The sequence below is a fragment of the Brachionichthys hirsutus genome, chromosome 8 (assembly GCF_040956055.1).
Source record: "Brachionichthys hirsutus isolate HB-005 chromosome 8, CSIRO-AGI_Bhir_v1, whole genome shotgun sequence".
Classification (NCBI taxonomy): domain Eukaryota; kingdom Metazoa; phylum Chordata; class Actinopteri; order Lophiiformes; family Brachionichthyidae; genus Brachionichthys; species Brachionichthys hirsutus.
Genome location: NC_090904.1, coordinates 1,380,714 through 1,651,683, shown reverse-complemented (window position 1 = coordinate 1,651,683; position 270,970 = coordinate 1,380,714). Strand labels below are relative to the sequence as shown.

At 44.1% G+C, this 270,970-nt stretch overlaps 35 protein-coding genes and 1 non-coding gene across 44 annotated transcripts in view; 21 read left to right on the top strand and 15 right to left on the bottom strand.

The window, feature by feature from the left end:
* mettl1 (methyltransferase 1, tRNA methylguanosine) overlaps positions 1-2,796 on the bottom strand; it is a 3,112-nt gene extending 316 nt beyond the window's left edge. The window contains exons 1-6 of one of the 2 annotated variants that reach the window (XM_068742731.1): positions 2,669-2,796; positions 2,264-2,391; positions 1,997-2,181; positions 1,435-1,548; positions 332-433; positions 1-47 (exon numbers count right to left, since the gene is read on the bottom strand). The exon at positions 1-47 is cut by the window's left edge and continues 316 nt beyond it. In XM_068742731.1, the coding sequence (XP_068598832.1) occupies positions 1-47; positions 332-433; positions 1,435-1,548; positions 1,997-2,181; positions 2,264-2,391; positions 2,669-2,748 (656 nt within the window). In that variant the 5' untranslated portion in view covers positions 2,749-2,796. The remainder of the gene's footprint in view (positions 48-331; positions 434-1,434; positions 1,549-1,996; positions 2,182-2,263; positions 2,392-2,668) is intronic. The other variant, XM_068742734.1, reaches the window with a different exon arrangement.
* A 452-nt stretch (positions 2,797-3,248) lies between these two features.
* Positions 3,249-7,863, top strand: mcrs1 (microspherule protein 1). Its single transcript, XM_068742573.1, has 14 exons — positions 3,249-3,433; positions 4,048-4,202; positions 4,367-4,505; positions 4,586-4,750; positions 4,834-4,943; positions 5,026-5,134; positions 5,257-5,395; positions 5,769-5,844; positions 5,954-5,982; positions 6,183-6,275; positions 6,364-6,446; positions 6,585-6,672; positions 7,264-7,391; positions 7,474-7,863. The coding sequence occupies exons 2-14, from the start codon at positions 4,048-4,050 to the stop codon at positions 7,558-7,560; spliced, it is 1,401 nt and encodes a 466-aa protein (XP_068598674.1). The 5' UTR covers positions 3,249-3,433; the 3' UTR covers positions 7,561-7,863.
* Positions 7,864-10,616: 2,753 nt separating this feature from the next.
* Positions 10,617-13,856, top strand: suox (sulfite oxidase). Its single transcript, XM_068741994.1, has 4 exons — positions 10,617-10,651; positions 10,743-10,920; positions 11,358-11,630; positions 12,194-13,856. The coding sequence occupies exons 1-4, from the start codon at positions 10,617-10,619 to the stop codon at positions 13,400-13,402; spliced, it is 1,695 nt and encodes a 564-aa protein (XP_068598095.1). The 3' UTR covers positions 13,403-13,856.
* A 2,078-nt stretch (positions 13,857-15,934) lies between these two features.
* mmp19 (matrix metallopeptidase 19) lies at positions 15,935-18,366 on the top strand. Its single transcript, XM_068742687.1, has 9 exons — positions 15,935-16,024; positions 16,129-16,214; positions 16,363-16,493; positions 16,753-16,965; positions 17,061-17,306; positions 17,477-17,602; positions 17,692-17,856; positions 17,927-18,054; positions 18,136-18,366. The coding sequence occupies exons 1-9, from the start codon at positions 15,935-15,937 to the stop codon at positions 18,364-18,366; spliced, it is 1,416 nt and encodes a 471-aa protein (XP_068598788.1).
* A 1,141-nt stretch (positions 18,367-19,507) lies between these two features.
* On the bottom strand, positions 19,508-21,645 carry LOC137898462 (transmembrane protein 198-like). 2 transcript variants are annotated; one of them, XM_068742501.1, is made up of 4 exons: positions 21,492-21,645; positions 20,800-21,375; positions 20,580-20,728; positions 19,508-20,494 (listed from the first exon to the last, which is right to left on the bottom strand). In XM_068742501.1, exons 1-4 carry the CDS (start codon positions 21,643-21,645, stop codon positions 20,345-20,347), a joined length of 1,029 nt encoding a protein of 342 aa, XP_068598602.1. In that variant the 3' UTR covers positions 19,508-20,344. The 2 variants fall into 2 exon arrangements, with proteins under 2 accessions (XP_068598602.1, XP_068598603.1); XM_068742502.1 differs by having other exon boundaries at positions 20,324-20,494; positions 20,639-20,728; positions 21,492-21,606.
* Positions 21,646-29,217: 7,572 nt separating this feature from the next.
* On the bottom strand, positions 29,218-37,324 carry timeless (timeless circadian clock). Its single transcript, XM_068742549.1, is given in 30 exon segments — positions 29,218-29,697; positions 29,833-29,897; positions 30,002-30,053; positions 30,279-30,507; positions 30,598-30,716; positions 30,830-30,898; positions 30,981-31,203; positions 31,438-31,592; positions 31,661-31,743; positions 31,936-32,059; positions 32,150-32,229; positions 32,317-32,456; positions 32,538-32,739; positions 32,820-32,940; positions 33,154-33,251; positions 33,338-33,489; positions 33,569-33,691; positions 33,804-33,973; positions 34,101-34,204; positions 34,274-34,491; positions 34,572-34,748; positions 34,833-34,920; positions 35,253-35,386; positions 35,477-35,632; positions 35,720-35,821; positions 35,926-35,988; positions 36,267-36,381; positions 36,567-36,720; positions 36,891-36,973; positions 37,311-37,324. Coding segments are annotated over 30 exon segments (3,741 nt in total). The 3' UTR covers positions 29,218-29,569.
* Positions 37,325-39,177: 1,853 nt separating this feature from the next.
* Positions 39,178-43,966, bottom strand: prph (peripherin). Its single transcript, XM_068741993.1, has 9 exons — positions 43,422-43,966; positions 41,827-41,887; positions 41,495-41,590; positions 40,777-40,941; positions 40,574-40,699; positions 40,273-40,493; positions 40,115-40,167; positions 39,357-39,412; positions 39,178-39,252 (listed from the first exon to the last, which is right to left on the bottom strand). Exons 1-9 carry the CDS (start codon positions 43,964-43,966, stop codon positions 39,178-39,180), a joined length of 1,398 nt encoding a protein of 465 aa, XP_068598094.1.
* Positions 43,967-47,971: 4,005 nt separating this feature from the next.
* pmela (premelanosome protein a) lies at positions 47,972-52,677 on the bottom strand. The gene is made up of 12 exons (XM_068741990.1): positions 52,620-52,677; positions 51,465-51,560; positions 51,220-51,366; positions 50,964-51,098; positions 50,359-50,520; positions 49,967-50,251; positions 49,291-49,849; positions 49,028-49,200; positions 48,822-48,924; positions 48,518-48,723; positions 48,345-48,435; positions 47,972-48,125 (listed from the first exon to the last, which is right to left on the bottom strand). The coding sequence occupies exons 1-12, from the start codon at positions 52,675-52,677 to the stop codon at positions 47,972-47,974; spliced, it is 2,169 nt and encodes a 722-aa protein (XP_068598091.1).
* A 2,248-nt stretch (positions 52,678-54,925) lies between these two features.
* On the top strand, positions 54,926-57,752 carry cdk2 (cyclin dependent kinase 2). Its single transcript, XM_068742950.1, has 7 exons — positions 54,926-55,041; positions 55,878-55,955; positions 56,041-56,161; positions 56,279-56,449; positions 56,777-56,878; positions 56,988-57,191; positions 57,463-57,752. The coding sequence occupies exons 1-7, from the start codon at positions 54,926-54,928 to the stop codon at positions 57,565-57,567; spliced, it is 897 nt and encodes a 298-aa protein (XP_068599051.1). The 3' UTR covers positions 57,568-57,752.
* A 1,556-nt stretch (positions 57,753-59,308) lies between these two features.
* olfml3b (olfactomedin-like 3b) lies at positions 59,309-61,422 on the bottom strand. The gene is given in 4 exon segments (XM_068742418.1): positions 59,309-60,093; positions 60,167-60,452; positions 61,187-61,324; positions 61,327-61,422. Coding segments are annotated over 4 exon segments (1,305 nt in total).
* A 1,236-nt stretch (positions 61,423-62,658) lies between these two features.
* Positions 62,659-67,778, top strand: avil (advillin). The gene is made up of 19 exons (XM_068742980.1): positions 62,659-62,718; positions 62,847-62,921; positions 63,153-63,349; positions 63,421-63,529; positions 63,603-63,713; positions 64,119-64,324; positions 64,411-64,489; positions 64,595-64,693; positions 64,864-65,017; positions 65,157-65,257; positions 65,380-65,517; positions 65,621-65,779; positions 65,895-66,074; positions 66,177-66,325; positions 66,397-66,541; positions 66,655-66,843; positions 66,933-67,001; positions 67,229-67,339; positions 67,490-67,778. Exons 1-19 carry the CDS (start codon positions 62,659-62,661, stop codon positions 67,601-67,603), a joined length of 2,445 nt encoding a protein of 814 aa, XP_068599081.1. The 3' UTR covers positions 67,604-67,778.
* Positions 67,779-68,086: 308 nt separating this feature from the next.
* Positions 68,087-71,339, bottom strand: si:ch1073-456m8.1 (leucine-rich repeat flightless-interacting protein 1). Its single transcript, XM_068742774.1, has 4 exons — positions 71,315-71,339; positions 71,075-71,236; positions 70,823-70,906; positions 68,087-70,424 (listed from the first exon to the last, which is right to left on the bottom strand). The coding sequence occupies exons 1-4, from the start codon at positions 71,330-71,332 to the stop codon at positions 69,912-69,914; spliced, it is 777 nt and encodes a 258-aa protein (XP_068598875.1). The 5' UTR covers positions 71,333-71,339; the 3' UTR covers positions 68,087-69,911.
* A 2,830-nt stretch (positions 71,340-74,169) lies between these two features.
* LOC137898826 (growth/differentiation factor 11-like) lies at positions 74,170-88,561 on the top strand. Its single transcript, XM_068742876.1, has 3 exons — positions 74,170-74,584; positions 85,638-86,011; positions 88,181-88,561. The coding sequence occupies exons 1-3, from the start codon at positions 74,170-74,172 to the stop codon at positions 88,559-88,561; spliced, it is 1,170 nt and encodes a 389-aa protein (XP_068598977.1).
* A 33,145-nt stretch (positions 88,562-121,706) lies between these two features.
* Positions 121,707-129,132, top strand: inavab (innate immunity activator b). Its single transcript, XM_068742686.1, has 9 exons — positions 121,707-121,761; positions 123,407-123,540; positions 124,597-124,719; positions 124,821-125,052; positions 125,266-125,319; positions 125,433-125,739; positions 126,176-126,331; positions 126,451-127,162; positions 127,666-129,132. The coding sequence occupies exons 1-9, from the start codon at positions 121,707-121,709 to the stop codon at positions 127,756-127,758; spliced, it is 1,866 nt and encodes a 621-aa protein (XP_068598787.1). The 3' UTR covers positions 127,759-129,132.
* A 498-nt stretch (positions 129,133-129,630) lies between these two features.
* Positions 129,631-135,194, top strand: adipor1a (adiponectin receptor 1a). The gene is made up of 8 exons (XM_068742120.1): positions 129,631-129,683; positions 130,750-130,966; positions 131,033-131,146; positions 131,417-131,588; positions 131,767-131,953; positions 132,399-132,586; positions 132,762-132,955; positions 133,416-135,194. Exons 2-8 carry the CDS (start codon positions 130,820-130,822, stop codon positions 133,542-133,544), a joined length of 1,131 nt encoding a protein of 376 aa, XP_068598221.1. The 5' UTR covers positions 129,631-129,683; positions 130,750-130,819; the 3' UTR covers positions 133,545-135,194.
* rabif (RAB interacting factor) lies at positions 133,501-137,948 on the top strand. 4 transcript variants are annotated; one of them, XM_068742124.1, is made up of 3 exons: positions 133,501-133,519; positions 136,386-136,531; positions 137,458-137,948. In XM_068742124.1, the coding sequence occupies exons 2-3, from the start codon at positions 136,388-136,390 to the stop codon at positions 137,704-137,706; spliced, it is 393 nt and encodes a 130-aa protein (XP_068598225.1). In that variant the 5' UTR covers positions 133,501-133,519; positions 136,386-136,387; the 3' UTR covers positions 137,707-137,948. The 4 variants fall into 4 exon arrangements, with proteins under 4 accessions (XP_068598225.1, XP_068598222.1, XP_068598223.1 ...); XM_068742121.1 differs by lacking the exon at positions 133,501-133,519 and adding an exon at positions 135,925-136,017; XM_068742122.1 differs by lacking the exon at positions 133,501-133,519 and adding an exon at positions 135,929-135,981.
* On the bottom strand, positions 135,624-135,695 carry trnae-cuc (transfer RNA glutamic acid (anticodon CUC)). The gene has a single exon. It is a non-coding gene; the product is annotated as a tRNA-Glu (tRNA).
* Positions 137,949-139,343: 1,395 nt separating the features above from the next.
* Positions 139,344-153,876, top strand: kdm5ba (lysine demethylase 5Ba). The gene is made up of 27 exons (XM_068741986.1): positions 139,344-139,496; positions 142,833-142,910; positions 143,042-143,164; positions 143,291-143,473; positions 144,066-144,191; positions 144,380-144,473; positions 144,559-144,644; positions 144,757-144,915; positions 145,034-145,153; positions 145,481-145,639; positions 146,280-146,461; positions 146,552-146,714; positions 146,960-147,079; positions 147,371-147,565; positions 148,095-148,276; positions 148,664-148,788; positions 148,932-149,082; positions 149,260-149,377; positions 149,586-149,941; positions 150,387-150,525; positions 150,610-150,789; positions 150,887-151,045; positions 151,398-151,817; positions 151,912-151,999; positions 152,089-152,276; positions 152,361-152,624; positions 152,738-153,876. Exons 1-27 carry the CDS (start codon positions 139,344-139,346, stop codon positions 152,873-152,875), a joined length of 4,449 nt encoding a protein of 1,482 aa, XP_068598087.1. The 3' UTR covers positions 152,876-153,876.
* A 417-nt stretch (positions 153,877-154,293) lies between these two features.
* nelfcd (negative elongation factor complex member C/D) lies at positions 154,294-158,645 on the top strand. The gene is made up of 15 exons (XM_068741952.1): positions 154,294-154,421; positions 154,887-154,996; positions 155,124-155,233; positions 155,368-155,477; positions 155,574-155,681; positions 155,769-155,921; positions 156,233-156,363; positions 156,467-156,632; positions 156,710-156,844; positions 156,925-157,064; positions 157,373-157,487; positions 157,568-157,663; positions 157,749-157,889; positions 158,160-158,289; positions 158,409-158,645. Exons 1-15 carry the CDS (start codon positions 154,365-154,367, stop codon positions 158,441-158,443), a joined length of 1,737 nt encoding a protein of 578 aa, XP_068598053.1. The 5' UTR covers positions 154,294-154,364; the 3' UTR covers positions 158,444-158,645.
* Positions 158,646-158,657: 12 nt separating this feature from the next.
* On the bottom strand, positions 158,658-161,212 carry ctsz (cathepsin Z). Its single transcript, XM_068741951.1, has 6 exons — positions 161,006-161,212; positions 160,293-160,456; positions 160,043-160,222; positions 159,820-159,970; positions 159,367-159,529; positions 158,658-159,233 (listed from the first exon to the last, which is right to left on the bottom strand). The coding sequence occupies exons 1-6, from the start codon at positions 161,131-161,133 to the stop codon at positions 159,108-159,110; spliced, it is 912 nt and encodes a 303-aa protein (XP_068598052.1). The 5' UTR covers positions 161,134-161,212; the 3' UTR covers positions 158,658-159,107.
* A 573-nt stretch (positions 161,213-161,785) lies between these two features.
* Positions 161,786-165,968, bottom strand: npepl1 (aminopeptidase like 1). The gene is made up of 12 exons (XM_068742471.1): positions 165,738-165,968; positions 164,772-164,957; positions 164,469-164,639; positions 164,310-164,399; positions 164,131-164,212; positions 163,892-164,034; positions 163,669-163,746; positions 163,233-163,333; positions 163,017-163,140; positions 162,744-162,920; positions 162,528-162,638; positions 161,786-162,400 (listed from the first exon to the last, which is right to left on the bottom strand). The coding sequence occupies exons 1-12, from the start codon at positions 165,885-165,887 to the stop codon at positions 162,242-162,244; spliced, it is 1,572 nt and encodes a 523-aa protein (XP_068598572.1). The 5' UTR covers positions 165,888-165,968; the 3' UTR covers positions 161,786-162,241.
* A 1,461-nt stretch (positions 165,969-167,429) lies between these two features.
* Positions 167,430-176,244, bottom strand: ankrd52a (ankyrin repeat domain 52a). The gene is made up of 28 exons (XM_068742520.1): positions 176,218-176,244; positions 175,397-175,480; positions 175,113-175,191; positions 174,916-174,986; positions 174,630-174,830; positions 174,373-174,460; positions 173,808-173,950; positions 173,239-173,451; positions 173,043-173,121; positions 172,818-172,932; positions 172,385-172,467; positions 172,172-172,274; positions 171,876-171,944; positions 171,659-171,799; positions 171,507-171,563; positions 171,085-171,196; positions 170,931-171,002; positions 170,631-170,832; positions 170,373-170,460; positions 170,075-170,192; positions 169,532-169,751; positions 169,229-169,316; positions 169,053-169,136; positions 168,537-168,682; positions 168,316-168,398; positions 167,914-167,996; positions 167,730-167,821; positions 167,430-167,623 (listed from the first exon to the last, which is right to left on the bottom strand). The coding sequence occupies exons 1-28, from the start codon at positions 176,242-176,244 to the stop codon at positions 167,430-167,432; spliced, it is 3,135 nt and encodes a 1,044-aa protein (XP_068598621.1).
* A 2,500-nt stretch (positions 176,245-178,744) lies between these two features.
* On the top strand, positions 178,745-187,414 carry LOC137898481 (natural resistance-associated macrophage protein 2-like). The gene is made up of 16 exons (XM_068742521.1): positions 178,745-178,778; positions 180,001-180,137; positions 180,241-180,360; positions 180,755-180,874; positions 181,098-181,204; positions 181,310-181,380; positions 181,465-181,532; positions 181,655-181,810; positions 181,905-182,063; positions 182,182-182,268; positions 182,732-182,851; positions 182,931-183,080; positions 183,225-183,298; positions 184,092-184,245; positions 185,020-185,073; positions 187,308-187,414. The coding sequence occupies exons 1-16, from the start codon at positions 178,745-178,747 to the stop codon at positions 187,383-187,385; spliced, it is 1,689 nt and encodes a 562-aa protein (XP_068598622.1). The 3' UTR covers positions 187,386-187,414.
* A 2,581-nt stretch (positions 187,415-189,995) lies between these two features.
* On the top strand, positions 189,996-191,516 carry cnpy2 (canopy FGF signaling regulator 2). Of its 2 annotated transcripts, XM_068742523.1 has the most exons (6): positions 189,996-190,054; positions 190,192-190,295; positions 190,404-190,519; positions 190,716-190,913; positions 191,063-191,159; positions 191,235-191,516. In XM_068742523.1, exons 2-6 carry the CDS (start codon positions 190,199-190,201, stop codon positions 191,276-191,278), a joined length of 552 nt encoding a protein of 183 aa, XP_068598624.1. In that variant the 5' UTR covers positions 189,996-190,054; positions 190,192-190,198; the 3' UTR covers positions 191,279-191,516. The 2 variants fall into 2 exon arrangements, with proteins under 2 accessions (XP_068598624.1, XP_068598625.1); XM_068742524.1 differs by lacking the exon at positions 189,996-190,054 and having other exon boundaries at positions 190,190-190,295.
* Positions 191,517-198,314: 6,798 nt separating this feature from the next.
* Positions 198,315-203,372, bottom strand: stx16 (syntaxin 16). The gene is made up of 9 exons (XM_068742640.1): positions 203,292-203,372; positions 201,718-201,729; positions 201,497-201,604; positions 201,218-201,358; positions 200,921-201,083; positions 200,725-200,813; positions 200,192-200,335; positions 199,783-199,863; positions 198,315-199,446 (listed from the first exon to the last, which is right to left on the bottom strand). The coding sequence occupies exons 1-9, from the start codon at positions 203,370-203,372 to the stop codon at positions 199,345-199,347; spliced, it is 921 nt and encodes a 306-aa protein (XP_068598741.1). The 3' UTR covers positions 198,315-199,344.
* A 1,153-nt stretch (positions 203,373-204,525) lies between these two features.
* dgkab (diacylglycerol kinase, alpha b) lies at positions 204,526-212,590 on the top strand. Its single transcript, XM_068741948.1, has 24 exons — positions 204,526-204,617; positions 205,092-205,166; positions 206,016-206,092; positions 206,264-206,402; positions 206,545-206,619; positions 206,772-206,821; positions 206,956-207,030; positions 207,162-207,278; positions 207,363-207,480; positions 207,637-207,725; positions 208,596-208,706; positions 208,786-208,911; positions 208,975-209,022; positions 209,227-209,300; positions 209,501-209,575; positions 209,657-209,742; positions 209,824-209,913; positions 209,993-210,153; positions 210,251-210,315; positions 210,418-210,508; positions 210,604-210,781; positions 210,882-211,002; positions 211,165-211,225; positions 211,649-212,590. The coding sequence occupies exons 2-24, from the start codon at positions 205,094-205,096 to the stop codon at positions 211,727-211,729; spliced, it is 2,181 nt and encodes a 726-aa protein (XP_068598049.1). The 5' UTR covers positions 204,526-204,617; positions 205,092-205,093; the 3' UTR covers positions 211,730-212,590.
* A 1,546-nt stretch (positions 212,591-214,136) lies between these two features.
* On the top strand, positions 214,137-219,907 carry LOC137898259 (probable nuclear hormone receptor HR38). 2 transcript variants are annotated; one of them, XM_068742278.1, is made up of 7 exons: positions 214,137-214,263; positions 215,393-216,210; positions 217,166-217,295; positions 217,376-217,539; positions 217,680-217,882; positions 217,973-218,151; positions 218,256-219,907. In XM_068742278.1, exons 2-7 carry the CDS (start codon positions 215,395-215,397, stop codon positions 218,516-218,518), a joined length of 1,755 nt encoding a protein of 584 aa, XP_068598379.1. In that variant the 5' UTR covers positions 214,137-214,263; positions 215,393-215,394; the 3' UTR covers positions 218,519-219,907. The 2 variants fall into 2 exon arrangements, with proteins under 2 accessions (XP_068598379.1, XP_068598380.1); XM_068742279.1 differs by lacking the exon at positions 214,137-214,263 and having other exon boundaries at positions 215,389-216,210.
* A 3,525-nt stretch (positions 219,908-223,432) lies between these two features.
* Positions 223,433-226,208, top strand: zgc:113184 (uncharacterized protein LOC553745 homolog). Of its 2 annotated transcripts, XM_068742938.1 has the most exons (7): positions 223,433-223,493; positions 223,970-224,008; positions 224,162-224,261; positions 224,342-224,421; positions 225,069-225,203; positions 225,276-225,592; positions 225,681-226,208. In XM_068742938.1, the coding sequence occupies exons 5-7, from the start codon at positions 225,092-225,094 to the stop codon at positions 225,855-225,857; spliced, it is 606 nt and encodes a 201-aa protein (XP_068599039.1). In that variant the 5' UTR covers positions 223,433-223,493; positions 223,970-224,008; positions 224,162-224,261; positions 224,342-224,421; positions 225,069-225,091; the 3' UTR covers positions 225,858-226,208. The 2 variants fall into 2 exon arrangements, with proteins under 2 accessions (XP_068599039.1, XP_068599040.1); XM_068742939.1 differs by lacking the exon at positions 223,970-224,008 and having other exon boundaries at positions 223,451-223,493.
* A 1,808-nt stretch (positions 226,209-228,016) lies between these two features.
* On the bottom strand, positions 228,017-231,652 carry nab2 (NGFI-A binding protein 2 (EGR1 binding protein 2)). Its single transcript, XM_068742937.1, has 6 exons — positions 230,777-231,652; positions 230,451-230,584; positions 229,737-229,788; positions 229,531-229,627; positions 229,239-229,424; positions 228,017-228,114 (listed from the first exon to the last, which is right to left on the bottom strand). Exons 1-6 carry the CDS (start codon positions 231,650-231,652, stop codon positions 228,017-228,019), a joined length of 1,443 nt encoding a protein of 480 aa, XP_068599038.1.
* A 2,275-nt stretch (positions 231,653-233,927) lies between these two features.
* On the top strand, positions 233,928-236,663 carry dnajc14 (DnaJ (Hsp40) homolog, subfamily C, member 14). Its single transcript, XM_068742932.1, has 6 exons — positions 233,928-235,169; positions 235,268-235,374; positions 235,629-235,748; positions 235,851-236,011; positions 236,095-236,197; positions 236,369-236,663. The coding sequence occupies exons 1-6, from the start codon at positions 233,943-233,945 to the stop codon at positions 236,661-236,663; spliced, it is 2,013 nt and encodes a 670-aa protein (XP_068599033.1). The 5' UTR covers positions 233,928-233,942.
* Positions 236,664-239,651: 2,988 nt separating this feature from the next.
* On the bottom strand, positions 239,652-241,329 carry inpp1 (inositol polyphosphate-1-phosphatase). The gene is made up of 5 exons (XM_068742902.1): positions 241,126-241,329; positions 240,976-241,036; positions 240,560-240,760; positions 240,306-240,480; positions 239,652-240,157 (listed from the first exon to the last, which is right to left on the bottom strand). Exons 1-5 carry the CDS (start codon positions 241,327-241,329, stop codon positions 239,668-239,670), a joined length of 1,131 nt encoding a protein of 376 aa, XP_068599003.1. The 3' UTR covers positions 239,652-239,667.
* A 722-nt stretch (positions 241,330-242,051) lies between these two features.
* Positions 242,052-243,295, top strand: LOC137898683 (protein S100-B-like). Its single transcript, XM_068742723.1, has 4 exons — positions 242,052-242,135; positions 242,460-242,620; positions 242,742-242,885; positions 243,099-243,295. The coding sequence occupies exons 2-4, from the start codon at positions 242,615-242,617 to the stop codon at positions 243,249-243,251; spliced, it is 303 nt and encodes a 100-aa protein (XP_068598824.1). The 5' UTR covers positions 242,052-242,135; positions 242,460-242,614; the 3' UTR covers positions 243,252-243,295.
* A 242-nt stretch (positions 243,296-243,537) lies between these two features.
* Positions 243,538-250,411, bottom strand: LOC137897990 (peroxisomal succinyl-coenzyme A thioesterase-like). Its single transcript, XM_068741985.1, has 11 exons — positions 250,357-250,411; positions 248,980-249,189; positions 248,332-248,431; positions 247,942-248,132; positions 247,681-247,856; positions 247,489-247,605; positions 246,695-246,780; positions 246,245-246,338; positions 246,033-246,113; positions 245,792-245,927; positions 243,538-243,632 (listed from the first exon to the last, which is right to left on the bottom strand). Exons 1-11 carry the CDS (start codon positions 250,409-250,411, stop codon positions 243,538-243,540), a joined length of 1,341 nt encoding a protein of 446 aa, XP_068598086.1.
* A 658-nt stretch (positions 250,412-251,069) lies between these two features.
* On the top strand, positions 251,070-252,697 carry pfdn5 (prefoldin 5). Its single transcript, XM_068742592.1, has 6 exons — positions 251,070-251,159; positions 251,305-251,407; positions 251,560-251,591; positions 251,691-251,765; positions 251,871-251,976; positions 252,374-252,697. Exons 1-6 carry the CDS (start codon positions 251,094-251,096, stop codon positions 252,457-252,459), a joined length of 468 nt encoding a protein of 155 aa, XP_068598693.1. The 5' UTR covers positions 251,070-251,093; the 3' UTR covers positions 252,460-252,697.
* Positions 252,698-255,100: 2,403 nt separating this feature from the next.
* Positions 255,101-262,173, top strand: LOC137897989 (la-related protein 4-like). The gene is given in 16 exon segments (XM_068741984.1): positions 255,101-255,115; positions 255,510-255,654; positions 255,927-256,137; positions 256,772-256,908; positions 257,252-257,355; positions 257,516-257,626; positions 258,652-258,705; positions 259,303-259,500; positions 259,502-259,519; positions 259,637-259,758; positions 260,185-260,382; positions 260,488-260,539; positions 260,668-260,870; positions 260,925-261,035; positions 261,118-261,289; positions 261,620-262,173. Coding segments are annotated over 16 exon segments (2,235 nt in total). The 3' UTR covers positions 262,004-262,173.
* A 3,235-nt stretch (positions 262,174-265,408) lies between these two features.
* Positions 265,409-268,714, top strand: LOC137898477 (cyclic AMP-dependent transcription factor ATF-7-like). Its single transcript, XM_068742517.1, has 11 exons — positions 265,409-265,456; positions 265,707-265,803; positions 265,888-266,042; positions 266,098-266,223; positions 266,313-266,470; positions 267,036-267,132; positions 267,279-267,398; positions 267,472-267,624; positions 267,999-268,187; positions 268,281-268,386; positions 268,479-268,714. Exons 1-11 carry the CDS (start codon positions 265,409-265,411, stop codon positions 268,712-268,714), a joined length of 1,485 nt encoding a protein of 494 aa, XP_068598618.1.
* The last annotated feature ends 2,256 nt before the right edge of the window (positions 268,715-270,970 follow it).

Here is a 270,970-nt window from a genome sequence, read left to right as displayed (position 1 = left end):
CCTTCCTCTGTGCAGGTACCCAAACGATTTACGATGACATCCTCGACCTGACAAAACAACATCAGTTACTTCACTTGTGAAAGACTCCATTCACACTAACAAAAGTTCCAAATTAGGAACCGAATGAGGAAACGTGCTCATTTATCCAGCGGGACATGATGGCGCTGCATCGTGTGAATGCAGCACGAGCTAAAAACGCTACTTGTAAATTCATATTTAGCACACAAGTTCCTTTTGTCAACAAAACTAAGAATGCATGAAAGAATGCATCTCAAAATGTGAAACTACTCGGTGAGCAGTTTGACGTCCGGAACACAAAACATCAACGCACCAGGTCTTCCTCGGGGACCCGCGTGAACAGGGGGTGCTCACTGAAGTGCTTCACCATCCAGACGTGCACCTCCTCCACGTCCGTCATGGTGTACACCAAACCCTAACGGGACCAGACAAGCACAGAGGTCATTCACACAGTTCTGAGGCAGTCAGTCACAGGGGGGGGGGGCGGGGGGGGGCATAAATACACATATTGATCGCAATATGAACTGTTTTCTTGTGTAAATAATGAAAACTAAATTAAAATGGAGAAATGATGTTCCTTCTTCGTTCAGTCAGCGTTTCGGCTTCATGCTGTTTCATCACCTCGGGGGGGGGGGGGGGGGGATAAAAATAACCCACAGACAACACAGAGGTCAATCTTCTGTGTCAGTGCGCTTTACTCTGGAGGCTGGACAGATAACGTTTCTCGAAATGGGATTTCTCAGCAAACGAAGCGCACACATGGACTTTGACCAGACGGGTCAAGGGGCTGCGAGCCCGCTGTCTGACTCTTGTGAAATACTCATTCAGATATAATCGGACAAGATGTTTGAATTGATTTGAAAAGGAACTAGTTTAAATTTGCCTTGCTGCAGGAATTGAGCATTTTCTGAACAACCTCCGTGTGAATGCGTGACCCTGCAGAGCTCCTCCACGTAGGCGGACAGAAACACACCGGCAGGCCTTAATGCATCAATGAACAGCCAGGGTATAGAACGATTGAGCCAAATGGAGACACAAGCCCGCCATTGTAGGTCCCCCTGCTGCTCAGACGGCCTGACGGACCAAATCAGGGTGTGGCCAGGCGGAGATCAGCTGCAGGCTGATCAATCGATTCATTAAATGATGAGCAGAGGGCCAGTTTGACGTGCAACCATAGTTCTGTCAAGTCTATGAAAAGAAAATTCATTCTGCTGCAGTATACGCATGTAAATACAGACGTCCTCCTGTCTGAGCTGTTTTCCCTCAAAGCCAGTTTGTTGTCTTGTTTTTACGATGAACTGATTAGTACTTTATTTAGATATGAAATGCCGCATCCTCCCGGAGATTAACAGCAGCTGCAGAATGCGTGGGATTGGAACCAAACGCCTGCCGATAGAACGGATGCACTGTACGTACCCCGACGCTGAGCGTAAAGGCATACTCGGCCAACAGCGTGGGACTAATGATCCTCCATTTGTGCTTGGTCTTCTTGAAGTGAGGATCGGGGAAGAGGAAGAACATCTTACTGAGCTGCAAAACACACACAGAAAAAGGTTTCGTGAAAGAAAACAAAGACTCTTAAAGTCATTACTTCATCAATCACACAAAGACGTACTATTTTGTTTTTATCGACTGTGATACTGCGGTTTAAAAATATATGACTGTCATCACTTAAAGGTGCCCCCCCCCCCCCCATTATAAAATGTGGTTGGATTTTTAGCACCAATGACTGCAGAAACTGGAATTTCCCGCCATGCCTTTAACAAATGTAAAAGTAAAGGCCCCATTGATATTAGTGTGGCTGACAAACCGGTTAAAATAAATAATGTGGTGATAATGATGGGGGGGGGGGGGGGGGGGGCTGCCGCCGCCTCAGGGCTGGTGGAAAAACCTTTCCAGTTTAAATGACTTTGGGTTAAAATTATAGCAGGGGGGTGTGGGGGGGGATCACGCATCCCTGCAGGAAAAGCCAACTTACCTGTCCTTTACGAAAGAAGTTGGGAAGGTACTTCATCGCGTTACTGCGAAGGCAGGCGACGTTCTGGTAGCTCCCTGGTTCCGAGGCCCGCAGCGACTGGATACGATCCTGAACATAATCGGAGACTTTCACTCGGATCTCCAGCCCCAGGATGAGCTTATCTGGGAAGAGTGGCGATAACTCCACTGGATGACACGGATGGAGATGAATGAGGGCGGCATGAGGTCAAGAAACAGAACCATGACCTGCAGGTGTTATAACAGCTACCTAGAAGCCCCCCGTAGCCACATCCAACATCTGCAAACTCAACTCGGGGAGTGTCTTCCTCAGAGGAGTCGGCAGCGAAGAAGTCTGGATACAGTTTGGACCAGTCCATCTCTGCTGGGCACACTGGGCTGGGGAGTGAAGCGGTGTTTAATGGGACTTCCGCTAACATCCGGTAATGTGCTATAATACAGAGTTATTTAGAAATATTGATTTAGAAAAAAAAAAACTTTTTATACATTTCCTAAAACCCCAAACTTCGGAATAAATAAAGTATTATCTAAAAAAAAAACATATGTGGGACAATACTTGGATAAGGCTGCACATCAGCAGCTACTTCCACATTCACAGCCGGAACTGACAGCGTTAGCTAGCGAGCAGAGCCGGTTCGGAGGTGACGTCACTCACTAATCGAACGTGTGGTAGGCCATCGGGTTCGAATGGGCTCGCTGTCTGTAGTAACGTTTCTGCGGCATCGACAGACTCATGTTGGACTGAAACAGAGACGTCTCTCCACGAGCGACCCACTCCGTTATTCAGCATTGACGCGAGTGGTGCGTCGCGGCGTTCTTACGTCATCACCCAGCGTCGCGGGTGGGATGCGCTCAGGATGAATTCGCCGTCTTTACTTTGCTGAATAAAGATCGTTTTGGCCGATTGAAAATCAAAATCAAAAAATAATTAATCAAAACAACGTTAAGAGTATGAATGTATTGTCACCATCAAAATCTCTTTTTAGCTTCAAATCCATATCATACTAAATGTACCAATATACATTTTAATAACTTATATTTAAAACTTGCATTTTCGCTTTTTACCCAAGAAGACTATTTCTTGCCAGACCTCAAGGAAAATATGTAAAAATCATAATTAAATGCTTGACATTGATGGAACCAAAAACAACCACAGTTTTGCTGTCCATTGGGGATCTCATCCACAAGGTGGCGATAATGAGCCGTGAAGCCTGTTTGTCAACCGCAATCACGGGAAGAAGTCGCGCTACATAAGAGCAGCTAGTGCTAACTAGCATGCCATGGGTGTTTAGGAAGAGCGAATGAATTTGGCCAGTTAGCCATGTATTTACCTAATGGCGTGTTTATAAAACAATGAATAGCCCACGCAGACCGGAGTAAACGGATCAGACAACACGACGATCGTAAATCGCGAGGAAATGTGAGTCACAAGACAACGTAACGCTAACTGAACCAGCTAATGAGCTAACGCTAGCCGATATAAACCACCAATATGCTGATTCAATGGCTAAATGGGCTGAAGTGCAATAGTGGCAGACTTAGCTAACTTATTCGACAAAGCTAATAGTAAAACAGTAAACATTGAATGCTAAAGTTGAGGCTCTATAGCTAGCATGAGATGTAAACAAAGCTAGTCCATTAGCTGGACGCATGAATAAAAACACAAGTTCAAAATGTGTCACACTAAGAGTTGGAGAGTAGCACGATTGGGATGTCTGTTTCTAAGTTTCTGTAGTTGTAATTTAGCCCATGCAGATTATTAAACAGTGCTGTGACGTTAAATCGTATACAATTGATGATTGCAGAGTAATTTATTTATCCAGCAGAGCCCTAAACGTGAGAGGCGCCTGTTAGCTTATCATTAACGTTAACGTTTACAGCTATGATTCATCCAATATCAGCTCATATCAAACTGAACTTTATGCTCCAAGGAATCTGCAGGAATGTCCAAGATGGCAATTTGTTTCATTCCTGCTGCTCTGATCTGAGAAATCAATGATTTTATTTCCTGATGCATTTCATGTTGTGGAGCAGATGCAGGCCGGCGACTCTGTTGTCGGCGCACCGATGGCGGTGGCCGGTGCTCAGAGTCGATCCGAGGATGAAGATTCACTTGGAATAAAAGATGTGAAGAGAATGGCGTCGCAAGCATTTGGAAGTGGACTTCCAAAGCGTAGAAGTTCCTCCAGGTTTGAGTGATTCTCTTGCGCGCGTGTGTGTGTGTGTGTATATATACACACACATATATACAGGAGTATAATAGCAATCATGCTATTATAGACATTATACATTGTTCTTCTGTGGTGCGCTTACAAATGTTAAAGTTACGGCCGTATGCATATATATTCTTTAGGTCAATAAAGAGGAAGAAGTTTGATGATGAGCTGGTGGAGAGCAGTCTTGTGAAGTCCTCCAGTCGGATGAAAGGGCCCCCCATGATCGAGCCTATCCGGTGTTCGGGGAGCGAGCCTTCCTCTAGCGAGAAAAAAAAGGTACATCGTTGGCGCCGCGCCGCTGATGATGATGAGGCGACATTGATTTGATTCGTTTTTTTTCCACTGGCTCTTTTTAGGTGACAAAATCAGGCACTTCGCTCACGCCGCCTCTCACCATGGCAGTAAACCCCGCGGCCATCACCAAAAGAGTGAAGAAGAGTAAGCAGCCGCTGCACGTCACAAAGGACTTGGGTCGATGGAAACCCACCGACGACCTGCTGCTTATAAACGCAGTCTTACAAGTGAGTAGTATAAAAGTTTAAATCATTTCCCTAATTCCTGGCTGGTGTTCATGATTTGATGTGACCGGTTTGTTCGTCACCAGACCACAGATCTGACCTCCGTCCATCTGGGGGTCAAGTTCAGCTGCCGGTTCACGCTGCGGGAAATCAAAGAGCGGTGGTATGCGCTTCTCTACGATCCTGTCATCTCAAAGTAAGGAGCTACGAGCAGCAGCTTTCCCTTCCCCTCCCAGCGTTGGTATTAGATACGTAATGAAACGTGCGCTTTGTTTCAGGCTTGCATGGCAGGCCATGCGGCAGCTCCACCCTGAAGCCATCGCAGCCATTCAGAGCAAAGCTCTTTTCAGTCAGCCGGAGGAAGCCCTGCTAGCTAAGATTGGCTCAGTAAGTGCAACAATTCGCTGCTATAATACAATTAATAAACAATTTAATTAACTGACATTCAGGTTGACCATCAGGTGGTAGCTCTAGAAAGTGTCTTTCTATTATTTTTTGTCCTTGACCAGACCAGCCAGCCCAAAGTGGACGTGTTCCAGGAGCTTCTCTGCAAACACCCCAGCGTCTTTCACCCCTCTCGCACCCCCAAGAGTCTGCTGGTACACTGGCAGCTGCTGAAGCAGTACTACCTCCTGGATGACCAGAGTGGTGCGTTTTGTCGCCTGCACTCTGGTGCACCTTTGCTCTGCGGCACATGTTCATATGCATGAGCCGGAACAGGAATTGGCTGCGATGCTCTGACAAATGCGTACAGAAGAAGTCAGCTTTTAGCCGTTAGCGGATAACCCATAGAGGGATTGTGGAGAAGCCGCAATGATTGGGAGCTCATTGTCATCTGGTTAGAGGACAAGATCAACCACCACAGAACACGACAACGGAAAACGAGAGCTATAAAATCAAACCTTCCAAAGTTAGAAAACAAAGTACGAACTGGTTTAGCGTGACCGAGAGTTAAGGTGGAATCCTTTAGTGGAATTTCTCTTCATCTAATGGTCTTGTTGGGTTTGGTTGTGTGTTGCAGTCCAGCCTCTCCCTAAAGGCGACCAGGTCCTGAACTTTTCTGATGCTGAGCAGATGGTCGACGACGTAAAGTTAAAGTAAGACAGTTTGTAGCATTCAGCTCGCGTTTCGCTGCTAATGAGAAAATATTGCCCAATAAGTCCAATAAAAACTCAACAGCTAACTTACTTTTGCCTGTTCACTCAGGGAGAGCAGAGACGAGGTGCTGGAACATGGTAAGAAGTAAGAAATAAGGTCAAATAGTGTATTTTGTGAATGGAGAGGGAAGCTTCATCACTTTTTTCTGCCTGATATAAAGCAGAAGAAAAGAATAATCAAATGCTTCGTAAAAGAAGCATGTGATTATTCCTACTAGAGAATTTCTCTAACTCACTGCGGTTTTTCTCTTAAAGTCAGTCTTTGTGTTCCTTTCCAGAGCTGATGATCAGTGATCGCCATCAGAAAAAAGAAATCAGACAGCTGGAGCAGGAATTGCCTCGATGGCAGGTCCTCGTGGACAATATCACAGGTGTGGAAATATTCGCTCGCTAAACACAAGCAGATTGGGTCGTAGGCGCATTCTCTTCTGTTTATCTGTGCACACGTTGGGTCAACAGGTATGAGCATGCCTGACTTTGACAACCAGACCCTGGCGGCGTTACGAGGACGAATGGTACGCTACCTCATGAGATCGCGAGAGGTGAGGAATCTGTCAGGAACAGCTGCAAAAGAGAAGCGACGTTGAGAAAAGAATGTTTGTGAATAGGAGATACATTCACCGTCGCTTTTTAAAATTCATTTTCACTGTTTCTAATTGCTTTTTTTCGTGTTCCCGCAGATTACGTTGGGTAGAGCGACCAAGGATAAGCCTATAGACGTGGATTTATCGCTAGAAGGACCTGCCTGGAAAATATCTCGGAAGCAAGGTGAATTTAGTCCTTCGTTGTCGGGCTGTTTTTAAGCGACATTTAAAAAGAAGAATAAGCGATGAGTTACTGGAAGCTGGAACAACAAAAACCAACAATTTGTCTCTGCAATATGTTTTTGGAATGTTTGAGCATTTTCTATTTATTTAGCATGTTTAAAACATAAATAATTATATAGAGTTACCTTCGTCCCAAAGTCCACACAAGATCACTTTGTCCATATATCCATACATCTGGAGGTCTGGTCCGAGTCAGAACCAGCAAAGATGTTCAATAGGACGACTCTCCTTTCTGTGAGGACCCAGCACCTAACAACAACAACAACAACACAATGCAATTAAATAGCGATTGATCAGGTGGATGACAATCATAATATTCATCTAAGAAGCCAAACTAAATTTCACACATGCTTCATTGAGGCTCTGAAGATTTCATCCTACAGTTCCCTGATTTTTACATTTTTACGTTTGTTCCTTCAAAGTGTGTGATTGAAGTTTTGTTTCAGTGATTTAATCTCGCGTTGCAGCCGACAGCTGTTTATAGGCTCTGACGTTGCTCAATTGAGGGACAATCCCGTGTCGATGTCTGCAGGAATGATTAAACTGAAGAATAATGGCGACTTCTTCATCGCCAACGAGGGGAGACGTCCCATCTACGTTGACGGCAGACCCGTCCTGTCAGGAAACAAATGGAAACTCAACAACAACTCAGTGGTGGAGGTGCGTCCCGTGCGTTGTGTTTTATGTCCGGATGAATGGCCTTGACGGATTTGACTCGGCTGACGCTCTCCGTTTTCTTCAGATTGCAGGTCTTCGTTTCGTTTTCCTCATCAACCTGGAACTCATCTCGATGATTAAAGCCGAAGCGGCAAAGCTAACACAGCAGTGAGCATGGCTTACAAACCCGGGCCTGTCCAGGAGCGGCTCAGACTTCATTCAATGGAGCGCAGCAGCGCCATCGCAAATCACACAGACATCAAATGTGAAGGCTGCAGGTGTGACTTCTGGGGACATTTTCCATGTTGTAATGTAGACACTCGATGTGGAGCTTTGTTGGTCTAATTTTTCAGAATATTGTATTTAAAATCTGTAGTAAAGGTTTTTCAACATATTAAACTTGTATAGTCAATTTCCCTAAGTTCCGTTTGTTGTTGATATTTAAACAAATACCAAAAGATAAATAGAATTTTAAATTGAGTATTTTTTTTTATTTACTTAAAGGTGTATTTTATGTATTTTACTGTCCGACGTGCACAACAGGTAGCGCTAAAAAGTAAAGTAGGGGAACTATCCAGATTCTGCAAATATGAGCAGCAGATATTTCACATTCATAATAATAATAATGCAACAAATGCATGCTGGTTAGTCAAAGTAAATAACGTTCAAACTATTCTTCAAATCAGGATCATTCAGAAATGAGAGACGCGTTTCTGCTGTGACTTTGCAGCTCTCACTCGAACCACAGCACCCGGCTGGAGGCCATTACGCTCACATCAGGATGGATTTAAGATGTGTGTAGCATGCGGCCGTTGGCCTTCCATAAATGATGAACAACCTGAGGGGAAAGAATAGTTCTGTCTGAAATGCTTCCTGAATCCACCGATTGTTCTGGAGTACCTGACACGGAGGCGTCGCCGAGCAGTAAGGACATTGGACAGCCTGAAGCAAAGGGTTAACTGCATGTCTCATTAACACCATACATAACACAACGTTTAAAACGAGCCGTCGTCGAGATTCTTACGGGCACGGGATCGGTGTGATCATCAAAACACAGACGGGACACTCCAGTGAATCTGTTATTGCAACAGACGCTCAATCTAAGCCACGGGTTTGGTTTCCACTGAATTCCACCGACATGGAATGTGTGCCAGCGGCCAACGTTTAGACGAGGCTGGAGCGTTTCACACAAGCGGTCAGAAGTCAAATCCAAACATCACACTTCTTCATTCTACCTCTCACATGTGTTGTGCGTCCTATAAACGCCTAAAACATTCATCTTTGTAGTTGTTATTTAGGGTACTTTGATTTGAATACTTCTGTTTTTAGGGGCCGGGTCCATTTGAAATGTTCCTGTGAATCACACAGTTGCCTCCGCTAAGGAGGTTGTGTATTTGATGCCGTTTGTTTGTTAGCAGGATTACGGAAAAACTGCTGGATGGCTCTTGGTCTATTTTAGATCCCATTAAATTTTGAGAGCGATCCGGATACCCGTCTGGATACAAAAAACAAATCTGGATTTCCCATTTACTTTTAAAAAGTTATGTCTTGTCAAATATGCATTAAATTCACTCACCAAAAAGTCATAAAGGGCTCCGATGTGCACTATCGTGCAAAATGCATTCTGCATCTGATCAAGATTGAGGTCAGGAAAAAATATTCGATTTTAATGTTTAAAACCCCATTTATGGATTAAAAAATTATAAAAATACACATCAAATCTGATTCACTTTTTATTTAATTTTGTACAGTTTGTATCCGGGATAATTTTCTGTTGAGGATTTCTGGGCTATAATATAAAAACCTTTCAGTATCACTTTTAACCATTTACCCTCGCTGGTTTTTTTTAGACATTTAATTATTTTTATTTTTATTTCTAGCCATCTCTTTGCAATAAAATACATCCGCATGGAGTATTTCATGCTCGTTTTACCAAAGGAGATAAAGTTATTGATAAACTATTGGAAATATAATCTTATTCCAGATGTTTTGCTGCCTCTCCAGAACGCAGCAATGTCGCGTCTTCGGCCCGTAAAAAAGGAAACTTTCCCAACCTGGCAACCTGAAAGTCTCGCTATGAGCGTGTATTCCGCTCCATCAGACCTTTGGTTTCCCACGTAACGAGGCGTATAAAATAAATCCCGGATCCCGTGAACGCCCCGCGGGCTCTCATTGTAACGTCGCAGGTTTTGCGCTGCTTCGTTCGGGCAGGTTGTAAAATCGCGGAGCGCGTCTGACTGCCGGAAGTGACGGACCGATGTGAGTAAATTAATTTAGTCCTAAAGTCTGTCAATAGTTAAGAGTAATGATAAACACGTCTGATCCAGTGGGTGACGTCGGACGGGTTGCCAGTCCGAGGCTAACCTGAACGTTAGCTCGGTTAGCCGCGGCCACGGCTGAACAACGTCATCTACGGATCGATCCTTTGATCGGTTAAAAAAAGTAATCGGTCTTGTAAAAACATGATTGAATTCTGAGCTGGATCCGGATCCGGATCGAGGAGGTTCGCCGTTGCTGCGCTGAGCTCCTTTCTTACATTTCATCACTGAAACACAAACATCAGGAATAATAGTAATAATCCTAAATTGCAAATGAAGGGACATTCCTTCTTCAAAGAAAACAATCTGTTTGTTGTTGTTGTTGTATTTAACTGAGAGGTGGTTTTAGCTTCCGGTCCTAACGTGGTTCTGACGGCTTGGCCTGCAGGTTGTTTCATGTATGGGGATGTTTTCAGTGGTGACGTCATAATCACAAACACAATCGTGAACTCTGGCCCAAGGTCTCCTCGGCTGCTGGCAGGTGTCGTTAAGTTTTAAATCACTTTACATGATGATGATGATGATGATGGTCTGGAGGTTTTATTCCCTCTGAACCTTCTTCCTCCTCGTCATCATCAGATCAAGGAATTCCTCAAAAGATTAGCTGCTATCAGCTTCTCTAGAAGCTGATAGCAGCTAATCTTTTGAGATTAGAGAGCAGCGAGCAGGAACTGTTCCTTTCACTCTGTTTACTCCCCCCTGAGCCGCTTCTTTTGAAGATTGAACCGACAGCTGGTTGTTGGTTCAGTAGCAGTATGGAGGGTTCAAATGTTTACCTAAGAAAACACACGTCAGCTGGTCTGGTTCCGTCGGCACGGCGCCGTTCGGCTTTACGTTCGTTTAATGTTTCCTTGATACTTTTTTACGCTGATTTGCTGTGAAATAACTTTTCCCCCAGAGCATCAGCGGCATGCTGCTGATCAGACGCTGCCTCGGCGCCCAAAGGTGAGGGTCGTCACAGAGAACCGACGCGTTTCTGTGTTTGAGCTCCGTCCCGTCGGAGCTCCACCGAGTCAGACGTGTCTTTGCTCCGTAGACATGCAAGGTCGGCGGCCGCGGCTCGTCTCTGGAGCAGCAGCAGCAGCAGCAGCAGCAGCAGCAGTCGGGACCAGAGATGGCGTCACCGTGACGACGGAACCAGCTGGAAGCATGGCCTGGCAGGACTGCTAGCCGGTACCGGCGCCGTCCTGGCTTACGGCCTCCATCGCCAAAAGGTCAGACGAGGATATAAAGCGTGTGAGGGCGGTCAAGGTTCCGTCGTTTTATCGTGTCGCGGCTTAATTATAGTCTAAAGCGATTGCAGCTCCGAGTCGTTGGCCAATCCTCACGCCCGTCTGTATCTTGTGAAACTAATCCCGTACGTTATGGTTCTCCTGTGAGAAGCTGGTTAAAACAAGCGAGTTATAGGAGACGTCAGGATTACCACGGTCGGCCCAGACGGTTGGCGATGGGTCATTAGTTAAAGATCACACACTGTCAATGTTGTTACAACCAGATTATCACTCTAAAACTAGAAGACTAAAGTTACAGTCATAATTAATTAGTTAACTAACTAACTAATGTCTTCCTGGTTTCCATTTTGTCTTCGGAGATAAAAGTCCGCCTTCGATTGCCTGTGAAAGCGATCTTTTCTGCCTCCTCTCCGGTGCAGGCCGAGCAGGAAGATAAAAGTCGGGTCCAGACCATAGAGAAGGCCTCAGAGCTTCCCATCTTCACCCAGGAAGAGGTCAGCAGTCATCGGCGTCTGGAGGATGGAGTATGGGTCACCTACAAAGGGGGGGTCTATGACATCACGGAGTTCGTCGGCGTGCATCCCGGCGGGGATAAGATCCTGTTGGCAGCAGGTGGAGACCTCGAACCCTTTTGGGCGTTGTATGCAGTGCACAAACAGAAACATGTGCTGGAGATGCTCTCCGCGTATAAGGTGGGTGGTTCCAATATGTTCAATGAATGTACTGAGCTGCTCTTTGTGTTGGTACGGTGGCCGACACGGGACAAACGGCCCAATGCGTGTTCGTCAAAGGAAACGGCTTCAAGTACAAAAACCTTGCAAAGTCAAACACGAGAATAAACGAGGCCCGAAAAGAAAAACGTGCTGCAAAAAAAACAAAAAGAAAAGACAAATGCATCGTCATCAAACACGATGCAAACCGAGAAACCATCTTTAAACGAACAACGCTGCGTGACTGACGTGCTCCAAACCTGCAGGGGGCGCTCTCAGCGTAACAGTTTGTGACTTTGTTTTTGTACTTGAAGCTTGTTGTTGTTTTCTTGGGCCGTTGCAGTGAGTTTGTCCCGTGTTAGGCCAAAGTTTGTCTTCAAATTGCAAAGGAGAGAAAACCAAGAGTAAAATAAATGTCTTTGGTTATTTTTAAAATATTTGTACGGAAAAAAAACATCGTAAAACAGTAAAGATAAATTGTCTTTCAGCAGATTTCTACTGGGTTACATGTGGCTTCATGAACTTGTATTTGCATTCGATCGAAGGTTGGAGAGCTGAGTGCACAAGACCGGAAGAAGCAGCAGAGCGTGGCGCCGTCTGACCCCTACTCCTCCGATCCGGAGCGGCACCCCGCCCTACGCGTCAACAGCCTCAAGCCCTTCAATGCTGAGCCGCCTCCTGAACTCCTCACTGACAGCTACATCACCCCGTCGGCCATCTTCTTCAAAAGAAACCACCTGCCAGTGCCTCAGGTGGACCCGGCGTCGTATCGGCTCCACGTGGAGGGTCTGGCCCGGGGCGTGCTGACGCTGTCGTTGGAAGAGCTGAAAACACGATTCCCCAAGCACACCGTCACCGCCACGTTGCAGTGCGCCGGGAACCGCCGCTCCGAGATGAACAAGGTCAAACGGGTCAAAGGACTGAACTGGGGAATCGCCGCGATAAGCAACGCCACGTGGAGCGGCGCGCGGCTCCGGGACGTGCTGCTGGCGGCCGGTTACGGGCCGGACGTGGCCAAATGGGCCCTCCACGTCCAGTTTGAGGGACTGGACGAGGACGTGACGGGGACGACTTACGGCGCCTCCATTCATTTAAACAAGGCGGTCAGCGAGGACGGCGACGTGCTGCTGGCGTACGAGATGAACGGGGAGGAGCTCCCCGCCGACCACGGCTACCCCGTCCGCGTCGTGGTGCCGGGAACGGTCGGCGCTCGCAACGTCAAGTGGCTGGGGAGGATCCGAGTGAGCGCCGAGGAGAGCGGCAGCCACTGGCAGCAGAACGACTACAAGGGCTTCTCCCCCGGGACGGACTGGGACACGGTGGACTTCACGTCTGCCCCCGCCATCCAAGAGCTGCCCGTTCAGTCGGCGATCACCACGCCGGCCGACGGCGCCGCGGTCGACCGCAGCAGCGAGGAGGTGACGGTGAAGGGCTACGCCTGGAGCGGCGGGGGCAGAGAGGTGGTGCGGGTGGACGTCTCTCTGGACGGGGGGGAGACGTGGCAGGTGGCCGAGCTGAAGGGCGGCGGGACGGGAGACGCCCCGCCGGGACGGGCCTGGGCGTGGAAGCTCTGGGAGGTCACGGCCCCTCTTCCAGCCGGGAGTCGGGAGTTGGAAATAGTTTGCAAGGCCGTCGACAGCAGCTACAACATGCAGCCCGACACGGTCGGTCCCATCTGGAACCTGCGGGGGGTCCTGAGCAACGCCTGGCACAGCGTGAGGGTGGAGATCACAGAGGACGAGAGCGAGGAGTAGAGTCGGCGGACGCATTTCTGGATCTGGTTTCCAGCACTGCGTGGGTGGAGCCAGGCTAAAGGCTACGTGGTGATTCAGGAGTCAAAGTGAAGACTCGACTCGAATCAACCTTTATCTGCAATCGATCTTTACTTTTGCACACGAGAAGACGGAAACCTTTTTCCGGTAATCGTCCGGGTCTTTCTGCCTTCGAGCCGCAGCACCTTAACCGATGTCTAGATATTCCTATATTTGTGTTCAATAAGAATTTATTATTCTGACCTGGTGATTGTTGGTGGAGCTAATTTATGTTCACCTGATGCCGTTTAACGTTTTTTAACTGGAGTGGCCTCCAGCTTTATAAAACTAGATTTAATGATCATGGAAATAAGTGACGGTTGGAACTGCCGAATGCAATCCTGTCGTCAGTGTTGTGTAAAATGAAGATTACCTTTTGAAGCACGTGAATAAATAACTCTGCATTTACTCTGGGCTGTGTTTGTCTTTCCTCTGGTTCACTTTGACTTTCCTGTAGATCCTGACTGCTGGCTCAACGAGACTTTTATAGTCAAGGTTCATCTTAAACGTGTATAAAATATAACTTTAAACTGCTAAATTTCTTTTTTTAAATCACATCTTTTTGACAATTTTTTTTTTACCTTCCTTACATTTAGTAAAAAGAGACTAGACGGAAACTTTACCAATCGTGTTATTCAGTCTAACGTGAATAACATCCTTTTAGCTTGTAATTGTAAGTTTAAAAACATTGTATTAATTACGCAGAAAACTGCAAAACTTGTCCTGCTGCTTTTAGCGCTGCGTTCTAAATGTAACAAAGGGAAGAGGATATGAAGTGTGAAAAAAAGATGTTGCATCTGGCAGGAAGGAGAACGAGATGAAAGAAGGGAGGAAGAGTTCATGCAAAGGTTGAAACTGTAGTCCAACCTGCGGCCCAAATCTACGCACATCTGGACCGCATGAACTGGAGTCGGGGATGTTTTGCCTTTTTCCCCTGAAATGAGGATGACGAGTCAAACGGATGATGGTAGATGTTATAATCCGGGATTATCCGAGTGCGGAGGTCGTTTTGCAATCGTGTTGCTTATAAATATCTGTTCCGATCCGCCTCTGAGTCGTCAATGACTAAAACTGGTAAAAGCAGAACTGCATGAAAGATTCGTGGACCCGCCTTGTGTTTTCTATTGACTCCAGAGTCACAAAACGCAAAGTCAGCAATGTCAGGGCGAGATGCCGTCGTACAGCCTTCATGAGTGTATTTGTATTTGTATGAATGTATTTAAAATAATCCTGTCACAAGAACAATCTGGAAGGAAATATGTCATCCTGTCCATGTCAGCAAACACGAGGGATGATGTCACGCTGGTGATAAATGTAAAGCCTGACCTGACTTGTATCTTTAAGCTGAATCCATCAGCGACTGTAGTTTTAGTGCGTCTCGGGTTTATGTCTGTCGGGTACTTTACAGCCGCGGTCCTGCCAACCATTCACAACCGCCCACATCTTTACTCCAGCTGTTTAGAGTCTGTTGCCTTTAAACTCTTTCCCTTCACAGCATTTCCCTCCCAGTCACATTCATACATTCACATCTCTGAAAAGACAATGTACAAATTAAATAGATAAGAAAACTTTGTGTGATTTGCGTGGGACAATATTGGCTTTGCAACCACATCTAAAATAATTAATTCTGAAGCTGGAGTTCATTAAATATTTTAAATAATTGCACACACACACACGCACACACACACGCACACACGCACACGCACACACGCACACGCACACAAAAAAGAAAAATCCACATTTAGCAGAACTATGACATCACTGCTGTGCTCAGATAAAACAAACCACACGGCAACAGTTGATAAGGAATCAAATCAATCATATTGTAAAGTAATGTGAGCTGTCAATCAATAATTTCTTGTTTAATGCAGCTATAATATTTAAAAAGTAAGAATTTGATGTGATATCTCATTTGTCTTAACAAAAACACAGATTTTATCCGGATCGCTCTCAGAATGTAATGGAATCTAAGTTAGACCAAGATCCATCCGTAATCCGGCTAAAAATCAGACAAACAGACAAATGCTGTTAAAAACATAACCCCCGTGTGTGTGTGTGGGGGGGGGGGGTGGGGGGGGGGGGGTGTAATTTGAATTTAGGAGGTAAGCAGATATTCCTCTCAGATGGGAAACCTGGAGTGTGGAGCTGGGGGGTGAAACGCTGCGCTCCCGTCTGGCGGTTGAACTCTCACACAGAGTAAAGCGGGAGCTTGTGGAGACCACGGCTGGAGCTGCAGCTCTCCTCTGCACAGCTGCACGATATACCAGCAGACGTGCTGGCCGCAGCTCAACTGGCTGCTCTTGCGATCCTCATTCTTCACAGATGGATCATCGGCCGCAGGGTTGACTCACCCGCCGGGCCGAGTTAAAAGCTGCTGAAGTGGTCCCAGAACAAGGAGACTGCTGTGGGACTCCGCAGAGGACACCGCTCAGGCTCTGGGCATCAAGCCGGATATTTGGGACCTAATATTTGAATATGGCCTACACAGCCCTGCTGCTGCTGCTGCTGAACCTCAGCGGGGCGATCTGTGCAGCGGTGCAATGGACAGAATTAGAGGAAGCAATGGTAAGACGCTAGATTGCTTTGGAATTTGTCCAGACTAACCTCAACGTTGAGTCTGTACTAGATACTTGAAAGTATTCTTTTAAGTACATGAGATTGCGTTTCAGGCCTATTTGAAGAAGTATCACTACCTTGCGGACCCTGCTGACCCTGCTGACCCCCGCTACCTGGAGGAGGTCATCGAGGCTCTCAGGTAAAACATAATGGTGCATCCAAGGGGAAACGTCGAGGCGGTTCTAATACGCTGGTGTTTTAGCACACGAGACGTGTCTGTTGAAATGATGGAGCCAAGCAGGACGGCGTAAGACCGGCGCTCCTCCTCCTGTCTGTCGCCTCTCCAGGGTTTTCCAGAGGGTGAACGATCTGCCACCTACTGGAGAGTTGGACCAATCTTCTCTGGCAGTGATGAGACAGCCCCGCTGCGGCATGGAGGACGCTTTCAACAAGAAGTACTACAAGTACTCGGTGATGGGTGAGTCCGGACGAGACCCGGCCTCCAGTCTCAAACCTCACAAGTTGGTGACGGTAGCAGAAAAACGTTGACCATATTCGTCTCACGGTCTTTTCTTGGGTCCAACATCTGCTGTGATTGTCTGACATGAAGCGTGCGCAGCTCCCGGTCCAAACAGCCGTGCGTTCTTCCATCGTGCGGCTTGACTTATAGCGTCCGGGATCGGTTCGAGTTTGTCCCAGGGAAGACGAGGGCAACGCTCTCGGTCCTCCTCTTGCAGGTCGCTGGAGAAAGAGGAGTCTGACCTACCGCATCTACAGCTACACGCCTGACATGAAGAAGACGGATGTCCGGACGGCCGTCCAATCCGCCTTCAAATACTGGAGCGATGTGGCTGCTTTGAGCTTCAGAGAGATCCACTACGGCAGAGCAGACATTAGAATCTCCTTCCACAAGAACGACGGCTACTGCTCCGTCCCGTTTGATGGCCGGGGTTAGCACTATTTAGCCTGACCTCTGGCATTTAGCCTGACCTCTGGGACGAACTTGCACCTGATTTTCTTATTTTGTTTTTTGTCCCACCTGCAGGTCATGTGTTGGCCCATGCGGAGTCACCAGAATCTGGTGTTGTCCATTTCGACGAGGATGAGTTCTGGACTGAGGGATCATATTACGGCACTAATCTCCGTATTGTGGCTGCCCATGAAATCGGCCACGCCCTCGGTCTGGGTCACTCTCAGTTCAGAAGTTCTCTGATGGCTCCGGTCTACTCGGGTTACCGTTCCAACTTCAGGCTGCATTCGGATGACATCCGAGGGATCCAGTCGTTATACGGTGAGCGCAACAAGGAGGCCGACTGGGCCGGGTCAGTGGAGACGGTATCCATTGTGACTTTAAATGAATCAGTAAGAGGATGTAGCTGCAGACGCAGAAACAGGTGGTTTGTGAACTGCTTTAGGTTTGTCTCACAATAAGGAAGCACAGCTATCTTCTCTGCTTCGTAGGTAAACGCATCACCAGCACGCTCACCAGTCCGACCACCTCGGACGGCCTGTTTCCCACGGAGAGCAGCCACGCCACCGAGAGCATCCCCGACCCGTGCACCGCCACGCTGGACGCCATCATGCTGGGTGAGCCGGGCTGTTTCTGGCGAAGCTGCAACACGCCTGCGTTGGAGACTGATTTGACCTCAAACCGGGGTCGCTGTATCTCTGAGCAGGTCCCTGGAGGAAGACCTTTGCATTCAGCGGAGACTATGTGTGGACTATCTCTGATCTGGGACACAACACACCACTGAAGATCAACAGGTTGTGGAAGGAACTTCCTGGGAACCTCAACACTGCTGTGCATTCCCAGAGAACCAACAAGACATACTTCCTTAAAGGTACAGCTGTTGTGGAATACTTTAGGGAATGCCGACTGTTCTCCTAAAACAACTCTTCCCTCCACTCCAGGAAACAAAGTGTGGCGGTACACGACGTTCGATCTGGACTACAGCTTCCCAAAAGTGGTCAAACGGATCCCTCCTAATATCGATGCTGCCCTTTACCTGACGAAGAACAAGAAGCTAGTCTTCATCAAGGTATCTGCTAAACATGGTGATAAACACCGACCACAGTTATCGCTCCGGTGGAAATCATGTCTTCATCTCGTCTGTTTGCAGGGTTCGGACCACTGGCAGTGGGACGAGCTCAAGTACACGGACTTAAGCGTGTACCCCAAACCGCTGTCCATGCTCTTCAGCGGCGTTCCGTCCGGTCCAGACGCCGCCTTCACCTGGACCAACGGCAAGATCTTCTTCTTCAAGGGAGACGAGTACTGGCGTGTGAATGAGATGCTGAGAGTGGACAGAGGATACCCGCTGAGCAAGAAGGAGCGCTGGATGCGATGCTAGGGGTGTCCCGAGCGGAGACAGAAGGGGGTGCTGGTTCCACTCCAGGGCAGTGAGAACCAGGCATCTGCCATGTTACAAATGTTTTTTGTGAATTGATTTTGTTTCACTGGAACTTACTTCAGCAAATCGTATCCTGTCCTGGCGGTTGGTCGCATTCCATTGTGTGCTTTTTTATTTGGTGTGAACTTTTATGGATGTGACACTGTCTCTGCTTTTTTATGTTTATATGTATATTTTGAATCAGGGTTGAAACCATTTGGGTTGACTTTTTTCCCATTTTTAGTGCATCTCCATGTTTGTACTGTGGTGCTAAACTCCCATTCCAACTTCATCTGTCAGAAGATAATAAGGTCACAAAAACAAAATAAGAATTCACATTTTCCAAATCAAATATATCACTGAGCATTTTTTGAACAAGAATGTACAAAGGGGCGTAGCTTGGGTAAATCAGTGTCTCGGATTGGCTGATTTTTATCGTGATCGATGCAGCCGAATAAAGTTGGTCAATGTAAAGTGTGAAATATTTGCATCTGTCCGCAGTCACAAATCTAACACACAGAGACACACAACAATTATTACACTGCAGCCCCGCTCTCAGACCTCAGGAGCTTTGTTTCATGTTTCATGTTTCATGAATAAATCAGGCTCATTCCTCTTATTAATCATTTTCATGTAATGACATGGCTCGACCTTCAGAGGGCAGCACACAGCAGGTCAAAATGAAACTACGTCACAGCCTGGATCTCTAAAGCAAAGATTCATTTTTGTCATCTAAAAAATAAAGTGTGATTATTTCAGTGTGCTGTAACCAAGCAACAGCTGGCCGGAGTCCGTGAGGGTTCGTTCAGCACGCTGTTAGCGATGCATGATGTCAGGGAGAAGTCACGGCGGGCCCGTTTTCCTTCGACACGTGCATCAGATTATTGGTCTTAATACTTCCAGTAAGATGTAGTTCTTTATACGTTTATATACATTTATACGATTAAAAATAACAGCAGTGCAATTCTGTCCCTGCCACCAGACGAGAAGGTCACTTTCAAAGAAAGGACATAAATAAATGTTTGCTAAAAACAAACAGAGGAACATCTGCTTTCATTTGGAAAGTCCCTCATCGAGTGTGAAGAATCTGACTCGGTTTTATTATATCAAACATTTTATTTGACCTTGAAATTTCTATCAACAGTTATGTACAGTTTCAGGTAAAGGGCGTTTTGTCCCTGCAAACAAAAACAATACTTATTTAAAAAATCTACAAACTAAAACATGCATTCTTTTTTTTGTCCTTTTTCCAACACTACCATGTACTTGGACATTACACAAATAAATTATTAAAAACAAAAGTTTACTCCACAAGCGTACAATGGTTTAAATTGCTCACCTACTGTTTCCCCACAGGTTACGCTGAAAATAGAAAAAAAGTCACAGAACTACGAGCTGCTGGAAAACGCCAGAGCTTCACAACAAACCGGAGCTTCTCTGCATCGTACAGTTCTTCTTCGGACGGTCATTCGCCGTGCATCTACCTACACGTTATTTGTAAATCTCTCGATGCAAGAAAAATACCACACAAAATCAAAGTCATTATAATGATCCAAACAGGAAGACATGTAATCTGGCTTCATCGCGCCACCCAGAGGGAAACAGGCATCGTTTGTGGCTCGTGCTTATGAACGCCTGTAATAACGTGCTTATGAACGCCTGTAATAACGTGCTTATGACGCCTGTAACACCCAATGTGAGGAAACGGAGGACCTTGTTTTGTTAGTGTTGGTTTTTACGCGTTTCTCAGAGACAGTGGTTGCGGTGGTTCTACTTTGACACCTTACTTCACAAAAAGCAGCATTCCGTTTTCACCGACGGGACGGACTCCAACGCGGCCCCCGGAGACGAGGGGGGGGGGGGGCGGCTTGTTGTTCTGCTCTGCGTGAGGCAGGAAGCTGGCAGCCAGAGCCCGCTGAGCAGCCTCCGTCCGCTCAGCTCAGACGCTGATGACCGGGGTCGTCGCCGTGAGGGGCGCGGTGGACCCGGTGTCGTAGTCCAAGTCGGTCATGGCGTGGCTGGCGGTGCCCGCGCTGCTAACGGAGACGCCCGTGTCCATCTGCCTGTCCCGAAGACTTTGCAGGTAGCTCTGCAGACGGAGACATGGAGAGATCAGCGAAGAGGCCTCGATGGCGTCGGTATCGACGGCTCACGCCTTTTTGGGTGACACTGACCGGCGCCAGTAGATCCCCCGTGTAGCGTTTTACTGGCGTGGGTTTACGGCGGTACGTGCCTTCCTGCCCGCCCGCCTGCCGGCGCTTTTTGGCGTCCTTCTCTCGAATTCTCATCAGCTGGACTCTCTTCTGCCTGTGGCTGAGAACAACTAGAGGAGAAAGGAGGGATTCGGCGTCAGCCCGCAAGCGTCACGCTCCCGTCAAACAGCTTCCTCCTTACCCTCCGTGTGCGAGAAGCCGTCGTCCGTCAGCTTCCACTGGACCAGGAAGCCGACGAGGCTGAGGCCGGGCCAGATGCCCAGGATGACCCAGCTGTACCAGCAGAGCGGCGGCCCGGCCGTGAGGCGCAAGCATTCGTAAACGTGCTTCGTCAGGACGAGCATCTCCACGAAGTAATCGGCGCACACGGTCATAATGGCCGCCCCGAACACCGCCGTGGACAGCACGGTGAAGAGCCTCTGCCACTTCAGCGTCAGCACGGCGAACACCATGCCGGATCCCAGGAGCGTGCCCAGCGGGACCCACACTGTGGTTGGCGTGTAGAACTGGTGAGTGACCAGCAGGGCGGCGAGGGCCAGGAGGAGGCCCAGCAGCAGGCCGGTCATGAAGAGGCCGACGCTTCGCACCAGCATGGTCACCAGGCCGCACAGCAGGCCGATGCCGAGGCCGATGCCGGCGCTGGCCTCCACGCTCAGCTGGGTGTCCAGAACATGCTCCTTGTGGCACAGCAAGAAGATGACGACGGAGCCGAATATCAGGCCGGAGAGGAACATGACGGCCTTGAAACAGCGGTAACCTGGAAGAAGAGAGACCCGGAACGTCACACGACTCACACCAGGATCCGGGCCGCTTGATTTGAGACGTCTGACGCGTTTACAGGTCTCAGGTCTGCGAGCCAGCAGAGACGCTCACCGAAGAAACAGTAGATGATGCCGAACAAGCAGCACATGGAGCAGATGACGGTCGGGATGACGTCATAGTTCCGCTCGATCTCCAAGCTGCACGCGTCGACTTCGGCCACGCCCATCCCGGCCCCACCGGAGCTCAGTCCGGTCGGATCCGTCATCCTGGGTGAACGCGGGAGGCTGAATGTCGGGGAATAGGGCGGAGCTCCCGGTGACGTTTATCTCGTGTCCATCTGAGCAGGAAAGACAAACGGAAACCTTTAAATCCGTAAGCAGCTCCCAACTATCCGACCGTGCAGATTCACATTTACTCGTGACCGTTCGGTGCTGGATGCTGAGACAATGAGGAGCCATCCTAAACGGGGCTGAATCACGTCGGAACCACGCAAACATCAGTCACAAAAAGCATCACCAAAAATATCAGAAGCAGAAACAATCAAAGGGCAAAATGTGATGTTAAAGCCGGCGGGCCTGCAGAGCGCCACCAACGGCTCGCTCCGAGGCTGCCGGCGCACCTCCTTTACGGTTTCACCACAGCTGAGATCCGATTACAAGTAGCGCACGTTTTCTGCTCTGGACCAACAAGCAGGAACATTTTTGCCCTGCCTTTAGTCTCCGCTCCGTTCCAGATCTCTTTCTGGTCCGTCTACCCCCCCACTTTAGACTATCCTTTAGTATTTGCATGTTCTGCCTACGGATGACTTTACATGGAAAGAATGAGTCGGCTGGAAAGCCTTTTTCTTCTACAGAACATTTGCCTCCCATCTTCTTTCGCTCTGTGAGAGCTGCAGTGTTACTTATTTTTTTTGTGTGGAAATCAGCAGATAGACGTTTGTGTCTGCGATCATTTAAAGTTTGGACACTGCAGCGGAGTTATATTACAGTGGCGTGTGCGTAAATATCTGAGCGTTGGATAAAATGTTCACTGGTCACTTCTGATGACTGGACGTGGGTGCATTTACCTCGTGATGTTCGGTACCTGCGGTACTCTTCACATGGTGTAACCTGAGATCAATATCAGTAAAACCAAAGTACTTTCTTGGCGGCGGTGCCTTCGTTTCTACTCTAGTCCACATTGGGCTAACGCTAAATCAGTGGCTTCCTATCTATTAATACTAGTCGGAGAGAACTAGTTAATGCATCAACACAGTTTTACGCCCGTGCGTCAGCCCGACGTTACCCCTGCGTGACTCACAATGGTGTCCTGTGTCCTGCAGGCCTGGAGGGGCTTTTGCTTCCGAGGGAGAATAGAGCCTTTATGGAGCGAAACAAAAGACTGCGAGGCTCATGCTACGACCTCTGGTGGCACTCAGAGGAGACCATGTGATGAGAAGAAGCAAACAGGCCGCATAAAGATGGACGACAGCAGCGAGGAAACTGGGAGATCTCAAGTATTTGCCTTCAGAAGGGCCAGTGAGTGATGAAGGGAGGGGCACAGAGCTATCTCTCTCAATGACCGGGTTCTCCGGGGGGGCCCCAGAACCTCCCAATGCCCCACAGCTGATATTTCCGCAGGCTGGAGTCGCCTGGCAACTGATTCAATACGAGTGAACAACAGCAAGGGGTTCTCTGAGACGAGACGTTAATCACGGCGTGCTCAAACACGTCAACCGTTAAGGGATGCCCCGAGGCCGGACGGGCTTCCTGCACTTTGAAGTCCCTATAGAAAGTCATCGGATTTCTTATGGGAAAATATAGTAGCTGCCAACTGTCAAAAAAAAACAATGACAAGTCTTATCTGGTAGTTTCAACGGTTCAATGCCCCGTAGACATCCTGCTAATGACGTCTCTGCTTAGAAACGACACTTTTCGCTTCTTTTTTTGCCTTTAATTTAAACTTTTAGGTCGTTTTTTCTTACGGATTCTAAGGATTTCTCAGTCGAGTCGTACAGGTGAGGTGTTGAGGTTCACGAGTGACGTTGATTAGGTTGATGGTCAACATGCTAAAAAATACACAACAGTATTCTAGAATTGTAATGGGAAAGTCGGGACTTCTTCAGATGAAGACAGCGGTAGACGAAACCGCATTCCTCCAGTCAGAGGAGCAGCAAAGTCAGCAGAATTCATAAATGTCTATAAAAGTATTTGATGAAACTACATCTGAAAATTGATCCGGACCAAAGACTGAACAGTCGACCGTAGATTTAAGGGTTTAGGGTTCGGGACCATTTTGTTTCCAGTTTGGACCAGCTTCCCGATGCGAGGCTCGTATTGGGTCAAGCCCTTTTACAAGTGCACAAACACGCACACACACACCAGCCCCCGGGGTATCACACACATTTACTTAGGAAGCAACGGGTGGGGTTGGTGCATTTACACTCAGCAAGCATCAGCTGTGAATGTACTATTGGAATATTAGCTCGCCCTTGAAACAAAAAACTACCCCGGAGTGCACGCCCTCTGAACAAACGCCAATGGGGGGCTGAGGAGCACAGATGTGAGTACTCAGCTGCTGAAGAACAGGCTACAAGTTCCCCACATAGCTAGTTCGGGTGTGCTTAAAGGAAGGGCGCGTGCACGTGTTCATTCGCAGAGGATTCTGCGAAGCGCTCGTCCAGCTTGACGGCCAGGGCCAGCTGAGAAGTTGAAAATGCGGCGTTGCGACTCGGCTGGCTCCGTGACAGTTTTAACGAGAGATGCATTGTGGTCCGTGCCGTGCAGTTGGAACCGTAAATCACAACACCTTCCGCTGAGCCACCCAACCAGCCGAAAGACGAATCAATTCCAGACGAGCAGGAGGAGAACATGAACCGCCCCGGTGGTGGGCGTTGGAAAGGTTGCCGTACGCTTCTCAGGGTGAACGCTGGAGAAACACGGACGCATCCGCGTTCACTAACACGTTACCATCTGCTTTCGGCCTGGACCACGTTGAGCGAGAGATCACATGGGCCGCCGTCGAGCTTCCTGCCCGTCCGTAGCAGGAAGCTCGACACCAGATGAGGAAGTGGAACATCGGGTTTCAGCAGGATCTGACCCGCATGCTTGTGAGACGGGGCAGAGAAAGGGCAAAACGTCGAAACTCTGAAACGTCGCGTTTCAGCACCGCCGTAATAAAAGAATCCGCACCGATCTGAAAACCCAGAACCCAACCGGACATCAGCAGTCTCTGCATTTCACAGACTCCAATCATCACGTGGCAATATGTGCTTAGAATCCGAGTTCTTACCCCCCATAAACTCTCAATCTCGCGCTCGCCCGATTTCACCTAAACAATAGAGGCCTTTGAGTGTACGAGAGAAGCTTAACATAATTCAGCAAGGAAAGAAAGATCAGAAACACAAGGAGCTTTTTGATGGAGTCATGTGACACTGGTGCATGCGTACGCACTCAGCATAGGAAATACATCCCGCCGAAATACATTGTAATCCATCTTAAGGACTAGCATTTATTCTGTTAAGTCTAAACCTGAGTTTAGTGACCCAGCTTCACATCAGAGGAAGGAGATGTACGGTCGGGGGAGCGTTTCCACAATATTCTGTTCGGTCCTGTGACGATGGCATTTAGTGGGAGGAGTCTGATGTCCAGATGTAGGCGACAGATAATGTGTCGTGTAGAGAATCCAAACCTAACCCCCCCCTTTGTGCAGACATGTCCCGGAGTAAGAACCAAACCACAGTTCCAGTGTGCATTCATCATTTTAAAGCAGCCCAAACGGAGCTGCCTTTTAGCAGACAGTGAAACGGAGCGACGGGCTGCAGACGGGTTTGCTGGTCCGGTCCAAATACTGCACGTCTGCAGCTCCGTCATTTAGAGCAGACGCTTTACAGGCTCGGTCAAATTCCAGTCGACAATAATTGTACCTCCTGCAGCGACCTCTACGCCCCAAAATATCACGTGCGTCCTCCATTTCTCCAAGCCGACTCGACATCGCCCTCATGTCCCGACTCCAACCAATGATTAAAGCGCTATAAGTAGACGACGGATGGATGCTTCAGAATGACTGGTATCGGTTTTGGTGCGTTTCCCATGAGACAGATTTTTTTTTTTCCTTTGCACCCGACACGCTCTAGATCTCTGTAGAGGGTCTCTTCAACTGGACTCGATGACGCAAGAAGTCACACGTGGTTTGGGTGCGTGATTTAAAACGGGATTTGTTGAGCGTCGTATCAATTAACCTGATTGACTTTCATAATTTCCTTTCATTGGAGCGGAGCTACATTTAAGGAAAAACACTCATAATGCCCTTTCAAATATAACAAACGTCATGGCGACAGAGCATCATCCACGTCCCACGCCTGCACAAAGTTCTACCGAAATCACTTTGGACATTTTTTGAGTAATGAGGGTCAAATTTAAAAAAACGTAAATTCTCTAGCACCGTGAAAGCGATTTGTACCTTTATACAAATCTACCACAACCTCTCTGCTGGAAGTAATGACAAGCTGCTCAGCGGGTAGACTTCTCGTCCATGTGGTCTGACGGAGACGGAGTCTGATGCCTTCTGAGGTAACACACATAAATAATCATGACGCATAGAGCCATCGTGAGACGTCATCTGCTTCTTTTTATAACAGACAGCGGACGAGCGGAGTAGAAGTGAACCTGCCAATGGGCCTAATAAATTAGTTATATTTAACTACGAAGACTAGTAGTGTTGGGGAATTCATTAAATGCTGTTTGAAATAATCAGAACTCATTTACATTAAAAAAAAAGCTAGAAAATCTGGGGTTTAAATGGTTTTATTTTGTAAATGTCAACCAAAATAAGAGTCTGTATGTTATGTTTTACTTTACAATATAACACAGTTAACGGGGCGTGAAACACAGGTTTGGAATCTTAGCTGGATTATCTCATGGCCCTACTTCATCGAGGGATGGGGGGGGTCTGCTTTTGTGACCCCCCCCCCCCCCCCCCCTGCTATGGATCACACAGATGAACTCCCCGGCCACAACGCGAAGTTTAACAAGCTGTTAATGGGGGGGGGGGTAAAGCCCCCCCAAAGAATTACTGCGTCTTTGTCCTCGGAGGCTGGAGGACAAGTTGGACGTCTCTCAAGCGGAAGTTAAAGAAGCCCGCCGGCTGGCTGGAGTTCGGATCTGCGGCGGAACCGAGGTCCAACATGCGAGAGAAAGTGACAGAAAGACTCACCGACGAGCGTGCGCGTCGGGGGACGTCTCCTTCACCGGAAACCCGCCGCACCGGTCACGGTACCAGGGGAAACCGGTTTCCTCCCAACTTCTCCCGAGGCTCAGAGGCAGCGCGACGCGGACAGAGTTCCGTCCCCGCGCTGCGTCATCCTCCGGTCTCAGCCCCGGCTAGCGGCTGCAGAGGAGGGCTAGCTAGCTAGCTGGCTAGCTGGCTAGCTGGGCTCTGAATTAACCGATAACGTTCCCGAACTCCGTCCCACCTCTCCGGGAACTGCCGGCGGACGGGCCCCCCCCTCCCTCGCTGACCCTGTTCCCCCCCACCGGAGTGAATTACACAAAGAAAAACAAACAAAAAAAACGGAGGAGGAAAAGTTTCCCCCTTTATCCTCTCGCTATCCCCATCCAGCGGCGTCCGTCGGAGGGGGCGGGGCCTCAGCAACAGATGGAGGCGGGGCCTCAGCCTTTGAAACTGGATCAAGCGGGGTTTGCTTTGAATTAACGACGTCCCCTCTCTGGAAGTGCAGAGAGAATAGCTCCATTTGTGTTTTATTAATATTGATGACGAACGTATCGATCCTATTCTCTGTTCATCAGCACGCTTGTTGCACGCACGCACGCACACACACACACACACGTGGGCCTGGTGCAGCTCTGTTCACACTGGAGCGCATACAGTTAAAAATGTGAACATCAGATTTGAAAGCCACTGATATGGATCTATAAGATCACAACTAACTTCAAGTCCTTTATTTCACCTGGTTGCTCCAGGATTCTGCTTCCAGACGATGCCCCGGGTAAACACGGACAACAAGAAAATACAAAAGATGATGTGAAGAAAGTTTTGACGCTTTTTAAGATTTGCAGAAAGAGGCTTCATCATCTTCTTCTTCCTCTACTACCCGTGCTACCTCTGAGTCTGCACTGCAAAAACAGGCTTGACTAATGGAAAACATGTTCTGCAGAAGGCCTAAAATGACCTCGGCCTGTCGAAGCAGTAATCGTAATTGAATACGAAGGCTGACTGTTTGTATTCCAAGCTTATTCGTTCTATTAGTATTTATACTGTTGCACAATGAGTCAGCGTCACCACGGGACCCTGAGGCTCGCCCTGTGGAAGCAGCGAGCTGCACCGAGGGAGGGGGGGGGTCATTTGTTTATCGTCTCTACACCCACAGCTGTAGTCGTTCATCACATTCAAGGCTTTTAAAGATGTGTATTTATGATCTCTGCAGTCAGGTTCGACTCGACCGACAGGCTCCATTGTTTCGTGCCTTGGCACATCATGACCGGATCATTTATTGGCTCAATTCTTTTTATTATGAACTCGTCACAACATTTCTAGAAAGATTTAGCAACGGAGGAGTGGTTGGGTTCACTGCGTCTTCATAATAAGCCTGATTTTAATTATTAAACTGCTTTCATCGGCGAAGCATCAAGTAACCGGACGTCGTTGTGCTCTTCTTTCCAGATGATTTGTGGTCAATGCCTGTTTGCTTTTGTAACAAATACATTTGTGTTGACACTGAGCTCATCTAGAATACAACTGATTTCAGATGTGACACTGTGAGACGCCCCAACACTCTGTTATGAAGTAAAACAAGCCTTTTTCCCGAGTTTACCTGAGGCGAACTGCAGCTGGAGAACATAACATGTCTTTAAAAGAATTTAACAACATATAAAATATATTACGTATGTTTGTGGCTGAGGTTTTTATGATCTTTAGATATCTTTTCTAGGAAACTCTTGCTTTCAAGATGAGTAATCGTTTCAATCTTTGATTCTTCCATTTGAAAACACTTGAGCGATCACAGTCGGATGGATTAGTTGCTTAAATATAAAGTCTACATTTTTACAAACTAAAGTAGTTTTTCAGCTGAAAGATTGCACAATTTAATGATTGCCTGTAGTTTCCATCATTTACACAATACAACCTCCGGGAATCTTGTTCTCGCTATAAGAGAACGAGTCGCCTCCGTGTACGATAAAGACCACAAACTGTCCGAGCCTGGCTGAAAGTGATCGACATGTATTTATGCAGATTAATCAATATCCCTTGTACATCTTAGCTTCGTGAACGGCATCCACGTTTTACCCTGGATGAAACTGGATTGTCAGGTCTGGCTCTTGTGGGGGCCGAGCAGATGTGACAGGAAGTTGCTAACATGGTCCAGATGTAAAGACAAGAGAGCGCCTCCTACACAGCTGCAAAGCATGGATGACTACAGGCAGCAACTGTCGACACAAACATGGTCCTGAGCAGCAGAAAGCTCAATCAATTGCATATTATTGGACTGTGAAGAGACACGGATATTGATCTGTCACCGAAGCAGACATCACTTTATACAGAGGCTTAATACGAAGTGAAATGTTATTCAAAAACTCATTTAAGAAAGGTTTATCGGTCTAAAAGATACTAAAGATTTCAAATTAAATAACAACATATCCCAAAAAGTTATGTAACTTATTCTAAAGATCAACGTTTCAACGTGCGCCCTCTAGTGTTCACAGTAATGAAGTGCAGCAAAGGGACTAAACAGTTGGCAGTGAGTTATTTTTAATATTATCATTAATAAGAAGCAAATACTTTTTCTGAATGAACAGTGAAATGACCAAAAAGTAAAACATTATTTTGTTCAATTGGGATTTTATTAAAACTTTGAGACAATTATCTCACAGCTTCCACATCAACAAATTCCCGTCATGCAAATCTCTGACAGCGATATTGATATTTGCCCCACTAGGAATGTGAAGAGAAAAATAATTAATAGCAAAATTGAAAACTGAATGAACCATTTTACTAATAACACATAAACACAACAAAGAATCTAACCAGAGAAAACTGCCTGATTGACTCTGGGGTAGCTCTTGCAGGTACTTTGAGCTTTTTGGCGTTCCATTAATAAACCTTCACAGGATGCATCCGTATCTGAGCGACGCAAGTGACATTTAAATCCCCCTCGACATTACATTTTCTCCCCAGTTAGATAAAGAATGTCTCTAATCCTCATCTTCCTCTTCATCAATAAAGACCATCTTCCGTCGACGCTTCACAGGAGCAGAGACGTCCTCCCCGTCTGAATGTGCATCCTCGTTGGTGTCCACGTCCGCTGCAGCGGAGGAGTCCTCTGTGAAGCACAGAGTGTTCAGGTAAAATCAAACAGAACCTATCTTTAAGTTTTATTACGTAAAACTGGGGGCCCAGCTATTTATAATCAAACTAACAGATTAAAACATAAAGTTGATTTCCAACAGCAAAGTACCATCATCATCATCATCATCGTCATCCAACACTCTGCTTCTTTTACTTGACTTCTTCTCCTGAGACCTGTTGTGAACAGGATTAGATTAAGGATTATCAGTATTTAAAACTCAAAATCGACTTTTCCCAATCCAAGCAGAGTTAAAACCCGACATTAGACAATATCTTACCTCGCTTGTGTACTGTCTGCTTCCTCAATAGCAGAGTCGTCCAAAACAGGAGCTGAAACGGCACAAAAAAGTTGAATTACTTTGATTAGCAGATTTAGATTTAATAAAAGAAAACGTATTATCTATTCCTTATCGTGCTGCTTATTCTTGTTATTATACCTTTAGTTTAAATGTTGCGCCCGCTTGTTTTTATGTTCCTTACACCCGTCGGGGACATTTACAGTAAAGCTGTTTTTCCAGTCTGCAAACAAACACAACACGGAGCTCCCATACACACCTGTGTGTTCTGAGCTGTGGCGTTTCCTCCGTCGAGTGAGGAGCAGGGTTCTCCGAGCCTGAGCTCTCTGTTCACCTGAAACCTCCTCTTCCTCCTCCTCCTGGGCCGGGCTCCTTGAGCCGTCTCCCTCCTCGCCTCCTGTAGGTTCATCCTCTCTCGGACTGAGAGCTGCAGCGGCGCTCCGGAGCTGGGAGGCGCTAATCTGTGCTGGGATCCTCCAAAAGGTCTCCTGGTTACAGAACAACAACAACAACAACAAAGAATGAGTGTCAAATGACAGAAGACCATGAATAATGAGAATCGGGCGGAGTGATCACACCTGTTCATTTGCAGGCGCTCGTATTCCCAGTTTGCGCAGCAGCTTCAGGAAGCGCTTGTTTTCCATGGCATCTTCGTTCGCCTCTGTCAGAGGAACCAGCGGCACCGCCTGGGAGACGTCTGAAGGAAGGACCACACCAGTTCAGGCCATTAGACGTTCATCACACATGCTGCAACGTCTGAGCCGAAACTGATACGCAATGAGGTACAGAAGTAAATGACGGGCATCTCACCATCTTCTTCACGGTCCTCTGCTGTTCTGTTCAGGCACTTCTGTAGCCACAACGTGGGCCCAGACATGCCTGAAATGAAGAAACAGCAGCAAGAGTCTAAACCTCAGCGCTCACGATGGGACAGCCGTACCACCGGAGTCTGTCCGCCCACCTTCCTGCTGCAGGGCGCGCACCGCGGCGCCGACGTCAACTCTCCTCTCTCCCGGGGAGAGCAGGCTCTCACGCCGCCGGCCCTCATTCTGAGACGTTGCTCTCTGTCGCTCTTCCTCTTCCTCGCTCTCTTCAGACTCGTCCTCTCCCTCATCTTCATCACCTCTGTCCGCAGCATCATCCAGGGAATCTTGTGTTAGTCCTTCTAGGAACTCATCTTCAGTCTATGGAAGAAAGAGCTAGAAATTACACTTTAAATGTATCTCGGTATCCGCCGATCGCTGACATCATCCCGCCGATCGCTGACATCATCCCGTCGATCGCTGACATCATCCCGTCGATCGCTGACATCATCCCGCTCTTCCTTCAAACGGTAATTTATCTGATTTCTCAAAGGACGAGACGTATTGCAATGCGATATAGTTCATGCATGGTGGCGGTCCTACCCGTATCCTTACCATTCCTTTCCCAGAGCTCTTCCCTTTAGAGCCGCGGCTCCTCTTCTTAAAAAGCTCCCTCCTCTCCGACACCAGACCCAGACTGAGCAGCTTGTCCACCAAACGAGCACGGGAGCGCTTAGCCGTGATCTTTTTCAGGATGTTGCCCAGCACATCTGTGAAAACACAGTTTTACCAGCAGCATACCTTTTCCTCTCTTGCCCGACACAACGATTATACGTACCATCGGAGTCTTTGTACTCCTCGTAGAGCATCTCCAGCTCCGCCTCCTGCTCCTGAGTCCAAAGAACTATCTGGGTACCTTTCCTTTTTGTGAATGAGAGCAAGACAACCATTTAACAAGCGGCTCTTCTTGCAGCGGATATCGAGACATCCTGCGTGCATAAATTAAAATGAATGTACAGGCGGTCCTGACTTTGTGACGCACTCGTTCAACGATTTTGTAACTCCGTATTTAACCGACGGGCACCTGCGCCATCATTCGTTTGACGTACGTACTTCTGTTTCTTCAGCTCCTTGGCGTTGTCCACCAGGCCCATGTGCACCAGCCGCGTCACTACGTGCCGCCGCGTGCGGTTGCCGCTGCTCAATAGCGGCAGCAGAGTCTCCACTATATCCGGCACTGAACACACGAACCACACGGAATCAACAAACTGCGCTGAAGGACACTGCGTGCAATCGAGTCGTGCGACCGACAAACAAGTAAGCAGACCTCCAGAATGGCGGTGCTCCTCATACAGCCGCCGCAACTCCTCCTCCTCCTCCTCGGTCCACGTTGGCTTTGTCCCAGCTCTGATATGTGTTGGAAGAACAAGATGCACTACTTCAAACCGTGAAGAAAAAGGTAGTAGAGAACTTCCAAACTCAGACATCGCTAACCTGTCTTTGTCGTAGCCTTCGGTCATCTCGCATACCGCCCCCACATTCTTCCAGAACAGCAGTTCAACGTATGCCTTGTCATTCCGGGCCGCCAGCGAAAAGAAACGGTTCAGCACGTATTTTGCGAAGGTCACCAGTTCCTGTGCGTACAAACGATAAAGGCGATTATTATTAGAGACGGCCCTGCATCGCCTCGGCCTCGCCTCGTGGGATCGCCCCACCTTGTAAGCAGCTGCTGCAGGGTCGCTCAGGATCTTGTTGAAAAGGTTGAAGACCGACAACTGGAAGAGCAGGGCATCCATTTTCAGGGTGACGGCCAAGCGGTGCAGCATTCGAGCGATGCAGTGGTTCGTGTGAGGAGTGTTCGTGGAGTACGATTTCAGCAAGAGGAGGTACGGATGCACAACACTGGGGCTGGCAAATCTGTGAGGGGGGGGCGGGGGGCATTAGGAAGGTCACAGAGTACTCACTATAGTGGGAGGATATAGATTCATATTTCTCACCTCTTGATGAAGTCAAGAAAGTGGAACTCTTTTTCAGACACCTGCACAGACTCCAGTTCTTCCTCCTCTAACTCCGCTGCATCGTCCTCATCCTCTGCAGCAGCCTCAGCAGCAGATGATCCTGAAATGATGAAGGGAGAGTTCCGGCCGAGACGCCGGGGATCAATGGCTGACATGAAGCAGCCACCAAGCGGTCAAGCGGTCAAGCTCGTGTGCCAACGCCGGCACCGCTACAGGACGGGACGGCAGAAACGTGAGACGGAATGAAATGGTTCTATTGGTCACACCCACGACGTTTATTTACGCACTGGCTGTTGGAAGTCAAAATCCTTACTTGGCAGGTTTGCGTTCAGGATCTGCTTAAGCAGTTCTAGTTCCTCTTCGGGTTCCACATCAGCCGAACCAAACACGTCTCCTTCTGGCCACACCTCCCTGAGGAGACGAAGGAGACGCCGCATGGTTTTAATACCCATTTGATGCGAGCGTGAGCGTCTGGTGGGGCGTTGGGTCTGGCTCACCTGGCAGCACGCAGCAGCCCCAGTGCTTCCGGTCCCAGTCGAGCCAGCAGGGCGTCCTGCACCCGCACCACGGCTTCAGTCCGCTGCTCCTCGAGGGGAGTTTCAGACGTGGCATCGAACGGTACGACGCTTTCAGTTAGAGACTCCGGCAGCTGCACAGAGAACACGGAGGAGAGGTATTCGGAAAGCATTCTTAAGATGAAGCTGCGATTGGCTGAATCTTGCACCAACCTGAAACCCCGTAGCCTTCAGCTCCTCCTCCACAGCGGTCCAGCTCTCTGCCAGGGCCTCCGGACTACTTTCTACCGTGGAGGGATGTTTTCTTTTTGACTTTTTCCGCTTCACCTTTTTCCTCTGCAGAGTTGACAGAGAGAGATATTCACATTTTAATTGATTGCAAGTTGTAAAATTATCATTTCTTTTCATGCTTCTTTACACACGATACAAATTTCAAACGGGAACCAACCTGGACCATCAAGTTTCTGCGACCCTTGCTGAAGCCTTCCAACATACGCAGGAAGAGATGAGTTGACTCGACCAGGTCTTTGAGGTACGACCGGGGCTGCTTCGTTTCATCGTACTTCCTCAGCAAGGCCAGGAAAATCTCCCTGAACTCCATCAGGTAAAATATGTTACCTAGAAAGCACCGGCGAATAGAGGGGGGGGGGGGGGGGCAACTCCAGTCACACAAAAGCTCTTCTTCGTGTTTAGAGGCATGCCACAAGAGAGGATGACGCTACGGGAACTAGAAATGCGTCTTTACTTTTAATAACGCTTGAACTCTGACGGATGCCTTCATCCGAGGAGCGGTCCATCTCATTCACTGTCAGCAGCAGTTCCTGGTACGCCTTCAGAGCCAGGTGCATCCTGGAAAGAGCACAGGATGAGAAGTCTGGGACCAATGCAGACTTAACAGGATCGCGCCGGTTGTCTTGCCTGCGCGACCACGACGTGGCCTCTTTGCGATCTGTGAGAATCATCTCGTAGTAGTTCGTGACGTTGCGCTCAATGAAATGGAACGCACGGATGGACATGGTCTCAGAAACCAGGTCAGCACGGAAACCGTTGCCACGGTTGAAGGCCATGAAGAAGCTGAGGGCCCACAGGTAGTAGGTCTCATCATGCTGCTGAGTTTGCTCTCGAATGAGACTCTCCTGAAAAGCCGACAAAGAAAAACAAAAGTGTTAGGAGTTTTGGACGAGCTTCTGGGCTTCTAAATATAAGTGAAGCTGACCTTCACAAGGTACATGAGGTGATTGTAGCAGTTCTCCAGGAAGTCCACGCAGAACTCTTGCAGGAAGAGTCGAACATTTATGGCGGAACGTCGGATTTCCTTACACTCCTGGGCCTGCCGGTTCCTCTTAGGAACACGTCTCACTGATTTTCCCGTGTCATGAGTATAATTTGTGAACTAAGAAAGTTAAATCAAAGTTAATTTAAGCACCGTAATATTGCTTCACATCACGGACGAGCTTGCAGGAGTTTTATGACTCACATGATGAAGATTTTTGTGATAAATCACATCGCTGTCTCCGATCGATTTGAGGCCTTGAACAACATAGGAGCCTCCGAAGCGAGAGTGTCTGAAAGGAAAACGTCAACACAGAGCAAACAGTTATTGTTCAAACTATCTTAAATGTGTTCCCTCGCCTCGCACAACCAAATGGAGCTCAAACGTAGCTTTCCTGTAAATAACAAGGAGGTATTTCATAACATGCTTAGGCCAAGACAGAGAAAAAAATCACATTTTTAGCGTAGCATGAATAAATCAGAAGCATTCAGAGGTCGAAGCCTCAACCCTGGAATGATTACAAACAGATCTGATCGATATTTCTGCTTCTGGCAGAGACAAGGCACGACTGCAGCCTCCTGGAGCCGTTTCCTGGGCGACGACTGCAAACCAGCTGGACTTTACCTGGTTCCCCTTTGAAAGGTGCGAGAACGTTTGGCTGCGTTCTCCTTCTGCCTCAGCGCCTCCAGTTCCTGAGAGTCTCTCTGTTTCTCTTCTGCCGAACGAGCCTGACCGGTGTTCACCAAGGCTTCCGGCGTCTGGCAGGAAGGAAAAAAATCTTAAAACACAGAACAGCTGAAGATATATATATAATATGTGTGCACCATGAAGGGTCTCTAGAGTCGAACCTGGTCTCTGAACATGAGGGAGATTATTTCCAACACATGCATACTCCACTGCTGTTCACTCTGGGCCGACGCCAGGAACTTGATCAGGTCATCGAAGCCACTCATGTGAATGGCCCACAGCAGTCGATCATGGATGCTGGCATCATCATCCACTTTCTGCAACAATACGGATTAGGGAAGACGAGCACATGACACACAGGGGTAGAGGAAACGGTATGCTCCTAGCGTAGCATGATGTCAGACCTTCTCTTCGCAGGGGTCTGCAGGTACATGCAGCACATTCCTGACCAGCAGCAGGATCCTCTCTATGAGCAGGTTGTCCTCCTCCTGTCTCTGCTCCCAGTCCTGAAGGACAAGGGTGTGAACGGGGACAAATAAGGACAAACACCATCATTTTCCTGAAGTAGCACAAGAGGCGAGGTCAAACGTTTGGTTGTCCAACCGCTCACCAGTTGTAGAAGGTTGTATAATGTCTCACTTAAAATTCCAAACACCGTCTCGGTGGAAAATGCCTGAAAGCAAAACTCATCATTATGAAATACAGCTTCAGAACATGAATTACACATTTATTAAATATACATATTTAGGTAATGTAAGACTTTATATAAACCAGAAGTATTCACCATAGTAAATAGAACTATAAATGTAAAGCTGTCAGTTCCTTATAGTTCAATCCACCTCTTTATCATATTCTACTCCAAATATTTCCAGTTTGATCACATTCTCAACTCCTCCATCAGCGTTCATGAAAATCCATTGAGCATTTTATTGATAAGAATCTTTCACAAACCTCTTTATAGGCTTGTAAATGAGATGTCACTTGTAGAAAGTGATGTCTGAACACGGGATCATCGGGCACCTTACCGAAGCACAGCATGGCCGGCTGAGTGAGGTTGACCATGAGCCTGAGAAAACACGGACAGGAGGAATATAAGAAACAGATTTTCATCCACAGAAAACCGAGGATGACATCAATATCTATATAAATATGTTTTTACACAAAGATCAATACATTTTCAGATCATATTAAAATTATGATTAACTAGACTTACAAATGTTATAAATAAAAAATGAATTTTAGTGTTTATACCTGATGCAGGCATCAAATAAGGTCTTGTCTTGTCTATGCTGAATGATAATAGGCAGAAGGTCGTTCTGTACAATCTGCCCTGCACCCAGCTGCTGGCGGACATCACGGGTGTCGTCTTCATGGCGTAAATACCGGATCAAATCTTTGACACTCTCTGGAACGCACACACACGGAGCAGTCAGGTGCAAATTTATCTGTTCTTAATCGACAGTATAATTCATGCATTCTTCCTTCCCCTCTCACAATCATTTTGTAATTTCTTTAAAAACGTGAAAAACAAACCCCAGACACAAAACTGGCTCTAATATTTTAGAAATGGCTCACCTAAGCAGTCGGCTTCCTTGTGGTAGGTGTCTCCCTCCAGGTAGCCGAGCGCGCTGCAGGTTGCCAAAAGTTCACAATTCATCCTCAGCGAGACGTGACCAATCAGTCTGATCAGACGTACAGCAGGACACAGAAAGATTAACAACGAATACAGAAAGAGGCAAATCACGTGATGCTGTTATTCCTGCACAATAGATCAAACTAACAATACCATCTAAACTTATGAGATAAAACTTCTAAAGAGCTCTTCATTTGGCTTTCAATCTATTGTATATTTTAGCTCCATTTGACAGTTTTTAATTTTATTTATTGATGTTTAATGTTATTGTGTGTTTTTTTTGTGCATTCGGAACATAATTTCGTCCAAATGAACCAAATATTTTAGAGGGCGCCATGTAGAAACAAGGATCTGGTACCGACATTCAAAGATTCATTCACACGGATTTCATGCATTTACTGACATGAAAGTAGTTCTACCGGGATGAACAGGAGAACACAATGTGCACATACTGTCATACGGATATTCTTGAGCATACATGTCAACTGTTGCAGCATTCTGTTTTGACATGGCAGGAAATTATCTCCCGATTGCTGCAGTTTCAGTGACATTTGGGCTCTAGGAATGTTTTCCAGAGAGCTAATATTATGTAGCCGAGACGGTCGGCTAGCTTCAAGCTGCCAACCCCAGCCTGAATCCGAGACAGAAACACAACACAGCCTAACTTACCGAATCGAACCGAACGGGACTCTACAGGCGCGTTTAATCGAACACAACGGGACTCGACAGGCGCGTTTAATAACCGGTGCGTACCGGTAAATGCTAAAGTTGTTCCATTGCTATCACTTTAGCTCCCGGTTAGGTGTGAGCAAAACAGACAGGACGCGCTCGCGCCAATGCATTGAGCCACACACCCCGGAAGCGGATGTGGAATGTCGTCATATGAAAATTATTTTTCCTCTAAACTTCCGTTCCGGCACATCCGGTTAACCTTTCACAATAAAACAATAGTAACTCAAATAGGTTACACCACAGTCAGGCTGGACATACTCGTGTGCAGTACTTACCGAACATACCATCGATAATCGATATTACTTGTATGGTTCCAGCTATATTTGACATTGGAATGTAACGTACTCCATAATTTAGTGGCGTGTACATGCAACAACAAATGAACTGTCTCCTGACAGGCTTCACTAGGGGTGAAAAGAAGTTCCTCCAAAGATAAAAGCGTGTCTAAGTTTATTGGCTTTCACTTTAACCACGTAAAAATATAAATGTATCGATTAAATCCCAGCAACTTTACAGAGTCTACATAATGCCTAAAAAAAACTTTAAAACTATACTCAGATTTTGGATTTTAATATTATTTTATCCTTAATGTAGTTAATGTGTTTAATATGTCGGACCATGGGCACGGGGTGGATAACTTTGTTGACTTACAGTGAGAAGGTATGGGGTATTTTACAGTAACTTGAGGTCATGTCAGCCAGGAAAGCCGGGCGGGCGGGCGGGCGAGCACAATGGTTTTGCAAAAACAATATACCGGTAGCTGTTTACCTGACTGCCAAATAATATAGATTTCCGGAACGCTCTTGACGCGCTCGCCATCGACTCGTGTGCAGGTGGGTGTCGGTGTGTCACTCGTCATCCAAAAACAAAAGGCCCATACGCCAGTTTGGCTCTCGGGCCTAATCACTGTACATTTATGAGATGTATGGACAGACACAATGGATTTACTCCACTTACATTTATTTGGGCTCACATTTCATTCATCAGTTGGAACAGGTGCACATTGCAAAGAACATTCAACTATTTTCTGTGTATTTATTAATGATTAATCGGCTTACACATTGAGAAGCTAGCAAACTAATAAAACGTCTTAACTCGTACTCTTTCTTTGTTATGTTGGCCAATTGGCAGTGTGTGAACTGTATGCCATATGTTCATCATGAACTACTACAAATCTTCAAGTAAACTAGCCTGCAATTTAATGGGTCGATATAGGATTTTGTAGTACTACACTGTAACTCAAGGCCTCGTGGTAAATGAATAAGGTGGCTATGCTTAGCCCAACAGGAGATGTAAGTGTTTAGCAAAAACTGGATGACTTTGATAGCACCAAGGGATTCATTTATCATTGCACCTGTACTGAGAGACACTAAAACGCAGTAAATCACATTGGTCTAAGTAGTTGAAATAAGAACTATATGGCTCAGAGGTTTTGTTTTTTTTCCACCCTCTTTTTCATGTATTTTTCACCATGATAGTTCTGGCTTCAAGTTTTATCTAGTCGTCCTTGTCATCCTTGTCATCAGAGCGATCTGAATCTCTTTCCTTCTCCCTCCTGGATTCCTTCACCACCTGATGGAAAAGATGGAGATTTGTTCAAATTCCCGTCACATGTAAAAAACAATGTCACAATAGTTATTTTGTATGAAGACATCTCATTTTCTTTTCTTTTTTACCTCTCCATCTCTAGTCTCTACTGTCTTTATCACCACAGTCTTCTTGCTGTGGGAAACTGGAGTCGGTTCAAAGTCTGTGAAAGTCACATTAAAGTCCTTCTGAGATGTTTGCATTCATTTAAATTTATTTGCACACAATTGAGACTTCATCTTTAAAGACAGGTAAATGCTAGCATTTTCACAGTTCTCATAGATCAGTAACAAAATATGTAAATTTGGGCTCATAGTGGGTGGAGTCATTTTGAAGAGTCCTGGTTATGAAAATAATCTTTCCCTCACATGACTCAAAGTTGGAGAACTTCTAAGCTCATTCTGACAAACAATTCAAATAAACAACTCTTTAATTAAAAACAACATAAGTATAAGATAGTTTGCCACCAAAGTTGTAATTTGGAAAGGAATGAAAAATCACTTGGCCTAAATTTTGGCGATAAAATGTACGCTCAAACGTGATCATTTTATTTCACGATACTTTTGGGTCTTTCTATATTGTCTGAATTTGCGACAGTTGTGATTCGTGTCTCCGATGTGCTTTTTCTTTTGCCACAGCAATGCTGGCCGAGTATATTTAAATAGTTAACATAAATCTACAAGATTGTTGTACTATCCAAAAGGGAACTACATTCCTGTTTTAAGGAATGAGGATTAAAAAAAAACACACTTCTGGACTCAGTGACTTCTCCTGCTTCTAACTAACGTAAACATGAAAGTGATGCCCAACTATAACCATGCTGTGTTGATGGAGAGATTTGACTGACCTCGGTCACCAAAGTGATTACTCATGCCAAGACTGGTAATGGGAACAGTAATCCTAAAAGAGGAATATAAACAACTCTGTGATGAAAATAATGACTCTTCACTCAAAGTTAGAATAAGAGGGTTAGGGAAAAATAGGGAATTTCATGCTCTCCCTCACCTGCTCTCTTCTCCCTCCAGCAGTTTTCGGTAAGTAGCAATCTCAATGTCCAGAGCCATTTTGACATTGAGGAGGTCCTGGTATTCCCGGAGATGGCGAGCCATCTCCTCCTTCAGGTGACGGATCTCATCCTCCAGTCGGCCCACGTTGTCCTGGTAGTTACCGATCTCAACGCCAAACTGGTCCTCCATTTCACGCATCTGTCTCAGCAGAGCTTCGTTCTGACAGAGACAGCGGTACTTACCTAAAGTGTGTAATAATGTAAATTCTTAGACGAATGACTGGTAGATTCTGGCCTCACCGTGTTCTTCAGTGCATCGACTTCACAGTTAAGAGACTGGATCTGCCTCCTGGACTCATTTGCCTCCTGCTTGGCCTGCCTCAGCGAATCAGTGTTGCGCTTTGCAGACTCAGTCAGATCCACAAACTGCGAGAACAGAAAAGGAAGCAATAAATATATCTTTGCAGGTTCATGTGGGACTGTCAGTGTTCCCGTCTGCCCACCTTGGATTTGTACCAATCCTCAGATTCCTGCATGTTCTTTTGAGCAATGGTCTCATATTGGGCCCTGATGTCCCTCAGAGCACCGGTCAGGTCCGGCCTGACAGTGTTGTCCACCTCCATCTTCAGATGCTGGGTTTGAACACTCACTTGGACCTCCTGGATTTCCTGATAACATCAAGATGTGAATTGAATGACCAACTATAATTCCGTAGGGCGTGTCCCTCTGCCAACACCAAGCAATTTTGTATAGCTTTTTTTGAACCCTGCCCCGCTCCTCCAAAATGTTTTTGAGTTGATTAAATTACCGGTAATCAAAGTAATTAGGGGAAATGTTGAAGAACACCTTGTCGGGCAAGTGGGAAAGAATTCTTGGATCTACAAGAAAATGTAATAGCCTAGCAGGCCCATCATTCTACCAGGTGGAAACATAACCTCTTTGGCTGAAGTAAAGATGTCAAAATATTTCTGGATATGGCCAACAGTTAAACTAAAAACATAAAATAAAAGAACCTTTCCTCCATGCTAAAATATGTATTAATGTGGTCGGATCGAATTCAGCCCTGGGAAACCTCAAGGGTTTGGTTTTGGACCCCTCCTTATTGCATCAAAATCCCATTTCATCCAATCGCTATGCCTGTGATCGGTGACTCCTGTGATGAATATTTTCTCCACTCATATATGTACAGCAAAAATGTACAGAGGAGGGAGCATGACTTACCTCATCATGGAGCTTCTTAAGGAATTCAATCTCATCCATCAGAGACTCAATCTTCCTCTCGAGCTCCAGACGGGACAAAGTAGCATCGTCAACATCCTGGTTGGATGTGAGATAAACGTAGTTCAATGTAATTATGGTAAGAAATAATTCAATGCAAAAACATCACTTCATTATGAACTTAATTCAGTTAGTTAAGTTTAAAGTTATATTCAATAAACTCCTAGTGTCCACATGACTGTGTGGAGACGGAACAAAGCCTTGACCCGTCAACCCAGCCTGAGGACAATTAAAGCAGCCAATAATGTAATCACGGTGAGCGAGATAGGAGTTACCTTGCGGAAGGCAATGAGGTTATTCTCGGCATCCGCCCTCTTCTGGGCCTCTTCCTCCAACCTGGAGATCAGAGAGCAAAGGTTTGAGAAGATGCACTACAAGCAAACCCCTTTTAAGCAAAGGAGAGAGGGGAGATCTTGATGAATTTGTCCAAGAACACAGCAGAGGTTGCAACCGGGCATCAGCTGGCAAAAAGCTCTCTGAATCAATTCATTCATTCATTGTCCTGTAAAAGCATTTGGGGGTTTTCAAGCAGCTGCTGCTTTCAACTAATGCGGTTTCTGTCCGGTTCAATAAGGTCATTCTACACACAGAAGGGTTATGCACACACACACACACACACACATACACTTACCATCACTTTAAAGATTTATCACAGTCATTCCCGTTTTGACTGGACTAGTATTAAAGGAAGAGATAAAACCTGGAATATTCACTGGTTGACCAAGTAAAATATTAACTTAATGTATTTGATGCTCCTGCAAAATTAAATTAAAATATATGCGGTAACGCTTTCATGAAAATCAGAATTCATGAGTCGTTGCGATGAGTCGGCACAATATCACGTTTTGATTGATGGGCAGGCGGTGTCTGGATTGGAATTTGAAAGCAGCTCCATCTGTCCAGACTGTCCGGCCATAAAGCAGATTAAAAGGAATCTCATCGCAGGTCCTGCCTCCTCATTTTTAATTCATGTTGTGTTAAAGGGGCCCTTTTGTCCTAATGGGGTCTCTGGCATCATCCCATTAGAAAACACATCTAATAGAGTCAATGACTCACATTGATTTTTCCTGGCGCTATTCTCACCACACCTGATATCCACCCCCCCTCCCCCTCCCCCCCCCCTCCCTGCTCCTAAGCCTGCCCCACCCTCCATCCTCCAACCTCCTCCTTTCAATGCTCATCTCAACTGTACATGTTTCTGACATTCCACAAGGATTTTATTTTTCAATCCAGGGAATCTTTAATCAACAACAAGGATGGGTCAGATTATTTTTAAACAGAGCCAGGCAGCCATTTATATATATAATCAAATGGATTAATAATTTTGGATTACTTCAAAATCACTTCTGATTTTTTCTTACTAAACTTCTGCACCGTTTACTAAGAAAAAGGTGATGCACAAAATTTGAAATCCACATGGATTGCATATTTTCTATTAATATTGTCTGGAATCAAATTATCCTCACATAAGCATCTCTGGCGCAACCTACAGGTGTACTGTGTGCAGTGAAATACGTTGCTCTGATAAACCGTAGAACACATTTGGCATATTTATATGCTAAATTCTATGTTAAATTCTACCAGTATGTGAAACAGCTCACTCTGATACCCAGGCACCTGCATCATGTTGGAGATGCAGGCGCTGTGTCACGTTGTGGCGTCATGTGCCACGCCCTGCTCCATCATCATGACTGGACACCTCACGGTCACGCTCTATCCGAGACAATCCCACAAAAGGCAGTTTTGGAATGAAGAGGGGAGAAAACGTTTGTTGGGGCTTTGGGTGTGTTTGACTTGTTCTCTGTAGCCACTATTCTGGAATGTTTCTATGACTATCTTTAAACATGGCTGAACAAGTTCACAAACCTACCTCTGCTTGAGCAGGGCCAGGTCCTCGGCCAGGTTGTCCCTCTCCAAAAGGTACTGGTCCCTGTCCTTTCCGATGCCATCCATTTGGTGCCGCAGCTCCCTGAGCTCCTCCTGGAAGATGTCTGTGGCGCGGGTGGGCTGGCCGTGCTGCTGCTGGCCCTTGTACTGGTTGAGCTCCTGCGTCAGCGCGCCGTTCTGCTGCTCCAGGTAGCGCACCTTCTCAATGAAGCTGGCAAAGCGATCGTTGAGCTCTTGCAGCTCCGCCTTCTCGTTGCTGCGGGTGGTCAGGAACTCCTGGTTGATGGCTTCGGCCATGGTGAAGTCGACCTTGTCATAGCTGAGGCGAGGGGCCTGGCTGCTGGAGCGGGACCGCTGCTGTTGGTAGGTGGTGGAGCGAGACGCAACCCCAGGCGACGCGGCCCGCAGGTAGCGCCCTCCAGAAGCAGGCATACGGGAGGACACCTGCGAGTAAGAGGACATGGAGATGGGGTGTGGGCTTCCAAAGGTGCGCCTGTAGGAGGTGGACGTATACATTGGGTGGCTCATGGTTGGCGGTTTCTTAGGAACGATGGCGAGCTGGAGGCTTGGCGATGCTCTTGAGGCAACAGGACATCAGACTCGTGGGTGTTGGGGGTTTATATGCACACAAGCCGGCTATCCCACCAACCGAACGCCTCCCTCCTCCCCCATTTCCCGTCACCCCACCCACATGAACCCTGATGCACTCATAGCTCAAGCTTTGGCCACTCCCTACCCTTCAGAGACAGAGACAGCATCTCTCTCTCTCTCTCTCTCTGCACTTTACCCAAGGCTCTGTCTCTTCCTACATCTCGACAGTTCCACCCTTTTAACCAGAGCACATGGCATGAGGCCAAACCGGCTTCCACATGCTTTGGTTTTTGTTTCTCTTTACGCTTCCTGTATGCAGAATTTCACCCACACATTCTTACTTTAATCATCAAATGTGGGTTAGGGCTCTGTTAAATGGTTCTCAGTGAGAACCTGTGATATCAAGTTTTGTCATGCATTGATTTGATTCTTCCGTCTCCCTTCCCTTCCCTTCTCCTCTCTGTCTCCCTCTCCTTTTACAGTAATGGAATACTTTATTGATATCCTGGGCTTTTGGGGCAGAGCCGTGACTCTGCAGTTATTCCATCCTGTCGAAAAGCATCAGATCTCGTTGTCCATGTTAGAGTGTGAGCCGTCTGTGTCTCTTGTGTGCGTTGGCACTTGGCAAAGCTGAACAAGGACTCAGTGACTTTCCTATTCAACAGTTTAGGAAGATGTTCTAATAATGTTTTATCACCTTGATTAGAATTCAGCATGAAAGCAATGATGTCATTTGGAGTCGCAGTCTGAATAATAATGTCGTCTTAGAGAGTCGTATACTCAACGCCAAATTCATAACATCACGTTCTATAGAAAGCATATTCTGGTTTTGTGTGGTCTAATTATCATTCATGAAAGACTTTTTTTAACAAATCAGATTACATTGTTTCAGCCAGTGATAAAATAATTAGGTCGTTTTCATTATAATAGTGGTGCAAATCCTATTTGGATGGCTGACTGAAATGGAAATGTATAAACTTTTACATTAAGAGTCGACTCCTGAGGAGAGACGTTAAGCCTGAACTCAGACTTAACGTGATGCATAATCCCTGTTCTTTTACACAAACAGCTTCAAATATTGGGCAATGATGTAAAACATTTTATATATCGGTTCTTTTCTGTAAGGCAAAGCTTTTGCTGCAGACTGTGCGTTAAAGATCTAAATAGTCATTGTAATTGAGCTCTGCAGACTTTAAGAAATGACGTCATTCTGAGCATGGTAGCAAAAGGGTGTGGCACTTCCCCCCCTTTGTGTTTCCTATGAAGCTTGCACCTTTAACGGTGTTCATTCAATAACAAGCGTCATACACAACCAAATATATCTCATCTTTCCTTTCCTCACCCAGAGGGAAACTGTCACACAATGATCAGTAGCCTTTTTTTAAATTATTATTATTTTAAAGCTGATCTGCTTATTCCGATTTAATCATATTCTCTTCCTAACCGAGCATCTGTAGCTCGCTGTAGCAAAAAACACTTTTACTGTCTGCCATTCTCAAACACACACTGGATTTGCTTCTGTGCAAACCTGCATGGATGCTGCTGCCGCCGCCGTTGAGGTCTGGCTTTCTGTGTAATAAATGGCCGATGCTAGCGTTAGCTCTGTAATCTAATCAACCTGCTTTATGGTCAGTGCCTCTCTCCCCCCACCCCCCCCGTTACTCTCCCCTTGCCCATTGCACATCTCGTTTAATTTCTCCTGTTTCAACAGACCCTGGTCACATATGAACTATGCACTATCAAGACTATGCACTTCTACATGTAAATTAGCAGCATGCATGTCAGGCAATAATACAGGCATTCAAAAGAAGAAAGCCTTTATTGATCTGAGCTGGACTATGTCAGGAATACTAACCACCAGCCAGATGTTGCCATTAGCGATTGATCCTCCCGGTTCTCTGAGAACTCCCAAAGGGAACATGAATTCGATAATGCTTCTTCAACAGCATCAATCTCTAGAATATCTGTTCTTATGGCCACATATTGAGTTTATGGTCTGGGTGTCACGTTTCAACTCTAAGCAGGTATTTAGATATCTCAGTCTTTTGGGATAACATGGAGTAAATATTCTCTACATCTTTTTCGGGTGTGGCATCTAATGAGATGTTGTGCCATAAATAGCAATCCGCAGATGCAATGGAACAGTAATTGCTGGAGAAAAAAATGATCAAAGCATGGCAATATTGAAACAATAAGAACATGATTTTTGATAAATTCTGCATTAAAACAATCTATTCAATGGAAGGAGAATGGGTTTGGGTTGTTTTGCTGTTTTATTGAGACGCTAATTTTGTATGTATGGATACACCGAGGCTAAATATTCATTTACATTCAAAAACTGCATTTTATAATTCATTTTCATTAGATTTAACTGTGAAAGAGATTTGACATTTGAATGTCCTTGAGCATCAAGCAGTGTAAACTGTACACATACAGGTAAACCAATAGAATAAGGTGACACTATTTTCTGATGCTGGCTGAGCCCTGCAGAGATTTTTTTCCATGTCCTTTCCTTGTGTTGGATTCTACAGTGTAAAGGACGAATAAAGGAAACGGCATCCTTCCAAAGATCCTGTTCTAGGGAGTGGTGAGTCACGAATTAATAAGTCCTGGAGTCATCGTCCTGCTTGTTGCCAAGCTATGCTGAAAAGAGAAACCATTTCCTGAAGATAATTGAGTGTTTAGCCAGTAATTCAGGTTGGTTTTAATTCACATATAAGTGCTGATCACTGTGATCTATTAAACGCCACAGTGCCGCCTGCAGTGACGTCAGCCTTTTCTCCTGCACTGCAGCATGTCATGCGATGCAGTCACGTAGCTTATGATTAATCATATTAATTGAGCAGAGGGTAGAATGTGATGGGGTTTTTTTAGCATAACTAAACTAATAATAATAATAATCACTTTCTGACCGCATCTCTACTCCATGCAAACGCCCACTGAGACCATGTGAACGATAAACGTGGTCTTTCTGCCAGATGACCTGATCAATGATCATAAGCAGCGGCTACTGTGGCTCTAGCTGGATTTGAACCACCCATCCACTGGCTCCCAAACCATGCACCCACAGACCGAGCTACTGTTTCAACACTCTGTAAATGTCACGGTGCCACCTGCTGGAGAAAGGACATTATTTATTTTAATGTCTGTGGAGAATTCTGTCTCAAGAAGCCTCTTCGGATCAGAGGCCAAAGTCGCCAAAACCTTTCCTTCAAGAGTTGACTTTACTCAAGACAGAGACCCGGACCCGGAAATGATAACAGAAGCGGCCTCTGAAGGTTGTGGATTCCTGCAGAGCCTGTTTCATACTACAAATAGTCATTTGAAATGGAAATAAGAATAAAATAGTGTAAATCTGTAGTAAATTACACACTTTGTTTTGGTGGATTGGTCTGGGTGAAGATCTTCACTTTCCTTTGCGCTTTGCTGTTCGTGATGTAAATAGATAAATAAATACAAATCATTGTGCAAATGAAAAGGAAAAAAGAAAAGAAAATGAAAACGTGGTCGTGATAAAGTTAAATTTTATTAATGTTAGGGTAGAAAACACAATAAGCTTCTTTGATGTAAGTTATATAAGTACAATGTGAAGAAATTGTGCAAATTGTGTTCTTAAAATTGATATTCCAATTTGTGTGATATAAACCAAAAATAATTTATGGCTTTTATAAACTATGCCAATGAATGAATAACACATCAGGCTAAAATGAATCTAGCTTTCTTCTACACATTTCTAATGTGGGTATAAACATTTTCATGAAACTTTTACAATGGACAAATATTTCTATGCACCAAACATGAGTGATTCAGTTTCTTTGATACTTGATATTTCTGGTTTAATACATTAACTTGGAGTAACAGTACTTCTATAATTAAAGAATGAGACGCGTGAAGCCAGTATTTTAGCAGGTTTTATAGATGTTCAGCGCATGATCTGATAATTCACACAACCCTCCCCTGAAGCAATGGTCGATTCTCTCCTGGTGACTGCCGGCTCAGCAAATTCCACAACAACAAAGGCACCGAGGCTACAGCTGGCCTGCCGCCATTAGTGTCATCGGTGTCTTCACTCAGAGGCCTGTACTGCTTAAACCTCCTGTTTGGAAACACCCAACAGATGAGACATGAGTCCGTTATGAGTTAACATGCAAATTTAACAACGTTTTCACTGAGAAGGAAATAGGAAAATATTTCATACGTCAAAGCCACGGTGAACAATGTGTCTTGGAGTCTTTTAAACTACTGAATTTGTACATTCTAATTTAAAATGTTCAATATAATTTGGGTAAATTTGATTATTAAAAGAGGTCCTCACGTGTACATCAGTCCAATACAACAGACGACACAGCTGAGAAACATAACGCCCAGGATTATGGCTGCAGTTCCAGCTGGGGATCCGCTGGAACCTGGAAATGAAGGACATTATACAAACGAGGGAATCATTCACAGGGCAAATGTATCCTATTAACTCACCTTAAATCCACTTACCTGCTGTTATGCTGACTCTTGCACTTGTTGCAGCAAAACTGACATCGTTGGTCAAAGACACATTGAGGCAAAACACTCCAGAGTCATTGAAGAACTTCCGAAGGACCATTTGACAGTCGGTGGAGGGCGTGGCTGCATTGCAGACGGTTTCCACCGGTGTGACACAGTCAGCGTCTGAAATGACTGTGCAGACCTCGCTTGGCAGACTGAAATATGGAGACAACGTTGCATGAAGGACATTGTAAGTCTTATGTCCTTGTAATAATGTGTCCTACTACGCTACGACCTGAGCGTTACTGCTCACCTTCCCTGACAGGTAATGGTTACGTCCACAGCATTCTGATCCAGCCCAGTCGCCACCGACACAACGTTGGACACTTCTACAATCTCGACGCTCTCAATACCCACTGAGGGATCGAAAGAGACAGAGATTAGATTAGCCACCACTGAAGCAAAAAAAAAAACACAACTCTCTGTTCCGGTGGAAGCTTCCATGATAATAAAACTCACGGATAACTTGAATGGAGGTGGCGAGAGAGCCGTAGCGGTAGACCGTGCAGTCAGCTGCCAGCTCTGGGGCTTGTCTTTTCACCACAACGATGGGGACCTCTGCCGGATCTGTTTCCACTTCTGCTTGAACTTCACCTTCAGCTGGAATAGTTTCATAATATATATTTATATTACTGCACTATATATATATTTTTATCCTCATGCCTTTATACAATAATCATCTTTGGACTTTATGCATGCTTATTTTAGCTTGCAGCAAACACCGACCTGCAGTCGCTGCAGTCGCCACAGCCTCGTTTTCGGTCGCCTGTGATCCAGCCTCAGCATCAGCTGCGGTCTCAGTGGCAGCGGCGGCTGCAGCGTTATCAATGGGAGGCTCTGTTACAACTTGGACAACCTCTGCAGCGGTAGCAGCAACAGCAGCACCAGCGTCTTCCCCTGCAGCTGCCTCAGGAGCGTTAGTGGCTGCAACCGGGGCAACCGAAGCGGTAGCATCAACCACAGGGGCACTTTCTTCAGCTGGATCTGTCACCCCTGCCGTTTCCACAGCTACGGTGGCAGCATTCGCCTCCCCTTCAGCTGCAGCATCCCCCCCGCCTGCTGCTGTTGCTGCATCAGCAGCTGCGTCCTCGACAGCCGCGGCGTCTCCTTCTGCAGCGGCGGCTGCATCGACTCCTGCTGGTGCTGCTGAAGCAGCTTCTACCGTCTCTGTGCCTGTGCTAGCGGTTGCTCCGCCACCATCTGGGTCGGCGTCTGCTCCAGCCGGTGTGGCTTCGGCGGAGTCGATCACAACCACAGCTGGAGCAGCGGAGGCAGGAGCAACTAGAAGAACAGTTGAAAACACCTGAGCCAAACCGTTTTTCTGACGTCTCATGGGACAGAATGTATATATATATTTATATGAAGATGAAAAAGACAATGTCAAGCTTGCAGTCTCACCAGCCGTGGGGTTTCCGCAGCCATTGGGGATGCTTGCCACGAGGACCACCTGGGGCTTGTAGGTTCCGACGGTAAGGTAAGTGTGCGTGACAGTGAGCGCTCTGGAAATCAGAGTACCAGTACTGTCACCAAAGTCCCAGCTGAAGCTGATGTCAGCGTCGCCGAGGTATCTGCTGGGATCATGTAGCTCCACAGTAAAAGTGATGGCTCGGTTCTGGATGAAGTTCCGGTCACTCTGGTTGACGTCATTCACTTGGGAAAGTGATAAAGTGAAGGGAACCTGGTCTGAGGGGGGGGGGGGGGGTGCATAGTTGTTAAACGGAGGATTTCAGATCTAAACTGCTGCACAATCAATTTCCACACGTTTGCATGAACACCGTTAGATAATTCACCCGTAATGGTGAAGACTGTGGAGGCATAGCCGAGAGGGATGAACCTGTTCTTGCCACGACAGTGATAGACGACAACCTCCATGCTGTAGGAGCCCAGGGGGACATTGTCTGTGTTGATGGAGAGGGACGAGGACGGCCCGCCTGCCACCTGCCAGTAACGCCCTTCAGTGGGGGGGACAGTGTCAGTCCTCAGCGTGCAAAGTTATATAACGTACATCATCATCATCATCATCATCACAGCCTGTGTGGCCAGAACTGAACTCACAGAGAGCCGCTAGTTTAATCCACACTTTCTTCACAGAATACAACATCAAATATGTAACGGGACAAATTAAGTCAAGCGTTTGTCTAAAGTGTAATAAGCGACGAGTTTTTATACCAAATGTAAAACATGAGAGAGACGGTTTTGTCCCGGGGCAAATGTTAAACTTCGGCTTCCTTGGCTCCAGGAGAGAAAGTCTATTTCTTTGTCTTCATGTCTGTTCAGCGACTCGTGTGTCCTCGCCGGTGAGTTTCTATCACAAAGTAACTGTGACTCGTTTCGTTCTCGCGGTTAGCAGCGCCACACAACCACAGGTTATTATTGTGAAGTGAAATGTCTTTACCCCATGCCTTCCACACAAACACGAAGCGGCTTTTCTTATTCTGGCTCTTGGTGATTGGCGTGCCATCAGGGAAAACTCCAGGCTGCAGGGAGTCCTGGTCGGGATACACAGCCTGCCCCTCCTGATACTGCTGGCCTGGAACACATGGCAAATCCAATCCACAATACTGTATAACTCTGCACATGAGTAAGGGTACGAGTACCAGTAAAGCACCACTGCTTCACAGTGGTGCTTTACTGGGAATGCCATTGAATACCATTGAAGGTGCAGTTTTGGGCCCAGACAACCTGCCCGTCGGAGAGCGCTGTCTGGTTTGGAGGAAAGCTAAGATGAATAGAGAAGGTTGTTCTTGCTCCAGTCAGAGTCGGTCCATCATTTTTCAGATCAAACGTTACTCCACCGCCTACAAAGAAGATTGGACGAAGTTTATCACCTTTGTATCGACTGGCAGAGAGAGTTTCGTGTCGTGACTGTTTTTGGAAACAGAGGAGCGAGCCTCACCAGACCAACAGCTCCTGAATCTCGGGTCGCCTTCCTTCCACACCGGGTACATCCGCGAGTTCCACGAGGAGTAATGTGTAAACTGGCTTCTTGGCTCTGGAAGAGACATTACGATTCTTCAGGAAGAGAAGCGAACTCGTGTTTGTCTGTCACGTATAAATAAACACGTTTTAAGGTTTCATTTCTCGATAATGTTTGAGGCTGTTTTGTGCATAATGTTCAAGATGCTTATGCAAATACGGACAGGTTAGTATTTGTGGTAGCAAGGAAGGGTGAGGAAGGGTGAGGAAGGGTGAGGAGGGGTGAGGAGTGTCTGTGTTCTAGGCGGTGGGAGTCACACGACCTGAAATCCCCCCCCCCAATCCTTTTCATGTGACTCTCAGCTGAGCTGCAGCATCAGTAATCCTGGTGAGAGGAACCCAGACAATGGGCTCGCTGGCTTACCTCCCAACTATTTCGTGCATGTATGTGTGTGTGTGTGTGTGTGTGTGTCCCATATTGCCTGAAATTCCCTCACAATATACCTCGACTAATTGTTGAGTATTTTCTTCATGCTGTGCCTATTGTTATAAAATGAATTTGGAACCACCCGTCAATCATATATTTTGTTTTTGTTTATTCACTAACTCAACACGCAAACGAGTTTGTAGTTGTTTGGAATTGTTTTGATTTAAATTAGTCTAGAAGATTAAAAATATTCACATTCCCCGCTGCTATTTGAGTGTATTGATGTAAAGCTCTTCACAAATGCTCTGATGTTGCTAAAAGTCGGACTCTTAAAACTTTGTTTCATTGTTTTTCAACCAAAGGAAAGAATTATGCTGTTACGTTCAAATAAATGATCAATTATATCTTTAATGTTTTTTTTCTCCTAAAATAAGATTGTGAAAATATCAGGTTGGTTTCAAATACAGTATATTTAAAACAAGTTGCTTTCTGGTGTAAAAACAAAAACAAAACTGAAATAATTACTAATGTAGAAAATAGAATGTTTATCCGTTAATGTCTATTCAGAAATTCACCCATTGCTCAAGTAACATTCCTCACGGAAAAGAGACATAAAACTACATCCCTGAATTAAAGTAGCCATAGATCTTAATTATTATATATTGTATTATATAATTGTATGATTATGCATGATGATAATGTACTCACGTGTTGCGGTGGCAGACATAAAGCCCAAGACCAGCATCACCGGTGTGAGAGTTGTCATCCTGTGTTCGGTTGTGTGTTTCCGCCGTCTGAACCCCGATCCTTACCCTGAACCCCAGCACAATCCCAGAGAGGCATCTCCCTTCCCTCTTTTAAAGAAGGCCTCAGACCAGAATTACCATAAAGTCTCTTCTCACCTCTGACATCACTGGGAGTCTGCAAGCTGGCACCGCCCCTTCTGAAGCTGGAGAAACATATATCGCTATTATTGAGTTAACTATTGTGCGTGAAATGATCTATATTGTGTTTGTTACCTTTTATAACCATATATTTACCGGGTTTTCAAGACAAAACAAAACATTCACTTTAGGCAAATTGATTATTCCAAACGATCCATAGTTGTGAGTATGTGCGCGAGTGGTTGGCTGTCTATTTGTGGCCCCGCAATGTGCTGGCGACATGTCCGGGGTGCACCCGGCCTCTTGCCCGTAGTCAGACAGGTAAAGCAGCTGTAACAAGAATTCTGTACAAGTAAATGGGTGGATGGGTAACCTGTAGGCTACCGTGGGCAAAGCTGGAGTCATGCTTGCTTTTGACATATGACCTTACAGCTAGTGCATCACGAGGTCAGTGTTAGGATGCCAAATCAACAGCATCTCGACACCCCGCTGCCTGCCCCGGGCTGCTGCGCTTCCTGGAACGCATGCAGGAATATCAGCTGCTCCGTTTGTGAGGCGCATGCTCTGTCATGGGCCAAAGTTCCATTGAAAAAAGACAGGAAAGCCTTTAATGGAATGACCTTTGCATCAATTGAGTAATTTATTTGTATCTTTATTGGCATTGTTTCATTACGTACGAAGGACTTTCAACGGAAACAAGACCGGAAGGGCTTTCTGAAATGCTCCTCTTAGACAGGGCGTTGAACTGTACTTGTACTGTAATACATGCTATTGTTTGACTGTACTTGTACTGCTCTAACATTCTCTCTAATAAATATTTCATCATCATCATCACCTAATAACGGACGTGTCACATACAACAACTGTTGCTTCTGCTTTTTCTGCTTCACATCAAGCATTTTGTCTGTAATGCACCGGCTGTGGAGTTGTTAGCGATTACGTGCATGAATACTAATGAAGTTAAACAGAGGATAGGTTATGAACTATTCATGTGTCAAAAGAAATCTCCTGTGGTTTTCCCTGTGCTGCTGGCTCATGCCTGTGAGATGATTCCGTGTACGTCATGTGACCCCTCATGTGCTAACAGAACAGTTCAGGGGGAAATAGATTCTCCTTCCATCCCCGACTGAGCACCTGATTTAACAGTTGATCGTGATCTTGTCTCTGTGTAGTAGATAACAGTGTTTTTGAATTAGTACAGAACTCAGACCTTTGTATTAAAATTTTTTTTGAACACGATTGAAAATTGAATATTTCAGGAATTAATTGTTATATCAATGCATTTTTCTGCCTCATAAAAAAAAATCACATATCTATGGAAACGCCTCCTTAAAAGTGGTGTGAAAAGTCTTTATTTTTATTTATTGCGCTGCTCCCAACTTTATCTCAATAAACATTCAACAATGAAAAACATTTCATTAGACACGAACCCGTGTGAAAGAATATGAGACTTTTTCTCCTGACGTTGTTTACAAGGAATGCACGCACAGCCCGCCCACTTTGCATCTGATTGGTTGATCTGGATCGCGCTGCCCTATCACATTCCTCGCTGTCTCTGAGGTCACCGTCGTTGCTGACGTTTGACGGAACATTTGCGGTTCGTTCGTCTCGTTGTATTTCGCGTCCCGGTTAACACTATGGCTCCGTCGCTTCCGGCTTCGGGCCTGCAGACTGTGAATCCCACAATTTAAACCAGAGCGGCGTTAGTATAGTTTTTTTTTAATCGGTATTTTATTTACGCGACGTTTACCAAAGGAAACGCCTCCGAAGAGCCAACTCAACCGAGGGGAAAGCACCGCTCGGCCGGAGTTCCGGGAGCACCGCGTGTGAGAAACAAGCGCTCCCCCGATAGCGCGGGAAATGCTTCTATATCGTTTCTGTGTTTTCCCGAGAGGAGCGTCCGCCGCGCTAATCCACATTTCATGCGGTTATCAAGGCCGACAAATGCCAATTCCTGCCGAAAGGTTCGACGGTATCCTCGGGAGGACTCCTGGCGACAGCCGGCTGCGTTATTAAGCTATAGGTTATAGTCGTTAGCGGTTTGCCGCCGAGCAGCTTCTAGCCCGCACACAAAGGAGGTGCTAACCGGCTAAACGTCCGACGACCTCCTCGCCATCGCTTTATCCGGAAATGGATTCGTTTCAGAAGGTGGAGAAGATCGGAGAAGGGACGTACGGAGTGGTTTACAAAGCCAAGAACAAAGTGACCGGAGAAACCGTCGCGCTGAAGAAGATCCGGCTGGAGACGTGAGTTCTGATCCGTCCGCTAACAGATGCTCGACTTAGTTAACTTCAATCGGTGTTACTTCAAAGCATGACGCGTGAAAGAAGCGGTGGAATTAAAGAACAAAGAAATGCTGTTAATAATGTCGTGTTTTGTAGCAGTTGTTACCAACCTGTCTGTCCCTGAGCTGCCCCCCCATCTCGGGTTCCCCCCCCTTTTTTTTGCTCACTGTCAAACAACAACAATGCAGAAAAACAAAAGCTACAAACTGTTCATCCATTTGGAATATTTGCTGCCATATGTTGCCGTGGAGGTCATTTCCTGATTCCTGATTTCTTGATAAAGCAGCCCTTTATCTAGAGTTTTCTGATATATATATATATATATGTATATATACATGTATGTATGTATGTATGTATGTATAAGGAAAGTGGTTTGGACATGAAAGTAACAACCCACATTTTCTTCTATTGTTATACGAACCAATCATCATGGTCAGTCATCACCGTCGATCACCGCTGTAATCTCACGTTGATCAATCTGATTTGGTTCTTAGATTTGGTTGATGAGGGTGCAGGCGGTCCATCCCCAGATCCTGGTTCCGCCGCCCTGGCTGCGTTCTCGCAGATTTAATCGTTTTATAGACCTGGGCTGGATTAAGAAGGGAGCGTTTGTCTAAAATAGTCTTTTCCTGCTCAAAACGTCTCACAAACGTCTCGGGTCCGACCAAAGCGGAAAGAAAAAGACGGTTCTGAAATGGAGAAAAGTATCATTTCTTACACTCCAATGAAATGTAAACAGAACCAGAACTGGAGTTTTAAGTTCGGGGTGTGTTCAATGTGGATTCACTTTCTCACAGGGAAACGGAAGGAGTTCCCAGCACCGCCATTAGAGAAATCTCACTTCTCAAAGAATTGAGTCACCCAAATATCGTCAAGTAAGTCTCTGATGTTCCAGCATTGAACCGGATCCTGCTCGCGGGATTGTCCGTTAATCCGTCCGGCGTGTTTCGCGCGTTTCAGATTGCGGGACGTCATCCACACTGAGAACAAACTCTACCTGGTTTTTGAGTTCCTTCACCAGGATCTGAAGAAGTTCATGGACTCCTCCTCCGTCACCGGCATCCCTCTGCCACTGGTGAAGGTGAACCCTCCGCCGGTTTTAAACATCAAACTTGATCTTGATCTTCAAGAAGTCCAGAATAAATGTCTTCCACTCGACTCGCCCGCTTACTTTTTCTTTTCTTTGCCTTTTCTGCAGAGCTATCTCTTCCAGCTGCTGCAAGGCCTTTCCTTCTGCCACTCTCACAGGGTTCTTCATCGGGACCTGAAGCCCCAGAACCTCCTCATCAATGCCCAGGGGGAGATCAAGCTCGCTGACTTTGGCCTGGCGAGAGCCTTTGGCGTGCCCGTTCGCACGTACACGCATGAGGTGCAGCCGTCATCTACAGCAACAGGCGTCCTATAAATACGGCGACAGGATCAATGCGGCGTCCCCAAAACACCTGGACGTTATTTCCAGAGATGAGGACGACGCGTTTAGCGTGGCGTCCGGGTTCTCAGTCCGGGCTCTCAGTCCGTATCAGCCGAAACTATCCTGTAAAGGGATTTGGGGAACGGTGAAATAAAACGTAGAGCGGAACGTGAAACGCTGGATGCTTTGTAAATATTACGACAGACGATGTCTCTCTCACACACACACACACACATGCGCACACACACAGTTTAAATCAATCGGTCTTTCCTGTGTCTCTCACAGGTGGTAACGCTTTGGTACCGAGCACCTGAAATCCTCCTGGGCTGCAAATACTACTCCACAGCTGTCGACATCTGGAGTCTGGGCTGCATCTTTGCTGAAATGGTATTTCTCTCGGTCCCATCTTCTACAACAGGCTCCGCTGTAAGAAAGGAAGGTTGCATAAGATGCACGATGGGTTAAACGGCGTCTCCCCCCCCCCCTGCCCTCCTAGGTCACCAGGAGGGCCTTGTTCCCCGGCGACTCGGAGATCGATCAGTTGTTCCGAATCTTCCGCACTCTGGGAACTCCCGATGAGACCGTGTGGCCCGGAGTCACGTCGATGCCCGACTACAAACCGTCTTTCCCCAAATGGGCTCGGCAGGATTTATCCAAAGTGGCGCCTCTACTGGAGGAAGATGGAAGAGAACTGCTTGGAGTAAGAATCATGTTTTCATTTATCCCTGATTGTCAGTTTGTGCGTTTAGCTGTGCTCTCACTGCTCGAGAGTCGATCATTCCGATTCATCCCCTTCCATTGATTGATCACGAAATCAACGAGAGATTGGAGCAAATTTATTACAAATTTAAGCTCATTTAAAGCAGGACTGCTGCAGAATGCACGACTTTGGACCTGGCGAGTGTTTTCGGTCTAATTAATTTATTGATGAATCAGAAATCCATTTCTAAATTCTGTTTTTGTCTTTGCAGGAAATGCTGAGTTACGACCCAAACAAAAGGTTATCGGCCAAATACGCCCTTGTCCATCGATTCTTCCGTGACGTCACCATGCCGGTTCCTCATCTGAGACTCTGAGTCGGACCCAACGGTGTAGAGCAATAAGGACGCCTCGTGCCACTTCCTGTCCACGACGGGAACAGGCAGAAATAGGCGACGCTGCAGGATACGCTGGATTCTATCATTCATATTTGTTAATACATAAATCACACATTTCCGGACAACTGATTTTAAATGTTTTCCAGTCATGTTGTCAATAGTTATGAACGTTTAACTGTCATTTTCAGTATAATTATTTGGCATATTTATGTGCGAATGCCATTTTGATGTAAATGTTGTTGACATTGGCGAACGAGACAAGGATAATGTTCCCAGTTTCAATGGTGTGTTGGTTTTTGGATGTCCAAAGTAAGTAGTCTATTTGTTGGAGTCCAGTAGGAATAGGTTTTTGGGGATAGTGCAAATACCAGACGTGAGACTGAGCTGAAGGGGAGATGTGGCGTCTGCAAAAACGTGGTTGACTAGTTTAAAACAGGATTATATTATAATTGTGTTCGTTCAGATTGATTTATTTTGTAGATAAATTCAGAATTTGGGTGTGACGTGTCTCGAGCGATTTTAAAATCGCACATTTTGGTTGATGGAAGCGTTTGCTGGTCGGGACAGGAGCACTCGCCAAACCGAAGAGTTGTACATACGTTCCGCGTTATAATTCAGGTTTTACAGAATATCTTTCTTACTCCTTTTATTCAAACTAAACTGTTTTTATGGATGTTGTTTATTTACCATGAAAAAAATAAACTTGTTTAAATAACCTGCTGGTTTTTATTATTATTTATTATTTCGGTTTGCTGTTCATCTGCTTCCTTTGAGGGTTAAAGGAAAGTTTCCTCCAGTGAAACAATTGATGCCAAGTATTTTATGAGGTTCAAATACCAGAGACAAATATGTCTGGCATCATTAAGTCAAACACGATCACGCCTCATTAATCTCTGGCTCGACGAACAGAAGTCAGAAGAATTTAACTGTGATTTGAGTGTAGAAGTACGTAAAAAACCCCACAAAATTGGCTTTCTGGAATATTTGATGTACTTAGATTCCATGTACCGGTAGATCAAGATATTTATGTTTCCAGGTGTATTTTATTTAAAGAAAAAAAATAGAGGCAGAAACAGGAAAGGATTGAAAAACGAAATATAATGTTTTATTATTAGATTAAAAAAAAATACTTTAAGAGGCATAGTCATAAAAGTAAACCTCCAAAAACACTGTTCTACAAAAGAAGCCATTAACAAAGCTCTAACAGCATAAACCAGCTAGCTGTATCCTAATCTACCAGATTATTAACTGCTGCCTGCCACAGAGGCATTTGTTGAAGGTTAAACACGTAATGAATGGCGTTAGAAAGCAACTGAATTAAACAAAGTCCTTTCATGCAGCACAGAGAATTCACAGCTACAAAAGTAGGTCTAATGTTCACATCTCAGTGTGTGAAAGTTTATCGCATGATTCCACAATCCAGCACTTTGCATCTCTTTAGGTTAGAGATTAAACAAATAATTAATCCTTAACGTCGCTGCCGATTATATTGCATGTTGCAGGATTTACCGTTTTTTTTAAAGTATTTCTCCTCCCGTCTGTTGCTATGAAACCTGTAACTGGAATTATGCTACGTCACAATAATAAAACCTTTAAAAAAAGAAATCCTAAATTGAGTTTCAGGAGTTTTAGGTCTTACTTTAAATATATGAAATCCTGCTGCATTGTAGTTAAGGTACTTCAGGTGGGGGTTGGGGGGGGGGGGTCTGCTGCTCTCAGCTCAAACGTCTAGTTTCTTCTTCATGACGAGCTTGTACAGGATCTGGTAGCCATCGTCCCAGGCGTACAGCAGCTGCTCCTGAGGGTTGTACTTTAGACTGGCGTGTGATCCGTAACGCTTCGGGAAATAAATCAGCGGCGCCTCTTCATTGGTCACCATTCCGTTGACATCATAAAGACACTGGACGCTGGAGCGACCCGGCTGCCGGGTGTTGTACGCCACGTACAAGGTGCCGCAGATAACGAAGGCTGCCTCTGCGTTCTCTCTGGGGCAGTTCGTGTCCCATATTTGTTCGATGTCCAGCGAGCCGGCGTCCATTTTGGCCAGAGAGATGTGTCTCTCGTTCTGCTGCGTGGCGTAAATGACCCATAGGCCCTCCTCGTCTACAGCTAGGTCCATCAGGGTCTTGGGGGACAGGCTGAAGACCGGAAGGTGGTCCTGCGCTGGGAACACGGCGCTGTCGGCCACGGCGCCCCGCTGCGTGTCGTACTTGACCACCGTGATCTCTTCGTCCCGGTTGATGTAGTAGACGTGACCGTTGTAGACGGCGTGTCCCGTTCCTCTCCAGGCCGACGGCAGCTTCACGCTTTTGGACAGCGCCGTGCCCAGCGAGCGGGTGAAGTCTTGCACGGAGGCAAACACGTGGACGGTGTCGTCGTCTGTCCCGTTAAAAATGTAGACCTTCCCAGAACCCCCGCCGAGGTCTTTGGTCCACATGCCCTTCGGCCCCCCGACTCGCTTCAGGATCTTCATGGCTTTTACGGTGGAGATCATGTCGCCGCAGTCTGACAACGAGAGAGACAACATGCTGACGGCGCTTACGCCACTCAGGCGTCGCGCCGCGTTCAATAACCTCACCCGATAGTCTTGAATACTTGGCCTTCTGCTTCTCCTCCACCAGCGTCACCTGCTGCTCCATCAGCTGCTCGTCGACATCCACGCAGGGTTGAACTCCGTTCTGGGTCTCCAGGTAGTCCAGCTCTCGCTCGACGCGGTCCACCCTCGTCCCCACGCCGTCCAGGCCGGTTCTCAGCGTCTCCTTGTCTTTGTCTAAGGTCTCCAGCTGGGAAACCATCCGCTGCTTCAGCTCCCTCAGCTCGGAGGCGTAGCGCGCCGTCTGCTCATGCCACAGAGAGATCCGGTCCTGTGTTAGAAGAAGGCGGGAGTTTTACTGGAATCTGTCATTGATTGAGAATTGACACTTTTTACAGTGTAAAACAGACATAATTTTATGTAATTTTCAGGCTCAGTAATTTGACTGGGACAGAAGGGCGTAATAAGTAGGATATCCATTCGTTAAATGACCGGGTTCGGCCCTCTGCTCAAACGCTGACTCCTACCAGCTGGTTCTGTGGCAGATCTTGACCTTTGACCCCAATGTGGGGTTTTACAGAGGAACATAGGAAATCAGCTTTATTTAAGGAACTGTTAGAATAACTGACATGAAGACTAGAAAATAATCTGTATGCATTTTTTTCATTCAAACAAAACTACAATAAATAATGTTATATTTCAAACGCGTGTTCAAAATTCTGTGGGTGAAATAAATACACTTACTTGATGACGACAGTTAATCTAAAACGTTTCAGACGTCAACAGTGGAAAATCTCAACAAAATTTTAGATTTTTAAATTCTAATTCTAATCGCAAATGCACATCTGTCATTTTAACTCTAATGACTCTATCATGACTATAAAGATGTTTAGAGTCCATCTTTATCTCGGCCTCTTCACCCGGATTAAATGGTAATCCCTGCATATTTCAAAGAGCTGCCGTTTGAAGCATTTTCCTCAGGAGTCGCCCACATCTGCACTCGATTCCCTTTGCCCTGTCCCTGGAAGTTTCCTCTCAGAGGGACTGAGGTGAAGTCAGTCTTACCTCAATAGCAAGCAGCCTCCGCTCCAAGTAGTCAATCAGTGCTTGGTGCTGCGTGTCGGCAAAGCAGGCCAAAGTAACCAAGACAACAAGAACTCTCATTTTGTGTCGCCTCAAGGTGTTCAGCTCGAGTAAAAATCGCTTGACTTTAGTTCAGTTGGAGAGCCTAGAGGAGCCAGCAGAGTCCCAGAGGTGGGCTGGAATGTTTTACTAAGCCGTCTGGGAGGAGCCAGAAACATCTGCTGCCGATGGAGGCGAGAAAAGACAGAAGAAAGAGTCGTCATTTTAAATAAAGCTTTTACCTAACGGTTAAACAAAAATATACAGTGTGAATATAAAGCATAATGTTGTAGGTGGAGTAGGGAAATGTAATATTCAGAACGCATGGCTTTAATGTGACGTAGGAGGAGGAAGCGTAATGTGAGGAGGAGTGAGGAGTCAGTGAGGAGGCACTGGACTCCTGCACAGAGCAGAGAGCGCTGATTCTGAGCAACCTCACAGAATAACCTGTGTGTTAAAAGCTTTCAGAAAATCAGAATTAAAAGTTACAGTATATGGAAGGCAACATGAGCCTAACCGATGCATTCCAAACAGGTCTGATTTATAGTGAGAAGCAACTGAGAGGATATGACACACACACACACAGTGCTCCATTCATACAGTCAAATCCGGTTCCAAGTTTTGGCCAAGTCCAGCCAACAATAATTTATTGTAAAAAAAAAGAAGAAATCCCTATAATAAAAATTACACGTTCCTTTTTCGACTGTTCAAAAGAAAACATTGTTTAAATTCTAGCTAAAGGTATATTATGTAGCTGTTATTTCACTAGCATTCCCACATCAAAGTAGCATTAGCACCAGCACTCAATTGAACACAGAAAGGTACATTATATGTTCTACCAACATGCCACAAACATTTACCTGCTTGTTTATAAAATCAGGTTTGATTTCGGTGATTGGTAAATGTTACGATTGAACGTTGGAAACCCAGTCTGTGCGACTGGGTGTGTTTTTTGTTCATTTGACTGTGAGTTACGTCAATCTTTTCCCCAACACATTTGCCTACAGGGGTGTCCCTCTTTGATTGGGCAGAACTCTGAAAGATCCTGAAACATGCAAACGTAGGCAAATGTTTTAGGGGCACTGAGGGGAAGAGGAGAAAGAGAGAGAAAAAGTCAGATGTTATCAAGGCTCACAGGGACAGGAGCATCAGGTATGTTCGGTTTAACAGATAAACTATGATTGTATCATGTTGAGTCAGTGCAGGTTTGTTTTTCAGGTGGATGTAAATTATTTTGTGCAATTAATGAAAAGGAAAGACACTCAAAGTTTTAAAGTTATTCTGCCAGTTGTATTATTATAGGGAATAAAAGAAAGATGCATTTAATGTGCCACAAATGTTAGCAGAATATTCTTCTTATTTTATTTTAAAGAAAGCAATAAAGTTGCCACTGAAACAGACAGCATCTGCGCAACATGGATTCCACCTTCAGAGCAGTGTCCCACAGACCTGGGATTATAATCTGGAGAATTGAGGTAATTTGATTTTGCTGCAATAATCAAAAAAAGGCCTGCTACCCTAGGACAAAATGACATCATAATTATGTAAAACAAGGAGTTATTGTTAGATCTGACCTGTTTGTTTCTGTCTGCTTTTGTAACAGAAAATGGAGCTGGTTCAAATCCCTGAAAAATCTTATGGAAACTTTTACGAGGGCGACTGCTACATTCTTCTGTCGGTAAGTCGGAAAAGATGACAAGTGAATCATTGCGGTGTTGGATGCCGGGGCTTTTTTTAATTCCTACAGACTTCTGTTTTTTAGGACTTTGACCAGTGGATCTATGTTTTGCACCGTAAGACATAAAGCTTTTATGTCATGCTTATTATAGGAAAAAAAAAGGAAGATGCATCATACTTATGTAAAATATAATCCTGCCATACATTTCCCTCCTCTTGTGTTTTTCTCCAGACACAGAAGGTGAAGTGTTCTCTGTGCTACGATATCCACTTCTGGATCGGCTCGCAGTCCTCTCAGGATGAACAGGGCGCCGCTGCCATTTACACCGTCCAGCTGGATGAATTTTTGGGCTTCTCTCCGGTTCAGCACCGCGAGTTCCAACACCACGAGTCTGATGCCTTTAGGGGCTACTTCAAACAAGGAGTCATGTGAGTAAAAATGTAGCTGCAATCATTGACAGGGAATAAAAGCACAACAATCACCGCCGTGGCTTGTTTAGCTATAAGAAGGGTGGCGTGGCATCAGGCATGAGGCACATTAAAACCAATGCCTGCGATGTGAAGAGGCTGCTCCATGTGAAAGGGAGGAAGAGAGTGACAGCGAAAGAGGTGAGCTGTTACCCAACATAAGGGGATGGAATAAATCCTGCAGAAAGAGACCTTCTGGGGTTTTCTTTTTCAGGTGGAGATGAGCTGGAACAGCTTCAACCTTGGAGATGTGTTTTTGTTGGACATCGGCTCGACGATCGTTCAGTGGAACGGACCCAACTGTAACAAACAGGAGAAGCTGAAAGTAAGATTTTGGGACACGAATCAGTATGCACCTCGTTCAGATTGGGCCCGCCTCCTATAATCAATCAGGATGACAGTCATCTGTGACTGCTTCCTGTCCAATCCTCCACCGCATTTCATCTGGATAACCATGAAGTACATTCTAGGTTGAGTGAGCTCGGCACCAAAATAGCATCATTAGCCTTGAGGGAACATTATACAAGCTCTCGTTTCCTTCTTCCTTCCGGCTGTGTGCTTCATTATCCCAGCACGGAAGCATCGTTGCAGCCGTGTAGGTTTGTCAGAATGAACATCACATTATTATATTATCAACTTAGCTCAGTGTTATTCAGCCTTTAGTTCGCGTGGCGGAAACATTTTGTCGTACGTCTACGTTTTCCGGATGGCGTGGGTCTCTGGTTTTCAGGGCATGTTGCTGGCCAAAGACATTCGGGACAGAGAGAGAGGCGGTCGAGCAGAGATCAGAGTGGTGGAGGGTGAGCAGGAGAACAACTCCCCGAAGAACATGGAGACCCTGAATGGCGTCCTCGGGGAGAGGACCTCCAATCTGACGGATGGAACTCCAGATGAGATCGCAGACCAGGAACAGAAGTCGAAACTCACGCTCTACCAGTGCGTTGCTCCCCGACGGCGACGAGGATTCCTCCACTTGTTGAGCTGCGTGTTTCTTCTGACTTGCCTGTGCCCTCGTTTCGCAGCGTGTCAGACGAGGATGGCGATATGAAGGTCACAGAGGTGGCCACCAGGCCATTGGTGCAGGATCTCCTCAACCATAACGTGAGCTGATCGATAATGAATTTCACTAGGAAATGCTTTATACTATGATGGTGAAGATTTATTGACTAATGAAACGATTTACTCATTTATTCTGTAATCATTTAGGATTGCTACTTCCTCGATCAGGGAGGGATGAAAGTGTTTGTGTGGAAAGGGAAGAAAGCCAACAGATGTGAACGACAGGCTGCTATGAGCAGAGCTTTGGTGAGTGCCTCGATATCAGACCTTCAGACGTTTCCTCCGCGCTCCCGTGGGATGCATTTACACTCACGCAGGAATAGACGTATTTTAATGTGGTTGCAGTGACTTTAAACAAAGTGTTCACAATCAGTTGGCAAATGAATCGCTAGTTTTATTTCTATTGAACATTGTAGGTTTTCATCAAAGCAAAAAACTACCCGATCACTACAAATTTGGAGATTGTCAATGACGGAGCGGAGTCAGCTCTGTTCAAGCAGCTGTTCCAGAGGTGGACTGTGAAGGACCAGACTCAAGGCCTGGGCAAAGTGCACACCAGAGGGAAAGTGGGTATGTCTCTCCGTAAAGATATATAATCTTAATCTGGTCCGGATTTCTTTTAAACATCCCCCCCCCCCCCAAAAAAAACACAACTAACCTCTGTCGGTTGTGATGGATGATTTTGTTTTGTGACCATATTCTGCTTTAGCTCATATCACGCAGGAAAAGTTTGACGCCACTCTGATGCACGTGATGCCGGAGGTCGCTGCACAGGAACGCATGGTGGATGACGGCACAGGTGAAGTGCAGGTATCTGCGACCTTTGGATTGAATCATCTCTCTCATCATTTATTATCATCGTGGCACGTGCACAGCGTTGCCAACTTGTCCTTGTGGCTCAGTGTGATGATGACCCTGTCTGATGTGGCCAGGTGTGGAGGATAGAGAATCTGGAGCTGGTCCCCGTGGACCCTGAATGGTACGGATACTTCTACGGGGGAGACTGCTACCTGATCCTCTACACGTACCTGGCTAACAACAGGAAGAGTTTTTTACTTTACATATGGCAGGTGAGTTGTAAATCACTTACGGATCAGTATCTCTCTCTCTCTGTTTTCTGGCTATCACTGCATTACAGGGTTTAATGAAACGTTTGCCTTCATGTAATTTCAGGGACGTCATGCGACGCAGGATGAACTGGCTGCCTCAGCAATTCAGGCTGTGGACCTGGACCAGAAGTATTCTGGTGCACTGGTTCAGGTCAGAATTACGATGGGCAAAGAACCGAGACACTTCATGGCGATGTTCAACGGTAAAATGGTTATCTTCGAGGTAGGACAAATTGACAATAATTAAAAATGATAATAATTTGCTATTTACTATTTTTTCTATCAAACAAATAGATTATTACAAAATACAAAAACAATATTTGTCTCACTTCTGTCAGGGGGGCACATCGAGGCGAGGTCAATCCGATCCAGAACCGCCGATAAGGTTGTTCCAGGTCCACGGTTCTGACTGTTTCAACACAAAAGCGATTGAGCTTCCAGCCTTGGCCGCCTCTCTGAACTCAAATGACGTGTTTGTTTTGAGGAGCCAGGCAGGAATTTATCTGTGGTATGGAAAGGTAAAAAAAAAAAAAAAAAAAACAGAAAAAGGAAGAAGCTGAAGTTAAACCAGATGATAGTTTAAAAGCTAATGCTAAGCGTAACAGCCTGTTGGTCACCAGGGGTCACATGGGGATGAGAGAGACATGGCGAAGCAGGTCAGCTCTGTGATTGGTCGGAAAGATTCAGCGGAGATTATAGTGGAGAGTCAGGAGCCCGTTGAATTCTGGGAGCTGCTTGGAGGAAAAGCTCCCTATGCGAACGCCAAGCGGTGAGAGACGACCCAGCAACTAGGATGTTGTTGTTTACAGCAAGATGACACGCTTTAACCGTTAACTACAGATTACAGCAGGTGGTTTCCGACCACCAGCCACGCCTGTTTGAATGCTCCAACAAGACGGGCCGTTTCGTCGTGACAGAAGTGACACGGTTCACGCAGGATGACCTCGGCGAGGATGATGTCATGCTCCTGGACACATGGGACCAGGCAGGAACTGCTTTTTTTGCGTTTGGAAACTTGTCTCCACGACTACACGAGCTTGGTAAATGTTCCGTGTTGAATCAGCTAAACCTTTCTGTCTTTCACGTCACCTGTCAAAGGTGTTTCTCTGGATCGGTCAGGACGCCAATGAGGCCGAGCGTACAGAATCCGTGGCCACCAGCCGAGAGTATCTGCGCACCCACCCTGGCGACAGAGACCCAGACACCCCCATCATAATGATAAAGCAGGGATTTGAGCCGCCCACCTTCACGGGGTTTTTCACAGCCTGGGAAACCTCCAAATGGAGTGTGAGTGTTTTTTTGGTTTCTAAATGCAGAATCAGCCGGCGCATTCATGAGTCGAAAATCACTCACTGACAAACATTTCTGTCTTCAAGGAAGGAAAAAGCTACGAGGAGCTGAAGATGGAGCTGGGAAACAAAGTATCACCGGTTACTATTACAGCTGTATGTCAAATCATTGAAGCTTTTTAGGGAACAAAGATTATTATTTGCCTGATACAGTAGTTAAAATAGTGCCGTTCCTCATGCATCGGGAGATTCTGATATACATTCAGGAATGCTGAACTGTGACAGACACACAGAGGGGCAGGACAGCTACGTTAAGATTCTGTATGTGCGTGAGTTATGACAAATCCTCCACAAAGTATTCTGTTGGTCTTTCTAACTTCCAGGATGACAGCTCTGAGAAAAGAGAGAAAATCTATCAATGTTTTCCATCTGATGACCTGGTCAACAAGCACGCCGCGGAGCTGCCTGAGGGCGTTGACCCATCTGAGAAAGAGGTGTGTGTGTGTGTGTGCATGCGTGTGTGAGTCCTTACTTGCACCCATGACGCTTTGCTGCTCAGAAGTACCAGCGATAGCGAATGAGTCCGTTTTACCAACTCAAGTGAAAGGAAACGGCGCTATTTATGTACTTGAACTATGTTTCAGAAACATCTCTCTGACTCTGACTTCAGCGTCGTGTTCGGAATGGACAAAGATGACTTTGAGACCCTTCCACAGTGGAAAAAGCTGAATATAAAGAAAGAAAAGGGGATGTTTTGAAGATGTTTTTGCACCTGAAATAAGATTTACTTCTGATATTCTGTGTGCCCCCCCCCCCCCCCAAACTACAGATTTTTGTTGTTTGTGTGATTCATAGTTTTTTTTTCAACCACTGTAACTCATTTATTTAATATGTGTTTACTTTTAATCTTTTCTAATTTTGTACGAGTTAATGTTTGGGTATGAACTCTATGAAAAATAATGAGCATCAGATTCTGCACGTGCTATTCTACTTTTTACAATAAATAATTTAAACTAGTAGAATTACACTGGGACATCACATTAATCCACGAAGAGACTGATGAAAATTAATAATAAAGCAAATACAAAACAGCTTTGTGACAAGCGTTCATTAAACTCAACACAGAGGTGAACTTCGCCATCTGTTGGACGAAAAATGTAATACGTCAGAGTAAAGGAGTAAAATAAAACTCACTCACCTTCCCTTCTGTAAAAAGTGAACAATCAAGTATCAAGCGTTGTTCCTTTTATTTTGATATGTTTAGGAAATATATTTCAGTTACAGGTATGAATTCGTGTCATTTACTATTACATCTGAACATTTAATACAAAGTCCAGGACAAAGAATAACTCATAAATCGTGAAAAACAAACAAAAATACAGTTTGATTTTTGAGAAATTGTAAACTCTCGTGGTTGTTTGATTAGACAATTCAAGTCAAAATAGCTTAATTGGTTTCTTACAACAAGCCAAATCCCTTGATAAGGAATGCATTGTAAAATCGTCATGACAACCAAAGCTTGTGTCGTATATAAAAGACCTGACTGTAATAAAACTGAACGCAGTCTGAGCACAAAGCAGCAGAACCGACTCGAGTCCAGCAGTGACACATTTTGCCAGCTCATTGTGGAAACCAGCAGTGATCGAACGGATCGACACATTTTAGAATCAACAAGATCAACGTCGCCTTAATTCTGCAAAGTGAGAAGCAGCTAGATGCACTTACTGCAAAGGTAGTTATAAAGTTACACAAGTGTGTTCATGGTGTTCACTTTCTTATCTGACAGAATCACTTTTTTTTAAATTGGCAGTTTTATTAACAGAAAATGTCAAAAGTGCCAAATTGTTAATTTAAACAAGAATATCGTGAATAAAATATTTGCAAATGAGACAAAAATGGAAAAATCCCTCATAAACACCCATCACGGAATAAATAACTTCAAAGCGTTACGTATTTGATATGTGCAATGTTTTCTGTGCAACAGCACTAATAAATGATTATTGGTAATCAATACACATTCATGCAATCTACTTTTATCAAATGAGGTGAAAGGGTCTACTTCTTGCCCCAAGCATAAGAAAATAAACCTTATAAATGCATTAAGTATCACGTACACATACAGCAATCGGAGAAATTTGAGAGGTCTAATTTCAATAAGTTTCACTTCAATCTTGGAAACGTGCAGCATTATAACGCGAGTGGAGGAAAAAGGGCTGAAGGAGGACAGAGGGTCACGTCTCGCTGGCGTTTGGTCGCAAAGGAATGATGCTCATGACATCTGACAAGCTTAGGCCACAATACAAAAAGAAAAAGTGCAACTGCAGCAGAATTAATTTTACCCAAAAAGGAAAGATATAGAAAGTCAATATAAACAGTTCTCACAAAATTTGCCAAGGCAGTAAAGTACACGTTTTCTTAAGAGCTCAGGGGAATTCTCTTCTGACCACCCTCCTGTAAAGATGAACAGCCAGAGCAGCCTCAATGACCTTCTGCGTATATCCGCACACTTAACAAGTTAAGACAATTAAAAGTAATCATTGGCCAGTAATATTAAGTAGTCACAATTGTAATTCCAGTAATTCAACCTTCCAGATCCTGAGTTTGTTTGCTGTGAATTTAAAACTTAAACTTTCACCTCAACTACAGTGTATCAACTCCTGAAACATTAAACTCAGAATATCAAAATCTCAATTTCTCGGATAGTAAAGTGACATCTTCCAATAGTCTGAGCAGCAAATACTCGGTTACGACACACTGGAAAGCTACTTTTGCATTCGTGGTAATCAAATGACGAAGGGCTTTCAACGGAAACAAGCCCGCAAGGGCTTTTCTGAAATGCTCCTCTTAGACAGGATGTTTGACGTTATTTGTACTGTAATACATGCTACTGTGTGACTGTACTTGTACTCTAACATTCTATCTAATATATTCATCATCATCATGACTCCGAACGTTATTGTTGAACGCAAATTTTAGATTCATGTAAATTGATAATTAGAACGTTTGTCAATTACATCATGTGATCAAAGGTGACCTTTGATCTCTTTCCCCAGTAGTAAAAAAAGATTAAGACACGACACAATTCTCAGGACTCTTGGGCTCTTCGGTCTCTTCGCCACCGACCCCGCTGCTGTTGGCTGAGCGTTCCTCTTTATTCTCCGGATCTGCTGGAAGCTCCAAAGAGCCTGCTTCACCTGGAAACAGCCCGCCCTGCTCTGGAGTCTCAGCAGATGCATCCTCGTAGGCACTTATGCTGTCCGGAGACGGATCCCGTCCCTCCCGTCCCTCCCGTCCATCGGTATCACGATGCCTCCACAGGACCCCTTCTTCAGAGAACGGGTTTTCTAGTGCGAGAGAAGGCACGCGGCTTAGGGGCTTGGTGATCACCCTCCGCAGGTCCTGCAGGACATTCCCGTCTTCCGCTTCATCTCCACTCCGTCTCACTTCCTCTGACGCGCCGTCGTTGCTTTCGCTGCCAGGAGCATTTCTCACTTGGCGTCCTTGTGCCGCTGCTGCATCCGCTTGATCGCATCCATTTCCACGTGTGCTCACTGGCTCAGAAGGTTTGTTATTCGTCTCCTGAAAAGAAAAAGAAATCCAATTATCCATGTGAAAATTAACCGTTAATCAGTATTATTTTATTTTAACAATTGTGAAACACGTCCATTTAAAAGCATCCCTTCCAATATCAAACAGTAAATACTAGATTAAATGTGTAATTAAAACACTGAACACTTAATACTGTGTGATGTTTTACTCGCAAGATACCAAGAGGAGAGTGTCAGGATAGAACACAAGTGAGGAACAGCTTATAATAAAAATACTTCTTAGTGCAGGTGAACATTATGACTACGTTTCAAAAGACATCTGCTATTCACATTCAGCGATGAGAAATTACCCTATGGTTACATAACATGCATAAAATTGTACTTTTTTTATATGCTCATTCAGAAACCATGTGCCTCCCGTCCCGTCACCTCTTTCAATCTCTCCACCTCTTCCATCAGAGAGCTGACCATGCCCTCCAATTTCCTCTTGGCATTCCTCTCTTGTTCCAACTCCTACAAACCGCAACATAAACGGACAAATGGATTTATTTTTAAGGTTATAATTTCATATAATAAAATCACCGTAAAAAACGAGAAAAGCACTGAGAGAGCGCAGACCGATCCGGATGAAATTCGGTGGCAATAATGGAGGTCAAAGATGCATATGGGGCTTCGACCTACCCGGCTAGCCTGTTCAGCTTCTCTCTGAGCCTCAGCCAGCAGCTCCTCCACGCTCTCCAACGTGTCCTGCAGGACGTCGACCTGGAACAACAGAGTTTCTCGTTCGAGCTCCAGCCCACGAAGCTCCTGCACCGCTGCGTCATGGCTGGTCTGCAGCTCCAGCTGCACCACAGACACAAATCGATGTGGGTTTCATGTGAGCGTGAATGTGCGTCATCACAGCGAGTCAGAAACACGCACCGTGTCTGGGAGTCCCATGGAGAGGTCCTGGTCGGACTGCTGCAAGGACAAACAATCCATTAAAAAGGGTTTACCGGTAAACATATCACCTGCGTATTGTAACATTGGGGTTAATTCATTCGTTATCTTTATTTCTATCTTTGCAGTTGAAACCATGTGACCTAAAAAGGAGGACTAAATATTAATATATATAATAATATATAATATTAATATATTTCGCAGAGACGTGCGTTGTCGATAATTATGAACTATTAATTAGCTAGAAGGTTTTTCTGCTGTCCGGCGCCTACCTGGCTGTCGCTCCTCCGCTTCAGAGCGCCTGCTCGGCTGTCGCTGCTTCGCATCTGCCGCCTGGATGAGCTCTCAGCCTGGATGGGGAGACGGAACCACACCTAGCATCACGTAGCTAGTCAGCGCGCGCCACACCTAGCATCACGTAAGCTAGTCAGCGCGCGCCACACCTAGCATCACGTAGCTCGTCCGCGCGCGCCACACCTAGCATCACGTAAGCTAGTCAGCGTGCGCCACACCTAGCATCACGTAAGCTAGTCAGCGCGCGCCACACCTAGCATCACGTAGCTAGTCACAGCACGCGCACGCACAAGCCAGACACGAACGGAAGTGAACTCAGGCTTGAAAAAAACAAGTCTGGCTGCTAACTCGGGTTTCAGTCGTAAACAGGCAGCAAACGTCGCTGTAACACACCACAGTAACGCATTCGAGTGTTGTTGTTGTTGTTTGTATAACTTAAAGATAAAGGTATGACGTTAGCGTTGGCTATAAAGAAGTGCTAGCCAACAATAACGCGGAATTGTTCGCTTACCTCTTTAATAATGCTGCGGAGAGACTCGTCCTCACTGATTCCCCGGGATAACGTCCGTTTCCTCGGGGAGCCGTTTGTGTCCAGAGGACCTGAATACATTTTGATGGTTGTAGAAAGTTTTAGTTTGTGTAAACAAACAAACAAACAGTACGCTCTAGATAAGTGGCGCTTGTGTTTCCTACGCAGCGACAGCAATGGCCGACACCCAGGCCCTGAACTACGGAAAGCCGCGGGGACCAAACTGCGCTCACTCTGTGTTCATACTCGAGCATCCAAGACCCGGCAAATGTGAAAACTAATTACAACCGCAACTGTGTGTTCTCCCCAGTAGATGTCGCTGTTTGGTCAGCGACAGTCAGAATAACTTCCCGTTTCTCCGTGTGGAAATCTTCCCAAGAGCTTTCACAGCTTTTACAAGATGTAATCTTAAACATCGTGTCTGCGCCATGTTTGTATTTGTTCCTCATTTAAAGGCGAAGCTGTGACATTATCCTGATCTCTTTCTGTGATTGGTTTCACTATTTACCGTTCTTTATGTCATATTGCAACTCTAAGAGGCAAAATAAAATGTAACATTTAGAAAAAAATAATTATGCTTATTACATTGATTAGTATATATATATTCAACATGATATACATGTATTTGATACAACTGCATGGTTTCAATCAACCTATTAGACTAACATATATTGTTGTTGTTTTATTTGCTTGCCTTTTTTAACCACAGGATGAACCGTTTTTCAAATATGTCTGCGTGAGAGGCTTTGTAAATTAAAATAAATTAATCCTTTAATCACACAAACAATTTGACGTTGACAAACTCCTGCAACTTCCAGATGATCTGTAAATTCTGCCTCAGTGTTTTTTATATAATGCACCACACAGATATTTATAGGTTGTGACTTGGGAGATGATGTGGAAGATTCTGTAGGAATCCATGATGTATTGCATATTTGATTAACCATTTTTAACAACAGACTCAGTGAACCATCGTTGATGCAATAATCTGAACTATAGAAAAGCATCCGGAGAGCAGCTCATTCCCCTCCTAATTAGATCTACACCGTCCACATGGTGATCTGGATCATCATCAAAAGGTTCTAGATTGTTCTTGGTATCTTTATACACCAACAATGAGAAGTCAACGTGAATCGGATTTGATGTGTATTTTTAACTGCTTTTTGAATCCATAAATGGGTTTTAATGTGATAATGTAATATTTTTTAATGACCTCATTCTGGACATGTTCGAACCGGACTCCTTTAGGCTGTGATTTTTGACGAGTGAATTTAATTCATATTTCACAAGGTATTTAATAATAATAATAATAAATCCTATTATAAGTAAAAGGGAAACTCCAGATTTTTCTTTTTTAATCCAGACGGGTATCCGGATCGCTCTCAAAATTTAATGGGATCTCAATTAGACAAAGATCCGTCTTCCATTTACCGTAATCCTGCTAACAAAAAAACCAACAAACAAACAAACAGACACACTGACAAACGCCGTCAAAAATACAACCTCCTCGGCTAGATAATCATATATTGTGAGATATCGTGCACTGGAAACACGCGCACTCTCGTGACAGCGTGCGCGCCCGCCCCTCTTGACTTGGTGACAGACCTAAAAGCCTTTTGTTGCAATCTTAGCCAATGGAGACGGATTACGACACCGCGCAGCTGAGATATATAAAGAGCCCCTTTTTCACCGCACTTGCACATTTTTCTGTGACACTTCTGAACATTCAAACACTTCCATGGACTAAACTGTGCAGGAGAAACCCAAAGCAACCGTCATAATACCCACCAGGTTCACCTTTCATCCAAGCGGCCCGCACACAACTGGAACCTACTTTTTCCATCCTTTTATTGCAGCTTCGGGGTGATCTCGGATCAGATGTGTGCCAGCGATTCCTCGCTTCCTGCGCGGGTGGGATAAATCAAAGAGCGGCGCATCCGAGAAAAAGGGGATATAAAGGACTAAAAAAAAAGAGGAGAAACAAAAAGAAACAACTTCCATCCGAAACGCAGTCATGGCGCGCTACAACTTCTTACTGTGCGTAATGGTGCTCGCGTCCCTGGGACGGTCAGGGAGCGACGAGCCCAATCTGCTGCTGCGCTCCGCCAGCGACGTGCCCACGCACGCCGCGCTTTCCCTGCTGGACGAAGACGCCGGTTCCCACGAGTGTTCCGCCTGTGTTTGGAGGGAGCAGAGCAAAGTGCTCAGACTGGAGACCATCAAGTCGCAGATCCTCAGCAAGCTGCGTCTGAAGCAGGCGCCCAACATCAGTCGGGAGGTGGTCAATCAGCTGCTCCCCAAGGCGCCTCCTCTCCAGCAGCTCCTGGACCACCACGACTTCCAGGGAGACGCGTCGTCCCAGGACGAGTTCATGGAGGAGGACGAGTACCACGCCACCACGGAGTCCGTGATCACCATGGCCTCTGAGCGTGAGTAAAAGTCCACCACCCAACTGCGTCATGCGCGTAATTGCAGCGCGTAAAAGGTTCGAGGCTTGTTGTGGGGACAGCTTAAGCCTCTGGGGCTCGTTGAAGTCAGTGGCCGAACCTGCTTTCTCAGATTCGGTTCTGGAGGGGGGGGGGGGGGGGGGGGTCACACGAGTCTCAGGTATTACGCACAGCAGAACGAGCCTCCTCATTGTGAGGCAGGCAGCTCCAATGTGGCCAATGAACTTTTGTTTTCATTGTGATGATGATGATGATGATGATGATGGAGGCCTCGTCCTGATGTTAATATGGAGCGGCCGGACGGCCCTCTGCCACGTTCAAACTTTCCCCTTTTCAGCTCGTATTTGAGGAACAGCGTTCCGACCCGTTTTGAGGATAAAGGATCGGCTGGCTGGACGCATCACTTTGTCCTTTGTCTTGTTTCTACATTAACGCCCTGAAATCCGGAGTTATGATCACCTCTTAAGGCCCTCTGGATAATGGCCCTTGGGATTTGTTCTCCCTCTTATAGTTTCCCATAAATCCAGAGATAAACCGCATGCAGGCAGAGCCCTCAAAGGCATTTCATAAAATTACTCTTGGAGCCCGGCAGCTGTGCTCCATCGGTCTTTTATAGGAGGCTCTACCGGTTTCCCTGCTGTTCATCGCAGTGAGAAAAAGTGTGTCCGAAAAGCTGCTATTGTTCCCCTCGTGCAGCCCCCCCCCCCCTTGGCCGCACTTGCCTTTTAAATGCGAAGTTTATGGGCGCAGCTCTTTTTTTTTTCACCACGAGTGCACAAAGACCGAGAATCACTTGGGGTCGAGGGGAGTGTGTGACCTTTTCCTGGCAAATGATGGGGTTCAACAACATTTACACACGTAATATATTCCACACAAGAAGCGTAACACACACTTCAAATAATCAGTTTCCTCAAGTCAACAGAAATAAGCCCATGTGCAGAAAAGTTTCACTGTCTATCTATCCATCTATCCATCCATCTATCTATCCATCTATCCATCCATCTATCCATCTATCCATCCATCTATCCATCTATCCATCCATCCATCTATCCATCTATCCATCTATCCATCTATCTATCCATCTATCCATCCATCCATCTATCCATCTATCCATCTATCTATCCATCTATCCATCCATCCATCTATCCATCTATCCATCTATCTATCCATCTATCCATCCATCTATCCATCTATCCATCTATCTATCCATCTATCCATCTATCCATCTATCTATCCATCTATCCATCTATCCATCTATCCATCTATCCATCTATCTAGCCATCTATCCATCTATCTATCATCTATCTATCCATCTATCTATCTATCTATCCATCCATCTATCTATCCATCTATCCATCTATCTAGCCATCTATCCATCTATCTATCATCTATCTATCCATCTATCCATTTATTTATCCATCTATCCATCTATCTATCCATCTATCTATCCATCTATCCATCTAACCATCTATCCATCTATCCATCTATCTATCTATCCATCTATCCATCTATCCATCTATCCATCCATCTATCCATCTATCTATCCATCTATCCATCTATCCATCCATCTATCCATCTATCTATCCATCTATCTATCCATCTATCTATCATCTATCTATCCATCTATCCATCTATTTATCCATCTATTCATCCATCCATCTATCTATCTATCTATCTATCTATCTATCTATCTATCTATCTATCTATCTATCTATCTATCTATCTATCTATGCCTGCTGGGTGATGATGTTGAGTTCGTTTCCACGGCGACCAGCAGACAGATGACCTCTCCTATCTTCCATGTGGCGGCGCAACAAAGCATTTGATGCATTATTTGTCCGCTGATTCACTGAAGATTCAAGATTCAAGATACTTTATTATCATTATGCGAACATAATAAAATCGTGTGAAGGCCCACGGCTTAAGGCACACATCGGAACATGATCAAAAACAAAAAAACAATGTGGCGTTTGGACATTTCCACGACACAATCAGGGTCTCAGTGCTTCGAGATGATAACGATCGCTCTTTGTTTCTACACAGAAGCTTTTCTAGAATAACTTCCTGCCGTGGCTCTAATGGCTCCCTCCCCACCTGTAAATAGACATGATAAATCACATTAAAATGCAAATGGGTTTGTTCTTGCCTGTTTATCCTCCATCTTTTGCTCTGCCTCACGCGCACACATTTGCACAACACTTTGTCTAATCGTGTATTTCTACCCGAAGGAGCTGGTGACTGACGTTAGCGCCGTATCTGTCACATCCTCCCTCTTCTGTTTGCCTCATCTTTCTCCATCAGCTACAGTTTTTGTCATCTGCTCCTTCTCCCCCCCCCCCCCCCCCCCTTCCTACCCGTTAGCCCCCCTCTCTTCCTCTTCTTTCCTCCGGTACTCGTGGAAGAGATGAGGGAATGAGTGCATCTCTTTTTGCCTGTGGCGCCTTAGTGATCCCACGGGATTAAAAGTGCCTTTTCTCTCTCTCTGATAGAAGGAGGACTTCAAACACTATTCCCTGCTCACCTCGAACCCAATCACCCTTTCACAGTTGCGCACACTGCCTTTGATGGGCCATGTGGGTTCACACAGTACATACTGAACTGGACCCATGCCAGAGTTGCTTCTTAGTATTCACTCAAGGTACGTGGGTGCCGCAGTGGGGGTTGAGAGGGTCTATGCTTCCTGGTCTCTAATTACTATGAAATTTCATGGAAAAGTGCAGCTATTTATATCATAGTGCGGCACTGAAGCGTCGTCCTCCATACAGTACGCTCCGCTCACTGTACAGGCATGAAAGGACTCGCTCTGGAGGAGTTTATCAGGTTCATTCTCCTGTGCAGCATTGTGATCTATTTTAATTCACTGAGCTGTTTGCATATTGATTGATTTAAGCGTGGGCTTGTGTAGTAAAATACGTGCTCAGTGCATTTCGGAGTTCACTGCGTTTTGCCTGAACCGAGGATTTGATCCGGCTCGTCTCCCATTTCTCGGCTGTCCAAGACCTTTATGCCAGACCCTCCTCTGCCATCATTGACCTTCTCCTCCTCCCTTTCTCTCTCTGTTTCTCCATCAGTGATTTGGTGGTTGTTGAACACAAGCTACTCAACGAACTGTTCGATTTGAAACCTAAACATTTTTTGAGTCCCTCTGGCCTGAGAGCTATCTTGGTTATATAATCTATCTATCTATCTTGGTTATATAATCTATCTATATATAATCTATGCAGTTGTTTAAGGAAAGATTGCATCCTTGCTCATTCACGTGGGAGTCTTTCCAGTCATTTTAATAACGTCCAGAAGAATCCACACTGAAGCAAGATCATCACTCCCTCGCCCTAAACCTGCTTAAGTTCACTTTCATTTTATTCTAGCAAACAGAAACATTGGAAATCACGGCATGTTAAACTCATAACTTGTGTTCCTTACATTCAAAAAGTCTCTACTGACTACAGCGACTCTTGTAATGTGTCCTTCAATTACAACTCGCATTTTGTTCTGCCCATAATGTTTGTGTCAGGCTAATATTAGGAAGCGCTGTGGCGCTATTGTTATGCAATCCTGTTAACAGGAGGCGCATTCAGCTCAAGCACAGGCTTACACAATTCCTGAGCGTATAAAACGAACATCTACTTACGTGTATACAACGCTATACAAATTTCCACATGTGCACACTTGTGTAGACACGTAGGGACGCTCACACAGTCACACACACTCCAGAGAAAAGTTCTCCTATTGACAAAAAGGGTCACAGAGTTCACAGCTATGTGATATATTGGAAGAGGAGACTATTAACCTCATCGGGTCTCTTTCTTTGGCAGAAAAGACGAACCGGTAGTAACTTGAACACTTATCCACACACACACACACACACACATGCGCGCAGATACACAAGCGCGCGCACACACACACACACTCATCCCCTAACCACTCCCACAAAAAAGCAGGTTTTTTATAGTGTTGACCCTATAAAAGGGTCATTTCCTGAAGGTGCAGGAACCATAAAAATTAAGAGGGAGCGCGCTAAAAGGACGGAGCAGCAGAAGTCGGACTGTCTGCAGCTCAGTGGTCAGTGTTTGCTGAAAGGTGATGACTATGTGTGGTTTTTATAGATTTACGTATTCCACGGAGGTCTCAGTTTGATGATGATACCTGCTCTCCCTGCAGCATCAGTTGAGGGAAAGATAAACTTTGATGTTGAATTGTTTGGACACTGCAAGGGTGTGTGTGTACGTGTGTGTGTGTTGGGGGCGAGGGGGGGGGGGGGGCATGACTGGCTTGTTTAAAAAGAGGTAATAACATAAAGAAAGGTTTGAAGGAGTGTAGAAATTGCACAACATACTGTCAACTTTATTGGTAATAAAATTACAAAGGGACCAAAGTCTATTAATACAGGGACAAAATTTCCCCCGGACCTCAGGAATCTCACTCCTTCCACCCTACTTCCTTGATTCCCACGCTCCTGTGTACCCGTCCCTGCAACCAGTCTCTCCTCTTTGTATTTTGTATAAAAATACAACACTGAGATGTTAAGATATGAAAGTCCATCTTTAAGCTTGGCCGAGCGAGCATATATTTGTGCCTTCTTTTAGTAAAAACCGATGGAGTCAGTGGTTGTTTCAAGGATTTCGGGGATTGTGTTGGAGTTAGGTGCGCCGGGGCTAATGCTGCGGGTATGAAGGGGGTGGAGGGAAGAAGGAGTCGGTCCGCAGGGAGCAACAAGCAAGCACAGTCCTATTCTGAAGGGACAGAAATCATGGAAGGGTTTTATAGGTACAATTAAAAAGACCTGAAACAGATGTTTCATTTCACTAATAAAGGAAATAATTACTTCACACCAGTAATTAAGCCCTGTGTAGGGACATGGGCGAGGGGGAGGAGGAGCACGGGAGTGAAAAGATAAAATGGAGATCATTGAGGGGATTATTGTTGTTGGATGTGTTCAGGCTCTGTGTGGTCGTGTGTGAAGAGCTGCTGAGGATCAGTTTATGGAAGAGTCCATTAAATCTAAGAGGCGTTTAAGCAAAGGAAATGCTGCATGGGCATAAAGCCGGATCCCATGAGGGAGCCACTGTGTTGGAGAGAAGCACAATTCACTGTGGGATACCTCACAATTATCTACATGAGAATTTAATTAGTCTCTTTTCAGCTACGAAGGAGGGCAGCTCTCACCGTGTTTATCACTTGTGGTTGTTTTTCAGGATGCCATACCCACATCACCGCAGGAAGTTCATTATGGAAGTTATGAAAACGCACAGTAGCAGTGATTTCTTTAGGGACAAGAGCCATGATTGATTTATATCCTGTACAGCACAGACGGGCGAAGGGAAATCTTATGGAAGGTAACTTTTCCGTTGCATTCAAATTCACAAGCATATGCAGAACATGCAGCCCAGAGGGAGGGCGATCGCTACTGGTCACTCTTATTTTTATTTAATAACACATACAGGGAAAAGGGACTGCTAAAAATATTTGTAAGAAATTAAATCAGACACAGACAAATGCAGGACAAACATTGTTTGTGTCAAAAGATGGCTAAAGTACTTTTTAACCAAATGGCAGAGGTAATTGTCTAATTGCAGGATTTGTACTGGATATGTGACACATTATCAATAATTGGTGTGTCTCCATGTCTTGTTAAGACCAGCTATCAGCGGTTGATGTTGTTTCACACGACACAAGTCAGTTCAGAGAAAAGAATCAACTCTTTGTCTGCCTACAATCCCGGATTCTTAAACACACCAGTTGGTGAACTTCAGAGTTTTCCTTCTCATTCGGTCAAATGAACATTTCTTTGCACGAAAAGCACAGCAAGAAGTTCTCTCATGACACTTTCCAGAAGAGCAGGGAACGATCAATGTGAGTGTACTGTATTCTGTATGATTTGCATAGTTGTTGTTTTATTAATTATAAATATTTGGACTAGAGGTAGAGCTGAGGAAGACGAAGGTGTGAATATTATAACCAGAGGTGACATAAAGTATGCGCTGCTTTGGACGCTATCTTCCTCTAAATAATTCACAAGATGATCATCATTCTGTTTTAAAGAGGTCTTGAACCTGTTTACCAAGTTAAAGTGGGTTTCAAAGATTTCTGAAACTGTTAGTAGAATGCACATTTCAGATAAAGGCAATGGTGAAGAAATAAGACTTATTAACAACGTTTTAATGCAGTTTTAACCAATTTGTCAATTTGTTGAGGAGTCACCTGATTGGTATAGTTGATCTAATCTAATGACCCAATTTATTTTAACTTGAATGAAATTCTTAAGTTAATTTAATTAATTTAACTGTATGCATTAATTAAAAACTTAAAACAAATTCCTTCCGAGAGTTTAACGGCAGCAAGAAAGAGTTGGCTCTTTGATCTGAGTTAACAAAATTCTGCTCCTCTTCCAGGGCAGAAACAAATATTTGACAAATGTAAAATTTATGCTTTCCTAATTATGACCTGGATTTTATTAGAATGATCAGTGGCTAAAATGAAGAGCCTGAAATCTAAAAAGCTTAATCGTACTTCTTTATTTTGCAGAAATTAAGGGCGCTGAATTCATATATCTTTGAATCACTTCATAATCCTGTTTAGATTTGTATTTGTGGTAAAAGTTATGGATCTAGCCTTGCAGAATATTGTCCTCAATGCCCTGCAAGCATGTGCGGTTTCACACGTGCACAAGCGGCGAGACCCCAGCGCACTCCCTGCTGTCCAGCTGTCCACCTCATTGCAGTTCACTGCCTGCTCACTCTTTTCATTCTCTTTCCCGGTGGAGGAAAGACGTTCCCCTTATAAAGCAAACATGTGTAACTGTTGAGCTGTTTGCTGAAGACTTTCAGTTTGGAGCTTCTATAGATGTTGTGTTTGTGTGTGTGTGTGTGTGTGTGTGTGTGTGTGTGTGTTCACTGAGCTAGAACAGGCTGCATTAGGAGGTGTCTTTTGTTGCTCCTGGGGGCTACTGTGCTCAGTCCTAATAGGAGCATTGTGCCTGTCGTTGTCCTAAGGGAGGCCTTCTGAATGAGGGGGTCTAACTTCACATGCCCCCCCCCCCCTCCCACACTCCTCCTCCATCCCCAGCTCGAGCCTGGCCTCCCCCACCGCCCTCTCGCGTCCCTCGGGACTGGCCGAGAGACAAAGAGGGAGTGCGGCTGGGGTGGGACGGGGTGTTTGAGGGGGTGCACTGTGGCCCCTGTCTTATTAGAAGGGTCGTGAACGTGTCACGATGATTAATATGCCGAGGTGCACGGGGATACCCTAGAGTCACATTTATTCAACACGAAGGCTCCCAAACACACACTCACCACAAAATGGCACATTTGCATTTCCCATCAAGAAAAGAAAATATATATATATATATATGCAAATCAAACTCTTATCCATGTTGCCAATGTCATGCATTATCCATTTGGACATGAACAATAAGTGACCGTTTCTTTACCTGCAACAATTTTCACCTGAATTGGACCGCATTGACCTTTTTTATATGAAGTTGACGTGTGAAAGTAATTTCTTAATTCAGACTTTTTGACATTGTTTCCTCCTTAAAGTAGATCTAACAGATTCTTTTGCTTACTTTTAATTTGCTGTCAGATGGTTGATTATTTCTCTCATGACGATGTGAATGCATCTCCGATTCTGATCTCAAACCAGCACATTAAGAGTTATTGACACGCGTTTTATACTCTTTTTATTATATTGTGTGGATCTAAAGTTGCGAGTATAACGCTCTAACAGTTTTTTAAAATATGATTTTTGGATGTCAAAGATGAATAAATCCCCCTTTGACTAATTAAGAACTGACAACTTTACAACAGTACCAACATTTAAGCACCCTCACTAGCTATTGTGTTTCCACGCTTAAACTTCTCCTCTCCATCGGGTTCAAATGGCTCATGTTTCTGCACCCCTCTGCAACATTACAGCATGTGGTTATTAAAAGCATTTAACTTTGACGCAGGCTGCAGTTTTATTCAAATGAAGAGACGTCCATGGTGAATAAACCTGCATATTCTATATGTCTCCCAAAACATATGTATGTAGGCGGCTATGGGCTAACTATACACAGGTATCCAGGGAGTATGCCAGATGTTTGATTGGCCCACCTGCAGGCCTGCTATGTGCTGGTAGTAAAATTCATGCGCTGCATATGCTTCAATTATACCACAGGGAAATAAGCTGCTGTTGTAATGAAGTAGTCTGGAAACATGAGGGTAAAACGTGAACGAGTCTTTTTCCTCTGGAAGCACGTACGTTTACACAAACACCGATGTATCTGAAGTAAAACAGGCAGATGTTTGGACTGTATGTGGACGAGTATAAAGTTGTAGTTTTCCTCCAGTAGATGGTGGATAATTTGTGAGTAAGTTAATCAGAATTCATATGAATATTTGTGAGAACTCAGCGATATATAACTGTTCAAGAAATCAAATCATAAAAACAGGCCTGCGGTTGCAGTAAAACGTGAGCTCATCCAACGATAATGTGCTCCGGCAGCAGGCGTGAAGTAAGCTCAGGTAGAGGGATTAAACGTCTCTTTGGTTTCTGATCTTTACAAGCTTTGTCCATTTTGCAAATGTAAAGCACTCTGCCAAGATGTTGGGTGTAATTACACAGCAGGCATTCATGCTGGTGTGCCTCTTTGCTTGCACACTTACAGGATCTATAAAGGCAAAAATTAATTCCCCCTATCAATGCAGTCATTGTTTAACATGTGTGCACGTGTGTTTAATAACCTGGGGGTCCTAAATGGATCACTGCATACAGGCGCCACTTCTCAGATTACTCAAAGAAAAGGTCTCTGCTTCAGAAATCAAAGTATTTCAGCTCTGCAGAGTTTGGTGGGATTTTCTTTCTTCTCTTTTGTCCCAAAGAACTCAACAAATCTGTTTGCTAATTAAGAGCTGATTGTGATTCAGTCCTCATGTGCGGGAATAAAAACAACAAAAACTAGTAATCGTGATTAAACCCCAACCAAACTGCAGAATCTTTTATTCCCGGTTTTGTGCTGATGAGCAAACACAACAACACCCACGTTAATTGCTGTGACCCCAGCAACCCACCAAAAGGAAAGGAACATTGACATATTGTTTGTCCAGCGTGAGACACTGGATAATTTACACTCACTAATGACTGTCCATGGAAATAGAGGCTGAGGACCACGTCTGTCCCCGGCTTGGACCTTATTCAATTTTCGCTCTGGGCTCATCTAATGGATAGCCCATCTGTACCTCAGTAAATTCATACCCCTCATTGCATGCCCATAATTCAATTATAACAGTTGTTTAGTGTAAAAAAAAAAAAAAAAGCCAGCCTGGTGCTGCGTTCTCTCCTGGTCAATTGAAGTTTGATAAGCGATCCACTATTGGCTGGAGAATCTCCACCCTAATCAAAACAAAAGCAAACTGTGGCCAACTCGGCACCGTTGCTTTCTCTGGGTTGTGTTTTCTTTGGTTGAGTTTTTTTCAAGACATGTTGTGAAGAAAGACATATTACCATCACCACAGGGTCGACCTTGACCTTCAAACTCAATCTGGCTGTTAGGGCAGCCCCTCCCCAGCAGCCCTGAGATGTAAAAAGGATGACAGTTTTGACCCCTGATCCCATTTCTTAACTAGACTGAGGTGCCAAATAACCTTTTGACCCAGGAAGCATTTTCAGGTTGCCCCAGCAACCTCATATTTAGCAGTGATTGACAGGTCCACACAGTTTTTTTTAATGTTTTTTTTAAATGGAAGAACAACATTGCAATTTTGAAATAAATGAGAGAAAACAAAGGTTTGTTTGCTCAAATAAAGTAAAGGAAAATGTCAAAGTTATTATGCCAGACAGATGCAGAATAAATTTCCCTTAATAAATGAACACTTTACATGGAAATGAATGTGTGCATTGGATGGATGTCATTATATCAGATGGAGTTCTATGTAAATTAACCATGTGCTGATTTGACATGTGGTGCAAATCACAGAAACACCAGAGCGGAACAGGAACCTGACAGGAGTAAATCTGCCATTTTTTAGGAGACGCCTTGTTCTTTGACATAATATCTGTCCACAGGAGGATCCACTAAAAAAAAAACGTACAATGTTTTTATTATTTTTGTCTAATGTATGGAGAGACCGTTTCAGTGTGGTTGACCCAAGGGGATCTAAGGTTACCATCTGGCCACTGGCCACCATTACTGATCCTTGTTTTAATATGCAAATGTATCTATTTGTCCACCCTCGATATAATCACAACCGTAATAACCTGGCTGAATGGACCGTTGACAGGACTGTGTGCACACACGATAAGAGACAGCCGTCATGCAGGTGCAACTCGTGAAACAGCCAATAGTTTACTAGAAAAGAGGAAAACATAGAAAATAATGTTGTGAGAGGAAAAACTAAATGTACATTTGTAAAATGTGGGAGTGCAGCTACGAAATAAGGAACATTCCATAATTTGTCATTAGAGTAAACTAATCAAAAATCATGTGCTCCATCAGAGGTTCCTTTTCAGGTATTTGCCTGATAATGATTGCACTTACTAACAATACATTAATTACTCTGTCAGGGTTTGTAGCTTTGCTGAACGACTGAGTATGGATGAATGTGTGGGTCAGTTTAAATATAAAGGCGGAGCTAGAAGTGGAGGAGATGAAGATGCCGAGGTTCTCCTTGGGAGTGACCAGGTTGGATGGGATTAGAACTGAAACAATAAGAGGGACAGTGAAGGTCAGACGTTTTGGAGACCAGACTTTGATGGTTTGGACATGTCCAGAGGAGAGACGGGGACTATATCGGTAGAAGGATGCTGAGGATGGAGCTGCCAGGGAACAGGGCTAGAGGACGACCCAGGAGAAGAGACATGGATGTAGTGAGGGAGGACATGAGCGGCTGGTGTTGGGGAGGACGATGCAAAGGACAGGGTGAAGTGGAGAACGTTGATTTGCTGTGGCGACCCCTCACGGGACAAGCCGAAAGTCCACTAGTAGTAGTATTTTTCTATTTCACTTTGTATCAAGTGTATTCTACAGGTTCACATGACAAACGTCTCTTCTTTTCCACAGCGGAGCCCCTGGTTCAGGTGAACGGGAAGCCGAGCTGCTGCTTCTTCAAGTTCAGCCCCAAGCTGATGTTCACCAAGGTGCTCAAGGCCCAGCTGTGGGTGTACCTGCGACCCCTTCAGCAGACCTCCACCGTCTACTTGCAGATCCTCAGGCTGAAGCCCGTCACCGAGCAAGGCAGCCGGCACATCCGCATCCGGTCCCTGAAGATAGACCTGAACTCCCGGGTCGGCCACTGGCAAAGCATTGACTTTAAGCACGTGTTGCAGAACTGGTTCCGGCAGCCCCACACCAACTGGGGAATCGACATCAATGCCTTCGACGAGAGCGGCAACGACCTGGCAGTTACCTCGCTCCGACCCGGGGAGGAGGGGCTGGTAAGGACCCTCAGACCTGTCACTGGGGTGGGGCGGGGGGGTCACTTAAATTACAGCACATATTTATTCAAGTGCATGTTCTTAAATCAACTGCAGGAGTTTAGCCTAAATGACGGCAGCAACGAAAACTTGGATCTAAGAGAAATGTGGATTTATTCCGTTTGTACTAAAAGGGACCCCAACAAATCATAATGAGAGACGGCAAGGGGTGTTAAATCCTTCTCGCTGTCCAAACTACACAACGTAGACGAGTCCGCGATAAATATTTAAACTGGACGACACGTTGAGAGTTGAAACCTTCATCCAGACGGCTCCGTTTGTATATCTTATGGTGCCCACACAACGTGACTCAATGATTACAGGCACCTGCTGCTAGCGATTTGAATCACTTTGTTAGCATCGCCCCCCCCACCGGAGAGAATATGTTTCAGTCTTTTTGAAAGATTTTGAGTACATTTTGTCGATTGGCTGGCAATTGATGAGGAAACTTATTACATTTTGGAATCTTATTACATCAGGAATCTTAACATTGTGAGATGGGCCTGATAGATGTTGATTAAACTTTAGTGGAATATATATATAATATATATGCAAATACTATTATTCCTAATATTTTAGGTATTCAGTTCAATTAATTCCATTAGCGCTTTCCTCAGTGTGTTCTAGAACCGTCCTTAAATACGACCATGCAATGGTTCATTCTAGAGAAAACACAGCTGCTTTATTTGATCAGCCTTCATCATAATCATCACATCCTCATCTTCTTCTCTGCAACACTGCAACTACGTGCATCATGTGTTTGGTGATATACTCTTCATACCGACCTTATATAAATCCTTAATTTAATGTGCATTAAAAAGGTAAGCAGAGAAGATTGTAGTCTTTTTTTTTTAATGTAAAGGTAAGAAATCCCAGAGTTACTGCGACTGACAGTTAACATCATGTTGAATTATGTAGGCCACTCATCCCAGTTAAGTAACACCGAATATTTACCAAGTGGTCATTTGGGTCAGATCTTCAGAACATATTTCAGAGGTCAGCTCTGGTGTCTTTGCCAATAAATGGCTGCCCTCTGAGCACACAGCAGTGTGCAATATTATTCTTGAACCAAAAAAAGCAAAAAGATCAAAAACACAGGCAAGTGTACCAAAATAAAACAAAACACAACAAGCAAAGAAAGATTGAGACTATGCTTGTCCCTCTTCCTCTGGGTCGTTTTTCCTGCAACAAAAGCCCTAAAGGCCAAGCTGACATGGTTCCACCCCAACGGCCTTTCAGCGTATTTCCTCTTTTGAATGCGTCACAAAAAAATACTTTTCTCCAGCCCAGCTGGAATCACTGTGGGGAGAGGAAGTCTCTGTAAAACAAACATGATGGAGTAAAATACTTGATCGGCTTGCTTTGCCCAAAGGTCAAGGATATGGTAGCCTGCAGTCGACCTGCTCGTCAATTCAACCTTGTGTTAGAACCGTCAAAATGAGAAGTTCACTCGAAGGTTTGGAGGAATATCAGAAGAGGTTCCAATTTTAAGTATTGCTCTTTGCCACTTGGATGCTATTCGAGTCATTTAAGTGTCAAGTGTTTGATCTATACATCAACTTTCTCAGTCATATTGCCGGTGTTACAATTATAATTATAAACCTTGTCGTATGAGCAAATTTGAGATTTGGCTTTTCTGTGGAGATTCTCCTTAAGTGTGTGTTGAATCCAGATTTCACATTGATTAGGGTTTTAAAACTCAGCTCTATTTGTTCACAATTTATCTTCCCATTCTATTATAGTGCTGCGACAATATTTAATTTTGTACTTAAATAACATTTTAATTCGAGGTGTGAGTGGTGAGAAATTAGCCCCTAAATTGTTGATCGAAATGTTGTAATTGAAATATTCGGTGTTCACATTTTCTACCACACAGCTCAGTTAACATCAGTGCTTTTCCCTGTCAGGTTTAGAAGCTGACATTTATTTGAAGTGCTCAGATTAACTCCTCATATATTCTTTATTTAATGGCCAGCAGCTAAATGCTTCTGGTTAGGATTTATCAGAGTCACTCAATAACAGATTTTAGCTTTTGCTTCCTGTCCTTTCCCCTGTCAGCCATGTTGTTGTTGTAGTTCTCTTATAACCACCTCTTTCTCTTTGTCCTGCCCGTCCTCCCCCTGATTCCAGCAGCCATTCTTGGAAGTGAAGGTTCTTGAGACGACCAAACGTTCCCGGAGAAACCTCGGCCTGGACTGTGACGAGCACTCCACCGAGTCTCGCTGCTGTCGCTACCCTCTGACTGTGGATTTTGAGGCGTTCGGCTGGGATTGGATCATTGCCCCTAAACGCTACAAAGCCAACTATTGCTCCGGCCAGTGCGAGTACATGTTCATGCAGAAATACCCGCACACTCACCTGGTACAGCACGCTAACCCCAGAGGCTCCGCAGGCCCCTGCTGTACCCCGACCAAGATGTCCCCCATTAACATGCTCTATTTCAATGACAAGCAGCAGATTATTCATGGGAAGATCCCCGGGATGGTTGTGGATAGATGCGGCTGCTCTTAGGCTGCAGGGGGGAAAAGAACGCTTGTGTACAGTCACCATTGCATCAAAGCACCCCAAACTCCCACGAAGCTCACCCCTGGCACGAGCACCCACTCCTAGGCAACCACGTCTCACTTCGCTCAGCCACACAATCGTCCAACTGTTTTTCCATTTTCCAGTAATTTATTTAATTCTAACTGTAATATATATATATATATATATATATATGAACCATGAATTAAATAATGACTGAGTGATGGAAATACAAGTGCGTTATGAATGGTTTGAGGTTGTCCATATGGTAAATGAGACAAAACTATGTTACACAGTGTATGTTTGTTTTAAATGCCATCTTTAAAATGTCCAGGTCAGCGGATTGTGATGACAGAAGATAATATAAGCATTTACAATATTTTAAAAACAATTTCAGCTGTAAGGTGAGTTTGGTGAAACTCAACTTCACACGTGAACTTATTTACAGTTGAGATTTTATCCACAAAAATGTTTTCCGAGGGTGCATGATGAGAAGTATTTTGCAATCCATTACTCTAACCACAAGAACAAAATCTATGCTAATGGCTGGAGGGACTGCCGTAGAAATACCCTAAGTATAAATCCAAAATTTTGTTTACAGATGTTTAGAGATGTGCTCTAAAGTGTTGAAGAGATCCAAAACCAAACCTTGCCCTCTATTAATGTATAACACCCCAGTGTGACATTCTCGAGTATCTACAAACCTTTCACAATTACTTTGATCTTTTTTTTTTTTTTTTGTACTCTTGTAAAACTCAAAAGGGAAAAATGTAGAGAAGAAGTTCTACTATTTTAACTGGTAACTAAATCTATCAAAGTAGATAAAGCCACAACGGATATTTCTGCTCTTCAGAAATGTCAGATTCAGTTTCACTTGCATAATAAAATCTAAACCATGCGGCGCTGAGGAAAAGCAGCAGGGTGTAGGACGACAAGAGCCCAGCGAGTTTCCTTCCTTCTTTGTGACAAAGACAAATAGTCTTTAACACCTTCAACTTTTGCAATAAATGTTCAGAGCGTATATTAGTTCAATGACCTAATCACACTGGAACATAACTTGAAGAAGTATTGGATTGAACATGTAATAGATGAGAAGTAGCCGGAATCTATACCGAGAAATAAATGCGTTAGTATGCTCAAAAATGCAATGTGCGGCAACCTGAGCGAATTATTGATCTGGAAACCGCACAAAGCAGGATTACAGATGTATTGATAAAGGTTTACACAGCCATACTTACAACAGTGTTTGTGTTTAAAAACAATACATGTGAACTAAGGGTAAATACTAGTTTCAGCAAAGCATGTGACTTATATTAATATAAGTCTCAGAAAACAAATCATTTATAGATCATAAAAAAACCAACATAACCTGCGCAAAAATCATGAGAATGTAACTCAACCACTGATGTTAGTTTAGAAAACGTATTTAATTGCATTTTGAAATGCCCCCATCCACCTTAACTGTAATGTCATTATCAGAACGGAGAAAATATTGTTAGTGCTAGAACACAGAGTAGATTAGTAACCTTGAAGTCTGTCTTTGTCTCCTGGATGTCAAAGCAAAGACATCCTTTTGTTGTAAACAAAAGCACTATGCTGTTGGATAAAGGAAGAGCCTTCTGACATTATAAATAAATGATATATGTATATATTAAAAAAAAGGGGTACAAAAACCTTTTTTGGGGCACTCTACCTTACCAACAATAAATTTTGCACTATGGAACGTTCATGGCGTGAGGAGGTTAAGTGTTATTTGTGTTTTACCAAGCACAAGAGAGCTTGTACAGTATAGGATAAAAAAAAAAAGAAAAAAAAAACTATTCAAACTTCTGGTGATCAACCATTAACTAGAGAGGTTATCACTTCTTTTGTCTGAAGCGGGGGCCTGTCCATGCACACAAACACACTTCCATCCAATCTGGAACCTGGGTGTCTTGTCCCAGCGGCCTGAAAGGCCTTCTTGCCCTCTTAGGGCGATATTTCATGTTTGTAGTAAGAATAGAACACAGAATGCTTTAACTGGAAATGGCCCACCCACCAACTTTAATCTGTTATCGTGTTAGAGGCATTTTGACTTAAACAGCGTGTCTTCCGGCTCACGGAGACATGTTTTTGCCTTTGTGTGTATTTAAATGAAAGCACCCATGTAATTATGGGGAGAGTATCCAGGGATTGTTTGCCAAAGTAGAGGGTGACATGTTGTGTGTTGTAACTTTTGTGAGTGCAGGAATATGCTAGAACATTTCAAAGGAAGGAAAAAGCTGGTTTAGAGGCAGTGGTTGGAAATAATTCAACTGGTCAATGGCCTATCTATAAATATTAATTACAATGCATTTCAAGGTCTGTCTACCTCACTTTAGCCTTCTAAAAACCTTGCTTTAAAAAAAACTGTTATCAATTAATCTGTGCATACAGTTGATGAACCCCCTACCCCCAAACCCACCCCCACAAAAAAATAGATCTAAAACCACAGGGTCCCCTTGCTCTCAGGTTCAGATTGAGTTATTGACAGAGTGGCTGGTAATATGTGGTCAAACGAAACGATTAGCTGTGCCCACATCTATGGCTCGTTGAGAAGTTGCATTTTGAGTTTTCGTGTTTGTATACTGGTGTGTGTGAAAGTGTTTTCATATAAATATATGAGAGTAAGAAATCGCTATGTAAATATCTACCCAAAAGTTAACATTTATGATGTTTTGGACAGGTTCACCGCTTCTAATGTTTTTTCTCTTTCTCCCCTTTCCTCCATTCTTTGTGTAGTTTGAAAAAAAAAAAAATCACCCCAACTTTGTAGTTAAATGGTTGTGCATATGAATAACTGTTCAAATGTTATTTTTGCCTTTTGTTGTTTATTTACTGTCATTTTTCTTTTGTACAATAAATCATTTATTTAGCTTACATGAATTGTTCTCTATTTCCTTCATCTAGTGTTTAAATATATCCAAACACAATTCTTTTAAATCAGGTCACTCACTGACGGCTTTCTTGCAATTAGCTCCAGAAACTGTTAGAACACCGGAAGAAGTTATTAATTAGTTAGTTACTTAAACAATATAGAATGTCTTAGCTATAAGCTAACAAATTCACTATCAGCTAAACAAAACAAACAAAAGCTTTTGATAAATATTGACCTCCACTGAAGATACAATCTGCAGAAATCATAATTTGATCCAAAAATTCTGTTCTATCTCTCCTTTGACTGTATTTAAAATTGTATATATTTAAAGCAATACTATGTTCAGAAGGAGGCCTATGCTAATTTAGCTAATGTTTGCTCTTATAATGTTATAAGTATAGCACTCTGTAATTTATTTTTTAGGTCTTTCTTTGTTTTTGTTAAATACAATTTAAACTTCATATAATTTTTATCTGACTATGAATCACTTTTCATTCAAAATATGTCCTAGAATATATTAGCTAGATTTTTAGAATGAAGACAATTTCAGGTGAAGGGAATAATAAAGAATGTAAAAATAGAAATCACTCCCTTGCAAATATTTTGCATCAAAAGTAGGCTGCTCACTAAATTAACTTGTCAAATGTTTCAATGTTCCATGTTCTCTCAGTACCAGAAGTTATTTCACTGTTGGAAACAGCCTTCTGTTCATGGGTGCACGAATGTTTTAGTTTTTTAGGTCTGGCTCTCAAAGGAGCGCCCGAAGATGTCATTTATAGCCACTACAAATTGAATAGCAGGTAAGAGCCTCAATATCTTCAAGTCTTGCTTCCATTCATACCGTCTACTATCAAGAAACTTTCCTTGTGTGACAATTCAATTCTTTTTGCGCTCCTTACTGCAATCTCTATGGTGGAGTGAGTAAAATCTCACGGCTGTTTTCAAAGGGCAGGACAGAGGATATTCACACGGTAATCCCTGGTCACCGCCATCGCACGCAATTTGTGAATGACCCAATGTTGACGTCAATTTTTTGTCATAAGGCCAAAACCAACTCCATCTTCGCTCATCCCATGAACGTCCCTTGTTCCACTCATTTCACAACTTAATTAACTATTTAAACGCTCCATTGTTAGAACAGACACAATGTCCACAATGCTGCTACGTAAGAACCCTTCTTGTTCCAATACAGCACGACTTATGTGAGCCCCTGCCTGCGTTCCCTCAGCCCTACATTCGTCATTGACACGACGTTAAACCAATTATTTTCATATACTAGCCTTTTTACCAGCGGTGTGTATGGTTGTGCATCACTTAAAAGCTGTCAACACGTTATCATATATTAATGTTTCTTTAAAAAAAATAATGTGTTGGAAGATATCAAATCTAACCATTAGGTGACTGCAATCAGTTTAATAAAATAATTAAGATGATTGTGGAAAATCTCCCGATCACACACACACACACACACACACACACCATTTAAACCATCATCAGTTGTATCCTAATTTTTCTACAAGTAGCTGGAAGCAAATTTGCTGCATGACTAATTGATAAAAGAGAGCATTCAGAGGACAACAGTTCAGTGATGGGGTTTGAGTTGCCATTATTTGGATGTCATATAAGATCCTGACCCAATTAATGCCACCTGATAGGAGGGCCTCTCATCAACCTAATTTAGACAATCAGTAGGGGACAAATGAGAACGGAGCTCCTTACGGGTGCAAACAGACAAAGACCACCCAGTGCAAGCTCGAGGACACTGATGCCAGCAATGACATAAACCTTTTGACAAATCGTCACTTGACATAAGCAAACATTCACACAGACCCTCGGCCCTGAAGTGCATCAACGTGCTTTGCACATCATCAGTCATACCCGCCCCACAAAGACAAGGGAGGACATTGATGGATGCTTTTATTGTTTCGGCACATAAGGATGTAGTTTTACAAGTTGGTCATGAAGTGTCAGAGGCTTATTGCTGCACCGGCATCCGTAAGACTAACAACATGGTGAACTTTGACCCAGCTTCATTAAACAAAGTCAATCCTACGCCATGGAAGCACTTTTGGGGGGAAAGCAGTACAGAATAATTGGAATATTGAACATGTTGCTAAGTCCGAACGAAAGGTTGCCTGGGGCTGGGGGGGGGGTTTAGGAGGAGCTTTTTGGTAATTATAGTCATAAAGTTAAGAAGGAAGGTAAATTGGGGCAGCTCTGAAGAACTTAAATCGCTGGACACAGTCACACCTTTTTTGTCTGGCTTACTGACTGGCTGTTGTTTCACACACACTCTTATAGGATGAAAGAATCTCACATGACCATAAAATAAACTCACAATGAGAGTCTCGATGAGGAGATGCAGCTGAACGGATTATCAACAAGGAAAACCATCTCTCCTAGAATATATTGAATGTGTAACTGAGTAGAGAGATACTGTCTATACTGTAGAGAACTACGGGTTATGTTGCAGCTCTTGATCTGGAGATCAGTCAGAATCAATTATCAATCTAAGGAAAGCCAGATATACATTCATAGTCATTTATACAGACTGTGTGTGGCAGCATGGCTGGTGTGTCTCATAGAATTATTCATGTTATCTGTCAGCTGAGGACAAATCCTCATACATATGTAATATGTAACTGGGTGGAAAGTCTCTTAACTCAGAGAACAGAGGCTTCACCGTAACCTACATTCTCTTCTGTTGAGTTTCAGATCAGATTCATTTTGATTATAAGATTAAAAAAAGAGAAGGAGAAGAAGGTCATATGTGGACACAGCTGCATTCTGTCTCTAATGTGGTCAGGTCAGTGATCAAACATTCAAAAACACAACCCTGATCAGGTCCTTCACTCACATTCAAATTTGTTTTGCAATAAAATGGCTCTTTAAAGCATGTTTTACTTGTAAGCATATGCGTGGATGAATTACTATTTGTTGCTTGGTTACTGAAGTCTCAGGAGACGTTTCCATTTTGCATAATTCAATACAAAATATTTACATTTCTAGTTTGGCTATAGTATGTATGATTACAATTGTCTTTAAAAGATACTATATGTAAATATCCAGGCTGCAGTTTTGTATGCAGAATCTAGATTTATGAAAGTATTTATATGAATTGGGCTGCAAAGATGACTCAGCTCTTCTAATGTTAGCGGTCAGCACACTCTGAAGGTTCGTGCCTTGGATGGAGGGCAATTGAAAGGACAAAAGACAAGAAGCGATGAAAAATGGAGCACTAATACTCCACAAGTCACCAATAAAGTCAATATTCTGTTGTAGTTCCAAAGCTTTGCAGGTTGTAGTCCCAGAAATCATCATTTGAGAATGAAGAAACAAAAACAGAAATAACAAGCTACCAAACAAAATAGAGAAACCTTCCGTGGGGATGTGGTTGGTTACAGTGCTGGCCAATAAAAGGGGGTTGTGGGTGGGTTTGTTCGAGGCCTGAACAGTAAGTGAAAGGCACTGTGGGGTCTCCATAGTTCACATGGCAAACTCCCAAACACCCACAGAGGGGGTGCCCCCCCCCTCTCGCTCCTGTCATGCCTTAACGGAGGCTAGTGTTGACACATTGCTAGCCAACCTAATTTTGATTGTCAGGAGCAAGGAATGGTGATCCTCCCCCACCCCCCCCTGAGATCATCAAGTTCATTTCTCTGGCTGCATAGGGATTCCCCCCACCCTCCAGCACTAGAACAATATTCAGCCGTTCCTGGGCCTCTCAGAGTGAGCTCACTGGAGTTAATCTCTCAGGCCTCTCTCCTCTCTATTGCTGCCTCTCCCTCACTCGCACTCTCTCCCTCGCTTTCTATTCAAAAAGCCATTTGAGAACAGCTTGAATTATATTCAGACTAATGAGTGAAATCTCAAAGACGACAAAAGTGGACTGTGGCATCGGCTAAAACAGCATTCATAAATCATTCATTCCCTGGCAAGAGGGATTATTTATCAAATGGTGAGAAAATATCATTTCTGGAAATCAGAGTTTTATTTATCAAACAGTAGAAACAAGAGCAGCAGACATCTGTGTGATATCTGGAAGTGTGAAACATTTAAAGCACAATCTGTGGAATATCACGGAGCCTTCATTGTTTAGATGGATCTGTACTATCAGAAAAGACAGATGGCTCTCTGGACCTTTGTGTTTGTGAGTGTGTGTGTGCGTGCGTGTGTACGTGCGTGTGTGCGTGTGTGAAGGACAGGTTTATTTGTAATATTATTCAACATTTGAATGCTAATTCCAAATTCTGTAGTACTGTATAACTAAACACAACCTCAATTTTTTTATATATATATGAAAACAATTTAATTAATAAGTAATTCCTTTTCTGATCATTTCGTTCAACGCTTTCCCTCATTTTGGATCAAAGTGTGCATGCTTTAATATTTGTATACAATAATTATATTATTTTTAGGTCTGTGATCAAACACAGTCACAGACATTGAGACAGAGAGAAAGTTAATTCCAAGCCAGTGAGAGGAGCTGACAGAGAAAATCCTGCATTAAGAATAATATGAATTATCATCTTAACTCTTTTAGCTATTTCCTCTCCTTATCTAAATAATTTTAATCTGTTTTATATTATTATCTATTTCCTCAATGTCCTGTTATTGCATGCTCGACACAACTTTAAATGCAGTATGACATGTGTCCAGATGGAGGCACTGCAACAAAAGGTCAAAGTTTAACTTGTTTTTCGTCTTAACCCTTGCCTAAATCTGCCATCAAGATTGAACTTGCTAATGTTCATTTACCGCTCGTACTTTCTGCCACAGCTCTGTAACACTTAACTCAGCAAGTTTATCAGACAGAAATCATTTTTCAAACAATGCGTTATCAGAAACGAAGCTTGACACACAGAAAAATAATATAAAAGATGGAGCCAAATAACACTTACAGAAAACAGTATCAAATTGAAAGAAAGGGCCAAAGGTCACATTTATTCTGTCAGCGGCGTTGAGTTCACCGGCGTGACGACTGACCAAACCAGAGATCCTCTCCTTTATTGTGGAGAAAAACTAGAATCAGACATTTAAAACACTTAAAAGCCTCACTCCAAAACAAATACATTCAAAAAACATTATGAAAGAGATGGTGCGTCAGAGCCAGTTGTCCAGTGACTGCATTGTGGATGAAGAGCAGTAGGCCCCCATACGCTCTGTCCGGTGCTCTGTGCTCCCCACCCCCCCTCACTCAAACGCCTCTCCGTACCCCAAGGGAGGAGGTCTGTTGCACTGTGGCCACACTAAATCAACATTGTCCTAATGAGGTGTCACACTTGACCCCCAGCAGCCTCAGACCTTCACATGGGTGTCAGGACCACAATGAGCAACCCTCCATCTCCAGCGCCTGGCTGACACATTTTGATTCATGAGAGCGCCTGCGCCCTGTCAAGTCAAAATTACCCCTATCAAAATGCCACCACCAACACATTCATCAACTCGAGCCCTGAATCCACCCTTCTTTTACACTTTTTCTTTTTTTTTTAAATCCCTTTTTAAAAATCTTCCAAGCTGGTAGCGCTGCTTGTGCCCAGAACACTGGTACAGAACCACACCTCCAAACACCTCACACACACACACACACACACACACGCTTGTTCTCACTGATTACCGCTTATTGCTGCCAGAAGTGATACGTGTGTCTGTCACTGGTCGGGGCGCAGCCTTCTGCTCTGAGTGATGAACCCCGGGTGTTGGTGAGCTTGTCCTCTGACCTACTGACCCGAAAGTCTCTAAATGTGAACAGGTTCTCACAGCTCATAACAAACCTAAGAACACAATCTGTATGGCCTCCCCCACTGAGACGCAGCACTTACTCATAGCAGGAGGTGAGACACGACATCTTCACATTTGTCACCGGCGGAGACGGTTTAGTTATTTTATCCGGGTAAAAATGTTAAAGTGTGTGACACTTCATGACCGTGGGCGTACTTTTAGCATTAATATCAAGACAAAAACGCGACAAAAGTAATGACTGAACTAATCTACTCTGATGAGATCGAATGGGATTACCCAAAGACAAGATCATCTCCTGTTTAATACAACCCAGCAGCAGCGGCAGATGTTTTTCTCCCCTCAAAAGAGCAGAATCAGCAGTAGCTACCAATCCTTAGCCAATTTTATAGATCAATAGTCAAAGGTCCGGTCCCATCCTGCATCACAGCTTGGTACAACCTTTACAAGGTTGAGCTATGACACGTTGGACCCCTTGCTGAGAAGATCATTTGCTGTGAACTGACACTAAACTCTGTCCAGAGAGGCAGCCATCTGCCACCAAACGTCTCCCTTGGGAAACAAGGGCAGTCCAGCAAGACCAGTAGACGGTCCGCCGACTGGCCCTGTCTTCAAATGCCCATGATTTCATAGACATTATCATCCAAAATAGGAATGCAATGGCTGGCAGCAGTGATCACTTTAACTACTAACTATCTACATGCACTTTAATGGCCACCCATAAGGAACGATTAGCACTTTAGACACACTCTCATATTGTGTTATTTCTGTCTGAAAAGATAGGAAATAAAGTAACACGATAACATAATGAAAACACATAATAATTAAGAGACAAAGTAACAACTACCTTTGTTGTTTAATATACAGTAGATCTTTAATGAAGCTCGCTGTGAACGGGCCGCAAACCGGAGTTCACGAGGAGCGTTAATGAAAAGTAATAAACCAGTAAGATGTTACGACCCAACACCAATAACATTCATTTAGTGAAGCGAAGGGCGGGTGTGCCTCATTAGAGTCCAGATTTAAGGAGGTAATAGTCATGACAGGATAAATAAACCAATGGAACATTTATTCCATGACTGAATGTTAACATTTATGTTTTGTGTGAGCTGAGGTTACTTTGTTTGTTTGTTTTTCTTTGATGAGTAAAAAAAAAAATACTGAATGGATTTTGATAGAATAATTCCTTAGATATTGGCGTGGAACCAGGAAAAGAAAAAAAATTATTTAAAATTTTAAACAAAATCATATTGACAACAGTATTTGGTACCTTTATATAATTATCATGTTCATCACACTGATCAACTATCCACAATTTCCAAAAACAACTGGAAACAAAAGTTTCAGATTGTTTTTCTTTTTCTTTCACCTTTAACATTTTGGCATTAAGAGTTGAAAAACCTCCGGGGCAGTTGTTTTGACTGGACTGATGGACTCTGCTGAGGGTCCGGTGCACGAGTCACAGTTCTCATTTGTGTTCAGAATAAAAAGGATTCGGTGCAACAAATTATAATTCTCTGAATTATTTTGTTTCTTTTGATGATCTGTAGCAGTGAAATATCGCTGATGACAAATTACACCTGAAGAAACAGCATATTCCTCCCTACAAATAATCACATTTACACATAACATTTCCAGTCTATTAACATCTTCTCTTTCACACTCTTGCCCGCATCTCTTTGGCAATAATGATTTTCTAACTCAATTATTTAACCATCATCAGCCCCCCCCCCCCCCCCCCCCCTCCCTGACACAAACCGGATCCAGCTGCGGGGTAACTGTTCAACAGGCCTCTCCTGCCTTCTCTCAAAGCGGCTCATTAAGTTCTGCTGTGGCGTCAGGAGCAGATGAAATATGACCCCTCTAAAGTGTGTTTACCAAATGTTCTGAAATGAGAAGATGACCTTCCCAAGGAAAGAGACATTGTGACTGAAAGCGCTCAGCTTGTCTTGAGACAGCAACAGCAACGCGAGTCTTTGCAAGCACACAGAATTAAACAGTCTCTCAGCAGCTTCAAAGACCAATGGCCTTAAAATGAGACACTCAAACTCACATCAATCATTCTTTTTTCCTCAAACATGCTTTATGATGAGCATCTTGTGTTCAATGACGTTTCGCTGTTGTGGAAAATGCGACACAGTGACATCTTGTCTTTTTTTTTTTTTGTGCAGCACTCAAGGCTGAAATGCATTCATTAACTTATTTCTTTTCTTAATCGCTTAATCCAAAATCTCCTAACACAATCCTCCTAAAAGAGTAAAAACCCCATCCCAGCATGTCAACAACCACATGATGACTGCAGCCAACAGCCAATTGTCAAATTCTGGCTGCGACCCATCTCTGTGTGCAATAACATGCACGAGAGTTACTGGCTGTCGTGATGTCTCTGGTTCAAACTCAAACGCCTGTTTTACCAAACATTCGGGCTGTCGCTGCAGCCGATAGTTCAGGTGCTGCCCTGTCCTTGGTGCTGAATCGGGGTTTTGCCCTTAATATGCAAACTTTATGGCCTTAGAATAACATACGCTACTGCTAAAAGCGAAACGAAGCTACAGAAGGTTAATAAGCTCCAGCCATGGTGAGTATTTTCAGAACAACAAGACTTTGGAGCAGTTTTATTTTCTGAATAATGAGTTGTTGGTCGAATGGCCTGTTAGTCTAATTGGACATTTTTAGGACTATGGAGGTTTCAGGATAATGGGGTGCAGGAACAAAGGTCAGTGCGCCCCACTGTGAGCTGTGAGTGACGATGCCAATGATGATGGTCAGCCATTAGAAATGTCGCTTTACTGCACTACTCAATAACTGAGTGGACAAGGAGGAGATTCTGGACAGTCTGAGCGAACTCCTAAATGAAAGCTAGCAGCTACATCAAAAATATTTAGAAATGTGTTTTCTTTCAAAATCTCCTAAAGAGCACAGAACATCAAGAATAACTGATTCATGAAAAAACGGTGCGGTATCTGGATCCTCTGCTGAAGTCCCAGAGACTCGGTAACATGCTAACTGCCTGCTATAATAATAAGTTATGTTGGAAAACATTGTCTGAGAAATGACAATAATATTTTTTTTTATCTTTTAATCTTTTATGTCTTTAATGCTCTTATCGCGTAATCTGGGCATTAAGTAAGTCTTGCTCAAATTCCTTAAATGTTGCTCATGTGTAAATGAAGGAGCAATCAAAAATAAGATTAAAGTAGATTTTTTTTCTAAGTAGAAAGGGAAGTAAAGATCCCTTAAAACCACACAAAATCAAAAAAAAAAAAAGAGTTAAAACAAGACCCTCCCTCCCTCCAAACAACAAATTATTTATCTCAAATTTAGCACTCAACTCAAGTAACTCAACACAACTTGCAAATGCACACGTGTGTGCATGCAACCCATGCATGTTTTACAATCACAATTACACATACCACCCTTTCTCCCTTCAAATAAAGACAGGGTAAGACGAAAAGACAAATCATCCACTGGTGAAGTACTTTACGAGATCCTCCTCTCCACAGAAAAAGGACTACGTATCCATGGGAATCTTAGCACGTCAGGGAGGCCTTTCTCCTTCCCTCTCATCCGCTCTCCCCTGCTGCACCCATGGACCAATGCAATTGTTTATTTTCTCCTATTGAGGCCGCTCCATTCACTGGCTCTAACATTTACTCTGCTCAATTGGGGTGAGACAGCACTTATTCGAGGAGAGGAATGTAGCGTTCCACTGACAGAGCAGCAAGAATGCAGAAGCAATAATTAAAACTTTTAAAGGAAAAGGTACAGCTGAGCATGGGGGGGGGGGTACACACAAATCCGAACAATGCAGACTGACAGGATTTTCTGCTGTGATGAGTATATGCCCACATCACCTTATCACCTTGACACTAACAAGAGAGGAGGGTTTGAATAACGCTAGAAACTCTCTGCAGAACAATGAAGTGTTCTTCGGCCTCTCGCAAGACGTGGCCTGTTCTCCAACCTCACTCCTCCCTGCTTCAGCACAGCACTGCGAGCTGGACCACGGAGTTTATTTCTCCCGAGGTCCAGTCTGTCTTGAAGAGGTAGTGCTAATGATTTCCTTCGCTATGCGGCAAAAAGCCTTCTGTCTATCTCTGTTATATTTCCCCTGATCGAAGCAATAAGCCAGCTTCAAATGTAAACGTTCAACTAATAATTGTTAATAACATTAACATCATCCGCTGCCTCAGCACTCAGGATACTGCAGTTACACATGCAGCTGAAATATAGGATTGTTTTTTTCTGATGGTAATTGAAGTTCTCCTATAGCTTGATCCTCAATGAATGCACAGATGATCTTTGTTCTAGTAGATACAATAGATGCTGTTTAATTAATAGAATAGAATGACACTATAAAGAAAAAGAAGTAATAACATTGAGTCAATAAACAATGTCCACTCTCTCTCTCTTTCTCTCTTTCTCTCTTTCTCTCACAGACTACATTATAAATACAAGTTGCATAATTGTAGAAATCTTAATTTATTGTAATTAAGGGATGTAGCTGTGAGTAATATTGTATTAAGGTGTGTACAGTATACTGTTTTTTTTAATGTGTCTGTCATAGTGTGTTTGTTTTAGTCACAAACACTCCTGCTTCAAAATTATTAATGAGGAGTTTCTATAAGTGCAGTCATTTCACAAGGTGCTTTGAATAAATAGGTATAATATAAAACTATTCCAAATAAATTAAGAATGTGGATAGAGTTACCAGTAATGAATAAATAAAAATCCACTGAGTGTAGGAAATGTTCCACAACGCAAACACTTTGTTTTGCAGATGACGAGAGTTGTCAGCTTCTGAGCAACTTTCGTTCAGTGAAGCTCATCTGCCCCCTACTGGTCAGGTGCTGCTATTACACCTCGCCAGCCCCTGAGTGGCTTGTCATTGGTCACAAGAACTACTAATACGTCACACATCTCCTCGTGAGTGAAAGCTGAAGTTCACTCAAGAGGAGAGCAATTTCCAGCAAAAAATGATAAAGAAATGTATAAAATCCACTTGACAGAATTTGTTAGTTTAACTAGTTCAACAATTTTGCATGTAATGACTCAAGCAATGAAAAGAAGACTGTCAGTTTTATTGGGAACGAGTCACGACTATTCAGCATCCATAAGTGTAGTACATTTTGACTGACATGACATAAGCAAATGATAATGCTATAAAACAGCTGAGAATTATATGAAAGCAACTGATGCATGTCCAAAAGCTTTTGCAAATTGTTCAGAGGAAGGAGAAATTAAGATGATGTGTGGGCGTCCATTATGGATGCCAAATAATCTGTTATGATGTGTTGTGACATTCAAGCTTTTTCTGTTACACAGGAATAATTTTCTGAGAAAAATTAGGAATCGATTTAAAATCAACAAAATACAATTTTGCCTCTCAGCTAGGCTTAAGTCGGATGTGAAATACATACATTCTTTCCTTTAGCAATAATACAAAGAATGTTTACAGTTAAGATGAAGCAAGCAGTTGAAAACAATGTTAAGTCTGTCATTTAAATTTGTTTTATTTTATTTACTCCAAAATTATTTTGACAAATAGCAGGACTCAAGCAGTACTCTGCTGGTTGTTACACACAAAATGAAAGGTGTGACCTTGGCACTGTGGCACTTTTGGTGGGCGTCATTGTAAGGGAGGGTTAGGCATTTTAACTACAAATTTCCTTAAATTAAACAGTAATAAAACGGAGGTTCTCCTCATTGGTACAAAATCCACTCTATCCAAATCAGACAGCTTCTCCCTAACAATTGATAACTCCTCCGTCTCACCCCTCCCTCAGGTTAAGAGTCTGGGTGTCCTCCTTGACAGCACATTATCTTTCCAATCGCACATCAATAGCATCACCCGGACTGCCAATTTCTCAAAACACATCTGTTTAAAACTGCATACTCTATATGATGCCATCTGTTAATTTTTAGTTTTTATTTTTATTTCTCATTACCATATCACTATCTTAATTTATTTCCATTAAATTTATTTTAAACTTACTATTTTATTTTATATTCTGGTGCATTCTTATTTTAGATATGTTATTCTTGATATGTGTTTTTACGGTGTCCTTGGGTGCCAAGAAAGGCGCCTTTTAAATAAAATAAAATAATTATTATTATTATTATTATTTTTCGTACTATTAATTTATTACTGATTATGTTTTAGCATTTATTCTTCTTCAAATGTTATCGCCACAAAGGAGGTGATTTTATTTTTAGGTATATGAATGTATGTAATTTACTTTTGTAATTTTTGCTGGCACTGATTTGTCTTTCTGTTAGTAGCATTGCTCAAAAAGTTAAGGAAAGATTTTGATTACATCTTTTGAAAATATGTAATCAAATTGCCCTTCTGGAAAAGCTAACATGTAGCAGCTAGCAATGAAAAAGAATATAAATAGTTTGATATAAATAGTTCACCTTTAATGAGACCATTGGTTTTTTTTAAAAGTCACAAATATCCAAATCTCACAGAACTCTAATAGAAGTATCGCAGCTATATAGTTTTTCGATATTTAGCTTTCTTGTTACGCCATATTTAATTTATTATGCAACAGGCTACTGCAGGTTTGGTGGATTTGAGATATTTGAATCCACAAAGCTTTAGTTTATGCAAGGGGTGTCAAACACGTATGTGTTTATGGTAGCTGACTTTGTGGGAGACACAAGTGGCGAATCCTGCTCATTTTCCCTGTCTGAGAGACGTGCGTGTGACGAGACCTAATGCGGCCGTGAAACGGTACAAAGACAAGACTGCAGGATTGCTGTGAGAGTTTGAGAGACGTTTTCAGGTATTTGGTGAACTTGAGACAGAACTTTTCTGTTATTTGCTCACCTTTCACAGTTAAAGCTTCTGATGTGTCCGACGTCCAGCTAGAAATAATTGAAGGGCAAATTTGCCTCCATAGGTCTGGACACATTTTATCAGTATCTATTGCCAGGGTACCCCAAATTAACAGCCCTGGCTGCAAAGAACTGTGCATGTTTGGGACGACCTACCTTTTTGAATGCATTTTCTGCGTTCAAGGCTCACAGACAAGCACTTAAATGACATTCTGAGAGTGACAGCTAGTCGGGACATGGCGCCTGATGTTGATGCACTCGTGCAGGCGAAAAGATGCCAAGTTTCAGGAACAAAACCAAAGCAGTCTCAGACGAGACTAACGCCTTTAAAATGCTGCCTTAGACACTGTTTGCACTGAAAGAATAGTACAGAGCTGTGAAGTCATCTTCACAGCTTTTTTTTTCTCATCTTGCTGTTTTGATATCGGCTGTGTATTTTTGTAATATATATTACATTGGGCTCCAGCCGCCCCTCATCCTGTGTGCAGCTCCAGATTGTTGTTTTTTTTCTTGTGTGTTGAATTTTTATCAGTAAAAGATCAATTCAACTTTGCACCTGTGCTTTCTGGGGTCCGCGCACGTTAGTAGTCTCTAACACAACCTCCACTGACTCAGAGTTCTGTGGGAGGAGTTAACTCTCATATTGAGTTTTGATAGGTGCTGGTGTGGTGGACCTGGCGTGTGTAAAACCACCTAAGGGACAGGGCCGTTATCCCAGCACCCCGAGAATGGTCTAAGGTCCACTAGGTCCTGGTGACATAAACCGGGTTCCTGAATTGGATTCACGTGCTGAAATAGTAATAGCAGGCACCGGTTACCAAAACTGCCACAACAGTGGCTGCTAACAGCACTTTACCAAACCAACAGGTACCGGTAGTTTGTTGGTTTGGTGAAGACTCTTGGTTTGGTGAAGACTCTTGGTTTGGTGAAGACTCTTGGTTTGGTGAAGACTCCTGTTCAGGGAAGTCGTCGTCTACATGTTCAATTGCTACCTTCATAGCAATAAGAATTTTCAATCTTTCCTTCATCTCTTCGATCTCATTGTCAATTTCTTTTGGGTCCAGAGTACAAACTACCTCCGGACAGTTTAGAATATCGTCAACTGTTATTGTGTCCATTGTTCTTCTCACAGTAAAAGTTGCAGGTGCTGCTGAGTGGCAGCTGAAATATATAATCTTGCTTCCTTTGATCCCTTTATTTGAATTTTAACCTTTGATCTTCCCATCATCATTTGTTCTTTGATCAGTTATCTGTTTTTTAATGGTCAACAATAATCCTTTATTGTTCATTTCAAAGCGAGTGAGAAATTGGCCCATTATGTCAGAAGACTAGTTAGATTAGCTGTATTACATATTTTTTTTAAATATATTTATTTCCATGTGTCGTGGACCCTTACAGGAAGGCACGGACGAGGGGGTTTGCAAAGGTGTGTCCTTTAATGAGGTCAGAGTCACCAGCCCCACATGAACCCCAAACAGCTCCTTAAGTAGGGGTGGAGTAACCCACGTCATAAGTAGGGGCATGACCCAATTAACGATCCCCACATTCCCAAAATAAATCAGCTCAGCACTTGACGTGCTCACCGGAAAACAAACATAGCTCGGAGACAGTCCCGGCGACAAACATATGGGCACATCAGAGCGCCCCTAGGAAGTGTGTATTGTCCCAACGTGTGGTCCTCCCCCCCCCGGGTCTGATGTGCGGATGGTTGAGTCCATGCTGTTATCCACAGCCTCCGCCCATCGCTCTGGCTCCGCCTGCTGTGGGGCCGGACCGAGCCACCACACCATGGTTGCAAGTTTAATTTAGGCTCTGTAAATAGAAATGGTCTCAGATGAAGGCTTCCAGGACAAAAGTCAAATTGTTAAATATTGTTCTTGAATCTTCTGTGCGCTAAAGAGATGTCTTGATGTATGATATAAGGGCTAACTAAGGTCATGCTTCCCTTGTCTGTCAAATATGTAACAGGGACATTATCGATCACCTCAGTCTTTCCAGGAGCAAAGCAAATGAGAATCAAATTTTTAGCTCTAATTTCAATTTAATGTTAGTCAACAGCTTTATACCAAAGAGCATGGTGGAATGCTACTGTTCGTGCAACTCCATACATGTTCAGCATGCATTGCATGTATGTATGTTTCATGTATGAAATTTACACGTTGAAGTTTACAGGACAGGTGAATGCTTTCTTCCTTACACATTTAATAGCACTCTCTTTAGTTTGTAAGGGATTCAATTCAGATTTGATATGCCCATGTGTAAATGGTTTAAAAAGCCCTTTCTTTATAAGTCTCATTTAATCTTAAAGTGCATTACTATATTTTTCAATACCAATTGGTTGTTAAAGTGTTGTGCCTTCCTACAATCAATGGGATCAGTTGCAATGCATACATGTGAATGATAAAAGTAAATTGCACATTTCTCTAAAGAAATCCGAGGTGTTTCATTAAATGTTTTGTAAAAGAATAGTTCATTAAATATCAAGTTTTTCCTAATGTTCTTGTACTTCTTTATACTAAAACAAAGGAACAACATGACATTTTTGCTAACGCTCTGCTTCCGCCCACTGGCTGCTATGAAAACAGTTGGTACCACATTTTGGATACTTCAGAACATGTTGTCCTACTTTAATAACTTTCCACGTCAACGAGGATATTCCGTAGTAGTGACGTCAGAGTCCGCAGAGTGCGCTGGATTGACCATCATGCGACGTTTACTGCCCGTAATCCGCCCGCACAGCAGGAGGAGCGGGTAACCTACGTGGCGTTCACAGACTCGTGTTAAAAAATGATGTGTGGGCGTCCATTATGGATGCCAAATAATCTGTTATGATGTGTTGTGACATTCAAGCTTTTTCTGTTACACAGGAATAATTTTCTGAGAAAAATTAGGAATCGATTTAAAATCAACAAAATACAATTTTGCCTCTCAGCTAGGCTTAAGTCGGATGTGAAATACATACATTCTTTCCTTTAGCAATAATACAAAGAATGTTTACAGTTAAGATTAAGCAAGCAGTTGAAAACAATGTTAAGTCTGTCATTTAAATTTGTTTTATTTTATTTACGCCAAAATTATTTTGACAAATAGCAGGACTCAAGCAGTACTCTGCTGGTTGTTACACACAAAATGAAAGGTGTGACCTTGGCACTGTGGCACTTTTGGTGGGCGTCATTGTAAGGGAGGGTTAGGCATTTTAACTACAAATTTCCTTAAATTAAACAGTAATAAAACGGAGGTTCTCCTCATTGGTACAAAATCCACTCTATCCAAATCAGACAGCTTCTCCCTAACAATTGATAACTCCTCCGTCTCACCCCTCCTTCAGGTTAAGAGTCTGGGTGTCATCCTTGACAGCACATTATCTTTCCAATCGCACATCAATAGCATCACCCGGACTGCCTATTTCCATCTTCGGAAGATCAATCGTCTGCGCCGCGCCCTCACCCCCCACACTACTGCCATGCTTGTCCATAGTCTTGTCGCCTCCCATCTGGACTATTGTAATTCTCTTCTCTCTGGCCTCCCTCACAAATCCCTCCATAAACTTCAACTAGTCCAGAATTCAGCTGCTCGTATTATTGCCAGAACCCCTTTCAGCCATCACATCACTCCTGTCCTCCAACAACTTCATTGGCTTCCGATCCAGTTTCGTATTCAGTTTAAAATTCTTCTGCTAAACTTCAAGACCATCCACAACCTCGCCCCTCCATATCTGTCCGACCTCCTTCCCACACCCTGAGACCCTCTTCCTCCATACACCTGTTTGTCCCCTCCGCCCGTCTGATCACGATGGGGAGCAGAGCATTTAGCCGCTCTGCTCCCCATCTCTGGAACTCATTACCTCCCAAACTCCGAAACATTGATTCTTTCCACCATTTCAGAGCACAACTCAAAACACATCTGTTTAAAACTGCATACTCTATATGATGCCAACTGTTAATTTTTAGTTTTATTTTTATTTCTCATTACCATATCACTATCTTAATTTATTTCCATTAAATTTATTTTGAACTTACTATTTTATTTTATATTCTGGTGCATTCTTATTTTAGATATGTTATTCTTGATATGTGTTTTTACGGTGTCCTTGAGTGCCAAGAAAGGCGCCTTTTAAATAAAATAAAATAATAATTATTATTATTATTATTTTTCGTACTATTAATTTATTACAGATTATGTTTTAGCATTTATTCTTCTTCAAATGTTATCGCCACAAAGGAGGTGATTTTATTTTTAGGTATATGAATGTATGTAATTTACTTTTGTAATTTTTGCTGGCACTGATTTGTCTTTCTGTTAGTAGCATTGCTCAAAAAGTTAAGGAAAGATTTTGATTACATCTTTTGAAAATATGTAATCAAATTGCCCTTCTGGAAAAGCTAACATGTAGCAGCTAGCAATGAAAAAGAATATAAATAGTTCGATATAAATAGTTCACCTTTAATGAGACCATTGTTTTTTTTTTAAAGTCACAAATATCCAAATCTCACAGGACTCTAATAGAAGTATCGCAGCTATATAGTTTTTCCATATTTAGCTTTCTTGTTACGCCATATTTAATTTATTATGCAACAGGCTACTGCAGGTTTGGTGGATTTGAGATATTTGAATCCACAAAGCTTTAGTTTATGCAAGGGGTGTCAAACACGTATGTGTTTATGGTAGCTGACTTTGTGGGAGACACAAGTGGCGAATCCTGCTCATTTTCCCTGTCTGAGAGACGTGCGTGTGACGAGACCTAATGCGGCCGTGAAACGGTACAAAGACAAGACTGCAGGATTGCTGTGAGAGTTTGAGAGACGTTTTCAGGTATTTGGTGAACTTGAGACAGAACTTTTCTGTTATTTGCTCACCTTTCACAGTTAAAGCTTCTGATGTGTCCGACGTCCAGCTAGAAATAATTGAAGGGCAAATTTGCCTCCATAGGTCTGGACACATTTTATCAGTATCTATTGCCAGGGTACCCCAAATTAACAGCCCTGGCTGCAAAGAACTGTGCATGTTTGGGACGACCTACCTTTTTGAATGCATTTTCTGCGTTCAAGGCTCACAGACAAGCACTTAAATGACATTCTGAGAGTGACAGCTAGTCGGGACATGGCGCCTGATGTTGATGCACTCGTGCAGGCGAAAAGATGCCAAGTTTCAGGAACAAAACCAAAGCAGTCTCGGACGAGACTAACGCCTTTAAAATGCTGCCTTAGACACTGTTTGCACTGAAAGAATAGTACAGAGCTGTGAAGTCATCTTCACAGCTTTTTTTTTCTCATCTTGCTGTTTTGATATCGGCTGTGTATTTTTGTAATATATATTACGTTGGGCTCCAGCCGCCCCTCATCCTGTGTGCAGCTCCAGATTGTTGTTTTTTTTCTTGTGTGTTGAATTTTTATCAGTAAAAGATCAATTCAACTTTGCACCTGTGCTTTCTGGGGTCCGCGCACGTTAGTAGTCTCTAACACAACCTCCACTGACTCAGAGTTCTGTGGGAGGAGTTAACTCTCATATTGAGTTTTGATAGGTGCTGGTGTGGTGGACCTGGCGTGTGTAAAACCACCTAAGGGACAGGGCCGTTATCCCAGCACCCCGAGAATGGTCTAAGGTCCACTAGGTCCTGGTGACATAAACCGGGTTCCTGAATTGGATTCACGTGCTGAAATAGTAATAGCAGGCACCGGTTACCAAAACTGCCACAACAGTGGCTGCTAACAGCACTTTACCAAACCAACAGGTACCGGTAGTTTGTTGGTTTGGTGAAGACTCTTGGTTTGGTGAAGACTCTTGGTTTGGTGAAGACTCTTGGTTTGGTGAAGACTCCTGTTCAGGGAAGTCGTCGTCTACATGTTCAATTGCTACCTTCATAGCAATAAGAATTTTCAATCTTTCCTTCATCTCTTCGATCTCATTGTCAATTTCTTTTGGGTCCAGAGTACAAACTACCTCCGGACAGTTTAGAATATCGTCAACTGTTATTGTGTCCATTGTTCTTCTCACAGTAAAAGTTGCAGGTGCTGCTGAGTGGCAGCTGAAATATATAATCTTGCTTCCTTTGATCACTTTTTTTGAATTTTAACCTTTGATCTTCCCATCATCATTTGTTCTTTGATCAGTTATCTGTTTTTTAATGGTCAACAATAATCCTTTATTGTTCATTTCAAAGCGAGTGAGAAATTGGCCCATTATGTCAGAAGACTAGTTAGATTAGCTGTATTACATATTTTTTTTAAATATATTTATTTCCATGTGTCGTGGACCCTTACAGGAAGGCACGGACGAGGGGGTTTGCAAAGGTGTGTCCTTTAATGAGGTCAGAGTCACCAGCCCCACATGAACCGCAAACAGCTCCTTAAGTAGGGGTGGAGTAACCCACGTCATAAGTAGGGGCATGACCCAATTAACGATCCCCACATTCCCAAAATAAATCAGCTCAGCACTTGACGTGCTCACCGGAAAACAAACATAGCTCGGAGACAGTCCCGGCGACAAACATATGGGCACATCAGAGCGCCCCTAGGAAGTGTGTATTGTCCCAACGTGTGGTCCTCCCCCCCCCGGGTCCGATGTGCGGATGGTTGAGTCCATGCTGTTATCCACAGCCTCCGCCCATCGCTCTGGCTCCGCCTGCTGTGGGGCCGGACCGAGCCACCACACCATGGTTGCAAGTTTAATTTAGGCTCTGTAAATAGAAATGGTCTCAGATGAAGGCTTCCAGGACAAAAGTCAAATTGTTAAATATTGTTCTTGAATCTTCTGTGCGCTAAAGAGATGTCTTGATGTATGATATAAGGGCTAACTAAGGTCATGCTACCCTTGTCTGTCAAATGTGTAACAGGGACATTATCGATCACCTCAGTCTTTCCAGGAGCAAAGCAAATGAGAATCAAATTTTTAGCTCTAATTTCAATTTAATGTTAGTCAACAGCTTTATACCAAAGAGCATGGTGGAATGCTACTGTTCGTGCAACTCCATACATGTTCAGCATGCATTGCATGTATGTATGTTTCATGTATGAAATTTACACGTTGAAGTTTACAGGACAGGTGAATGCTTTCTTCCTTACACATTTAATAGCACTCTCTTTAGTTTGTAAGGGATTCAATTCAGATTTGATATGCCCATGTGTAAATGGTTTAAAAAGCCCTTTCTTTATAAGTCTCATTTAATCTTAAAGTGCATTACTATATTTTTCAATACCAATTGGTTGTTAAAGTGTTGTGCCTTCCTACAATCAATGGGATCAGTTGCAATGCATACATGTGAATGATAAAAGTAAATTGCACATTTCTCTAAAGAAATCCGAGGTGTTTCATTAAATGTTTTGTAAAAGAATAGTTCATTAAATATCAAGTTTTTCCTAATGTTCTTGTACTTCTTTATACTAAAACAAAGGAACAACATGACATTTTTGCTAACGCTCTGCTTCCGCCCACTGGCTGCTATGAAAACAGTTGGTACCACATTTTGGATACTTCAGAACATGTTGTCCTACTTTAATAACTTTCCACGTCAACGAGGATATTCCGTAGTAGTGACGTCAGAGTCCGCAGAGTGCGCTGGATTGACCATCATGCGACGTTTACTGCCCGTAATCCGCCCGCACAGCAGGAGGAGCGGGTAACCTACGTGGCGTTCACAGACTCGTGTTAAAAAATGATGTGTGGGCGTCCATTATGGATGCCAAATAATCTGTTATGATGTGTTGTGACATTCAAGCTTTTTCTGTTACACAGGAATAATTTTCTGAGAAAAATTAGGAATCGATTTAAAATCAACAAAATACAATTTTGCCTCTCAGCTAGGCTTAAGTCGGATGTGAAATACATACATTCTTTCCTTTAGCAATAATACAAAGAATGTTTACAGTTAAGATTAAGCAAGCAGTTGAAAACAATGTTAAGTCTGTCATTTAAATTTGTTTTATTTTATTTACGCCAAAATTATTTTGACAAATGGCAGGACTCAAGCAGTACTCTGCTGGTTGTTACACACAAAATGAAAGGTGTGACCTTGGCACTGTGGCACTTTTGGTGGGCGTCATTGTAAGGGAGGGTTAGGCATTTTAACTACAAATTTCCTTAAATTAAACAGTAATAAAACGGAGGTACTCCTCATTGGTACAAAATCCACTCTATCCAAATCAGACAGCTTCTCCCTAACAATTGATAACTCCTCCGTCTCACCCCTCCTTCAGGTTAAGAGTCTGGGTGTCATCCTTGACAGCACATTATCTTTCCAATCGCACATCAATAGCATCACCCGGACTGCCTATTTCCATCTTCGGAAGATCAATCGTCTGCGCCGCGCCCTCACCCCCCACACTACTGCCATGCTTGTCCATAGTCTTGTCGCCTCCCATCTGGACTATTGTAATTCTCTTCTCTCTGGCCTCCCTCACAAATCCCTCCATAAACTTCAACTAGTCCAGAATTCAGCTGCTCGTATTATTGCCAGAACCCCTTTCAGCCATCACATCACTCCTGTCCTCCAACAACTTCATTGGCTTCCGATCCAGTTTCGTATATTAAGTTTAAAATTCTTCTGCTAAACTTCAAGACCATCCACAACCTCGCCCCTCCATATCTGTCCGACCTCCTTCCCACACCCTGAGACCCTCTTCCTCCATACACCTGTTTGTCCCCTCCGCCCGTCTGATCACGATGGGGAGCAGAGCATTTAGCCGCTCTGCTCCCCATCTCTGGAACTCATTACCTCCCAAACTCCGAAACATTGATTCTTTCCACCATTTCAGAGCACAACTCAAAACACATCTGTTTAAAACTGCATACTCTATATGATGCCAACTGTTAATTTTTAGTTTTATTTTTATTTCTCATTACCATATCACTATCTTAATTTATTTCCATTAAATTTATTTTGAACTTACTATTTTATTTTATATTCTGGTGCATTCTTATTTTAGATATGTTATTCTTGATATGTGTTTTTACGGTGTCCTTGAGTGCCAAGAAAGGCGCCTTTTAAATAAAATAAAATAATAATTATTATTATTATTATTTTTCGTACTATTAATTTATTACAGATTATGTTTTAGCATTTATTCTTCTTCAAATGTTATCGCCACAAAGGAGGTGATTTTATTTTTAGGTATATGAATGTATGTAATTTACTTTTGTAATTTTTGCTGGCACTGATTTGTCTTTCTGTTAGTAGCATTGCTCAAAAAGTTAAGGAAAGATTTTGATTACATCTTTTGAAAATATGTAATCAAATTGCCCTTCTGGAAAAGCTAACATGTAGCAGCTAGCAATGAAAAAGAATATAAATAGTTTGATATAAATAGTTCACCTTTAATGAGACCATTGTTTTTTTTTTAAAGTCACAAATATCCAAATCTCACAGGACTCTAATAGAAGTATCGCAGCTATATAGTTTTTCCATATTTAGCTTTCTTGTTACGCCATATTTAATTTATTATGAAACAGGCTACTGCAGGTTTGGTGGATTTGAGATATTTGAATCCACAAAGCTTTAGTTTATGCAAGGGGTGTCAAACACGTATGTGTTTATGGTAGCTGACTTTGTGGGAGACACAAGTGGCGAATCCTGCTCATTTTCCCTGTCTGAGAGACGTGCGTGTGACGAGACCTAATGCGGCCGTGAAACGGTACAAAGACAAGACTGCAGGATTGCTGTGAGAGTTTGAGAGACGTTTTCAGGTATTTGGTGAACTTGAGACAGAACTTTTCTGTTATTTGCTCACCTTTCACAGTTAAAGCTTCTGATGTGTCCGACGTCCAGCTAGAAATAATTGAAGGGCAAATTTGCCTCCATAGGTCTGGACACATTTTATCAGTATCTATTGCCAGGGTACCCCAAATTAACAGCCCTGGCTGCAAAGAACTGTGCATGTTTGGGACGACCTACCTTTTTGAATGCATTTTCTGCGTTCAAGGCTCACAGACAAGCACTTAAATGACATTCTGAGAGTGACAGCTAGTCGGGACATGGCGCCTGATGTTGATGCACTCGTGCAGGCGAAAAGATGCCAAGTTTCAGGAACAAAACCAAAGCAGTCTCGGACGAGACTAACGCCTTTAAAATGCTGCCTTAGACACTGTTTGCACTGAAAGAATAGTACAGAGCTGTGAAGTCATCTTCACAGCTTTTTTTTTCTCATCTTGCTGTTTTGATATCGGCTGTGTATTTTTGTAATATATACTACGTTGGGCTCCAGCCGCCCCTCATCCTGTGTGCAGCTCCAGATTGTTGTTTTTTTTCTTGTGTGTTGAATTTTTATCAGTAAAAGATCAATTCAACTTTGCACCTGTGCTTTCTGGGGTCCGCGCACGTTAGTAGTCTCTAACACAACCTCCACTGACTCAGAGTTCTGTGGGAGGAGTTAACTCTCATATTGAGTTTTGATAGGTGCTGGTGTGGTGGACCTGGCGTGTGTAAAACCACCTAAGGGACAGGGCCGTTATCCCAGCACCCCGAGAATGGTCTAAGGTCCACTAGGTCCTGGTGACAGAAACCGGGTTCCTGAATTGGATTCACGTGCTGAAATAGTAATAGCAGGCACCGGTTACCAAAACTGCCACAACAGTGGCTGCTAACAGCACTTTACCAAACCAACAGGTACCGGTAGTTTGTTGGTTTGGTGAAGACTCTTGGTTTGGTGAAGACTCTTGGTTTGGTGAAGACTCCTGTTCAGGGAAGTCGTCGTCTACATGTTCAATTGCTACCTTCATAGCAATAAGAATTTTCAATCTTTCCTTCATCTCTTCGATCTCATTGTCAATTTCTTTTGGGTCCAGAGTACAAACTACCTCCGGACAGTTTAGAATATCGTCAACTGTTATTGTGTCCATTGTTCTTCTCACAGTAAAAGTTGCAGGTGCTGCTGAGTGGCAGCTGAAATATATAATCTTGCTTCCTTTGATCCCTTTATTTGAATTTTAACCTTTGATCTTCCCATCATCATTTGTTCTTTGATCAGTTATCTGTTTTTTAATGGTCAACAATAATCCTTTATTGTTCATTTCAAAGCGAGTGAGAAATTGGCCCATTATGTCAGAAGACTAGTTAGATTAGCTTTATTACATATTTTTTTTAAATATATTTATTTCCATGGTTGCAAGTTTAATTTAGGCTCTGTAAATAGAAATGGTCTCAGATGAAGGTTTCCAGGACAAAAGTCAAATTGTTAAATATTGTTCTTGAATCTTCTGTGCGCTAAAGAGATGTCTTGATGTATGATATAAGGGCTAACTAAGGTCATGCTTCCCTTGTCTGTCAAATATGTAACAGGGACATTATCGATCACCTCAGTCTTTCCAGGAGCAAAGCAAATGAGAATCAAATTTTTAGCTCTAATTTCAATTTAATGTTAGTCAACAGCTTTATACCAAAGAGCATGGTGGAATGCTACTGTTCATGCAACTCCATACATGTTCAGCATGCATTGCATGTATGTATGTTTCATGTATGAAATTTACACGTTGAAGTTTACAGGACAGGTGAATGCTTTCTTCCTTACACATTTAATAGCACTCTCTTTAGTTTGTAAGGGATTCAATTCAGATTTGATATGCCCATGTGTAAATGGTTTAAAAAGCCCTTTCTTTATAAGTCTCATTTAATCTTAAAGTGCATTACTATATTTTTCAATACCAATTGGTTGTTAAAGTGTTGTGCCTTCCTACAATCAATGGGATCAGTTGCAATGCATACATGTGAATGATAAAAGTAAATTGCACATTTCTCTAAAGAAATCCGAGGTGTTTCATTAAATGTTTTGTAAAAGAATAGTTCATTAAATATCAAGTTTTTCCTAATGTTCTTGTACTTCTTTATACTAAAACAAAGGAACAACATGACATTTTTGCTAACGCTCTGCTTCCGCCCACTGGCTGCTATGAAAACAGTTGGTACCACATTTTGGATACTTCAGAACATGTTGTCCTACTTTAATAACTTTCCACGTCAACGAGGATATTCCGTAGTAGTGACGTCAGAGTCCGCAGAGTGCGCTGGATTGACCATCATGCGACGTTTACTGCCCGTAATCCGCCCGCACAGCAGGAGGAGCGGGTAACCTACGTGGCGTTCACAGACTCGTGTTAAAAAAAAGAATTCTCTATGTATCGCGTAGAATATAACCATGTCACGTTGAATAAAGACTAATATGGCTAATTTGATATATTGTGCGATTGTTTGACACAATGGCTATCGTTTTAATTAAGCAATCAAGTGATAAATTGCCAGAATTCCCAACAAATTAGGAATAAAGTGAAATTACAAGTCTCATAATACCACGTTGAAATATTTTATGTTCATATTGTACAGAATACATTTTATCATAGTGCTTTTCACGTGTATTATATATTTTACATGGTGGTTTGCAAGATACAATGTTGGAATCGCTGTTGCTTCGGTGTGACTGTAATATTTCCGACATCACCTGAAGGTAGCACAACATTGCTTTACTTTAGTCGAGTAGAAGTAGCCTCTCCAACAAAGTTTACGTTTTGGGAGTTTATTGTGGGTTTTACTTTAAAGTTTTTGTTCTAATACTTTCGTTAAGACCAAGAAGATCTCGTTTAAATTTCCAGATTTGTTTTGTGCAGCTTGTCCGGTAAATGTAAGTAGAGATAAACTTCCAACTCAGATCCAGGAGCCTGCGAGCCAATGGAGATCATTCGGATACAGATGAGGCACGACGCTAGCTAGCTAGCTAGCTAACAAGCTACTGAGGTAAGCGAAAATAAAAGTGGGATTAGCATATGTTGTGTGTGTGTGTGTGTGTGTTTTAAACTACTTATGCATAGATGTTTGTTTATTAATGCAAATGAACTCGTTGTTCCTTCAAATGAACTCTTTGGTACCGACCAGGTTGGAAAAAGAACACAACTCAACTGATTTTCTAAACTCTTCAAAGACGAGGGCCTGCGGCGTTTTGAAGCTAACGGAATAAAATACCGTTTAATGTTTATGGTTGCCATGACTCCGGTCTTTCGTTGCATTATTCAAATGTATCGTGTATTTCTTCTTCTATGAGCATAGCTCCAATTTTTAGGTGCGGTTTATATTGCAGGTGTGTAATATGTCGTTACTGTTTGACAACAAGTATTATACATTTTCCCATTAGTTTTAACCGAATGACGGAGGTAAACAGCTGCCCCCCCCCCCCCCCCCCAATGGAATAAGTTATTGACTTGTTTATTGATGTGATAGGTTTTGCGTTAAAGAGAACCAAAGTTTAAATTAGTATCATATTTCCTTGACAGTTATCTGACCGCCGTGATTAGCAGAAGTTAAACATCCTCTTTGAACAGAAATGCATGGCGTTTTAAAGAAGAGAATAACAATATAACTCATGTTACTGTGCTGTGTGACTCATTAGCTTGCTAAATTTGTGCATTGAAACATTTACTCTCTGCACATTCCTGGGCACTGCCGAGGGGTCACAGGGACAGAAGTTACTCAAACCTCACTGACCCGCCGATGGGCAGTCGTTGCAAACTCAGCAAACTCCTGCTGTGCAGCCGAACTTTGGTCGTAATCATCAACTTCATATTTTGAATTCAATTGGAGGACTTAGAGCTGAGATATATGTGGCATACAACAAATGAAATGCTGCACAGTTTCAACATGATGCAGATTCTGTAAAGGACATTGACAAGTTAGTGTTTTAGTTCGTTCACGCTAGCCACAGTTTAGAATAGACTTTGATTTGCACGGTGGCACATAAACTTGTAATTCAGTAATCCACATCAAACATGCCATGTCTGCACATTGCATTTTTCCCCATTTTTATTGTAGCCAATTAGTTATTTTAGGCAACATGAAACTGAAGGCAGTCTGTGGGGAGAGAGAGGTAAATAAAGAATCCTGGAAGCATAAAGAATTGCTTTGTTTTTGCTTTTAAAACATTTGTTTTATGTTGGAGTCAAGTCGAAACCCTTTTTTGTGAAACACCTCAGATTAACCACGAGACTTTTATAGTGATGATTTTGGTTATTTGATCTTAATGCAATAATCTTTCGGAATAGTTAGAATCACTTCCATGAAATGATTCTCTCACTATTTGTAAGTCATCTTCCACATTTTGATGTGTGCCTGGTCCTCATTGGTGGGACCTGATTATGCCTATTCTGCTATCAGTGGAAAATCAAACGGCCACAGAGCTTCAACTGAAGAATTCAGATGAGAGTCTAAATATAAGTGTGACGGTGCCAACACATTTCCCTGCTCCTGTTTCTATTAAACCGGAATTATACTAATGCTATGATTGTGTGCTAAAATTAACAGAAGAAGCCAATTAAAAGCACATAATTACTTTTATGGCAATTAAGTATCTGCAGAAGATCCACGATTGTTCAATTGCCACATGGTAAAAGAACAAAGCTGCCAAATATTTTCAGATACCGTTTAATTCCCTTTGCAGCTGATGGCCTACACTTTGGCAGCAGTAAAATATTCGTATACTTATAAAAGGATTTAGGAATATGTAAAGAATTTGTTTTGCCAGCTGCCGCGTTGGCTTGACAAAGCCCTCTGTCTGTCTCTTGGGGACTCTGGTTTATACAAGCTACCAACTGGCTTACATACTGAGCATCTGTCTCACTCCAATGTGGTGGGAAGTTGTTTAACTCATCTTAACATCAAGCACTTTAACTTAACTGCACATACACTGCGATTACAATATTGACAGAGGAACGTTAAGGCAACTGATAACTATGACGTTTTTTTTGTTTTGTTCTCAGCTCCTTTGGACGGCGCCTTCCAATACATTTGGCTCCTTCTTGTTTGTTTAACTTTACAGGAGGTGGTCGATTTTACCAGTAATTTACTCTACCTTGTAAGTCTACTACCTTGTAAGTCGACTACCTTGTAAGTCTACTGGTTCTTAAATGCACACATTTAAGAACCACATGCTTTGTGGTTCTTAAATGTGTGCATCTCATAATGGGTTCCTTTGATATGCCTTCTTTCTCTTATTTTCATGGTACCGGTATCGTTAATCTTGGGTGATTTTTGTCACGTCAACCTATCATATTGGATCTGGTCTAACCGCATCAGTCAAAAAAATAATAATTGTTTCCGGTAGCAGGGGTGTCTGTGTCCTTGGCTTTGATAGAATTGTTTTTGTGATGTTTTGACATTTCTTTACGGTTAAAGAGGGTGTCAATTTTATCTACATGTACCTAATAAATTTGCAACTAAGTAGATGTAGTGGGCCAAATATTATACAGTGTTTTTTATAAGCAGCTTTTTGTTACTTTGCATTAGACAATCTAAAGAAAAATGAAAGTAATTCAAAATAATCGTGTGGCAATCTTTAAAGGAGGGGCCTGTGACCATATCCTAAATTAATGCTGGAATAGTGGACTCACTGGCATTTAAATAAATACAGTATAATACTAGAAGTTCCATCTAATGTGTGTGTAAAATATGCAAGGTTAGCGTTCACACCCTGGAACCTGAATGGACAAATGATCAAATGTCTCCAGCTTTCCTCCTCCAATGTCATTTGAGATCCGATTCCTTGGAGTCTGGGAATTGAGGGACCTTTTTCCAGAGTGTCTGTTCACTAACATTCCTGGAAAGCCAACATGAATATTGAGATTCAGAATGAATGCGAGCCATGCAGTTACAGAGCAGGTGCTGCCTCCGCGTCTCCGTAAATCATGCGACTGTCCCACCGACATATGTTTCCTCTTTATTAGTGGGCAGAAATGGAATGCCACAAAGCGGTCTTCACACTGGTGTTAGTGGGAGGAGAGGGGTTGAAGCTGAGAACGTCTCGGTCCAAATCTAAGATAGTAATTCTTAATTTTACAATTGCTTATCCATTTCTGCGTGATGCTTTGGAAAGTCGTTCTCCAAATGCTAGTCTGGGATTTATTCACAATGTTGGAACGGTGAACAAGACTGCCTGCCAGAAGTTGTCGATTACTGATATGTGGATAAACTGATTAAGGTTGAACATTTAGTTAATATTATTATTGATACTCTATTACAGATTTTGCCAATCTTTTCGTAAAAAGTCATAGCATTTTGATAAACACCCAACACGAGCAGTCAGACTGTGAGGGAGTATATCAGGGAGTAAGTATAGCAGTTCTCATTGACAGTGGAACTATTCATTGAACAATTTCTCACCTCCTCAAACTGACATTGTACAGTAGCTGTTTTTCTTTGGCCCTGATCTTTGTCATGCTGTCGTTTCTCTACAGTCATGGAGCTTTTGTAATGGGACACACACATCGCTCGTGTTGCCACCACCCATCTTCTGGGCTCCCATTAGAAGGTGAAGCTTAATTTCCCAGTATGTGCCATTGTTGCTGACACAGTTTCAGTCTCACTGGAGTTATATGATCCTGACTCAAGTGTTCAGCCCTCCCTATCTGGCCACTCCTCTGTAAAAGGCAGCGCTTTCTTAGCAGGCGAGTCTCTCATTCCAGCTCTGCTTTGGTGTGTGTCGACTCAAGTCAGGAGCTCTGATCTTTGGATTTTAACAATTGCACAAGTCCCGTAAAGTAAGTCAGATCTTTATGTGCTGTCCAATTGGAAGCGTTTCATGTACATTTTGATTCATCTGGAAAGGCTGTCGTTGTGTTAATAATACATTAACTTTAAATTATTTAATAGTGAGAAAATCAAACGACAGATGTGGAAAAAGTCTGCATATAGTCAGACTTTGAACTCGTGGTCAGATAAGAAAAAGGTGACACCTTGGTCTAAGGAACATGTGATATATATGTTCATATGTTTTACTAGTAATAAACAATTAGATACACCCTTTTGTTGCTTTTATGACCTATTTAGATTTTTGCTGTGGTTAAATAAATGAAGTGAACACTTATCACTGATATTAGGTTTAGTGTATAGATCAAACAACCGCCCTTAATGAGGTATATATGTATGTTTTTGTTGTAATTAGTAGTTTTCCAAAAGTACCAGTTGATAACAAAGATTGTAAGTTGTGGTAGAATTCTTCATTATTAAATGTTATTGACATTTCTATTTCAAACAGGTTGGTTTTGTATTTAGGATCATGTGTTATTATATATATATATATATGTCATGTTGAGGATGAGAATGGGTTAATTTATTGATGGATGAGCCAGTCCCTGTCCGTCACCCGGCTCATGACTTCATCCACATTCCCGTAATCTCCAAGTTAATAATCTAACCGACGAGTTTCACTGTTTTTATTTGACACCAGCTGAATATATGGCTCGTGGGTTCTGAGCCTCTTATCTGAAGGAATGAGATAACGCGCAGGTAGTCACAGGAAACACCCGAGACTTGGCAGGATGTACATGCACTCATGCCGTGGGAGACTATGACTACACCTGTCTGTGGGGTCAAGAAGACATGTCACACCTGAGTCACTCGAGCTACGGGTCATAAGATAAGCTAATAGGCCGTTTTTGGAACGCTTGTATTAGTGCTGTTTGGCTTTAGATTGTATTTTTCGCAGCCGTTCCCAGTAGCCCAGTGATCAGTTGCTTCTTTTCCTTTTTATTCAGGTGCTTTCTTTGTGACATTTGCGTTTGACCTTGTATTACAACCACCATTCAGAAATATGTACATGTAATGAATGCTAAAACTGAAGTAATACTTTACAGGAAATGGTAGTGACTGACTTCATCTCCTGAAGAACACCAACAGGACGTCGATCTGCTGACATGGAGGGCAACGGAGAGACCAGTGACACCGACAGCGGCATCATCCTTCATTCAGGTGGACGTTGTCTCTGTCAACAATGCCCTTTCAGTTTGCGTTCAATGAAAATTGCACTTATCTTAATGTCGTGTATTTCACACACTCAACTCTTGTATTGACTGCAGCGTGATAGAAACAGTAGATAGATGGTGGAGGCTGCTCTCTGAATACTGTTCAGTTGCACACAGTTCTCTGGAGGAAGGGTTAGTGTTCGGCTGCGTTAAATTTCTCCATCGCTGCTCGATCAATGGCCGGCGTCATGCGACCTGAAATTGGTTTAAACAAACCACAGATCGTCCTCGGAAGGTGGCTCAGATTTATCTGAAGGATAAGTGTAGATTTTTATTCAGAAGATAAATCTCCCGTTTTGCCACTTCATCATATATTTGTGAATATTAGCACTGATTGTTTTCTCCACAAATTATTTTTTATTTGACTCACGGAAATGATACAATTTGTCTTTTTTAGAAGCAAGAATGAAGTGGAAATTTTCCAACTTGACATACACTTTTCTGAGATTTTAATGAGCACGCGTTTAAATGATTTATCACAACACACTTATTCATATTTTTCTTTTTTCCCCCATTAAAAATAGACACATTTGTCAGTGTTGTGTTCCATATGTTAACATTGGCGCCGTAGAGTTAACAGCGAGCGTTGGCATTCATGCTCTGCTTTGTCTCCTGATTAGTTCTGGCTTTCTGACATTCCTTGCGCCCTAATTGAGGCACGTGATGTCTTCTCTATACAATGAAAAGCCAGTCTACGAAGAGAGGGGGGAACTTTCAGGCTGGGAAGTGGAATTCTTTGGCCCATTGTAATGCCGTCACGCTTCTTTCCTGTCGCACCTCCGACATTTGTGTGTACCTGCAGGGACTCTGTTAATAATCTCCGAAGGTATGCTCTGTGTATTTTGCCTGAAGCCACTCCTACAGTCCTGAGACGAATCTTAACGTCATTAGCAGCCAGGGTTACAGACAACAACAGTCAAATATCTGTTTATTATTACAAAGATCCACCACTAATGCAGCGTGGATTTAAGAACGATGAGAAAATCAAAAGGTGTGCCTATTGTGCGCACCAGTCAGCAGTAAACAAAGTAAAACAAAATGTACTTTGTAATTTATCATAAAAGACAAATCAGTGATTCCTCAATTTAGAAGCTGGAAGCAGGAAATCCAAGATCAGATAATCAGGACAACGCTAACAAATATAATCGTAACACGCGGTTGAATTTATTGCATATTTAATACCTGTACCTGTTAAATTTGCAGGTCTGTATTTGCGGCACATGTATGGATCGTGCCAAAAGATGTTGATTAATTACCTGAAAATGCATCCCTGATTTACGTTTTCTGCTTTTATTCAATTCATTTCCAGACTGCAGATCACAAGAAGCTGTTTGTCAGTCTGCTGCTCCCAGTAAAACTTGTGACTGACACTTCTCAGGCACTACTTCTTGAATGTTTTGGTTTCACTTTGATAAATAGTTTAAAATAAAGTGGAAGTGAACCTTTTTTTTTTTTTTTGCTTTAGTTCGTAAACCTTCAACTTCCATGTACTGATAGTTTCACGTGTTCTGAATAGCATATATTCGACCAGCACGCCTCAGTCGCTGAATCTCAGATGAGCTCACATGCTTCTCTCCTTGTGTACGACGCAGGCTCCGACAGCCCGACGACACACACGAAGGATGTGACCACACACACGCGGGCCATGAAGCTCAAACATCAGGATCTCAAAGACAGACTGGAGATCTGCATACTGGAGTTGAAGAAGCTCTGTATCCGAGAAGCTGTAAGTAGTATCCACAAATTAAAATAAAGTTTTAGTAGATTGGACAAAGAAAAGACGGAGAAGACGATCGTGTACTCGATACTTCATATGATTCAGCACCTGTTGGAGAACATCACACAGGTGGGGTCATTTACTGGCGCTGACACGTTCGGGTGACGCATTTCACTGCCAGTAACGCGTAAGAGGGGACATTTGTGAGATGTTTGGCCATGTCCGCACTGAACCTCTCTGTCAGGCTGCAGGTTGCAGCCAGATCACGAGGAATTCAGAAACGACAGGCGTGAAAATGGTGAATTATCAAACCAGCTAACCTCTGGTGCATTCTCGTACAAACAGCATCCCCTTCCTTTGAGAAGCATCTGAATTCATTTGAATGTCTCTAAATGGATCATGTTCAGCTGGTCAGAAGACCTTTGCCACCTCACCTCTAGGTTTTTAATCTCAGAGGTCTCCTTTTCTCTCGCGTTTTTTGGAGTGTGACGCCATGTGCTTGTGCTCCAGGGTAAAATCCCAGGACTCATCATTCTTTCCTGTTGACACTTGGGCTCGGCTCTCCTGTTGGGACACGCTGAGGTGAACTAACGGCAGGCCTGATGCCTATCCCTCCGCCGAGCGACAAAAGAACAACTAATCTCATTGATTGTGTGTCTGTCTGGGAAAATGCTTTGGCAAGGTGTAACTTTAAGTTTTTATGACTACTCTTTTAATGACGTCGACGACATTGCGTTAGAGTTTGGTTTGGACTTTAGATACATGATAGTGAGAAAGTGAGACTGCAGGAATGGGTTGCGAAAGGAAATCTCTGCAAGCTCCGAATTGGGAAATAGATCCCTCGAACCTCTATATGCCTCAACATGTAAGAAAAGCAGAATAAGATCAAACGGAGATCATTTTGAAACTGAAATTGTCCAAAGGGAGTGTATGTGTCTTCATTTAAAATGATCTAAATTGTTAAGATCTGCTTAACAATTAAGGGGGGGGGGGGGCGGGGGGGTGGAATCATGTTCAAATGTTTTTTGATGACAGTTGAAATGTGATATATTCTGTGTCTTTCAGGAGTTGACAGGCCAGCTGTCAGACGATTACCCTCTCCTACCCGGAGAGAAGCCTCCGCAGATCCGCAGGCGCATTGGGGCTGCGTTTCAACTGGACCAACGAAGCATTCCTCAAGTATCAAAGGTACGAGTGTAACCCGCATCGGTCTGATTAGTGTCATGATAAACGAGGTCATTCATTCTTTCAACGGCCATGTTGTCTTCGCCCTGCCTTAACCTCTCTAGGACTCAGAACTGAGTTTGGTGGATGCTGAGTTGGCGCTTCAGACGAAGATATTCGAGGCATCCTGTAAGCTCTGCAAAGAGGACCACCTCAGTAAGGCTGTTAAAAAGAGCCGGCTGCTGCAGTGCAAGAGAGAAGAGAAGAAACTGAAACGGCTGCAAGAGGCGTCCTTTCGGCTGCGGCTGGAGCACGGACGATCGTCACCGCTCCCTGCTTTTAATATTCCACAGCAAGGTGAGGGGCACTTGTCAAACCCACAAGATGGGGGGGGGGTTACAATGTTTTAGTTTTACAATGACATTTCCATGCAGGAAATTAAAATGATCAGATTCACATCATATGTTAACCTTTTCAATTGTTTTTTTTTTTAAGGATTTATATTTCCATTTAGAAATTCATTATTTTTTCACTTCACAAATTCATCACCTTGTTTGGCCTGGCTTTCAGATATGGGCACATCAGATGACAGCTCTCTGTCTGATTCTGTGGTGCAAGATGAAGGTGAGACCCGAAGTCTGTCAGCTGGAAAACCATTTCTCGAATGTGAAGATTCATCAGGTCTGCATAACATTCACGAGAGATCTGACACTAAATCATTTCCACTTGTTCTCCAGAAGTGACCAGCCAGTCCTCACTGCTGTCCTCGGGACTCCCCTGTCCAGGAGAGGCAGACCCTCCCCAGCCTGAACCTGCGTCCTCACAGTCCTTCACAAACGGCTCCTACCTGTCTCCACCGGTAACTCCTCAGTCTCTGCCTCTGACGCCGCGTCAGTCTCCCCACCCAAGCCTCAGCTCCACGCTGAGTTTAACATCGAGCCCGGCGTACGACCGTCCTCCCATCCAGCATTCCCCATGGTCAGAGTCCAGTCTGGATCAGCCTTACCAGAAGACCAAAAAGTCGCGCTCCTCCAACAAAACAAGGTAAAACAGAGCGTCCTCCGTTGCTGCCTTCCTGTTCGTCGGGTTTGGGTTTGGAATAGGCCGTGCGGTTTGTACCTCTTGGGTTGTGGTACACTGGCCAATGCATGGTTTTGTTGAGATCGGAAGCTTTAGCGGCCTCTTTATGAATTAATTTGTGAGTGTACAATACTGACACCTGCTGCTGATCTGGTGCTGCAACAGTCACGCTGAATAGTCTGGCCGATAATCCTCTTGAACTATGACGAAACCTTGACGCAGAGGCAGAACTCCTCCTTTTCTCTTCAGTAATCGAGGCTCTTATAAAACCTTACCTGCCATAATATGCAATAGGCATCACCTGCGTGATGCTTTCATGTGTGTGATCGTAATGCGCGCATGGGCGTGTTTGAGAAAGAAAACAGCATCATATTTAGTGCTGCCGTTGTCTTGTGTTCAGCAGTCCGGTGAACAGTGACGTGTTGCCGCCGATCGAAGCTTGCTTACCACAGGCGGCTCTGCCGATGCAGCTTTCCCATTTGAAGCTGAGCCGCGCCCAGTCGAGCAGCATGCCTTCCACCCCAGAGATGCGTGTGCACAGACAGCTGTCCCTCAGGTAGGCACACCTCAGACACAGCTATAAGTTCTGAGCTATTTGAGCTTTTTTTATTTTTATTTTTTTTACCGTACCAAAGCACTTGCCTTATCACCGGCGTGTCTATGTGATTTGTGCAGGTTATCCAGCCCTAATTCTCCACTTGAAAAGGACCGGGGTCGCGCCAGAGGTCCAAGGAGGCGACTGACAGAATACGCAATAACTTTACCAGAGACTCCGCCCCCTGTGGCGAACTATGGAACCCAAGCGAGCTCTGAAGACAGCATCTCCGAACACTCGTTTACGTCTTACACCAGCTCGCCCTGTCGGGAGCTGCTCTGTGAGCTGCCCAACCGATACCAGTCAGCATTCCTGCCACGTGGGCCGGCTGGCGGCTATGGGCCTCAAGCCATACCACACACCGGCTTCTACCACAATCCCAGGCACCAGTCCAGCCCAGGTTTTCACAAAGCCTATTATAATGAAGATACGATCTATTCACCCGATCTAGACTTGGCACGGAGCTACTACGCCCTGCAGGCTCCCTGCCCTCCCAACAGATACGAGTACTGGTACAAAGATGCCACCGTGACCCAGCAGAGAGCACAGAGGCCTTTGCCTCCTGACATTAGACTCTCCCCCTCCCCCTCCCCGGCTCAGTGGGAGGATCCACACTACCGGAGCAGTGGTCTCCCACAGCAGGGCGTGAAGGAGCAGCTCAAGTCGTGGCACCGGCGCAGTCAGCTCAAGGCGCCCAGGTCCCGTTCTCTCGACAGGCAGGGAGCGGTCAGAGTTAAAAGCATGCCAGCTCGGGAATTAACCTTCTGCCAAAGCCAGAAGTATCCGGAACAGGTAAGGACATGAAATTATTACACCAGAAGTCTGATGTCATGATGTGCCTTCCATTATTGCTAAAGTCAGGAAGTTGTTTTGACTTATCCAACAGCAGCGTTTCTATTCAATAGAGTAACACGTGAATATGTTGTTACACACCAAAGGAAAAATGAATTTGCCTCACGTATGTATGATGATAAATTTACTCTTTTTCTGTTCTGATGAGATAGCCATCTATCTAATCTCATGTTATGCTAACGATAACAAAATATGTTCCTTTTATTGTTTTAAACTGTTGAATATTCCTGTCAGAAGGAAGTTCTTTAGTTAACTCACATTCCCGTACGTTGCATGTGAAGTAATGAATATTCGGTAAATAGCGGACTTTCACAAAGTCAGGATTCTACCTCAGACAGTACTGTATATATATAAAACTAACCATCATGTTCATTAAACAGATTAGATACAAATATTGTGCATATTTTTATCTAAACTGTGGTTCCCCCATGATTAACTTGAAGGCTGCCCAGAGGAGAGCTCCACAGAGAGCTGCAGATGACCCTGAAGGACTTTGGGTTGTAGATGACGGATCTCACTTTGCAAGTCAGCTGTGAACCAAGCACACCAGAACTTGGACCATAAAAGACATGAACTCAGATACGAGTGAAACAGTTTACAAGTATCTAATGAATAAAACCTAAAATCACTATAGTTTTGAGTCAAACACGGCTCTGATAAGATTACAGTAACGCTTCTCGCTTCGGAGTGCACCTGCTGTTTTCGTCTACTCTGTATGTCGTTTTGTATCTGCAGTTACAAATGAAATGGGATAAATGTTCTTTATTATTAGAGTGCTGTTTTAACCTGTGACGGTTGTCATATGAGATCTGGGGCTGAGTATCTGCAGCCAGCTTAAAACTGGCTATTACATTTCTAAATATATATATATATTTTCACTGTTAGAGTTTTTGTGTGATTTTAAATACAAGGTTATTTTGATATGCGCACCTTTTCTTTTCTTTTTTTTTAATGAAATGAGAACGGTGTGGAGAGTTTTTAGAAGATCCCTTTGTGGTTAGTTAAATAAATTGTATGTTTTCAACATAACTTTATTAATTTCACTAACAATCAGGCTATTGATGTTATTTTAAGTCATGTTCATCAGGTAAAGTACATGCATACAAATCATACAGCATTGTGCTGCGTTAGAAAACACACTGCTATATTTTAGCAGATGGAAAATAAAGCATTCCTCTTCACCTAGCTGCGTGAAGGAAATAAATCTAGTATAAATAAAATGTAAATGGAAACAATATCTTTGTTAACCTCAAGCCTGGCCTTGTTTTTATACTTAAATGGGTCTGTGGACATGCCACTTAATGTGTACTTAGGGACTTAATGTACTACTTAGAATTAGATATTAACTCACATATAAAATAGCAAAGTAAGACAAAAGAAGAGCCTTGATACTTGGCAGCTATTAACGAGTCAAACGAAAATGTAAATGTCCTGATATTTAACAGTTTGTTTGTTGGCGCACTCGCGCTTGAGACCACAGATCACTGGACACGAAGCTTTTTCCTTGAAGCAGTACCATGTCAAGATTTCAGATGAACTGTTTGAAATATTGTATTTGTATGAGGATGATGGGCATCACCGAAAATTCCACTACAGCTACGCACTGACCGAGTTTTCAAATGATCAATTGTGTTCATTTGTAAGGCGTTGCACCTTTGGGGTCATGGAAAGTCAGACTTGAAATATAAGAACGTACGGACCTGAATTGGCAAAAATCCACCTGCAGTTACGCGTGTGTGTGTGGGTGTTGGCGGAAGTGTGTATGTGTGTGTGTCACAATCATGTTACCTTTTGTGCCTCTATTTTTAATGTTTTTCTTATTTATCAGTGAAAGTAGTTTAAATGCACCTGATGATGATATGGAAAATCTGTGAAAAAAATACCCTGTGGACGAAATAAAGAGTAACGTTTTCAGAATGTTGCGTTTCATTTCTTTGGACCATGTGTTGTTATTTTGTTGTAAAAGAACTTGTTTGTATTTTTAGACTTATTAATGTAGAAAAACAATATCCAGGGCACTCACTGTATTGAAAAGAATCAAAAATGTATCATACAACAATTATATTTTAAATAGAAACATTGTTTATGGTAAAAAAAAAAAAAAAACTATATTTGATTAATATATATAATATTATTTGCAAAATATTTAATGCATTGTTAGATATAAATTAATATTTAATTAAAAGCCACACACAAGTAAATGTAAATTGTTATTAGAAGATATATATAGGTTGTTTTTTGTTGTTGTTGTTTTACATAATTTTTAGATTTTACATGTTTAGAATTATTTTAGAAAGAAATACCTACCGGTCAGGAAGCTTTTATTTTTAGAAGTGGATATACTTTTATTGTGGAAAATGAACAGGAAGTTCATTAGCTGAGGAGCGCTCATCTTCCGGAAAGGATCTTGTTTCTTTTCGATAAACAATTCACTTTGCTGGCGTGAAGGCTACCTTTACAGGTGACTTATGCATATTTAATTAAACGGGCTTCGTGTGCGCTTGAACGGTAAATGATGTAGAAACGTTAGATATAAGTTCCGCGAGGACTTGTGTTTCCTTTTCGCAAGTTAATTCAAAAAGCGGTGTCGCTTCGCTCTACGTGTTAGCCGCGGCTCATCGCTAGCTAAAATGTAACGTTAGCAAATTATTGCTAATATATTTCGGGGATCTTCTAACTTAAAACGCTCGTTAAAGTTTGATTCTTTCCGGTGTGTATCAAGTATATGGAATCGTGAAGGTACGGTGACGTTACTAAACCCCGTTTATATCTGTGCGTATATCTGTGTTGTGTACTCCGTGTTCCCTTTGACGGTGTGCTGCTAATCCACGTTCGTCTGGCAGGACGCAACTTTGTTAAACGGATTGTTTGTCTTCTCTGTCCGGAGATTCGATGACCGATCGTTTCATTTGCTGCTTGTTTTTCTTTCCCTTGTGAATGTCTAATCGATTAATCGCAGGCTTGATATAGGTGTAGTTTACCGATACAGGAGTATAATGTTGTGTTTTTGTTAGCAGGATTACAGAAAAACTGCTGGATGGATTTTAATGAAAAAAATCTGAAGATGGTTCTTGGTCTAATTTAGATCCCATTACATTTTGAGAGCGATCCAGATACCCGTCTGGGTAGAAAAACAAAATCCGGATTTCCCCCTTTACTTAATATTGAGGCTTTTTTCTCAAAAAAGAGTTCATGTAAAACATTAGAGACCCTAAGTGTTGTTTTTACTTGGTTGGATCCGATCCACTGTCAGAACGGGCTGTGGAATGGAAATGATATAAAGTAATTGATTAGTGATCTCATTATTATATCTATAGTATTTATTACTACGTTGCCACGCAGTACAAATCAGACCATTTATGCATAACAGTTTGCCATTCATCTCTTGCCTGTGTATAATTAATTATGTGTTGGTTATCCATGTTTAGCTTGTGTCTATATTCCTTTCTTCCTGTAAATGTGCGCTCTGCGGTGAAAGCTACTGAGGAATGGCTTTAATTTGATTGTTATTGCGGTTTGCTCGGCAGGGCGTTGAACCAGCTGTACCATCTGAAGCTGAATACAGAGACTGTGAGTGAGTCATCAGGCAGTCTCCTTATGTCAGGCCGAAACGGGTCTGCAAGCGATGCAGACTGTCGTATCTCTGAGGACTGCCATGCCCCGGATGTGGAGCTGATGGAGCTGGGGCCGCTGCTGGAGGAGAGGGGGGGGCGACAGGCAGCCTCCAAAGGCCTTGCTCCCGAGGTAGGTCGTTTTCAGGGGGAGGTCGTGGTCCGGCGGCTTCAGTACTCTCATGACGATCTCTTCAAGGGAGCTGCCATGCTTGCGGATGAGGAAGAGGAGGATGATGATGTGGGAGAGGTCCTTACTTTGCCACTTCAGGCTCATCATGCCATGGAGAAGATGGAGGAGTTCGTACACAAGGTCACAGATGTCTCGCTGATCTACTAAGCGTAAAACGTTTCGGTTTTACAGCAACAATCCAGAAGTTATTTGTCTGCTTGCCGTGCAAAACGTTAAACTTTAGCAGGGAGCTAAAATGGGCCTGTGTTTCAGGTTACAGTGAAACGCATGTAATCCAATCTGGCTGCTACGTAACCGTTCTGTGTGATCATTACACAGAGCGTGACGGTTGTTCTGGTTAGTAACACAGTAAATGTATGCGTCTGAGTGAACATTATTCTTGGTTTTCAGGTTTGGGAGGGACGCTGGAGGGTCATTCCTTTTCATGTCCTGCCAGAGTGGCTGAAAGACAACGATTACCTTCTGCATGGACATCGGCCCCCCATGCCCTCTTTTCGCGCCTGTTTCGGAAGCATCTTCAGAATTCACACAGAGACAGGAAACATCTGGACTCACCTGTTAGGTGAGAATTAGCTCCACTTAGCATTCCTAAAATTTCTCACCACGGGGTTTTAGCAGCAAATGTTAGCAGTGTTTTCAGCCAGGCATTGGTTTAATGTTTCATTTTAGGACCCTGCATTGCTCTGATCTTTTTTTATCCCGTCATTACGAGTGACTCTGTCCTGTTTTTCCTCCCTCAGGCCTGATCTTATTCATTGGTCTGGGTACATTGACCATGCTGCGGCCTAACATGTATTTTATGGCCCCGCTGCAAGAGAAAGTGGTGTTCGGAATGTTCTTCCTGGGAGCTGTGCTCTGCCTTAGCTTCTCCTGGCTTTTTCATACCGTCTACTGCCACTCTGAAAAAGTGTCTCGCACCTTCTCCAAGTAAGGCCTCGTCGGCGCCGTCATTGCAGTGGATTCGTGTGGGGCTTCGCTGTGAGCTTTATGCTAATCTGCTAATGGATACGTGTATTTACTGATGGATCAGTGTAACATCAGGTCTTTGCTACTTAAAACATTAACATTAGCCACTAAGGAGGGATGCTAATTTACACCGGTAGCCCCTCACCTGTGATCTTGCTGTGAGGCAACTGCTCTACCCACTGCGTCACCACCGTGCTGTCCAGTTTAATCTGAATGCACAAAGTAAAACGTCGCCATGTCTTAAATTAGCGGGGAGGAGAACTATGAATGTTTGGTGATGTTGGTCGATGTTCGTGTGAAAATGTCGACACAAAAAAAAGCCCCAACATGTTTACAAACCTTTTTTTTTTTTTTAAAGTCGCTTTTCATACAGAAATGTACCTTTTTGTGGCTTTACCCCCTCCAGGCTTGACTACTCAGGCATCGCCCTCCTGATCATGGGCTCTTTCGTGCCATGGCTGTACTACTCGTTCTACTGTTCCCCTCAGCCCCGACTTATCTACCTCTCCATTGTATGCGTCCTCGGCATTGCTGCAATCGTCGTGGCCCAGTGGGACCGGTTCTCTACACCTCGTCACAGACCGACAAGAGCAGGTAAAACCAGTCCACAATCATGCGTGCTTTGAAGAGCCTGCCGTTTCTCTGTCATTTTAACGAGCAACTTCATTTGACTTATTGTCATTTCATCATATGTCACTGAGCAAGCGTAAATGTTCAATAACCAAGAAGCTTAAATGTGGACGCAAAGTAAGTCCAGTTCCTCTCTCAGGTGTGTTCATGGGCCTTGGACTAAGCGGCATTGTCCCCACAATGCACTTCACTATTGAGGAAGGCTTTGTCAAGGCCACCACAGTGGGCCAAATGGGCTGGTTCTACCTGATGGGTGCCATGTATATCACTGGCGCTGGCCTGTACGCAGCCAGGATCCCTGAGCGTTATTTCCCCGGCAAGTGTGACATCTGGGTAAGCATTCGATGAGTTCACCTTGTGTAATCATAATTACCGGTAATCATTTGCAGAATCCAGACTCTGTGTTTGGAACATATTTGGGCTCCATTTCTACTCTCTGCTCTCTTTTTGCGTTTGGTTAAAAAGTCCCAGGCACTAATTTTTGGGTACCTGCAATTTTCCAAGTGAGCTGAGCGGCTGTTAAAAGACCGCGTGAAGCAAGTCGGGTCGAGTTGTGCCGGTCCTACATAATGGAGATTCAGTGTTTACAGACACGTGTTTGGTTGTTCCAGCCTGTCTGCCAGCGCTGATGAGACTGAAGTCTTAGAATACATCATAATCCACAGAGTCTTAAAGGAATGAAGACATTTTCAGTCCACAGATGTGGTTTTTGTTTTTGTTTTTGCCTGTTTGATTACACACGAGCAATGACAGTGAATGAAACTGATGTTTACATCTCTCTCTCCCTTTCCAGTTCCATTCTCATCAGATTTTTCATGTCCTCGTCGTGGCCGCAGCATTCATTCATTTTTATGGCGTTTCCAATCTGCAGGAGTTCCGCTACGGCCTTGAGGGGGGGTGCACAGACGATACGCTCCTCTGAAGGGCCCAACTGTGACTACTCGTACTTTTCTTTACAACCACACACACAAATGCTGCTGGAATTCAATATATGGTCACTTATTGCTCCTTCTGTACATATTTGCAAACATCTTTTTTGGGTTTTGGTGGGCTTTTCGTTTGGCTCTGTTTTGCTCCAGTAACGTAGCATAAACTAGCCATTAAGCTACAAAGGGAATTTTCAACGGGCACTACTTTTTCAGTAATTACAGGATGGAAGTCTACATTTTCGAGTAAGATTAAAATGCGATTTTTAACCAAAATCTTATGTTCCTATAACTGATGCTTACTTCTTACAGGCCCACTACTAGCGTTATCATTGCACAAAGGGTACAGAGTGTATTATTTGTGCTGTAGCAGAGGGCGAGTACTGTAAGCCGTTCCTTTCCTCCCTACCGGTGTCTATGCGGGTTAGAGGATCAATGTACTGTCCACTTAAAGTTAAGGTGTAGAGAACAACTGGACCATTTAGGTTTTTGGAGACATGTACATGTATTTATAAAAGGTTGATTAAGTTATTTATAGCTATAGTGTGTACAACTGTCACCAGATGTTTTTTTTAAACTGCTGATCGCGATGTTGTCTGTTGAAACACGGACCGCCACAACCTCACCAATATCTGCTCTGCAACGAAGCATTCCCTGTGCTCTGAAGGCCCATAAAATAGAATGCATCAATAATGAAAGGAACGTGTAACTTCAGAGCCATAAATACGATTTCTAGATGTGTGTGAGTAAAAAAAAAAAAAAAAGATGGAATCTTAATCAGGGCTCGTCACGAAATTAAAAGGATGAATAAATAAATGGGGTTTTTTTTATTTTTAGTTTATTTGCTCTTGAAAGTTTATTGTGAATTTGAATCCATCGCTTTAGTTCCAAACAAATTATTTTCAAATAACATGATAGGACAGAGCTGCAGTGCAAAAAGTAAGATTAGTACAGGTTAGAGTGAAATGCTTAAAATGTCGAAATTAGAAGAAGCCCCTCACCTTTTTGCTTTTTCAGCCAGATGATAAATCATTGATAACTTTTCTAGAGGATCTGGGCTACGCACAATGTACAGATCTGGATCAATAAAATTTTGTATTTGTTGGCTACAGGTGTTAATTTTGTGCTAGATTTCAGATGCAATGGAAGGTGTATCAAACACACCCTAAGTGTATATTATTAAATTAAAACCTTTAAGTCACCATATAGGGTTTAAAATGTAATATTTATGATTGATATAAACTTTTAGTATTCCTGTGCCTTAGGCCAACGGAAAAGTTTTAAAATAAAACGGCCTATCTTAACAGTCGAGGGCGCTTCAGTGATTTCCAGATGGTGACCTTTCTTGTTTTCCTTACCATATATACAATCAAATCTCTACTGAACTGGCAACTCCATTGATAGGTTGTATCAACTGCTGTTTAAGACCGTTTGTTTTCTAGATCAATTTATTCAAGCTTTGCTACAAAGACTAAAATGGTGTGGGTTCTTGACTTCGTGTAATGTCCTGTGTAGAAAGTGGAGAAAAAAAAAATCAGACATTTCACTGAAATGTAAACATAAATATTTATTAATGGCAACCTTGGAAAATTATTGGAATAAATTTTTCCACATGTACAAACATTGTGTCCATTTGTGTCAAATGCATGTTTATGGTTTTTATTAGTATTTATCCGTCTATTTAACAATTTAACAATCTCCATTTAGCGGTTGATCTCCGTTCCTACCCTCACCTGTGGCTTTGGGTAGTGACCGAAATGAGCTTCCTCCGTAGGGTGTCTGTAGATGTGCAAGCAAATTAAATAATGGAAAAAGAGCTTTCTCCAATTGGGACAGACAATTTGTATATTAATTATTAAAGTTAATGTAACAATATTTCTTATGTTTATTGGTATAGTATTGCCATTTTCTTATAAATAATACTGCAAATGTAATGTATGTAAACACTTTATTACGACAGTGCTGCGATAACTTCTTCCGGCTTCCCGCAACTTTCTGCACTTATCCGGGTTTGGGACCAACTCAAGGGAGAGACTGGCGGAATGTGGAATCCGGGTTACGGCATTAAAAAGCTGTTCCCTGACCGGGAATCGAACCCGGGCCGCGGCGGTGAGAGCGCCGAATCCTAACCACTAGACCACCAGGGAGCTGTAATGGCAGCCTATCAGTGTGCTATGCATTGTTTTCACTGACTGCTATTTTCAAAATGTTTTTTAATATGTATTTCATATAAAACTGTTACTTAATAAAGTTGCTTATTCGCAATTATTTTTGTACACATTTCCTGCTCCTGCTTTGCGTTCCAATCACAAACCTGCTTATAGTCGGAACCAAATTCACGTCCGCGTGTTTCCGAACGAGATTATTTAGAAGCAGGTACGATTCTGACAGCGAGATGAGAGGCTAGCTTTAGCCGACCTATTTGCTTTACGAGTTAGTGGCATTCTTCCTCCTTATCGCTTCATTCAGGCATGTCTTGTTCTCTTGTACGCATCTAGTTTTAATGGCTGTTTAAAGATTTTATATATTACGGCTAATTCGTTCCCATTTTTAGTGTGAGTATCGTAGCTTAGAAATTCATTTCTGACTTGTTTTTGATAATAGTAAATATTCCACATTGTCATAACTAATGTTTAGTAAGTTTCTTCCGCTCAATGCTGTTATCGATCGCATCGTGTTATCGGTTTTAAATTAGCATGAATGATTTGGCCTTTACGCTTAAATACGGCATCTTCTTGGTTCGATCCGAGTCGACGCGTGAAAGATCTCGTGTCCCAAAGCTTTGTTTATGTACACCGAAATAATCATAATGGATGTCGCCGTTTGTGACCCGTCAGAGATGGACAACAGTCAGCAGCCCGGTGAGAGCACGGATCGGTCGGATTTGGTTTCTGAAGACGGCAAGAACGTCAAATCTGTTATCTGCCAGTGTTGCGAATCCAAGGTGCTGAGTCCGGGCAGCGCCGTGTTCGCTGAGAAGGAGGTATGTTTGCAGAAATGTTATCAATGTACGCTGTCCCTGCTAAATAAATAAAAATAAAAAATAAATGTTGAATAACCTTGGGCAGTAAATAAAGGGCTTCACTTCTTCCGAGAGCCTCTTGGTCACTGTTTGCATCTAAGTAAAATAATATACTATAATAATATGCGTGTTTAAAATGCTCCGATGTGTTTACTCGTAATTTTAATATATATTAACCAGTGTATTATTCCTTATTGAATTGTAATAATCATTTTTGATATAATTGGTAACAAAAACAATGAGACGAAGCAAAAGGAACACCGAAATTATTGATAAAAAAAGAATAATGTCATAAATTTGTGATTTTAAACAATTGCATGACGACCAAACCTATTAATTTGAGAATCATCACAAAACCTCTACATATAGATGGGAATAGAATAGAATAGAGAAAAGGTTTTCTTGAAATGAGCCATAAAATGAGTAAACGTAGATTCTCTTTATTTAACAGCTGTAGTTACATTTATTTTACAAAGGTTTCATTTAAAGATATGAGGCATCTTCAAAATTTACTCGATGTATCTAACAGAATTATGTTATGCTGTAGTAACGACAAAAATATTGAATTCAATATACATCAGCGGTTGATTCTTTTATTTTGAAATCCATTACTAGTACTTTTAATAGAGAATTTATTACTACATTCCACTGTAGTATTGTGTATTTTACTAATATACAGACAGAAATGCTCATTGGTACATATACAACTTTGTATTATAGCATAAACTTACATATAAATGCATAAATAAATCCAGAAGCAACAACTCTAAGGTCAGCAGACATCGAGCAATTTAATAATGCATGAAAAGCTCGCCCGACTATTAAATGTATTGATATAATATCTCCAAATTGTCGTACATCATCTAGTGTTTGTTTTCTCCCACCAGCTGTTTCTACCATCGATGCGGAAAAAGAACGGCCTCAGTAACGCCGAAGGCTCAGTGGACGGAGATACGCTGACCGGCCACTGGTTCGTGGACGACATGTTCACTTTTGAGAACGTGGGCTTCACTAACAACGTTGGGAGTATTAAGTATCTCGTATGTGCAGATTGTGAGATTGGACCGATTGGCTGGCATTGTTTGGATGACAAGAAAAGTTTCTTCATCGCTCTGGAAAGGGTGAAGCATGTATAGTCTAATAGCAGAGGAGAACAAGAGAGAACTTTTGTTTTTTTTAATTAAAAGTTTGCCGATTACGCATCTTTCCATGGATTTAAACCCAGAGCTGACCTCAACCCACTGCAAACACACACACCAACATATTCCGTGTTGTTATGTGTGCATTGGTTTTGTTGCGTTACTTTAAATCTCTTTCATCGCATGGACAAAAATCTAACTATTACTGTCCTAATAAAGGTGTTTTTTGTGGGAGCTAATGTTGGGTGCCATCTTGTGGCTGTTTTCTGTATATTCTCTTAAATTGGAAACTTTTGATAAAAATAATTTCCTTTCAGAGCAGTTGGATGAATAGAATATTTGATTGTACGTGTTTGCTGAACATACTGCTGGCTTTTAGGAAAACACCACTATTTCAATTTTAGAGATCTGGAACAACAGGAAAATGGTTTTTTGCAACGTTCCTGGTTGACATGACCTCAAATTTCTGTTTTATAAAAAACATTTACATGCTCCACACTCTGGTTTCGAACCCGGGACCTTCGCTCTAGGAGTCAAGCGTCCTATCCGCTACGCAATGACGACCGGCCGAGGGGAACCGGGGCGTAACATAAAGGAGAGTACGACGTATGAAAAACAAGCGGTTTTATTTTAAACACACAAAATAAACAGCTCGTAAAACGACGACAGAAGAACACCAAAGTTCCTGCCATGGCGTTCTAGACCAAAATCTACACGAAGAAAAGGGAGTCTTTCCACGCAGTCCTATTTACAGCGTGACACAGAAATAGCGCGTATATTTCAGAAAATGTAAACCTATTAGAGTTAGGGGACATTTCAAACCATTTTACTATAAAGCTCTGCTTGATGACAGAGAACAAAACAACTCATGAAGCATCCGAAGCATCAAAACATCTGAGCTATCAACATATGGCTGCATTCTCCACCAATCAGCGAGCTCCTCTAGACCATTTAAAAACGAAGTTCCGGTCATCGCGCATCAATCTGGTGGGTCTGTTCGATTATATAACCCAGCGCACCGGATAAGCCGGGCGGGCCAGGAGTCGTGCGTATTGTACAGCGGGAAATCTATTGAGCTCCGCGCGTCTCCGGGCTGGAGCGGTGTTCGAATCGAACAGCCAACAGAAGAACGATCATCTGCGAGGACGCCGCTCAACTATATACAGTAATCCATAACAAAAGAGTAACGTGCTTAGAAAGTGTAAACTACGTGAGATTAATCCTCGTTTAAAACTATATTGGAGTATATTTAAATAAAAATGTGTATTCAACGCGGTCTGTCATACATTAACTAATTTAAACAGGTATTATTACGCGCAACGCGCGCTGTATCGATTAGCTAATAATCATTGACTATTAGCAGCATGTGAAACCAATGCATACACTGCGCGCTATGGCCACAGACGTGCTGCAAAAAACGACGCCAGCCTGAATAATCTGCGTGTCTACTTTCTGGGGCGGATGTACACACGCATTTGCTGTCGTAGCCAACTGGATAATTCGTCTTTTGAGTTCAATGAGTGGAGAGCGGACATGAACCGATAGGCAGAAAGTCGCATCGATCATATTTGTCGAGAGAAAGGGGGGCCCCCCCGTAGAAATATTTCAGCCCCAGCCGTGAAGAAGATGCGACGATGACTCAGCCCCAGCTGAATGAGTTCATCCCCCCCCCGGAGTGCCCTGTTTTCGAGCCCAGCTGGGAGGAATTCTCCGACCCTTTCTCCTACATCAACAAAATACGACCCATTGCGGAGAAAACTGGCATCTGCAAGATTCGGCCTCCTCCGGTGAGTGTTTCCGTGTTCGGGCGCATCTTCCGGGGGGGGTTTATTCGGTGCGTTTCCCCGCAGCTGCTTGTGATAATCCGGCAGGCAAAGTTGTGTTTTGAGGCAGCTTTCAACATGGCGGATTGCGAGTCGGATTGTCAGCTCGCCTGAGCGAGGAGGGTGTTGTGTTTGCCCCCCCCCCCCGGTCAGACAAACAAGGAGGAAACCTTTGGTCCCGGCCGAGGTTTTAACTTTAGTGTGTTTTATTAAAGCGCATGTTGTTGTTGTTGTTGTTTTTAAAGATGTCCGAACGTTAAAGTTTGCGGATAGAACTCGGGAGTGTTTACACTGGCGCGAGCCGCTTCCTGGGTCTGGGCTCGCGGGAGTAGCGTTAGCTAGCAAACATTTAAGATGCTAAATGAAACGCTTAACTAAAATATATAAACGTAACTCTTTAATCCCGTCAGCGTTTGACGGGATTAAATCCGGTGAGCTAACATGGCTGACGTTAATCGGGCCTCGGCGAAGCTGCTGTCTGTCTGACGTCTGACGCTGCGTGCTCGGTGACCGGCTAACTGCGTAGCGGAGAGTCGCTTTTACGCCGAGCGACCCGGTTTTTACGCCGAGCGACCCGGTTTTTACGCCGAGCGACCCGGCTTTTACTACAGTTTCCTCACGTTCACCCCCCCCTGGGGCAGAAGTTTTAGTTTTTGGATGAATGTTAGACTTTAAGTAACGCGTTACGTCATTATCAGGTCCGCTCTCTTATGTAATATTGTCCTGTTATTATTATTTACTACCCCCCCCACCCCCCCATACTTAACAGCAGAAAATCTCCCACGACAGGAAGGGAGGACGGCTTTGATTTAATTCTAGATCTGACTGTAGCACACATTTTTGTGTTTGTGTCCACGCTTACGCGTTATCTGGAGAAAGGCCGACTGGAATAAATGAAGGAAAGCGATGAAAAGCAATGCAGAGACAGAGACCGATCTCAGAGATGGTTGCTCGTCGTCGGTGGAAATTAGGAAGCTGTAAAATGCTTGATTTGCACCGTTCATTGTGGGCCCGGTGGGGCAGAAAGGATGGGGGCTGTTTGTGCAATGTCAAAAAAAAAAAAAAAAAAGCCTCAGCGTTTGTCTGAAAATCTAAAAACAATAAACAAAGGAGGTCTTCTTGTCCTTTCATGGGACGGTCCAATGGAATGGTTGTTAAACATGGTTTCTGACAAAAGCGTTTTACTCATTAATGCGTGTTTCTTTTAGAATCTCATCTGAAATACAACTTTACAAACATGTTTGTTTGGTTTTTCAGCTTTACGGCTCCCTGTTGTTTAAGCTAAATACCAAACATACACCTTAGTTTGTCCTGTAAGTTCTATAAAACTGCTGCACGCCAAAAGGGGAACTGAAATAAAAATAAACTGTGGGGGGGGGGGTCAGCACCATTGTCTGCACTCGTGTGTGTGTGTGTGTGTGTGTGTGTGTGTGTGTGTGTGTGTGTGTGTGTGTGTGTGAGTGTGTGCGCAGCAAAGACGTGGGACGTTAGTAGCCACATGTGCAAAATGATTTCCAGCGTTATCTTAAGGCTGTTTGCAGATACAGCATAAATTTAGCAGAAGTCTTTTTGTTCAAACCAAAATGAATCTTACAAAACAAAACATTTCATTTTGTTCTTTTTTTATACCGGGACATTTGCGATTCTAATCACATAGAGATGCAAAGGTGACTGCTGCCATTGTTGACCCCACGCTGACCGGCCTAGAAAGCAGAAAAATGATTCTACATGTTATTATAGCATTGTTCTCACAATAAGTTTGCAGGCAGAGGGTAGCGAGATTCCTTTGTTTATATTATTTTAAAAACCAGGGATTGTTTCTGTGCTATTTAATAAATACTGTGATGGTAAAGGTTGAACCGGATCCAGATCTGTAACCTAAATTCCGGGCCTGGCTGTGTCGGATCACGTGATCAGTTTACGCGTCTTGCATGCTAATGTAGCACATTCCTGCTTCAGAGCAGTGCAGCGTATCCGAGTGTTGGACAGTTTCGTTTGATTTTAAATGGATGTGTAATAACAAATATCATTATTATAAGGTACTCCATCCTAAGACAATAGAAAAAAATATTATTCTTTCAAAGCATTTAAAAAAAAAATCTCCAGTAAACTCCAGATACCATCTTTGGGTACTTTCATTACTTTTTAACAGTACGAGTGTGTGATATTTGAACAGCATGTATAAAGAGAAACAACCATCTGTTTAGGTGTGTGTGTGGAAGGGGGGGGGGGGCAGGAATGTGTTTGCATGCATCCAGTGGGTGGATTTATATTTAGTTTATACATGTTTGTGTTAGCATGCACTAAAGAAAAAGCCTGAATAGATCTTCTTTTTTTTAAGGGGATTTAAGTGCTTTAATATCAGATATCAGTGTTTAGTCTGCCGGTAAAACGCAAGGACGAAGGCAGCCGTGTGACTGTACTGTCTGGGGAGCTGCAGTTTGAAGCTGCTTTTATTGGAAGAAGATATTTCTATCTTCAAATGTGGTGTGGTGGTGGGAATATTGCACCTTTAGTTTATCACTACTTTAAATATTCTACCAAGTACCAGCCCGATTCCTGACACAAATCGCTTGTGTATGTGTGCTAAAAACACACAGTGACTTCCTAAAGCTGTGCTTTAATTACAGCCTGTGCTTTTACTAGAAGAGGAGCTGCAGGCTGGGTGTGTCGTCAGGGTTGGCTTTTGAATTTGATTTAGTTTTTGTCGACGGGCATGCTGGGAAAAAAGGAGCGTATGGAATTTAAAATGTTCCACTCAAATTATAAGAACGATTGTATTCCTTTGTTGTTATCAAATGCTTTGTTAAATAATTTTCTAGATTGCATTAAAAGACAAATAGTTGAAGTTTCAGTCCCTCGTCTATTCCTCTTGTGGTGTGTACTCGGGTACGTCAAATCTGAGGTAATCTAAAAAAGAAAAGGATGATATCTGTCTGAGCAACGTTTACTAGATGTTCGGTTGCTAGACATGTTTAGGGAATTAGTTGTGCTTTCCTTTTAATATTCATTAGTTATTTGGCACCTGAATCTTATCTTTTAATTTCCATCTAACGGACCTGCTATCTTGATGTGAAAATAGAGTCTGAGTAACGAGTTGGTTTCATGCTTTGGGTTAATCCCTGTTTTTGCTGGTTTCACCTAAACCACCCATAATTCCACCTGGACCTCTTTGTTCACGACAGAGTCTTTTAATATACTCTAGGAAATCTGCCAATGCAATGTGGGGATCAGTCATTTTCCAGTGTACCTACAGAGATTTGGTGTCCATTTTATTTTCTTTTATTTTTATTCTCTCAGGACTGGCAGCCGCCATTTGCCTGTGATGTTGACAGACTTAAATTCACTCCACGGATACAAAGACTCAATGAGCTGGAGGTATATTCATTTATTCTGTTTACACATTTATGACTCATAAACTACAGTCTGTCAATGAGGCGATTTGATAATTAAAACATGTTGAAATGAATATCTGATAACTTCAGGGGATGTTACTGTTTTGCTTCCAGGCTCAGACCAGAGTGAGGCTCAACTTCTTGGATCAAATAGCAAAATTCTGGGAGCTTCAAGGATGCACCCTGAAAATCCCTCATGTGGAAAGGAAGATTTTGGATCTTCACCAGCTGAATAAGGTACAAGCTAATGCCGGTTTGGTTTGGAAGCTGGACCCAACAGCTATCTACATTTATTGATGTGTAACGGAACTCTGTGAATATCCAACAGACGGAATAAAAAATGTCTCTTTTTATTTTCTTAAGCTGGTGAATGAAGAAGGGGGCTTCGATGCTGTCTGCAGGGAGCGGCGCTGGACTAAGATATCCGTCAAGATGGGCTTTGCTCCAGGCAGGGCTGTTGGCTCCCATTTGCGAACCCACTATGAGAGGATTCTATACCCGTATAACCTCTTCCAGACCGGAGACAATCTGCCGGTATGTCCTCCTGCTTATTTTTCTGGCCCTCGTTGAGCAGCGGTAGCTGGACTTGTTCACAGCTGACTGGTCGTGTGTTGGAAACGTTCATAGTCTGTCTTTTCCAAGCGGCACAGTTTATTTCTATTAACCCAAAAACACCGACTAAAGCTACTTCTCTACCAGCTCGATACACACATTCTCATTATAGACGACAGTGCTGTAATTCATCAGTCTTTATTTCAATGGAGATAAAGTCAAATATTTAATATTTACTCTCTTATTGGCAAGGTCTTATAAATTTAGTGTTGCGCCGTTGATTAAGCAGGTGCAATAATAATCTTTTGAGAAAGATTTTGGCCATTCCTGAAAGCGGAGTAATCTTCTATCATTTGTTTGCTGCAGCTGGAGTCAACCTTGCATGTCGATTCCACCGTTTGGAAGAAGATTTGATTTGAATTATTTTATCCATGCCTCTAATTGTCTGAGTTTTTGTTTGTTTGGATGTATTTTGTATTGATACAACAATATTTGTTTGACCCATTTTTCTTCTATTGTGTATTGGTTTTGTTTATTTATCCTAAACGTAGTTCAGTATGTCGTTTTTTTTCCTCTTCATTTACAGAAGGCCACTTTGACCAATGACACTAAAGATAAGGAGTACACCCCTCACGATCTGCCACAGCGGCAGTCTGTCCAGCCGCAGGAGACCTGCAGCATCGCTCGCCGAGCCAAACGGATGAGATCTGGGGTGAGTTTGATGCGTCACGCGTTTCATTTTGTCTACGACAATCGAGAAAGAGCTGCATTTTCAGTAAACGTTATATTACTCTGGCGTCGGAATCCGTCCACCTCTTTACGAACTGTAGTCTCCTGTGCGGCGAACAAGTGTTGAGCTCTGCTTTCCACTCCTCTGACTGTTGCTACGACTCCTAACAGAGAGGCTGTGTCAAAACCGAACCCGGGAACATTTGTGAAACCAGTCCTAACCTGAGGAGGAGAATGGGTATTTATTCTGTCAAGCCAGTACCTGGTAAGAACAAAGCAAAGACGGGGGGGGATCTGGAGAATCTGGAGAATCCTGAAGCTTCCATCGAGCCGTCTTCCATGTCTTTCAGTGAGAATGGCCGTCACGGAGGTGAAGATGGAACCCATTGAACACACAGATACCGTGCTGGATCAGATGGACAAACCTTTAAACAAAGTATGTGTATTTTGTGTTTAAACTCAGACCTGCGTCGCTTTCATAATACATTTAAACGTATATTCTGGAAATGGCACGTCCCAGAATAAAGGCCAGCCCGTTCTGTCTTCAGGTGGACCATTATATGTGCCTGGTTTGTGGCAGCGGGACCGCCGAGGAGCGCCTGCTGCTGTGTGACGGCTGCGATGACAGCTATCACATCTTCTGTCTCATCCCGCCGCTCCACGACGTCCCCAAAGGCGACTGGAGATGTCCCAAGTGCCTGGCTCAGGTGATTAGCGAGACTCTCCACCTCCGGGGGGAGCCATCCTTCCAGGCAGGCTGTCGGGAACAACAACAACACAATCGTTTGTTTGTTTTGCTGAATATCTCATCTTATTTTGTCCCAGGAATATGGCAAACCTGCGGTCGCATTTGGCTTTGAGCAGGCCGGCAGGAGCTACACCCTCCAGTCTTTTGGAGACATGGCTGATTCCTTCAAGTCTGATTATTTCAACATGCCAGTTCATGTGAGTTTGCATCACATCTTTATTCGCATCCAAGTTGTCTCCATTCTTCTTAATTATTGGGGATGCCATGCCGTGTTTATCTCTGGTTGTGTGATTGGTTCACTGGAAACGACTTGATGTCAATCAATTAACTATAAATTCTATGCTAGGTTTAGCATCATTTAGAAAAAGTGTCGTGTTAATTCTTTATTAAAACGTCTTCGACAGTGATAATGATGGAGGGCCTTTGATGGTATCAGGGAACGGGATCTGAATCTGCAATGCTTCTAGGTCGGTGTCAGTGCAGCGCATGAGCCCCCCCCCCCCCCGTCTTCTTGTGTGTTTCAGATGGTTCCTACAGAGCTAGTGGAGAAGGAGTTCTGGCGTCTCGTCACCACCATCGAGGAGGACGTCACGGTCGAGTACGGAGCAGACATTGCCTCCAAGGAGTTTGGGAGTGGTTTCCCCGTGAGGAACGGCCATTTTGAAGTCTCTCCTGAGGATGAGGTACATCATGCCTGTTATATGCCTGGTCGTTTGCACCACGTTGATATTTTAGATCTGAGCTCCCGGTCTTCATATTACACTCCTAACAAAGGAAGGAAAGTTTTATCTTCATTTTTCCATCCACCGAGGTTTTTCTTTTGTTTTCACTTGTATCGGTTGTTTTCTTGTTACCTGATTAACAAAATCTAAAAACGTCTGTGTGTATTTCCATGAGTCTTTGTAGAACAATGGAGTATGGACCAGGAAAGGACCTGTGAAGTTTTAGTAGACATGGTGGAGTCGTTTAGGGAAACCGAGCATGTTTGTAGGATTGTTCGGCCCTAGAACTCGAGTGTCAGTGGAAACTCTTAAGAACCTTATGAAACATACGTGTTAACTCCACGACCTTCAGAGACTGATTTCTGGAATGCCACTTGTCTTAAATCAAGCCTTCATGTTTTAGAAACACGGAATCATGAAAGAAAAGTATTTCCTAAATTCTACAAATGGAGTTTGCTTCCTCAATGTTGGTTTCTTGAAGCATTTTGGGTTCTACAGCCGGAAGCGTCTAAATGGAAAAAGGAGCGTGCGCTGTGGTGTAACGTCCAGCCCACAGCTGGGGGGGTTCAGGGCGATGCTGAGGCCTGTCTCTGACCTGCAGCATTACCTGAGCAGCGGCTGGAACCTGAACAACATGCCGGTGTTGGATGCCTCGGTGCTGACTCACATTACGGCTGACATCTGTGGGATGAAGTTACCCTGGCTGTATGTCGGCATGTGCTTCTCCTCCTTCTGCTGGCACATTGAAGACCACTGGAGCTACTCCATTAACTACCTTCACTGGTACAGCTCCGTCTCTCAGCTATTGCATTCAGAGGCGGACGTTTGGGTCCCTCACTGTACGTAAGGAGCTGTCTGGTGAATCATGTGCAGGGGGGAGCCCAAGACGTGGTACGGGGCCCCTGGTTATGCTGCAGAGCACCTTGAATCGGTCATGAAGAACCTGGCACCGGAGCTGTTCGAGAGCCAGCCAGACCTCCTCCACCAGCTGGTCACCATCATGAATCCCAACACGCTGATGAACAACGGCATCCCGGTAACCCGCTTACCTTTATTCATTAATGAGTGATGGTTCAATGCTTGTTAATAACACACATTAGTATCTTAAATATAGTAGCTACCGTTCAGGATGAGTCTAGATTTAGGCTGGAATCAAGACATCCTCATTTTAATGCTTGTCAATCTAAATGTTCTCTTTCCAACACATTTTCTTTGTAAAATCAAAGACTGTAATACGTGTGCAGCTTGTAATTCCACTGTCCTCCCGTTGCTGACGACCAGATTTATCGCACCAACCAGTGTGCTGGCGAGTTCGTCATCACTTTTCCCAGAGCGTACCACAGCGGATTCAACCAGGGTTTCAACTTCGCCGAAGCGGTCAACTTCTGCACCATGGACTGGGTAAGGAGCCGCTCCGGCTGATCTCTGCGGGACTGTTGCACATGTCTATTACCGGTACCTCTGCGCTGCTCACTCTCTACTAAATGATTGAACTGGGAAATGGTGGCGTTCAGAGATCGGCTGGCTTGCACCAGGATTAAAGTGTGCTGCTAATAATTTGCCAGGGACAGAAATGGTTGAACATTTGTGTAAAATGCAGCGAATGGAGTGAGTGGTTATGTGCATTCTCCATCGTTCTTCCTACCCGCGCTTTGCCCCAAAACTGAAAGTGGACGCTGTGTTCTCGGACAGATGCCCGTCGGACGCAGCTGCGTGGCTCATTACCGGCAGCTGAGCAGATACTGCGTCTTCTCCCATGACGAGATGGTGTGTAACATGGCATCTAAAGCGACGACGATGGATGTTGAGCTGGCGTCGGCCGTGCAGAAGGAGATGGTCGCCATGGTTGCAGAGGTAGAGCGACTAAGAGAGAAGGTTACCAAGATGGTGAGTAGTTTTTATCCTAAAGATCAGCCGTAAACGGTGACTCACAACGTCCAGTAGTTTTAGTGACCTCGATCAGAGTTGTGGGTATTTCCAACAGAAGCCCTTAATTCAATCCTTTTGAATCTTTATTTAAACTCCGTAAGACGCCACATAAAACCGAGAGCCCCGCTGATTGGTGACAGAGAATCGGTGTGGCCAAAGTCGTCTCGTGATCTTTGCTCTTTGCAATTCTGGTTTCCCACGCTCTCCTCTTTCATCCAGCGCTCCCCTGTCTGGATGGTTGCCTGTCTCTTTGTAATAAACAACAACACACCACGGTGTCCCCCCCAGTGGATTCTTGTTATGGGAGTAGCGGCGCTCGGTGTGTAACGCGTGAGCAGAGAGGACGTGTTGGGCAGAGGAAAGCGTTGCTGCTTAGTTGCCAACCTGGCAGGATTCTCTAAACGTACTAAAGTGTCATATTGGAACGATCAGACGAGGCTTTGTTCGTCTGCACGTCCGTCTCCTCTGACTGAACTCGTATTCCCAGGGTGTGGTGCAGTCCAGACGAGTCGATTATGAGAAGCTCCCCGATGACGAGCAGCAGTGCTGCAAGTGTCGCACCACCTGCTACCCGTCTGGCATCACCTGTGCCTGCAGTCCTGGCAAGACGGTCTGTTTGTACCACGCCCAGAACCTCTGCGCCTGTCCCCACAGCAACCTTACTCTCAAGTGAGTCTCCGGTAACCGCGGCAACTAAACCCAACGCGTTTAACTGGAGGCTTTAGTAAAACAGGTTTAATCTAAATGTGATCCGAAAGTGAATTCGTATGTCAGAATTCAAATATTCAATTTGAATATAGCAGTTTAGAAACAGACGTAAAATGGAATGATTCACAGTTATGAAAAATAAATCTTGTTCGATTTGTGTTTTCTCGGCATGTTCATAAAAGCTGTATGTTAAAGGACAAAGCGGATTTCCCTGCTATTTTGAGTGTCTTAACCAAGTTTCCACATCTTTAGCGCTTATCTAAATTTCCAAAGATGCTTTAAACACAGGTAGGAGGAAGTACTTTTTTTTTAAACCTAAATGTACTTCTCTCTCTTTATCCTCTGCAGTTACAAGTTCACTCTGGAGGAGCTGTATTCCATGATGGCATCAGTGACACAGCGTGCAGAGTCCTACAAGGACTGGGTCAGCAATGTGAAGGACATCCTGGAGAACACGGGAAACAAGAAGAGAGGTTTGTGGGCAAAACATTCTATTACAAAAAGGTGCTGTTCTCCTTTATGTCCCTCTCGTCTCAATGACAGGCACTCGGGCCTAATATGTCAGCTGGCAGCAGTGTCTCGTGTATTTATAGAGTTCCCACTGCTTTCTGGTCAGGCTTGGAGGACCTTCACCGCCTGGTGGAGCAGGCAGAAACAAAAGCGCTCCCACAGGGCAGCCTCCTGGATCAGCTCCGTGGCGTCACCGCAGAGGCTGACAGAGTCGCTGCGCTGGCTCAACAGCTTCTCAACGGAAAGAGGCAGACGAGGTGCGGCAGGAGAGCCAACGATGTCTGAGCACAGATTAAAGCTCAAACGACTCGATGTTTTCAATTTAAATCGGCTTGTAACATTTTATTCTGACCCATCGTTGTGTAATTGTGAAATTACAAATCATTATAGTTGGAATAATTGTTATTCTGTCGATCGGACTTTGTGTGTTTTAGAAACCGTTCTGTTGGGAAGTCTCCGAACCAGAACGAGTTAACGGTGGAGGAGCTGCGATCTTTCGTCCGACAGTTCGACAGCTTGCCGTGCAACATCCGACAGGCACCTTTGTTGAAGGTCAGCGTGGGGTCAGAGATGAGGCGTTCATGCTGTGTGTAACGTTTCACTGCCTGAATGTTAAACATCAGTACAGTTACTTAAGGAATTACACATTAAAGGTTTTACCCAATGCCATTTCACCTTTATATTTCAGTCTAACATTCTTTTATGTGGATTTTGTTACGTTTTTGAAGCACCCTAAATGCTTGTTGAATACGACCCCCAGGACCTGTTGACCCGCGTCGATGACTTCCAGCAGCGCGGGGAGCGTCTCCTCTCTGACGAGTCGCCCAGTCCCCTGGAGCTGCAGGAGCTGCTGGATGTGAGCCTGGGCCTGGACGTGGAGCTGCGTCAGCTGCCCCTGCTGAGGGAGAGACTGGAGCAGGCCCGCTGGCTGGACGCCGTGCAGCAAGCCAGCGGGCGGCCAGAAAGCCTCTGCCTGGACACCATGAGGAGGCTGATAGACCAGGGCGTGGGCTTGGCACCTCACAGCTCGGTGGAAAGGGCCATGGCCCGGCTGCAGGAACTGCTGACGGTGTCGGAGCAGTGGGAGGAGCGAGCGCTCAGCCTCTTGGAGGCCAGGTGAGCCCCACGGGGGCGGAGGCTAAAAACAGCAACTGATTATTCACTAATGAAATGAAATGCAGTGTCTAAAGTTATTATAAAACCTTCATAAAGTAATATCTGGGTGGTTTTTTTGTAGTCCTGGTCGCTCCAGGTCGCATCAAAATTAATTCAATCTGTATTTCTAAACAATAATTCATACTTTCATATTTGGTAAATATATTATTTTTACCAAATATAATACATTTTTTTTTACCATATGAAGTCAAAATGTGAAACCAGCGTGGACTTCCGACTGTGTGAATGCGCTCAGCCTGCAGAGCTGGATCACGGTGTGACCGTGTTCAACGCAGCAGTGGCTACGCTAAAGCTACATACTGTGAAGAAGCAGAAAACTTCACTCGTCAGCCCTATGAAACAGAACACGGGCATTTATTTAATGGACCGTTCTGTCGTTCCTCAGGCCCGTTCACGCCATTGAGACTCTTGAGACGGCGCTACAAGAGGTGGAGAACATCCCTGCCTACCTGCCCAACTGTCTGCAGCTGAAGGACGTCGTCGCCAAGGCCAAGAAATGGCTTACTGAAGCCGAAGCGCTGCAGGTGAATGCTTCTTCAACGTTTAAACGTGTCGGCGGTGCTCGGAGGTGATTCGGATTCAGCTCGGGTCTTCGCGCATGCTTGCAGCTCGGGGGGCGCAGTCCTGTGCTGGACAGCCTGTCTGAGCTGGTTCTCAGAGCCGAGGGCATCCCGGTGAGGCTCGAGCCGCTGAGCCGTCTGGAGGCTCTCGTCAGCGACATCCAGGCCTGGAAGGAAAGCGCGAGGAAGACATTCCTGCTGAAGAATTCCCTTCTTTCTCTCCTCGAGGTAAACCAGCAATAGCGTGCGTGCTAAATGAAAAGCCCTTTTAGAAACACGTCGGGACCAGGAAGTGAATAATGAATGTTTGTCTCTGTCTTTTCAGGTGCTTTGCCCAAAATGTGATGTCGGGACCAGTCATCAGAAGTCTAGATCTAAAAAATCAAGAGATGCAGCACAGTTCATGAAAAAACCTTTAACTAAACTGGAGTCTCTGTGTGACGTGGCGAGAGCTCTGTCTGAGAGCAAGGACTCTGCCTCTGCAGTGAGTTCAAAGCCGTGCTGCAATATAGATACGGATTATCTCAAAACTGTAACGATACATCTAAATGTGTTTATTGATGCCCAGATATCAAACGGCCATTGTCCCTCTGTCCATATGTCCCGTACCTGGTCTGTCCACGCCTCCTCAGAAACCATTGGACTCGATTCACTGACATTTCAGACATGCTTTAATCGGGTCAAACATACATTATATATTATAATAATATACAGTATTATATATTATAGTCCTGATCTTTAGCATTCTTTGCTATGAAGTGATGAAACGTATTTCTGCAGTATATGTAGAATGTACTATGTGCTACTTTTAGATGTGTTGTATTCCCCCTTCACAGATGGCCACGCTCGCTGAGATTCGCCAGGGGGAGATGGAGATCATGCTGTCCGTACGTGCTTCAAATGAGTCCAAGCTTCTTCCTGCTGAGAACTGTGGCGCTGTCGGTGCCTGTGTCTGCCAGAAGGCCCCTTCGGGCTCCATGGTGCAATGCGAGCTCTGTCGAGAAGTTTTCCACTGCAGCTGCGTTCCAACGGCGGCAGACCTCGAGTACGGTCAAGCCTGGCTTTGCCCGTTTTGCCAGCAGTCGAGGAAACCCCCCCTGGACAAGGTCCTGCCCCTGTTGGCTTCGCTGCAGAGGATTCGGGTTCGACTGCCAGAGGGGGATGCCCTGCGCTTCCTCATTGAGAGGACGGTGCGATGGCAGCACAGAGTCCAGCAGGCCTGCACAGACGGAGTCCTGGAAGCGGTGTCCGAGATGGTCAGTAGGAACATGTAATGTAAATATGGTTGAAAAGATAAGCCGCCTGGTTGGTGCTTTGCTGATATGACCAGCGGGCTTGTTCTTGTTTCAGGGGAGAGTTGCACCCAGAGTATCTGCACATCCGGCTCAGGAAAACGGTTCATGTTTTCATATAAAGCATCAGTCTGTTCCTGTCCAGGGTCAGCGTTCAGCACTTTGCGTTTATTCATTGTGAGGACTTTTTCTTTTTGTGCCACATCTGAACTCTCCATGTTCACGTGTCCCAAAGGTCTTTGTTCTGAGCTCGAGGAGCTCATGGTGGAGGGGTTCCTGCTGCAGGTCACTCTACCTGAAACGGAGCAGCTGTATAAATACCTGCTGCACACATTTGCCCCCCCGGCATCACACAGTGACCCCTGTGGGAAGAACACAGAAGAGGACCAACCCTGTCTAAAAGGGAGACCCCATCACAAAAAGGTAACGGCAAATAAGTTTGGTTCTTGTCGATCACACTTAATCGCCTGATATGTAATCAATGCTCTGGCTTTTATTGTTACATAGAGTAAAGATTCCAGTCTCAAAAAAGATGTAGCGGATGGTCCGAGCAAAAGGACCAAGCGACGCAAGGAAAGCTCAGACTCTCAGCACAGCGACAAGGCGAAGAAATGCCGGAAAAAGAAGTCAAAGAAAAGCAAAGAGCGGAGTGAAGAGACGACGAGGACTTGTTCTCCCCCCGACGGCGCGTCTGACCCTGCTCCTTCAGATTCGGAGGAAGACTACTCGCTGTGTGCTGCACCGTGGTGCAGAGAGCCGGAGGCCGACGAGGTTTGTCTTTTTATTTATGTTCGTCTACGCAGTGAATCTCAAATGTGGACATTTGATTCATGCGCTGCTGCTAACGCGCTTAAATCGCTGTTTATTCCTCGTGTTGTTTTCAGGTTAACTGGGTCCAATGCGATGGCAGCTGCAATCAGTGGTTCCACCAGATCTGTGTAGGGCTATCTGCTGAGCGAGCAGAGACGGAGGACTATATTTGCATAAGCTGCACACAGCCAGATTATGACAGAGGAGAATGAAGACCAAAAAGTGACTCTGAAGGATCAGCATTCCTTGTAAGACACGGCATTTAGATGCACCCCTGACCTCTGTGTCCCCTCTGGCTTCTCCTCTTTGACTTCTGGCTTGTCCTTAGCGAACATGGTGCTATCCCTGTTTTTCCAGAGTTACAAAACAAAAAAACAAAAAAAACAAAACCTTCTGTCACTGTTTTCATCACGCAGCTGCTTTTTCAGCCTATCAACTACTTATTTCTGAAACTTTCCAAGACTTACCTGCAGGTGAACAACATGGAAAATCTTTTCAAGAACAGGGATTTTTTAACCAAATACGGTCAATTTGATGTCACATTTTAGAACTGCTTTTTTCTTTTTCTTTTTTATGCTTCTGAACAATGTGAAACATATATTTTTCTTTTCTTTTGTAGAGTAAATATTATTTATCTAAGCAATAACTGAAGTCATTAATTTAGGTTTGGTTTTCATCTGAGTTATTCATGCTTTCTTTGATAGAATGCCTTCTTGAAGCTAAATCCAGAATATTTAACTTTCTGAATCCTATTATTTTACACATTTCGTTAAGAATTTATAAGCAGGAACGACTCGAATCAGAACTTGGACAGAGCAATGGCTCCAAGGTCTGAGCTTGTGGATCTGAAAATGTGCAAAAGTTTGCACATGAACATTTGCCCGCTTCCCTTAACAAATCACTGACTTTCCTTTAAAAAGTCTGGATCCCTTTAGCGCTGTGAGTTCTGGATCTGTTACTGGTTTTGGGTGAGACTTGATGTTTGTCACAAAGTAAAAATGAAATGTCCGACGTCAAAGGAATGTACATTTTGTTTGAGGGTGGAGTTTCTCTTTACGGTGTAGGATGAAAATATTGTGTTGGACTTAGATTTATCACAGACAGACTGTGTGATTTATTTGCCACGGGTGTTTGACCCTTTTCTGCTCCTTTTGGAAAATAATATAATTCATATGTTGCAGTTTGCATTATAAAATAAAAATGTTTGTTCCCATGTGCCTTCTCATCTGTGTTTTTACTTGGATCCAAAATGGTGATTTTCAATGTTGGATGCACTAACAAATATAATATTTTGCATTTTAATGGCATCTTTTTATTATTATAATTAAATATTTTGTGATGATTTTAACTGTCATACATTTTAAAATGACTATTTATTTTCAATGATTTTATAACATAAAAAAACGTTTTTTTACAAAGTCAAATTTTATTTATACCAAAATGATGTTTTTATTGATTTGATTTTTCCATACCACACTTGGGCCCCGGGACAGCTGTAGGTCTAAGAACGCCCCTGTTACGCGCCTGATAAATTAGAATGAGGTGGGCGGGCAGGGGGCGTGGCCTGTCGCGCCATTTTCCTTCTGTTGTTGTTAGCCTCTTTTAGCTAGCTGCTTCAAGCATCATCACAAGGCGCAGATCTCACGTCGCGTTACTTTTGTGAATAACGCCTTATTTTTGCGTTACTTCCATCCCGTCGTCATGGACGACGAAACGTACAGCTGTGCGGGAGACTGGGAAAGCAAGGACGGGAACTCGGTGAGCGGGACTTGTCGCTGTGTGGCTGCTGAGACGGCAGCTAGCTATGTAGCATTAGCTGTGCGGAGGAACACCGACCCGCGCTCACTTGAACTTTGCTCGTTATAAATAGTTGGCTCGAGATCCAGAGAATAAACTTGATAAAGGGGTTAATATATATTTAGTTGGAGACTGTATGTTCTTGCCACAGAGAGGGGCAGAGATATGGCCAATGGTGAGATAACGCACACTCATATTTATTTAAATGCTTTTCATGCCACTCTGGAAGATAACAGGTTTTATCTAGATTTTAGTTTTTACATCCACCATCAAGGGAAGTTTTGTTTGTTGATAAACTCAAACTGCTAATGCTAAACGCACGACTCTAATGCTTTGAGTTGTTTTCCAGGTTGAGGAACGACAGTGTGTCATTTGGCATTTCAAGCATCCTTTTCCTGCTCTTCTAAGCGCTTGTTTGTCTTTCAGGAAGCCTACGGGGATGGGAAGAACAACGGGATTACCCAGGAAACCTGCCTGCAGCAATTCTCCAGCAGGGATTACATCATGGAGCCGACTATCTTCAACACGCTTAAAACGTAAATACTTCCTTTCTCAAGCGAACCTCGTATTTCATGAAGCATGCAAACATGTAAAGACGAGTGCTTACGCAAGTGAATCAGAAACGATGATGTGGGTCCTCCCCCTCCCCCCCCCCCCCCCCAGGTATTTCCTCGCTGGTGGTTCTCCTGAACACGTCATCCAGCTTCTCTCTGAAAACTACTCTGCTGTGGCTCAGACCGTTAATCTGCTGGCAGAGTGGCTCATTCTGATGGGTACAAGAACTTATCGGCGCACCCTGCTCCATTTTCTGGCGCTGGATTCATCATTGCTGTTCTAAAAAAATATCCCCGTGCATTCCTCAGAACCTTACCCGATGATGTCATTAATCTGTAATTCACTTATTCAGGTGTAGAGCCTGCTCAGGTTCAAGAGCGAGTAGAAAATCACCTCAAGAGTCTCTTGATAAAACACTTTGACCCTCAGAAAGCGGATTCCATTTTCACGGTGGAGGGAGAGGTGAGATTATTAAAACAAGTCAAAAATCCTAAACGTCTTGAGCGAAAGCTTGTATTGTCTACGCTGGTGTGAACTAAATGGATCCTCTGCTTTCAGACTCCTGCTTGGCTGGAGCAGATGATCGCGCACACGACGTGGAGAGATCTCTTCTACAAGCTGGCGGAGGCTCATCCAGACTGCCTGATGCTCAACTTCACCGTGAAGGTAAAACCGGTGGCGCCGACAGGAACGCGGGTTCAGAGTCACGTGTTTGTTGCATTGCCTGAATAGCGTGTGTGTGTGTGTGTGTAGCTCATTTCAGACGCAGGCTATCAGGGCGAGATCACCAGCGTGTCGACGGCTTGCCAGCAGCTGGAGGTTTTCTCTCGCGTACTGAGGACATCTTTGGCCACGCTGTTGGACGGCGGAGAAGAAAACCTTGAGAAGAATCTGCCGGAGTTTGCTGTGAGTTTAACGGCGCTGGTCTGCGTCGTCAGAGAGGCGCAGACTGACCCGCGGTGCGACTCGTCACGCCGGCGTGCTTACGGTACCGGTACTCGAGTCTGGATCTAAGAGCTGCACATTTGTTTGAAATAATAAAAAAGTCACACACGTTTGAATCAAATCGTACCTCAAATGTGAAAAGTACAAATGTTTTGTCCTCTTTAGGTACGACTAACGGTAGACCTTCATTCTTCTCGTGGCGTTTAATGGAATAAAGTTTGACCCGATTGCCTTTTAGCTTTAAATCATGTTGTTCCTCCTCTCCCCCACAGAAGATGGTTTGTCACGGCGAGCACACGTACCTCTTCGCCCAGGCGATGATGTCCATCCTGGCTCAGGAGGACCAGGGCGGCTCGGCCGTCCGTCGGATCGGCCAGGAGGTGCAGAAGTCTGCGCACGAGCGGTAACGTTTCTCTCACCCGTGTGTCCGTCCCGGTTGCCCCCGGTAACTCGACCGCAGCTCCCGCTGATGATGTTTAACGCAGCGTTTGCGGTTTGAATCGCAGCGGCCACGACGCCAGTCAGATCACGCTCGCGCTCGGCACAGCAGCGGCGTATCCGCGGGCCTGCCAGGCGCTGGGCGCCATGCTGTCCAAAGGAGCCCTGAATCCCGCAGACATCACGGTTCTGTTCAAGATGTTCAGCAGCATGGACCCGCCTCCCGTGGAGCTGGTGAGGGCGGGTCCGCGCCGACGTGCTCGCTGCGCGCCGAAGACGATGTCGCTAACCGTAATGATCTGTCGCTTCAGATCAGAGTCCCGGCTTTTCTCGACCTGTTCATGCAGTCGCTGTTTAAGCCTGGCTCAAAGATCAACCAAGACCACAAACACAAATACATCCACATCTTGGCCTACGCCGCCAGCGTGGTGGAAACGTGGAAGAAGGTACGGCGCGGAGCCGCGGCGCGTGTGGGGGGTCCGACGCGGGTTGCTTTCCCTCAACTTCCTTCCCTTTTCAATCCCAGAACAAGCGAGTGAACATCAATAAAGATGAGCTGAAGTCCTCCTCCAAGGCCATCGAGACCGTGCACAACCTCTGCTGCAACGAGAACAAAGGCGCCACGGAGCTCGTGGCCGAGCTCGGGACTTTGTACCAATGCATCAGGTGATCTTTCGTCGGCCAGACTTTCCAAAGACAAAAGCTGCTCCATCTCCAAAGCGTGTTGCCTGGGCAACAGCAGAGATCAAAGTCAAGTTAAAATTATTTCATTAAAAAAAATTAAATGCACGGCTTCCAATAGCATTTTAAATTCTGACACCGAGGGTCTCGTGAAACGATCACACAACTTTGTGTCCAAACACAAATGAGCTCAATCTTAATCTCAGAGAAGAAGAAATGATTTATTCATTCCCGGTAACCTGCTAACTTCCGGCTGGTCTCTGCTGCCTCCGTGCGTTTGTGTTCGTCTGCAGGTTTCCGGTCGTCGCCATGGGGGTGTTGAAATGGGTGGACTGGACGGTATCTGAACCTCGGTACTTCCAGCTGCAGACCGATCACACCCCGGTGCATTTAGCTTTATTGGACGAGGTATGGAAACATTAAAATACGACATTTTGCTCTTTAAGACGTCTCAGCCCAAAGCTCACGGACCCCCCCCCGCCCCACAGATCTGCACGTGTCACCAGCTGCTGCACCCCCAGGTCCTCCAGCTGCTCATCAAGCTGTTTGAGACGGAGCACTCCCAGCTGGACGTCATGGAGCAGGTGCGTCACTCTGATGGCTCTTATGAAGGTGACGTTATTAATGTGTAACTCCGTAGCTGACTGTGGTTCTACTGCCCCCCCCCAGCTAGAACTGAAGAAGACCCTGCTGGACAGAATGGTTCACCTGCTGAGTCGGGGCTATGTGCTGCCTGTCGTCGGTTACATTCGAAAGTGTCTGGAGAAGCTCAACACGGACATCTCCCTCATTCGATATTTTGTCACAGAGGTGATGACGGCTGCTTCTGATCCCGTCAAACCCCGCCTGCGTTTAACGGCTTAATGCCCAATGCGTGGCGTCTCTCGTAGTAGAAGAAGCCAGATTCAAAAAGGGCTATACGAGTACAGATGAATGATTTACGATACTGCTGTAAATGTAATAACCACCATTTTACTGCTGTGAACGGCTTTGTATGAATACTTTTGTTCTCTGTGAATACATGCGAGTATTATGGTCTGTCCACGCGGCGTCCTGGTTAAAGCCGGTGTTTCGTCGTAGGTGCTGGACGTGATCGCACCTCCGTACACGTCGGACTTCGTTCAGCTCTTTCTCCCCATCCTGGAGAACGACAGCATCGCCGGAACCATCCGCTCGGAGGGGGAACACGACCCCGTTGCAGAGTTCATCGGTACGCATTTTGCTGCTTCCTGACGCGGCGAGGACCGTCGCGCACTGATTGGCCGTTTACGTTTGTCATCATCGCGTAAACGTCTCGAAGCGTTGACACGTTTCTTCTTCGTTTTGCAGCACATTGCAAGTCGAATTTCATCATGATCAACTGACGCGGAGAAGACACTGAAAGTGCCATCGTCTGAGGCTGTAATGACGGAAAGATCGCTTATCGTCATGACAACCAATGCTTGCTACGAAGATGGAACGGTTACACCAAACTGAGAAGCCTCTGAAGACGCAGCTAAATGTTTTCACCTGCGTATTTGAATTTCTGTTCATTCAAGACATTTTGAAATAAGAATCTGAAAGTGCTTTGTTGCGTTGGTCGTTTATTTTTTAATCATGATGTGTACATCCTCTGCCCTTCAATCGAGTGGACCAGCGGGTCGTGCTGAAGGTGCCTTAGGCGACGGGATTAACGGTAATCCAGGTGGAATGAAGGACACACAAAGGACGGCTTTTCTGAGGCTGCTGTGTTTAATAACTGATTCATGATTTACAAATGCGTAGATTACTGCGTGGAAAAACAATCTGTACTTCAAATTCATGCAAGGCACACTTAAACCTTTCATCCTGCTTTCGATATGTGGACGTAGGGAGGGAGGACGATGCAAAGGACAGGGTGAAGTGGAGAACGTTGGGTTGCTGTGGCGACCCCCCGGGGGGGGGGTCGCTGCAGCCTATCCTAGCTATACTTATTCCCTTTTTAAGAGTTTGCACATAAAACGCGTGCCAGCCATCACCAGAATAGAGAGCCGTGAGAAAGTGCCGTCTCTACACGTCGCCTTTGGGGATGATTGGCTCTCCGAACATGCAGTCCTCCTCCAAAGCCAGGTTGTATTTGCTGCCGCTTCCTCCCTTGTAGGCGCTGGTTACGATCCTGAGCCAGCCCTTCTCCCCCTGAGGAGGTGAGGGAAATGAATCGGCCACTATTTAACCCTCATCTCAAGCCGATCCACATCCGGCTGTGAACGTCTTAAGTAACGCGTCTTCCTCCAGTCATCTCCTCTTCCTCTGTTCAATAATGACTTACCCACGGCTCTCCCCAGGAGTTCCGCACAATCCAGTATTCAACTCCGTCCTCTACTCCCCACCCCGCTACGGACACGATGTGGTTGACGAGCGCCTCGTCCTGATATTCGAAGTAGACGCCACCGGCGTAAGCATCGAGCTTTTCCGTGGCCATAATCCCACAGCTAGAGGAAGCAAAAACCACAGACGATTTACTTTCTCTTAGACACACACACACACACACACACACACACACGCACACACACACACACACGCACACACACACACGCAACTGCTTCCCCTTTTCACCCTTCACACTAAGTAAGCAAAGAAATGGTAATAAGCGGTAGAATCTGGGCGCCGAGGTGCAAACGGGTCGCTTTCACAGCAGCTCTCAGGTTTATCAGTACTGTGTGTGTTGCTCTTTGCATCCCGGGGGGGGTCTGCAGGGGGGGGTACCAGTTGCTTTCCAAACCTGATTGGTCCTCTAGCGTAGATCTCTGCCATCATCTTGTCCCTCCCGCTGACGGCGCCGTAGTCGCCCACTTTCCACAGCGTGTAGTTCTTCACGACGTCGCACGATCCAAACGTGGTGCAGGTGCCGCATTGGTTGAAGGGTAGGCACTCTGTCCAGAAGGATAAAGAACAAAGACTCAGACGGTGGGCTCAGGACTCTGGGTCCACTTCAAGGCGCTCACTCTGGTCTTTGGCCTGGTAGTTGTTGCAGGTCTCATCTGGAATCCCGTGTGTGTTGGCGTACTCCCAAACTGCACCGTGATTCCCCCCATGGCAGGAGCCGGCGCCGCCACAGTCGAGCACGTGCTGCACGGACAGATAGGCTGACGGCCACGCCCCTTTCCGTTTGATGTTGATACGATCTGAGAAGGAAAAATCAGCCAATGACGCAGCACGGCTTCGATGGTAATAATAGCGAGTTCTGAGTCACACCCGCCATGGCGCTGGTGCTGCCGTGGGCCCAGCAGGAGCCACAGTACTGAGGAATGTGCTGGTTGCGTGTGGAGCTCGCGTAGTTCACGCCCTGCACGTTCCTCCAGTCCCATGACTCGGGTAGATCGGAAACGTTCATGTACTCATGAGGAAGAGGAGCAGTCCTGAGGACAGAGAGGTCAAACACATTAGTTTTGTGTCATCAACACTTAATGAACGTGTAAAAAAAAAAAAAAAAGAATTAATAGATGATTAATAATTTGTCGCATATCAAGAAAAAAAAGCCAAGCAAACCTTCACCACGGGTTAGTTCTCTGACTACTTATTGGTCTCTGCATATATTGTTATAAAATACACAACAGAAGTCAAATATTACATTTCGCTTATGATGAATAATACTGGTCATTTCAAGTTCTTAATTTAACAATTTTAGCTCCAGATTTGTGTTTGAGGACTTTTGTTGTTGTTGTTGTTCCCCATCCATGACCTGTTCAGGTGAAAACGGAATATTCTACTAAAAACTGTTTTATAGTTTCAGTGGTGATTTTTGACCACAGCTACTCAAGAAAAAAAGGTTTTGACAAACTTGTACCAAAATCCATGTTTTGCTCAACTTAAACGTATTATCTGTGACGTCACCTCAGCTTTACGTGAGGCAGAATCTTTTAACGATTCTTTTTAACGGGATGATTTTTTTTTTAATAGAAACTCACTTGAGTCCGAAGTCGTGTCTCCCGGGCATCCGGACGTAGCACGGCTGCTTCTGGTGGAAAGACGGTTCCGCGAACGCACCAGCGAGCAAAGCCCAAAACAGAGCGACGATTGGAGGGAGCGGAGCCATCTGGGACTCGAACCGAACCGACCGTCGGCGGCGTGACAGGTGGAAAACTTCAAATCACCGGTGCGTTCAGCGACTCTCCGGTCATTGTGAGCAGAGAATCACGTGGTGCGGCTTCTCACGTGACCGGGGAGGAAGCGAGAAGACGATGACGATGATGATGATGATGATGAAGAGCATTTTTCTCCACCGACTAAACTATAATTATAAATACCTCAAAATTGTATCCGCCAGTTTTTAATGACGCACAAAAGGCTGAAACAAACCGCGTTCCACTTTTAAAGGTTATTCGGAGGAACTTAGTATAAAAGGCAAAAAGGTCTCAGACACATCCGAAGGAAAGAAAGCAACCTAAATATAAAATGTTAAATATAGAATTTAGCGAAGTAAAGCATCGGTTTCACGTTTTAGTGTCAGAAGAGTTCATGTCCAGATCTTTATGCCCCGTCTATAAAACGCTCGAGATGTCTTAAAACGATAAAGAGCAGATTGTTGGTCACGTGTGTGACGTTAACCCAAAGGTGAGAACTTCATTGAGTTAGTTTTTACTGGTTAAATCTAAAACTCTGTCCCAGTAAACCCAGTAAACCCAGTAAACCTCATATCTTTACATTTAAGGGCATTTCTGCAGCGTTCTATGAAATGCACACAGATCAGGTGTCGTCTCCTTTATTGAATGACAGTACGATTATCACAGGAGTGGACAAAGATTCCGGAACCCGACGCTTGAACTTACAGTTAACGTCAGACGCCGTTTTAAAACGCTTTAAAAGTGAACTCAAACCTAAAATCAGCAAAGACAGAGTACAGCTAAACAGAACAGGAAAACCCGATAAGGAGAAGATCATAGCTGTCGATTGAGTATCAATGATTTCAAAGTGTCTCCTGATCAGCTCGATGTTTGAAAGCTAAAACTGAGCAGTACATGAACGGAGTAGAAACTCGGGAGGTGATCAGTACAGCCCGCGTTTTGTTCCGCTCATCGATAACGCACCCGATTCGCCGATTCAACTTTAATCAAAGGCAGGAAGTTGGATCGCAGCGTTCCAACTTTAACTGGACGTCGTGGCATCAACAGTTTGGGCAGTGCGCTGGGGGGGGCGGGGGCGCTCTACACCAGCCTTCGCCTCTTGCAGTCACGCTCCATTCGATCTTCGGGCAGAATGCAGTCAGCGCCCAGAGGAGACACTTTGTTGAGCATGGAATCCGCTGATGCCTGACCGAACAGGGCCATGAGCAAAGCCACGCCAAACCCCGTGGCCCGCTCGCCCTGGGGGGGGGGAGAATATCCACTTATTATCCACTTATTATCCACTTATTATCCAGTTCTCATTTGTTCTACAGTACAGATCAGAGCAGAAACTGCTGGCGCACTGTTAGCGCAGCAGGGCACTCACAGCATGGACCGGCGAGGCGATATCAACATGGACCCAGACACCAGGCCAATCGAAGCCCAAGTGGGAACCAATGAAGAGGCCGGCGCAGGAGCTCTGGGCGTTCTCCCGGTCCTGCCGGAACACAAAGGACGCCAATCGTCAGCTCGTCCCCCCCCGCCGACGGGCGTCGCGTTTAACACCAACGCCCCCCCCCCCCCCGACCGCCCCGTCACCTACCGCGACGGAGTTCTTCATGTCGGCCATGGCGGAGGTGAACTCGCTGAAGTGCAGCTCGGGGCAGTAGACCAGAGGGTGGGTGAGATCGCCGCTGCTGCGGCCGGCGCGGACGCAGGCCGCCTCCCACTGCTCGTTGTTGGTCATCACGGCCGCATGGTGCTTCCCGGTGGCGACGCCCTGGGGGGGGGGCAGAAGCGGCACAGAAGGTCTCGCACACGAAGGCTGTGACAGCGGGAGGTTGAGCAACTTTCAGTAAGAGGCGCCCCCCCCCACCTGCGCCCCCGTCAGGGTGGCCATGTCCAGAATGATGTCGGCAGACAGGTCTTTGCTGGAATACACGACTCCGTCCGCCAGCACCAGCCTGCCCTCCGCGTCCGTGTTGTTGATCTCCACCGTCCTGGAGACACGGATCACGTTCTCGGTTCATATGCCGACGCAGCGCCAGGAAAAAGGGGGGTCGGGGGGGGGGGTCGTTAAAAAGTGTCTCACTTTCCAGAGTAGAGCGTGTGAATGTCGTCGGGCCGCGTGGCCGTGGGACCAACGGAGTTCTCAGCGAGGCAGAAAACGGCGTGGAGGTTGTCCTTAAAGCCCTGAAGCAAACGGAGAGGAACGGTCGACATCAAAGCCTGTCCAGATACATTCATCCGCCGGTCGTACCAGCGAGATTCAGATCCCGACCCCCGATGAGAAGCACGTTCACACTCCTCTCGGCTCATGAGTCAAGCTGTTGAATGTCGAAACCTCATCTTCTAGAGAATTTTTTACGACTTCTCAGTAAAGACGACCTATTAGATACAAGATGTCATCGCCCACGAGACATCTGGCCAGGAGCCGCGGCGTGACGGCGTGGCCTCGGTCGCGGCACGAATTCCTAAACGTCGACGAAAACCGGTTTGAGATTTGATAGAAAAAAGAATACTCAAACCTGTTTAACAGTCGCTCTGAAAGCTCCCAAGATGGCCGCGGCGCCGCCACAGTCCCGCTTCATTCCTGGCATCGTGGTCTACAAACACAACGACGACACATAATGAATCTCTACATTTGATCCGTGGAGACCACTGAACAGGTTGGGGGGGGGGGAGGGGGGGCTTTGTGTGGTTTAAAAAGCATCACTCTGACCCTCAGAACTCAGGGAACAGCAGCGCTACCTTTCCTTTGATGCTCAGCCCCCCGGTGTCGTACACGATGCCCTTGCCCACCCACGCGATTGTTTGGGTCGCCCCATCCGGGGCGTGGCTCAGAACTGCCAATGCAGGAGGATACTCTGCTGCCTTTCCAACTCCATAAATGCCTGAGATAAAAAAAAAAATCCCAAAAGATTTAAAACGCTCAATCCGTATTCGGCTTCAGGAAGAACTCTCCACAGAAGTAATACCCAATAAAGTACCTCCAAAGCCCTTTTGGTTCAGCTCCTCGCCTCGAATGATGACTGGAGTAATTCCAAGTTCACGTCCCACAGCCCTGATCTCCTAACACAGAAATGTTGTTAGTGCCTGGGGGGGGGGGGGGGGGACTCATTAGAAATGCCCCCACAGTCATTGAAAACAAGACAATTGTTCCGCTCACATCTAGAAAATGATCCGTGTTCATCTCATTGCAGGGAGTATCCACGATGCGGGCTGCCAGCCGGACTCCATCCGCTGCGTTGGCGAGACACTGAACGGGGAATCATTTATTACAGGCAATGACGCCGGACCCTTCACCTTAAGCAGGAAACCGCAGTACCTCAAGTTCTGCAGCATCCAAAGTAGCGCAGTCTCCCCCGACGATCACGAACTCCACGGTGACGTGCTTCTTCTCCGCCCTGCGCGACGATGAGGAGCGTCGAGAAAAGATGGGAAAGGCTCTGGCGATGGCGCACGAGGAGGCGAACACATCTGGATGTTCGCACACCACCTGAAGAGGAAACAAGCGTTCACATCGGCCGCCTGGAAGACGTGGCCGAGGGCAGAGAGCTCCCGGCGGGATGGAGGAGGACGACGACGAAGGGCACGTTTGCCCTGAGACTGTTGAATCTCAGATACTGACCACGATGCAGCGGCTGTTCCCTCCAGGCAGGCAGGACCGGACCAGGCGAGACACAAAGTGGGCAGAAGACGGACTGTTGTGTCTGCTGACGTGGGAAGGAAGCGCAGCCACGGCGGCATGGCTGAGGTACAGGGGGCAGCTGTCCGTGGGGTTTGGGTTCAAAGCGCCGAGAGCCGCCTGCCAGATCTGAGAAGAAGTGAGATCAATGAAAGTAAGTCGTGAATACAGTAAATAGGGCTTCAACCTGCAACTGATTGATCATTTGGTCCGTTGTTGACCTGCGATAGCAAACCGCACATCTACGCGGTTTGGACTACGGATCGGGCGGAGTCGTCACGTGCTTTAGGTAATAACGAGGGCTAATCTTTAACCGATCACTAAACAAATCCTCTTCAGATAACTGAAGACTCGGCAACTGAAATGAGCAATTTAAATAAAGCTGCTAGAATAAACCCGGGCTACGCCACTCGCCTATCTTCCCAAGATGATATTTGAATCCTAAATACACTCTTGGGATTAGAAAACAAACACAAACACATTTTAGGCCCATATTAGACTTTATAAGTTTATATGAAAGGCACCTCGTGGCCGTACAGTCCTGTGATCTTGGGGGGGGGGAATGACTTAACTCAGGAAACTAAATTTGTTTAGACTTTAGCCTCATCGGTCAATCTGAAAATGTTTCTCATTTCGATTAGACTTTAATTAATAGCACAGAGAAAGGCTTCTCTACCTGCTGGTTTGATTTGTTTCATTTCCAAAGATTAGAATTAGATAGCATAAACAAAGGCATCGCTAATCAAACCGCTTATTACCTTCTTATAACGCTACTTTTTAAGAGCTATCTTATCTTATTATCCTAGACAATGGATTGTATGGACTTATTAAAGAGCTAGCAGTGTCGCTAACCTTATCATTTTGCCACTTCGCGTAGCACACCGCTAGCATTAGCTGTTGATAATTTACCTCTTTTGTTACGACTGGTTGCAGTTTTCCTTTAATCTGCTTCCAGTTCACTTGCTGCAGGGTGGCCTGCTGTCCGATAATCAGCACAGGGCGATTCTGCGGCTCGGAGTCCCCGGCAGAAGCCTTAAACTCCAGCGAGACGTTAACCATTCTTCTGACAGCCGGCTAGCTAGTTACTAGCTACTAGCTACTAGCTCCCAGCTAACTCAAAGGAAAGTAGCGCAGGCCGACGTCACGACGTGGCTCCTGGGCCAGAGAAGAGAAAAACAGGATGCAGGTCCCTCTGGAGCAGCGCTTTCAAAATAAAAGCCTCATTCCAGATCCACCATCTTTACACCTCATATTTGAAATTCAAAAAAGCTCAACATTTGCTTTTGTGCATTTTTAATAAGCCTGTGTGAAAACATAAGCCAGCATGACATCCTCATTCTACCATCAGGTTCAGGATGGCGCACAACTTCAGGCACATTTGATAATTCACACATCAAATAAATACAAATATTACAAGCCATATTAGGGCAGAAGGGATAATCCTGGACAATCGAGTGCAATTCTTTTTTTCGTTTTAAGTGATTGAATCATTATAACAATATCCATATTTAATATCATGTAATAAAACATCAATATGTACTTTAGAAGTACATGTTGATGACCTTGTCATGAACTGAAATGGGAAATGCAAAAAATAACTTCAAAATGTTTCATTTATTTTTCGAGTATTCGAGTGAGATTACTGAACGGAATCTCTCTCGCGGTTTGATCTCATGAAACACTTTCCTCGTCGATGCCTGAAACATGTTTACCTCGAGTCAGCTTTCAGTCCTTCGAAACTGAATCAGAGATCACTACAATTCAGTTTTGACAAAAAATTATTTCAAGTGACGTATTGTATATACTATGATACTGTGCATTTAAGTACAATTAAGAAAACTAATCAAACACTCATTCAAAAGTTAAATGAATTGCATCGATGCATGAAAATGACACATTTTCTAAGGATGCAAGACTTTCACACTAAAAACGTAAAACAATATTTTTTGTCTTCTTCCTCAAAATAGCTTTTTCATAACATCCAGTTCAAAATGTGCTTTTTATCGAACCAAAAGTACAGTATATTGACCTGAGGTTAATTCTCAATAATTTGGGAAGTACTAGGTTACCTTCATTATAAGGTAGTCTCTATAACTATAACTTTACTAACCTTTGAATTTACTACACTGATATGTAACTTCAGTAAATCATGATATGAGAATAATGTATCTATATAAATATTGCATAAAGGTTTACAGCACCTGTTAGATCATTTAAGTATACCAAAAGGAGGGTCTAATATGAAAAATACCATTTGTAGTTGCACACACTCATCCCCGCATTCTGCTAGACTTCAGGCATCTGAGGCTTTCTGAGCCAGGAAGTTAAAACGAGGTGGAGAGGGCCGTGTCGCAGGTCAAATTCATTCATGGTTTCATTTTGTAAAGTCAACTTGTTTGCTAGGGAAGCGCTGCTACTGGTGAACGAGTCGACGGTGAACAAAGAGCTGTCTATGACACACATGAAAGGAATTACGCATGACCACGCCTGCTCACGGAGATGCGCTGTATGTGCGTGCGATTGGAAACTTTGGACTACACTGGTGTGATATTTTACTCATACATGATTGATCAGGTCAGTAATGCCTGCAAGGGCCTTGGCTTAAGCGTGACACAGGTTGTTGCCATTGGAGCCACAGGTGGCAGCGATGCCACAGTTCTTCAGGACGGTGTTGAAGTGGGCCGCTGTGCTGGCACTGGCCTCTCTGGGAGGGAAAGGCTTCATGGTGGAGAGAATGAGGGACAAACAATCTGCAACATTTTTGTTCGGGGCACAAGCCAGCGCTGGGGTGTGGCCTGCAGAGGGTCAAAAGGAAAAGGAGTGTCCAGTAATTGTGCTTTTGCCTGGCAGAGAACATTCACTGCTTTGGTATCGCATCAGAGGAATAGAATCAATGCTCACCCTCTTCGTCTACTGCCATGACCGCTGCTCCCCGACTCAGCAACACTTGCACGACAGTCGCAAGGCCTTTCCTTGCTGCAATGTGAAGGGGCCTGAGTGAAACATAGGTCTAAGTTAGCAGCACTATAATGTAGCACATATATTATTATGACACACAGAGTGGACATGCTTTCAGAAAACGTACATTTGAAGAGCACAGTTGGTTGCGTTTATGAGCGCGGAGTCGCTGATCTCTCCCAGAATCAAAAGAGCACACATCTCATGACCCTGCAGGATACAGCACATTGTACAGGGTGATCATCTGCTCAGCTATTGTTAGATATCAATACTGATTTATAAGCTTATATTATAGCAAAACATATTAAAGGTTAATTTAGTGAATTGCACACTTTATAAATGGCAATGCACCTTTCTTACTGTGATGGAGATTAAATTGGTGTAAATATAAAATACTTTATAATTTAGAATCACAGGGAAAAAAGAAGAAGAAGTGATTACATCTAAATCTGCTTTTCAGCCAGTGTGTTATTTTGCTGTCGCTACACACATGTGAAAGTGACCACGCAATCGTATGTGTGCGTGTGACCTTAATGCAGGCGAGGTGAACAGCAGTGTTATTATTGATATCCACCAAGGTCAGGTCTGGCTTCGTTTTGTGCAGCAAAAACTCTGAAACACAAAAAAGCAAACGGGTCCCACTGTTAGCTGCTGTTTTCCCGTTGCACAGAATAGATACAGAAACGTGACGTCGTGTCCTCTTCTCGAGTTGAAGACATAGTCGATGAGAATAATAGCGAACACACTTACCAACAGCACTCGTCTGTCCACAGTCAGCAGCAACCATGAGGGCAGAGCGTCCACAATGGTCCACAGCATTGACCTCTGCTCCCTCAGCCAGGATCAGCTGGAGCCCGGCAACATTTCCTGAATAAGCAGCTGCATGCAGCAGAGTCCTGGAGGTGCACAAAAGTAAAAAGTAAAAGTAAATTAAATTTAGGCTAAATGTCAAAATCTCTATATGATTGTGGAACCTTTAAAGATAATGCATCAAACATGTAAATGAAAGTTATCAGTAAATGTAATGTTTGAATAAATACAGATAAAGCAAATTCAGAATTTCCTTTAACTTAAAAAACAATTGCGGGATATTTTTTTTTTTTATTTTAAGAAAGTGACTGAATAGCATGGACACTGCTGTTGCTAACAGATATGTGGCTGAACTGAATGTACATTTTCTACCTTTTCACCACTAATCCTCATCTTTACCTCCACAGAATGAAATGTATTTGTTAAAAGCAGAACTCATGTTATAGCAGGACCCACCTTCCTTTGGCATCACGGGCGCGAACACTCTGAGGGCCAAAAGTCTTCACGAGAAGTTTAGCAGCAGGATCATGTCCGTTAACTCTGCACATGAAAAACACTTCTCTTTAAAGATTTGAAATATCACATTAAAGGTATTTTAATGTGTTATAAACATAATCTAATTCAACACTCACAGAGCACAGTGCATTGGGGTGAAGGGATTTCCTTCCTGGTTGCAAAAAAGTTTGTTCTCAAGTAAAATTTCTAAACAGCCTTCATGACCTACAAATGCCAGAGAAAAATGATTAAGATTCAAAACTTTGTAAAGTCATATTCGCCATGCAAACTTATTTAACATCTGAAATAATGGATATAATGCTACTATACCAAAAATATTCTTTCATATGTGTTTTTGTCAGTTCATTGTGTAATCTGTGATGATGTCCATGTCTGCGCTTCATAACTGAACCATCCAAAACAAATTCTTCTCGTCTCACCGTGGTAGGCAGCCCAGTGGGTGGGCATGTAGCCTCTGTAGTCCAGAATGGAGTCCAGAGGGTCGGCTTTCACAGCAGCGTTTAGCAAAGTGCTCAACAGCTCTGTGTGGCCGAGGGACGCTGTGAGGTGCAGGGGGGTCCTTCCCTGAGAGTCTCTACATAGAGCAGTGGCCCCATGTTCCAGCAGGGCAGCTACACAGTCCTCACTACCCAACATGGCCTATAGGGGGAGCACACAGGCAGCGGAGTGAGAGGAAACATCTACCGGTATGTCTATCTGCATCATCAGCTGAATGATTGTCGGTTTCTGTAGCAAATAAAATAAATCAATTAATTTGTACTGCTCTGCAGAATTACAAAGCTTTGTTTTATATAATTATTTGAAGATATTTTAATCTGAAACACTGTAAATAACATATTTTGGCTCAGGCTAGGTGTGGAGTGTGTTACCATGGAGATCTAGCCAGGTTAAAAAAACAGCTGTCTTTTGATATTGAAAATTGACAGTGTCTGGCTGCACACATAGAAATCAAATGCTCTTACAGCTCTATGTAACGCTGAGAAGCCCTTGTTGTCTGCAGCATCAGCCTTTGCTCCTTTTTCCAACAGAATGTGGACACAATCAGTGTGACGCCCCAGAGCTGCCAGCATAAGAGCAGTCCTGCATATGGTAAAAAAAAAGAGAAAAGAAATCACTGGCGTGATGATCATTCTGATTGAATCATCATGATCATTGTTCAGTGGGCAAAGTAAACGGAGAACGTGACCACTGTGGTTTAGTGTATGCCTCTTGGTGTAGATAAACTGTATTTTATACTGTTAATCAATAAGGATGACCCACCGTCCCTGTGCGTCTGGACTGTCGATAAAGTCGTCACTTTGTTCCCCGTTGACCAACAGGAGCAGGCAGTCCATTTGGCCGTCTGCAGCTGCACCAGGGTGAAGAATCAAAGGAAAAGATCGTCAATAAAATGCTAACAATTATAAAGAGGACGTGTTTCTGAACCATAACATTTATGATGTAACAGCAACCATTAAAAGCCATCAACACCTACCGCATACTGTAAACCTGCAGTACTCGTGTGATTATGAATCTCACCTGCAGCATGGAGAGCCGTCCATTTGCGTTTGTGGTCCTTCAGTGTGCAGGAGGCTTGATGTTTCAGCAGCACTTCCACACACGGTGCAAATCCTCTCTGAGCGGCCAGGTGAAGGGCAGTTCGACCTTCGATGTCACGCACATCCAGACTCACTAAGGTCTCAGACAGCAGACGCAGGGCCTCGCAGTGGCCGTAATGGGCCTGCAGTGTCAGATGTGTTAACAACGGTAAATTCAAGAAGGCTCTCTGCATTTAAGTTACATATTTGTCAGTGAGTTCACGGTAATTGTGCTACTCACAGCTAAGTGCAAAGGACTGACTGGAATATTGCTCTCAACCTCTTCCAGGCAGTTGAATGAAATCTCCAGGAGCTGCAAGAGCGTGAAAAGAACTGAAATGGATTATGAAGAAAATAAAACTCAATTCAAACCATCTAAATCACGAGACACTGACCAGTTCCAGGTGCTGTTTGTTCCCATAAGCTGCTGCATAGTGGACGGCACTGTAACCCTTACTATTCTTCAGAGTTGGGTCTGCCCCGTTATCAAGCAAATAGTCTAAACACCTGAGAGCACAGAGCAGAACACGAAGAACCCGGTCTGAGTTTGTTCTGAACAGACAGACGTGACGTACGTTTACATCTCAATCTGTTGATGCTTTTACAAATACATAATGTGAGCTCAGCTATTCTATGTAATAAAAAAAAAATCAAATACACACAAATATAATGGATTTCAATGCATTGTGATTGCAAAATAAAATCCCTTTTGTCAAATAAAGTATACAAACATCTAATGCACGAGGACAAACTTCTCCTCGTGCATTATTCCATGATGAAGAACTTGTGTGATGTAATAAACAAAAATGTGGCTTACAGGGAGGCTTCTTGTTTTTTTTCCTCTCTGTATTCTTGGTTAGAGATTGTTTCCCCTCTGTGAAAAGAAGATTAAATCTGGATTGAACGACGTCTAGATTAAAAACAAGCAACTGTTCCCACGCTGATGGGTAAAACGAATAATGCTCTTACGCATAGAAGCTGAGTGAAGCTGCAGCGTAGTGCAGAGGGCTGCAGCCTGTCAGATCGAGGTCGTTGACTTCAGCGCGGGCGCTCACCAGGGACATCGTGCATTGGCTGTTCCCGTTAGCGGCGGCGTAGTGCAAAGGAGATCTGCGAAGCACAGCAGCATACAGCTGCGATGCAAGGTTGCACTGTTCCTGGTATCACGCTATTCAGCACCGCTTACCTTCCTAAATGATCTTTCACATCGAGGTCAGCAGCACAACTCAACAGTAAGTTGAGACAGTCAACGTTTCTGTTAAAAGAAAGCTATAAAGTCAGTTTAATGTGTAAAAGGTTAGTAGTAGTAGCTTTAAGGATCAGAACTACATTATTATTATTATTATATAACAAACAGAACCATGTCAACCATCTTGAAACATCAAATATGATCCATCAAGCTGGAAATAACAAGGCAACCGGTGTAATATTATGGAACATTTTACATGTTGTAATTTTAAGTTAAACTGTAAAACGGCTCACCCTCCAGAGGCAGCGGCGTGCAGGCAGGCCCTTCCAAGTTCATCTGGGGTGTTTATATCGAACTCGACCGGCAGCTTTTCAGATGCTACCAGATAAAACTGGCCTGGTTGCCAGGCAACCAGCAATAATGTCGTGTTATGAGGAAATGATTTGAGGATGGATCAAAAATAAAAATGTAGAGAATATATTGGATTAAAGACAACAGATGCTCACCATTTGAGAGTAACTTTCGACAACAGTCTGGGAATCCATGGAGTGCTGCTAAGTGTAGTGGAAGCATCCCATGAATGCCCTGTCTGTAGAGATCACACCAGAGATTTACTTTATTGCGTGACAAGAGATTGATCTGTTTTATTTCTGAATGCTTTCAAACGTTTTCTACATTCCAGTTGGTTCCGGCTGCGTGAACAGAGAGCTGGTGGCTCCATCGCAACCGTGCGATATGTGAAATATCCTGCACTGCATGTGTGTGTGTGTTACTGTATCATAGTTCGTTAGCATTCGTGTGTCATACCTGAAATGATAGGATTATAGCGGCAACATGTCTCAGGCAGCTGGATTGTACGAATGAGCTGAGAAATGTGGCGCGCCTGACGATATTAAGCATCTAACTGCAACAAGGAACAAAGACAGTTGAAACACTTACTTGGCCTTGTCGGCACCGTTTGTCAGAAGAGTGCTGATCAGTAATTCCTGACCGTTTCTGGCAGCGACATGAAGCGGAGTGTTTCCATACATATCGACGCAGTCAATCTCACCACCTTCGTGCAGAGAGGGAAGGAAACATGAACACGTCAAGTCTCAGATCCAGTCATGTGTTACAAAGAGCATTTTACGGATCATGAAAAAACAATTCTGAAATGTCTGTTACCATTTTGAATTAGAATCTGGGAGCCTGTGAAGCGTCCATGCATAGCAGCCATATGCAAAGGGCTCTTCCCTTCTTTATTCTGTTCAGGGATATCGAAGACAAACGTTTTACTTCAAATAACCTAGTGAACTTTCACAATCTGCACATTTCATTTGATGAACAATCCTTGGAATATAGCAACACATGAGCTTTGTACCTGTACATTGAGGTCAGCGCCATTGTTGACCAGCAGCTCTAGACACGGCGCCCCGGCGGAGGAGGCTGCAGCGAGGTGCAGCGGCGTGCTGCCGTGACGGTTGAGCTGATTAATGTTAGCGCCACAGTTCACCAGCTCGGAGGCCACAGTGTCATGCCCTGAGTGGCAGGCCATGTGGAGAGCTGTGTTCCCAAACACGTTGGGCTCATCAGTCTGGAACAAGATTAGAGGAAAAACATGATCCGTTTAAAATTAAATATCTCTGGTGGTTTGAAATTATTACAATAATGTTTTTGGAACCTAAGGAAACATGTCAGTGTTAAGAGAAGAGTGAAGTTACTGGTGATACGAGAGGCATTAAAAAATAACATTTGTATTTTTGAAGATTTCACTTGTTCATGGGGAAAGATTCGCTATTAAAATATAAACTTGTAATAGTTTTAGCTGTGAATATAAGGATATATCATGTGACCAGATGACCACTAAGGCAAGCACACAACCAGACCAGCGTTAGCGTGAAAGTAATAAACAGCTCTAATATCATATTTTAGGACTTTAAGTCGCTTTACCTCTACCATCAGTCGCAAGAGATATCTGACCACATCTAACTGTCCACTGACAGAAGCAGCATGGAGCGGAGTGTAACCTTGTCTGTCCTTGGACTTCACATCAGCTCCTTGAGACACCAGCAGCTTCAAAACGTCCACATGGCCTGGAAGAAGATCAAGATTATTTTCCTAATTTACAAACATATAAATAAATCCATGTGAAGCAAGTGATCAGACATACAAAAGCATCACAGCGTTCCAGCCGGCCCAAGGAGTCGATCGAATCTGATGCTAGCCATGCTTCCCTGTAAACCCAGTGTGCCTGTCTCTGCTTCTTACGCTTTAGTTTCGTTTATTTTTAGCATGTGAAACAATTAGTCAGAATACTTTTCAGCAAAACATTAGCATTTTAGCACAAATTCTTGTGTGAATCATTTTATAGTTAAGTAAATGTTAACAGCGGCCATCTTTAACTCTGAGTGAGTTCCCGGGTATTTGTTAGGGACTGGCTGATTTTTAAACTCTATGTTTTTTTATTGTATATTGGTGTAAGTTAAGATTAACATCTATTCTTGTTGTTTCTTACCGAGGTATGCAGCCCAGTGGATTGCCTGCCTGTCCTTCTTATCTTTGGCACACACACTGGCACCTTTGATCAGTAGCAACCTCACCATCTGTAGAAATATTTTAACTGGGTTAACCAGGGTGAAGTGGATAGCGTGATTTTGTCTTGACAAAAGCAACATTCTTGTACATTTACTCCAACGGGGCTTCCAGCGGTGTTATTTTGTCTGTCAAAAATAAATACTTAATATCACAATACTGTGATAAGCGCATCTTTACCTCACTATGTCCGGTGTGTGCCGCATGATGCAGCGGCGTCCTCCCTGACCTGTCAGCAACATCAAGGCTGCGTACATGTGGCATCAGAGCTAAGGCACAGCCTGCAGCCCATTTTGCAGCTGCTATGTGTAACGGTGTATGCCAGAACTTGTCTTTCCCGTTCACCTCTGCTTTGTGCTTTAGGAGCAGCGCCACAGCTTTCTGAGGACAAAAAAAGCCAACAAAAAAAGTTTAACATTTGGTGTTCAAATCTTGTTGAAAAATAGGAAATTAAATGGTGACATACTGCATTTTGTGAAGCAGCTGCTCGATGTAAAGGAGTCAACAAACTCTGGTCCTTAACGTTGACATTAGCGCCTGCAACAGAAAGGAAACGATAGATTTTACTAAGCGCATTCTATATTTGAAAGCTAATTTGTAATATTTTATACATATATTTTATACAACACACAAATCATACAGTAATCTTCCTATTTAGTTTACCTGAAGCAATAAGTAGGCCCATAATGTTGACGTCCCCCAAATATGCAGCAGCATGAAGTGGTGTGCTTTGTTCTTGGTCCTAGAAAAACAAACCCCAAAAAATGAATTAAGGTAGGCAGTCAAATAAATGTCTTTATTACAAAGGTGTAAATGTATAATGACAGAAACTCTGTGGTGGTAATGAAGAAAGACAGGAGAACATTTCACCCAAAATACAATGCTTACAAATGTCTAAATATGATATGCAGAAAAACAAGATTAGTGTTCATATGCGATGGAATTACCAGCGAATTGACATCTTCATTGCGGTTCAATAAAAGTGTCACCTCTTCTATGTTTCGGCTAAATACAGCCTGGACCAAAGGAGACTGAAACAGATATTTGGCAAGCAAACAAAAACATAAGCATTATAAAAATTACATTACATTGGATTAAATTCATGTATGATTCCCAAAAGCTCTGCTATGTTGTAGGAAGCAATAATCCTCATAGAAGCCGCGATTAAATACAACTTCAATTAAACAGCTTTAATCAGCAATAATAAATGTATATACAGAATTACTTTAATGGGGTACAAAAAATAAGGTCAGAATAAAACGTGGGTAACACTATGTGAATCTAAATTGCACTTTGAGATATAGAAAATTGTATTTATTTAAATTTAGGACCTCGTGTATTCTGCATATTTTATTTTATTTTACTTAAATCCTACACACGTTAGAGCACTTTTTATTTTATGACCGTTGAGATGTAATGAATCATCAAAACTTCCACCTCCAAAATACAGTATGTAATGATGAGGCAGTGAGACACATGAGAGAATAGATTTAAAAATTAATGTTCAGAACAGTTCTATGGCGAGGTCGGAGGTTCGGCCACCGAAAGAGTCGAAAGTCAGGCACATAAAGAAATGTAAACATCGATCATTAATCTGAAGCTGAGTCAACTTATTAAGGAAATTAATTTCTCATGATAACCTGCTTTATAGCAAACTCTGCTTGACATGTCGCTAACATGATTAGCCCGGTGTTTGCAGTGATGATCAGAATTATGGATTAACTATGACACATTACTTTCTATTGCACAGCAGATCCTTAGTTACTACCTCGTCCTTAATATTTCTTAACTCCATATCCCAATCAGTCTGAAAGCTCCTTCTCTGAGACTACATGTCACTTTCTAGTAGCTTGTTAGCCTAGCTTGTTAGCCTAGCTTTAGCTAATTTAGCTGCTGGGATATGCCAAACTATCGCGAGGAAGAACGCGACTAGTGGCAGAGATTTGTGAACCATTTAACGGCGTCACAAATTTTGTTTTATGAGTATTGTTTTTGATTTTTTTTTTTATTGGTTTCGGTTGTTGTTAGTTTCAACATACTTTTGAAATAAATCTATTTTTTATTTCTTGTAAACATCACAGCATTTAATCTTAACAAAATTTTACAAAGACTATAAACCTTGCGTTCATTCGTATTTTTTTTTGTCTTGAATAGAAAAAGCACGCACGTAATATTTTAAATATATAAATGAGTAAAGATGTTAGTTTGTAAAAAGTATCTAATTTTAAAAAAGTGAACTATTTACTCCAAAACATTTTTTTTATGTAATAAAATATCTGTATTTCTGGAGGTTAAACCAAACAAATCAGACTCAGAGAGACACGCTGTGGAATGTCCTATTATTTTACTTTCACATGTATGTCTTTCAACATTTGATAATTAATTTGCTAACATGATCAATGACGTCATCACATACTCTCCGACCAACCCCTTGCGACCTCCAACAATATCCTGTATCCATTGGCCTATCACAGCCGTGTTGTTGCGCATGCGTATTGATTATTGAATTTACGGCTGGCATGAGGAGACGACTTTGACAGGGTTTAGCTTTAGCTGTTTAGCCGTCTTCAATTTACGCAAATGGTATTATTTTAAAGGCATCGTCGTCAAACACGTGATTCGACTTCACCGAAGGTGCAACCAGGTAAGGGCTTCTCCCTGCTAAAGTAGCGCTGCCGGTAGCAAATCCAAGGAGACAGCTAACATGTCAGGAAAACTTGTTAGCTTAATGATCACAGTAGCGGGCACTGGGGTTTTATAGATTTATTGGAGATGCTACTCAAAAGTAATTTCCTTCACAAATCAATACTGTAAAATGTCGATGATTTATGTACTCAGGACTTCCAACGGAAACAAGACCGCAAGGGCTTTTCTGAAATGCTCCTCTTAGACAGGGTGTTGGACTGTACTTGTACTCTAATACATGCTACTGTGTGACTGTACTTGTACTCTAACATTCTATCTTATAAATATATTCATCATCATACTGTTTATTTAGCGGGTGTGTGTCTTAGTTAAGTTTTAGCCGCATTTCTCTAAGGAGAAGTAATCAAATGTTTTAGGTCTTTTAGCTCATTACAATCCTCCTCAGAGGAGTTGGGATTCTTACTGTCAAAATGTTTTATGATGTAACACCAATGGGCTGCACTGGGAGGAAAGTTCTAGTACTTAGGAATTCATTAATTGTAATTAGTAAATTTAAAATAAAATAATCAGGCGACTGTTCATGGATTTGACACATAAAGAAATGCTGGTTAACATTATTGTTAGGAAACCTGGTCATGCTATTTCAGTTTTATTGTCAACATTTCTTTAGAGTTAAATTAGTTTTCTTTATTATTGGTTTTGATTTCCTTTTTCAGCTACAAAAGTCTTGAATAGTGTTTTAGCAGGGGTGTAAAAGGGTGTCCGTTTGGGAGTTGCCATAGATTTAGTGATTGCCAAAGCTGTTCGGGGCAGATTAGCACACAAATGAAATGCGTGTTTGAAGTGATGCGGTTTGTGGAAAAAAAAGAAGCTATTTTTCACAATGTTTCGCCAGGTAATAAAAATAGTGTGGCAGTAACCCTGGAGGAGGAAAGAGAGTGACAGAGTTGATATTAACATAACAAAGCTGCAGATAATTTTACGACGCAGCAAACCCTGTTATGTGGAAATGACAGGGTTATGTTGATTCATCTTTGTACAAACAAGAAATAATTATTGGACCGTTCGGACCTTATCACGCTTATTACCTTGACTGTTGGGAAAGCTGCTTTGTCTCCTGCTTCAACTTGTTCCTACATTATATGACTGCACAGTCATGTGCAGAGAAGGAACTGCACTCTGTGCCAGAGAATGTGGTGTTGTAACATACAGTTGTTGATGCGTCTTTTTGAGGATAATTTCCAGCTTTACAGTGTTTGTTCAGCTGGGATTTAAAGTCAGGATACACATGTCTCCTTTTTTTAAATAATCTAATTATCGTTGTGGCTGTATGCATGTTCATGTTGCTTAATCATTATTTTGACTCGTGACTTTTAGTGTTGATTTTCAACAAAAAGGTTCCACGGTGAGGCTCGCGTCTTCAAGCGCGCTACTTTGTTGTGAGGAAGCACAAAGTGAATTTCTGTGGTAGCCCAGCAAAGCAACACAAAAACCAGTGTTATGAGTTCAACGCTTCCCACGATAATTACAGTTTTTATCTCGGCAGTCGACTCTTCCATGCCTATTTAGATTTTGTAACTGTTATTTTCCGATTCCAGAGAAGCTGATATTTATCCCTCCCGTTCCCAAGAAGCCCTCGCCTTGCCCCGATGAAATTGGAGCAAGATGGAGACCTCCTGGAAGGTAGCTGCTTGAGATACAACAGAAATACAGTTTTATTTCAGACCCACCAGTCATTGCTCTGCTATGTTACACACTCCCTCTGTGCGCATGCTGACTGGGCCACTCCGAACAGTATATCACGTAAGCATATATTGTCTTTTGTAAGAACAGCATCATAGTTTAACACAAAGAAACTCCTATTCTGACTACACATTTTATTTTATTCTTGATCCTGAAATCAGGTGGGTTTGATAGTTTTATTGAAATACATGAGGATCTTAAAGGGGATGTGTTTTCTTTGATGAGTGTAAGTTTCGCAAGTGTGTGCACTCTTTGGGTTAATTTTAGCTACAGAATGTCGTTGTGACATCTCGCAACAAAAAAAGGAACGATAAGGCCCGAGTCACTTCAAAGCAGAGTTCTCATTTGGGGACATTGGACTTTATGATCAGCAGTGAGTTGGTGATGAATAAAATAAAGTCAATATTCAGTGAGTATTTCACATTGTTACTGATTTTCATAAATATGTATGAAAGTAATGTATAGGAACTGTTTTTATGAGACGTTGGATTTAATGCTGGTTTGTATGTAATCTTTTCTTTTGTGTTCTCGTAAAACATTTGTTCTGAGTTCAGGACTTAAGTCTTTTGAAGTTTAATTTCTTTTCTTTTATGATCTGTTATGTTTTTACATTGGTCAGTTCTGGTTATTAAACTGGTACAGATGGTGTGACCTTAAAATATATGCGATCATTTTTTTAACATTACATCCTTTATTGGTTAAAAGCCAGCAGAAATCCTAATGCATCTATTTACTGTATTTTATTGGTCTTTTTTCAGATGCTAATTCATAAAAAAAGGTTTAACCAAATCTACACATTCACTTTCTGAAATGTTACATTTGCTTTCTTGCCAGGTCAGGTTTAAAATCTATTACTGGTCAGAGTCCAAAGAAAGTGTTTCTGTAAAAAGTGAAGGGTCTAGTTATTGATTTGTTTTCTGGGAATAGTTCTTAATACTTGGAGTTTTAATCATTAATTAAGTAGTCAGCAGCAATAAATAGAATAAGGTTACTCTAATCTTGCTGCAGATCAAAATGATGATGCCGTAATGTTGCAGCGATGATTATCCTCTTCATCTGCTGGTCTTTCGTTTCTCTCATCACTGATGAGACCCTTCATTCTTTTGTTTCTCTCATCACTGATGAGACCCTTCATTCTTTTGTTTCTCTTTGGATTGGTTAGAGGACTCCTCTCAGGAGAATGGAGTCCAGTCAAACCAGTACAGCTCGATCTCTCCACCTGAATCGCCCGTGGCCCAGGAGGAACCCTTCTCCACTTACTTTGAGGACAAGGTGACCATTCCTGAAAATGTCAACCAGGTATGTAATCATGTACTAATGTACACTAATAATAGGGATTTAATGCTCTTACTCTGAACTGAAGCGATGAAGCGAACTCCAGTAATAATACAATCCTGTTCAGGTATTTAGTTTCCGTAAACTCTGGGCCTTCACTGGACCCGGGTTTCTGATGAGCATTGCTTACTTGGATCCAGGGAACATCGAGTCTGACCTTCAATCAGGAGCTAAAGCTGGCTTTAAGGTGATCTTTCAGACCTTGTCATCCTAAGTTAGTCTTTTCTACCTTTGCCTGGCAGTTTACTGGTTAATGTGAGCGTTCATGAAAAACGTATGACTCACGAGTCGGGATCCTTTCGACTGTCCATTCTTGTTTTTCCCTTTTTTTTTATTTATTATTAATTCCTGGAAGTGTTTTTTTTCTCGTGTTCTTTTTTACCCATACACAGTGAGCTGTATTGTTACAGTTTCCTCAGCAAGGAGTTGTGCTTATTTCAGTCACAATTATTTTATGCGTATATAAAATATAACCGCCTTTGAACATTAAATTGTTTACATTACCGTGAACATGAATGGATGCAGTCACTAAACCGCCCTGGCACCAATGGCCTAGTTCTGACATAGACTTTGTTCCTCAGCTCCTCTGGGTGCTCCTTGGGGCCACCATTATTGGGCTGCTGCTGCAGAGGCTAGCTGCACGCCTGGGGGTCGTCACTGGGATGCACCTAGCTGAAGTCTGCAACCGCCAATACCCCAGAGTGAGCACAGCACTGTCTTCAATCGGCTAAACTTCTGTTTGTTGCACCTTTTGCATGTGATAGTATTTGTAAAATAATTTATTGGGAGTGAGTCATGCTGATTGTGATTCTGTCTGTCACTTTGTTTCAGGGGGCATAGGAAGGGGTTAGATAATGTTTTTGTTCTGTGAAATGAACCCGTGGTGGAATCTTGAGCATCTTGTGTTCTGTTTTTTTCTTTCAGGTTCCTCGAATCATCCTTTGGCTGATGGTGGAACTGGCAATTATTGGTTCAGACATGCAGGAGGTTATCGGCTGTGCCATAGCTCTCAACCTTCTCTCTGTGGGCAGGTAGATTCTAGCTTGTATCATGAAAAGTTGCTGCAGACATTTTTATAAACTCATGTTCTGTAATGTTTATACATTATCTACAAATAGCTTCCATTTCTCTTGCAGGATTCCACTGTGGGCAGGAGTTCTAATCACCATCACAGACACATTTGTGTTCCTTTTTCTAGATAAATACGGTGTGCATATCTTATTTCAGTTATCAATCAGTTCCAAAATAATCTTTACATCCCAGTCTTGATACAGTTTTTGTCTTCATGTAGGTCTAAGGAAACTTGAAGCGTTCTTTGGTTTTCTCATCACTGTAATGGCTGTTAGTTTTGGTTATGAGGTAAAAATTCTTACAAATTCAAATAGAACTAATTTAGTTTGAATGTTTGAGGTTGTTTTTTATTTTTTATTTTTTTAAACCAGTATGCTCACGCTGCCATCTTCTATGTTACTGATCTGTAGTATGTCCTGGCAAAGCCCGACCAAGGGGAGCTGCTGAAGGGGATGTTCTTGCCTTACTGTGCCGACTGTGGGCCTGTTCAGCTGGAACAAGCCGTAGGAATCGTAGGCGCCGTCATTATGCCGCATAACATCTACTTACACTCGGCATTGGTCAAGGTTAGAAAATCTGAGTCAATTCAATTCAGGATCATTCAAAAAATATTGTCAGAGTTGGTTTAAATGTAAATCTGTTCACTTTCTCCTCCTCCAGTCTCGTGACATTGATCGCAAAAACAAGAAGGAAGTAAAGGAAGCCAACAAGTATTACTTCATCGAGTCAACTATTGCTCTGTTCATCTCCTTCCTCATCAATGTCTTTGTTGTGGCAGTCTTTGCTCAGGCCTTCTACAATAAAACCAACATTGAAGTGGTGGGTATAGAGTACTAGATTTGGAATTGTTTTGCGCTTTAATTTCTTTGCACGTTTAAACAGTGGAATAAAGAGTGAAACAGTTCTAATGCCGTTCTGTTCCTGCCCGTGCTGGCAGAGTGATTTTTGCAATAGGACGGACAGCCCTCACACGAATCTCTTCCCTCTCAACAATGACACGCTGGAGGTGGACATCTACAAAGGGGTAAGCCTGCCCTCCTTTACTCCAGGAAACTGTGCCCTTTGGATTCAGGGCAACACGTACCTCTAGACCTGCTTCACAGGAGACCTTTAGACTTGTAATTGCTTAATAACGGCAGGTGTTGAAATAACATTGATTATATCCGATGAGGTCATGTTGCCGTTGCAAAATCTCGGACACCGAAGGTGGGGTGCCTCAAATGAATGTCATTTTTGACATCGGATGCGGTTGTGTGTTTTCTTGCTATGATGAAAATTCCTCGGTCCTGAAAAAAAGGTGTAGTCAGACAGGTAAGTAAAGTCAGGTCACTAGTGTGAGTGGATCCCGGGTGTGCAGGACGTATCAATAATCTGGCAGAAACATATTCTGAATATTTCTCTGTTCTTCGCCCCTTTTGGTACATCTTCTTCTTCTTTTTTTTTTATTTCTCGACGGATCTTTTCTGCCTTTCTCTTTATCCGTGCAGGGAGTGGTCCTGGGCTGCTTCTTTGGCCCTGCAGCCCTCTACATTTGGGCAATAGGAATCTTGGCTGCCGGGCAGAGTTCGACCATGACAGGCACTTATTCTGGGCAGTTTGTTATGGAGGTAAGAAAGCCTCAGATAAGTGTCGGTAAATAAAATTAGCACAAGTGAGTACACTCACATTATAACATCCTTTGTCAAGGGTTTCTTGGACCTGCGATGGTCTCGTTTTGCACGAGTTCTGCTGACACGCTCCATCGCCATCGCACCTACCCTGCTGGTAGCCATTTTTCAGGATGTGCAGCATCTGACGGGGATGAATGACTTCCTTAACGTGCTTCAAAGCATGCAGGTCAGGACAGATCATTTAAGTAAACCCTCGCACTTCTGTAAAAACAAACACAGTTTAACATGCCTTCTGTGTCACAGCCTGAAATCCAGCTTTAATTTAGCACATTTCTTGTTATTCATTATAAACTTTCTCTCTGTTCAACAGCTGCCATTTGCTTTGATACCAATTCTGACTTTCACCAGCCTGAAATCCATCATGAACGACTTCGCAAACCAAATGTGAGTGAATTCTTTTAACTAATACCATCCTTGCTGACTTCGTCATAAATAAAACATAAATACAAGTCCAACAAGCACGAGGTGAGGTGAGGTGGAACGCAGAGGGAATGCACGCCAATCTGAATTGGCTTGAGAGGTTGGCATGCAGCGTAATAATTGTCTTCACAAATGTTTGCTGTTTGTGCTCACGAAAGCATTACCGGTACGTGACGCACAAACCTGGTCTTGCTGCCAAGCAGGCTAATAGGCGACATGCAGAATGTACGTTTTTAACGTTTGGATGTGTCGCAGTGTGTATTGAGCTATCAAAGATCATTGAAGCAGTCGGTAAGATTCAAACGATGACTAAAAAGTAAACATTAACCCGAACAGCTGAAGAAGTACTGATAGAATGAAGCAAACGCCGTGATGCTGGTTCTTTATTTTCTGTATGACTCCTTTCCTGTGTTGCGTTCCTGATTTTATTTGTTCTACTAAGGGTCCACTCGGGGAACATGAGCTGCTGCCTGAGTGGAAGTAAAGTCATAACCTCTCTTTGTGTGACGGCCAGCTGTTAGATGGGGCGTTATAACGACCGGCGCTGAGTTACTTATTGATAAATCAAAAGCAGTGTGTTTGCTGAGAGACTGTTTTCCTGATGATTTTTTTTTTCCTTCAAAAGAGGTCTTGGTAATCTTTCAGATCTGGTTACGTAAACAAGGACTTTCCTTATTTGCATAACTGAGGAATATTTCATAGATCCTTCCTATTAGGAAAAAACAACATTATTTCTCAACCTGTTATTTTTTTACAGGGTGTGGAAGATTTCCGGAGGCGTGGTCATCCTGATGGTTTGTGCCATTAACATGTACTTCGTGGTGGTTTACGTGACGTCGCTGAACAGCGTGCTGCTCTACATCCTGGCCGCTCTGCTCTCCTTAACCTATCTGTGCTTCGTAGGCTACCTGGTGAGTCCGATTACTGCGAATATTACGTCATTTCCCAGGTGACTACAGCGATCGTGTCGTGAGAAACGATCGCAGTTCTGTGAGAAACGTGTTTCCATGTTTAGATGGATAATTTAGTGTTTCATTCTGTCGAGGGATAAATAACTCTGTGCCTGTTAATAATAAACATGTATGCAAGTCTTAAAGCTCTTCACACATACAGGATGAACTTGACGCTTACATAGGATCCAGTCACAGAGGTGCAACAGGGATTTGTTTCCCCAGTCCAGAAAGGGGCCGCTCACGCCGCTCCTCTCAGATGCCACGTCGCTATCAAAAAGAAAATATCAGGAAACGAGGGTGCCACAAGTTTCTGTCCGTTATCATATCCAAACCTCCGTGTTGCGCGGTGAGGACGCTCCTCGTCGTCTCTCGCTCCGCGCCCAAGCTCCGGTGACGCTTCCCGTGTTCAGCTGGGTTGCGTTCCTCGATGGTACGGTGGTCATGTAGCTCTTGCGGTTTGTGCATTCTCAGAAATCAACAATCGGGTATTAGGTGCGGGTTCAGTGCCGTCCACGCAGGGATCGACACGAAAAGGGAAATAAAATCGGCTGGCCTAAGTTGTTTGTCAGCAGGGGTTTCGTTTAGCGACTGGGTCTTCGGAACCACCTGTATTCATTCGCATTAAAAAGTGTTTGCTTGAATGTAGTTCTTTTGTCTCACCATTTTTTTTTTTTAGTGAAAGAAAGCTCATTCCATCTGTCTGTGTGTCTTTCTGCTTGTTGTCGTCGGCAGGTATGGCATTGCTTGGTTGCCTTGGGGGTTTCCTGCCTGGACTTTGGGAACCGGGTAAGCACTCGACCTGCTGTGTTCATAGAGGAGCCGTCTGAGTACGACTCCTAGAGCTGGAAAGGACAGTGACCACCAGCAGTCTTCTTCTTTACTCTCAGAGACACTGAGCCCCGTTATACCACCAGGATCATGTAGGATCTGATCCCGTTTATTTCCCTGTAGGGCTGTCTCTCATTACATGCTGCTTTCTGCTTACCCAATGATCTGCACTATTACTACACCAGCACAGAAAATTCTATGCTGTATTGATGTTTGTTTGTAAAGTGACGTCCTATGACATGGGTCGTTCATGTGTTGATGCTAAACCCAATTACCTGTATGTAGAAACAAGATTTTCTGCCTTTTTTTATATGAAATGTTATCGAGGCAATTTTAGGAAATTAGCAGCTCAGTGTTTCAGTGTTTCGATGTATTAATGCTGGTTAACATTCAGTAACGGCCACACAGAGGCAAACTACAGGAGGTTTGTGTCCGCTCCATCAAGGAGGTGATGTGTTTGCCCTCGTCTGTTTGTCCGTCTTTTAGCAGTATTACTCAAAACGCTATGAGCCGATTTTGATCACGGCTTTTAGTGAATAGAGCAGAATCTGGATCCGAGGCGGTCTGGAATCTTTCCATTTATAGTAATGCACAACTATCAAATGATTCCAGTGGGATTCTGATTTGTTGGGGTTTCTTTTAACTGCTTAAGGAACTCGTGTTGTCGGGGTCAAGCTACGACCTGACGGCTGCTGACAGGTGCAGCAGCATCATCGGGAGGTGAAGCGAGGTCTTCCCACCTTTGCAATAAAACTATGATGAGGGTTACAAACTCAAACACTAGATTATGCTGATTTTATAGATGTTTTTTATTTTCACCAACTAAGCCAATACAAACTTGGTTGTGAAAACTCTACTTGATTGATTTTAGATTTTTTTTTTTTAAAGCACTGACCTGTTTTTGATCACACATTCTTCCCTTTTAGTCTTTTTATCACGCTAAAGTAAACGAAAGTGTCCCGGTAGAAGGTGGGGCTGCTCGATTGGTCCCGACTCTAACATGGGTAACTTGATTATTAACTGCTAACCTACTGCTACTCGATGATGACAGAGTAGGCAGCTTTTTCCCAGCTTGCGCATTAAATGAATAAGATCAGTGAAGACACATCTGCAAGTTTAGCACCGCATTGGACTGTGTGCACTGCACTGACGTGCAAACGTCCAAACGGGATGTGCACGTTAAGTGGTAAGAGAAGACGGGCAGATGGTGGCGTTACAGTTTAGTTCTCAGGATCTTGCAGAGGTTTGTTTTGCACTGATGATCCCTTTCTCTTGATGGGTTCGGTGCTCTTTGCAGGTCTCTGATCAGATCTCAACAGGTTTTTCGGCAGGTGATCCTCGTGTATGTTTTTCCGACTGGTTTCACTGTCGTATGAATACCCCTCTGAGACAATAAAAACTTGCCTAATGCACATTTCAACTGTTACAGAACAAACTTCAATGATGTGTACGCTGAAGTTATTCATTTCTGATTTCTGGGTTTTAATAAATGTGTTGTTTCCTCATGGATAAAACACAACACGCGTTTGTTGGTGTCTTCTCTCCGACTGTCTAAAGAAGAGCGTTTTTAGTTGTAAATATCACAAATATATTGTCTGATTAAGAGTTAGGAGTATCAGGAGAATAAATATTCTTGGATAATCTTGCGTGATGGACCTTTCCATGTCAGGATAATGTAAGAAGTTAGCTTTATGGCAGTTTGGACTAAACGCTTCCCATATTAAAGGGCTCAGATTTGATATTCATTGATAGAACATCTCTGTCGGCAACAGAAATGTTTTTCAGGACTTTCCAGGATTAAATGAGGAAAGTTGAGGTTGGAAAATCACTGTGACCCAAGGTGAGGACCCTCATGTAATCTCTAATCATTTAACAATCACATCCAAATTGTAAACCAACTCAATCGTGATCAGGACACAGCGTTAACTGAAGTTTTCCCTCTTAGTTTATAGAATGCTTTTCCATAGCTATCCTAATTTCCGACACTAACACTTGACGCTATGATATTCCAAAGAAAATGAACATTTCTATATTTAAAAGAAGCTGCAGTAATAAAGATGCCTTCACTGGTTGTGGCAAGAATTGTCTGAACTATTAAGTTAAGATTGTCTTCCCAAAGGTGACTGCTGGAAGTTCTTATCTGCATGGGACCCTCACCTCTGATTAACGCTTCTATCTCCCCTCTCTCTCAGACGCCTCTGGGACTGTCACGGCACACAGACATTTACTTACTGACTGACATGGACACTGATACTTTGGTTGAGCGATAGAAGGACTCGTGTTGAACGGTGGCGATGCTAACCTGCCAGAAGAATGGGACCAAAGACGCTCGGCCAGTATGTGCTCGTCTTCACCTCCATGCGCCTTACACACTATTTAAGTGTCCTTACAGTCACAGTGAAGTATGTCTGCGTGTGTCTAATCCTGTTCGAAACAACGACATCGGCTGTTTAGCACATCCCATAAAACTCCGCTAAATAGTGTTGAAATAATCCTTTTTTTAAAAATCTGGGCTTCAAAGGCAAGGTTCTGCGGTTACTGTGATGGCAGATGAAGCACAAGCATATTATCAATAGACTTGTAACTTCAGTTAAAGACGAGATGGCGGTGGCTGCCAACCAAGAAGTAATTTCATCAAACAGTCGTTTCCTTTTCAGACATCGCAAAGTTGAATTTTCTATTTCACCTTATTGGGTTGGCTGATTTCAGACAGTGTTGTACTTCAGATACTCCAAAATGACCATCAGAACACGAGAAGTCTGTGCTGCATTCTTTAACTTCTTGGATCAGTTGACACGCGTCCCCAAAATGTCAAAAGAGGATGCCGTCAATATTCTTTTGACATTTATTTTTTTGAAAATATTACCTGTAGACAAAAACTGCCTGGCCAAAAGAAAAACACGAATATTTATTTGACCACTTCTTAGCTTTGATTGTGGCACATGTTCACTATGGTGTTTTTTTTTTTAGAGAATCATTGTTGTTGTTGTTTTGGCCAGGCATTGTTTTTAATGTTTTAAACAAACATTCTGTGAAATCTGTTTAAATTTATCCTTAAATATATATATATTTTTCCATTTGGATTTGGTGTTTTTACCTCAATTAGACAATTTGTATATTTGATCAAAAATAAATCTTTAAACATTAATATAGCAAAAATATTTAAAGTATTTATGTGTAAGTAGTAGTAAAACCTGTTCATATGTTTTATATGTTTTTTCTTTTCTTTTACCATCTTCAATAAACGTGTTTATTTATGTGACATTTAAAAACACACACACACACACTTTGGCTTATTTGACATGTTAAGCATATGCTGAGTTTGATGTGAGCAGACTTACTGAAATGAGGACAACGTTTTTGTGGTGGAGCAAAATAGTTACAAAGTGTGGCTAAAAAAAGACTTTTTTTATTGCTTGACTGGAGTTTTTAAATGTGCAAAACATTAAGTTTGACTGAAATGTGGGAGACAAGCGTTAGCTTAGCAACAGAATGCAAAAATGTGTCTGATGTCAAATTGCTACAGGCTAATTGCTCCCATGCACATCAAAAAATATTAAGCTTTTCCTCGACCAAATGTTTCACTGCATCCGTTCTAATACCTTGCAGACGACCAAAGTGCCTCCTGTTCACCTTCGTGCCTGTTCTCTGTTCAGTCCAGAAACCTTACAGCATGTATGTTGCCAGTCACAAAATGATATGGATGAGGTATGAGAGGCTGACTGTTCAAGTCATATTTTTACATTTTTTACCTTTTACACGCTGCAGCTTTTAAATGCATTTGATAACAAATGCACAACCCAACATTTGATAACAGGGAGATGAACACAATAAAAACACATTTTATTTATTTTACATAAACGGTCTGAAATGAATTCCATTTAGAAGAAACTATCAATGGACCATTATACTTTTTAAAAAAAAAAAAAATATGAAAGAACCAGCACATGATCACAAAATAAATTGTTCCCAGTGTAATTAAAAGCGTAAAAGTTGATAATGATTTTTTAAATTTCTTTATCGATTGTATCACTGCAGAAAAATAGTAGGTCACAAATGATTTCAGGTAGTGAATCCTGAGTCCACCTGTTCATGTTATGAACTTGTTTCTGGTGGATTCATTTAAAACATTGTAATGCCCTGGGTTTTAGCTTTTATTTTTACTGATTAATGCATCTTTGGCTGCATTTTACAGTATTATATTACTTCTGAATTTGGGAAAACATGTTGGGATCATCTCAGACCATTTCCATGGCCAGAGGGAAAATGATACTGTACCATATAATGTTGGAATGAATGTGTTGTCTGTGAGTTGATAAAATTGCTCAGTATGACACAGTTTTGTGTTCCTATTGCAATGCGTTTTTTTCTGGTTTATTTGTCAAAAGATGTGTTGGAATAAACGATATACCTTCCTATTTTTGAATATGTTCTCTTGTTAAATAAAAAAACATTTGAATGCTCCGTCTTAAAAATCTTGAAGGGTCAGTGGCTTGATCCCTGGCGATGCCTGCACACATAGACGTGACCTCGGGAATGAAAATAAATGGTATTTAGGAATAATTTATTTATGAATGTGCACGTCCAAATGGGAATCCACCAGATTTCAATTGATCGCTATTCTGCACCCGGTAAAAGTATATTGTCATTGTGGGACAATGAGTTTGCCTTTGGATAAACCTTTTTATGGATTTGGGGATTTTGTGTATTCGCTCCTACGACCTAACCAATCAGCAAACTGATGAAAACAACCCTGGAAACAACTTTACAATGCTTTTTATTTTAATCATGAATGGAGTCGCCTGCCTCCAGTCTTCCAGGCCACGCGAGGGCGCTGTCTCGTACGAAGCCCCATCCTGTAACGACTCATCCGGTGTCTACGTCACCACATTTCACCGAATGCAATGAGACAGCGCGGAGAAGGGTAAAAACACTGCCGGTAAGTTGGATGAAAAGTTCGGAAAACACCGTTTCCGTGTCTGAATAGTTCCGGTTCTAGCGGCGGCTCGCGCCTCGCCTGTTAGCCCCGCGTCGAGCCGTTTAAATGCCGGTTTCCGTCCTGTGTTGTGTCGGAAGGTGGAAGATGAGGCGAGCGGCTCTCCTGCTCACGTCGTGCGTTGCTCTGAGTCTCCTGAGCTCCAGTCGGGCAGCCAGACAGAGACAAGACCTGAGATGTGGAGGTACGTCCCCGGATCCGGCACACTCGGAGCACCCGAGCCCGAGCGTCCTCACACCCACGTGTGTGTGTGTGTGTGTGTGTGTGTGTGTGTGTGTGCCCCCCCCCGCAGCCTGCAGGGCTCTGGTGGATGAGATGGAGTGGGCCATCTCCCAGGTAGATCCGAAGAAATGGATCCAGACGGGATCCTTCAGGATCAATCCGGACGGCAGCCAGTCCGTCCGAGAGGTGAGGCTGCAGCAGGAACACCGTGTGGCGTTAGCAATATTGATACATTTATTATTAATCGGATTGAACACGTGCAGTAATGAACGATGACATCGTCGTTAAAGCTGAATTTAAATTGTAGATTCATGCTCGAGTGGGTTGCAGTGAACAGAAACTTCGCTCCCTCTTTGTTTTCGGTGACGTTTATTGCCGTCAGGTTCCTCTGGCTCGCTCGGAGGGAAATCTCCTCGACCTGATGGAGAGCGTGTGCGAGAGAATGCAGGACTATGGCGAGCGGCCGGATCCTTCCACGAACAGGAAGACCTACGTCCGGATCAAGTCTCGCGGCGGCGAAGCCTTGGACCTATCGGAGGCCCCGCTGGACACCAGAGTTACCGCCAGTTTAAAGTTTGCTGTGAGTACAGCGCCGCTGCAGCCCCCGCACGCCGCCCCAGGGAGTCCACGACATGATTGTTTGATCCTTAACGTGCATTAACGGCCTTGGAATAACGTGCTTTTTTGTTTTTTTTTGATGAGACGAGCCGTTTTTTTTTCCTTCTCAAGTGTGAAACGATTGTTGAGCACCACGAAGATGAAATCATTGAATTCTTCGCTCATGAGGCGGAAAATGTCAAAGATAAACTCTGCAGCAAGAGGACCGGTACGCCCCCCCCACTCTGACACAAACCCTCTTTTACACCTGTTTGCCTGCTTCTGATTTACTCTTATTTTGCAGATCTCTGTGACCACGCTCTGAAAATGTCCCACGACGAACTTTGATGGCATCTTCGCCGTCTCTCCTCATCTGGAGCGGTGCTTTCACGTTTCCCTTCCCGTGCGCACTCGGCACAAAGACGTGCACAAATTAATGTCATCTGTTTGGATATCCACCAGAAAATAAGTTATTCCTGTGATCTGTGAAACATCTTGAAACATCAAGAAGTATTTTTGTTCATTTCTCAATGTGCAAAATATGATAACCTCATGTTTCCTTTTTATATAAACTTTGTAAGTTTTCTCTGCATTTATTTTGTCTTGCGTTTTTGGAAAAATATTTGCATTATATCAACAATAATTGACCCGCTATTTTGAAAACCAGAGTCTGGATCATTAATCGGTTGCATCATGTATTGATGTTGCGGATAATGAGCTTTCCTAAATTTAACTCTTTGAGTGCCATTATCGTCTAAAGACGTTTTTTCTAACCCAAACATTCGCTGCCACACTCTGACGTTGAAATCTCTTCGACGGCCAACTCCGGAATGACGGACGATGGGAGCACACTTTGTTTTCCCGGTGAAATTAGAGAAGACTTTACTCAATTGATCTTTTTGATCATTTCTGTAGCAATGTGATTTTTCAAGTGAGTCTTGATCATCTTGTCTGGAGCAGATCATACAAATAAGTACAAGCGTGACCAGATTTTATAATTCTATTTGATTTTTCATTGTTACCATGGAAATAGGATTTTTAAGGTGAGTCTGAAGGCCTTCTCCACACGGGATCTCGCAACCTATAAATTCTGTAGACGGGACACATATTTATATACGTCTAAGAATTTGTACGTAGAATTGCTAGAATGGGAAGGGGATGCTTTAAATGACTTTCAAATAGTCAAGGGGGGATTTAGGAACTTTTTATTTCTGTTTTGTACGTTTAGTATTTAACAAACCGCTCACATCAAACCTTCCATGGCCTTTTGTTAAATCACTTTATCATTTTATTTACTTACAATACAAGCCAGCGGCTTGCCATGAAATCACTCCAAATAAATAAAGAGCTGTCAAAGCCTCAAAAAAAGATCAGTCAAACATTTACAAGATAAACGGTAACTGAAAATAAGTCAGCCTTTGTAAAGATATTTGCTACAAAATGCTATCAAGAGAAAAACATATTTTCACCATCAAACAGAAAACTAGACGGTGCGTCTCGTATAGTAATTTAGTTAAGCACATGATTTACAGGCTGACATCCAATCATACCTTCATCAGAGACAGGGACCTCCTCATCCTTCAGTCTCAGACAGACCCTCCTCATTCCATCGGGGTTCTTTGTGACACTCATCTTCTTCATCGTCCTCTTTCTTCACTGCGGTCTCATCTTTTTCGTGACCAGATCACCATCGTTCTCCCTCTGCCGTCTGAGGCTCCTCATCTTGGTCTGACTTGGTTCCTCCCGCGGCATCAGGAGTCGTCTCCTCAAACGCGTCCTCGGGTCTCTGGCTGCTGCAGGACGTCGAGTCCTCTTCATCATCTCCGCCCGGCTCTTCACCGCGTGGATCCTGCTGGATTCCCCCCACGGCTGCATCCTCAACACTTCCTTCTGATGAAGGTTCCTGTTGCTCTGCCTCGTGGTAGAATCTCTTTTCGACAGCCATGTTCTCTACTACATCGGGGCATCTCGTTTCCCCCCCCGCACTCACCGGTTCCCACGGATCGCTCGCCTCCTCTTCCTCGTTCTCGGAGTCGGGTGCTGTGTGCTTCCGAATGCGATTCACTGCATCCCAGAGGGACTTTGGGTACTCGGGCTCTTCCAGGGTGGCGTCAGGGGAAACACAACCGCCTTCCTCATGCAGCACTGAGCTGGGAAGCGAGGCTGCGGGTAAACTGGAGATAGATGAAGGTGGACTTGACTCTTCACAAGAGTCCGGAGGAACAGTTTCTATGGTGGCGGCAGCAAAAGCATCATCATCATCATCATCACTAACGGGATTTGGATCTGAGGAACCGTCTGATTCTGTTTCCGGCTCGGTATCTCGGTTGCGTGACGAAGGTGGAGAAGGAAGTTCAGGGAGTGAGAGCACATCCAGAGACGATCGAGACGCCTCACAGGGAGCGCCTGAAGGTGAGGGAGGAGAAGAGTGGAAAGGTTCTCTCTGTAGTTCGGCGTCTTGAAAATCGATTTTGGTTTGAGGGCCTGCAGTGTTTTCTCTGGATCCCGTCTCTCCCACGCGATCTGCAGCGTCCTCTTCATCTGAGTGTTCTTCAGTCATGCGTCTTCCTTTCGAACAGGAAGCATCTTCTTCTTGGCTATTATCAGATTGTTGCTGGTAAATGTCTGTTTGGCATTCGGTTAAAGTTGCTTTCAGAAGACCGTCGGGATCCTCGTCGATTTCTCTCGGTACCTGCTCTTCGCCCATCGGCCTTTGTGTCACACAAGCAGCATTCTTTTCTTGGACACATTCGAGTTGATCCGAAATGTCGACCTCTGTGCCACCATCTTGGGATTCTACAGGTGCCGGGTCCGTAATTTGTTCCGCCGCGTCCTTATTGGGTTCTTTTGTTTGATGCTCGCCACCGACCTTTCGCTCCGTTACGCTGGCGGGAGTGTCCGGATTCCCATTTTCAGATTGTTGCTTTAACACCAGCTCCTCCGTCACGTCAAGGTCATCACTGAGGTCATTGTTTATCGGCAGTGATCTTTGCAACGCTTCGTCCTGATCGGGACCGGACGGGTCTGTGTGGGGGGTGGAGCTGCGGGGAAAGCCAGCCAATCCAGCGGGAGGAGATGGCGTTTGCTCTGATGGGGCGTGAGGAATGGATAAAGGAGCAAAGTCTTCAGGTTCAGGTCCTTCTATGTTTGAAATGAGAGAGAACGTTTCGGGGAATGGGGGCATCAGGAAAGGAGCAGCATCTGGAGCTTCAGATTTGTGGGCGTGTAGATGGGAGGAGAGGCCGGTCGGGGGTCTGAGACATTCAGATGGATGCTGAGGACAGGGATCGTCTTCATCTCGTGTTTGCCCACTCTTACCCGCTACGCTAGTAGATCTTCGATCGAGATCTTCTCCGATAGCAAATTCGAGCGGGCCGACTGTGTTTGGAGTCGGTGCTTTGAGTTGGGATTCAATATTGTTCTCTTCAGGTGGAGTCCAGATCTGCTCCCCGGAGACGCTGACCTCTGGTTTCCATGTCTCCTTCCAACATGCAGCTTCCTCAGTTTGGTCCAGCTCCACTTGAATCGGTGACTGTTTGTCCTCTGAGAGTTCTCGAGCTGCAGTTTCCTTTACATCGTCATCAATCGGAGAAGATTCCTGGTCCTCGACACACAAGTCGATTCCAGATTCCGGCTCAGTGGTGCCGAGGATTTCCTCCTCCAAGGCTTCCTCTCCAGAACCCGAAGCTGCGGTTCTGGAGCTTCCCTCATCGGTTGGCTTCGTCTTCGTCTCTGCAGGAACTGAGTCCGGTTCTGCATCAGACCTCTCATTGACGCCGTTTTTGTCCTGTTTCGGCGGGCTGTTTGATCGGACGCATTCAGGAGGTGTATTTTGTTGAATATCGAGTTGAGTGTGATCAAAATAGTGAACTTGCTTCTTCTTGGGTGCTGGAATCAGCTCCATCTTAACCACGACGCAGGCCGTGTCAATAACCAGTCGGTCGGGGTTGGCGTCCGTCTTCACCGCTGCTGTCCTCACTTCAGCGTCAGTCAGATGAACCTCCGACTCTCCCGCCTGGCCGTTTGCTCTCTCTGTTCCAGTCCTGCTTGTGAAGTTCGGTTCCCTCCACAAAGGATATTTGACTGACCCAGGCTGGGAAACTCGTCTCCCGTCAGCATCACTCCGACGTGCCGTCTCGGGGAACGTAGCGGCTTCTGCTCCGTTTGAAATCTCGCTTTCTTTGAAAGTTTGCGCGTCTTCCTGTGACGCTTTGAGATTTCCCACATCAGCAGCATTTGGCGGCTCCGGGAGCGTCGGCGCTCCGTAATCTACCTCGTCATCCGCAAGCTTGAAAGACTGATTTTTGTCACCGCAGTCCCCGAGGCCTTTAGAAGAACCCCCGGCTTCTGTGTTTGTTTGTGACGTGCAAAGAGGCAAAGATGGAGTCTCTGTGGTGCCGGCTGTCCGAGACACCAAACAGAATACGGTCAGCCCGCCGGCCTTTCTGCTGACCCTGAACTTCCTTCCTTCGATGACTTTGGGGGATGGTTCCTTAGTTTTCTGTGGCCATTGCAGGGCCGACGCACCTTCGTGCTGTGTGTGCGGCTTCTGGAACCTAACAGGACTGCTTTCCTCGACTGCATCCGTTTGACGTCTTTGGTTCGTTAACCCTTGAAGCTCTGGGAACGCGTGTTGGGTCACATCTGGTTCTGTTAAGTCCTCTTTGTCTGCTTTTCTGGGCTCTAACGATGCGTCTTGTTTCGTGAGTGTGGGCTGTCTCCTACCTTCCTTCTCACCGCTGTGTCGTAACACGGGGGGGCTTTTATGTGGGCTGCTGTAAGGTGGGGGAGCAACATACCCAGGAGGATGGCTGACCACTCCCCCTTTGTAGCATGGCTTTTCTTTCACGGCCAACATGTGGCTCATGCCAGTGTTCGGAGTTTGTGACGCATGACTTGCCAATGTTTCCGCCCCCCCCCCTCCACCCCACAGTCCTGATTTACTGATGCTTGCAGATTGTGCTGCCTCCCGGGGGTCTGTCCCACTCCTGCTGCCCCCCTCCGGAGCGCTGCTGCTTTCAAACAGCCCCCGAGAGGAACCCCTCTTCTCTTCCTCGATTCGTCTCCTCCTTGGAAGTGAATGGCTGTACCGCGCTGCCCAAGCCTCCAGCTCTCGATAACTACTGTCGGCCCTCTCAGCAGAAACGTCCCTGTTGTAGCGGACGGGACCGCTGGCCTCCCACCTCCTCGGCCAGCCCTCCCTCAGAAATCCACTCTCGTACCCCCCCATGCCTCGCTGAGCTGCCGTCCACTCTCTGGCGTCATGCAGCTGATACTCGCCCCAGTCCTGATGCTGCTGGGTGTCCGGGTTAGCAACGAACGGGAGGTAAGAGGCAGCAGGCGTGCTCAGCTCATGGTCCATCCAGCTATTGCGTTTCCGTGGAGCCACGCCTGTTCTCGATCCTGCAGCAGTAAAGTAAGCAGAACGTCTGCCTGGATCCTGAAGCTCACCGGAGCGCAGCGGATGATGGGATGCCTGATATCGGTCGTGGAAGCTGTGGGAACATGTGTGAGCAATGTCAGACGGTTGTTTCCGTGTCTAGTGGCTCCTTCGGTGAAAACATTGTGACTTTGGTACGACTTGATTCTATCAACACGGTCAAAGTACTGAACAAATGAAAATGAAATACCGACGTTTTAAAGTTTGGTCACATGTTGAGAGGCAACCGACTCTTCAGGTTGTTGTTTTGTCATCGGGTAATGGGAATCAGCACAACTTCTGTCATCCAAAGAAAGCGAGTGAGCGAGAACGCTGAACTCACGTTTGTGTGCAGCTCCTCCCAGGAGCAGAACCAAAGTTGGAGTACGGATGTCCCTGCCAGAACTCCATGTTTTAGACTGACAAACAGAAACGGAAAAAGAAAACAACCAAACTACTCAAGTGTGTTCTTAAAACGCATAAAATATTTTAAAACCGGCCCAAGTATGTTGACACGGCTACACACGCACCTTTAACCGGTGTTTTCAGACCCTTGCTGCTCACGAGGTGATAAAAGCTCCAATGTGGTCTGAACAGGATGACTTGTTTTTAAAGGACAGCAGTTTTCAGTCCCCCTCCCACAGCACGCACGCACGCACACACACACACACACACACACACACACACGCACTGTAAAGCCACTCTCCTCTCATTCAGTCAAAAACAAAGGTAGGAATCTCTGGAGTCACACCAAATTAAAAGGCAGCATCGATCTCACAAAACAAACTCGCTCGCATGAGGATCTCCCCGCTCCACTTATTTCAGTCGGATTACATCAGAATAATGACTTCCACAAACTTTAGTTCATCTATCGTGAGGCTGAATTTTAAGATCAATTATTTGTATAACTCTGCATATACGTTTAAATACATTTAATACCGTCATGAATAAAAAAGTAATCTTAAGCATGTATTTCATGTTTCAACTTCTTTAATGGCTTCTCTCCAGGCCTTCTGGTAACATCACCTCCCTGCAATGCGTTCTCCACAAATCATGACTAATGATCCCAATTAAAAAAAGGGATTTAGCGCTTTACTTGACCCTCGCCGGGATGGCGCGCAGACTGTGAGCCGATAGGGATCTGCTGTTTTGTTGGCTGAATTGCAGCAGGGGGAGCGACTGGCATGCCGCGGACGGCTCGTCTCCCTTTCTCTGGAACTCTTCAGCGTAACAAACAGGCTTTCCTTCTCTGAACAGAAAGTCTGCTCATCAGCAAAGAGCAGGAGAAGCTCTTTATAGATGGATTTATCTCATTGGATAGCAGCGCGCAGATGTTTCCAGATGGAGTCAAACTTCTGACTGCGCCCCTCCTCCTCAATAAATGACAATAAAAGCATGCCATTATTATTATTTATTCACTTATTTACAGGTTTTTATTTTGTGGTACAGGCAACGTCACTCCGGAGGCTGCCAGGCTGTAACCACCCAAACAGGATAGCTGCAGGTAGGTTCTAACACACGCTCTGTGGACATCACCCCCCTGCATAATGCAAGATAGGATTGCCTACCTAAGCAGCTGCTTGGGCTGCTTACAGGCTGTTTGTGGTTTCCCCGGTGTTGAGACTCGATACCGATGGACATTATGGAGTCTTCTGGGATAACCTGCTGCCAAAATATGTGAACTGTTTGGAGTGTCAATGATAACCATCAGGAGAACGGCATCCCCTCGTTGCTCTCATGGTTATCATTAAATTCCTTCTGTTTACGTAAATCTACTAAATTTGAATACCGGTAATTGTGTTTTTTGCTCAAACAGAATCAAAAGATTAAGGAGAGTTGTGTATGGAAATGTCCTCGACTTTTTTCCAGCTAAACACGTGCACCAGTGCTGTAAATTGAAATGACACAAAGCATCATGTCTTAGGTTTATTAACTCCCCCCCCCCCCCCAAAAAAAAGACCTTCCGTCTCCTCACTGATCTTGTTGGGGAACCAAAACAGCAGAGTATCACCAGGACTTGATAATATTTCCACATACAACTTTACATAGATGACAAATATGTTAACAGGTTTATAAACTGTAGAATCAAGTACAGATGCGCCAAATAAATTGAATCATCCAAGTCTTTAAAGAACAAACGTACAACAATTTCCAACAAATTGATCCTGTCTTCATGTTTGCTTGGGTTGGATTACATCACAGTTTCCTCAGTGGGAAGGACAATAACTGTTGGGTTTAGCTACAGATACAATTAACTCAATGTGCAGTAATTCTGCCTGAGACAGAAAGCCTCGAAGATATTAAAAAAATAAATAATTATTCTCATCATACAGATGACAGTAGTATTACATCCATAACAACCACCCTCCTCCTCCTCCTCAGGCATCAATATGTGCAAACTGCAAGTCTAGAAAAGGTAGCACTTTGTGCAAGAACCCCGAAAAACTAAAACTACGAAGTGTTTCAAAATAAGCACCTCATGAAAAAGGTGATTTGATTTTAAAATGAACAGACAGATTGAAGGAGGCGCATGGCTGTCTCCTCTCTCCTCAAAAGTAGTAATTGGTCCAGAAATCAAAGGAATATATATTTGGTACCGAAAGGCTATTTTAATATCTGTCCTAATAGTAAAATACTGAACTAGAACACAAATGTAATTTTTGCACCATGCGTTTCTGTTAAGACGCACACACCATCATAGTTGGGTTCGACAAACCTTTGTCACACCATCTTGGTGATGTGTGTGCGACACTTGAGTAAACAGCCATGGCTAAAACGGGTTGATTGTTTCACTCGACCACACAACTGAACATGTACCTGCGAAGAGATGCACAATCCTCGCGTGGCTTTGTTTCGGGGTGGGCACGAAAAGGCAGTCAGCTTTGATTTAAACGAACCAAGACGAAGTCCATGTCCACACAGACGCACAACAAACATCCACACAGACGCACAACAAACATCCGCACAGACGACAAAAGCCAGAGGAATGGCAACATTAAAACTTTGTCCCAAAAAGAATAACAATAAGAACAATGACGATGATAAAGAGAATCAAAATGACCAGCATCTTTCTATTTTTCTTCTGATACTGTTCAGCCTGGAAAGAAAAGAAAATACTGTGTTTTAATATATTTAACATCACACAACAGAGTGAGTTTGAGGAGAGTTCATGTCTCCGCAAGTAAACCACAAATGGTAATGAAGATTTGAAGGTTTGAAGATTGTTGGAAAGATTTGGGATAATGCAAGTTAACAGCTCTACGAAATACATAAAGAGCTTTCATTCTTAAAACATCTTAATTCTACAAATCTTTGCTGTAAAAGTTGGTTTTTATCACAAGTTAAAAACGGCAGTGTAAAGACGGGTATTCTGCAGGAATCTGAACTCTGACATACATTTTTGGATGAAAATAAAAAAGCATTTCATGGTTACCTTTTGTAGCTGCTTCAATCCATCGTCTGTTTTAACACATGCCTGTTCCACATTGAAGTCAATTCTGTCAAGAACGGTTCCCTTAAAGGAAAACATCATTTGGGACTTTTTAGCAGAGCAAAAACATTTATCATGTATTTTTAAAACTTAAAAAAAATAAAAATAATAATTGTGATGGTAATAAGATTAGATGCATTCAAATTTTTTATAACGTCGTCGCTCCTTCCGTTCCGATTTTGTCGAGAAAAGTGAAAGCCATTAATTTGTCGGTATCTTTGTATTGTAAAAATCCTGAGGCGTCGCATTATACACAAAGAACATAAACATTTGTCTTTGCGCCTCACTGAAAGCACTCAGTGAGGCAAAACTCAGACTGGATAATGTTCCTGAGGCATTTCAGAACAAATACCTGTTCCACCACCATCCCAGCCAAGTCCCGGAAAACCTCGTTCAGATCTGAGATCGACTGCACAATCTGTCGGATCTCCTTCTCTCGCTCTTCAACCATAACCGTGTTCTGCTCCACGAGCATCAGCTGGTCGTCGGTGAACCCCTGAAACAAAAAGAATCGCAGTCGGTGATTTTACATTCGTACAATATCTCTACGAATACAAAATGGCTGTTTCCTAGTGTCCACACACACTGCGGTCAATTTCAGATATTGATGTTAAAACTGACAAGAAACAATTCTCCCAATGTGATTTAATTAATTCTTATTGATAGACTTTGTACAGCCAACACTCTAAAGAGGAAACAATGTATCGACCATAACCGGCTGTCACTTTGAACAAACTCATAAAGACTGACCTTAAGGCTTTTGGAGGATGTTTATTATTTTCTCTTTAGTATCTACTTTGTACATAAAACATATGAGCAAACTATAATGCAGTGAAACCGTCAATGGGGTTTATATAAATGGCTTAATTTTTAAAAAGCATCAACCTTTTCATATACAGCTAATTCGTCATCCTCTTCCATCAAGGGTCCAGAATCAAAAAAGTGTTTTGATCTCTCCTCACGATTCTTCATACCTGGAACATAAACATGGGAATAACAACTTTAGATCAGTGGTCCCCGACCCTTTCATGCCGCGGCCCGGTGGTTGGGGACCGCCGCTTCAGATGATTACTGTCCTTACGTTTTAGGTAGCCGGACTGTGTGTGTCTGAAATTGGTCGACAGCTCCTGCAGACTCTGGGCCAGAGACGAGACCACGTTCATCAACAGCCTCTCCTCCTGCTCGGTGCAGTGGCCACAACGAGAGTGCAAACCCGTCACAGCTCGCTGGCATCGGTGGAACATCTGCAGTAAGCCAACAAAAGCACACACACCATGTTTCAGTTGAAACTCTGCAAAGCGAAATACTGTCGGGAGGGTCTGTAACTAGCTTGGGCTTGGAAAAGAAAATGGATGGTCTCGACTAATACGACGACTACCTGTGTGATCTCCTGCGTCGTGATTTCGATAGCATGCTCTTCCTCAGTACTGTCATCAAGTGTAGGACGATTCATATGCTTGTCATGAAGTAAGGCCAGCTCCTTCATCTTCTGCCGAACCCGCGTGATTTCATACTGGATCTGAAACGAGACGGTGGGATCGCTTAAAAGCCACGATAGTTAAACAAGATTCCAAACAGGTGCCGTTACGAGCTTTAGGTTTCAGCCTTTTACAGATCGGTCGCTACATTTCTATTCGGACTCAAAAGGTTGTTTTACCTCATCAACGCCTTCGATCCATTTCGGGGGAAGTTTCTTTGTGACTCCAATTGCAGCTTCAGGATCCAGACTGATTCCTGACACCAATGCCATTCGATCATCCGCCAACTTAAAATAAATAAACAAACCCATATTTATATAAGTAAACATGATAATTCGACACGATGACATAGCAAAGTACGAGTCCAGAGTAATTCTACCACAAAGAGAAACAACGGTACCTCATCAAGCTCCTAATGTGATTGGCAGATAGCAGAATGGTCGCATCCAATACAGGACAAAGAAAAGGAGAGAAAGACAGAAGGAGCACAAAGTGAGCCCAGAAAAGCAGTTCATACCGAAGACGTCAACTTTAAAATTAGGATAATAGTCAAGCCATGTTTCCACTACATGGTGCCGGTCGACCATATTGTTTAAGTGTGAATGTCATTATGACAACATTCACACTTAAACAATACAGTCGTCTAATGGCCTCCAGAAAAGTAGCCGATACCAAAGCTGAGCCGAATGGAACCGGCACCACAAGCGTAAACAGAGAACGCTATACCTGTTAAAATAACCCCAAAGACATTATGAGTGTGAAAATAGAGAGTGATCAGGCAGGTGCACCGTGATTTCATCTTAAAGCTGCCATTTACGAAACAGAAACAGAGAGAGGTTGAAATGGTGGCGACTCCAGATGACCTGAAATGGCTTCACTACACTCGGGGATTCTAGGTCTGCACACCAACGCACATCGATCCATGCGCAGCGGCGAGCAAGCTGGGGAGGTACGCTGCTATACACAATGTAATCCATGTATTAGCACATGTATTAGCACAAAGGTCATACAGATGACCTTATTTCAGTGATAATATTTGAACATCCGGTAAATGTAAAAGCCATCAGGATGGCGTGAATTTGTGCTAGTTTTACAATTCAAAATAAAAGTAAGTTCTCGTTTAACTGAAGCAATGCAATCATTGTTTGCTTTCAACATCCGTCCCATTTTCAGTAGTTCATTTGAAATGCAGTAAGGATGTAATGAACATATTTTCAATTTGTTTTCATTTTTTAACCAGCAGCTGTTTCTCCTGTGCTTATTGCGATAAGGTGTTGTCGATGGATGATTCGACTTGTGCTCCGTCTGTGTAAATGTCTGTTTCACTGTTTCCAGCGACGCCTTTGTTATAACCATAGAGTAGACATTTGTCATGCTTTGCTTCTTATGGTCACACTGCCGCAACCATTTCCTGCCGTACCGTTGCATTTCTTTCGTAGCTCTGAAAACAGATAAATATATAAATGCAAAATGAATGCACATGATTGACGAATGGATGGACGATGACGGGAGAATCCATATATAAATATCTATATGTATTTCACCACAGGAGTGGTTCGTTTATAAAGCATTCAGTATTTCATTTGAGTTGATAAATGGGAACTGAGCCCCCCCCCCCCCCCCCCCAACATCCCTGTGGACATTAGAAAAACATGCTGTGACATTCACAAGATCCCACACAATTTACACCATTATTTATCAGACTCATCTCTAAATAAAGACTACCATTTAGCAGATGTCGTTACTGTAGAAAACTAACAATTTAGATCTAAACCTGCCCCCCCCCCTTCATCCTCCCCTCACAGAAATACGACCAGTGATGTGATGCTACAGACACACAGTTGTATCTAGCTAACACAGTTCTCTAACTGGTTATATATATATGCAAAAAACACACAGTATAAAGTCAAAACGATGCAGACCACTCACCGCAGCATTGCTACGTGTACTCAGACGGGGCTCGAATGTACTCACTTGCTCAGCCAATATCTGCCGGTTTTGGATCGCATTGTTCCGCATTAACAAGAAGGCATCGGTCAGACGCCTAGTGGCCATGACTGCCTTGTTTTTAAATGTAAATTAATACTGGACAAAGAGCGAATCACTTTATACATAAAACTGCTTCAACTACCGCTGACACTCGGCTAGCACAACTAGCTTTAGCTTTGCCAGCGATGAATAAGGTAAACTCGAGATACAGCGTTTATTGTGGACGGGAAACGACCCCAACGATATGTCTACATGCAGCGTCTCTAATAATTATGAGTAAAATGTCCGAGGCTTTCGACCCGAAATGTTTATTCAACGTTACATTAGAAAAAGCTATCCCCCCTCAAGCAGCTACGGAAGTGGAACCAGCAGACTGTTTATTCTCCCACGACACGTCGCTACGGCTGCCATCGGTCTCTGAAGCCCATTGCGCCCCCTAGCGCCTCGGCGACGACGCGTCAAACACCGTCTGCGTCCAAAATGTTGCATCCCGTCTGTCGCAGGGTTGAAAATATCCTCAACAAAATAGGACAAAGTTTATATGTCCAAGAAATTACGTGATTATATTGAAGTAAATTTCCAATTTTTTTCGCATCATGAGAGAAAAAGAAAGAAAAAGAAAAAAAACACATCAAGGTGAGTATGTGAGTATGAACCAAAACAGTAATGTATGTCATGACAACGTTTTAAAATAACAATGAAATTCAAATTACAGAGATTACAGGCTTTACATATTCGGTGCATTTCGACCAGATCCTGAAAAAAATATTCCTTCTGGACAGGAGTTACAAAAAATCGAAATCAAAGTCTGGGTCTGAGTTAAAGGCGCACAACCTGAGTATTTTAATCCGATTTTTGACAAATTCTGATTCTATTTGCATTTTGTAGTGTCCCGTCCCAACTTTTTTTTTTTTTTAGAGCGATTGCAACATTAAAAACATTTAAAGATATTCTTACTGAAGCCGTAATAAATAAAGATGTCATCCTTCACACCACTCCAGACCCGTTTTGCGGTATTTAGGAAGTGTTTGGAAGGTACCGGCGCTATAAATCATAAAGAGCTCGAACGCATTTCCGTTGGTGTGCGCGAACGCGCACGAGGTGGTGCCACTATCTGTAATTATACAGAAAGCTCCTCCTCCTCTGCGCATTCTTAATCCCGTAATACCCTTTAATACCGGCAGCAGACTTTAACCCGCAATCACCCGTTTCCGTCAACCAACGCGAACGGCTCTTCGTTATTGTGCAGCGAGTTGCGCGTTTGCGCGCAGCTTTAACTTCACCTGAGGAGAGAGAGAGAGAGAGAGACAGGTAAGGTCTCAATGGTCCAGCCGTCTGTCTGTCTACCTGTCTCGGTGAGCGAACACCTGCCCGAATGAATGAAAGTCGGTCTGAATTTCATTTTTAATCCCGTTTGATGATTTATGACTCCGATGCGTCACCGATGAAGATGAAGAGACATTAGACTTTTTTATTCGACTTCCATGAAGGTGTCACCTTGTCCGAACTTGTCGTAAACCCGTCACACCTTTCTGATCGTGTCACCGAAAGCTCACAATTATTTGTCACATTTAAGTTGGTCAAACTTCGACAAGTTATTCCTGGTTGTCGTCGGGGTAAATATGTGTAAAGTAAATGTCCATTTAAAAAGGGAGGTGTCTGGAATACTACCGAGGAATGGGAACAAACCCGTTCGTGAGTCACGGGCAAACACACAACTATTTCAGACTTATTTACACAATATTTTGTGTGTTGTAATTGTTCTCTGCTACATTGGATCGATAGACATGGCCTCGGTGGATGACGCCGAAGGGACCCTGACTCCTGTGGATTTTATCCAGCTGCAGCAATACATGGAATGTAAGTCTTGCTGTTGAAACGTTTTGCATTTACTATGTTTGTACTACAAACCTGCTGCTGTCGTTTACTTATCGAATTATTTAATGAACAGATTATTTTTTTTACGATACTGTTGTCTGTTTTTATGGTGTTGCCTTGTTGTGGTTTCATACACTGCAGTAAAGGAACCCATTTGAGTGTGACACCTCGATACCTCGTACTTTAATGCTTCAAGCTTCTTTTAAACTTCAGATCTTCTCCTCTGGGAGGCAATAAAAGCTTTATAAAAACCGACTGCAGTATCAGACTCCAACATTGTGCAATGCCTGAGGACGCGCTTCATATTTTCATGCAGAACTACCACATAACAGTCCAGGATGTTTATCTGGAGGCTTTTGTTTGAACTCCGGGATGAAAACGCCTGCGTTTGCACAGAGCTTTGAACTCAGACAGAATTCGACAGCCCCGTTAACAGGAAGTTAAAAGTGGCGTGGCGCTAAAACTATTCAGAGGCTTTGACAGAAATGAAATGGGTGCGTAAGCTTTAATGTTGGGGGGGGGGGGGGGGGGGGGGGTGCACTGTTGGATAATGGATGAATGGATAATCACGCCATGCACATCCTTTCTGGTCCTGGAAAAAAGCAACAATGTGAGTTGCCTCTGCGAGCAGCAGCTCGATTAAATGCATGACAGACTCCGTGCGCCCGCGATGACCTCACATGTCGGAAGCCGTGGCTTTAGCGTGTAGGACACATGTCACACGGGGGCAGGCGTGACCTGTTCCTGTTTCTCCAGTCACACAGATCGTTTTCCTGCGTACCTGTTGAGCTGTATATCGACTCCTTTACCTCATCGCTCTCCTCTTTGCAGACAGCAATTTGAGCGTGAAAGACGTGACGAAGGAGTTTCAGCCTGGAGGTCGTCTGGCTCATCACAACTCTGGAGGGGTAAATAAATTATGCCCCGAATCTTTCAACCAAAGAAATTCACACACTTTTTTTCTGCATGTTTTTGCTACACTAATCGAATCTGTTTTTCCCTTGTAAATATTTGACCATTTAAACGAGAAACAAAACGACAAAATCCTGATGATGTTATTGAGACTTCCTGATCTACAGAGCGTCGATGCAGTGGGCCTCTATCTGTTTCTCAAGACCTATCTAGAAGTGGAGGAATTCCCTCCAGACTTATGCAAACGACTTTTTTACTATTTTCGAGAGTGGGATGGGACCACAAAGAGCTATCTGCCCAAAGAAGGTAAATTATATTTAAAGTCTCATCCCGTCTTCCTATACATGTAACAGCATTACATTTAAAAATGTCAAAACATTTAAAAACAATGCTCTTTGAGATGTTGGTCTGCATTAAAGGCTGGTTCCGTCCATTTTTCTGTTTCTAGGTGGCGTCTTTCTTCGTGATGTCTCCTGCTACTTTTCGGTGCTGGAGGAAGGACAGCCGCGCGAGAAGCTCGAATGTCGGTTTCTTCTTGCAATATTCTCTAGCACATTTATGATTGTATGACTCCATTTAATATTTGCACGTCACTGATGAGGGATAATGATGGCGGGATGCGCTGACAAGCTGAAAAATGTTTGTATCACAAAATGATCTCATTTCGCTTTGTAGTTACTTTCAAACTTTACGATAAAGACTGCAATGGACTCCTGGACAACTCCGTAAGTCACTGACATGTTCCTATTAGTGCACTCAGAGCCGTAGGCCTACTTAGATTGTTTGATTTTGGATCATGTTGGTTCAGATGGATGTGGTCAAACCCAAATTCACGCGATTGTAAACGTTTCTCGCTCAGGAGGTGGATCGCATCATCACCCAGATGATGAGAGCTGCTAATTACCTGGGCTGGGATGTGACTGAACTCAGACCAGTACGAGTTTCTTTCTTGATGTTCTTCTCATGTTTAGCATGCGCAGCTAGTGAGCTTAAAAGCGCTTCAGATATTAAGCACTAGAATGAGATTAAATAAGCCTAACAAGATATTCTTTTGTAATTGGACAGGTTCTCAAAGACATGATGAGTGCGATCGATGCGGATGGCAGCGGCACCGTCACGCTGGATGAATGGGTGAAGGGAGGCATGAACAATGTGCCTTTACTTGTTCTGCTTGGATTGAAGGTGAACACATACTGAACCGCTCGTGCGACGCCGAACTCTTTCTTCAACGTTGTGATCAACTTTTCTGTCATGCTGTTGAACTAGATGACAGAGAGGGATGGGCAGCATATTTGGAGGATGAAACACTTTAACAAGCCAACCTATTGTGGCGTGTGTGAGAACATGCTGCTCGGCCTGGGGAAGCAGGGACTCTGCTGCACTCGTAAGAGCTCTTCGCAGACACTAGGGGGCAGTCACGCACCTCCGAAACAGTTCTTCACTTCCCGCTGTAGTTTTCTATGAATATGAATGCATGTATTTTTGATCAACTTTCGTGGGAGAACGATATTAAACCCAATCGTTGCTTTTTACTTTTCAGGTTGCAAGTACACCGTCCACAATCAGTGCGCCAACAAGAACCCCGAACCCTGTGCTGCTACCTTTGTGAAATCCAAACATGAAATTGGTGTAAGTATCACAATAGTCTAATTTCATTTCTGTTTCATCACAGATATAAAATTTACTTTGATATTTTACACGAGTACAGTATTTGAATTAATAATTTCTGGGGGGGCTCTTCATTGAAAATAATGTGGGGCACTACAGAATACAGAACACAGCATACAAGCATATATATATAAACAATACAATACATTTATTTATAATAAAGTACACGATTCAAAATTGTAATAAAATATTAGCTGACTTGGTTTTAAGTCATTTTGTCGTGTTTAGACCAAATTTCTGGACATGAAATAGTGAATGGATGTAACTTTATTTCTGTTTTCATGTGGAGAATGAACTGCAGGGCTGATATTTGACATTAATTATTTTGAGTTGTCTTTTTACCAGCCAAAATCCAGAAGCCTGCTGCAGTAAACACATTATCAACAGAGGACATTACAGTGCATTAGTCAGTAACAAGTAAAAGCCATCAGTGCTTTTTAAGAGCGGATTACAGTTTTCTCTCTACATCTGTTAGATGTCCTCCTTTTACATGGATGCTGATCGGCTCACAGTGTTATACAACTCACTGATTCACATTACAATAATGAGATAAGAACAAACTGACCAGATTCCCTCAGCTGCTTTGAAAGGTGCTGGTACGATCTCATCTGATACTCGTCAATAGTTATCCAGAATCTCACAAATCGGCGGCTGCCTATAACAGAGCTCTCCGCAGAATGCAGGACAGGGTCTTAAGGCTCGTCTAGACGTGCATGCGGAAATGATTAGATAAGGACAAGGCAGTAAGAGTCAGGGCCCAGCAGCACAATAAATTACTGAAGTAAACTGCACACTTTCCTCAACCTCTCTGTTTTTTCGCCTGTGTCTCAGGTAGCAGCTCATGACTGGATCAGAGCTGACTGTAAGTCCACCAAATGTCAGGTCTGCCACAAGAAGATCAAAAACTTATCTGGGAGGCACTGCGTGTGGTGCCAGGAGATGGTGAGGAGTGAGTTTGTTTCGTTGGACATCGGTGAATGCCTTGGAGATGATATTCAGCTGCCTCTCATCTTTTTAAAAGCGGCACGATGAGTGTATTTACTCTGGCTCAGCAACATGTAATTGTGGGCTTCTGAAAGATCATATACTGCCTCCATGGGCCATATACGCCATCTCAAAGGTAAAATGGGCAGCTCTGCCAAACAATATCAACACCATAAATTTGGTTTTAGTGTATTTTTTAAATCGTGTCTGCTGTTTCCTGCAGGACGAGGACGCCAGCTTGTTAAACGTCACTCCCGATGGCCACATCCTGCAGGTCTGCTGTCGAAACATTCCTCCACACACTTGTACTGAATGCGCTTCCTCTGCGAGGTCTTATTCAACTTGTCTGCTCAAAGCACCTTCTGAATATCATTGCTAATGGAAAACGAGAAGAAAGGGAGACACTAATCCAATGGTGACGCGTTTCAGGATAGCAGCTTTCAGACAGCTAACTTCACAGTCGTGTATTTCTCTTTAGATCGTTCCAATGCAGAACACCCACCCGCTGCTGGTGTTTGTCAACCCGAAAAGTGGAGGAAAGCAGGGCGAAAGGTAAACGGACTGTTGTTTGTAAGGCAGGGGCAGTGTGAAGGGGCAGAAAACAGCCTTAATGGGCAAAATCAGAATACAAAACAGGAGCAAAGACAAGGCCCCGCAACATACAACAATCACAGAAATAGAATCACAAACAGGAACCGAGGTTAATGATATGATCTCGTGCCCTCACTCTCTCATGTGTGTGTTTCCCACAGAGTGCTGAGGAAGTTTCAGTACCTCCTTAACCCTCGTCAGGTCTACAACCTGTCCAACGGAGGTCCTGCACCAGGGTACTGCACCCCTCCACCCCTAGGAGTGGGAAGCACATATGAACTACAGACTCCATACTAAAGCTGCTTTTGTGCCTTCAGATTGCAGTTCTTCCGTAATCTGCATGAATACAGGATCTTGGCATGCGGAGGAGACGGCACCGTTGGGTGGCTCCTGGATGCTCTAGGTACTATCAGAGTTTTTGGATGTCACAGAGGGAATAAAAGATCAGCGTCCCTAGAGAGAAATCATCTGTGTGGGATTTCAGACAAAGAAAACCTCCAGGTGCGCCCCCCGATTGCCATCCTGCCCCTGGGCACTGGGAATGACCTGGCCCGCTGTCTCCGCTGGGGAGGAGGTAAGTGTCAACGCACTAACCTTAAGCCCTCACTGAGGTATTAGCACCCACAGCGGAGCGTGAATCTACTCCATGATAGGCTACGAGGGGGAAAATTTGAGAGACATCCTGCAGGAAATTGAAGCAAGTGAGTTGGTTCAAATGGACCGCTGGAGCGTCCAGGTGATTCCAAGTGACCCCCAAGAGGCAGGAGACCCGGTGCCCTCTGAGATCATTAACAACTACTTCTCTGTTGGAGTGGTGAGTTGCTCAGCAGTGAGGAATAATTAAATAATGTGATTATTGGCGGCATTGCTAATACATCTTAATGTGGCTGCATTCTTTTTCGTGGGAGCAGGACGCCTCAATTGCTCATCGTTTCCACTCCATGAGAGAGAAGTACCCCCAGAGGTTCAACAGCAGGTGCGGGTTCACACCAACTTGGCGATTAAAAAGTGTTTTCTCGTGTGTCGCGGGACATTTGTTCAATCAAAACAATTCTGATCAATCTCTGTTGTTTTGAAGAATGAAGAACAAACTTTGGTATTTTGAGTTTGCCACTTCGGAGACGATCTCCTCCTCTTGTAAGGGGCTGAGGGACTGTCTCAAGATCCAAGTTAGTATTCCTGACAGCCACACTAATCATTTGTTGCTCTCATGCGTTAAATCATTGAGCTGTAAAACAAACAAGCTGCTGTGTGCTTCCACCAGTGTTGTGGTAAACCTCTGGACCTGAGCGTGTCTCTGGAGGGCATTGCTGTCCTTAACATTCCCAGCATGCACGGCGGCTCAAACCTCTGGGGCGAATCCAAGAGGCCCGACGATACGCCACAGGTCGAGCAAAGTGCCGTCATCACCGACCCCGAACTGCTTAAATCAATCTCACAAGGTCAGACGACGCGCCTCGCCTTTATCTGCCGGTGTATCTGTCTTCTTCCTGATGCCAACAACCTGTTGGAGCCTGATCTGTGCGCGCTGTCGCTCGGCAGACATAAGTGATAAACGTTTGGAGGTGGTGGGGCTGGGAGGAGCCATGGAGATGGGACAGATCTACACTGGATTGAAGAGCGCTGGGCACAGACTGGCACAGACGCCCCAAATCACCATCAGGTTGGGACCCTTTACCCCCAGATGGACCTAAAATTAGAAACAAACATGATGTAAAACTTATGCTTTGAGTAACATGTGACAGGGTCGTTGTTAATTACTATTATTAATAAAGTGGCTGTTGTTTTGGAGTGCCGTCTCACTTTCTCTCTCCTGTGTGGGCAGAACAACGAAAGCCCTGCCCATGCAGATCGATGGGGAGCCCTGGATGCAGCCTCCGTGCACTGTAAGTATCATCAACAAATGAAAACAGTCAGGTTTCACACCTGAGTCAACGTGAGTCCAAACCTGTCTCATCAAAAACAAGGATTTTATTGGATGATTTATTTCAGATCTGTTTTATTGGACTTTTTACAATGTAGGAGCATCTAATAAGTCTGAGTGTTTGTAAGCATTGCGCTCTCACTCTTATAACTTACAATCAGACAGGATGCAGTGCTCATGGCTGCGGAGAGGCACGAGATCTGGGCCAGATAGCGCTGAAGCAGCACAGGCAGCGATGCTCCTTCAAAACAAAAGCACACGCTTTATTTTATCGGGAATGGATTAGTCTGATGTCATTGAACCACAAACAGAACAGAAGAAATGTTTGAAGCGTGGCGTTAAGCACGTTGATGATGACCTCCGTTGTGTTTTTTATTCATCCTAGATCCACATAACGCATAAGAACCAAGCTAACATGATGATGGCCCCACAAGCAAAGCCGACCGGCTTCTTTCATCTGAAGTAGTCCGATGGCTGCTGCTGCGGGTCCTAACAGACCATCGGTATTATCATCAAAGTGATGCAGGAGGAGTGTTTAAAAGATGTATGCACCATTATTATTTTATACTACATCCCCATACAATTTGGAATAAATTCAAAAGACAGGCCAAACTGATAAAACAGAAATGCTGACCGCTGCTAACTCTGTTGACCACTATTCTGTGCCAATCTTGTTGCAATGCATCTAATTATTATTTTAGAATTGTTGTGTATCTACAATATTTTAATGTATTAATGCGAACTATATTTGCTTCCTTCTGTGCTGTGATGTTTTCTACAGTGGTGTCAAGTTGCGTTTTGTGTGCGCTTCCTTGTTCTCGAAGCGGGACACGCTTTAAAAATATAAATGTTGTCAACGAATTGGCTTTTTTCAGCTGCTACATTCATCCCCCGTCTGTTCTACAATCACTCACTGTCAGTGCTCATTTAACTTGAATAATTAATTTATTCCACTGTTATTACTTTTGATTTATTTTATTAATCGGTCTTATTGTTATCACCTGTTGCAGCATGTTGTTGTGTTTGACTTTTGTGTTTTTTATGCTACTATGTGCTAATGAGGCGAATTATAATTGTTTTTTTGAACTGACCTTATTTCTGAACTTTTTAATCTGGGTTTATGCAAGATTTTCATCTCAATGCTAAACCCTTGCAGGAAAAATGTCAGCAAACCTCAAAGATTACAGTTACTCTCCCTGTTTGGATCAAAAACATTTTGTATTTTTGTTCAAATTCAAATGAAGACATGTCTGTCACAATACGTCTATCAGTAATATGAACTAGATCTTTTTTATTAACATACTGTATATGCTCCAATTTTACACCAGACCGACTTGGTTCGGCTAGGAGATGAAACAAGCAGGAATATTTATTATTATTATTTCATGCTGCAGCATCGTTCTCTATCCGTGTAATGAACTTAATTAAGTCCTGCTCTGTCAGGGGAGCCGCGTTAGCGGCAGCTTCTTCCCTCTTCAGAGAAAATCTCAACTGTTTGTCACCTGAAGTGATCCTTCTCACAGATCGCACCCAAAATGTCCCCAGAGAAGGTTCAAGTGTCGGCGTGTCAGGGCCTTTCTGGTTGTTGTGGAAAGGCTGCACACCATCGGTGCCATTGGATGATGTGTAAATTGTTGCCGACAAATGGACACCTGCAGCTGTGCTTGTGACATTGATCGTGTAAATTGCCTCCTGATGACATTACAATGTGACACGGTTTGTGATTTCACATCTTTCAAATTCAAAGCGTGAACCGTTGCCACAGTGAGCGGGAGGGACACCCCCCCCCCCAAAGTTACTGGGATGAATAGCCCTGGTTGCAGACAGGGGGGGGTTCAGAACATTTAAGGTTTAGCCCAGACCGGTAGGAGAGTACTGGGCGTGTCTTCTGGAAGGAAAGGAGATAAGGAGACCTGGTGGTGGAACCAGGAAGTGCAGAAGTGTCTACAAGAATAGATGTTGGCTAAGAGGAAGTGGGACATTGATAGGACAGAAGGGAGCAGACGAGAGTACAGGAAGACGAGACGCGGGATACAGAGAGTTGTGGAACGGGAGGAGGAAAGTATCAGGTGTGCTCTGTGATGGGAGAGTGTCAGCGAGGACGAAGGGAACGGTCTACTAGACCATGGTGAGGACAGCCATGATGGACGGCTTAGAGACAGTGTCTCTGAGGAAAGGACAGGAGGCGGAGCTAGAAGTGGAGGAGATGAAGATGCTGAGGTTCTCCTTGGGAGCGACCAGGTTAGATTAGAAATAAGAGGGACAGTGAGGGTCAGACGTTTTGGAGACCAGACTTTGATGGTCTGGACATGTCCAGAGGAGAGACGGGGACTATATCGGGAGAAGGATGCTGAGGATGGAGCTGCCAGGGAACAGGACTAGAGGACGACCCAGGAGAAGAGACATGGACGTAGTGAGGGAGGACGATGCAAAGGACAGGGTGGAGTGGAGAACGCTGATTCGCTGTGGCGCCCCCCCCCCTGCAGAAATGAGGCCCAACTATAAATCTCGTTTTAAAGCATCACTCGTGACAAACCGTTTCCCGGTGTGGCGTTCCCGTTGTGAACGTGCATGATGTCTGCATTTAGACGTAACGTCGAAACCGGGGCTATTTTTAGCCTCCACGCGAGCGCGCTGTTTTCGGGTTATATTTAGCGCGCACGCTCCACCGACTCTTGCGTCAATGGAATCCCGTGCGTGCGTCACATGGAAGATCGTCTGCGACGGTGTCCCCCCTTCATTGGCTGGCAACACGGAACGCGCCCCGCCCCGTTTCACCATGTTTGGGCATTGGCCCGCCTTTTTGTCGATGAAGCCAAAATAAAACAAGAGTGTGTGGAGCTTCCTCCGCATGTCTGACTCAGTGTGTGTGTGTGTGTGCGTGTGTGTGCGTGTCACTGCGTTTGAACGAGTGTGTTGCTGACAGCAGGTTATATTCTAGAGATTCAATCATTTGGAATAAATGAAAATCCTCAAAATCTGGATTTTTACATGAACCAGGTGAGTGGAAGTGGACTTTTTAAAATGTATAATTATTTTCATGCTTTTATTTTTTATTACTATGAATTATATATGCTTCTTTGGTATTATAAGTATGTCAACAATAATCTAAGATGCAGCATTATTATACATATATATATATACACACATGTATATATGCTGCATGGGAAACAGTAAGAGCAACACTCTGATAGGCTCGCTCTGCTGAAGCTAATGTGCAGCCTAATACAAAGCAAACCTGCAACAAACTGTGCGTTATTGTTTAGTTTTGTTCAGACTATAATTATAGAACCAGTAATTAAATAAAATTACTCTGTCCTACACAATTCACCAAACAATACCAGACCAGCATTTAAAGTGTTGCTTTTACTACTGCAACTTGTCTTGACAAAAACTTTGTCATGATTTAATACGATGTGTATTCTATTACTGTTGCTATACAGTACAAGAGAGTGACTGTAGAGAGTATTTTAGGACACAAGACACCTGAGCAGTTCTGACTGCCGTAAATCAAGCTCCATTGTAAGTTGGATTTAAGTCCGAACATTTAATGGAGAATTATCAGGTGTAGTTTTAGGTGTAGTTTAAGTTCGCACTTGTGGACACACAAATTCACACTCCCACTTACATGCACTATTTCGATTTCAGCTGGCACTCCGCCCACCATGAAATGCAATCTGCAACACCCCCCCCCCCCCAGTCCCCGTGCGAGGAAGAGGGTTGCCCTCTAGTGAAAGACCTTTTCAGAGCGTTAACAGCCAGAAACACAAGACAAGATCTTTTCACTCAAACAGCCTCCGCGTTCTATAACGAGGAAGAGTGTGTGTTCAAGGTGTTAGTATGCTCCTGTTCGGATGGGTTAACGCAGTATTATTACATTTACTTGGGTGGCTGAATGTCATTGCATGAATTACCACATGTTTCTAAAGACGCCTCCTCATCAGTATGTGATACCCCCCCATGCTTTTAAAACAGGAGAATGCATGCTCTTGTATTGAACTTGAATGTGTGACAGTTGCTTATAATCTTTTTGCATTTGCAAAGACCTTTTTTTGACGTTGTTGTATATTAGACATGCCATTTACTGTGATTTGCATCAGTAGCAATTGTTGTTTGTTTTCTCTCCTAGAGATGCCCTGTGTACAAACCCAATATGCATCCCTGCCCCATGATACCCACAACTCTGAATTCTTGAATCCTGACTTCAGTGCCAAACTGACGATGGACACCCACGGCCAAAAGGCCCAGCTGTCTCCGTCCTCACTGCCCAGCATCAATAGCTTGGTGGGAAATGGCTACATGGGGGAGTTTGATGCTTATTCCTGTAAGATTACCACCTCTCCTCCTGCCTCTACAGTTTCATTCAGCCATGCCACAGTAGCTGAAAACTCCTGCCCTCAGATGCAGAGCCAAGCCTTCAAACTGGATGATCTCCAGGTATATGGCTGTTACCCAGGATCCTTTGCATTCGGCTGCCTTGATGAAACACTGTCATCGTGTGATTCTGACTACTATGGCAGCCCAGTTTACGCTACTGCCTCTCCTCCAACACCAGGCTTGCAGACCCCATCTGCATCTGTGTGGGATTCCCCATTCAGCCCATACGCCCCTGCCACCCCCTCTTCTGTGGCCCAGCAGCTCTCCTTTTTCCCCTTCAGCCCCATACCGGAGCAGCACTCGCCCCTGAGACAGCATCAGGATGTCCATCCAGGCCATGAAGATCCTTTTTTCCTGTCTGCTCAGCAGCACGTCTCCCCACTTCATTGTCCCCCCATGTCCTTTGAGCAGGGACTCTTGGAAAGTCCCAGGATAGTGGAAGGGGCCATAACATCTCCTAAAATCCAGAACCCAGGATCCAGCGAGAGTCACTGCGCAGTTTGTGGCGACAACGCATCCTGCCAGCACTATGGAGTCCGCACCTGTGAGGGATGCAAAGGCTTTTTCAAGGTAAGTAGCAGAACAGCGCTTTGCAGTTTCCCCCCTACTGGATAGAGCCAGCTAAAGATGAAAGAAAGCATGGCGGCTCATAGGAAGCTACAGAAAGAGCATGTTGGAGATCGTCTACAAACACTCAAATTCAACAGAAGATGGTGACGGGTTTATTTTACAAAAAACGAAGAACATCTGAATTTATTATTGATTAATGGATTTTCAAATTCAAATGGAGTTTTTACCAATAGCATATGATGTTTCCTGATACTGATCCCATTACATGTTTTTTAGAGGTGCATAACACAGATTAATTTTAGGCGATACCGATAACCAATAATCAGCCACTTTTCAAGGCAAATACCCACAAGATAGCCAATAGGTGACTACCTTGTATTTAAGTCTTTATCGTTTTGCTCTTGTGGGGCACGGAGAGCACTTTGCACTCTAGTTGCCTTCATGTAGCAGAGACTCGTCGACACTGCAGTCTGCGCCGAGCTTCACTTGCCCTTCGTCTTCTTTTCCACTCCTTTTTTTTATTGACAAGACTATTTTAAAGGGTTTTACTGTATCGAAATGTGTCGATGTTAGCAGTGTATTTATACGTTGAGTATATACGTGACATAGATTTGTTAGATCAATGAGCTTTTCAGCTTCATATTCAGGGATCCATTTATTTCAAATGATGGGCAGTCAGGAGTTAAAGTTAAACGCTCCTTCCCATTCCTGTAAATCATGGATCCACCCCTTTGTATGGATCCATTTCCAAATGTTATGGGTCCTTCTTTGGCCCCACCCTTCCACTCAGTTTCAGCTTAGCCTGCCAATTTATGTTTAATTGACAAAAAAATATTTTGCATATGAAATGTTTTTGGTCTGGACAGTTCCAATAGAGAGGCAGAAAACACACACAAAAAAAAATTCTATTGCGTTGTGTACCATGTTGTAAACATTTTTGTCACCTTTTTGACAGCGAACTGTACAGAAAAATGCAAAGTATGTGTGCCTTGCCAATAAAGACTGCCCGGTGGATAAAAGGAGGAGAAACCGCTGCCAGTTCTGTCGTTTCCAGAAATGTCTCACAGTGGGAATGGTTAAAGAAGGTAATGCCTCTTAAAGCGTTCCCCCAATGACAGTCGTGAGGAACGACACATGTGAGTCACGCATGTTCTCTGTATCTTAGTCGTTCGTACCGACAACCTCAAAGGCCGACGCGGTCGCCTGCCCTCCAAACCCAAGACTCGGACGGAGGCTTCGCCCTCGACCCCCGGTGTCAACATCGTCGCCTCGCTTGTGAGGGCTCACTTAGACTCAAACCCAACCATTGCGACGCTGGACTACTCAAAGGTAATCCTCAGTGTGTCCAGAGCTGCCTGCAGGATCAGCTCAATGCAGAATGTAGAATGAAAACAGAGACAGCAAACAACTCATTTATGCTATTTGCGTTTCTATTAATTCCCTTCCACTTCTGACACCTCCCACCTCAGTATCAGGAGACTGTGGACAACCTGAAAGAGAAGGAGGACGCCGCTGATATCCAGCAGTTTTATGACCTTCTGACCGGTTCTTTGGATGCAATCAGAAACTGGGCGGAGACTATCCCGGGATTCATGGATTTCTGCACAGAGGACCAAGAGCTTCTCCTCGAGTCGGCCTTCGTCGAGCTTTTCATCCTGAGACTAGCTTACAGGTCGGCCTCTTCCAAGCCTTGCTATTGTTTCACGAGAGTTGTGTTCCCTTTCCAATATGCTAATTGTGTTCTTAACCTGAACTCCTTTAGGTCAAATCCCGGGAAGAGCAAGCTGATCTTCTGTAACGGCATCGTTCTCCACCGACTGCAGTGTGTTAACAGCTTTGGTGACTGGCTCGACTCCATCGTGGACTTCTCCCAGAGCCTGCACCGCATGAACTTGGACATCTCCCTGTTTGCCTGTCTCTCAGCATTAGTTATTGTCACTGGTGGGACCTTCTGCTTGCTTTCCATTGCAGTGAATGCGACTCATGTGGATTTCATGTTTATTCGGACCTGCCTCTCATTAGGATGTGCTTTTTTTTATTTCTAGATCGCCATGGCCTCAAAGAGCCCAAACGGGTGGAGGACTTTCAGAACCAACTCATCACTTGTTTGAGAGAACATGTGAGTGGAAATGGATCAGAGGCGTGCCGGACCCAACCCAACTATCTTTCTCGTCTTCTAGGCAAACTGCCTGAGCTGAGGACTCTGTGCACGCAGGGCTTACAGCGCATCTTCTACCTAAAGCTGGAGGACCTGGTCCCCCCACCACCAATAGTGGAAAAAATATTTATGGATACTCTGCCTTTCTAAAAAAGAGCAAAACAAAAAAATAAATAGACAGCTCCCCATATAGCTTCTCGAGTGCGGTTTCACACTGCATTCTGCCGGTAATAACATTGAATATGATACCTGTGATAGGACGACAGAAACATTTCTTTCATTTCATTGAAAGCGACAGATTTAAAATGGTTTTAACACTGATATTTTTTGTGTGTTTTTGAAAAGAAAGATGGCTTTACTGCTGCGCTGTATGTGTGAATGTTGTCCTGCTATGCAGTTAGAATAGATGCGTTGCATTGATACATGATCAGCTTTTCATAAATCATACTAATTACTGTCATATCTTTAAAGCTATGTTTGATGCCATTATGAAGCTTTTACAGACAGAATAGTGGATCCTCTCTCTTTAAAGAATTTTGAAGTCTGGCTTTTAAAAAGGTAAATATTTCGTACGTTTTTTTTTCCGTCACAGAATATAGTTTTAGTCCTAATCATGCTACTGTGGAAGGACCAAAGTTTTCTCTTATTTTAATACGACCAGTTACAAACCTTAATGCCTTAAACTAAACTAAATATTCTGCCATAACTCTGACATTTTGTAAAACCGAGTAGACTGATCCCTACGGGGTTCTCATTGAACTTTCGGTCACTGTAACGATCTATCTTTGGGACTGTCTGAACAAAAATGGGCTTGTTGAATTAAATTGTAAAGTGCCTTTAATAAAGCCTCAGTCCTGAACGCATAACAAATGCATTTTCATTCCAAATGTCACATGTAGCGAGACCTGTGCATTATACAAATAAATGATCTATTTCAGCATCAAAATCACAATTTATTTGGGATTTATGAATAATAGATGTGATTTCAGGTCTGTCACATTTTGATGATGAGTGTCTGAGGCACGTGCACGCCAGTGCACTTTGACAAAGCGCATGCGATATGTCACACTACTGGGACAGGAAGGGCATCAAGCGACGACAGGTGGTCCAGGAGAAACAAGAACTGAACCCTGCCCACATGTTGCTGAGGCAGTGAAATTCATAACTACAGAGGAGCCGCCCAGTTTAAAATAAAAATGAGTCAAGGATCATTTCACAGTCTCCATTATCTACATTTAGACATGGTATCATTTTCTATAATATACTATATTTCTTACATATGGTTTGATTCTCCCGCAGTTTTCCAGGTTCTTCTGAATTTTGTTGTTTTATATATTTACTTTGTTTTATTCTGGATTTATCTTTTATTTATGCCTGGAAAATATCTTAAGGAATCACAGCAAATCGGAATCAGGCGAGGAGCAGCTAAGAGCACTTCAAGAAGCATTCAGAGGGTACATATGATGAATATTTCTTTTTCCTCCTGTGTGTTTTTTTTAAATGTGTGTGTACTTAATACTACCAGGTCTAAAACTGAAAACAGAGTATTTGATATTAAACGTATTTGAAAATACACAACTTTCTGCCTTTGTTTCAGTTTCTGGAACACTAGTTATTCCGCTGCCAACACTGAATTCTGAATTTAATTTAAGGAAATATTAATCTCAAATGAAAGTATTAGCTTAGTTATTAGTCAAAGAGAAGAGGTTTTTAGGAAGCTATTGTTAGCAGCAGATATGTTTCACTGCATATTTAGAGCCTCACAATTGTGTTCACACTCATCAAAAGGTCGGAACATGCCATCCGGCGAGACGGTGTGTCGAATTGATGGATGGACGATAATGAAATTTGACACCAGCAGATTTTTTAAAATATTTTTTTTTAATGTTTTTGGTCTTGTCTGTGCAGTCGAGCCAGACGCTAGATGTTCTCATCTTGGTCTCATCTATCCAGCAGCATAGTAACACACACTTATTATTAGCCCATCAGTTCTGCAATCTTTTTAAAGTTGACTTTTCTCTGTGTCTTTAATTTACTAAAAATTTTATGTGTCAAGATACCGAACCATTACTGCCCATTTTAGGCAGATTCCCAAACATCATAATTTCCTCTGGAGTTATCAGGTTCAACAGACTGATCAGCCGCCACCACCAGGGTATATTACTCTGCTGCTCAAGGCAGATGCCGTTCACAATCCGCCACTGAGATCTTGATGAAATCTAAGCCCAAAAGACTTTCTGATAGACTTAAAATAGATTAAGATATCACACACTGTATCATCCTGTTAGAAAGAATTATCTATATCCATTCATTCATTCCTTTGCCGTCCTGAAACAATTATATGTATATTTACTGTGGCACCATAATTGGTTAAGCAATTAATTTTTTTAATCCATTAGTATATTTTTAGACAAATTAATTCATTATCACCTTACAGACTCTGACATCGAGTCCATATCAGGCTTTGGCCATGAGCGAACCTAATCGACTAATAGATTAGATGGAGCTCTTAGACAGTTTTTGTCTTTACAAATGCAACGAATCAGCAACTCTATTGTTTAAAGAAGTGCCTGGAAAACATTTCCCAGTTACATAATGTAGCACAGCAAACAGGAAACTATTTGATTCAAGCTCTGCAATGTCGGGCTGGCTACACGAGACACCATGCTGCACTATGTTACATCCTAATGATGTGATGAAAAGTGACAGAAAGTAGTCCTTCATCTCCTTTTCACCGAGCTTCAGTCGCGTTGTCACGCATGGCGCTAATGTTGGCAACCTCTCTGCCTAAATGGAAGGCGACACCTCGCTGCTCGCAAACCGCAGCAGACTGCAGGGTCGGCCGCATTCAGCCGCTCGACACCCAATCCTACTGGACCCTACGCTCCGGTCATCTGGATGTTGGCAGACAGAATGGAAAAAAAAGCTGAGCACAGGGAGAAGAGCCGAGGAGGCAATATCAAAGCCAGCTCTAAACTGTATGCTGAGAAGTTGCAAGATTGTTGCAGAAAGTCAGACGCAACGCGAACCGCAGTTGAGCAGTGTCATGAAAAACACAGCAGCGCAGAGAGTCCCTTTAGTGTTACCTAACGTTGTTAACCAACAAACAAACGCAAACTACATTCAGCTATCCATATCTATCTTATCTGGAGCCAGCCCAGTTAACTCTGGGCCTGAGTCGACTGCAGCCGTGCACGCCGCACATCAGACACGGTTTGGCTCAGCTGGATGTCTCAGGATTTGCTGCACAAACATGCTGAGCTCCAGAGTTTTACGCTTTGCTTGTCCGTCTTCTCAAGAAAGGTTTGAGAACGTGTTTGTGAAACGAGAACCGAGAGCGGTATCACGACACAACGTCAAAGTGTGCAGGATTTTCACGTACACTTTATTTTTATAATAATTGAAGTTTTAAAGACAACATTTTTTTTTACATTAATTTACTGACCTGTCACAAAGAGAGAGAGAGAGAGAGAGAGAGAGAGAGAGCAGCTGATTACTGTAGAGGGAAGTTAATGGGTTTGTTTGTGAGGATGCTGCACCTGTCGTTTATTAATGGCTAGAGCTGTAAATAACTGTAAATCTATTTAGTGCTCATTGGGAGTTACTGGGTCGTCTTTCCATTCTTCCTTTTCACTGAAATCCCTCTTTGTGCAGACAACAACGCACAGATATCAATACACAAATGTTTACTTGTGCTCAAGAGAATCTCAGTACGTTGCAGAATGCCTAAGACAAAAAATGTGAAATGTCTTGTGACGAATTAAACTCGAACGATGACCGCTCGGTTTCCCATATTCATCAAAACACACGTTGCTTCTCTGCTGCATATCTGCCCAACAGTGTTATTACGTGTGTGTGGGGGTGTGTTGTTGAGTGGAAAACCCTCTGCGAGTGTATTTATAGCGGGCCATTGTTGAGCCCAAAGAAACCTCTTGTAATTAGATCGGCCCTCCCTCGCGAGAGATTCCAGTGTCAAATGAGTTGGCAGACGTCATTGTTCATGCCATCCTTGAGATGATGTGGAAGCCGCACATCACCATCTTAAGATCTTAGTCCGCTCAGGATTAAATTCATAATACTTTTATTTGGTGAGTCCAAGGTTACTTTTATAATGTTTACAGCCTCTAAGTCCTTTTAAAATAACAGGTGCAGCACAAAGTACTTTAATGACAATTAAAGTACTTTGATTAGATTGATAAATTCACATTTTGCAGCTGTTTACTGCAATCATGAACGTCACCTTTGCAAACAGCGTTACAGAAAACATGTTTGAAAAAGCATTAAAAGATTAAATTCTAAAACTGGATCTTAAAATGTGTAGATGCGGCTGGAAGCGCAGCGCGCTGCATGTGTGCGGAACGTTCTCTCTACTTAGCCAGAGAATATGAGAACGTTACAATTATAAAACAAGATTGACAGGATGGATAGGGTTGCACCGCAGATGACAGTTCCTGACTACATGCCCAGAAGTTATTCACAGCAAAACCACACCTCACACACACACACACACACACACAAGCATGCACATTTCAGAGCCCCAAGACAGGGATCAAGTGCAAAGGATGGATGGTGGGAGGGGCCGGTGGACCGGGTGTTGTATGGGGTGGCGTGCAGGAAAGGGTTCAAGGTCAGAGCAAACCAGCAAACATACAGCGAGCTGGACGATCCAGAATGACGTCAGGAATTTTTCACATTTATTTTGAACAATGAAAACCCCAAATATGGATTCAAAAATCTATTAAAAATAAAAATCAACTCTGATTCACTTTTACTCTTCATGGTTTTGGTGTCGATCCAGTTAGGAGGCAAATGAGCTGCTCGGCGGAGGTCTGCGCTCTCTGAGTGTGGTTTCTTTTATACATTTTCATGAGCTCAATCCACTTTCAGTATAAAAGTCTCCTTTTACAGTTGAAAAATAACATAAATAAATAAATAAATACATGTCTTATTTTTGCAGGGATCCTTGTTCGACAGGAAGTGTTATTTTGCAGGTGTGTCGTGTTGACGCAGGTCAACTGTCGTTCAGGTTGGGGTTGTGACGTCATCACAGTAAAACGCGGATCTCGTCTCGTTCGCCCAGGGAAAGGATTAATATATTTTACGGGTTGCTACGATCACTTGAAATGTAAGAAAACTTTATTTGTTTGCGAGTCAAAGACAAAATCAGCTGACTCGAGTCTAGGAAGTAATTACAAAGGAAAAGCTCTTTCAGTTGGAGTTCCGTGTTTTTCAGGAGCAGAGCGCAAGTTAAATTCCACGGAGAAAATGGATTCGTGTAATTAATGTCGGCCACCGGCCAGAAAGTAAAATGTTTTATAGTTACGTTAAATGAATCGTAAGAGTATCGATAATGCGTCGAATAGGATCCATTTCTTCTGTCTAATAACTGATGACGACACAAAACAGCAGTGACGCACAAGGTCATGGGTTCAGTTCCTTTCCGTGTGGGATTTGGTATCATGGATTGATTGATGACTTTAAAAAAAGTAATTTAAAATCCCATCTTAACTTTTTAAATAGTCACGCAGTCGCAGAGTCTTCTGGTCCAACTCGCACATTTTATGGTTTCAGTGTTGCTGACAATTAATTTTTCTGCAACAGATCTGAGATCGGTGAAATCTGATCGAGAGAACTAATGAGGTAATTTTAAAATCGTTCAGCCTCATGGGAAGCTGTGCAGTATTATACAAAAAGTGTAAAAGTAAATGTACCATCTACTACTCATGAAACAGTGTCAGAGGACTACAAAGTTCCATTTAATACTAAAATAAATTTCACTTCCCTGTTTTAAAGAGTCGCTTCTTCATTTTGAGCGTTTTCCAAAGAAGCTTCAGTGTTGCTGCATGAATCGAGCCGGCAGGAAGCAGACTCTTACTACAGGCCACTGTGTTTGGTAAGGCTTCAGCACAAACGTGTTACGGTGCATCATGGAAAGATCTGTCTGGATTCATATTCTGATCCTTTTCAACGAAGCTTGTCTGAGTCGGAGGCTCCATTGATGGAAACGCCGAGCACAAGGAATGCTGACTCGCTAGAACGGCTGTTTTCTCCCTGTGCGTAAGTTTGATATACTATTATATAACACACTGTACTGTATGACAAAGGAAAACCTAAATGTGGAGAAATATGTGGAATGCAGTTCATAATGAATAAATCCAATATCAGGAGCAGAGCTCATCTAAATAATAATAATGGCCGTCCACCATGAGCCTAGGTTCTGTCCAAGGTTTCTGCCTGTTAAAGGGAAGTTTTTCCTTGCCTCCGTTGCCAGAGTGCTTGCTCTTGTGGGTCAAGTTGGGTTCTGTCTTTCCCTGCTAATCCTGTAAAGTGCCTTGAGATAACTTTATGTTGTGATCTGGCGCTATATAAATAAAACTAAATTGAATTGAATTCATAATAATAATAATACAAACTAGTTTTATTGTTATTTGGATGAGATGATGTGGCTTTTGATACATTTCGTGTTCCTGTAGATCTTGGATCAAGGAAGTTGTTTTCTTAGGCACAGATGTTTAATCTGGGTGACTTTTTCACTGTTTTCAGCATTGTGAGATAAAAATAAAATAGATTGACATGGAGAACTCCTCAAGTTCCACTGCTACACACAATTTGATCAAGCTCCAGATCCTAATCTAGACCTGGGAGGTTAACATGTATGTTATGGGTTTTATTAATACGTTTATTTGCCTCGGTTTATCAGCTCCAGACCCGTGAACTGCTGTGATGGAGGACGCGTACAAAGAACTGTATGAACAGTTTCTCAATCTAAAGTCACTTTGCCTGAAGCAAGCAGCATTGTTGCACGAACTCTCGACAGCGCTGCAGAAATATCAAGGTCCGTATGAAAGCTACTGTGTTGTGATGCACGTAAACATGTCCCTGAACACATCTCAAACTCTACCTGCAGGTGCAACTGTTCCCAATGGAGCGCTGAGTGATGTGATTCCTGCGTTCCTCGAGGATCGGCCTCACCTACAAGCAGCCACAGCACAGAACCCTGCAGAACATTCTGGCATTGACTGCTTCTCCAAAAACACGGGGGCTTTCTCTGATCTCCTCGCCGAGGATATATCCAAGCTCAGTGTGGAATGGCCTTTTCAGAAAAAAGAGAATTGGGATCAAGCTCAGCCCCTGCTAAGTCGTGACTCCTGTATGTTGCAAGTCTCAAAACATCTGTTGCAAACAGACCGTCTCGGTGAAGATGTGCCAACGCGTGCAATGAGGGTAGGTTCTTTACCTGTGGACAGGTGCTCTCCAATCTGTGCTGGATTTATCCTCAAATACGCCACGCCTTCTTCTCTCTGGTTGCCAGACGCCTGCAGAAGGCCGCACGCCACTCGCCGGCCACTGTCCAGGCCAGTGTGAGGGATTGCTGCTGTCGGACGTGGCGCTGCAGTCACACGTTTGTGAGTTCTGCCAGGCGGTTTTCCCCGGAGACACAACCACCAGAGGAGAGTTCCTACGACACCTTTACACCCATGTCACCTAGACGGAATATTTCTGGGTTGGAATGATGTCCTCTAATGATTTGGAAGCATCTCTAGGTAGCAGCTATTTCTTCCTGTGGATAATCCAAACCACCGCTTCCTCAGTTTTTAGCTGTTTCTTCCTCAGAAGGTAAAATCAGTATAATAATAAATTATAAATCCAGATCTGTGCAAATGACACCAAACCTATGTTTTTTTTTTAATGTATCCCAGTTCATCTTTACTTTATGTTCACTGATCAGGAATATTATTGTCAGTTTTTGGCTGTTTATTTGGGTACAAACAGCATTTTGTGCTCTTATGCCGTGTTTATAATCTAAACTCCACCCTCGAGCTGTAATAAAGCTGGAGCAGAATCCGCTGTTGGCTCATCAACCTCTTATAATTGAATTGGTTTATTTTTACAGACCACTAAACAAGGGCTGCATTCCCATCAGACACATCACCCAGGAAGTCTTTTCAAGATGCCCTGGATCGGCATGTACGATAGTGGGTTCCAGCTCCTCCTAATAATCAGCAGCTTTACCAATCCATTGAATAGGATCCCAGGCAGCTCATGGTAGGAGTCTATTACATTTGAAAACTCATTTGGAAGGCCCTAAAACGTTCCAGTGCTTTGAATGTGGATAATTAGACTCACTAAAACCCATTAATGATCATCCTGCTGTATTTAAAATGTTTGTTACACATGATCTGTGTAATACCGAGGAAATCAATGTAAGTAATTCTGTTTATTATATAGCAGAATTACATTTACAATTACACAATGTGCTTTACAAACGAGAAACACAAAACAAATTGACCAGACTCCAGTCTTGCATCCAGAAAATGATGGCTGGAGCCTGTCCACCCACAGAGTATGTGTACTTTCGGGTGGTGGGAGGAAGACAGGTGGATTTGAACCCGAGAATGTCTTTTTCAAGGTCCCATGTTATTCAAAAGACACTTATTTGTGCATTTCCTGGTCTGTCTACCGATGCCCCAGTTCTTATTTTGAGCTTCCTAATCCTAGATCTGATTTATTTTAACTTGTCTGGGTATTTAAATTGTGTGTCTTTGTCTTCTCTGCTGTTTATTGTGTGAGAATCACGCGAGGGAGGGTTGTGTGTGGATGAGCGCTGATAACGTCGCCGGTACAGGTGAGTCATGCTTGGTAAAGAGCGTCAGCGCAACAAACAAGATGACGGTTGAGCAGAGGTGTTGCTGCTTGTGTGACGCAACACTCGTAACGCTTTTCCTCCATTAGAACTGCTAAGAAAAAAACACAAACGGTTGTTTGTGGGAAAACAATCAAACACACGACGGCTTTAAGCAATAAAATAACATTTATTGAGATAACAAAATAAATAATCTGATCCAGACAGGCAGGTATAACTGATGCACTGCAATTGTGTACAAAAAAACCCCCTTTTAAATCTTTATCAACATGAGCATTACCTTTACATAAAGTCTGACCACATTTTAATCACTTAAACCGGATGGAACAGGCCGACGTAACGCGTAGGAGCTGCTGTATCAAGAGTCAAGCACCATGTGATTTATTTAAACCTTATTATTATTTAACCTTTATTGTAAACCTCTGAAGGTGTTTTTTTTCTTCTTGTCTCTTCACCTTAATCCCTAAGACGACAGAAACCATCACAAAAAAGGTTTCCACGACTAAGATCTACACTAATCCCCAGTTTCTGAGGAAGCCGGGGGGGCCGTTTGATATTTATTTTCTGAAGTCTTATTCTTGGCACTCATTGTGAGATAAGATTCCATCTCCAAAGTTGCAGTGCCCCCTGCTGTGTGGAGCACAACACTGAAACGGTTAACACACACAACAAACAAATCACATAACAAATCGGTCTATTCCCTCAGACGTTAGTCACCGGTACACTCTGAAGGGCCTTCAGCCCATTGATTGAAATATAAAATATTCCTATTCACTGAATATAAAGTCCATTTAAAATCGCCCCGCCCCCTTTGGATCTCAGTGCAGGTTGATGGTACGAGCCGCTGGTGAATTGCTGTATTGATTTGGATGTTGATTAGAGACTCCTCCTCGTCAAATGTCAGAGATGGGGTACAAGACGAGAGACACCTGCGAGGCAGACGCTGAGCGGAGTCCGGTGGCAGGCTCCCGGAAAAGCTCCCCGACAACCGCCGCCGGGCGTTTTCACTTCCTGCAGTGATGAGAGTCGTCTTTGTTGACGCAGGGGCTACTGCTCCTACACGCCGTTATCAAACTCCGCCTCTCCATCTTACCATCAAGGTCTGTGAAGGAAGGTGAAGTTTAAAGTGAGACCTGATGGGGGAAACGAACTTCCCAGGCAGGAAAAGAAACGCATCAGTGGGAGAAGCAATGAAACATGACGGCAATCCAAGCTGTTGGAAAGAGCAAAAACGCATTTAAAATGTGTAATTTGTTCATGGGATGGCGATAAAGGAATGATGCAAGCGACCAAACAAGAAAGACGCTTTTGCAAATTTAAATTAGAAGGAAGAGTCTATGGAAAATGAATGTGAGGAAAATCGGATGGGTGAGAAAGACAACAAACCGAGAGGAAGAGCTACGTCAGAGATGAAGCACACGTCTCGCTTTGTCGTTGTCCCTGCACTCCTTTCGGTAGATGGAGAAGATGGATAAAAAAGAAGACGGTGCCGTTTCCCTGCCCACAGCTTTTATTTTTGAATCCTGTCGCTTGGTGAGTCAGTGCAACGCCCCTCCAATTACCTCCCACTCCGCCGCCCCCACGCCCCATCCACCCCGCCCTTCAGCCCATGCACCCAACACACTCTGACGTCAGTCGCTGTTGAGAAGGGGGGTGTGTGCTTCCTCTACCCCCCCCCTCTGCCCACCCCCTCATATTCTTTGCTGGCTTCCTTCTCCTCGCTTCATCTTTTCGACTGGCTATCACAGCCCAGAACGTCAAACTTGCTCTGATTTCTGTTTCCGGAAAGCTGCAAAGCATCAGAACAATGCTCCTTTAACGGGGTATGAAGGAAGTGCAACACCCCCCACCTCTCACTCTCTCACTCTCTCTCTGCCTCCCGTTTCCCTCTCTAACCTCCATCCTCCATTTACAGTCTGGTGGAGTTCAGCTGCGCTCGGTGGGAGGCGCCGCCGAGTGTGACTCACTGGAGTTCAAGCTCTAGAGCTATAAAATATTCATTGTTAGAAATAAGTCAATAATAAGTCTGTCTGTCGTTTTTGATCCAACCCCGACCCCCCCCCCCCCCCCCCCCCCAACTCGCTCTCTTTTAAATTTGCCTCGACTTTCATCTTTAAGAATCACATTGAATCAGAATCAGCATTTTCCCAAAAATCATGTTTCAACATAACAAATTGAAAGAATTTCTTTTTAAACTATATTCTGGGTCGTTTGAGGAAAAGTCACCTGTGGAGGGAGTTCCTTCTGAGCCGAGGCTAATCTTGCCAGCGCGATCATGTGACACCATTCGAGCCAACCGCAGCCCTTCGTCCATCAGCGTTTGCTGTATGAGATGGCGGCTCCAGCTGGCAGAGTTGGAGGCGTCGACGTGGGGACGGGGGGAGGGGGACTGGTTGCACTGTGAGTCGATGTCTAAGTGGACAAACAGATTTGGGTGTTAACGCTGACGAACTCAGAGACCCCCCCCCCCCACACACACACACACACGGTTTTCATTGCATGGATCGGGGGCCTTTACCGTGGGAGATACTCTCCAGGTTTTCTGGAGACGCGTTGTCCTCGTCTGGCCTCTGGGTCAAGCCCTCTGATGCCTCCACGCCGTCGGGCACGATCACCTGTAACACACCACCGCCAGATTACTGGCTTGAAATGTTCACACGTTCATCGGTAAGAGATCACACGTTCATTCTGATAAATGTCTGCAGTGCTGCTCTGCGAGCTCACCTCATGCCTGACTCTCTTCTGGGACAGGAGGCCGTTCTCGTCTGTGTTTGGCCTGCAGAGGAAAACCAGTGAAGCCATCTGAACATCAAAGTTCATTCTAATCAGGTAATAAGTATTCCTGATTAGCGTTGATCTCCATGGAGATGGATCCGGAGATGAGAGTTTCTTTTGTCAGATTGAGCCAGTGTTTTTGTGCAGGATTAATATTTTAAAAGTGGTTTCTAAATATTTAACTGTCATTTAATTTTATTGATTGCAATTATTAGTTTTTACAAATGTACGTTTTGGTTAAATGTCTGCGCCAAACACTTAAACACTAATACATTTAATCATGATTATCTTGCTCTGTAGCTGCTCAGTAACTTATTGAGGCGCTTTTAGAGATATAAATACTTTCTGATGATGTGAGAACGTGTTAACAAAGAGCTTAGCTCATTATAATAATACTACAGAGGTGGAAGTACAATTCCCACTGTGATCTGATCCAGGTTCACTGTGAAAATGATGGACTTACAGGGAGGATGACTCACACCATCGATGTGACTTACGCAGAAGACGCAGCACACAATGTTTATTTCGCCCTATGAAACGATTTCATCTATTTTTATTTCACATTTTGTTATAAAATGCTGCGTTTTGCTTTGCACAGTTCGAGGCCACCGCGGCATCGACGCGCGCTGCTCAGTGGCTCGTGCTCTCGGGCAGCGCCCCTACCTTGCGTGCTTTAGTGTGGAGGTGTAGGCACATTTTCTCGCAACCTGCCTCGCCAAAGAAAAGAGTTCCACCCGCCTGAGCAGGAGCGCGTTGTCTCGTATGCAGAACCGGGCTGCGGCTTCATTGATGATCAGCTGAAGTGGAGAAGCACAGAGTGAAGGAGGGATGGAGACGCGGATGTTGCAGAAATGAAGACATCTCAGGATTGTTTTGAGCGTCATGTTTACTCCAGATTAAATTGGCGCCCTGTTCTGTCATCTCAGCATCCAGCTGAAGAATCTAAGGAGGAAGACATGATCGTTCGTCACTGTTCATTGTGCTTATACCTCATGATGTGTGAGCTGCTTCCCTTCTCTCCGCTTGGAGTCGAAGCGCCCATAAATGAGGCTGTACTTCCTGATCTCTTCTTCTTTGTTCTCATCCTGGGGCCCCATTTTGAAGATGTGGCCCACAGTCTTTGCCATCTTCTTGTTCATCCCAAGGAGTGTCTTCACCTCGGCGGGATCCGACCGGGGCAGCGTCCGCAGGAGCCTCTCCACGCTCTCGAAAACCGCCCGCGCTGTCTCCCCGTCCAGCTGTCCTCCCGGCCAGGCTGACGGTGCTGCGGGGGCGAAAGAGGCAGAGGGGCTTGGAGATGTGGAAGGACCTGGGGGGCATGTCGACAGCAGAGGTGGACTGGGTGGCTCCTCCTCTATTCCAGGGCAGTTTCTTTCCGGCTCTGGGCTGAGCCAGTGTGGCTCCATGGGGGACAGCTTGTCTCTGTAGTGGGGGTCCGGTGGCTGTGGGGACGCCTGGGAGCAAGGGCTTCTGGGACTCCCACTGTGCATTGGGGTAAGACACGCCCGATCCTCCCTTTCTGAAGGGGACCCGGGCTGCCCATTGCTCACAGACTTCTTCGTTCCAGCGGAGCCCGTTCCGTCTACTTTAAAGAGTGGGATGCCCCCAAGAGGGGCGGGCTGGCTGAAAAGGGCAGGATTTGCCGCCCAGTCTCGGAGGGCCTTCTGCAGCCGACGCACATGCAGCGGCTTGGTGGCCATTCCAACTAGCGCCATGATCTCCAGGAACTCGTCCTCCGCTGCCTCACAGAGCTGCTGCACATCGTCACCCCCTTGCTGGATGAAGGTGTCATAATAGGCCAGCAGGTTGGCCCTCTGAAGGACCCGATAGAGCTGCAGCTCCCCAAGTGTGCGCGGCAGAGACATGGCACGCAGCACTGGAAGGTTTGGGAAGGACAGAAGAAAGACATCAACTTCCAGGTCGAGGATTTAGACACGTGGGCTGAACGGGTATCCCTGCTGCAAAGAAATCCATTTTAAATTAAGGAGCAATTGATAGAAACGAATCGATATTGGAAGTTTACGTGTGATTTGGTGCTGCTTCGTTCATAGATTCCCACTGGTGGGTGGGGGACAGTTAACCTCTCTTACCTTCTTCAGGGCAGGCAGTCGGATGTGCACGGAGGGGAATCGCACTGAAGTGTCTCTCCAGCCACCCGTCTGACGTCACGGGCCGATACTCCCAAACTGAAAAATACGCGGAACCAAATTCAGTTGATGGGTGAGAAAAAAAAAAGAGGGACGCTGCGAGTCCAGGAGAGACACGAGCATCGCCTGGAGACCAGTATTCCTTGGTCAGATGTTGGAAAAGCACATGAAACCGCTTTATGAGTATTGATATTATAATTACACGAAAGTATACCCGCCCAAAAACAAAACGCATTGTTGTGGAGCGCGTTGGATCCTTACCCAGATGCCCAGAGCGTCCCCGGCTCAGGCTGGCATAGTAAATCCCCTGTGCGTATTTGAGCTCGTCTGAGATCACTGGCAGAAATCCTCCTCCTCCGGCGCAGCGCATTGGCTGCTGGCTGCCCTGCCTGTGTGGGCCGGAGAATGACGGGGGCGGACTGCAGCACGCCATCTGACCGAAAAAGTGCCTTCCTCTCCCGGTCGAGAGGAGAGGCGGCTTTCAAGCTGGAGCCGTGGGTGGCGGCAGGGGGGGGGGTTAACCCTCTGCGTCTCTGACAGCGGTCATATATGTTGTTTTGATCTTAATCGGGTTATCTGGGGCCATAAATATCCAATATAGGACCATATATGAAGGAATTTCAAATCGGATTTGAATCGATCAGATTTGTTTGGTTCATGCACCCAAGGAAAACAAAAAACCTAATTTAAAAACGAGAATGAGAAACTTCACCATAGTAATTCCAAAAACTGCTAAGTTTTCTGTAATAATTCCAACAAACCAAAAACAAAAACAACAACAACAACAACGAAAGAAAACGCAAATAAACAGATGAAAACAGCGTAGGAACCTGGCGAATGGTGCATTCCTGACCGACAGTAGAGGGCGCTATACACGATTGCATCCTCTAGTATGCCATACCAAAGAAGAAGAAATGAGCAGTCGAAGAAGAAGTGTCTAAAGAAATAACAGACACTTCGCTGTCTGTTAACAAACAAGGTTACACAATTGTCTGCGAGGTATATATGACATCTAATTTGTTTGAATGCGACATGAAAGTAATTTTACTCTTTAGCGGACACGTCTGGAAACTAAAATATAACTGAGCGCGCGCGTCACGCCTCGCAGGGAGAGACAGTCGTTACTATTAGCCCGTGCTACTTGCTACTGGCGTTAGCTAACACTTAGCTGTTTGCTTGCTTGCTAAAGTCATTGCCGGTTAACAGACGGGCTGTCGCTTGTTCCTCATTCGAAAGCGTATTAAGTCGAAATATTGTCACGTTATCCAGACAGACTGAAACCAATGTTAGCGCCCGTGGCGCCTGTCTTGTCATCCTGATGTCTGGAAGCCTTCTCGTGCTAGCCCCGGTTCTTAACTCATATTTAGCCTCCTTTAAACTTGTGGTGTTTCCGACTAAAATGAATTCGTTAATGTCATCGCTGCGCCTAACAGGGTTCGTCGCTTAGAAACGGTTGCTTCTGTCGGTTTCTAGCATGTGCTAAGCTTCGTTCACCCGCACCGTTTTCAGACAGACTTTCACTATTGATCAGAGTATTTGTCAGGATGATTTTAATTTAGTTTCACTTGGTTCACAAAGAAAGCAACGTCAAAAACACAACAACCTTTTACAGCTGAAAGTGACGCCTTCACTTGTCTCGTGTTATTTCACTGACATTAAGCTCAAATATAAAAGGACAGAAATTGTAGCAAACGTTATTTTATTTTACATTTTGAGTGGGTGTTGAAACTTGCCTTGTTTTCCACTGATGGAAGCATACTCCAGGCTGAAGTTTTACTATGGTTATTCAATACTGTGTTTCTTTTCAGACAACAAATTGGAACATGATGTGAGCTGTGCAAACGTTTTTCGGGACCTGGATGGGATGCAGATATGGCAGACCTGAGACCGGCCCTCGGGAACCCCCAGCCTCGCTTCATAAAGAGAGTCTGGGGAGAAGGTTTCTGCAGCGTGTGGATCTAGGACATCATCTTGAGGGAGATTCTTCAATCAAACAATTGTGAGAAACATGGAGCGAGAACCCGCTGAGAAGGAGACGGATGCGTTTGCAGAGACTGATGATGAGATGACTGATGGCGAGTCCACCTCAGTCACCTGTTCTAGTCAGTGGGGGGGCAGACGCAGCCGTGGTGACTGCGAGCACGAGAACGAAATAGCCGATTTCAAATCTCAGGACAGCCTAAATCCAGAAACTCCACAAGACTGTGAAAGTGGTGACGCAAATTATGCAGCATCTCCAGAGGCCACAGAGGATGCCGAGGAGGCTTCAGAGGGGTTTGAGGACGACACCGCTGTTGATCCTGAGAATTCACACGTTATAAATCAAGAAGAGGACGACGCTGCGAAGGAGCAGCACATGAATGGCCAGTCTGACTGGAAGAACGAAGGCGAAGGGCCTGGAAGGAGGTTCAAACTCAGGAGCAGCGGCTCGTTCTCGGAGCAGACCGGTCAAAGCGCTTTTTCCTCGGTGCAGAAAGGAAATGTCGCGTCGAGTGGCGGTCGACACAAACAGACCCGCAGGCGTAACCACCATCACCACCAGCAGAGCAGAGGCCGCAGGCGAACGGGCAGTCAGCTCGCGTTGGCCTTCAGGGAGATGCTGTCGGAGTCGCTGAGCTTCTGGTGCGTCTCCTGCGTCCACATGATGATTGAAATTATCGTCACCTTAACTCACAATTGTGGCATCTGTGTCGAGGCTGGAGTCGTTAAACTCTACAACGTAGGGCGGCGTCTCCTTTTGAAGATCACAGACGTGGCAGGGATGAAGGCGGACGCTAGCCGGATTCTACAAAGGACAAAATGCACGGGAACGGTCTTGATATCTAGAACTGTTCAGACGGTGAAGTGGGGAAAGACGGCTGCCTTGCACTACGTGAGGCTCTTCTGCGCGTCGGTTGTTCTCGGTACCCAGTGGGCAAAGGTCTTCTTAGTCCGCCTTGCTGGGGAGAGGGGACAACGCTATTGGACACGTTTCCAGGAGTCGAGGTTTTGGAAAGGGGTGGCGTCCCTCGTCGAAGAAGTTCAAAATAGGTTCAGGAGGGATGTCCGTTTTGCACGCTCCGGCCCCGGGTCACCTGGCAGAGCGGGGAGAGCCCAGCCGGGCCAGGAGCTGCAGCGGCTGCTGGCTTTGGCTGAGGTACCGGAAGACGAGCTCGACCCCTTCACGGTGCTCGGCGTGGAGGTGCACGCCACCGACGCGGAGCTGAAAAGGGCTTACAGACAGCTGGCTGTCCAGGTTCGTACGGCGGCCCATTGGTGGGAAACCTAAAATAATGAGGAGTCATTTTTTTCTTTGGCCAAGATGCACGCTTTTCCCCTCTCGTCGTTTTTCAGGTTCATCCGGATAAGAATAAACACCCACGAGCTGGAGAGGCGTTCAAAGTCCTGAGGGCAGCGTGGGATATTGTCAGTAACCCAGAGACACGGCGAGAGTTTGAGTTGTGAGTACTCAGAAAAAGTGCTTATTACAGAACATATTGATTAGAACAATGAAAACTAGAGAAGCTGATGGAATTGAAAAAGCTTTATTGACTATCCTGTTATATTAGTTTATTGAGTATTCTTTACTGGGTGAACATTGAGCGTTATTACTCCGTTATTAAACATGTATCTAAATAATAAATGTAAAATAAATGTTCTCGGTCTGTATCTCAACGTGGAAAGTGTTTTTGTTTGTTCTTGCGTTCTTACACAGGAAGCGTATGGCAGCAACTGAGCTCTCAAAGTCTATGAATGAGCTTCTCACTAAACTGCAGGACAACCTGAAGGAAGCCATGAACACCATGATGTGTACCAAATGCGAAGGCAAACACAGGTACGCCACCGCGGCCCTTTGACCTTTCACACGCAGCGGAATCCTGGCTCGTGAAGTCGATTCTTACGGCGGTTGTTTCCTTTGCGGCTCGTGGACGTGCAGGCGGTTCGAGATGGATCGCGAACCTGCTGCAGCCCGGTTCTGTGCAGAGTGCAACAGTCGCCATGGCGCCGAGGAGGGGGACCTGTGGGCTGAATCCAGCATGTTGGGCCTACGGATCACATACTTTGCCTGTATGGATGGAAAGGTTTATGACATTACAGGTAAACGTCGTCTCCAGGTCAGGGAAATGTTGCAGCGTGTATTTGAAGTACTTCCTACATGACCATTATTGTTCATGTTTCAGAGTGGGCAGGTTGCCAGAGAATAAAGATTTCCCCCGACACGCACCGTGTGCCCTATCACATCTCGTTTGGCTCAAAGAACAGCAGCAACCCCGCACGACACAGGTGAATTCTTTTCATTCATGTTTGGATTGAATAACATTATTGGAATGGAATATGTTTATTAAAGCGGAAAATGTTCGGACCTGTAAAAATAACAGCAATTTTAATTTGTAATTATAATGTTAACATTCACTGCTCAAATGTCAACCGACCGATCCGATACGTTTCTTTCAGGACTCCCTCAGAACACGCCACAGGTCCAACCAACCCCGCAGATCTGCAGGACTTCTTCAACCGCATCTTCAAGGGGGGGCCTCCGAGCGACATGGCTCCCAATGGGGGCTTCTTCCCTTCAGGTCCGCCTCATCACCAGCCGCCTGGTTCTGGGATGCCCACATTCTCCCCTCCCCCCGACCAGACAGGCTTCTACATGCCCACGTCTCACCGGCCAGAGTCCGGTGAGACGTGGGCCGAGAGCGGCAGACCTCCCAGGAGGAGAAAGAAAGTCCGGAAACCCTTCCAGAGGTAGAGTCTTCAGACAGACCTCTCTGCGAATCAACGAGACAATAAGCAGCGGCCATATTTGTTTCTCGTTCTGAAGAGGATACGAATCATGTGCTTGAGACTGCAGTCGGATCAGCGAGTGGAGAGACTGGATCATGAAGCGGATCCTGTTGACAGAATTTGAGTATTAAAGGAGGACCTGATCGTGGTGGTGCTTTATCGCTCTTTTCCCCTTATTATGATGTTTTTGATGGTCTTAAGATAACTGTAGCCTTGGTATTGAAATCATCTTTGAGAAAGTCAACTTTCCAGAATTTCCCACCAAATCTGGTTTACTCACCTGCATCACCTGAACCGGCACAGCCAAGCTCAAAATGTGGATTGAAATGAGTGGAAAGAATTAAGTTCCTTCTTCGTTTTCTTGTTTAAATCTGCTTGTTTTTTTCTGCTCCAGATTATTATTGTGACCACAGGACGGATTAAAATCTAAATGAATGAGACGATCTGCACTCTGTTTTAGCTCATATTAACATGAAACAAGCTCATTTCGACAGATCTGCATATGAGGATAGTCTTGAATTTAATAACCAAATGAGCCGAACGGTCTGTTTACTTATGATGCCGTCTAATTAGTTTTTCTCACAGTAAGCCTTAAGTAAGAAGGAAAAGCGTGATAAATCTGCAACATGGTCATTTCTTAGTTTGTGTAGATATCCAGGCTGATACTGACATTTTTGGAATCATCTATTCTATATGATGATGTTATTTTTTTTGCCCCCCTTTTTTCCTGCCATGCTAACGCTAATCATCTGCGTTAGTGAGCTGTGGTGACTGATTCACGTCCGTCCTGCGCTCTGAAGTCTATCATAGATTTACCATTCTGGTTATTACTTTCAAAAAGCTGCATCTTTATGTTAAAGTCTGCTTTGTCATTTCAGTGGGTTATAAAAACAATAATCTGGCTCAAGTTTAACAGTTTCATATTAACTCCAGCTTCCAAATGCCACGGTCACACTGAGACCAAATCTAATCGACGTATACTCTGCCGTGTTGCTGCGCGTCAACATGAAGGGATTGGCTGCATTTTGGGTGTGATTTTTGCATAGAAATGTTATTTTCAAGTCTTAATTTGACAACAATTTTGTTTACAACTTGTGGAAATTGTGAGATTTAAATGGCGATTGTGTTTGATAAAGCATTTGTATATATAGCAATGATGAAAAGTACCATGTGCAATGTCTTTGTTAATTTGCACATCCACCATGGTAAAAGCGAACGACTGCTTCAGTCACACAGCAGAGGATGCGAATTTGCTAACAGCTAATCTGCAGTGTTTTTTTTTGGGTGGGGGGGGGGGTTCTTTGAGGGTATAAATGTCAAATGAGTGACACATTTTTAAAAAGCAACGTTTGATTCACGCAGCCATAAAACAAAAAAGCCAGTTCTGCACGATGCAGGTCTTTCGGTTAGTTTGAAACGGTATTGTTTGCATTCAGAGTCAACAAATCTGCCACGTTTCTTCCGATGCGTGAAATAGTTCTTGTCTCGCCTGCGGTTGTTTCATTTCAAACAAACCCAACTTAAAAATGGGCTTGAAAATAAGCTCTAAAGAATGAAACAAGGGTTTGGGGTGAGCCCAGGGGTGGGCAAACGTTTTGACCCGCGGGCCACAATGGCTTCTAAAGGGGCAAATGACATGTAAAAGCCGTTACATGAAAGGATTTGGCCTTTTACAGGTAGCATTACAGGGAAAAGGTCAAATGAGTTTAATTATAACATTTTATTTTATGATATTATTTGGACGAGTTCGGGGGGCCGTAGTTTGCCCATGCCTGGGTTAGCCAGAGTAATGAGGAGTCAAAGCGGCATTTGCTATCTGGCAGGTTTACTTTATTATTGTGTGAATCTATAAAAACGACATTTGTTCTGGATTAGTTTGCTCTAACTTGTTCTCAGAACATGCAGAGTTTCTTCTCACTCATTATTCAATATTCCATCCATGTTTTCATGATGATACGTTTAAGTCTGTGCCCCGGATCCCGGATCCCGGATCCACCGCTGTTATAGTCGAGCATTATTTTCCACACATTCACCTTGACTTGAGAATGTACGGAGTTGTGTGTTAAAGGTAGCAGCTTGAAGTCTTAACTGATCAAAGAAAAGTACAGACACGTTTTTGTTTTTCACATTTTTAACAGAATGATGTATGCAGAAGCGTTGCAAAAAAAAAAATACAAAATAAAAATCTGACAATCATCGGGGCTTTTGTAGGGATGATGCGAGCCACCTGACTGGCATTTTGAAATCTCACTGTCGGGTCTCTTTCCGCTGATTTTTCTGATTTTCAAAATAAAGGTGATTTCCGAGATGCGGGTTGTTCTGCTTTGTGCTCGGTGCTTATAGCGAACGGTATCTCCTTAAAAGGACTTGCTTCAGGGTTGCAGATTCCTGCTCAGTTTGACCCCCCCTCCCCCCCCCCTCTCACTTGCCTTGAAGCCTTTCTCAGGCCGGATGGAGGTGGAGGACTTGAACTGCCCCCCCTGTTCACGCGTAATTTAAACCCCAGCTGGGATCTTGTGATGCTGAAGCGTTCCTCAGCCGTCCAGAAAAACAACACATTTTTCTTTTCGTAATACAAACAGTTCTAAAGCCCCAAAAGTTAAATAAATGAACAAAATGAATCTGGTGCTTAGTTCGTTGTATCTATAAAGTCAGTCATGAGATGAGACTAATAGAAATCCATTCTGACCCCCCCCCCCCACTCTGACGTGGCATTTTTCGAAGCCACTTCTTTTACTTTCTCACCTGTGTCGAGACGACCTTGTGAGGACGATGACATTCTTGCTTTTTCTACTAAATAAGATCAAATAGTATTTAAATATTTGACACCAGATGTTCATCTTGTACAATAAAAACTTGCATATTTAATCGATGGCAAACAACAGCAGCATTATTCATCCCGCCCCCCCCCCCCCCTCCCAACACAAACGTGACTGATCAGGAATAACGGCTGGCGGCGGCGCCGCTCTTCACACCTTCCCTTTCAGCGCCCCCACAACGCTCCGGAGCCGGGACAGGTCTCTGTAAGCCACCAGGCCGCCGGAGTTAGCCCAGCGCTCTGCGCCCTTGCTCTCGGCGCGGGGCCGGTGGTAGGTCAGTTCCGCCGGGTGACCACCAGGGCCGGCCTGCAGACAGTTCGCCAGGTCCGCCACCCCCCCTCCGAGCGCTCGGAGCAGGGCGTGAGGCGCGCACGAGTCCCACTTGAAGGTGCTTCCCTCCGAGAGGACGTAAACGTCGGCCAGGCCCTGAATGACGCACAGCAGCTTGAAGCCGGCTCCAGAGGCGTACATCAGCCTGTCGGGGGGGCCGCACAGGGCGGCCAGGGCCTCCTTCACCGCCTGCCGCTCGCCGGAGCTCAGAACCGCAGACAGCGCCGCCCCAGGGCTGTCTTTGGGACGGGACTCGGAGCAGATGTTGACGCCGCCGCGAGACACGCCCCAGAAGTGCTTCCCCCTCCAGCTGTGGAAGCACATCATTCCGTTGGGCAACGGACGGCTTTGATGCTTTGATGCTTTGATGTTTTACACTGGTATCGTGGAACGTGGACTCTTACGTCTCTAAAGCGTCGGAGTTTCACATTTGACCCGTGGGCCGTTCCTAAACTCACCCGGCGCCTGCAGGGTCTTTGCGGTTGAACGGCTGGTTGACGACGCCCATGACGGCCTCGCCGGTGCTCCGGAGATAAACCCCGATCAGAACCAGAGCGCAGTGAAGCCCAGACGGGGACAGGCGGCCTTCCTCCAGCACCTCCTCCCGGCCCTCGATGTACTGACTGGTGGCGTCTTGATGCGACACGAGAGAAACGTCAGCGCCCCGTCGAGGCTTCCCGCTCGGCCCGATTGGAGACGCGGCGCCGTTCACCTATGGGGTCGATCCAGATGGCGAGCTCGGAGGGGCTGAGGGGCACCGTGACGTCATCCAGGTGGGCGTCGACGGTCGCTGGGTCCTGGTGGATGGCTCGGGCCAGTAGCGCCGCCGCCGTGCGATCATCGTCCAGCACGGAGGCCAGAAGCGCCGCCGTCTCCTCCTCGCCGCCGCACACCGTGACGACCACGCTCTCTCCTGTGCAGCAGGGCGAGCGAGGCGAACCTTTTATTCCATTGAGTCCAATCAAAGTGAGCGAAAAGGAACTGAACAAGACAACAAATATTTGACGCACAAAGTACTTCACTCAAATAATTTCACTCGTGACAGGAAAAGAGAAAGAATATTACATTTTAAAGGTGCCCCCCCCCCCCCCCCCTACAGAAGTCTTGAATCGTCGTGTAAAACGTTACCGAGGCCGTTCTCGAACTTATTGGACTCCTCTCCGTGAATGAAGGCGGCCATCTCCGGGAACTGAGCGGAGGAGAAGACGAGCCCAGATCAGGATCCGGCACACGTGGACCAGGATCCGGCACCCCCACCCCACCCCCACCCCACCCTACCTGAGCACCAACGTCGTGCCGGATCATCTCCTGGATCACCACATCAGCGAGGGTTTTGAAGTCCTGGACGAACTTCTTGTTCTTGTCATCTCCGGTCTTCTCCTGGACGAGGAGCTGGAAGAGCGGCGCCTCCTGCCTGCAGAGCCGAGCCACGTTCGCTGCCTTCTCGGCCACCCGGAGCAGCAGCCTCAGCAGGTCGGCCATGCCTGAACAGAAGGAGACCAGATGGAAACTTCCTGTGTGTGTGTGTGTGTGCGTGTGCGTGTGTGTGACAGGAAACAGATCGTCATGATGGTGACGTCATCAAGTATGCAGTACAGTAAGATGAAATGGGAGGGAACCAAAAACAGGAAAAACATGCCCATTATTATTATTAACCGACCATTTCACGTCGCCTTTGTGCGTAACGCCCAACATCGCGAGGAACGGGGTTTCCCGGATCTTACCTTTTTACAGGAAACGAAGGAATGTCAACTTCCGAGGAGGCAAAGCGGAGGGTGGAACGAAACCTTGTCAACAGCCGAGCTTCCCGTGACGCGCTGCTCGGTCTGCTCCCGCGCGCAGCCGACCGGAACCGAGCTCCGACAGATGAGTAACGTTTGATGTAACGTTTGAGCAACACGGTAACGCGAGTCCCGTTCTCCTCTCTGCTGCTTTATTCACGTCAGCCAGCAGGAAACGCGCACGCGCCTATCCCTCCGCTGCCTCTGATTGGCTAGTTGCTATTCGCCTTCGCTGGTCTGCTTGGTTAGGCTTAAGTAGAAAGCATTGTGATTGGTTACGGAAGGCGCGTGCGTATCAAGGCTACACCAATCAGAGCAGACTTTTAGGCCGCCGACAAAGGTTCAGACTTGTGCGTAATAGTGAGCGCGCGCCGCGGTGCGGGCGCGTCGCGTCGCGAGACAAGATGACGACATCAGGATATGAGGAAGAAACCACCATTCAGGATCTCAGGGTTTAATAATCTACGCATTCCTTTCCTGTGTCTGTGGGAGAGGAGGATTTATTGGGTAAAAAAATCAATATATTAAAATACAAATAAGTACGCAGGACGGTAAATGGACTTCACCTTCCACCTGTGTACTACAAACATCATCACAGTTTTAAATCAAATAAACCACAGTATTTATACACACACATAGAAATCCACACGTCTATTTGAAGTAGCATAATTATCTCTAGATATACATAAAATGAGAATATATGACAAACCAGTTAGTTCTTCCTTCTTTCGCATGTAGTATATTTACATGCAGAAACTTGATCACTCTCAAATGACACATTTTGTACACAAATGGCTTTTGGTAAAGCCTCTGACCACGAATATCCATTAGTCGGCCATTACGCGGCGCTTCATAGATGAGAAGCCTCCCTCCGGTTGATCAATACGGCTTCGTGTCCAATGAAAACTGGGCGAGGCAACGGCCACACAGCTGGATAAGACCTCCCTTGTACTTAAATTCCTTTGAAGACATCGGACTTTCTTTAGATGAAGGTAAGGCAGACAAAAAGATTGATGCAAATGGTGTATTTCTGTCCATTTTAAATATATTATTGGGTGATAATGTGTTAGGGCAGTTTAAATATAACGCATGGATGTAAACACTTTGTTGCAGGCTTCGGAGGACAACATGTCCGAGCTGGAGAGGGGCATGCTCACTGTTATCCGGGTTTTTCACAAATATTCAGGTCAGAAGTGCAAGCTGAAGAAGGCAGAGCTCAAAGCGCTCATCAACAGTGAGATGAGTAACTTCATAAAGGTAAGATGCACGCTTTGCATGATGGGATGCTCATGTTACAGTAGAATGCTTCGGCCAACAGAAAATCTACTTCAGATCTACTTTGTTACATGAAATTTCAAAAGCTCGTCTGACGTCCTCGAACTAAGCGGACTGTCCGTCTATTTGAAACGAGATGAGGGCTCGTGTGTAAGTTTTTCACTTACATTTACTTATCTTTTTTTTACTGTGCAGAAAATCCAAGAGAACGACACTCTGGATGAGCTCTTTGCCGATCTTGACCAGAACAGAGACTTGGAGATTGACTTCAAAGAGTTCATCGCACTGATTGCCATGGTGACATCAGCATGCGACGAACTCTTCACCCCAACCTACCACAATGATTAGTTCAGCATGTTACACACGTGAAATGTGTCATTAAAAATTAGAGCATGACCGAAACAAATGAGTGTTTGAAATTTTATTTGGGATCTTTGTTACGTTTGGTGTTAAAAGGTTTGTTGCATAAAATAAAACATCACATTTGCAAATACAATCTAACTACTGAGCATTAGCGTCAACGTTCTGGCATGCCATGACATTATAGATACGGCAAGAAAAGAATCTTATTTTGTAATCTAATTTATGTGTTTACGTTGAATGCTCAATCTGAAGATTAACAGACGTTTCGTTGTCACAGATTTGTCTCCATAAATTCAAGAATCTTTTTCCAGGCATCTTCCTGGGCGGCAGCATGAGGTGCTAAATGACCTCCAGAGAGAGCGACCACTGTAGGAGAAAAAAAAAAACTATTACAATCCAAAAATGTCTCTGAATACAAAAAATATGATGACCACATGTATGAACAATAGAATTTGTCTGAAGAAAATCAGACGGGGCTCACGTTTGGTCGGGTCCTTGCTCCACAGGAACGCTCTTGAATGTGGCGTGTAAGGCGGTTCAATCAGGTGACCAGCCCCGGGGTAAGACAAGTGGGTGAACAAATGGGATTTGCCTGCAGCCTTCAGGGTCTCCTCGAACTGATGGACGTTAACAGTGAGCACAGTATTATGAGTCACAAAAAAAGGGTCATACGAGAGCGTTAAACTGCTAAACCATTTGGAACCATTTAATTTAAAGCTCCCTCCCCTTCCCCCTTCCATGTCTGACCCATCTAATCCCACACCCCAGCCCAAAGCCACAGTCTTCAGACACTGGCTTGCGGTCCATCCGTTACGCCAAAGTAAAAATCTTCACTGGCTTTCAGGCTCCGTCCTCTGGGGCTCAGTGTCCCAATGGCCCCCTCTCTGGATACATAAACTTCTTACAGCCTACGTATTCTTACAAGATTTAGATCACTACATCACATACGCTCCAGAACGCATTGCACATCTTAGTTCATGGTGCTTTCTTTCCCTACTCTGTAAATCCATTTATTGTCTCTGAACTCAAACTTTTGATGCCTGATGGCAAGGATTTTTAGCAACAACGGACAAACTACCAGGTTTGCACTTTCTTTGCTTGCAACCGTCTGGTCGTCTTCACCAGATATGAACATCAATGGACAGGCAAGGTGAAAAAACAAACAAACTGCAACCTTTTCTTTTTAAACACGCCTACAGCTGATATAACCATTGTTCCTCACCTGTAGGTAATTAGGTTAGCTCGGAACAAAGGCTGATGCAGGTCAAGATGATATTCAAGCAACAGATGCGTTTATATTATGGACACACACTTCCGATTTGAGGTGCATCGTGGACCTCAACCGTTGTGTATATGAATGCACATCCACCAGCAGCGGCAAACGAACGCAAGCAGTGATGATGATAATGAGGATCACTTCATTGGCATCATTATCATAGTAACTACAATGTTACTAATCATAAGAAAAGGCTAGCAGCAGGCTAGTAACTGTAGAGAGGGCGCCCTGCACGCCCCACCCCAACCAAACACGTGGTGTTATGAATCAGAATGAGTAAAGGTAAGGAAGGTCACACCCAGAACCCAGAATGCAGAGATGGAGACGAGAAATAAAACGTTCAAACAAAACACTTTACTGCAAAATGCGAGTACAAAATAGAAGCAGCAAAAACCACAGGAACTACAAGAACTAAAGCTCAGACCGGCTGAGGTCCTCATAGCCCAAAACACAAAATGCAGCCAAAGAAAAGCCTAAATACTTCACTGACAGCGAGCAGGCGCTGAAAGAATAGAACAATATACGACATAACAATCCACGGCCGCTGGAGAAAGATACAGGAGTTACACACAAGCTGCCAGAGGGAGGAGCAACAATTATCTGATGCTGACGCGCCGGCGGGGGGGTCGAAGTAGACAACCGCCTTGAGGAGAGGCAGGTGTGTCTCCAGGTGTTCAGCCGACTCTCCCGCGGCCACGCCCACACCGCAAGACAATGGAAAACCAGGTATTCATTCGGTTTTTTTGCATTTATTGTTTATTGCTGGTGCATTTGAATACCAATGAACTATTGTAAAGCTGTAAGTGACAGTATAATAATACAAGCTGGTTAAACAAGCCGTCTGGGATATAGTGACATACACAACGAGGCCACAAACCAGTGGCATCAGGGGTGGGCGGAGCCTGCTAGCCGTGGTGGCCATAAGGAAATGTTTATGTTGCTGTCTGGGTGGCAGAAACTGAGATATTCAGAGAACTGCTAAGCAATGAAGTGAACCTCCATAAAATGAAGTATTTTTTTCCAGGCATCTTCCTGGGCAGCAGCGTGAGCTGCCAGATTTCCTCCCCACAGACAGAACACTACAAGACAAAGAAATATTATTATTACCTTTCATTATAGTCCAACTCACAAAGACCATTATCTCAATAAAAACAGTATAATATGTCCGTGTAAAAGTAATGTTAACGCTGGTAAAAACTATAAAACAGGGTTTGTGTGAAACAATTTGCCACTCTCAGATCGGACGTACATTTTTCGGGTCTGACGCTCCACAGGGATACTCTGGAGTTTGGGGTGTAAGGTGGTTCAATCAGGTGGCCGGCACCAGGATATGAGGAATGGGTGAACAGCTGGGATTTGCCTGCAGCACTGAGGGTCTCCTCTAACTGATGATCGACAACCAATAAGTCTCCCAGTGGGTAGCACAGCACTGCGAAGCATCTGTGAAATGCCTCCCAACATACTGTAAATAGCGACGGATAAAAACTTACCAGCGTTGCATTCTCTCTGGCGGCAATGGAAAGGTCATCTTCACTCGATATGCACATAACCGGACATGCGATTCGCTCCATCTACAATAACACAAGAGAAGCTGTTTGTATCATTAACACAAACAGTTGATGTGCACGATGACTTGATGCGTGTGTGTTGTGTGTATGCGTTGTGTGTATCCTGCTTCGGGAGGTTAGGGGAAATCTTTCACCTTCAATTTGCTCCCAGGGTCAAGGTTACCAGGAAAGGAGGAGTCTCTGAAACTGACGGATCCTTCGTTATCATACCACCAATATTTCTTCTCACTAAAAGTAAAACAGGAAATGATTAAAAACGTGGTTTTTTTTGTGACACATTTGTAGCTTCTAATATCTATAAAGTCTGGGTGAGAACAACCTCAGTGCAAAGGTTATGTTCTGATGTGAAATATTTTAAAAGCAGAAGTAAATGTATCAATTCTGATGCTGATTTAACAGAAATGTAATTAATATGGATTAAAAAGAAGCTTTCCGACCTAACCTAATCGGCGTGCAATTAACTTGACAGTGAGGCCGACGGCCCGTATCAAGTCCACGCTCCGTATGAGGCGAGTCCCAAACACCATCTCCTGGTACTAACCTGAGCCACTCTCTGAAAACGTTATACTACGTTTGACATTTACCATTCATATGTTTCAGTTCTACCCTCTGCATCCAAGAGCTTGATATTGCTTCCAACAGCACCATTGATGCAAATTAAACAGGCTGGCTGGAAAGAAGAACAGAGATTGTTACCAGTCGATACGAACGTCATCATTAAAGATCACATATTATTTTCTTTTTCCACAAGGCATGCAGCAGGACAGCGTCCCTCTTGTCTGTCTCAAACAGCTCTGGCAGAAACGCCTCTGAAAACGAAACTAATTGCGTGTAAAACCACCATAATAGTGTAGAAACATGGGAAAAGTGAGTTTTTCATAATATGTCTCCTTTAAGCATTATTATGATTAGTCTTAGATATGTTTACACAGACATATATCCTAGGTCTCTTAATAAACATTTTTAATGTTAAATTGCTTTTAAACCGTACATTAACGACCTGATTTTAGATAATAGTATCGATATATTCCATCTTAGCTGTATTTTAGACATCAAGTCATGGATGCATGGAACCTCCTGCAGCTCGAGCAGAACAAAAATTAATCTTCAATGTTTGATTCAGAGCTTAGTTTTGATTTACGCGTGACAAAAATCATTAAATAACTAGTTATTTGTTATTTAACAAGTAACAAATAACTAAATTATCTAATTGTATTTATTTAGATACATTTTGATTGATTGATTGATTCTATTGTTCAATAGGTAATACATTTATCTTATACCTATTCTTCTAAAATGCACAGATCTGATTTTCGTGCATACATACAGCATGCACTGGTCAAACTGCAGATTTCCTGGATGACAGAGACAGACGTACGTTGACGCCGGTCTGAGTGGCGGTTCGAAGAGTCAGGTAGGCTCCAAAGGACGTGCCGATGATCCCAACTCTGTCTGCACAGACCTGACGGTGATTCTGGAGGAGCTGGAAGGCCGACTGTCCACACAGGAATAGTGATTCATTTAGTGACACTGATCGTATCGTAGGATGAGCTGTAGCATCGTATCGTACCTTGAAATAGGAATCACCAACATTCATGAGCTTTCTTGGTCCAGGTAAATCTTTGTGCCCTTTGTAGGCAAGGGCCAGGCTTGCATAGCCTCTGGACGCGAACAAGGCAGCGCGGTACTCCATCAGTCCCCCCCCAAATCCCAATAGGTCCATCATGGCTGGAAATGGGCCTGGACCTGCAGGAAATCCACGTATTGTGTGCCGTTCAGAGTCCTTAAAGTTTCGATGCCAGTGAGTAAATGCCTCAAATCTTGTTCTCACCCGGCGGCAAAAACAGCGTCGCTACAATACCATCCTGGCGAATCTCTGTTCTACGCACACCTGGTGCCAGGTACCAACGCTCAATGGCTGTAGCAGCCAGCTCAGTGTCCCGTCCCTCACTGGGTGAGACATGTCCCTCCAGTAAGGACACCAGCGTGACAAACGGAGTCTCGACGTTTTGTTTTCTTAGCCTGTGATAAAGAACTGAGGTCAGCCAGGAAACTGTTCGACCGTTACTTTTGGTCTTTTACTGCAATAATAATAAACATTTAGCATCATGAAAATGTCCCTGCAATGCTGAAGGAAACGTGCGTGACACAGACGTAAATAGGACATGATACATAAATGTATATTTCCTTTATCTCAGTGAAAACTTCTTTAATCACATGCCTTAAACCTTCTCTTGCTCCAGGAGCCGGCTGCAGTCCCCAGAACAGACCCATTGGTTCACAGCCCAAATATGAGCCCCCAACTGAATGGTCCCTGGTTACTATGGAGACGTCAGAGGAGGGACAGAGCCATTAACTGCCTGGTTGTAAGTGAAATAATAATAGTAACAATAATGATAGTTATTATAATTATAATAATGATAATTATTATTCTCATTGCATGGCCCGACTTGCGTTCTGCAACGGCTATTCTAATTCTGAAAACTGCATTGTGTTAAATGCAATCGAGTAAGCATGCATTGTTTTGACTGGAGGTGATGAGCTGAGCAACCGGCTTCTCCCGGCGCCGTCCTCACAAATCAGTTTGGGATGCATTCTGTGATGCGTCATTTCATTGGCTCGGCTAATTATTTATTGCTTTTTACGAGGGTTTCGACTCGTGTATTTTTATTTAGTGTGTATCAGAATACCAACATTTGCCTCTGGATTAATTCAGTTTCTCTCTCACTAGGCATTAGTACTGGAAACTATTCATTTGTATACTCCAGCTCTTGTGTTTACTGTTAGCAGTAGCAGAAACTAATATACTCGATTACATTTCTGCTAAATGCAGTACTTTATTATCCTGGACTATAAAAACGTTACTCACAGTTGACAGTTCCGTCTGCTTTTGTATTATAATGTGCAAATGCCTCCCACAGGTCGCCCTCGTCACTGTGCATCTGTGCAAGTAGTGTAACGGGGCAGTGGGGGGGCAGGAAGCGTCCTGTAATGCAGATCTGTTCGTCCACCAGGGGCCGAACAGGAGCCGCTGACAGGAGGGGACCTTGTCTCTTGGTGCTCTTCCAGCGCCATCCTCCTACACAGGAAAAAACAGTCGGTGTCTCCTTTAAAGTATTACAGACAGACACCCGGTGCTCGTTAAATGATTGATAGGCAATCAGCCCCAACCAAACAAATCAGTTCTTCTGAGGACACTTCAGTTCTCATCCACTTTCCTCAATTCTTACTGGGTTGGAGTTTCAGATATTTCAACTCTGTTGAAGTGTTTTCAGTGCTCTCTTTGCCTAAGTGGAGTGCAGCGATCTGTATATATGAGAAACCAAATAATTGGCCCCAAATGAGTGGAACAACACAGGAGAAGCAAAACTTCAGGCCAGGACTCCGCAGTCCACCTGCAGCTCAAGGACACGGGACATTTGAAGACAAAATATACAGTTTGGCCAGAGTGGACCGAGACAGAACCATTCTCTGAGCATGAAGTCAGTTTTATTTGTTAAAAGTGGACATATCGAACACCATTTTGAGTCTGAACACGGACACTTGGAATAAAGTCATCCATAGAAGTCCGAGGAAGATAAAAGAGTAAATAGCTAAGAAGTTACTAACATTAATGGGAATATTATAACAAATCCCTGCTCTGAAAATGGTCAACTTTAAGCTGTTTTCATGTAAAATGTTGGTTAATGGTAAAATGAATCAACATATATAAATGTGGGAACCAAATCTTTCTTTGTTAGAGAAAGGCTATTCAATTAAAATTCAAGAATGTCATCACAATGTCTTACTTGGAGCTAATTTATAACTCATTGCCCAAGATATGTGTAATTATTAAACAGCAGACAGCCAAACCAATAAAGGAAGTACAATTCATTTCAACAATAGCAACTGTCATGGTTGACACTGAACTGCACTTATTAGGCATATCAATAATAAATACGCATAATGATTGGGTCATTTAAAAATAAAACGCTCAATCTTTTGAAAAATATCAGCTTTATCACAGCGGGAGTCAGCAAAGTTGTTAAGTCATAGCGAGCATCGGTGAAAAGCGTTACAGGTTTCACCTACTGGCTGATGGCTCCCATTCCTGGATGAAAAATGATTCCTTATTAGTTTTGGCCTTCTGGCAAAATAATGACCCACTGCCGAAATTGAGCAATTAAGTGTGTTAAAAAAATAAAAAGCTCTGCTTAACACTATGCTCAGAAATAATCTGTTTTTACACAACAAAATACAGTCTTACCCACGATACGATGTGAAAATACCAGACTCCTGTGCACTGCAACAAATGGAATCATGGCTCCTGGTGGTGTTTCAGTCTATCCGAGAAAAAAATGAGCTTGGAAAATAAGTTATTTCAAGAAAATTATAAACCTTACAATTGATGCGAGGATAAAACGCACACTCTGTTGTCAGATTTGTCAGACCTGCTTCTCTGGTAATAAAACCTTTGCTCTGAACAACTTTCAAGCCCAGTGTTCTATCACAAAAAACAACAACGTATAAAGCTGGAATAATTGTGGTTTTCAGGTTTGCCTTTAGCTCTGAGTCTGTCAGCTGTTAATCATGGATAAGATTTAACTTTTTACAATGAGTGACTGTGTTACATTTTTAGTATAATGACAAATTCCACTGGTTACACATTGTATCTCAGGTAGTAAATAGTTAATCAGATTTAGGAATGCAAATGATTTGACATATTCCTAGACTCAGATGCATTGTTTGTAAATCATCTCTAAATCATCTATAAAACATGAATCTTTTGTATGCACTTTAAACATTTATTACATATAACGTTAAAGTCAATAAAACAGAGTGTTAACAATTCAAGGGGATTTAGATCAAACAAGGAGGCGTTGCACAAGGAGCTGGTGCGGCTCTTGCTCTGTCCACGAGGGGGCAATGTTTCCGTAAATGACAGCACAGCTCCATCAACCGGAAGCACAAGCACAAAGGGTCATTTACCTTCGCGTTTTCAACATGGCTACCAATCTTACAGACCTCTCCCTGCCTCAGCTGGAGGGACTGAAGAGCCAGCTGGATCAGGTAAGAGGAAATAGATTTTTATATTTATGCTGTGATTACACCTTTAAATGTTAACTTTGTGACGGCGATAATGTTGACGAAAAACAAGAGGACGGGTAAGTAGCTAGCGCGTCCGACGCTGATTTGTATTTCTAATGTTTTACAGGAGATTGAGTTCTTGACGTCTTCAATAGGTCAGTTAAAAGTTGTCCAGGGCAAGTACGTGGAAGCAAAAGACAGTTTGAACGTCCTGAATAAAAACAACAAAGGTGAGTGTCCCGCTAATGCTAAGCCGTTATCACTCCCTTCTACGCGGTGAACGCTATTTATCAACCCGCCACACTGTTTATCATCCAGGAAATGCCTGTGAGCTGTCAAAAGTCAAACAATGACGCGCTTTCTTTTTCCTCCTCTTTTCTAGGAAAAGAATTGCTTGTGCCGATGAGCAGCTCCGTATCCTAACTGTCCTGTAACTGAGCATTTCATGTTCGGTTAAATGAAGTTGCTTGTTTCGGAGGTCTGTAGCTTCCTTTCCTTGACGTTTCTTCTCAGATGTACGTCCCTGGGTCACTAAATGATGTGGACAATGTTTTGGTGGATGTCGGCACAGGATACTATGTGGAAAAGGCAACTATATCTATACTATATATATGAATGCCTACTAATAATGCAGTAATTGACTAGAGTTTGCTTTATAGCATCTTTAATTGTACTTTGAATTTGTCCCTATAGAACGTAGAAGACTCAAAGGCATTCTTCAAACGCAAACTAGAGTTCCTTACAAAGCAGATAGAGAAAATACAGCCAGCCCTTCAGGAAAAACATGCCATGAAACAAGGTGAGCAGAGCTACACGTGTCTTGTCTCTGTTTATTTTTTACAAAATGCTGTTACTTTTTATTCAAGCCAAATACTTTAGTGCTACAATCTTTCTTCTTGTTACAAACACAGTGGATACGATGGGGCAAATCCCGAGCACATTATTACTAATTTAAAGAGCCTCACTTTACACGGGATTTGCCGACTGTCATAAATAAATACCTGAACAGTAGTGCGTTTGCTTTGGCTGTAGCGTTGCTCTTTACAGTTGACTTCATAACTAGAAAAGAGAAATGTACGTGAAGAAATCTGGGTAGAAAATACGTGAGGCTGTCGTCGATAACCTTTTCGGTGCAGGATATATATATATATATATACTGCCTCTGTTGAACTTTTACTTTGTGTTTGGTCTTGCAGCGGTGATTGAAGTAATGAACTTGAAGATCCAGCAACTGCAACAGAGTCAGCAGACGTCACAGTTGGCTGGAACCGTCAAGGCTTAATGAGGACGCCGGCGGAAGTCTGAGAGTTTGGAGTGGATTTTTTAAGTTTGCACGCAAAATAACATCAGCTGATTTGGGACTAGAAAATGACTTTGTGTTAATGATTTTTTTTTCTCTGCTCTAACATTCTCCTGGAGATAAGTAGGCTATTGTTCTGGAAAAGAAGTTGTGTCCTTGGTCAGTTTTAAACTAAATTGGATTTTCGATATGTTTGCATAATTAAAAAGGTTGCAGTGCATTCAAGGCCCATTTGTTTAATGTGTATTCTGCGGTGGGGTCCGTTACAATACATATTTACTAATCGTACTTTGTGAACATTTTTCTTTTACCAATACAAGTAAACAACACTATCTTCAACATGACTTCAAGTATACATTCAATTCTTTTTTTAAACTTCTGGTAATGAAGACTTTACTGCAGGGTGTTAGTATTTTCAGTTGACTCATGAGAATACACTTCCATTTTTATGCTAATACCTGCCTGAAGAGAGAATAGCTAAAGACTCTGCATTCAATAAGAAAACCTTTTTCAAATTATCATGAGTAAATGGGGAAAATCTGGATTTTTTTTGTACCCGGGCGGGTATCCGGATCGCTCCCAAAATTAATTGGGATCTAATTTAGACCAAGACCCATCTTCAGATTTTTTTATCCAAGATCCATCCAGAATCCTGCTAACAGATAAACGCCGGCAAAAACATAACCTCATTGGTGCCGGTAATAATGGAAAATATATACTTTTTTTAATTTAAAATAAGAAAAAAATGCCGCTTTATCCAACATGCAAGCTCTAAGGCACCCACCTTGAGGTCTGGGTCATAAATAAAAAATAATTAGGAATGAGGTATTAAAACCACAAATTAATTTATTTTTAACTCCAACTTCATTAAGGTAGTGTTGCACTTGGGCTTTTGTCAAAATCACCATATCGCATCTGTCAGAAACTGCATGAATTTTATTACACAAGTACATTTGCATATTTTTGTAACCAACATTACAGGAAGAAAATGTTCATAGCGTGCTGAAAAAAACATTTTTATAAAGATTCTATTCTCCATTTGTTGCCAGCAGACGCACTAAACTCTGGTAGTGGAATTAACAGAGGGCTAAAAAAAAAAAAAAGCCTTATCACAATTTATAAAACATTTAGCAGCAATTAAAAACTGAATTGATGAATGGGTACCCGCGCCCGGTATTGTTTTCTGTTGAGCAACGCCCCTGACTCAATACTGATCCACTCAGACAGATAATATACTAACAATATGCATAAAGCAGGCTAATCTGAACTCTGTTTATTTGCGTGGTCAGCCGAAACAAATCAAGCCTCCCCCCGATTGCGGCGCTGGTTTCCAGTCAGTCGCTGATAACTGGCTGTTGCCGCGGAGGGAGGGAGCTCGAGGCGAGACGGACGGTGGCCGAGGAGGCAGCTGTCATTATCGGATGAGCCTCGAAGCTGGAGCTGCTGGATGGGATTTTGAGGCGCAGGGTGCACAACTTGCTGAAAGAGAAATGCGCCGTTGTTGTTTTTGAACGATAACCGCGAAGCAGGAAGCCATCGTACACATCAAACGGCCTCTGAAGTTGTAGTCCGCGCGGTCGCGCTGTTTGTAGAAGCACGTCCTGCCGCTTGAAGCGCGTTGCCGAGGAGACGGTAACTTACAGCGAAGAAAGCGACGACTGCGCGCTGGAAGGAGGGACGGCCAATAACTGACCGGTGAAAGCGTTCAGAAGGGATTTAATTCAGCAGGGCAATTACTAAAGCTCTCGGGAGTAAAATAAAAAGGCTTCACGGAGGACGAGGATCAGAGGAGCATGGTAAGTTGCGGGCCCGAACTAGCTAACGCTCGACAACCTGTTTGCGTCCTTCCGTCTCCGAGGCTCGGTTTCTTGGACCGACCGGTTATAAGTTATTATATTGTATCTGCTTAGTTTGTGCCTCGTTTTGTGGTCATACTTTAGCATCTTTACCACGTAATTAAACTTAAAGACGAAGATTAACTATCAAAAACTAGCTCAGAGAGAAAGGACGTTTTGACTCGTCCGAACTTAAGCTAGGTAGCTAAAGGCACGACTTTGCGAGTCAAAATGTCCGCGCACCGAACGTAACAGTATTTTAAATCGGCTAATAGTCTTCCGACACGTCGCCCAACTTTCAAGTTGGGCTAAACTATAAATTAGCTGCTAAAACGCCCTTATTGTGTCCGCGTGGAAGTTTAGCAACCACAACACGTGATTAGCGTTAAACGTTAGCTCTTACACAGCTAAAAATGTTCCGCGATAAAGGTCAAGGCTCTGCGCCGCCAGGACGGAAGGTTCGACGGATCGATGACGCGGCGATCCGCCGACTACCCGCCGGCACGAATCAAGAACCGCGTCTAGTTGGCATTATTTAGTTAAATAATGGAGGCGCCGGAACCATGTGCTCCGGTCCCGACGGCCCGGCCGCGATGCTTTGATCCCGGGAAGCAGAGAAGTTGAATTGAGACTTTTGACTGAAAGGCGGTGATTTTCCACTAAAAACGCCGCTTTGGCGTCAGCGACCGGGCCGGACGCGCGATATCACGCAGCCCGACGCGTCCCCCTCGTCCCAACGCGGACTCTGCCTTGTTGGAGGAGCGCGTGCGGATTTGAGGCGCCATGTAATGTACCACGTGACGGTGAGAGAGGCGGGGTCAGAGTGACGAGGGAGCCAATGAAAAGGCTCGACGCAGACGGTGTTGTTGGCCTCCAAGCCTTCCATGCGCGGAAACGTCCTGATCCAATCACCGTCGGGCTTCATTCATTCCGGCTGAGCTCTGCCAGGATAAGGAATCATTTCAGAAGATCTAATAATAATAATAAATATATTCATCATCATCATCATCACACAAGTGAATGTCCAGACCCAGGGTCACCTCGAAGCTACTTCATCACGCTGTTAAATCAGCATCTTCATTTTCTGCCCCTTACAAATGCATTAATTTTTTTATTTCAAACTTGCAAAAAGAGTTATTGCATTTCCGTGTGATGTTGAGTTGTGTTTGATGTGGTGTATATCTTTGTACCATACAGGTTACCACAAAGGGAGGAGGTCTGAACCCCAATGCCGAAGTGTGGCAGGAGGTGCCGAACCACCAGATAGACGCCCCAGAATGGACGGAGTGGACTCAGGATCAAAGTCCTTTGACTTACCTTCCTCCTGCTGACATGACAGATGGTACGGATATCTCCAGTTCTGTGCAGGGAATGTTTTCAAACTTAAGTAAACTAAATGTTGATGTAAACCATACCCGTGTATCTAGTACGGCTGGACGGTATGAGGATAGAGCATGAAAAATGGGAAGAATTATTATTTATATTAACCAGGATGACTACAGATTTGGGAATCGGTACTTTTGTAAGGTTGACAGAGATTATTACGAACGTAAGATGATGTCTGAACATAGTTATTTCACAACCTTTTGCTTTCTTCTTATTCTTTGTTTTTAGGAAACTTGAATGTTCCATTTTCAGAAGAAAAGGAAGCGACTGCTGAACGTGCCCCCGTGCTGTCAGAAGGCATCGGGAGTGGCGTCGACCATGCAGTTTCTGACCCACACTTCACATCGGCAGTCAGTGACGATGTTTCAGAGAATCAGCCGCCGTCTGAGAAGAGCCTCAGAGAGTCATTGAAGAGACGGCTGGAGTTCTGCCTTTCCAGGTACGCAGCTGAGCATTGTGCTAAATAAATACTTTAATTTTCACTCTTGAGTAGGGTTGCAATGGTATGAGATGTTCTTGTATAGGATTGTTGTCTATAGAAATACCGCAGTAGGATGTATACAGTGGGTCTAGTGGTGTAGCTCAAACTGGGCTTCCGTTCTCTCTGACGCAGCCGTTTTGGTTTTTCGGATATCAAAGTCATCCCATATCGCTGATTTGTTGAGAGGAAGACATTCTTTGTTCATCTCTTTTTAAATAAGCGATTGTCCAGGGTATAATAATCCATTTGTAGACTGTAGTATAGCGTGGAATCAGTCACTGTGGCAACCCAGTGTACAGAGTAACCTTCAAAAGGATTTTATTTTAAAAACTGCTTATTTCTGGAGCATAGGCAGGCCGGCTGAAACCATGAAATACTAGTCCTACATAAACCATGACAGAGTACTTGAACTGGTGGGCCGAGTTAAACCATGAAAGTTCATACATGATGAAGAGAAGAAATGCTTACCGGTAGTTTAAACTTTCTTTTCCATCAGAATTTCAACGTGAAATCAGTCAGAAGTGGAAGAAAATATGTGAAACAAAGTCGCCATTTTAGCTTTTAGTCCAGTTTCCATTTTGGGTGTTTGCAGGGAGAACCTGTCCAAGGACCTGTACCTGATCTCCCAAATGGACAGTGATCACTTCGTTCCCATTTGGACCATTGCCTGTATTGAGGATGTCAAAGCTCTCACCACAGACTTGGACCTGATTAAGGATGTTCTGCAAGGTACCAATGCAGACGCGTATAATATAAAATTGTATTTAGGATCTGCCTCTCGGTGTTACCAGTCACCGATAACAATTAAGTGTATCGAGTGTTTGTGCGAGTGTCGCTGCGCTACACACAGCCGGCCGGGTGTTCCCACCATAGTGGGCTTATTGCCAGTGGATCGATAGCAGGCCCGTGCCGACTGAGTCTGAGATGTGTTTGTAGCCATTTTATTCCTGACATAATGAATAATAAAAAATAATGCATGTTGAGATAAGCATATTGTGGAACAGATTACTCTGTTAAGTGTCCGAGGAGACGCGGAGCTTCTCCAGCACGGTGAAAACACTCGTTGTTGCAGCTTCTCCCATGGTGCAAGTGGATAAAACCGGAGAGAATGTTCGGCCAAACCACAGCCGCTGCATCATCATCCTGAGAGAGGTGCCGGAGACCACGCCGGTCGAGGTAAAGTTTGCTAGTACATGCTAAGTTCATGCACTTGAGTTAACAGCTAGCACTACCTACTCCCTGCATTTAAATCTACAAAGATGTGGCTCTGGTTATTGTAGTCCTTGTGCCATGCTCCTTTCCCACCATCGTACGAGTGTTTGACTCTCTTTCACAGGAAGTGGAGGCTCTTTTTAAGAGTGAAAATTGCCCAAAAGTGTTGAGTGCTGAGTTTGCCCACAACAGCAACTGGTACATAACCTTTCAGTCGGACGTGGATGCACAACAGGTACGTGTCGATATTTACAATCCAGAAGGGGGGCGCAGTGTGGCACATGTAGGCATGGAAAGCATAGAACAGGATGTTTAAAAGAAAAAAATAAGATATCAAAAACAGGAACGTTTTAATGACATATTTCACTATTAACATTTAAATGGAAACTCGTGTCTTGTTTTTACCAAGCCTAAAATCGTTATCTAGTCCCCATAAACCTAAACCACTCGTTTTCCCCACCTCCAATCAAAAGTTATCTGCAGATATCAAAAGCATGCAACCCTAGAAATGATGAATAGTAATTACACACCTAGAAAAGAAATGCCCTGCAGGCTGCTGGCTCGCTCCACTCTGCACTGAACGATGATTCCGGCGTGTGCGTTACACACAACATTGTGTGGCTTTTACCGTTGCGTAACACAACAACATGACATCGGTTATTAATGGCAGCCTTGACCTTTGCCGAGGTGACGTCAATGACCTTGGTGTGTGTCAAAGACTTGTGCTTCAGCTTGCCGTTGTTCAACTGCCCATGTTACATGCGCTATTCCCATGGATAGGTGCTCCCAAAATATTGTTTGGCGACTTGCTGCTGAAATTCTTATTTCTGATTCTAAATTATGAGCACTGAACATCTAGAAAGAATTCACTTTTACAGGGAATCATTTTGTTCCTCAATATCTCGGTTGATTGACTGCTGTTTATGGAATTTGACAGTCATGTAGGGGAGGGGGGGGGGTCTCTAACATACCACTGCATTTAATCCATATCGGATACAGAATGAAGTCGTAAAAATATATAATTTTAACATTAGACTTATTAAAAGGCTGTTAGAAATACACATAAATGCTGATTCACTTTTACTTTCCATGGTTGGTGTCAATGAAGAATGTAGAACCTTTTGGTGCTGATCCGGATCACCATGTGGACGGTGTTAACCTAATAGGGGGGGGGGGGGGGGTGAGCTGCTCGGCGGAGGTCTGCGATCTCTCCGAGTGCTTTTCTTGTTGGATAATAATTCCGCTCCATTTTCTCTTCAGGCTTTCCGATACTTGAGAGAGGAAGTGAAAATGTTCCAGGGAAAACCGGTGATGGTGAGTTCTGAGATGCATCGCGGTATTTCCCTTTCGATCGGACCGGCGCCGCGGTCCGCTGCTGGAGTTGTGCTGTCAGCTGTTTTGTCTCCAGTCATGAGACCAGTCTGGTCGACTGAGCCGGAGCCTTAGGAATGCCCTTGGGATTAGTTTGTTCAGAGATTTGATGAGCAGGGAGGTGATTATCACAACGGTCTCACACCCAGATATCAGATGTTTGAGTTTCCCGTTAGCCTTTCTGATGGGTTAGTAACTAAAAACGTTCCTGCTGGACGTAAACTTGGCTTTACCTGATGTCCCGGTTCTGTTTCGCCCAGTGATGATCAGTATCGCGCTTGGAAGGATCCGTGAGCACTGTGGCTGGCTGGGGACTAGCCTTCTCTGTCTGTTGTGGCTCTGGCTCTGTGCTCTCCTTCCTCTTCCCCCCCCCCCCCCCCCCCCCCCCCCCCCCCCGAGTCAGTGCAGTGTTTTATGGCCTCATGACCGTGGAATGAGACTGAGGGATTACTATGCGGTTCACTGTAGTTACAGCGGAGGTGCTGCATCTTCACTCATAGAAAACGTGTTTCTTACCCCCCCCCCCCCCCCCCCCCACAGGCCCGCATAAAGGCCATTAACACATTCTTTGGTAAGAATGGCTCCTTTGGCAGTGTGGATACCAGCGTGTACAGACAGCACGCCCAGCCCCCGGCCCAGTATGGCTCCCCGGTCTACGTGCAGCAGGTGTACAGTCCTCCCCAGCAGTACCCCGTTTACCCTTTGGTGTCCCCGTCCTGGAACTCCTCCGTCATGTCTTTTCTTTGAAACGCCAGTGGTGAGAGCCCTTCATTATTACAGGACAAACTATTCTTGCACTTTCTGGTCTGAGCTTCGCTGCTTGAACTCAAATAAAACGGGTATTTTTAATTCGGCTTCCATATTTTCCTTCCAGGCACCGTTCCCAAATGGCCGATTCATGAATGGTTACACCAATCTGAGGGCCTACAAAGGAGACTCGGCCGCACACGGGGAGCAGGGACACGAGGTCATGTTCCAACACATGAGCAAGAACCGGTAAGTTCCAAGTCTTTCTTTCATAGCAGTCTATAATTATTGAACATTTATCAAGCAGGAAATGCACCTAAATCCAAAGGAAACAAGGCGGTTTCCCTTTTCGTTCCTTATTGACCTCAATTATTACTTTAATTGTTGTCTTTTTGCTTTTCTACTTACAACAAATTGCACATTAATTTCAACATTATGTTGAGCACATATGAAAGGGATGTCTTTTGAATGCGTCCTTTGATTGAAGCTCATTGGCTGAAATCATGCATTGATTCAAATGTAAGACAAGCTATTCTATTGTTATATATATATGTTACTACTTGATACCTCTGTCCGCATTGCTATTATTGATTACCCTTGCGCGGGCCTAAAGTATCGGTTTGCTCGTTGTCGCGTTGACGGTGAGTTAAGTGTGAGTCCTTTGTGTACGTGCAGAGACCATGTTAATGGTCACCCTGGCTTTGGGGACATGCATCCTTCTTTTCTGGGGATCTCGATGGAAGGTGTTCCTGATCCCTTGAGCCCACAGTCCCTCCCGACGTCAGGGTCGCCGACCGGCACCATGTCAGTGACCCCTCCCAGCTTTAAAGACTCTTCACTGGCTGGATATCCAAACGGGGCTGGACAGGGCAGGTGAGTGGAGGACGAGCTGCTCGGCTGTTGATGTAGAAGTGGAAATGCTACAGCAGAGGCCGTTGCAGCGGATGTGCTGTGAATGACTCTCCGTCGTCTTTGTAGAAGGAGCGGCCACAGGAGCACAAGGAGGAGAAGAGAAGAGGAACACGCCACGGTCCGTCGTTTACCCAGCGTCCTCGGCGTCAATCAGCCGCTTCTTCACTCGTAGACCGAGAGGTTTGTCTCTGTCGTGTCTTTATAACTCGCTTTACCTGCTGGCTCCTGTCTCCCTGCGCGATGCAGCGGCCTGTTCCTGAGATGGAGGTCAAGGCGCCATCTTCACCGAAGTTTGACCTCGCCGCCTCTAACTTTCCTCCTCTGCCGGGGTCAGCGGTCGCCGCGCAGGGAGACGCCGCACCAGAGACGCGCCTTTCTGATGTCGTTCGTGGTGTGAAGGTTCAGGTACCGGTCCGTGTCCTGATCTTTTGGATATCTTCTACCCTACAGTCTGTACGAATGCCCATCCTAACTTTAAATCATCTATTATTTCAGACGGCGAGTCAACGCGCCCCCCCCGCCTCAGAGGATGCTACGGCCACATCGGATTGTGTGGCCTTGCTAGCTAAACCTGCTGCTGCGACGCCGCAGTCGGGGGTAGCATCGGTATCGAGGTAAGTTTGACTTCAGTAACATCCGGGAATAAAAGCGTGTATCAATGGAGAATAACATCTGCTCTAATTTTTGTCACTGTAGCATTTGTCCTCTGGGAAAAGGAGAGGATAAGGCTGAAAGTCCGATTCCGAAGGGAACCGTGTCCCAATCCGCACAGGCTGCCTCTCCAACAGCATCAGAACCTGCCCCGTCCACCTGCATCCAGTCTGTAGAAGGACCTGCCTCACCTTCCTCAAGTCCAGCGTCAGACCTGGTGAGACCGGCCCCCCGGGGTATCGGTGATATCAGCTAGTGCGTACTCTATTGATTCATAGTTCATTCTGAGAACCGCTTGGACTATGATCTGTTCATTGAAGCAAATCTCATTGAGGTATTTATTTTAAACTCCGAATATGGTCGTGGGAAATGATTCCACTGAGATCTTTATTGGTTAACTCTCAGATAATGAGATTTCCTGCAGCAGTAATCACTGCCGTCCATAAAGCTTTCGCACGATTGATATTTTAATATTTTGGAACACGTGGTCTTAAAACAAGGATACCCGTAATGTGAATTCTCTTTTCATCCCTCATTCTTCGGAAAGGTCTCGAGAAAGCTCAGCTACGCAGAGGTGTGCCAGAAGCTGGCTAAGGACCCCCCGCCTGCACAGACGCCCTGCCCCTCCCCTCCAGCGCTGTCGCACAGCCAGCCCTTACAAGAGCTCAAGGTGAACGGTGTGGAGGAGCCTCCGCCCAGCTGCAAGTGTGCTGCAGACAAACCGGTTAAATCCAGAGACTGCCGGCCCCCTCGCCAACCGTTACGATCCTACAGGGGGGCGAATGGCCAAGTTAACCCCGGAGCCGCGGGCAGGTGCCCGAAGACTCGAGAGCAACAGAGAGGCCTGAATACTGGCAAGTTGTTTCCCCCACAGCGGGGAGGCAGACACAGCGGCAAAGAACAGAACATTCCCCCGGCATCGCCAAAATAACCCGAGGAAAAGCATGAACTGGAACAGGAATCAAAGCGGAAAACATGTAAATACTATAAGATATGTAAATACACAGATAAATATATTTCAGTTGGCAGACTGTCACATATTCTCTTTACATTTTTACAGACTTGAAAGGAAAGCAAAGAATTCTAAAAATGCTTTTAGTCTGAGGAAAGAGCGGCAATGAGGGGTTGGACACATTTTAATAAGTAATGTGAAATGAACCACGGGTCCCCAAATCAGACAAGTGTGTGTGTGCGTGCACGGTGGTGTTTGAGAGCACGAAAGGGATGTTTAACTTTCAGAGTGACAAGGCAAACATGGTTTCGATCTTATTGGCAATTTAATTTGCAGTTTTATTCTGTGGTGGTTAATTTGATTTACACAGAAATCTAGGATGTGTATTTATGCAAATGATATTCATAACTGGGAACCTGGTCTAGAAATGACGCTGTGGATCGCCCCGTTGCCTGTCTGTGTGTCAGGATTGTGATTGTTAAACGTGGGGGTTGTTTCTGAAGCGAGTTCTGCGATGCGGTCGGTGAGTTGGGATGTTCCAACGCTGACATTTGGCCTCAAGCACGGATTGTTTGAACAGTGAATGAATGTAAAAGGCCAAATTCAGAGGATCCATCTACATGAGCAGGATCACGGTGATTATGGGATACAATTTCAGTTTCTTTGTAGATGATCATCTTTTCAGTGGAGACTAATCTGCATGTAAATTGTTTAGACCTGTTGGACTGGAGGTCGTCTGGAACAGAATCAGGATTTTCACCTGATGAAAGTGCTACTTGATGTATTTGCCTGTAGCTCGACTTTATTTGATGGCATACAGAAGGACAAATGTTTTTAACACAAGTTCACATTTAAGTGTCATGTTTGCAAATGTCTATTATGTAGTAGTTTTCCTAATCTGGGTGTGTATACAGATTTAAGTTTGAGTTTGATTTCAAATGAGATTGTGTTCCTGCTGTAGACAAAAGGAAATTTGTGATGCTTTCTGATCTAATTTTTGTCCCGTAGTATTTTTAGGCTCATGTGTCCGAGGGAGCGTTCTTTGTTATTGATGACTCGATTGACCTCTGATCTGTACAGCCACGTAGAGCAGAGACATGCCTGCAGCGGTGGAAATTGAATTCCACTATTCTTTGCTTTCAAGGTGTTTAATCGTTACAGAAGTAATAGCTGGAAATACTTACCTTTTGTCATTTCATCATCGTAGTATGGTTTTCAAGATGTAACTGAATTGATTTAGTCAAAGTAAATTATTAATGTTCTTTAGTTGAATATCATAGGTTTGCCTTTAGATACATGATTTGTGTGTGCTGAAATGGATTTAACGTCATTGTAAAATATATTGCGTCTTGGAATGACGAGTTCAGTTGGCTCCTGTGTGTAGTTTATGTCTGATGATGAAAGAAAGAGGTTGCACCAGACTGGAACTATTATCTCAAACCCTTCGTGCCTCAACAGCCGTTGATTTCAGTAAATGTGCAAGTTTGTGCACATCATTGAGCAAGGCTATTTAGCCGAGTGTCAAAATCCAATAATGTCTGAACGTGACACCCAGAAACTTGATCCTGTTCGGTGTAAACTGCGGTGTAATGCGTGTTCCGGTGCATTGGATTGGGCTGGGAGCCTGGTGTGAGTGAGTGTATGACCTATAACCTTCACAATCAAACTTACTGTAGAATTTCCATTTCTGCCAAGTACACACTGGTTATGTGAAGTGTGTTTTATTGTTGAGCCTCCATTTCTGACAATAAAAAAATATTTTTAAGCACTCAGTTACACTTGGTTTGCTCTGCATCGTGGTCACGTGTTTGAATTGTCATCAAAACCTCAAGTGTGGGACCTGTTGAATTTATTTGATATAAACTTGGAAATTTTTTTCCGTCGCACAAGCCCTCAAGTATTTTTTCATTTTTTTTTTTTCAAATTTACATTTGAATTGCTGAGCAGAAGATGGCTCCTACTCTACCGGGAAGGCAATGCTTATCTGTGCACGGAGCCGCTTCAAGTGTCTGTAAAACCTTTGTGTACTGCAGATATTTAACCAGGTTTTGTCTTACAAACTTTTGGCTCAATCGTTCACCTCTGAATCTGTGATTTTCAATGTAAAAAAAAAAAAAGCACTTTATATAATACCTATGAAAACAGATATAGGGTGTAAAATCATACAAAGTGGGTTTCAAACATTAAACTGTACGAGGCGAATAGAATATAGCATAAATCAGGAGCTATATTCCATCAAATGTCATTGGAATTATTATCAGGTAGTAGTAGGCGGGTTATTGTCCTACGTCATCACTGTGACGTCACGCTGTGCCAAGTCCCAGCTCTCGCGGTGTTTTGCAAATGGAAGCGTCAGAGTGTCAACAACGGTCAGGCACAGCGTCGCTGTCCGGAGCAGGGAGGGAGGAGTAAAGAGGCAATTTCAATATTGGGTGAGTTTGTCACATTTTTAAATAATCCGGTGTAAAAAATAAATTCACATTTGATTTAATATTCGAGAATTCTGCGATGTTTACTCACGACCAGAGCGCGGATTACGAGGACTGTTTTTTTTTTCTCCCCTTAGCATTAGCATGCTAACTGTTATGCTAGCTACTTGGCGGACCTACTAGTGTCAACTAACAGGCGGCGACGAGCGACGCTCCGACTAGCAGTTAGCTTTAGCTTAGCCGTGTTGTGGCTTGCAGCTACACTGACATGCACGCCTGGCGAGCTGCAGCTGGGAGGCTACGTTCAGTAATGAGGGATTTGTGGTGGTTTCGTCACGTTTGTTGTGATGACACGGTTGTCATGTTTTGGTGTGGTTAGCGTTATGCTATACTGAGGCCTAATTCTCATGAAGTCGCAGCCAAATCATTTCCCTTTTAACCCATCTGGGTCCTCAGCCACCCACCCAGCGAGCTAGCTAGCTAGCTACGGACGAACGACCTCCGTAGCTTGTGCGCTATCTTGCTTCAGGACTACTTGCTGCTTCACCGTTTAACGCTTCTCACCAACGATCCTTGTCCGAAGCAAACGTCCCCGGCAGGCCGTGACAGTTCGGCCTGCTCGCCTCTTAACCAGTTACCACTGGGGATCGTAAGATCACGGTTGTTGGACGTTCCTTGACACAGATGAGGGCATTAAATGAACGGGACTGGTCTTCTTCCACCAACAGGTGCCTGATATGTCAGACAGACGGTAACATTTCAGTGTTTGCTGCTCAACCTTATTGCTTCTGGATAATCAGCAGGCGTTGATATAAATCAATAAACGTTGCACGTTTGGAACATGCAGTAGTTCAACCACGACCGCTGAACTTGTGGCTTGAGCATCATCTCGTGTGCCTTTACACGCGCCTTTGAATAGAACCCGCTGCTCTCGTTTGCAGAACCTTTACCTGAGATGGGGGATGACCGACCTTTCGTCTGCACTGCCCTTGGATGTGGGCAGGTACGACCTCACATTCATGCATGAATAACCCTGTAAAATGAATCCTTGACTCTCCAGCCTGATGAAATGGCTTAGCTTAACTTTGACTTGGTTAATGTCCAGAGAGGGAGCGTCCATCTGATGTAATTTCAAAATAAATTACGTTCACGCAAATAGTTTGTCATCAACACTGTTACTACACCGTTGTTATACTTTATATTCTTTACATCAGTACTTAAATGTTTTATTTTTTCTCTTCACTTGTGTTTAGAGATTCACAAACGAAGACCATCTGTCAGTCCACAAACACAAGCATGAAATGACATTAAAATTTGGTCCTGCAAGAACAGACTCTGTCATCATTGCAGGTAATCACGTTGTGATTGGCATTAATATTCGATAAATGAAGCCCAATAACCAAGGAGGGGTTCATGAGCCTTTTGTGTTTGCAGACCAGACACCGACTCCCACACGCTTTCTGAAGAACTGTGAGGAGGTCGGACTGTTCAATGAGCTGGCCAGCTCCTTCGAGCAAGAGTTTGTTAAAGCACATGAAGATGAGCAGAGGGCAAAACACCCGGTGAGAAAACGGATGAGCGTTCACAGCGCTAGGATTGATTCTGGGCTACATGAACATGAACTGAATGACTTTTCTTCTCAAGGCTGCACCTTTACAAACACCATCTGAAGTTAAAGCTGAGAATGAGGCTCCTTTACAAGCTGAATCTTCCTCTCCGGAAAGTCCAGATTCTTCGTCCAGCATGTCGGAAGATGATGGAGATTCACGGGTGAGAAGCGAGGGTCGACAGATTAAGCTGCTTTTTATATCCATTTATAAATGGGGAAATAAATTGCTTTTTTTTTTTCTGGTCAGCAGGAGATTGTCACAAAGGCAGTAGCAAGCTCTGCCCCGACTCCGACCATTGTGCGTCCGGGAACGCTTCCTCTTCACCTGAGTAATGACCCGCTTCACCCGACTCTGCCTTCGCCAACATCTGTCATCACTCAAGCTCCTCCCTCCAACAGGCAGCTTGGGTAAACTGCAGCGTGTTCTTATTGATTGCTGCCACGTAATTGTCCGTTTATTTCTAAATCCACTTTAGCCACTAACAACAACAAAAAAGCAAATTGCTAAACGTTCAGTTCTGTTTTAGTGGAGGACTTTAACAGGAACTGCTCTTCCTTTAGCACCTCGTGCAATTTTGCATCCACCTCAACAGGTATATCCTAAAATATTGCCTTTTATAGTAAATTACTGAAACATATCTCCTCGCTTAATGTTGGTAATTGTGTACATTTATTTGGTTTGAATAGTTAAATACTAGAAATATAAAGGAGATCTTTTTCATGGCCTCAATCGGAGTCGCTGCCGAGCCAAGTGTGACACCTAGTGGAGACATGCAGTATTCTGGCATTTGGGTAAATACAAATGATGGTTTGAAATACTCACCAATGCCTAAAGTAAAACATCTGTTGTTGCGACTAGAGGCTTGAGGTTTTTAGCATGTTCGGACAGAGCTTTCCGCTGCCAGTCTGAATTCTGTCACTAGAGACAGAAAGGAGGAGGAGCCATTGAAAAGGTTATTATTTGTGTGAACAGCTCCCCAACAGGCTCTTTTCCTTTGGTGAGGCACCTCCCCAATGGGCAGACGGTCCCTCTCCTCCCCAGTCCTGTGCAGATGACCTCTGTCATATCTGTAAGTCTTCTTTTTATAACATTGAGGAGCGAGTTTAGGTTCCCTTTCAACATATTTGTATCATTTTTCTAAACATTCTTTCTCCTTCTATCTCTCCCTACTACCTTTCCTCCGTCCATCTGTGTCGGATACGTTGTGATGTGGAGCTTGCCAGGCCTGTGAACTCGGTGCCCAACATCCCTGGGATTCCAGGACCTCCAGCTGGGGGGGCAAGCAGTGGGTCATCATCCCCATCTGGGTACAGCCTGCTCTCTGAGACCAAGATGGTAAGCACGCTGTAAAACCGGATTGACCGTTTAAATGTGTTGGACTACGTTTGTATCCGTGTTTGTTTTGTAGCGCCTCAAAGCAGCGCTCGCTCATCAGGGCACGGCTGCACAGGATGGGCCTGCTGGGATGGCAGGATCGTCCATCCCAGCCGTGCCCCAGCGGCAGGAACAGAGCCAACAACCTTCTCAGAACTCTGATGCGCCATCACCTGCCCAGCCTCAGGTACTACACGTGCCATACCGTAAGCAGATATACAAGGGTACAATGCACTGACATGAAAGGAGGCAAAATCATTTCTTAAATATTACTTCCACGTTTCTAAATTAACCCTTTGAGTGCCATTAAACGTCTAAAGACGCTTTTTGAAACGCAAACATTCGAATCTGCCTCTCTTCAACGGCCAATCACTCCAGAACGCTAAATGGTCGGAACACACTTTTTATTTTCTGATGAAAGAAGACTTTAATGTTTTATTTGGTAGGTTCGGCGTGTGCATAGTCCGAGTAAAGAAACCGGGGCACTCGGCATGTAGCTGCACCTGCTTAAAACTCCCTTTACAAAATCCGTGTCTTGACCCCCCCCTGCTCACTCCTCAGGTGTCCCCCGCCCAGCCGACAGGAGGCCGGCGGCGGCGAGCTACAGAGATGGATCCGGATGAAAGGAGACAGCGCTTTCTGGAGCGAAACCGAGCGGCCGCCACCCGCTGCAGGCAAAAACGAAAGATATGGGTCAACTCTTTAGAGAAGAAGGCAGACGATCTGGTCAACATGAACGTCTCCCTGTCTGTGAGTTGGACCTTTCCTCGTCAGTCCGGGCTGTCGGTGCTGTAAACACGACCACACTGAGAATCCGTTTGTACGTCTGTGTGCGACCGTCAGACTGAAGTGACCCTCCTGAGAAACGAGGTGGCCCAGCTGAAGCAGCTGCTCCTCGCCCACAAAGACTGCCCGGTCACCCTGATGCAGAAGAAGGCCGCTTTCTTGGGTAACCATTGAAGGTCACGGGCACCTTGTCAGGATCCATCCGTCATACCGTCCATCTCGTCTAAGGGTGAATGTTTCTGTCTCTGCCTCCAGCTGCAGGAGGAGAGGAAGCCTCTCGGGAGACTCCCACCGACCCCAGCGGCTCACAGGCGGCGGTTATCCAGCACGGCCCGTCACCCCCAGCCCCGGCCTCCAGTCCGGGGGCCACCATCAACGGGCTGAGCGTCCGCGCCGCCGAGGCCGTGGCTATGTCGGTCTTGGCCGGCATGGGGTTGGGCCAGCCGGCGGGGGTCGACGTGGCGACGCATTCGCAGTCGGCCTCGAGATGATGCGCCGACGCAGGTAGTCGGCGTGGACTCGAGCGGCGCTCGGAGGTCGGACGTTACAGTGTTTGCCCTTCACCGCCACCCCGGAGTAAAGCCGCGTTTCCACTAAACACTCACAGTCTGGCACCCTGACAACTCGTGCCTCGGCCATGCCTTCACGCACCTCAAACCGACATTCGTTTCTCGCTTTACTTCCAAATCGATCAACTTAGCGACCATCTTCTCTCCAGCTCACCCCCTCACCTGCGCCGCACACTTCTTCATCACACGCACTCGATGGCCACACGGAGCTCAGCTACTCTTGTAAACAGCAGGAACAGTCGAATGTTTAGTCTTCTTTTTTTGTATGTGATTGTTTGTTTCAACAAAGAGAAGCTTTGTTTGAGGAAAAGGCTGCAGGCAGCGACGCAAAAGACAAAAAAAAAAGAGAACGTGGAGAATCCTCGAGCGCAGCCGACAAGATGACTGTTTGCCCTGAGTCGAACCACCCATTGAATATCGGATCAGCGCGCTCGATACTGACCTGGGATGAAGTGGTTCTGCCTTTACCGTCGACAACTGAAGCCAATGAAATGAAACGCAGCCGGTGATAATCTCCCCTCCAGTGGCAGCGAGGCTCCCTGCTCAGAGGCGCGTCGGTTCTCTGGATGTATATATGAACTCAATCTGCAGGGCTTTGGGTCAGTTTAGTCCACTCTGTGATGGTTGTAACGTGGGATGAATCACACGAATGAAAACGTCGGAGTCGCGTATCCTTTCTTTTCATTTAGCTTGAAACGGAGCTTCAGTCCCGGCGTCTCCGACACACCTGGCTTCGCTGCCGGTGGGCACTGACGGTTTTGCTTGTATTTTTAAATTGTAATACCAGAATTTGACGCCTGATGATGGCTCTCGACGCCGCGTTTTGCCAAGCATTATAATGCGGTGGGAGATGATGACCTGGAAAACGTTTGATGTTTACTTTTCAACCTGTTGTTCAGTTTTCTGTTCGTGTTTCCCTTTTTAATTCCCACTGACTAATTTGCGGGCGACATTTGTAACAAGCCAAATTTTGAGATGTGTGTACGGTTTACCCTGTGAGTGCGTGTCTGACCCGTAAAGCCATTTGGAATGGTTGTCATTATATTAGTGGTGTGTGTGTCGACCCCCATTGACTGCATGGCTTATTCGAGTCTTAAGAATACCACTGTTTGTGCTTTGTCATCCTATCACTGTTTATTGATTTGCTTTTTTCCTGTTCCTTAACATGAAATGCATAAATTGTCCTTGTTGTGTAAGAGATTCCCTCCTCCTGCAACAATTGAAACGGCGAGCTTTAGACGCTCTTTTAGTGATAATCAAACATGCTTTTATGATTTCAAATCGTTTACCTTGGCATTTCGGTTGAGGAAAGAGTAGTGCAATATATTTTTCTATTGAATATCTGACATGTGTAGTCCGGCCGCTGTAAAGGGGTTTCATTTGAAAGAGGTTATGAGGCGGTTAATAAATGTGAAGACGAGTATTGTTGAGTGAATGAGACCAGCGACGGTGAGATTGATGCAAATCTGTGGAGAATTACAGACGTCCTGATCTTTAACGCTTTGTTTCATGAACTAGACGTAACACTTGTGCAAAAGTGCTTTTTCAAATTTCAGTTTCGTCGTGCTTTTTATTTTATACTGCATTGTACTTCCAAAAGTATCGTGTTGTTTCCTCCCTCGTCACTGGTTTTTTAAAGATGTTTTATTTTTTTCCTCTGAGCATGTTCAGCTCTTTTTTTTATTTTTATTTTTATTTTTCCCATTTGATAGTACATCACCAGTTCCAAAAGAGTTGAGAGGGCTGTGTAAAACTTTAACTACAAACAAAGTGCGATATTTACAAATCCTTTCTGGCCTATATTCTGCTGAATGCAGTACAAAGATAATATAATATTAAATGTTGAAACTGGTCAAGTTTGTTTCTTTGTAAAAGCATTCAAAAGTCTCTCAGTCATTGAAAAAGGTCCTAATTTATATTAAACGTGTTGCTGGCATGAAATTATTATTACATTTGATGGGGGCAATACACAATAAGACACAATAAGACACAATAAGACACAATAAGACACAATAAGACACAATAAGACACAATAAGACACATTAAGACGCAATAAGACACAATAAGACACATTAAGACGCAATAAGACACAATAAGACACAATAAGACACATTAAGACACAATAAGACACAATAAGACACAATAAGACACATTAAGACACAATAAGACACAATAAGA

What these genes read in the sequence shown, in the direction of transcription:
- mcrs1 (XM_068742573.1), top strand. Translation starts at nt 4,048, where the DNA reads ATGCAGGCCGGCGACTCTGTTGTCGGCGCACCGATGGCGGTGGCCGGT. An exon ending in TTATAAACGCAGTCTTACAA is followed by an intron (nt 4,751 to 4,833) that starts GTGAGTAGTATA and finishes GTTCGTCACCAG; the next exon opens with ACCACAGATCTGACCTCCGT. An exon ending in AGACGAGGTGCTGGAACATG is followed by an intron (nt 5,983 to 6,182) that starts GTAAGAAGTAAG and finishes GTTCCTTTCCAG; the next exon opens with AGCTGATGATCAGTGATCGC.
- suox (XM_068741994.1), top strand. Translation starts at nt 10,617, where the DNA reads ATGCTGCTGATCAGACGCTGCCTCGGCGCCCAAAG. An exon ending in ACGGCCTCCATCGCCAAAAG is followed by an intron (nt 10,921 to 11,357) that starts GTCAGACGAGGA and finishes TCTCCGGTGCAG; the next exon opens with GCCGAGCAGGAAGATAAAAG. An exon ending in AGATGCTCTCCGCGTATAAG is followed by an intron (nt 11,631 to 12,193) that starts GTGGGTGGTTCC and finishes ATTCGATCGAAG; the next exon opens with GTTGGAGAGCTGAGTGCACA.
- mmp19 (XM_068742687.1), top strand. Translation starts at nt 15,935, where the DNA reads ATGGCCTACACAGCCCTGCTGCTGCTGCTGCTGAACCTCAGCGGGGCG. An exon ending in CAGAATTAGAGGAAGCAATG is followed by an intron (nt 16,025 to 16,128) that starts GTAAGACGCTAG and finishes ATTGCGTTTCAG; the next exon opens with GCCTATTTGAAGAAGTATCA. An exon ending in GAGGTCATCGAGGCTCTCAG is followed by an intron (nt 16,215 to 16,362) that starts GTAAAACATAAT and finishes TCGCCTCTCCAG; the next exon opens with GGTTTTCCAGAGGGTGAACG.
- LOC137898462 (XM_068742501.1), bottom strand. Translation starts at nt 21,645, where the DNA reads ATGACGGATCCGACCGGACTGAGCTCCGGTGGGGCCGGGATGGGCGTG. An exon ending in CATCATCTACTGTTTCTTCG is followed by an intron (nt 21,376 to 21,491) that starts GTGAGCGTCTCT and finishes CTCTTCTTCCAG; the next exon opens with GTTACCGCTGTTTCAAGGCC. An exon ending in CGGCTTCTCGCACACGGAGG is followed by an intron (nt 20,729 to 20,799) that starts GTAAGGAGGAAG and finishes TTTCTCCTCTAG; the next exon opens with TTGTTCTCAGCCACAGGCAG.
- prph (XM_068741993.1), bottom strand. Translation starts at nt 43,966, where the DNA reads ATGAGCCACCCAATGTATACGTCCACCTCCTACAGGCGCACCTTTGGA. An exon ending in CTGGAGGGAGAAGAGAGCAG is followed by an intron (nt 40,168 to 40,272) that starts GTGAGGGAGAGC and finishes TTCCTCTTTTAG; the next exon opens with GATTACTGTTCCCATTACCA. An exon ending in TAATCACTTTGGTGACCGAG is followed by an intron (nt 39,413 to 40,114) that starts GTCAGTCAAATC and finishes AACCGACTCCAG; the next exon opens with TTTCCCACAGCAAGAAGACT.
- pmela (XM_068741990.1), bottom strand. Translation starts at nt 52,677, where the DNA reads ATGACAACTCTCACACCGGTGATGCTGGTCTTGGGCTTTATGTCTGCC. An exon ending in ACCATTACCTGTCAGGGAAG is followed by an intron (nt 48,724 to 48,821) that starts GTGAGCAGTAAC and finishes TCCATATTTCAG; the next exon opens with TCTGCCAAGCGAGGTCTGCA. An exon ending in TGTATTGGACTGATGTACAC is followed by an intron (nt 48,126 to 48,344) that starts GTGAGGACCTCT and finishes GTTTCCAAACAG; the next exon opens with GAGGTTTAAGCAGTACAGGC.
- cdk2 (XM_068742950.1), top strand. Translation starts at nt 54,926, where the DNA reads ATGGATTCGTTTCAGAAGGTGGAGAAGATCGGAGAAGGGACGTACGGA. An exon ending in AAGAAGATCCGGCTGGAGAC is followed by an intron (nt 55,042 to 55,877) that starts GTGAGTTCTGAT and finishes ACTTTCTCACAG; the next exon opens with GGAAACGGAAGGAGTTCCCA. An exon ending in GCTGCATCTTTGCTGAAATG is followed by an intron (nt 56,879 to 56,987) that starts GTATTTCTCTCG and finishes CTGCCCTCCTAG; the next exon opens with GTCACCAGGAGGGCCTTGTT.
- avil (XM_068742980.1), top strand. Translation starts at nt 62,659, where the DNA reads ATGGATTCCACCTTCAGAGCAGTGTCCCACAGACCTGGGATTATAATC. An exon ending in AGGATCTCCTCAACCATAAC is followed by an intron (nt 64,490 to 64,594) that starts GTGAGCTGATCG and finishes GTAATCATTTAG; the next exon opens with GATTGCTACTTCCTCGATCA. An exon ending in CCCTATGCGAACGCCAAGCG is followed by an intron (nt 66,326 to 66,396) that starts GTGAGAGACGAC and finishes CGTTAACTACAG; the next exon opens with ATTACAGCAGGTGGTTTCCG.
- si:ch1073-456m8.1 (XM_068742774.1), bottom strand. An exon ending in AAGCTGAACAGGCTAGCCGG is followed by an intron (nt 70,907 to 71,074) that starts GTAGGTCGAAGC and finishes TGCGGTTTGTAG; the next exon opens with GAGTTGGAACAAGAGAGGAA. An exon ending in AGGTGGAGAGATTGAAAGAG is followed by an intron (nt 70,425 to 70,822) that starts GTGACGGGACGG and finishes TTTTCTTTTCAG; the next exon opens with GAGACGAATAACAAACCTTC.
- LOC137898826 (XM_068742876.1), top strand. Translation starts at nt 74,170, where the DNA reads ATGGCGCGCTACAACTTCTTACTGTGCGTAATGGTGCTCGCGTCCCTG. An exon ending in GATCACCATGGCCTCTGAGC is followed by an intron (nt 74,585 to 85,637) that starts GTGAGTAAAAGT and finishes TCTTTTCCACAG; the next exon opens with CGGAGCCCCTGGTTCAGGTG. An exon ending in GACCCGGGGAGGAGGGGCTG is followed by an intron (nt 86,012 to 88,180) that starts GTAAGGACCCTC and finishes CCCTGATTCCAG; the next exon opens with CAGCCATTCTTGGAAGTGAA.
- inavab (XM_068742686.1), top strand. Translation starts at nt 121,707, where the DNA reads ATGGAGGGCAACGGAGAGACCAGTGACACCGACAGCGGCATCATCCTT. An exon ending in AGCTCTGTATCCGAGAAGCT is followed by an intron (nt 123,541 to 124,596) that starts GTAAGTAGTATC and finishes TGTGTCTTTCAG; the next exon opens with GAGTTGACAGGCCAGCTGTC. An exon ending in GCCAGAAGTATCCGGAACAG is followed by an intron (nt 127,163 to 127,665) that starts GTAAGGACATGA and finishes ATTAACTTGAAG; the next exon opens with GCTGCCCAGAGGAGAGCTCC.
- adipor1a (XM_068742120.1), top strand. Translation starts at nt 130,820, where the DNA reads ATGTCAGGCCGAAACGGGTCTGCAAGCGATGCAGACTGTCGTATCTCT. An exon ending in CCAAAGGCCTTGCTCCCGAG is followed by an intron (nt 130,967 to 131,032) that starts GTAGGTCGTTTT and finishes GATCTCTTCAAG; the next exon opens with GGAGCTGCCATGCTTGCGGA. An exon ending in GTGTCTCGCACCTTCTCCAA is followed by an intron (nt 131,954 to 132,398) that starts GTAAGGCCTCGT and finishes TACCCCCTCCAG; the next exon opens with GCTTGACTACTCAGGCATCG.
- rabif (XM_068742124.1), top strand. Translation starts at nt 136,388, where the DNA reads ATGGACAACAGTCAGCAGCCCGGTGAGAGCACGGATCGGTCGGATTTG. An exon ending in CCGTGTTCGCTGAGAAGGAG is followed by an intron (nt 136,532 to 137,457) that starts GTATGTTTGCAG and finishes TTCTCCCACCAG; the next exon opens with CTGTTTCTACCATCGATGCG.
- kdm5ba (XM_068741986.1), top strand. Translation starts at nt 139,344, where the DNA reads ATGACTCAGCCCCAGCTGAATGAGTTCATCCCCCCCCCGGAGTGCCCT. An exon ending in ATCTGCCGGTATGTCCTCCT is followed by an intron (nt 143,474 to 144,065) that starts GCTTATTTTTCT and finishes CTTCATTTACAG; the next exon opens with AAGGCCACTTTGACCAATGA. An exon ending in ATTTCAACATGCCAGTTCAT is followed by an intron (nt 145,154 to 145,480) that starts GTGAGTTTGCAT and finishes TGTGTGTTTCAG; the next exon opens with ATGGTTCCTACAGAGCTAGT.
- nelfcd (XM_068741952.1), top strand. Translation starts at nt 154,365, where the DNA reads ATGGACGACGAAACGTACAGCTGTGCGGGAGACTGGGAAAGCAAGGAC. An exon ending in CAGAAGTCTGCGCACGAGCG is followed by an intron (nt 156,364 to 156,466) that starts GTAACGTTTCTC and finishes TTTGAATCGCAG; the next exon opens with CGGCCACGACGCCAGTCAGA. An exon ending in AGCTGGACGTCATGGAGCAG is followed by an intron (nt 157,664 to 157,748) that starts GTGCGTCACTCT and finishes GCCCCCCCCCAG; the next exon opens with CTAGAACTGAAGAAGACCCT.
- ctsz (XM_068741951.1), bottom strand. Translation starts at nt 161,133, where the DNA reads ATGGCTCCGCTCCCTCCAATCGTCGCTCTGTTTTGGGCTTTGCTCGCT. An exon ending in CAGCACCAGCGCCATGGCGG is followed by an intron (nt 160,223 to 160,292) that starts GTGTGACTCAGA and finishes TTTCCTTCTCAG; the next exon opens with ATCGTATCAACATCAAACGG. An exon ending in ACTCCTGGGGAGAGCCGTGG is followed by an intron (nt 159,234 to 159,366) that starts GTAAGTCATTAT and finishes TCACCTCCTCAG; the next exon opens with GGGGAGAAGGGCTGGCTCAG.
- npepl1 (XM_068742471.1), bottom strand. Translation starts at nt 165,887, where the DNA reads ATGGTTAACGTCTCGCTGGAGTTTAAGGCTTCTGCCGGGGACTCCGAG. An exon ending in GGAACAGCCGCTGCATCGTG is followed by an intron (nt 164,640 to 164,771) that starts GTCAGTATCTGA and finishes TTTCCTCTTCAG; the next exon opens with GTGGTGTGCGAACATCCAGA. An exon ending in ACATGAAGAACTCCGTCGCG is followed by an intron (nt 162,639 to 162,743) that starts GTAGGTGACGGG and finishes GTGTTCCGGCAG; the next exon opens with GACCGGGAGAACGCCCAGAG.
- ankrd52a (XM_068742520.1), bottom strand. Translation starts at nt 176,244, where the DNA reads ATGGAGTTAAGAAATATTAAGGACGAG. An exon ending in GCTTCACTCAGCTTCTATGC is followed by an intron (nt 171,564 to 171,658) that starts GTAAGAGCATTA and finishes TTCTTTTCACAG; the next exon opens with AGGGGAAACAATCTCTAACC. An exon ending in GCCCGTGATGCCAAAGGAAG is followed by an intron (nt 168,683 to 169,052) that starts GTGGGTCCTGCT and finishes GTGCACCTCCAG; the next exon opens with GACTCTGCTGCATGCAGCTG.
- LOC137898481 (XM_068742521.1), top strand. Translation starts at nt 178,745, where the DNA reads ATGAAATTGGAGCAAGATGGAGACCTCCTGGAAG. An exon ending in TACACTCGGCATTGGTCAAG is followed by an intron (nt 181,811 to 181,904) that starts GTTAGAAAATCT and finishes CTCCTCCTCCAG; the next exon opens with TCTCGTGACATTGATCGCAA. An exon ending in ACGTGCTTCAAAGCATGCAG is followed by an intron (nt 183,081 to 183,224) that starts GTCAGGACAGAT and finishes TCTGTTCAACAG; the next exon opens with CTGCCATTTGCTTTGATACC.
- cnpy2 (XM_068742523.1), top strand. Translation starts at nt 190,199, where the DNA reads ATGAGGCGAGCGGCTCTCCTGCTCACGTCGTGCGTTGCTCTGAGTCTC. An exon ending in ACAAGACCTGAGATGTGGAG is followed by an intron (nt 190,296 to 190,403) that starts GTACGTCCCCGG and finishes CCCCCCCCGCAG; the next exon opens with CCTGCAGGGCTCTGGTGGAT. An exon ending in CCGCCAGTTTAAAGTTTGCT is followed by an intron (nt 190,914 to 191,062) that starts GTGAGTACAGCG and finishes TTCCTTCTCAAG; the next exon opens with TGTGAAACGATTGTTGAGCA.
- stx16 (XM_068742640.1), bottom strand. Translation starts at nt 203,372, where the DNA reads ATGGCCACTAGGCGTCTGACCGATGCCTTCTTGTTAATGCGGAACAAT. An exon ending in AATTAGCTGTATATGAAAAG is followed by an intron (nt 200,336 to 200,724) that starts GTTGATGCTTTT and finishes TTTTTGTTTCAG; the next exon opens with GGGTTCACCGACGACCAGCT. An exon ending in CTGGGATGGTGGTGGAACAG is followed by an intron (nt 199,864 to 200,191) that starts GTATTTGTTCTG and finishes TTTTCCTTTAAG; the next exon opens with GGAACCGTTCTTGACAGAAT.
- dgkab (XM_068741948.1), top strand. Translation starts at nt 205,094, where the DNA reads ATGGCCTCGGTGGATGACGCCGAAGGGACCCTGACTCCTGTGGATTTT. An exon ending in GGAGGAAAGCAGGGCGAAAG is followed by an intron (nt 209,301 to 209,500) that starts GTAAACGGACTG and finishes TGTTTCCCACAG; the next exon opens with AGTGCTGAGGAAGTTTCAGT. An exon ending in CTGTCTCCGCTGGGGAGGAG is followed by an intron (nt 209,914 to 209,992) that starts GTAAGTGTCAAC and finishes ACTCCATGATAG; the next exon opens with GCTACGAGGGGGAAAATTTG.
- LOC137898259 (XM_068742278.1), top strand. Translation starts at nt 215,395, where the DNA reads ATGCCCTGTGTACAAACCCAATATGCATCCCTGCCCCATGATACCCAC. An exon ending in CGACGCTGGACTACTCAAAG is followed by an intron (nt 217,540 to 217,679) that starts GTAATCCTCAGT and finishes CTCCCACCTCAG; the next exon opens with TATCAGGAGACTGTGGACAA. An exon ending in AGCATTAGTTATTGTCACTG is followed by an intron (nt 218,152 to 218,255) that starts GTGGGACCTTCT and finishes TTTTATTTCTAG; the next exon opens with ATCGCCATGGCCTCAAAGAG.
- zgc:113184 (XM_068742938.1), top strand. Translation starts at nt 225,092, where the DNA reads ATGGAGGACGCGTACAAAGAACTGTATGAACAGTTTCTCAATCTAAAG. An exon ending in AGCGCTGCAGAAATATCAAG is followed by an intron (nt 225,204 to 225,275) that starts GTCCGTATGAAA and finishes CTCTACCTGCAG; the next exon opens with GTGCAACTGTTCCCAATGGA. An exon ending in TGCCAACGCGTGCAATGAGG is followed by an intron (nt 225,593 to 225,680) that starts GTAGGTTCTTTA and finishes TCTGGTTGCCAG; the next exon opens with ACGCCTGCAGAAGGCCGCAC.
- nab2 (XM_068742937.1), bottom strand. Translation starts at nt 231,652, where the DNA reads ATGTCTCTGCCGCGCACACTTGGGGAGCTGCAGCTCTATCGGGTCCTT. An exon ending in AGCAGCTCACACATCATGAG is followed by an intron (nt 230,585 to 230,776) that starts GTATAAGCACAA and finishes TCTCCACTTCAG; the next exon opens with CTGATCATCAATGAAGCCGC. An exon ending in AGAAGGAACTCCCTCCACAG is followed by an intron (nt 228,115 to 229,238) that starts GTGACTTTTCCT and finishes CTTCCTTCACAG; the next exon opens with ACCTTGATGGTAAGATGGAG.
- dnajc14 (XM_068742932.1), top strand. Translation starts at nt 233,943, where the DNA reads ATGGAGCGAGAACCCGCTGAGAAGGAGACGGATGCGTTTGCAGAGACT. An exon ending in AAATGCGAAGGCAAACACAG is followed by an intron (nt 235,749 to 235,850) that starts GTACGCCACCGC and finishes GTGGACGTGCAG; the next exon opens with GCGGTTCGAGATGGATCGCG. An exon ending in AGCAACCCCGCACGACACAG is followed by an intron (nt 236,198 to 236,368) that starts GTGAATTCTTTT and finishes CGTTTCTTTCAG; the next exon opens with GACTCCCTCAGAACACGCCA.
- inpp1 (XM_068742902.1), bottom strand. Translation starts at nt 241,329, where the DNA reads ATGGCCGACCTGCTGAGGCTGCTGCTCCGGGTGGCCGAGAAGGCAGCG. An exon ending in GGCACGACGTTGGTGCTCAG is followed by an intron (nt 241,037 to 241,125) that starts GTAGGGTGGGGT and finishes TCCTCCGCTCAG; the next exon opens with TTCCCGGAGATGGCCGCCTT. An exon ending in CATCTGGATCGACCCCATAG is followed by an intron (nt 240,481 to 240,559) that starts GTGAACGGCGCC and finishes TGTCGCATCAAG; the next exon opens with ACGCCACCAGTCAGTACATC.
- LOC137898683 (XM_068742723.1), top strand. An exon ending in AGATGAGTAACTTCATAAAG is followed by an intron (nt 242,886 to 243,098) that starts GTAAGATGCACG and finishes TTTACTGTGCAG; the next exon opens with AAAATCCAAGAGAACGACAC.
- LOC137897990 (XM_068741985.1), bottom strand. Translation starts at nt 250,411, where the DNA reads ATGATTCCATTTGTTGCAGTGCACAGGAGTCTGGTATTTTCACATCGT. An exon ending in GACGCTGTTTTTGCCGCCGG is followed by an intron (nt 247,857 to 247,941) that starts GTGAGAACAAGA and finishes GATTTCCTGCAG; the next exon opens with GTCCAGGCCCATTTCCAGCC. An exon ending in CCACTCAGACCGGCGTCAAC is followed by an intron (nt 246,781 to 247,488) that starts GTACGTCTGTCT and finishes TCTTCTTTCCAG; the next exon opens with CCAGCCTGTTTAATTTGCAT.
- pfdn5 (XM_068742592.1), top strand. Translation starts at nt 251,094, where the DNA reads ATGGCTACCAATCTTACAGACCTCTCCCTGCCTCAGCTGGAGGGACTG. An exon ending in TGAAGAGCCAGCTGGATCAG is followed by an intron (nt 251,160 to 251,304) that starts GTAAGAGGAAAT and finishes AATGTTTTACAG; the next exon opens with GAGATTGAGTTCTTGACGTC. An exon ending in CAGGATACTATGTGGAAAAG is followed by an intron (nt 251,766 to 251,870) that starts GCAACTATATCT and finishes TTGTCCCTATAG; the next exon opens with AACGTAGAAGACTCAAAGGC.
- LOC137898477 (XM_068742517.1), top strand. Translation starts at nt 265,409, where the DNA reads ATGGGGGATGACCGACCTTTCGTCTGCACTGCCCTTGGATGTGGGCAG. An exon ending in AGATGACCTCTGTCATATCT is followed by an intron (nt 267,133 to 267,278) that starts GTAAGTCTTCTT and finishes TGTGATGTGGAG; the next exon opens with CTTGCCAGGCCTGTGAACTC. An exon ending in TGCTCTCTGAGACCAAGATG is followed by an intron (nt 267,399 to 267,471) that starts GTAAGCACGCTG and finishes TTTGTTTTGTAG; the next exon opens with CGCCTCAAAGCAGCGCTCGC.